The sequence below is a fragment of the Arachis ipaensis genome, chromosome B7, assembly GCF_059453495.1.
Source record: "Arachis ipaensis isolate K30076 ecotype BB chromosome B7, ASM5945349v1, whole genome shotgun sequence".
In the NCBI taxonomy this organism is placed as follows: domain Eukaryota; kingdom Viridiplantae; phylum Streptophyta; class Magnoliopsida; order Fabales; family Fabaceae; genus Arachis; species Arachis ipaensis.
The window spans coordinates 5,893,193-6,179,366 of NC_142442.1; the positions used below are offsets into that span (position 1 = coordinate 5,893,193).

Below are 286,174 nucleotides of genomic sequence, written 5' to 3' on the forward strand. Positions count from 1 at the left end.
GGATAGCTGCTGCTTCTTCTTTCCTTCCTCCTTCTTCTTCCATTTTTCCTTCACAAGAGTAGAAGCATTATTTTTCTCTTATTTTATTTTTATATTTTATAATTTTTTTATTATGGATAATTTAATCTAAAATTTTAATATTTAAGTAAAAAAGACGATTTTAAAACTTAGTTTTAAACATTAAAGATGATTTTGTATGCAAAAAAAATTAAAAACAAAAAAAAATTTCGACTTATAGACCAAAATCATCTTTAACCATATATTTATTTATTCTATTACATTATTAAACTTGATTTTAATATATTAAACTGTTATAAGAGTTATTTTATTATCATAATATAAATATTTTGTCGACACTATCAGAATTTTGTAGATTTGTCACTTATTTTTGTCCAATTTTTCCCCTAAAATTGTATAACATATTTTTTAGTTTTTTTTTTCCTATATATAATCACACACAATTATAAATGAGGAAGCAAGAGTTTGATTTGTAGCGTAAGATACTAATAAGACAGTGAAGGGCGTGAGGTTGGTTGTTTTTGAATCTCCATGGAAGAGAAAGCAGCAAGAACAATTGAAGGTCAACCCATAAGATGTAAAGGTTTGTGTGACAGCCATGAACAATTGAAGATGCAAGTTATTTTCTTTTTTTCCATTTTTTAAGGTTGCTATGTTTCATGTGTTTGAAACTTTGAATAGCGGCGGTTGGAAGAGAACCAGGGGAGCCATTGATCATTGAAGAGATTATTGTGGCGCCTCCAATGGCTCGTGAAGCAAGGATTAAAGTTATATGCTCTTCTCTTTGTTACAGCGATGTCACTTTTTGGAAGATCAAGGTTCATTGCAATCACTTTTTCTATTTACTTTTTAATTTAATTTCTCTCAATTATTTAGATTTTGAGTCTTTCATTTCATCCTTTGATGAAGGACCCCCCTGCAATTTGGCCAAGAATTTTCGGTCATGAGGCAATTGGGTGAGTTTCTGAAATCTCCTTATAGATTATTCATTCAAAATTAATTAATTAATTTTAATATACGAAAATGGGATTGCTATACTATACTATTTGTATGGTCATGTTCCATTCCATTTCATTAGTGGTTTGTGCTTTAATTTATGTACACTGAAAATTTGTAGTGGTCCTTTCATAAAAAGTTTCAACTTGTTTGTACAGTTGACTTTTTGTTTTTGTTTTGATTGATTCTGAATTTTGGGTTTTAACTCATTTTTCTTGTGAGATTTGCTAAATTGTTATGGAAAGCCATCTTCATATTGTTCTAATCTAATGGTAAGAAATAAGAGATTGAGCGTTAAAATTTAAAGTGGAAAATCACATATAGTTATTTTCGTATGAAGTTAATAGTTGAAAATTGTTAAATTATTTGATATGTTTGACTCTAAAATAGATACTCACGTACAGTTGTCTTTATATGAAGTTAATAATTAAAAACCGTTAGATTTTAATTTAGTTAAATATGTTAAATTATCTAACAAATTTTTAACTATATAAATTTCTACTTTGACTAAATTATTATCTAATAATTTTTAATTATCAATTTTAAGTGAAGATAATCACGAGTATTCACTAAAATTCAATGGTGATAAAGTAAGTGCGGAAAATATAAAAAAATTTAACTTCTAATAATTTTTTTTATTATTATTATACAGGATTGTGGAGAGTGTAGGAGAGGATGTGACTGAAGTTACAAAAGGAGACATGGTTGTTCCAATTTTCTTGCCAGATTGTGGAGAGTGTGTGGATTGCAAATCAGAAAAGAGCAACCTGTGTTCAAAATTCCCATTCAAAGTATCTCCATGGATGCCAAGATATGATAGTAGCAGATTCACTGATCTCAATGGACACATCATACACCATTTCCTTTTTGTTTCAAGTTTTACTGAGTACACTGTTGTTGACATTGCCAATCTAACCAAGATTCATCCACTTGTTCCTCCAAACAAAGCATGCCTCCTCAGTTGCGGCGTATCGACCGGTAACTAAAGAGAAAGATAAAGTAACCTTTTAGAATTCGAAAGCCATAAATTTATTCTTTAATCTTTATCAAATTATGTCCGTCCTAACAAAAAAAAGGAATAAAGTATATTTTTTGTTTTTAAAATTTGACAAAAATTTTTAAAATATTTTTAAGTTTTATTTTATTTTAATTTTATTCCAAAAGTTTTCTATTTGAATCAAATATATCCTGACGGGCTAATTTTTTTAAAATTTTAGGACCAATTTAACAACAATTTCTTAAAAATAATCTTTAATACAAGCAAATCAAACATAATTTTTATGCATTTTTGTTGGATTGGTTTTAAATTTTTTGAAAATTTAGCTCTCCATGGTATATTTCGTGCAAATCGAAAACTTTTAAGATAAAATTGAAACAAAATAAAATTTAAGGGTATTTTAAAATTTTTTATTAAATTTCAAAGACAAAAGATACACTTTACAAAATAAAATAAAAAAAATCTGTCGTACTTAAAACTATTTTGTACGAAAAAGACTAGTCTATTTCTCTTTTCGTTTCAAATGGTGAAAGATGATTTTGTACTATGTTATTTTAGTCAGTGACAAAATTAAAGCTTTGTTCCATCAAATATGCAACATTCATAATAAATTCATCTAATTCAATATTTTTGTTATTAAAATTTTTAATTTTAGGGGTAGGAGCTGCTTGGAAAGCAGCAAAAGTGGAACCAGGATCAAGTGTAGCTATTTTTGGACTAGGAAGCATTGGATTAGCGGTATGGTTTCTTAGATAATTAAACATATCTTTGTGTTATTATTATTATTATTATTATTATTATTATTATTATTATTATTATATATTGTATAGTTCTGTATCCACTAAAAATTGTTTTTGTTTTGGAAAAAACAAGGTTGCTGAAGGAGCTAGACTTTGTGGAGCAACTAAGATTATAGGTGTAGATGTCAACCCAGATAAGTTTGAAATTGGTAATGTAACTAACTATCTTCTCTTTCTATAACATCATCATCAAGTGTTTTAATTTGTCAAATAATATTAATGTTTTAAGAGATTAATTGGTTTCATGTGTTTAATTAATTTGTTTTTTTCAGGAAAAAAGTTTGGAGTCACTGACTTTATTCAAGCTGGAGGAGACAAATCTGTGAGCCAGGTCTTGCCATAATATTTGACTTTCTTTGGGATTTAAAAAAAAATGAATATAAAAAAAAATTAATTATTAGACCACAGTTAAATAAATCCACTAAAGAACTAACAAAAAATAATCAATAATTAATTATTATTTTTTTAAATTTCCTTGTACCTTCACTAGCCACCTACCCCAGTTTTCGCCAACTTTAAATCTTAAACCCTAATAATATTTTTTATTATATTATTATTATAGGAACATTTTTGAATAAGAGTTAATGTGGTTATGGAACAGGTTATTATAGAGATGACTAGTGGAGGTGCAGACTATTGCTTTGAATGTGTTGGAAGGGCATCATTGGTCCATGAAGCATATGCTTCTTGTAGAAAGGTATCTAATATTTATATTCTAATCTATGTCTCTCTCAAAATGTGATTAATTTATTAGTTTTTTAAGTATATTTGTTTTAAACCAAATTGAAATTCCATATTATTACTAGCAAATGTTCAAGATATAACTATTTCAAAAATTAATTTTTATATAATTTTTTAGTTGGTGTAATTCGCCAAAATGAGTGACGAGATGATATACAAAAATATAGACCGATTTAAAAAATCAGAAAATAGTCACGTGTCACGTAAAAAAAATGTATTTTGCTTTTCGCAATATATATATATATATATATAAATTATTTGTTACAGCCTGCAAAAAACTTAAACTCATATTCCTAAAAATTAACTTGTATGGCCAATCTTAAGAAAATTCACATTTTTTGAAAACTATATACAAATTTTTTAATTATAACCATTTATGTAATTTTTTTTAACAATTTAAGTTTTTGAGAAACGTAATTTTAAAATATAACATTACTATTAGAGCTTCTATGATAAAAAAATAAAATAAAAAAAATAAAAAAAAATAAAAACCGAAAATTCTTGAGAGAAGTGGTTAAAAGAAATTGAATTTGATGTTTAGTTTTGATTTTAGGGTTGGGGGAAAACAGTTGTTTTAGGAGTGGACAAGCCAGGATCTTGTTTGACGCTTAACTCTACTGAAGTCCTTTGTGATGGGAAGAGTCTCATAGGAGCCTTGTTTGGGGGACTCAAACCCAAGTCTCATGTCCCTATTCTCCTTAAGCGCTACATGGACAAGGTACGTTATTATTTGCTTCCTTTTTAATATTTAAGTCATATGACACTTGGTGCCTTGTATTTTAAGACACATGATACTAATTTTGAATTTTTTATTTTTAATATTGGAGTGGTAGCAGTATTTTTTTAAAATGTGGATTGTTGGGGTGTTATACTCAAATGTGGAATCGTTTAATTAGAGAAGCAGAAATCGGACCGTCCGATTTATTAGGGGTATAGAAATCGGACCGTCCGATTTCTAGAGGTACACAAATCGGACCGTCCGATTTGTAGAGGTACAAAAATCGAACCGTCCGATTTGTGGTTAAAAAATTAAAAAATTTGAGGTACAGAAATCGGACCCTCCGATTTGTGTACTTTCCACAGTTTTAAAAAATACCAAAAATTACAATGTTAAGATATATCACTACTTCTACTTCCATAATAAAAAAAATAGGGCCTTTCTCATATAAATGCCGGAAATAGTGGTAACAATTACTTATTGGTTTAATTATCATGATAGACTTTATAATTTTAAAAAATTTATAATTAAATTCTTACAAAACTTTAATTAGATCATTTTTAACTGTGTTTTGCTAAAAACAAACACAAAATATTATTTAAATATTGTTTTTAGTTTTAAGGTAAAATGAATTGTGAAATATTATAAAAGTCAATAACTAGAATTATTGTAATTTTTTATGGAAAAAAATGAAGTTAATTTTGATGCACTCACAGTGTAACGTGTACTCAATTACATAATACCACATAAGTAAAAATAACTATCTTTCACAATCATTTAAAAGAACGGATGTGATTACACGATAGTATAAAATGATAGTACATCAAAATTAAACTAAAAAAAATACTATTACAAATATAATTAAAATCTTTATCTAATATGTATGCTTGATATCAACTTTAAATGGTAAAACTGAATTATAAATTCAATAAAATTATATGAATTTACAGAACAGTTAAACTTTATTTATATGTTATAAGAAGTGATAATAAAACATAAATTTTGTAATGTGTTGTACTATTTTCAGGAACTGAATTTGGATGAGTTTATAACACATGAAGTGGACTTTAAGGACATCAATAAAGCATTCGATTTGCTGCTTAAAGGGGAGTGTCTCCGATGTGTGATTTGGATGGATAAATAATTACTTCATTCTTTTATGCACTTATTAGCTTTCTTGCTTTCATTTTCTGTTGATAGGGAAAAAATACATATCCAACTTTGTAACTTGTTCAATAATAAAATAACCCATGCATTGATAAAGTGATTCTTAAACCAAGTTTATTTCCCATCTTTTTAAGGCCCGTAAGTTTAGGAATCAAATTGAATATTCTCTCGTAAAATATCTGTATATGATAATATCAGATATGACGTATCAACCAAATGAAATCAAACCACTTATAAAAAGACATATATCAAAAATAAAACAGTTTCGTATATAACACAAAAACAAAAACACCGTCCTAACCATCCACAAACAAGGCAAAAATTCAATAATTTTTACGGCATTCTCGTTAAAAAAGTCAAATTTTCGTTATTATTATCTAAAAGGTAAAGACTCCAGAAAATTAACACCTAAAAAGTCTCTTACCAATAGCCAAAGTTAAGCTGCTTCTCATTCGTGTAATGTACCATATCATCCAAAACTTCATTCTCTAACGTTACTTTATATTAAAAAGATTTTCTAATTACTAAATCTACATCCCTCTCTTCTTTATGGATTTAGATTCTTCTTGTCACATTAATAATCTTTTTGCTAGATGCATATTTTTTTATATGCTATCATTGCCTAACAAAATTAGGTAAAACTCAAAAGCTTAGGACTATAAGTAACTAACACAGAATTGAAGAGACTCATTGGATCACCATGGAACACAAAATAACAAGAACAAGTGAGGCTCAACCCATAAGATTTAAAGGTGTGTGTTCCATAATTCCATGATAATGGAAGTTCCAATTTGAAGTTGATAGGTTAGTTTTAGTGTTTTAATTTTGATTGGAAGCTATGTAATAATGCATGTAGCTGCGGTTAGTCAAAAACAAGGTGAGCCATTGAGCATTGAAGATATCATTGTGGCACCACCAATGGCTCATTGGCTTGTGAAGCAAGGGTTAGAGTTATATGCACCACTCTTTGTCAGGTTGATCTCACATTCTCACTTTTTTGGAAGATTAAGATTATTGCTTACAAATTACCATCATTTTCTTCTTTCATTTCAAATTAATGATCTCATTATCAATGTGTATTCATGTTTTTAAACAATGTCCTCTTGTGTGTTTTGAACAAGGTTCTGAGAACTGAATCGGTCATCAAATTGCTCTAACTACTAGTTTACTAGTTCATTGGTTCAACTGTGATTCAACCAGAATAACTGTTTTATAATAAAATAATAAATAAAATATAAATAAACACACTAAAACATCAATATAGTCATTATAAACTTTAAAATATCATCCAAATTAAAAGTACTACATTAACCACAATGTTATCATGTTATCCAAATACAAACTCAAAAGGCAAATAAGAAAAGAAACAACCAAATATGAAATGCCAATATCAAAGTTTGTCATCAATCATCAAAATCCGCAAAAAGAACATCAATCCAATAATCTCAAGGACAACAATAATTGAAGAACAATAATAGAACAATAATTAACAACAGAACAACATGATAACAGAATCAAAGAAAATCACTGTAAAAACAAAAAAAAAATTAATGACAATAGAAGAATAATAGCATAACAGAATCAAGAACATCATCAACAATTCTAAACCACAGTAATGACAACAATAATTGAAGAAGAAAAATCACATAACAATCCTAAACCAATTAAAACAATTACAGTAAAAAATACCTTCTAGAGCACAGAGGTTAGGGACACGACGGAAGGCTGGATGCGACAGAATTGGAGAAGAGGTGGTCTGGACCGCTGTGGAACTGCAGCCGAGGAGGATGGAGCGCAGTGAAAATAGAGCAAAAGAGGGTGGAGGGCAGCGGATGCGAGACGAGTTGCAATGGGGACAACAACTTCGAGCAGTGGCGGAGACGAGCGTAGTGGAGATGGCTGCTTCGAGCAGCTGTGACGGCCGTAGTGACACCACGGTGGCTGGACGAAGCAAATGATGGGATTTTTCTTTTGCCGAGGGAAGGAGGAGCTCGAGAGGAAGTTGATGCTACTACTGAGTGCTGAGCTCAGAGTAAACAAATTAGGGCTACCCTTTTTATATATATTAATAAATGAAACAGCATCATTTCTCCTCAAATTTGAAAACCGGCCGAGTTCAGGTTCTGGTCCGATTTGACCGCACAGTTCTCGGCTGGTCCAACAGTCAAAAGGCAATTTTTAACCAGGCAATTATGCTTATAAGCTGAACCACTATCCTTGTCGATTTTCGGTTCGACTAGTCCGACCGACCGATTCAAACCGGTTTTCAGAACCTTGGTTAAAAGACAACACAAATCAAGTGCAATATAATCCGTGTTAAATTATTTTGCAACGGAAGTGTCACAGCAAGATCTCAAATCATGATTACCTTGACAGAGGGATCGTGGGATACATGTGAGAAAAACCCCTTAAGACACAAATAAACAGGTAAAAGAAAGAAATTAAGACAGCAAAAACTATGTACGTTGGGAAATTGATCACCGAAAGGCATAGCGCTATAAACAGCCAGAAAGGCACAGTTCTAATCATTACTATCCAATGCAATGACCATAGTTATAAATGTTTCCTCACTTGGTTTCTCTAAAGAACAACGTACGTGTTCTAGTCTGAATCGGATGACAGTTGGGGAGGACACAATGTTGCAACCATTTTAGACAACATTTCTTCCATTTCTTCCAAATCTTCCCTTCCAAAGCCCCAACCCCGAAGTAATTGTGCCCCAGCTGCTCCCCGATCAATTCCGAATCGGTGAAGGTTTTGCAATCTACTCTCAACAAATGGTAGGATAGCATTGCTGGAGCGTAATCTGGCAGCCATTGGAATGGAATAGACGTCCAGGGATCCTTTTGATGAAGAATTAGTTATCGGACCGCCCATCAACTCACCATGCTGGCCAACTTGGTTTCCAAATATCGATGGAAAAGACAATGGAATGGGAAGCGGACAAAGAGCAACAGATAAATGGTAGAACATTGGATTTGTTTCGGCACATTGAAAAGCAGCATCAACTGCATCCTTTACTTGGGAAACCGAAGCACGATGGCTACCTATTGAACCAAAGTGGTGAAGCATTTCAGGCAAAAATAAACCGCATAGGGAACACAACTTGGGGAGAAGCAACAGAAGAGAAAAATAAATAATGAAATAGGAAGCCAACATCACAATCATGTTCACAATAAGTCTTTCTCATTGATGAAGTTGAGCTGAGATGCAGAGAATATACTGAAAACGAACTATGCTTACTTCATCCAATTTAAGTCGGACAATATTGTTTTGAAAGACACAGACAGGAGGGGAAAAAAGAACAGAACAGAGAGGAAGAAAGGTGAGAGAATGAAGAGGAGGAAGAGAAGTAACCTTTAGAAACAATACCTGATGCATAAGCTCCATGGACTGTCAAGCATTCAACTCCCTGCATGTCTTCAACATCCTCTGCTATTTGAGGGGTCAATGGATGCAAATTTTCTAATAAAGATTGTTCGCTCTGTCCCCCTGAATTACAAGAATAAGACCAATGAAATAAAGTTCTATCAAGATTGAATAAAAATTACTTCACATCACATGTACCAAATAAAGCAGGCGCTGGTATGGCAACATCTAGAATTGACACCATATTCTGCCTCCCTTGTCCTGATAACATTTGTATGACTCCATGAAGATCAACAGCCCCAGAGACAGAAGATGCAGGTGTAGTAGGGCCAATTGGGTCCATTCTAAAAGGAAGACTAATGGAGTGTAGTGCAGCAGCATAAACTGCACTTGAGTGGTAATGTTTCTCATCTTCAATGTGGAGGAATTTGGAAACTTTACCTGCGAAATTATATGGAAAAAAAAAAAAAAAAAAAAAAAAACTCGATCCTGAATAAGATTTTGAAAAAAGGTTCAGAAGAAGTGAATAATGGTATTGGCCGTGTTTCTGCAAGCCAATATCGACACTATCGGTGAGGCAAATTGTATAAACATTAAAACAGCTTATATAAAATTCAGGGCTGTGGAGACAGCTAACCAGTTAAATCAGTAAACTATCAGAATGTTAAACATCAGGCCTTTCTGCCAATTACCAAAAAAGCATGTTGACTAGTGAGTTGTCGAACGTGATAAATTCATTAAAGAGAATATTACCTTTACTCAAGGAGGGCATACCAAGAGGGACAATAAGTTTAGAGTAGGATGAGAGTCTTGAAAATGATACAGCATCGTGAAGATCCTCCAAGACTGTACGCTTCTTGCTCTGAAGACTTGTGCATGCACGATGGCCTTGGACAGCATACAGCAAAACAGGAGTATTTGTATATTCATCTACAATATTCTCTAGAAACTCTTCGGCCACAGCAGAGAATCCTCCAGAGTCGTCAACTACAAATTGAAAGCCCTGCCAACATTTTAAACTTGTTTAAGACAAATCAAACTAAAATGATTGTTCTCCCAGAACCTAAAAGAGGAAGATTATGGTTAGTCAAAATTCAAAACACTATGCTTTGAGTCATCATACCAATAATAACCATTGATTGAAAAATCCGAAACCAAAATTTACAGAGAAACACGAAAAATGGGATAACCAAAAACCATTGCACTAATATTTTCTATATAGCCATTACTACTTTTGGTAACAATTTATTTTCAAGTTCCTACAATATTGGGTAGAAGAATAAGCCTTGAAATTAGTAGCTTTGATCCTTAAATATAATCTTTTCCTAAATACAAGCCATAATAGGCAGTGGGTCCATATATATGGAAAGGAAATTAAAAAAAATGAAAAGTAAATTGAATTGTAACGTAGTAGATACCAAAAGATATTGCTTCACTAAAAAGATTAAAGATATAAGAGAAATATCTCCTAAAACCAACAACTACAAGACACAAAAGAAGTGATAGTATACCTGTATATGATCACACTCTTCAACAAAAAATCGTAGCCTGTCACTAATTTCTTCCCCTTGCAAATCCCAAGAAAAGGAATCCTTTCCAATTCCGTAATTGTTGAAGTTCTCAGCATCCATCCAAACCCCATTTAGTTCATAGAGACTCTGGGGATGATAATGTACTTTTGAGTAGTCCGTCCAAAACTGTACACCATTTTCTAGACTTTCAACTATATCCTTATCCTGATACTCACTTTGAGAACCATTGCTTGAACCACTAGTGTCATTAGTCACAATCAAATTTTCCTCTTCCTCATACAGTCTTTGTAGGAACAAATTTTTCTTATGAGGTTCACAGGCCTGGGTGGAAATCTTACCTGTCCTGCACATTGGTCTATGGACACTCAGCGCATAAACAAAATTTAAACTAAAGATTTATGATAAATATAACTGATGAAGTACGTTTCATGTCCAATAGAACAAGCAAGCAGTAAGTGAATAGAGCACCAAAAGGCTCCAGCTAGATATTTGTAGAAAATTGCCATTTTTTATTTTTATTCAACCTTATAAAATTTGAGTTTTCTCAAACAGGCATAGACTGAAAGGTCTCACCAAGTAACAACATCTGATGGAAAGGAGGTAACCTCCTTATATAATGTACCATGTGAGCTCAAAGATCCAAGTGAACCTGAAAAAGTTAACACAAAGTGTAAAAATATATGAAGTGGGAAATGGGGAGACAACGATGTTTCATTTTTGAACCAGGAAGAACAATAAAAGCATAAAGAATTAATATTATGCTAAAATATTTTTCACCAATAGATATCATCATGACAACATCAAGTACCTCTCATGTTTATTGAAAGTAGGCGAGGAGTGTATGTAAGAATGCCCTGCAGATATTGAAGTAGCACGGTGTGAGTATGAGTTGAAACTCGAATGACTTTAATCCACATATTCATATCATCCCATTGCCATTTTCCTTTCCCACAGCTAAAATATGCCAACTAGACACTAATCTATTAGTTAATCATAACCCAGATGAATTAACTAATACTTATTTGTATTCGTGTCATGAGAATAGGTACATGTAGTGAGGCAAATAGATAGCAGCAGACCAATTGGATGACTGCAAATACAAGATGTTAAGATCTCATTAAATCATCTACCAACATAGTTTTTAACATACAAAATTTTCTTAAAAGAAGGCTACAATGCTAGTTCAATCTCAAGAAATTGCACCTGTTGCGTTACACCAGTACGATAAAGCACATCCATGTTAAGATCATGATTCTTGAAGAATGAATCAGCATTAGGGTCTCCAGCCAGCCCAAGAAGCTCATCCTTACAATTGAACACAAATATGCATGATTAGACAATTAAACCTCAATATAAATTCTTTCCAAGATAACCAGAAAAACAGAAACCCCAACTGTGAGAAAATGAAAGGTTTAGAACAGTTAGTTGCTAGCAAAATATTTGAGGCAAACAGCTCTAACAGGAAAATGAAAGGCATCTTTTTTTTTTTTTTTTTCTGTGATGGTGGTATTTTGGTGTTTTTTTGTTGGTGGTGGGGGGTTTAAATGCTCTCTGAAAACTTTAGACATGCAATGATCTCCATAAAAGTAAGGAAAATGTTGTATTGCTCACAACAAGAAAAAGTAGTAATAACAACTCCATTGACTACACACTGAAAAGGAAAACTGTGATCACATAATGTACTCAAACGAAGTATTTTACTAACTACATGTTGAACCGAAGCTTCTGAATAATCGTTATAGCAGGAAGATTCTCACTTAACAAAATTTCACTCTTTTCAATAACAGCAATAAATGCAGAAACACTCGCTTAACTAGAAAAAAGCATTAAAAATCATAAATCAGCATTAAAGTATATTAAATAGAAAATGATATTAGCATAGGGAATGGGCCAAGTAGGATGTGAAACCTGAAAGTTCCAAAAGTGAGAGCCAACGTAATTGGCAAAATCGCCGACTTGGATAGTTACAAGTTCTTTCATCTTTACTTCCTACTGCAGCTGCAGCCAATTATGCGACGGCAGTGGTGGAGGACGGTGCGGCAGTGAAGCACGACGGAGAGGCGAGGAAGGTAAGAGATGGTAGGGGTGGGGATGTGAGACCAAGGTTGTCCTTTTACTTCTTTTTCTTTTTGGTCGGGACTCTTTTTTTTTGTTGAGTGAGAGAAACCATCTATTAAGAATGGGCTAAGCTTAAAAACCACAAGTTGGGCCAACCGACTCAATTAGTTTCTAGCCTAATATTCTTGTTCTCAACAGAAATTAGAGAAGCACTAGTATCCTATCCTATGTTAATATCTTAACATCCGGTTATTTGGCCCCGCATTTGAGATGCGTGTCAATTATCCTTATTCCTATGCCTTTGTTTGCTTTCCTGTAGCTGAACAGGTCTCATTTGCATGTGCTTTGAAATGTTCTGACAGCTGGAAGTTCCAAAGTCTTACCACCATCTGATCAGATATGAAAATTTCAAAAGTTAATTAAGTACCTGTTAGTTAATTCAAAGGAAATAAATGTAAAATCAATGCATCAAACAACTATGTTGAAAATCCCTTACGCTACATATGCATTATTGCTGTAAATTTTATCTATAAAAAGCAAGGTTCTGAGAACCGGACCGGTCATCGAACCGCTCTAGTCATTGGTTCACTGATCCAACCGGTCTAACAGTGGTTCAACCAGAAAAATGATTTCAGAATAAAATAATAAATAAATTATAAATAAACATCTTAGAATATAGAAGCAGCTTGTCAGTGACTATTGAAAGAAATGCCAATTCAAATAGTACAAATTGTGAAGATATCAGATAATTCCATGATATATTGAAAGAAAGCCAATAAACAACACTATAACCACTGTTCCAACCTGAGAGAATACAAAGCTAAATTAAAACAGTAAATACAGAAAGTAACATTTCAAAGAGAGATAACAAGTATATCAATACTCAATACTCTTTTATTATCCTATTCCGCAACATATGCAAGCTATAATGTACAAATACTTCGTTTCTACTCAAATATCTGTACCATAGGCGTATTTGCATCATATACTATTAAATTAAACTTCCTAATTGTGACTATAGTTTTGATAAAATGGCCGTATTTACAGATTCCTATTTGTGCAAAACGGAAGGCAAGACTAGCTAGCTTTAATTCTCTTACAAGAAACTAGCATAACTTGGAAAACAACAATGATAAAGCCATGAAGAGATTCTATTAGTTCCTACTAAACAAAACAATTAGATCAAAACTAAGGGTGAATTTTCAGTATTAAGAAATCAACTGTGTCTCTTGAATCTCCAATTCAATTACGCCAGTAATCCAAAGAGTTGACTTATTATACAATGAACAAGTGCAGAAATAGAAGGAAAGATGAAGAGGCACCAGAGGGCAGAAAAAGAGTTAGTTTTCTTGTTCCTGCAAGTGTGGGCACGCGCTGACGCTGTGGAAATCCTTTTGCTGGTTCAGATTGCCATTTTCCTTCTCAGTTCTGATAAAGAACATTGACAACTGAGAAAGATGATCAACCAGAGCCACAAAACACACAACAGCACACCAGAATCCAGAACCCACAGCAGCAGCAGCACAGCCAGAAAATTAATAGCAGCACAAAATTAATACTACCAACAACATTCAGCAACAAACAGCTTTGATTTGATTTCCATTTTTAGCATTCAGCAACAAACATTACAAAACAGCAACAAGTAATCCCTAATCACTAAACCTGAGATTAATAAAGCTAAACAAAAATTTCAATAATGATTTGATTTCTATTTTTAGCAGCAGAAAATTTCAACAAAAATTTCAGGAATTAAAAAAAGAGCAGCAGCACAAAATCAATTATTTGATTTTCCAGTAATCCATTCACTATTTCACATTCAAAAGTAAGCAAACAGAGCACAAAAGGAAGAGAAGAACCGAAGAAGTGAAAGCAGTGCCACTAACCTTCGACGGAGACACGGACGGCGACCGGCGAGACGACGGGAAGCGGCGACACGGCGGCGAGCTGCTCCAACCTCGAACAGAGAAGCCAGGGAGGACGGGGACAGGGGGAAGGAGGACGCCGAGCTACAAGAGAGGACGCGGAGGCGCCGACAGCACGGACGGCGGCGGCAGAACCGTTGCAGGGAGAACCTAGGGTTTTGGTTGCGTGATTTTGAACTTTGCTTCAGAGTTGAGAGGGATAGTGATGGGAGGGAGGGGGGGTTGGGGGAAGGAGGGTGAGTGAGTGAGGGCTGAACGTTGGGTTTTTTTTTAAAACGGCACCGTTTATCAAGAATAGGCCGGTTACCAGTCCAGTCCAACCGGTCGATTCCCAGACGATTCAACAGTTTTCGAATGAACGGTCATTAGTAACAGACCGGACCGTTTTCATTATTGGTTTTTGGTTGGATCGATTCAACAAGTCGGTTCGAATATTCAGTTATAAATATTTTCAATTTACAAAAAAATATTCAATTAATTCTAATATTGTTTATACTATGAAGGACTTAAAAAAAATATATAAAAATCTAATTAAAAATTTGGTCAAATTATAAAGGCCAACAAAATTATTAAATCTTATTTAAAAGGCAAAGGCTTTAGAAAAATCGACACCAAAAAAAGTTTATTATCAAACGCCAAAATTAAGCTGCTTCTTCTCATTTCAATAATGTACTGTATCGTCCAAAACTTCATTCTCTAACATTACTTTATATTAAAAAGATTTTCTAATTCCTAAATCTGCATCGCTCTCTTCTTTATGTATTAAGATTCTTCTTGTCACATTAATAATGTTTTTGCTAGATGCATATTTTTTTTATGGTATGATTGCCTAACAAAATTGAAGTTAAAACTTCAAAGCTTAGGCTCCATTCCCAAATAATATGGACCACACACATTATTGTAACGTAACATTATCATTTGACACATATTTACTCTAAGACTTATTATAAGCTCAGCAACCGACACCCTTTGTACATAACTAAGACACAGAATTGAAGAGACTCAGTTATTGGATCACCATGGAAAACAAAGTAGCAAGAACAAGTGAAGCTCAACCCATAAGATGTAAAGGTGTGTGTTCCATAATTCCATGAAAAATGGAAGTTCCAATTTGAAGTTGATATGTTAGTTTTAATTGGAAGCTATGTGATAATGTATGTAGCTGCGGTTAGTCGCAAACAAGGTGAGGCATTGAGCATTGAAGAGATCATTGTGGCACCACCAATGGCTTGTGAAGCAAGGATTAAAGTTATATGCACCACTCTTTGTCACGTTGATCTCACTTTTTGGAACACTAAGGTTATTGCTTACAAATTACCATCATTTTCTTCTTTCATTTCAAATTAATGATTTCATTATCAATGTGTATTCATGTTTTTAAACATGTCTTTTTGTGTGTTTTGAAGGACCCTGCTTCAATTTGGCCAAGAATTCTGGGTCATGAGGCAATTGGGTAAGAGAATTTGCGAAATATGGTCGGTTTCTTTTATTTATTTATTTTCTGTTTTTTGTTTTTATTTAAAGATTTTTTTGGTAAAATTCTATTTTCTATTCTTATTTCCTGCTTGTATTTTTTTATAATTTTAAAATAAAAATATTAAAAATAAAAATAAAAACACAAATAAAATAGATATATTCTCTGTTTTTCTTTTATGAATTTAATTTGATTTAATTTATTATCATTAAAAAATGAATTTCACTATTGACTCTCTATATATATATATATATTATTAAACAGTTTTATACATATATCTAATTATGTAATGTTATATTAGTAAAAATAACTACATGTAATTAATTTGAGTTGGTCGAATGGTTAGCTCACTCGTCCGCTAGTGTCGGAGGTTTGAATCCTGCTAGCTACATGCAGCAACTCATTGGCCAGCGACTTGATGAATTAGTCCTTGACGTGTTGTATTGAGTTGAGGATACTGTAGACAACAAAAAAATAACCACATTTTACGTTGAAAAAAAAATATAATTGGACGACTATTTAAAATATTTTACGCTGTCAATACACTAAAATTAAATTCATACTATTTGTGTTTCTTTATGTAATGCAGGGTTGTGGAAAGCATAGGAGAGAATGTAACTGAAGTTGCAAAAGGAGATGTAGTTATGACAATATTCTTGCCAGATTGTGGAGAGTGTGTGGATTGCAAATCAGAAAAGAGCAACCTGTGTTCAAAATTCCCATTCAAAGTATCTCCATGGATGCCAAGATATGATAGTAGCAGATTCACTGATCTCAATGGAGACATCATACACCATTTCCTTTTTGTTTCAAGTTTTAGTGAATACACTGTCGTTGACATTGCCAATCTAACCAAGATTCATCCCCTTGTTCCTCCAAACAAGGCATGCCTCCTTAGTTGTGGTATCTCGGCCGGTAATTTTTCTATCGCGAAGCATAAAAACATTATTAGAGTTTGTTTTGTTTGATTCAGGTATTTTCGCAGACGAGTTTGATATGTTAAATTTATCAACCATATTATGTATACACAAAAAATAAGATACTCTATAAGATTAGTATAATATGGTCATGAATAAATACAAGATTACTCTTAGTATCTTATTCATAAGTCAACAATATTCATCAAATTCAATATGTTGATTAAATTTCTATCTTTAGGGCTAGGTGCTGCTTGGAGATTAGCAAATGTAGAGCCAGGTTCAACTGTTGCTATTTTTGGGTTGGGAAGCATTGGATTAGCAGTATGAATTTTTAATATAATATAAATTTCAATCTGTATGATTTCTATGTTTTGTGAGGGTTTTTATATACAACATGATCATTGAAATTGGTTGGTTTTGAAAGGTTGCTGAAGGAGCTAGATTTTGTGGAGCAACTAGAATTATTGGTGTGGATGTTAAGCCAGAAAAATTTGAAATTGGTAATTTCACTTTCTGTTTAATAACATAACATAGACTCATCAAATTCTAGGTATGCTGCTTCTTTATGTTACTTACCATTATGATGCTTACATTATGAAATTGTTGTTCATATACACACAGCAAAAAAGTTTGGAGTTACTGATTTTGTTAATGCTGGAGAATGTGGAGACAAATCTCTAAGCCAGGTACTCTATAAAGCTCCAATGATGTTTGTTTTAACTTAAAGGACATAAGAATGAGATTGATTATAGTTATTACTGTGTGGTTTTGGAGCAGATAATTATAGATATGACTGGTGGTGGAGCAGATTACTGCTTTGAATGTGTTGGTTTAACATCATCAGTTCATGAAGCATATGCTTCTTGTAGAAAGGTCTCTCTCTCTCTCTCTCTCTCTCTAACCATAGTTGATGAAATCATTAGTTGTTTTCTGGATTCAGGGTTGGGGAAAAACAATTGTTTTAGGAGTGGACAAGCCAGAATCCAAGTTGAGTCTTAACACTAGAGAGATCCTCTTCAATGGGAAGAGCCTAATTGGATGCTTATTTGGAGGACTCAAACCCAAATCTCATGTCCCTGTTCTCCTTAAACGTTACATGGACAAGGTACTTTAACATTATGCAAATTCTATGGTAATTGTTTAGAGTTTAGACCTCTTTTTGTTCCTCTATTACTGATGGCAAAATTATTGACAGGAACTAAAGTTGGATGAATTTGTCACTCATGAGTTGAAATTCAAAGACATCAACAAAGCTTTTGATTTACTGATGAAAGGAGAGTGTCTGAGATGTGTAGTTTGGATGGACAAATGACTTCATTCTTTTGTATGTATTTTTAATGGTGTGAGATAACCTTGCCAAATTTTAATAAAAGTGCTAGTGTTCTAGACTTTCTCGTAAAATTATGTTATGTCATACTATTTCTTTTCAACATATAATAATTCCCAAAAATCAAGAAGATAGATAAAACACTAACAAAGATTCATGAAACAAAACCAAAGTTGTTACAACATGGTTATCATCATCTAAAGTATCAAACCTTCCATTTTTCTCCCTAAAATGTTACACTTCACCAAACTCCCAATAGTGTTCATAACCATCTTAGCATCATCCAAAACTCTCCCTTTAGCTAACTTCTTATACAAGTAACTCTCAAAAGTCATTCTTTGAACATACTCATCCCCACAAAGCTCCACCAATGCCTCCTTAGCAGCGTTACTACCGTAGAAAACCCTCTGCAACAGATCCAAAAACCGGAACATACTAGTATATTCCCCATCCCAAATTTTCAGATACTCCCTTCTTAGATCATGTTCGTCAATCATTTTAAGACCCCCCTCTGATGCCTTAACCACGGCGTTTCCGCAAACTCGGCCCGATTTCGCGGCGAAGTATATTCCTTCGCCGGAGCACTTAGTGACGTAGCCTGCTGCGTCACCAACGAGTGCCACGCGTCCTTTGACTCTCACGGGACGCGGGTGCTCTGGAATAGGGTGGGCCTCTACCTTGATCAATTTTCCACCGTTGATCTTGTCACGGACTCTATCCCTGATCCCTCTCTGGAGCAACTTAATATCCTGCTTCGAGCGCACAGTACCGGTGCCCACTGCCACGTGGTCACATTTGGGAAACACCCAACCGTAGAAATCGGGAGATACGTCGTTGCCTACGTACATCTCGGCGAGATTTTCATAATGCGCCATTTTCTCGTCCGGTAATCTGATTCTCTCCTGGAACGCGATTGCGCAGGTGTAGTCGCCGGCGCCGATTGATTTTGCGACGCGGCTGTTTGCTCCGTCCGCGCCGATCACGACGTCGACGGCAAGGCTCCGCCGGTAGGTGTTTTGTACGGTGTAGTGTATAGTGTAGGGAGCGGTCGGCGACGGAGGTAGGTCGACAGCCGTGACGAGGGCGGAGATGACGGTGGCACCGGCGGATGCGGCGCGTGAACGGAGGAAAGAGTCGAGGACCTCGCGGCGGAGCATGGCGATGAACTCGTTGGATTTTAGAGTTTTGCCGAAATCGACGGCGATGTTGGAAGGAGAGAAGATGCGCATGCGTGTGACGTGGCGGTCGACCAGGTGGAGAGGGATGGAGAACTCGTCGAGCATGCAGAGAGGGATTGCGCCGCCGCAGGGTTTGGCCGCGGACGGCGGGTTGCGCTCGAAGAGAAATGTCTCAACGCCTCCAGCTGCCAGGGCCTCCGCGGCGGAGGATCCGGCTGGGCCGCCACCGATCACCGCCGCGCGGAGCTTCCTGCCGGCGATGGACGGGTGAGTAGATTTGGAGGCTATGATGGTGAGTTTGTTAACATGCAATTTGGATTTTGAGCTTTTGGTTTTTGTGTTCAGTGAAAATGGTGAAAAAGTTAGAATTTTTGCCGCCATTGATGAAGATGGAGAATGAGAATTGGGGTTTTGGGGTTTTTGTTGAAAAAATGCAAGTATTTAGGGTTTATTTTGTTATAAATCTGAGCTCTAGATCTTGAAACTAGATGAGAAAGTTAGTAAGCAACATAAAAATATTCATCTTTTTTGAACTTCCATGTGCTAGCATGACTTAAATGTTGACAAGGACAAATGGTGTCAGAATCAGAACTATGCATGACTTGAATTTATTACATAGGATAAAGACAAATGATGTCAGAATCAAATACCCACTTTAGTAAATCATAATTATATTTATAAGATCACATTAACAACCTGTTCTTTATGGTGTATTAAATACTAAAAGCAAATGGAGTAAGCTAGACTTTAAGAACTTGTGTTTTGTAACATCTTCAAAGCTAACATATAGGGTAAAAAGATATGATCAATCAAGAAAAATGGTGGTGGTTGTTTCTTCTACACTTTGATGTTGAACAATTCACGGATGGTGATAGGATGGCAAAGATTTGAGATTAGTGAGCCAGACCACGCTGCATCAGCTAGGATTGAGTTTACTGCTTGTGTAGGGTTCAATAGATCCCACCATAGGTGTTTTGAAGGTTCATTGCATGCTATGTCCATGGACATGCATCCTATCATTGCACCATTCAAGCCTAGTCCACAACATGCAGTCTTTGTGTCTACAAAACCTGTACATTCACAAACCTAATCATGTTCACTTTCATGTTTCACAATTTAAAAAGGTGTTGGCTATTCATTTTGGATATTATCTCCAGACCGAGTTATGTTAAATATTTTTTTCGGTCTATGATAATTTTTTTAAAAGAAAATATCATATCATAATTTAAAAATCTTTGATTAATTTCTAACCATTTAAATAATTAGTTTAAGTAGTTCTTGAAAAATCAATGCTTATAAGAGCCGCTTAGACCAATTACTTGAATGATTAGAAACTGGTTAAGGATTCGAATTGTGAATGGCACTATATCATTCGAGTCAATGATAAGGGACCGAAAAAGACACTTATTCTTCTTATTATTATTAGATGAGATGCCATTCCCAATTGGAGTAGCACACACCAAATGGTGGTGTACACATGAATCGATTCAATATACAATACAACGTGAAATGCCTATAAATATTTTTTAAAAAACCTTATTGTATGCTCCTTGAGTATTTAAATAGATTGTACTTCATTCATTCGTAGAACATATAAGTATTTCTTAATAAATATTTGTATGTACTATACAAAATACAAATGTATAAAACACAATTCAAAGTATCTATAATTTTGGTCAATTTTTTTTTGTTAATAATAATCATGAAGTTTAAGAAGGGAGAAATTAACATACCAAAAAGCCAAGGTTGGTTGATAATCTCCATCATTCCATGGTATACATCACAGAACACCACATGAATTTCAGGGAGTTCAGTGTTAAGCTTGGCCATATGTTCCTCTAGCAAGTTATTGTATTCCATGATCAAATCATTCACTTGCTCCTCACAACCACTTCCATTGTAATCTGACGTGCGATTCATCTCCCACGCTACGCGTGGAGTGCACCCCAAAGGAAGGATTCCGAAGCATATGATCTTCCTTGCATTTGCATCATAGAGGTACCTCACTGCATTTGTCATTTGATCCACAAGAATGGTGGCAAAAGTGTGGTTGGACATTTGGTTGGTAGAGTTCTGAAGGAAGAGATCAATGTAATCGTCTTTGCCGAATGAGAGAGCAAAGATGGAGGATCTTGTGAATTGGAGAGCAATGTCCGTGGCCAGATGCAGCTGCAACAGCTGCATGGTCTCGGAAACTTGCCGGAGTTGTTGGTTGAGTGATTGGTGGCTTTGGCTTCCCTGGTTCATGATTGTTGCTTGTGTTGATCCAAAGTTGAGACCCCCAAAGATCTCCTCTACAGATCCATTTTGACCATAGAATGGTCTCATTGATTTCAGTCCAATCTTTTCAGCTACAACAACAATTTCAGTTCAACAATCCTAATGTATTTGAGAGCAAGCACAGAAAGATAAGAGTAAAGAGAAAAGAGATCATACCAAGAAGTTGAGGAAGAAGTGTGGAATCAGAGCCATTACATGGATACAAAGAGAAATGACCATGAAGGAGAGGGTAGAAGAGAGTGTTGTCTCCACAATCAACTGAGGAATCACCTAACACATAAAATGCATATGAATGTGAACCAATTCTACCACCATCAATGTTAGTGGTAGTGACTACCTCTTTGTTTTGACAATAAACTAAGCTTAACATGCTCATTAGCATAACAACAACTTGAACATCAAACCCTCTTATTTTCATGTTGCTCTGCATAGCCTTGGCTATAAAAACTGATTTTGCTGCTAAATCATTCCAATAAGTGTAGCTATTTTAATGGTTTCTCTTCAATAGTTTTCCCATTTGGTTGTAGATGAACTTAAAACAGGACAAAGTGTGTATTTCTGTTTTTCAGTTTACATTTGAGAAGACAAGGGAAAGGTCATGTGCTTAGCATTTCTCAACAACCTCATTGTCAGCAAAATTTATGATTTCATTCATTTGTTTTTCTTATCTAAGAAATAAAAAAGTAAATAAATTGTAAAAACAAGAGGAGGAAATTAGAATGGCCAATTTCTGGCAACAAGCTTATCCATCTAAGTTCTAAGATTAAGACATGGATATATATGTCTGGCCAGACTAACGAACTTTGATAGTACATGAAGTTTGGAATGAAAGAAAATATGAATTAACTTAAAGGTGGGTGTGTGTTGAATCACTTGTATTAACTAGAGATTGATGCTTAATTGTTAAATTGTGTTGTATTTGTATATGATTTCGATTATAATTATAGTATTAAATTTTACTTTGCTCGAAGATTCCTACCCCTTTCATGAAATTTCCGTGAGTTGGGTCAAGTTAATCAAAGTTTCGGGTAATACAGCGCATGTTCATAGTTAATTGATAATTTTTCTTTTAATCAATCAATCATTGAGAATTAATGTTTAACTAAGTGACATTTTCACCTACTGTCTTAATAAGTCATGGTCCTGTGACTCCTGTCACCCAAATCCCTAGTAATGGGAATAAAGTTTCCACTGAATTTCACATCAAAATTCAGTAGGCAATGGACATAAACAACACTTTACTTTCTAAACCTGGAGTCTTCTTTGATCCAATTACTAAAAATATGCCTGATTAAATCATGCTAATATAAGAGAGAAACTAAATCCAAATACCGTATACATCAATTATGTAAGAGCAGAAATAGACAATTGTGCATCGAAGCACACAACAGGGACCATAACTATGCCTTCACCTTTCCACTTAACCCACGTTTGTTGGGCCAGATACAATTCACTGAACTCTTCTTGGCCGCCGCAACTGAACATTGATCACTACGGCCACCTTTGCTGCTGCTCAGCTCCGTTTGGAGCTTACGCCGCCTCATCCGGTGCTCTAACCGCATTCCTCTAAGTGCCCGGGCTCTACGCTCAATTTCTAAAGCATGAGAGAAATCCCAGATCCTGACAACACCCTCTTCCCCACCACAGACAATCCGATCAGCTCCTATATCTACAGCAAAAAGATTGCTCTTAAATCCATGCAACATCCTCTGTGGGGGCTCTATTGCACCACCATCGAAATACTTCACCTTTGAACTCCTCTTCCTCAGAGCATGCCTGCTAGTCCTCAGCAGCTTTCGCACATCAATTAGAGCAAGCTTGCCATCACTTGATGCTGACACAAGCCATGGAAACTCAAAGGCAAGTGAATACACAGGACCTGTGTGAGGAATCCAAGCAGCAACTTGCCAAGCTTTGGCCTCACAGCCGTCGTCTATGATCTCATACATGTGTATTGAACCATCTTCACCTCCAGTGAAAAGGAAATCCCCTGTATGGCTTCTTGCCAAAGCATAAGTGTTGCCAACATGAGCACTGAAAATGATAGTCAACAAACTCCCACTATTGGTATCCCAAATGTACACATCTGAACCTGATATGCTGGCAACTGTAGTATCATGAGGGACAAGTCCGTAAACCCAATCGCTGTGCCTTAGCACCTCAATGCACTTCATTGAATGACGGTCCCACACTCGAACAGTCGTGTCCCACGAACCACTGTAAATCCTTGTTAAATCTAAAGCAAGTGATGTCACTGGACCCTCATGTCCCCAAAGTCTAACCTCAGTATTCTGGTCCTGAGACCCTCTAAGGTCAAACAGATGGGGTAGTCCTTCCACAGCCCTCCAACAATGAATAAATCCATCAGTACCACCAGCAACCAGCAGTCTTCTATCTGCTGCAACAGCACGAATGGTGCAGCCAAGGGGCCGTGACGATGCGATTGATAACCCGTCCTCCATGTCCCACATCCTCACAACAGAGTCATACCCAGAGGTAAATATAAGCTTTGCAGAGGCCAACAGGAAAACGGTCCGAACTGCTTCAGTATGGCCATACAATACATCCATAGTGTAACGTCCCATGAAAGTCTTACTCCTAAACTCCCTCTCCACAAATAGCTCCTTCCATGACTTCTCATCAGCAACATCTAATTCCAGGGCCACAGGAACTGCTGGAAGTTCCCACCTTTCAGCATAGAACTCCTTCCAAGCATGGTGCTCGGACGCAAGCCTATGGAGAATCGTGGAGACGCACGAAACAATGCCAAGGTCTTTGGGGTCAAGGCAATTCAGAATCTCGGAAATTATCGCCGGAGGAAGGTCGGTGATGGACCGACGGCAATCATAAACCACTTCAGCAGTCAATGATGATTGATTCAAACCACTGCCAGAGGCTTTGATTCCTTTCTTGGAATTAAACTTTGATGCTCCCTTCAAACTGTCACCCTTCCTATACTCACCCTTTGTACTCGGAACAATATCAGAGATTGAAATTCCTTCACTATTTGGTTTGTGACTAACTAGAGTTGGTTCAACTATGCCTATGCCTGGATTTGCTACAAAATCTACCAATTTTTCAGAAACCTCAGTAGTACTCCTTGGGCACCTAAATGCCATAAAAGAATGGGATGCTATACTCCAAAACAATAGGGTTGAAAATTCAAACCCTCCAGTAGCACACAAATTCTAACAAATTATCCAAATACCTAAGCCAACAAAATTCGAATTTGGGGGAAAAAAAGAAGCTGAAACCCTAATTGAAGCTTCCTACGAATAAGATAACCAAGGTAGGGCCAAAAATCAGCTTAGAAATAATCGGTAGCCAAATAAAACGATAGAGAAATCCTCAATTTTCTGCAAAAGAATAAAAAATATATATTAAAAAACGAAATTAAGAAAAATTCAAGGATGACGAGCTAACAGAAAATAGAAAAAGAACCCCACACACACAAAAAACAAATGCAAAATGGGGAAATTGAACAAAAGATATTCCGATTGAGAATGGAAAGAAGAATTACCTTGAGCGGAAGAAAGAAAAGCGTGGAAGCGGAGAAGAAGCAGAGAGAAAAAGGTGAAGGTGTGAATTGAATGAAGCTAAGAGGCGTTATGTGGTTAGGGTTACAAGTTAGAACTATGAAGTAATCAGATCCCCAAATTTCACCCTCAGTGTTCGGTGGTCACCGTGAACTTTGAAGAGAACACTAATCAATCCGCGAATTCACGCTTCTATCCTTCTGGTTTTCATAATTAATTATTTTACTACAAATGCCCTAAATAATTAAATTATTAATGAAAATACTTTTTAAATTTATTAACAATACAAATATTTTAAACTCTTCAAATCAAATATCTAACTATAAAATATACCTTCTTCGAAGAATTTAATTATTGGATTTTGACGATATTTTTTGTAAGTTTGACGATTTTTTTGTTTTTCTAATCAAATTTTTTTTGTCACTAAAAAGAATCTGATTAAAAAAACAAAAACTTTTATCGCTAAAATTTAATAATTTTATATTAAACAATATTTTTTATTTTTTTATTAATGATTAAGAATAATTTAAAAAATATATATATAATATTTGTTAAATACAAAAATTATTTATTAGTTATAAAAATATTTTAAAATTAGTTTTATTACTTTTTAAATATTTTAATAATATTTTATGTATTTTAAAATATTTTAATAGTATTTTGTGGTTAAATAATTTGACGAGTATTTTTTCAATAATTAATTGAAGGATAATTTTTGTGGTCTATTCATTATTTTTTTAGCAATACTACAAATAGTAGGGAATAAGTTTTCCTACAATTGTAACGATATATTTATAGGTCATAAAGAAATTAGATAAAAAAATCAGAAAAATAAATTATGTCAAGTATTATAATTTTCTAAATACCTATAAGTAGACACACAAAAAATACTATAAATCTAAGATTTCAGTTTTTCAATCATTTATTTGATTTTTTTCAGTATTTTATAACTTATAAATTTATCATAAATTCTTTCGAAAAAATTTTTAAATTTTGGATAAAATGCATATTTAAACCAAAATTACACAATTCACCCAAAATGAAAAACGTTACCTGAATCTCCCAACCGGACGTTTTTATGTAAATCGAATGAGACCCATTCGAATTATGCAATCCAACACTAATTCGAATCAAGGCAATTCGAATTACTAAAGAAAATACAAATCGAATCTGACCAATTTGATTTATACATGGACGAAATCTTGTATTAAATCGAATCACATTGATTCGAATTATGCATGCACGTGAACATCCCACTAATTCGAATGACACCAGTTCGAATTACAAGCAGTTTTGTGCACATGGTAATTCAAAACAAGCTGTTTCGATTTGCCTATAGTAACTAATTTCGACGTGGGTTGATTCGAATTATCACCAAGAAGTAGCCTAAGGTAATTTGAATTGGACTCATTCGAATTACCAATGTCTACCCTATAAATATAGTTCGAGTTGAGCTCATTCGAACTACAATTTCAAATCTCTGCCCCACCAAATTTCAGAAAAAAACCCTATCCTAAAACTCCAAGAAAGTGTTCAACATTTGGATATTCCACTGATGGGGAATAACCCAGACCGACTTTATCGTTTGGATGGAGTCGCTCATATAGCTAGTGTCATCAATGAAAAGGTTAGTGCGCACATTTTTTTCTAAAATAGGATTTCATGTGTTACTTTTTTTTTTTGTTTCTTATAACGCTAATCATTATTTAGAATTGTTAAGTTAGATAGAGTTGCTGTATTGGTGATTTGTTAGTTTTAGAGGTTCGACGGAGCAAGTTTTAATTTGGATAGTGATTACAAATAAGTAAAAGAGTATGAGTAGTAAAGATAATGGGGGGTGCAACTTATTTAGAGTCAGATTTTTTTTTGTTAACATTAAACTCAGTCGTTAAAGTCAATTTTTTGTTAATGTTATACTATTTTTTATTAGACCCCGTTTGATGCATATATGATGTATTTGAACGCGTAACATTATTTGGTTGCGTACAAGTTGTATTCTTTGGATATATGTATTAGTTAATAATGTTGTATAAATATGTTCCGAGATCAGACACAATTTGATACATTCTTTATGCAACCCCACCGATGTAACATGAGCATGCGACGACAGTAGGGTATGCGCTTGGACGAGAGGATCGTTCCGTACTTGCAGATGGCCGGTTTATACCATCTTGTGAGGCTGAACGAGCTTGGTTTAGGTTGGATGAGCCGCTAGTTAGTGCATTCGTGGAGCGATGGCGTCCGAAAACGTACACGTTTCATATGCTGTTCGGGGAGTGCGCAATTACACTACAAGACGTGGCGTACCAGTTACGGCTACCGATCGATGGACCACTGACAGATTTTGAGACATACATCGAGGGTGGTTGTCCAGCTCGGGCGTGGTTTAAGGAGTTGCTGGGTGTATTGCCTCCTGCGAACTGCATATACAAGTTCGCAGTGAAATGCAGTTGGTTCCAGTAGACATTCAGAGAGTTTACTGATGGTGCCGATGAGGCCACTGTTAGGAGGTATGCCCGGGCCTATAGCATGATTATGTTGGGGACTCAGCTATTTGGCGACAAGTCCAGTACTCGCATTTACATTAGGTGGCTGCCATACGTAGCCAGGCTTGAGGACATGGGTGGGTACAATTGGGGATCAGTTGCTCTCTCATGGTTATACTGGTGCATGTGCCGCGTGGGGAACAGGCACGTTGTGAAGTTAGCCGGACCATTATAGCTGCTTCAATCATGGATCTTCTAGCAATTCCTTGAATTAGACCCGCTAGACATGATACGTTCGGCTGGCCTTTGGCCTCGAGGTACTATTCTATTCAAATGCTTTATTTGTCACAATTATTTGTTGTTAGCTTCATTTAGTGATAACTTGGGTTTGGGTTGCAGATGGTCAGGTCACAACCCTACAGCGAGCGAGAAGGGACCTCGAGTTGCGAGTTGGAGGCTCATAATAGATCTCTTACAGGCTGGAAATGTGAATATTTCAATCACTCTATATAGTTAAAATCTCTCTTGAATTGGCAACACTATATATTTAATGATGACATGTCATAACTATTTCTATTCACATTTCATTTGGATGTCGTATAACTCTCATGATGTAGTTCAGGTGGTGCATCTGGAGATATTGGAGCCTCATCATACGGCGTTCTGGAGGTCCGTGACAGCGTTGATATATTTTGCAGTCATAGAGTGGCACCAGATAGATCGGGTACTACCGCAGTTTGGTGGAGTACAACCTTGACCCCGAGCCATCTTGATGTCGAAGGATGACAGAGGTGGTGATCGATGGTTCTCACACAGCTTGCAGTTTTGGCACCTCCACTGAGACAACCCGCCAAGTCTGTCGCATGAGTTTCTGGATTGGTGGAGCCAGCATGGCAGGAGATTCCTATCACCTAACACCTAAGCTCTTCCTCGGTAACCCCAGGGCCATTCCTATTATGGTCGAGGTGACTCAGCGAGGTCCATGTCAAGTTCCTGACAAGGATCGGGTAGATAATGTTCCAAATAGGCGTCGAGTTGAGCAAAGAGCTCGTGTTGAGACACGTAGGAGCCAGCGTGAGTGGCGGTGGCTCGAGCATGCGATGGCGGAAGGTGAGGGCAAGGGTAGAGGTGATGGACGAGGTAGGGGTCGTGCTGGACAGACTGGGAGGGATGGTCGTCGAGTTAGAGCTGGAGATAAGGGAGAAGTGGACATGATGATGATGACAGTCTTTACAAGGATGGTGATGGTAGGGATCATGATGGGGCTGATGGTGGACATGATGGCGGGCATCATGGAGGAGGTGACGGTGAGATGGGGAGTGGACTTGGAAGAGGTGCGCATGGTGGCGGTGGTAGAGGATCCCATGGTGGATACTCGTATGGTTCTAGTGTGGGTGATGATTTGGAGGAGGGCGGCGGGGGAGATGGCGGAGGGCCATTCGGTGATTACTTTGTCGGTGTCCCCAGTGATGACCAGGCTATACATGAGAGCCATACATGGGTTAGTCTAGGTCAGCTTCTATCAGACCTGCTGACCAGTGAGGGTCTTGATGCAGACTTTGGAGGATCACACTTCCCCATCCGATACATGCTGAAAATCGAGCTAAGGCGATACACCTGATGCACATAGGGCTACCAAGTCAGACGTGAATATGCACAACAAGCTAAGGCATGACAGAATGGATAATAAAGTGCCTGAAAATATCCGCAATCACATGTCTGATCCCTAAGTGACACTCTGTAACTACCAAGTGAGAACGACTAAGTAGGCGTGGTCTCAGCGACAGCGAACTTAGAATTATCCCTATCGTACAAAGTCACTATGAAACATCGTGACTTCTTCAGATTAGCCTCTATAGACTTCATCAGATGCCGACTAAACTGTTGTCCGGTTCCCAACTGGGCCTCTGCCTCTCTCCCCTTGCGAACAAATAGCTAGGATAACCTCCCGTACATGGATTTCACCAATGAACAAACTGGAAGGTTCCTCACTCCCTTCAATGTCAAATTCACACACTCGAAGATATTTGTCGTCAGATGTCCGAATCTCCTACCCTTATCCCGATGTTGAGTTCACATCGAATACTCAATCCTGTTAGCCTAGTCATACATGGCAGGGTTTTCAGTTCGTAGGATATCAAACCAGTAATCAAATTCAACCTCAGTCTTGACATATGCCGCGTTCACCAGAAGCCTGCGTGCATCCTTGCCCTTAAAAGTCAGGGCAAAATTTGCGGCCACATGTTGAATACAGAATGCACGCTATACAGCAGGTGGTAGCCAACCTCCGTCGGGAGCCTCAAGTGCTGCCTTGATACCGTTGTGCCGATCTAATATCACTAGAATACCCGATTGCGGAGTCACGTGCTGGCGAAGGTGGGATAGAAAAAACCGACCATGACTTAGCATTCTCACCCTCCACAAGTGCGAATGCAACCGGCAGAATGTTGGAGTTCCCGTCCTGGGCAATTGCAACAAGCAATGTACCACCATATTTGCTGTACAGGTGGGTCCCGTCAATACTGACTAACGGCTTGTAATGTCGGAAGGCCTCAATACACGGTGAGAATGTCCAAAAAATTCGGTGAAAATAGGCCTGCTCCTGGTCCACTTGCCCACCCACTCGCACAAGACTCGTCCTCAACACTGCAACACTACCAGACATCGTCATTTGTACACCTAGGACCCATCGCGGTAACTCATTATATGAATCATTCCAATCTCCGTAAATATGTGCCACGACCTTCTACTTAGCCAACCAAACTCTCCTGTAAGTCGGTCTAGAACCGAAATGTGCCTCTGTCACGTTCAGCAGTACCTTGATACACACAGCTGCATCAGCTCTAATCACTGGCAGTATGAATGCTGAGATCACATGATAATCAACACTCCTGTGATCACTCGATATCGACATGGCAAGACAAGTATGAGGTCTATTGTACTGTTTTACCTCCCAAATACCTCTACGCTGGCGGAGACTGATCTGAATCAACCATGTGCACCGTTGCCAAATTTCTTACACTTCCCAAAGTACTTGCGATAATCGGACTCTACTACTTTGTTCTGAACCCCGCGTCGGATGCTATAGGTCTTCACGCTTAACACGACCTCCTATTTATTCTGAAACTAGTGACCAACCTAAAACTCCGCTAGACTTTTGGTACTCTGTGTATCTCTTGCACCAAATCCAATAAGTTTGCTAGGAACCCCCTGCTATCTCATGGCATCCCAATCCAAAGTTGAAAAGTGCGGGGGTACTGTTGGGTCCCTGAGCTAGGCTTCGTCAGCCCCAGCAGGATTACTCGCTACTATATCATCACCGATATCATTGGCAATTATGTTCGGATCCACATCATCATCGTCATCATCATCTCGCAGTAAATCGTCTATACCATCCAGTGTGCCACCGTGTAATAAAACCGATGCCGCATCAGTAATACCAACTCCTCTATCGCCACTATGGTGTAGATCAGCTGCGAAGGACGGGGAGGCAATCACAGGCACGGATGACGAGGCACCAACAGGCCTCGAACTAGAACAGACTGGCATTGCTAGAGCTGGGGGATTCTGGTTTGAACCTCGTGAGCTGGAGACCACATCGACAAGCTTGGCCAACAGCTCAGGGGTCCTGACCTAAAAAAATTGTCGACGACAATGGAACAGAACCTCCAAATCCTTATCATTGCATATGACAAACGAATCGTATTTTACATCATCTCGCAAAACTGAAATCAGAATTCGATAGAATAGCTTCTCAACTCGTTTCACGCCTTGCAACCCCAGTTTTTGGATTATAGAATTTAGGAACTCAGCAAAGCTCGTTGTAGGTTTCAGAAAAATACTGAGAGGATCCTTATCAGTAAACTTAATTTCAGAGCGTGTTTTTTTCTTAATCGACCCTCTATAGTACACCAACACTATAAAACTATCCTCACTAGCCATTATCTTTCACTCTAATGGCAATAATTTCACATTCACATCATGTTTATATATGTTGGTGTCACAGTAAATCGAATTTACCTTCTTTGATTTATATGTTCATGGTAATTCGAATCAGTAAAGTTCGAATTATATAAGGAAATTATGAGGTGTTATTCGAATTGGTGTCATTCGAATTAGTGAGGTGTTCACATGCATGCATAATTCGAATCAATGTTATTCGATTTAATAGGGGTGTTCATGGATTGGATCCGATCCGTATATCCGTGGTGTTTATCCGAATCTGATCCGAAAATTGCAGATATGGATCCGATCCGCACACTAATAGGATTGGATTACGAATTTTATGTAGATATCCGCATATCCAATCTGCATATCCACAAAAAAAGGAAATAAATAAGTAAATATTCTTTATATATTTTATTTCAACTAATAATTATCATATATGTTGTATTATTTTAATTTATTATTTAAGAAAAGTATGTTTAATATTATTTTAGTAGTAAACATATTTAAAACAATAGAAAAAATGAATTTTATTGATATTTTTTAATAAAAAAAAGATTTTAAAAAGAGTTTTGTATTTTGCGGATATATCCGATATCCGATCCGATTCACAAATGTGCGAATCAGATCGAATCGGATCCAAGTTTAAAAACTGCGAATTTTGGATCAAATCCGATCCGATGATTTTAGTACGGTTCTGATCGAAATTTTGGTCATATCCGATCTGATATGCGGTCACCCCTACGATTTAATACAAGATTTCGTCCATGTATATATCGAATTGGTCAGATTCGATTTGCATTTTCTCTGTAATCCGAATTGCCCTGATTCAAGTTAGTGTTGGATTATATAATTCGAATGGATCTCATTCGATTTACATAACTGTGCCTTTAAACCATAAATTAAAAATATTATAAAAAATCTTTTATAAAAGTTGTTGCAAAATAAATATTTTTAAAATGTGTCCTTAAAACACAAATTAACTAAATTATTTCTCAATTTAATGTGTTTGATTCATTCAATTGTATTAATTATAACTAATCAATTATGTAATTTTATTTAATTAGGATAAATATCTTATCATTTAATATTTTATTTGATTCATTAAATTACATTAATCATAACTTCAAATATTTAATTTAATTAGAGTAAATATCAAATTATTTTAAATTCAATTCGATTCATTAAACCAAATGAATTATAACTAATTTATTATTTAATATGATCGATATAAATATTAAATTATTTAATAAATAATATATAAAGCAATGAAATAAATGAACTCAATTAATTTAAATTATTGTCTTATTATTTTATATATCCCTTTTCTCCTTCTCTATTTTGTACTTCACGTAAAATATTTGTAATTTTTTATTTTTGTTTTTTTATCTTAATTTTGCTAATATTTTTCTATGATTTTGTTTTATATTAATTTTTTTATTTATTTTGATTAATAATTCTTAAGGGTATTATTATTTTATTTAAAGATAATTTAAATTTTTTGTAATATTTTTATAAAAGTTGATTAATAGGTTCTTTTTTAAAATATTTTTCTGAAATTTTTTTAATAAGATCATATTTTAATTTTTCTATTTCATCTTTTGTATTAATTAATTATATTAATCTTCTATTGCAATACATTTTTTATCTACTCCACACATTATCTTTTCTATCTTCTTTTACTTTTTTTAATTGCTCTTTTTACTTTATTTTTAATTGTTTATTTTACTTTTACTTCTCATATATAGATTTATTATAATTCATCACATGTTCTTTTTGAATTTAAGTGATTTTTTAGGTTATATTTTACCATTGATGCTTTTATTTTGTTTAGTGTATTTTTTTAGTCTGTATTTAATATAATAATCTGTAAATATCTATTCTATTATGTAAAAATTAAATTTCTGCACTTAATGATAAAACTGTCGTAACATGTTTCTGATGGTGTTTTTCAATTTATTTCTTTTAACTCATTAAATTTATTTTATTATAATAAATTAACTATATCAACTAATTGATTTGGTTTTTTAAATATCATACAATTTATTATAATTTCTATCAATCAATTAATTGTAATTAAAATTGAATGATTATTTTGTTATGAAATTATTATTTCCTAATCTATTTATGGGCAATATATATATTAATTATAATCGTAAATTAAGCTATTTTATATTAAATGACTTATATAATGGCCATCTCATTTATTATCATAAATGCTGAACTAAATAAGTCATTATTACTTTTGATTTAGAATTAAATGAGAATAAAACCAGAGATACTATTTTATTTGGTCGTTCGGGTTTAATGGGTGTGACACTCAAATATAAATAGTGACTTCCGAATTTTGGTCTCCAACACATCAAAGCCATATCCGTAACTCTTTTTCCATAAAAGGAATTTCGATTCAACTCTATCAAGGATACAGAAGGTTTTCAAAGAACAAATGAATGATCTGAATTTGCACGAATTCTAAATGTTCGAACTTACGACGTTGTTTCAGTTCGTTGTCATTACGAGAATGACTCTAATCTATACGTGTCTAAGGATTAGAATAGATTAAATATTATTTAAGTAATTTATTTCTAATATTGGTATTTGATTAAATTAGTTTTAGAGAAATTTAAATTGTTGACTCAATTTATATATTACGATTATTCTTTTTGAATATATTGTTTTTTATATTTTTAATATAAAATTTCTTTTTTTTATGATTTTTAAGTTTATTTTCTTTCTCATTTTATATTTCAGATTAGTAATATAATTATTAAAAAATGTATTTAAAAAAATATTAAAATATCACTATTAAAAAAAAAAGAAAGTTACGTGAAAAAAAGGAAAACGAAAAATTAAAACATCACTATTAGAAAAAAATTGTTAATATGCGTACGAATGGAGTCGGAATTGAGGAATATATATAGGTATAAAAAATAATCATATATATAAAACAAAATAATTATAACAAAAAAATAATTAATATATGTGATTTAGATGTTTTTAATAACCGGTAACATAGAATTTAATAAAATATAATTCACATATTTTTTTATTTATGTATATGTATATAATTATTTATGTATATGTATATATATTAAGAAAAACTACCGTAATATATATATATATATATATATATATATATATATATATATATATATATATATATTTAACAAAATTAATATATAAGGTTATGGAAAGTTCTATCCAAATTTGACAAGAACAAGACGACTTACATAAAAATGATTCTCATGAATAGTAAGATAAGTTTATTATTTTCTATGATTCTTTCAAGTGATATTAGGTCCATTTTATAAATATTTTTTGTTCATATATTTTAATATTTTTAATAACCGGTAACATAGAGTTTAATAAAATATAATTCATATATTATATATATATATATATATATATATATATATATATATAGAATTATTTATGTATATGTATATATATTAAGAAAAATTACCGTAATATATATATATATATATATATATATATAAAGTTACGGAAAGTCTCATCCAAATTTGATAAGAACAAGACGACTTATATAGAAATGGTTCTCATGATGATAAGGTAAGTTGATTATTTTTCATTATTCTTTCAAGTGATGCTAGGTCTAATTTATAAATATTTTTTGTTCATATTTTAAGTTTATTTGATAAGTAAACCCTTGCAAGCAACATAGACAGTGCGATTTTATAGATTTATAAGTGCTAATAGCCTTTATATTTAATTTGTTTTATAGTTTGATAATAACTAATATATTTATTGGTGGATTTAACTATTACTATATTATTTATGATCACATTCAGTATATATGTCTGATTTATAGAAAAAAGTAGATTATTAAAACCGATTAATAACTATTTTAGAGTTAATTTAATTAACACTAAATAAAAAAAATAATACATAACATATTACTTTTTTATTAATCAAATTATTATAATTTAAATTAATTTTTAAAAAATAATTTAAAATTATAATTTCAATCTTATCACGTACATGGCACGGGTAATTATACTTGTTTTTTAATAAAAATAAATTTTTAAAAATAGTTTTGTATTTTGCGAAATGCGGATATATCCGATATCTGATCCGATCCACAAATGTGCGGATCAGATCGAATCGGATTCAAGTTTAAAAAACTGCGAATATTGAATCAAGTCCCATTCGATGATTTTAGTACGGTTCTGATAGAAATTTAGGCCATATCCGATCTGATTTGATATGCGGTCACCCTTACGATTTAATACAAGATTTCATCCATGTATAAATCGAATTGGTCAAATTCAATTTGCATTTTCTCTATAATTCAAATTGCCTTGATTTAAATTAGTGTTGGGTTGTATAATTCGAATAGACCTCATTCGATTTATATAAAAATGTCCAATTAAAAGATTCATGTAACATTTTTCATTTTAGGTGAATAGTATAATTTTAGTTTCATCTTAATTTAAATATACATTTTACCCTAAAATTTATCTGAAAAACGTGAATAAGGCGTTGATATGAAACGTGCATGCACAGCAGCATCTTTTTTAATTTTGAAACATTTCCCAACCGTCCCTTTATCATTTTGCTAACTCTCATTCGATCTCTCATCGATTGAAAATGACATTATAGTTTTTAACTATTAATTCTATCAGATATTTTGTCCTTTCTATTAATGTCTTTATTTAAAACTTACATAATTTACTCACATATAACATTAATTCGACACGCGTCAAAGAATTATTAAAAGAGACAAAATACCACTATTTTCGTCACTATCATCGCCAATATCCACCATCATTTTCTATAAGATTTTTATATTAGGAAAAATATAGATAAATAATAAAAATATTAAACAATATAAATAATAGACATATCAAATATTCATTTTATTAGGTGTACAGATGATTATTTTAATATTAAGATTTAATTGGATAATTTAGAGATATAGTGTATTTTTATTTGATTGATAGTTGTTTATGTTGTTTAAAAAAGTCATTGATTACCTAGCATAACTCTTTATATTAATAGTCAATTAAAATTTCTAACTATGTATTGAGATGTTATTTAACGTGGCACGTTAACAAATTTTGACACCATATTAACAAAGAAAGTAACTAAAAACCTAACATGATTAGTTTAAAATTTTTAAAAGATGAATTTAATTAAAAAAATATTTTGAAAACTAATTTAAAAAACGAATTATTTTTTAGGGACTAATTTGACTATTTATTTAAAAAATATTACTAAAATTAAAAAATATTTTTTATTAAATATTGTTAAAAAATATTACTAAAATATAAAAAATTATGCGGGCAAATCACATTATTAAACCAAAGTGGAAGAGAAATTACGTGATTCAACAAGCAAAAAACGTAATATGGATCAACCAGAAGCATGTTTCTATGTAATTTGAATCAAAGTTAATTCGAATTAGGAAATCAAGAGTAATTCGAATTATGCATGCATTAAGTCATAGGTAGTTCGAATCAGTAGTTTGAATTACGCATAAAGGTTGACTTAGGGGAGTTCGAATCACACTGATTCGAATTATGAGGGAAGCAATTCAAAGTGTAGTTCGAATATGACTCCTTCGAATTATCAAGACACCCACGTGAATTTCATGACATAAATATATTCCATGTAATTATTTTAATACACAACAATTATATCTATATGGAGCCATTGCTAAATCGAATTCAATTAGTTCGATAATATGAGTCTATAAAAAAATTACATTTTACAAAGTTTAAAAATTTTTATTACGTGATAAGTTAGTAAAAAAGTACATTACAAATTTTTATAGTACTAATCGTAACCATGTTTAATTTAAAAATTGTTATTAATATATCACATAATAAAAATTTTTAAGCTTTATAAAATGCAACTTTTTTATAGACTCATATTATCGAACTAATTGAATTCGATCTAGCATTGGCTCCATATAGATATAATTGTTGTGTATTAAAATAATTGCATGGATTATATTTATGTCATCGAATTCACGTAGATAGATTGATAATTTGAAGGAGTCAGATTCGAACTATACTTTAAATTGCTTCCCTCATAATTCGAATGGATCAAACTACATATGACTTAATGCATGCATAATTCGAATGGATCAAATTCGAATTACACTTCCCTGTTAATTCAAATTGATGTAATTTGAATTACTCTTGGTTTCCTAATTCGAATTACATAGAAACATGCTTATGGTTAATTCACGTTACATCTTTTGCTTTGATTAAATAACGTAATTTCTCCTCCACTCTAGTTTAATAGTGTGATTTGCCCAAATTATGCTTTTAATTATTATTATAATATAATCATACTAAAATTTACTCACGTATAGTTTATTTTAAAATAATCACTATAATTACTGTATCATAATCATAGTAGAATCTAGTTACCTATAATTATTTTGAAATTAATAGGAGAATTTCATCTAGTTAATTAGAGTTGCACAAAACATGATCACATGGTATTGTTATCATCATAATCTACAAGAACAGTTATAAGAATAAGATCCTATTTTTTCTCCCTCAATTACGCCTCTCTCTCTTTCTCTCTCAAACAAATTTTCTGCCATTTCATTCTCTTCTGTCCCCTCTCACACGTCACAACTAAAACAATTACAACAAAAACATGACGTCGTCTTCGTCCTCTTCGTCGTCCTCCTCCTCCTCGGAAGAAGAGGAAACCTCCCCCACCACCGCACCCGCCACCGCCCCCACCACCGCACCAGCCAACACCGCTGCCACCAACCCCGCCCACCAAGACAAGATCAAATCCGCAATGCAATCCCTCTCTTCAATCCTCTCATCCCCGCTCTCCTCACACGATCCCTCCGCCCTCTACCCTCCCATCTCCGCCCTCCTCCGCCGCCCAAACTCAGGCATCGGCGACAACAACCTCTGCCGCTGGCTATACGACACCTTCCAATCCTCCGTCCCCGACCTCCAACTCCTCGTCCTCCGCTTCCTCCCTCTCATCACCGGTCTCTACCTCTCTCGAATCCATAACCGAAAGCCTCAAGCCGGTTTTGAAGCCGTTCTGTTAGCATTCTACGCGCATGAAACAACCTCACGCGCCGGACAGCCCGTAACCGCCACGCTCCCTGATCTCTCCCACCCTAGCCTCTACCACGAGTCAAAAACTCCATCGCCTTCGAAAAACTCCGCCACGGATCTCAACATCGCCGTTGTTTCCCCAACGCTCGAGCCTCACGGAACCGTTAGGTCAACGAGAAGAGCAAGAATCGTCGGCGTAGCGTTAGAACTCTTCTACAGCAAGATATCTTCAATGCCGACAGAGTCGAAGGTGGATTTCTGCGAGTTTTGTAAGATTTGGGCGGGACAAGACGGTAGCATGTATAAACATTTCGAGGAAGAAAGAATAACAGAAATCAAAATCGACGTGAAAAAGAAAGAGAAAGAGAAAGAGAAAGAGAAAGAGAAAGAGAAAGGTAAGGGTAAAGGTAAAGGTGGTGGAAAGGCGGTGGAGGAGGCGGCGGCGGAAGGGAGGATACCGATGCCGTGGGAGCTGATGCAGCCTGTGGTGAGGATTCTGGCGCATTGTTTGATGGGACCGGGGAGTAATAAAAATGAGGCGGTGTTTGCGGCGGCGAATGAGGCTTGCCGGTGCTTGTTTGCACGGTCCATGCATGATGTGAACCCCATGGCTATATTGGCCATGAGGAGCTTGTTGAGGCTTTCTAAGACTCTTGATGATGACTTTGATCCAACTGAGTTACCTGTAACTGATATTATTACCCTTTAGATTGTTTTTTTTATATGAATTTTTAAGATATTATTTTTGGCTTAGCAAGATCTTCTAATCAAATTTGTTTTATCTATTTTTTTTTGAAGCAGGAAAAGATTAAATAGTTTCATGTGAAAAATTAAACAGTACAATTTATTGGTCTGAATAACTTGCACTTGAGATCAATGAACACACAAAATTTTGTTTGTACTACCTTGACGTGCGTTGTACATTGGGTTCAAGGATAGATGATAGATGCTTAATTGTAATGCTGAAAACTAAAATAATACGTAAATGATAAACAGTAGTAAAAATTATTATACGTGAGAGAACTCAAAAAAGACGAATTGGTGGACTGGAGACAACAAAACTTGAAAAATATTGTACACAAAGTTATCAATAGAGTTATGTTGTTTATGCTGTTGGAATGTTAGAGTTCAACACACATGTAGGGAAGGACTGATTGGCTAAGGAGAGTTTCAAAGTTAATTCTTGATTCCATTTGTTGATAATCCTCCCAGTGATTACAGAAGGGAGTTATTATCCCTTTAATTTCTAAAAAAAATCACTCACAATTATTTTAATATAAATTAATAGTTTAAAATTATTAGATATTTTGTTATAAGTATTATTTATTTATTTTTATTTTATAATTTAATTTTTTCCGTTCAATAAAAAAATTTGTGTTCAACACTTTATTTTTTTATTTTTTTAAGGTTTGAGATTAACAAATTTTATTATTGTGGCAATATATATTTGATTTAATCATACATAGTAGCAGCTCGTTGTGTGTATCGTGGGTTTTCTATATTTTGAAGTTTAATTATTATGCATTTATTTATAATTTATAATTTATAATTAAAACTAAAACTATGCCGTATAAAAAATGTTTACTTGCATCAAAATTGTAATCTCAAACGAGGAAAGGTGAAAATTTGAGTGATCTTATTTAAAAATAAATAATTAAGAAATACTTTTACTTTTCTATCATATTCCCAGTGTAGTGGTGCACTATGGTCTATGGCGAGCCCACAGTCATGCGCCGTGCACGTGAGATGATCCCGCGCACTACAAACAGAAACACAGAAAATTAAATCAACTTTCGACTTTGATAACAGCGAACCGAGTTCCTTCTCAACAAACACTAGCCGTACGATGCAAATCCAACGGTTGACAAGGCGCGTGTGTACTTATGTCATATGCAACCGAAACCCACGCGACATCCACTCTCTCACTCTTCTTTCTCTCTCTCACATACCGTCTTCCTTCTCTCTCCCTACTCTGAAATCGCCCGGAGCTTCAGAAAACCCTAACACGGTTCTTTTGTCCCCTCAATCTCGTTGTTGACGCGAGTTGAGGTTCTTCAACGCCGAAATTTGAAGGTTTTTTTTTTCGAATTAATTTATCATAGCTATACTTAGCCTTTTGTTACTGTAAGTTAGGGTTCCTAATTTTCCGTAATGATTTCTGCAACAGCTACTGTCTATAGATGATTTTTCTTTCCTTCCGTTCCTTATGTGAATTTCACTATAAATTTTGCACTTTTGCAGTTTTGACCTGGAATCAGAATTTTTTGTTATTTTTTAAAATTGAGGATTGAAATTGTGTCATGTACCTATGATGTCACCCTACTTAAATGAACTTTTTGTTTTGTTAGTATGTTTTGATATATGAGATTTCTGGTGAATTTTGTCAGTTTTGAATTGATAACGTACACTTTAAACAAGACTTTGTCTTTATCATAAATAGTTTGTTTGTCACAAATTGTTAGCTTCATTTGGTATGTTTAGTAACATCTATCATGTTTCCTTAATTTTCAAAAGAAAATTCCAAAAAGCTCGCTTGTGTTATTCTTTACTTTTGTTAAGCTTCATTTCATTATTGAGAACATTGGAGGTGGAATTAATTTAACAGGTGTGAAGAGGACATGATAGCGGCATTTTGTTTAAAGAAGTCCAGGGTGGTGGTTGAAGAAGATCAATTTCCAAAACTTCAGGAGCTGCATTGTGTAGTTTTGCATTTACTTGTAACCTTGGCAACTTAGATGGTCTTTCTGTTTGATATGATTGAAGGCATTGGTTCTTGATGCATGGTGTTACCCACGAAATAGTTGCTGAGTAATTTTGCAGCATAAATTGTTGAAGGTGGATGTCCAAGTGGTACTTAAACATGGGGGAAAGAAGTGGCCATCTATCTGCTACAGATGATGGAGCTGCTGAACCTAGTGATGGGGAAGTTAACAATGCTGAAAACTCTGGTTCTCATGTTGAGGATGGGGCTTCCGAGCCACATCTTGGTATGGGGTTTGAATCTGAAGATGCTGCAAAGAATTTCTATAACGAGTATGCCCGACGTTTGGGTTTCACTCCCAAAGCTAGCCCGCAGAGTCGTTCAAAACCTGATGGGGCAAATGCGTATCGGGAATTTGTTTGTGGTGGCGATGGTTTAAAAAGAAAGCCTAATGAAACTTGTAATGCAATGATTAGGATAGAGCGAAAGGGTCAACATAAGTGGTTTGTTACAAAATTTGTGAAGGAGCATAGTCATTCCACGTCAAGTTCCGGTGAAGTGCACAGTCTTCAGCCACGAAGGCACTTTTCTAGTGTTGGAAGAACAATGCCTGAAACTTACCAAGGAGTGGGGCTTGTTCCCAGTGGTGTCATGTATATATCTATGGATAGGGCTCCTGGGAATCGCAATTCCACTGAGAACATTCATGGTAGTAGGAATTTTCCTGCAGTTGGTGCTAAGACTAATCACCAAGTTTCTGCAGTTGCTACCAAGACTAATCACCAAGTTCCTGCAGTTGCTGCTAAGACTAATCACCAAGTTCCTGCAGTTGTTGCGAAGACTAATCACCAAATAAAAAATTCTACATCAATTAATTATACTGTTAAACAGCCTGTTCAGAAGAAGACACTTGGGAGGGATTGTCAGAACCTGCTGGAGTATTTTAAGAGAATGCAGGCGGAAAACCCTGGTTTCTTCTATGCTATACAACTTGATGAAGATAACCATATGTCTAATGTGTTTTGGGCAGATGCAAGATCAAGGAGTGCTTACAATCATTTCGGTGATGCAATTAGTCTGGACACAACATTCAAAGTGTATCAATACAAAGTGCCATTTGTACCATTCACTGGGGTAAACCATCATGGCCAGACAATTTTATTTGGTTCTGCACTCCTTTTGGATGATTCTGAAGATTCTTTTGTGTGGCTTCTCAAGACATTTCTGACAGCAATGAATGACCGCCACCCCATTTCTATCACTACTGGTCAAGATAGAGCCATTCAGAGTGCAGTTTCACAAGTTTTCCCCCATGCACGGCACTGTCTAAACAAGTGGGATGTCTTGAGAGAAGGTCAGGAAAGGTTGGCTCATGTATGTCACATGCATCCAAATTTTCAGGGTGAACTTTATAATTGTATTAACCTGACCGAAACGATTGAAGAGTTTGATTCATCTTGGAATTCTATTATGGAAAAGTATGAACTTGGAAGAAATGAATGGCTGCAGTCATTGTACAATGCTCGTGCTCAGTGGGTCCCAGCATATTTCCGTGATTCATTTTTTGCTGCAATATCTCCTAATCATGGATTTGATAGCTCTTTTTTCGATGGTTTTGTTAACCCGCAAACAACATTACCAATTTTCTTTAGGCAGTATGAACAAGCTATGGAGATGTGGTTTGAAAGGGAAATAGAATTAGATTCTGAGACAATTTGCAGCCAACCTGTTTTGAAGACACCTTCACCAATGGAGAAACAGACTGCTAATCTTTATACACGAAAAGTATTTTCAAAGTTTCAAGAGGAACTAGTTGAAACTTTTGTTTATACTGCAAACAGAATTGAAGAAGAAGGGGCAAATAGCATATTCAGGGTTGCTAAATTTGAGGATGACCAAAAGGCATATATTGTCACATTAAACCATTCCGAGTTGAAGGCTGACTGTAGTTGTCAAATGTTTGAGTATTCAGGCATTCTGTGTAGGCATGTCCTTACTGTTTTCACTGTTACTAATGTACTTACTTTACCATCCCATTACATCTTGAAACGGTGGACAAGGAATGCAAAAAGTTATGTTGGATTGGATGAACATGCCAGTGAATCACATGGACTGGATTCTATGACATCTCGGTATGGCACTCTGTGTCGAGAAGCCATAAAATATGCGGAGGATGGGGCAATATCTGTGGAAACTTATAGTGCTGCAATGGGTGCTCTTAGAGATGTAGGAAAGAAAGTTGCTGTCGCAAAGCGAAATTTTGCAAAAGTTGCACCGGCTAGTAGTAGGAGTATCAGCAATGCTCATGATGACAAGAAAAACCAGACTTCAAGATCAGATACACCCCCTCTTTTGTGGCCACGGCATGATGAAACAACAAGGAGGTTTAATCTTAATGATGCTGGTGCACCTGTTCAACAGTCATTTGGCGATCTAAACTTCCCTAGAATGGCTCCAGTATCTGTCCAGCGAGATGATGGTCAAGATGAAAACATGGTAAATGAATGAGAACTTTTTTGGTTTTGTTTAGTTTGTTTATTTACTGTGTTTCTGCTATTGGAATAGGACTGGATGGTGTTGAACTGGTCTTTGGGTTCATTCATGTAGGTAGTTCTTCCCTGTATGAAATCAATGACATGGGTAATGGAAAATAGAAGCTCAACTCCGGGGAATAAAGTAGCTGTTATCAATCTGAAGGTATGGTCATAGTAATCTAAAATAGTGAGAAAGAGGCAGTAGAATTCTTCATTTAGTCAAAGTTGGTTGAGATACCTATCCTTGCCTGAGAAGTTTATGGAACAGAATTAACTTAAGCCCTTTTTGGGTATAAATGCCTTCTTTATTTTGTAGGAGACTTATTTGTGGCATAATTCTTTGCTTTTAACTTGCACATTTTAACAAATAACAACTGGTTAGGAGCTCAAGTTCCTTGCATATTTCAATTGCAGTTACAAGATTATACCAAGGTTCCATCAGCAGAAACGGAGGTTAAGTTTCAGCTCTCTAGAGTTTCTTTGGAACCAATGTTGAAGTCTATGGCCGGCATCAGTGAACAACTTTCTACACCAGCTAATAAGGTTGCTGTAATAAATCTGAAGGTGTGTTGATTAATGATCACTGCTGTTTTGTTTTTCCATAAGAATATTTTTGAAACGCATCACTTTGTTGTACCATGCTATGTTTTCTTTTATTCCTTCTTTTGTAGGGGGGAATCGGGACTTAGGATATCTAAATGTTGTTGTTGATTTGAATTCACGAGAAATACTTGTTATTGATAGGCTTGTGAAGGACGATACTTGTAATTAGTCTTTCACTCTTTCTGGATATAAAAAGGGAATGGAACTAATAAACTCTTCATGACAGGCCTAGTATCTCAAAACTAACTGTAATTGGCAAAATTGAAGCCATATTTTGATACAACCAGCTTCTATGTGGTGCAATAATTTCATTCATGAAATTTTTGTAGAAATCATTTGAGACCTGTTTATTTTTGGCACTACGCAGAAGAGTGTGCCTTTATTTGTCCTCTTGATGACCTATATCTTCACTCTCGCACAATATCACATTTCTTCTTCATTTTTGGGCAATACTTGATGTTTCTTTTTATTTTAGTTTTAATTGTATGGACAGTCTGGTTTCTAATAATTTTTTTTCTTTGATTTGATTCTCCGTCTCTATACCTTTGATCAATGTTTGGATTGTTAAAATTCTTTAAATTGTTTCAGCTTCAAGACTCCGACACAATTTCTGGCGAGTCTGAAGTCAAGTTTCAGGTTTCCAGGGACACATTGGGTGCTATGCAACGATCAATGTCCTATATCCGTGAGCAACTTTCTTCTGATGTAAGTTATCTTCTGTTATCATCGTGCAAATTTCAAGAGAGCTAATTACTAAAGGCTTAAGAATCCTGTTAAAATCTGTTGATTCAGGTGTCCCTTGTTTTATGCCACCATTGAGTGTGTTCTCTAGGGGGATATTAATGCATTTATGTGGTGAAATTTGGCAGGGCTATGTGCAGTCAGATCCTATCTCTGTAACGAAAAGGCAGAAGAAGTGAAGCATAGATTTTTATTTTTGTGCCCAGGTGGGGTGTGTTAATCATATTTCTGGCAGATTGGTGACAATGGCAATGGATACCCCGATGGCTTAGAAAATCTAGTGTTTCTTTTGTTTTGGTTAGTCTCTTTTTCTATGTAAGTTTGTTTGTCTAACATATTTGTATATGTATCATATCGTAGGCAGCACGTTGTTTATATAGGAAGCCTTTTGTCATGTCATTCTGCATAAGTAATGTTTTAGTGTCATTTTAGGAACTATATCCCAGGCTGGTCACAAAATCACCTTGAGTCATCAATATTCACAAAGTAATATAATGACTAGGAGTTATTCTTAGATTATTTCGTGGTGGTTATCTTTTATGGAAATTTTAGAAAAGAAGCGACATCGAACTCCAATGGCAAATCAACAATGTTTGTTTGTAAATATTTCAGTGATAATATTCACACTCAAATACCATAATCATAATGTTACTGCCCCAAAAAGAATATAGCAATGCAAAACTAGAAATGTTCCATGTAAATAACCTGTTCAAATTCAAATTTCACAGAGACTTGGATGACAAAATAGTAGTTATAAAATCATCCAATGATCTCAGTGAAGAACCTTTCACTTCTCCATTCTCTGTTGTTGCTTCTCTCATAAGCACTGCAATCTCTTTCGCTTTCGCTTTCATCTCTTTTCCCTTCCCTCCTTGATCCATAACTGTTTCAATCACATTCTTCACTTCCTCCCCTGAAATAACACTTTCAACTGTTGCTGTGAGTATAACACCCACACCCAATTCTTCCTCTAACATCTTAGCATTGTAAGCTTGTTCTGCTGCCAATGGCCACCCAATTATTGGAACCCCATAACTTAGGCTCTCCAACATTGAATTCTGCCCACAATGGCTTAAAAAGGCTCCTGTTGAACTATGTGATAGAATCTCCAATTGGGGTCCCCATTTATGCACCAACAAGCCTCTCTTGCTCTCCTTCATCCTCTCTTCGAACCCTTCCGGCAACCATTGAGTGCCGAACTCTCCATTCATGTCATAACCGAAAGGTGGCCGGATAACCCAAATAAACGGCTTCCCACTCTTTTCCAACCCCTCGGCTAATGCCATCATCTGGGAAGCACTGATTGTGTTCTGTGATCCAAAAGATATGTAAAGAACAGAACTTTGATCCTTGGAATTCAGCCACTCAATGCATTCTTCAAGAGCTATGCCAGAAACTTTCCCTGCTCGTTGTTTTGAATTTGAATCCTTTATCTGAAGAGGACAAACACTCCAAACAGGAAGGTTAAGATACTTCCTCAGAAGATCCAAGGCAAAAGGCTCAAGCTCCTCAATTGTGTAGCAAATCCACCCATCAGATTTCATAGAAAGTGCAATCTGTGGAGGGAAGAATTTGGACCAATCATCATTCCCATCAGCTAGCCTTAACATCCTATGCAAGTGAGAGCGCTTGAACCTGCAGCAGCAGCGACGGATCCAGAAAATTTTAGTATCGAACAAAATACAATATAATATACTAAAAACCAAATATGTAAAAATTCATATTCCAAAATCTGAACCTATAATTTTCAGGGAACCCAGGTATCCAAAACTCTTCAGAATCTGTTTTCCTGTGAGGAAAATGTGTCCAGATAGAGATGTAAGCCAAAGTTCCATAAGCACCACAAGTTGAGAAGGAAATGTTCTTGGTGCCACAACTTTTTGCAACATTGGTGACCCAACCAAGAAACACATCAGAGATTACACAAAGTGGAGGGTGACCCTCTTCTACAGTGATCTTCAATATCAAAGAACGAAGAGGGTCATCAAGGCTTGTAGAAGCATTGAAGAGCTTGATCATGGAAGTTAAGGGAAGCTTCTCTGTGTTCTCTATGTTTGGTGGTAGACCATGTTGGATTCCATTGAAGGGTAGCTCAGAAAGTTGAAGATGATCATGAATTGTTGTGGAAGAAGAGGAGGAGGAAAGTGCTGATCTGAGGTATTGAATGTTAAGGGGAGTAGTGGCTATGGTGATTGTGAAGTTATTGTTAGTTCTTTGTAGAATAAGTTTTGCTAGTGCTAGGAATGGAATTAGATGGCCATGTGCCATGAAAGGTATCATTACTATGTGGCCATGTTTGTTGTTCTTTGAAGGATCTTGTGCCATTGGAGAAGGAGGAGAATGATTAGAGAACTTCAATCTCTTTCTTTCATTCATTCATTCTTCCTTTTGAGTCTTTCTTATAAGAAAAAAGTGTACAGAAGAAAAAGAAACATGTGAATTAGATTAGTCCACGTATATTTTTGTATTTTTTGGTATGAATGAAAGCAAACAAGTTATATTCATAATTTCATACTTCACTTTACCAAAATTTTGGTGGAATGTAGTATCACTTTCACTATCATGGGACACCTGATTTGGAAATAAGAATGATTCTTCCTAGATAACTCAAGACAATTAGAGTTAAAGATATAAACTTAACTTGGTATCTATTAATAATTGAATTTATATGACAATTTTTTATAGTTGTAAATGATAATTTACTACCATAAGCAACTATGTAGACAACTGAAAAAAGGAAGGAAATATGTAGGTGCAAATATATGCAAAGATATCTCTCTTTTTTGGTAGGTATCTTTTTTGTAGTTGTTGATGTAATGTATTTTGAATTAGAAATAATACAAGAGAGAAGTAGATGTTAAGAAATTATTTTTTATTTATTTATTTTTAAATTAGACATTATAGGAACACACTTTCTTTATATTCTGTGTCATGTTTTAACTATTAAATTTAAGAAAGAATCATATAGATGACCTATTCGAATTAAAAAATTAATAAAATTGACAATAAGAAAGTTTGATAAAAACATTTTCATATAATAATACTTTTATTGCAATCTTCTAAACTTAAAAATGGGAATATCAAAATCCAATATGGAGAAAAAAAATGTAGATTTATTATGAATGGATTCTTTCTAAATATAATAATACTTCTTCCTTTTTAAATTAACTAGCATATGTATCCACATATTGTATGGGAAAATAGGCAAAAATATATAAAGTAATTTTTTTAATTTTTAAATGAGAACATACATAATTTTATAATAAAAATTACTAACATGCATAGTAATTTTTAGTCCTCTCTTTTGAATTCTAACAGCAGTAATCAAAGGCAAGTGGATCCAAGGAGAGAAGTTAATGCATTATTAGAAAATGATTAAGACTTCTCTTCTAATTAAAATAAGCAACATTAATGGAAACAAAAAAAAAAAAAAAAAAACTTAACATTTGATATCACATCTTCACAAAGTTTTAGTTTTGTAAGATGACTTTCACAAAATCATCTATTGCTCTGATTGAAGAGCCTTTAACTTCACCATTTTGTGTAGTTGCTTCTCTCATAAGAACTTCAATCTCTTTAGCCTTCACCTTCATCTCTTTTCCCTTCCCACTTTGTTGATCCATAACCATGTCAATCACATTCTTCACTTCCTCCCCTGAAATCACACTTTCAACTGTTGCTGTGAGCATAACACTAACACCCAATTCTTCCTCCAACATCTTAGCATTGTAAACTTGTTCTGCTGCCAATGGCCACCCAATGATTGGAACACCATAACTTAGACTCTCCAACACTGAATTCCACCCACAATGACTAAGAAATGCTGCTATTGACTTATGTGAAAGAATCTCCATTTGGGGTCCCCATTGATGCACCAACAAACCCTTTTGAGTGTTCTTCATTCTCTCTTCAAACCCTTTTGGTAACCATTCATCACCATTGAACTCTCCATTGATGTCAAAACCAAATGGTGGCCTTATAACCCAAATAAAACTTCTCCCACTTTGTTCCAACCCTTCTGCCAATGCCATCATTTGGAAAGCACTGATTGTGTTCTGTGATCCAAAACATATGTAAAGAACAGATCTTTCATCCTTCAAATCTAACCACTCAATGCAGGGTTCAAGACCCTTGCCACGCTCTTTACCTGTACATACAAATACGAATATTGGATTCGATAAATAACAAGAACCCTAAACAACAAACTGATTGTTTCTCCCCATTTCTCATCTGCTTGTTCATGCAACTTTTAACTTTTAAGAATGCCTTTAAAAGCACTTAAAAGTGAAAATTTTAAAGTTAGTTTGTGTTTATTAAAACTAAAAAGCTTAATATAATCTCATACATTAATTAATATTTAAATTTAATTTTTATTTATTATAATATTTTTAAATATTAAAAATTATTTTACCAAATACATTTGTTGCTTGTACTTATTACAAGCTATTTTTAATTTAATTTATTAAATATAGACGTTACAACTTTTAAAAACTAATTTTTATAAGTTACTTTTAAAAAATAAAAATTTTATCTAACCAAGTCTAAGTGTTAGTTTGAATTGATTTTTTTTAGTTAAAAAATATTTTTATTCAATTTTAAACATATTTAGATATATTTTTTAAAAAAATACTTAGATTAAAAAAAAATAAAAGACATTTTTAATATTTAAAATTTAAAAAAAAAATTATTGAAATGTGAAATAGCTTTTATTTATTAAAAAAAATAATAGATATTTTTTTTCAAAAACCAATCTAAACTCACCCAAAACCAATGACATAGCAATTTAGATGCAAAAAGTTATAATTATTTGGACATTTTGGTGGACTGCAATATAATGTGCCTCATTGAACTTACATCTTCATGTGAAGACATCTCTAATCATCTTCACATCAGTTTCTTTTTTTTTAATTATATTTTACACTCCCTGTATATATAAGGTGCAAATTGTTTTGAACTATACCTTGAAGTGCAAGTGGTTGAAGAAGTGGACCAAAACTCCATACAGGAAGATTAATGAAAAACTTTCTGAGAAGTTCCAAACCCAAATTCTCAATCTCCTCAGCAGTGTTACAAATCCACCCATCAGATTTCATGGACAGTTGAATCTGGGAAAGGATGAATCTTGACCAATCACAACTTCCATCAGTTTCTCTCAAGGTGCTATGCATGTGAGAGCGGTGAAACTTGTAATTCTGAGGGAACCCCGGAATCCAAAACTCGTCGGAATCAGAGTTTTTATGGGGAAGATTGGACCAGATAGATATATAAGCCAGAGTTCCATAAGCACCACAAGTTGTGAATGTTATGTTCTTGATTCCAAAACTCTTTGCAACATTGTTAGCCCAACCAACAAACACATCAGAGATTATGCAGAGTAGAGAGTGGCCCTCTTCTTCTTTGATTTTCAAAATCAAAGAGCGAAAGGGGTCCTCAAGGCTCAAAGATGCCATGGTTAGTTTGAGCATTGCATCTAAAGAAGAGAGATTCTTAGTGTTGTCTGAATTTGGTGGTAGACCATGTTGTGTAGGATCAAAAGGTAGCTCAGCAAGGTGGACATGGTTATGATCATAATAATAATGTTTGATGTGTTGAATGTTTGAGGGAGTGGTGGCAATGGTGATTTTGAAAGAAGTTGTTTGTTGGATTTGTTTTGCTAATGCTAGGAATGGGATGAGATGACCTTGTGCTAAGAAAGGTAGCATTACAATGTGAACATTTTCATTGCCATCTTTCTTTGAATACTCTGCCATTGGAGTTTCAAGGGTGTGATAGCTTGGTTGCTCTTATTGCTCTCTAAGTTAGGAATAAATAGGCATCAGTCATTCTATCTAACCAACAAATATTACTATTCTAGATTAGCATTTTACTAGCAATATTTACACTAACATTTACAAGAAATTTGTACACAACAACAAATATTAGAGCAACTGTGTTACATGTTAAAAAAATAATTTTTTGAGTAGACAGGTACTTAACAGAAATAATAAGATGAATGCATGTGATATAAGCTACCAAAATTTACGTGGAGATTTATACAACTGACAAAAATTGCAGGTAGAATCTGGGCGATGATATTTGCGTGGAGATTTATACAACTGACAAAAATTGCAGGTAGAATCTGGGCGATGATACTTATGAATTTGTTCGTAACTGCAAAAAATAATTGCAAACTACGCTAAAATCAAAACCCAATCACTAATCAATAAGAATGCTCATCTAAAAAATACGCACTTTACTGGATATCATTAACCGAACAAATTGATAACTTTGTAAAATTTCTCTTAGAAATAAAAATTATAAAACTTAGTTATTTGATTACATTAAAAACTTTCAAAAAATGCATTATTATTAAATCTTTAGAAATATAATCGATATTCCATCTTATAATATGCATGCTTGTGCCTTGGAAATAACTCTCTCCATTGATGAGTTGAATGTTTAAGGGAGTGGTGGCAATGGTAATTTTGAAAGTTGTTTGTTGGATTTGTTTTGCTGATGCTAGGAATGGGATGAGATGACCTTGTACTAACTACTAAGAAAGGTAGCATTACAATGTGGACATTTTCATTGCCATCTTTCTTTGAATACTCTGCCATTGGAGTTTTAAGGGTGTGATAGCTTGGTTGCCCTTATCGCTCTCTAAGTTAGGGAATAAATAGGCATCAGAAATTTTACCTAAGCAACAATATTATTATTTTATATTAATATTTTACTAATAATAATTTATATTAATATTTATAAAAAATTTGTACACAAAATTTATAATTTATACTCATATTCTTTAAAATTTATATATATAAATCAATATAATTTATATTTATATTTATTAGAATTTATACACATAAATTAATAAATTTATTTGATGAATATAATTTGATATTTATGCTATTTAAATACTTACCAAAATTACTAAAAATTACTGATCTAAAATTTTTTAAATAGACAATATACTTTGCATGACAAGTACTCCTACTATCATGATGGTACGTTACTTAGACATATTCGATATTTTATTTAAATAAATTAATGAATTAAATATTAAACTCACTGTGTTACATGTTAAAAAAATATTTTTGAGTAGAAAGTTACTTAACAGAAATAATAAGATAAATGCATGTGATATAAGCTACCAAAATTTACTTAGAGATTTATACAACTGACAAAAATTGTATGTAGAATCTGGGTGATAGTATTTATGAATTTGTCGTAGTTGCAAAAATAATTGTAATTTGTAAATTACGCTAGAATTAAAAACCCAATCACTCATTAGTAAAAATGCTCATTTCAAAAATACGCATTTTATGTGAATATCATTATAATTATTGAATAAATTTATAATTTTGTAAAATTTCTCTTAGAAAAAAAAAATTATAAAGTTTAATTATTTGATTACATTAAAAACTTCCAGACAATGCCTTATTATTAAGTCTTTGAAAATATAATCTGTATTCCATCTTGTATTCCATCTTCTAATATAAATGTTTGTGCATTGAAAATAACAATTCGTAGTTACATATCTTAGACAATAATACTCTGTTGAGTACAAGTTACATGACAAATATGAATGCATGTAATGCACATATAAATATTAACTAGCTAGCATGGCCAAAAAAATAATTGTTTATCTTTTTTTCTAACCCTCTTCTTTTTTTTTTTTACTATAAAAGATAAAAAAATTAATTTTAATTCACACACAATTATAATTATATTTATTATTTTGAATGACTATTTAATGAGCTAAATATTAGACCAATTATGTTACATAATAAAAAAATTCTGAATAAAAAGTTACTAACAGAAACAGATGAATGCATGTGATATAAGCTACCAAAATTTGCTTGCAGATTTATAAAACTGACAAAAATTGCATGTAGATTTTGGGTGATGGTACTCATAAATTTGTTCGTAGCTGCAAAAATAATTATAAAATATGCTAAAATTAAAAATTCAATCACTAATCAATAAGAATGCTCATTTAAAAAATACCCATTTTATGTGGATATTATTACAATTGCTAAATAAATTTATAACTTTGTAAAATTTCTCTTAGAAAGATAAAAATTACAAAACTTAGTTATTTGATTACATTAAAAAATTCAGATAATACATTATTATTAAATCTTTAAAAATATAATCTGTATTCCATCTTGTAATATGCAGGGACGGATTCAAAAATTTTACTACAGAGGGGCCAAATTTTAGATAATTTTTTTCATTCCATAAAAAATAATTAACATGTAGTTATTAGAGTTAGTTTTTTAAAAGATTCATCAAAATATATATAATTATAATTTTTTCACAATTTTATTATTAATATGATAATTACATAAAAGAAATAAAACAATATCAATAGTATATTATAAAATTATAAAATGCTAATAATTTATAATGTGTTTAGTTAAAAATTATCACATATCTTATTAATTAAAATTAATTCTTTCAAAAATTTTAAAAAATTTGAAAATAAATTATAAATTATTAATTATTTGAAAGACACAGTACCCTTGTAGAATACAAGATATTTTTTTTTTTACCAAAGATAGGAGACTCGAACCCGCAACCTCTTAATTGAGTATGGGGAGACTATGCCATTTGAGTTATAATAAGTATTTTTTACAAAAAAAAAAAATAATATGTAAAGTACATAATGTGATTACTAAAATATAGCTACGTAAGTCATTATTAATATAATAATATAAATATTAAATATATTAATATAAAAAAATAAATAATTTTTTAAAAATAAATATAGAGAATATTATATAAAAAATAATTTAAAAGGTACAAAGATTTGAGGGTATGATATTAAATTAGTTAAGTAAAAAATATTAGTAAATTAAACAATTAAGACATAAATCTATTACATAGTAAAAATAATACATATAAAATTATTAAATTACATCATATTTTTTAAACAGATATCTCATATATAAATATAATTTCTTAAAATTTTGGGAGGGAACGTCGCGCCCCCTCTAAGTGTGTGTTTGGATTACAGTTTACAAATAAGAGTTTGAATAAAATTGATTTTGCAAACTTGATTTTGATGAAAAGTAAATTTGTATTAAAGTGATTTATGTTTGGCAATCTTTGCATCAAAATGAATTATAGTAAAATAAATGTTGTTTGGATTATACTACTCAAAATCACTTTTAGATAAAAAATTACTAAAATAGACACTAACTTAAATAATTTTTGTATATTATCTTATCATTTTAATTTAGATAATTGAATAAATCTTATTAATTAATTCTATAATAAAATTAATATTTATACACTAAAATAAAAATAATATATAAAAATTGGCAAAATATATTTTTAATTAAAACTAACAAAATATAAATTTTAGAGAGTACTAAGAATAATAAAAAAATTAAATATTTATCTTGGTAGTAACTGAAATAAATCAAAAAAAATTTATGATATTTTTTATATAGTATATTTTTAGTACTCTTAGTACTCTTTTTTAGTATGCTATAATTTATTATTATTATTTATAATTAATTTTTTATTTAATTTACTTTACCTAATAGAATCAATAAATCATATTATAAAAAGATAATAAAAATAATACAAAAAATTATAATTATAAAAATGTATAATATCAAATAAATAATTAATAAAAAATAATAATAATAAATAATTAAAAAAAGAGTTCATGTAACCAAAAATAATAATAAGAATTCTATAATAATATAATAACATGCATAAAGGATAAAATTGCTAAAAGGTAAATAAAGATGGAGTATTGATGGCTAAAAGCTCGTTTGTGAAACGCAGAAGCTCAAAATTGTAGCTTCTTGTAAACGTGGTTTTAAAAACAAAATCACTTCTGCGTTCATAAATCAAAAATTTCCAAACAAGTTGACGAGGGTATTTGGGATGGTGTGGCTGTTTCTAGAGGAGGACCTAGAGTTTCTCACTTGATGTTTGCAGATGACCTCCTCCTTTTTTGTAAAGCAAAGAAAAATCAAGTTCGGAATGTTGTGCACACCTTGGAGTTGTTCTGCAAAGCTTCAGGTATGAAGGTTAACATTGAAAAATCTAAAGCTATTTGTTCTAGAAATATCTCTAATAGAAGGAAGGAAATGTTGTCTGGTGTTTCTCATATTCCTTTTACTAGTGACCTAGGCAAATACTTGGGGGTGAACCTTAATCATCCTCGAGCTGCTAGGTCTATTTTTGCGGACTCTTTAGAAAAGATCAAGAATAGGCTGGCTAGTTGGAAAGGTCGGCTCCTTAACAGAGCAGGCAGGCTTTGCTTAATTAAATCTGTTGCTTCTTCTCTTCCTATTTATCAGATGCAAGTGACTCTTTTTCCTACTTCAATTTGTCAAAAGATTGATTCTGTGCTTAGACAATTCTTGTGGAAGGGAAAGGTGGGGGAGCGATGCTTAAATTATGTCAAGTGGAGCAAAGTTGTCACTCCAAGAAAATATGGAGGCTTGGGAATTAGAGATACCCAGTGTGTAAATTTTGCTTTATTAGGAAAGCTTGTTTGGCAATTACTGCATAATAATGATAAGCTTTGGGTAAGAATTATGTTGGCAAAATATTTATCTGGGAGGTCTTGCTTTTCATCCAGTTTTTCTAATAATGTTTCAAGCACTTGGCGAGCGATTTATAAGACAATAGAAAAGCTTCGTGATGGTTTTGATTGGTGTACAGGCAGGATGTCTCAATCCTTTTGGTATCATGCTTGGCGACCATGTGGAACGCTAGCTCATTTGGTTCCTTTTGTGCACATCTCTGATTCTCACTTGAAGCTAGAAGATGTCTGGTACCATGGACATTGGCGGTGGGATATTCTTTGCACAATGATTCCGGAAGAAGTTAAACTTGATTTGATGCTCTTTGATCCTATCAAGCAGGCAGGAGATAAAACAGGTTGGTTTTGGACAAACTCAAATACTCTCACCTACTCGACTAAAAGCGGGTATGAATGGCTATTGAAGAAGAAATTTGGCTGGAACAATAATGAAAATTGGCTTTGGCTTTGGCGCTTGAGAATACCGGAGAAGATAAAGTGTCTGCTCTGGCTTTGTCTCAACAACGGAGTTCCCACAGCTAGTTACCGGTTTCAAAGAGGTCTTGCTACTTCTGATTTTTGTCAGCGATGTTATCTTGCTCTAGAGGATATTAACCACTGCTTTAGGACTTGCCAAAAAGCTCGTCAGATTTGGATTAGCTTAAATTTGGAAATGACCGCTGAGGACTCTAGTTTGGATTTTGTGTCTTGGATTCGTTCTAACCTCAACAAAAATGAGTTTCTCTTTGCAGCGGCCTTTTGGTGGATTTGGAGGGATAGGAACAATGACATCTTCCATCAAGATGATCCATGGAGTAAGGAGAAAATTGTTCACTTAGTTCAACATGCTGCTCGCGATTTCTCTAAGGTTGTTACTAACCAAAAACATATTATTCCTTCCTCTTTGCAATATAACTGGGAACCACCTCCAATGAATGTCTATAAAGTGAACTGCGATGCAAGCGTTTTTAAAAATGGGCAATTAGCGGGCTTTGGATGTATTATTAGAGACAGCATGGGAATTTGGATGAAAGGTTGTTCTGCCAGTATACCTCTTTCTAGTGTTCTCTCTTGTGAGCTTCATGCTATTTGGAGAGGGCTTGTTATGGCTTGGGATTGCGAGTATAAAGAGGTCATATGTGAAACTGATAATCTTGATGCATTTCTTCTTGTTTCGCGAGGCACAACCAGCATGATTACGAATGACTCTGATCTGCTTGGCAAAATCAAAGAGATGCTTCAGCGCAATTGGACAGCTACTTTAGTGCTCATCCAGCGTACAGCAAACAGAGCGGCTGATTTAATGGCTAAGACTGCTGCTTTAAACAAGCAGGTGTACCTAGAGTGGTTACAACCCCCTAATAATTTAGACATTATTATTAGAGAGGAGTACTACTCTTTATCTTAGGTGTTTTTTCTTTGTGTTATGTTCAGTCACCAAAAAAAAAAAATCAAAAATTTGCCAAACCAAAAATTGAAGCTTTCAAAAAGACTAAACGTGCTTCTTCTCTTGTAATGCGTTTGCCAAACACACCCTAAGGGTAACATATATACTTGTGCATTGGAAATAACAATTCCTAGTACAAGTTACCTAACAAACATGAATGCATGTAATGCACATATAAACATCAACTATCATGGTCAAAAAAATAATTGTTTGTCTTTTTTTTAAACCTCTTTTACATTTTTTTTACTATAAAAGATAAAAAAATTAATTTTAATTCACACACAATTATAATTATATTTGTCATTTTAAAAGACTATTTATTGGTCTAAATATTAGACCAATTATATTTCATATTAAAAAAAAATTCTGAAAAATTACTTTAAGTCACAGAAACAATAAGATGAATGCATGTGATATAAGTTACCAAAATTTGTTTGGAGATTCATACAACTGACAAAAATTGCATATAGACTCTGGTCGATGGTACTCATAAATTTCTCGTAGATGCAAAAATAATTATAAACTATGCTAGAATTAAAAATCCAATAACTAATCAGTAAAAATGCTCATTTTAAAAATACGTATTTTATGTGGATATCATTACAATTGCTGAATAAATTTATAACTTTGTAAAATTTCTCTTAGAAAGATAAAAATTACAAAGCTAGTTATTTGATTACATTAAAAAACTTTTAGAGAATGCATTATTATTAAGTCTTTGGAAATATAATATGTATTCCATCTTGTAATATGCAGGGACGGATCCAGAAATTTTACTATGGAGGGGCCAAATTTTAGATAATTTTTCATTCCATCAAAATAATTAACACATAGTTATTAGAGTTAGTTTTTTAAAACATTCATAATATATATATATATATATATATATATATATATATATATATATAATTTTTTCACAATTTTATTTTTAATATGATAATTACATAAAAGAAATATAATAATATCAATAGTATATTATAAAATTATAAAATACTAATAATTTATAATGTGTTTAGTTAAAAATTATCACATATCTTATTAATTAAAATTATTTTTTTTTTAATTTTAAAATTTTAAAAATAAATTATAAATTATTAATTATTTGAAAGATGTAAAATGATACCAAGCTTAATTCAAGTGAATTACAAAAATAATTATAAGAAAATAAGAAGGTTGGTGATGTACTCTCAGATCATTGAAATTTAAAGTAATGGAAGAAGAATTAGAAAGAAGTAAAAAGAGAGAATAATTGATTAAAAGAACCACCACAGAGCATAGTTGTCAGAACCGAACCGGTGATCGAACCGGTCAGATTACTGGGTCACTGGTTCAACCGTTGGGTCACTGGTTGAACCGATAGAACCGGTCGTACATAAATAAAAAATATAAAATAGTAAAAAATTGAATAAATTGACAATTAGATCTTTAAAATTTTTGACTTCAGATTAATTAGCTATTGAAAAAAAAATAAAGTACCAATTTAGCCATTCAAGATAGTAAACGATGAACACATTATGTCCCTCCATTAATTTATCATGTGAAATTTAATGGTAATATTTATATGTCCTTACTAATTAGTCCTAAGTCGAAATCTTCGAAAACCTACTAATTCAATACTCTAAAAAAATTAAAATAAATATCTTTACTAATATTTTAATATGTAAATATAAATATTAAAATATTTGATACTTATTTTAATAATTTTATAAATTCTAAAGAATTAAAAAAATTGAATATAAAACTAAATATGAAATAATCCAGTTGTGTTTGTATATAATATATAAATTAATTAGCATATGAAATTACAAGTGAATACCTTAGCATATGATACCAAGCTTAATTCAAGTGAATTACAAAAATAATTATAAGAAAATAAGAAGGTTGGTGATGTACTCTCAGGTCATTGAAATTTAAAGTAATGGAAGAAGAATTAGAAAGAAGTGAAAAGAGAGAATAATTGATTAAAAGAACCAGCACAGAGTACTGAGTACCAATTACAATATATATAGCAAAAGGGAAAATAAATTACTAACTAATAGTACTATAATTATGTCTAACAAACTAACCAACTTGACAGCTATACAAAAAACAAACTCTATTATGTTACAAAAGACACGGTACCTTTGTAGAATACAAGATATAAGATATCTTTATAAATTTTTTTTAGGGCAAAAAACCATATTGAGCCAGAGCAAGAAACTTGTAACCAAAATGCGCCAAATCCAATTTCGTTTCAGCAATGAGCCAAAGTGTATTTTAATACAATTCGAACCAAGCTGGTTCGAATTGCACTCCTTCATAATTCAAACCAAGATGGTTCGATTTAGTGTTCCACGTTTTTGAATAATTCGAACCAAGATGGTTCGAACTTCTCCAACACATAATTCGAACCAATAAGGTTCGAACTTCTCTCATGCATAATTCGAACCAGGGTGGTTCGAATTATGCTTTGTATTCGAGTCCATGTAATTCGAACCAGGTTGGTTCGAATTACTCCTAATGCACTCCTTCATAATTCGAACCAGGCTGGTTCGAATTATGTGTGATTCGACTATATAAGGAGTTCGAATCACCCTCATTCGAACCATTATCCCTCCCCCCTACCCCACAAAATCTCAGAGAAAACGACCCAGATTCTCTCCGAGAAAGACCTGAACGGACTACTCTGCTGATGGGGGACGATCCGGCACGGTTATATCGGTTGGACGGAGTCGCTCATATAGCCGGGGTCATCAACGACGAGGTTAGTACGGAAATTTTTTTTGATTCAAGCGTTAGTTGTGCCTTAGTGGTTTTGTATCTTGGTTAGACGGTAATTTATGTTAGTGGTTTATGTAGGTGGTTTAGGTGAGGGGATTATGTAGGTGGTTTATGATAGTGGTTTAAGCTAGCGGTATAAGTTAGTGGTTTATGTAAGTGGTTTAGGGTGGTGGTTTAGGGTAGTGGTTTTTGTTAGTGGTTTAAGTCAGTGGTTTTTGGTAGTGGTTTATGTTGGTGGTTTATGTTAGCGGTTTTTGTTAGCGGTTTTCGCAAGCGGTTTTTTTATGTGGTTTATGGTAGTTGTTTAATGGTAGGTGGTTTAAGTAAGCCGGTTTATTGAATTTGTTTCTTGTTAATGGGTCTCGTTAATTGTGGTATATGCTAGCGGTTTAGTTGTGTGGTTTAGGGTTTGTTTTCCAGTTAGTTATCTTTCATGTAATGTTATGCTGTTTAATTTAGAAAAATGGTTAATGTAAACCTGTTTATGGAAACCGTTTTATGTAAACCCGTTTACGTAGACCGGTTTACTGTGAACCGGTATATGTGAACCGGTTTACTGTAAAACCTGTGTAGTTATATATCTCAGTATGGGGTTCTTTTCATGCGCAGCCCGAGCGATGCATTAGGAGCATGAGGCGGCAGCAGGGCATGCGTCTTGATGACAGATACGTTCCATACTTGCAGATGGCAGGGCTATACCATCTTGCACGGCTGAACGACCGGTGGTTCCGGCTAGACGAGGCGCTCGTCAGTGCATTCGTTGAGAGATGGCGTCCCGAGACGCACACTTTTCATATGCCGTTCGGAGAGTGCACGATCACACTCCAGGACGTGGCATACCAGCTGGGTTTGCCAGTCGATGGCCGTTACGTGAGCGGGTGCCTGTCAGAGTTCCATATATACATCGATGGAGGCCGTCCACCCTGGGTCTGGTTCCAGGAGTTGCTAGGAGTTATACCTCCTCCCAGTCAGGTTCAGAAGTACGCAGTGAACTGCAGCTGGTTTCAGGAGACCTTTGGTGAGTGCCCTGAGGATGCAGATGATGACACTGTTCGCCGATATGTCCGTGCGTACATCATGATGTTGCTAGGCACGCAGTTGTTTGCGGACAAGTCTGGCAACCGGATTCACATTAGATGGCTTCCATATGTAGCGAGGCTGGAGGAGCTGGGTACGTACAGCTGGGGTTCGGCAGCACTGGCCTGGTTGTACCGGTGCATGTGCAGAGTGGCAAACAGACATGTTGTGAAGTTAGCGGGCCCGCTCCAGCTACTGCAGTCTTGGATCTTTTGGCGGTTTCCTCAGTTTAGGCCTGCAGGACATGAGACGTTTAGCTGGCCGTTGGCGTCGAGGTACTATACTGGGCCTATTCTTTTTCAATATGACTTAGAGAATTGCGTGTATGTTAATACTCTATTGCATAATGTAAACACAGATATTAGTATATGTAACTCATGTGTATGTTGCAGATGGGCAGGTTACAACCCTTCCGGTAGCGAGAAGGGTCCGAGAGTGCGGTCGTGGAGGCTTAGGATAGACCGGTTACAGTCCAGGGAGGTTAGTCTGCTAATTAATAACTGATGCATTTTAGTTAAATATTTTATACTTGGGTCGTACAGTTGCCCTGATAAGGGTCGGTTTGTTCTGCAGTTTATATGGATGCCGTACAGTAGCCCCGACGTACTTCAGGTGTTGCACCCGGCGGTTTTGGAGCCTCGGCACATGGCGGTGTGGCGCAGTGTGACCGCGCTGATCTACTTTGCTGTCATAGAGTGGCATCAGATAGATCGTGTTCTTCCTCAGTTTGGAGGGGTACAGGCCCCTCCGCGGCCCGCCTTGAACATCGACTTTCTGATGTCCAAGGACGGGAGAGGCGGCGATCGATGGTTCCCCTCTTCCATGCCGAAGTGGCATGCATACTGGGACGCTCGTCATGACAGTGTATTGAGGTTCGACGTTGTTGCCGACCCTGGACCGTCTCATCAGTTCCTTCAGTGGTGGAGTCAGTATGGGAAGAGGTTCTTGGCCCCGGACATTGACCTGGGGGATCCGAGATCAGTTCCTATCCCAGTTGAGGCCTCACAGCGGGGTCTGGGGCGAGTGCCTGACATGGATGCTCCGGATGACGTGCCTGACAGGCGCAGGGTTGAGAGGAGGATGGGTGTAGGGACACGGAGGAGCCAGCGTCAGTTCAGGTGGCCGGATCATACGGCGAGGAGTGGTACTGACCTTGCGGACGACCGGAAACTGCCTCCGACAAAGAAACATGACTTGGAGGTCCTCATCACTACCAATCGTCAGACAATCATACTTCACCGTATCGTGCAGGATCGTGACTGGAATGCGATAGAAAAACTTCTTAATCCGCTTTGCACCTTCCAGGCCAAGTTTCATCAGCACAGCTCTAACCAGGTCATCATAGCTTGTCGTTCGATTCACCACAATATAGAGAGGATTCTTATCTGTGAACTTCACTCCGGACCGAGTTTTCCTCTTGATGGATCCTTTGTGGTGTACCAAAACAGCAAAACTCTCCTCCTCACTAGCCATGTTACGTCCTCTAATGAGAGCAATTCACGTTTACAGCGTTTATATAGAGCTCTGATTCCTACTAATTCGAACTAACCTGGTTCGAACCATCATACATGTAATTCGAACCAAGCCGGTTCGAATTACTACAACCAACCTCTCTTTGGTTCGAACCAGGTTGGTTCGAACCAAGAAAGCATGTAATTCGAACCAGCCTGGTTCGAATTACTACAACCACGCTCTCTCCCCATAATTCGAACCAACCAGGTTCGAATTACATGCTTTCTTGGTTCGAACCAATCTGGTTCGAATTATTCAAACTTTTCCAGTAGTAGTTCGAACCATGTTGGTTCGAATTACTAGTTAATACAGTTCGAACCATGCTGGTTCGATTTATATAAAAATGCCTCTTGGCTTATTGCTGAAACAAATTTCTGTTTGGCGTATTTTGGTTAAACTTTTCTGCATGTGGCTTAATATGGTTTTTTGCCCTTTTTTTTAATAACATAAATTTAGAAAAGAAAAATGAATATTTTTTACAAGAAAATAATATCTAAAGTACATAATGATAATGTGATTACCAAAATATAACTACGTAAGTCATTATTAATATAATAATATAAATGTTAAATATATTAATATAAAAAAATAAATAATTTTTTAAAAATAAATATAGAGAATATTAAATAAAAACAAATTTGAAAGATACAAAGATTTGAGGATATGATATTAAATTAGTTAAGTAAAAAATATTAGTAAATTAAACAACTAAGACATAAATCTATCACATAATCAAAAATAATACCTATAAAATTATTAAATTACATAATATTTTTTAAACATATATCTCATATATAAATATAATTTTTTCAAATTTTGGGGAGTGACGTGCCTCCTTCTAGGTGCGTCCCTAGTAACATGCATGCTTGTGCATTGGAAATAATAATTCCTAATTGCATATTTTAAACTATAGTACTCTCTTGAGTACAAATTACCTAACAAATATTAATGCATATAATGCACATATAAACATTAACTACCATGGTCAAAAAAATAATTGTTTGTCTTTTTTTTTAACCTCTTTTACACTTTTTTTTTTACTATAAAAGATAAAAAAATTAATTTTAATTCACACACAATTATAATTATATTTGTCATTTTGGATAACTATTTAGTAGTCTAAATATTAGACCAATTATGTTTCATATTAAAAAAAATATTCTAAAAAGCTACTTTAACAGAAACAATAAGATGAATGCATGTGATATAAACTACCAAAATTTACTTGAAAATTTATACAACTGACAAAAATTGCATGTAGATTCTAGGCGATGGTACTCATGAATTTGTCGTAACTGCAAAAATAATTGTAAACTACGCTATAATTAAAAGTTCAATCACTAATCAGTAAAAATACTCATTTAAAAAATATGCACTTTATGTGGATATTATTATAATTACTAAATAAATTTATAACTTTGTAAACTTTCTCTTATTATTATAATTACTAAATAAATTTATAACTTTGTAAACTTTCTCTTAGAAAAGTAAAAATTATAAAGCTTAGTTATTATTTTTTTTACCGCAACCTCTTAATTGAGTATGGAAAGACTATGCCATTTGAGCTATTACTCATTGGCATAAAACTTAGTTATTTGATTACATTAAAAACCTTCACACACACTGCATTATTAAGTCTTTAGAAATATAATCTGTATTTTATCTTATAATATGCATGCTTATGCATTGGAAATAACGATTCGTAGTTGCATAGGTTAGATTATAGTATTTTATTGGGTACAAATTACATAACAAATACAAATGCATGTAATGCACATATAAACATCAACTATCATGTCCCAAAAAAATAATTATTTGTCTTCTCTTCTAAATTCCTTTTACACTTTTATTTTTACTATAAAAGATAAACAAATAATTTTAATTCACACATAATTATAATTATATTTGTCATTTTGAATAATTATTTATTGAGCTAAATATTAGACTAATTATGTTACATATAAAAAAATTAAATAGAAAATTACTTAACAAAAACAATAAGATGAATGCATGTGATATAAACTACCAAAATTTGTTTGGAGATTTATATAATTGATAAAAATTGCATGTAAATTATGGACGATGATACTCATGAATTTGTAAAAATAATTATAAACTATGTTATAATTAAAAATCTAATCACTAATCAGTCAAAATGCTCATTTAAAAAATATGCACTTTATGTGCATATTATTATAATTACTAAATAAATTTATAATTTTATAAATTTTTTCTTAGAAAAGTAAAAATTATAAAGCTTAGTTATTTGATTGCATTAAAAACCTTCACACATTACATTATTATTAAGTCTTTAGAAATATAATTTGTATTTCATCTTATAATATGCATGCTTCTGCATTGAAAATAACGATTCGTAGTTGCATATCTCAGACTATAGTATTCATTGGGTACAAATTACATAAGAAATATGAATACATGTAATGCACATATGAACATAAACTACCATGGCCAAAAAAAATAATTGTTTGTCTTCTTTTCTAAACCTCTTTTACACTTTTATTTTTACTATAAAAAATAACAAAAATAATTTTAATTCACACAAAATTATAATTATATTTATCATTTTGAATGATGATTTATTGCGCTAAATATTAGACCAATTATATTACGTATTAAAAAAAATTTCGAATATAAAATTACTTAACAGAACTCTGATACCATGTCATGATACCACTCTGATACCATGTCATGATACCACTCATCTCAAAAGTTTCAGCTGATGGAAAAAAGGTAACACTAATGATTATATCTCTAATACTAAATCGGACATCCCTAAACCTCTATTATACATATTGTACAAATATTCCATTGACTCCCTATACTTCCTCTAAATTTATAACGTTGTAACATTTCTCTTGGAAAAATAAAAATTACAAAGTTTAGTTATTTTATTACATTAAAAACTTTCACACAATGAATTATTATTAAGTCTTTGAAAATATCATCTGTATTTCATCTTATAATATGCATGCTTGTGCATTGGAAATAACGATGTAGTTACATATCTTAGACTATAGTACTCTTTTGGATATAAGTTACATATAACAAATATGAATGCATGTAATGCAAATATAAACACATCAACTACCATGACAAAAAAAATAATTGTTTGTCTTTTTTTTTTCTAAATCTCTTTTACACTTCTCTTTTTATTATCAAAAATAAAAAAATTTAATTTTAATTCACACACAATTATAATTATATTTGTCATTTTAAATGATCATTTAGTGAGTTAAATATTAGACAAATTATGTTACATATTTAAAAAAAATTCTGAATAAAAAATTACTTAACAGAAACAATAAGATGAATGCATATGATGTAAACTACCAAAATTTGCTTGGATATACAACTGACAAAAATTGCCTGTAGAATATGGGCAATGGTACTCATCATGAATTTGTCGTAGCTGCAGAAATAATTGCAAACTATGCTAAAATTAAAAATCTAATCACTAATTAACAAAAATGCTCATTTAAAAAATACGCACTTTATATAAATATCATTATAATTACGGAATAAATTTATAACTTTGTAAAATTTTCGTTAGAAAAATGAAAATTACAAAGTTTAGTTATTTAATTACATTAAAAACTTTCAGATAATGCATTATTATTAAGTCTTTGAAAATATAATCGGTATTCCATCTTGTAATATGCATGCTTGTGCATTAAAAATAATAATTAGTAATTGTATATTCTAGACTATAGTACTTTGTTGGGTTCAAGTTACATAATAAGTTTTTTTTTATTTAATGTTAAACTAATATATATGATATAAAAAAATTAACAATAAAATATAAAAATAATTAAAAAATATATATTAATCTAAACATCAAAGTCTACAAATAAAAACTAATTAAAAAAATGAGAATACCACAAAAATAGAATTGTTGTTGTGTGGCCTATGATTCCAACCACAAACTTTTCATTTAGAAAATTTAAAAGAAAAGTATATGGAATCAAAAGGTTACCAGCCAACAACTAAACAAAATCATATTAATTTATATTAATAATTAATTAATTTTAAATTTTTTAAATTTTTTAAATTCAAAATTTAAAAAATTTAAAAGATTAAGTAAACCCAATTAAAACCTATAAAAACGTTCTTCGTCTCTCTCACATTAACCTACCCACCTCCAACAATCACACACGCATACCTCTCTCTCTCACCGTCAGGCCCTCTTCGCCTCCCCACCGCGACCCACTCCTCTTCTATCAGCGAGTCGCCGAAACCAACTCGGTTCCCGCTAGCCTCAGCACTCCCCATCACCGCCGCCACAACCTGCTTGTAACCGAAGAAGGATCTCTTCATCCCCGCCGCCTCTATCCCCTGCATCGCTTGCAACACCTCCACCACACTCTTCTTTTCCGCATAAACCCTCATCGCGGCCTCCACTATCTCCGTCCCTCCCTTCGGATCAACCTCCACCTCCAATATCTCCGGAACCATACTCTTCATCTCCCTACATATCTTCGTCACCTCCACTAGCTCCTTCGACCGGAAGCAATTACAGAGACTGTATATGGCTTCACCTGTTCAAGGCCAAGGTACCCTTTCTATCCAAAAGCAACCAGTTCAACAAAGTTTGGCTCAGCAACCTTTCGCACACATGCCCATGTCTTCTATCACCGACATCTACGTTTTGGGATATTAGATGCCGTTTTGATGATTAAAGAGACTGCAAACTATACACTTGATCTTAGTCAAAAGGAGTCCTTGAACATTTACAAAAATATAAAAAAATTCATTTAATATGAAAAAAATTCTAATACTTAACAAAAGAAATATCCAGTTATATTTTAGTAAAAATAATTAAATATCCATAAAATTTAAAAAAATTATGAAATTCTTAAAGAAATAGAGACATTCACATTTATAATACAAAAAAATTCGAAAAATATATAAAAGAACATCCATTTATATGAAAAAGAAACATTCTGATACTTAGCAGAAGAAACATCCATGTATATTAACTCGTAGAGATTTTGGATTCACCCAGAGATATTTGGCTGATTTTATGCTAATACCTTTTTGGTTCTGGCTAATACCTTTTTGGTTCCCTAGCATTGCTCAAATTTAAATGGTATAAGTAAAAAGTCATATGTACAGAATATACTGTCTAAATTTGAATTGATGAATGCTCCTATAAAGATGTGTAAAACGTCTTTTTGTAAAGACGTTTATGTGTTATATTATTATTGGACGTATTAATAAATTGGTTATTTTTAAATTTTTTTAATAAATTAGAATAAAATTGATCTTTTTATAACAATAACAATAAATATAATTGTTATCAGACCGATCAAACCGATCAACTTACATAATCCATTGGATTATAGTTTTTTTTTTCACTTCCTGTTCCATAAACGATGTCGTTTGGCATCCCTAAACTCTCACACTCCTCTCTCAACACTAGACTGAACTTGGAGCTCTTTTAAGTTAGGGATATATTTGTCTTTTTATCAAAATATTTAAATATGATTCGGTTCAGATTGTGTAAATCAATCGGATCAAATCGGGTCTAATAATTATTGTTAGAAACAAGAGACTAAATTAGAGAAAGGATTTGTGTATTATTGAGTGTATTCAAATTGTCTCTAATGATACAATGTAGAAGGATATTTATAGGTGTTAAGAAAATCGAAATAATAAAGACGTAATATCCTATAATAAATATTCAGATATGCTAAATAATACTAATTGATCTAATTGATCCTAATTATATTCTAACATCCTCCCTCAAACTCAAGTGACAACTTGAGTTTGAAACTTATTTAAAACAAAGAAATAAAGATAAAAAAATGCATAAATTGATAGAACGGGTGCAGACGGAACTATCGGAAGGAAGCGCAGATGGAACTGCCGCTTGTCTGAAGGAAGCGCAGATGGAACTGCCACTGTCTAAAGAAAGTGCATATGGAACTGCCACTGTCTGAAGGAAGCGCAAATGGAACTGCCGCGGTCTGAAGAAAGTGTAGATGGAACTGCCGGTCGCTGTCTGAAGGAAGCGCACATGAAACTACCGAAAGGAAGTGCAGATGGAACTGTCGCTGTTTGAAAGAAGCGCAGACGGAACTGCCGAAAGAAAGCAAACGAAACTGCCACAAGAAAATACAGATGGAACTGCAACAAGGAAACCCAGACAGAACTACCACAAGAGAACGCAGATGGAACTGCCACGAGGAAAGCAAACGGAACTGCCGAAAGATAGTAAAAACTATATGATTTCTTCATGAGAATAGGAAAACAGTGGATGACATTGGTGTTTGATCATTCAATTTGGAAATACACAAAACGGAGAGAATAGGCTAGTCGGTGAGGTGAAAAAACATCAAAGAAGTGACAAAAATGAAGAGGAAAAATGACATGGAAGAAAAGTAAGAAAAATACGGCAATTTCAACCGGAGAAAAAAACCTATTCTCCTCAAGAAGGATATCATGGCTTTGATACCTTGTTAGAAACAAGAGACTAAATTGGAGAAAGAATTTGTGTATTATTGAGTGTATTCAAGTTGTTTGTAATGATATAATATAGAAGGGTATTTATAGGTGTTAAGAGAATCGAAATAATAAAGACGTAATATCCTATAATAAATATTCAGATATACTAAATAATACTAATTGATCTAATTGATCCTAATTATATTCTAACAATTATAATACAGACAATTAGATTTATGATTGTTGTTATAATAAATCAATTTTGTTCTTATTTATTAAAAACAAATTATTAATCGGTTTAATAAAAATGTCCAATAATAATATAACACATATAAACGTCTTTAAAAAAATACATTTTTAACCTCTTTAAAAAAATATATTTTTAATGTTTTTATGAAAGTGATTTCCATTGAATTTGATCCCAACCGTTAATAAATTTGTAACGATCAATTTTTTTTGTGTATTTGTAAAAATAGTTTTCTCTGTTCTCTTGTATCAAGTAATTGCTTGTTTTTACTTATAAGACACGTCACAATCAACTCTAATTCAACGTCATCGCCTATTTTACTTTACTAAGAGTGATCATAGACTTGGATATTAATATTTAAGTCTTTTTTCATATAGGACGAAAATTAAAAGCGAACAATTAATATATATATATATATATATATATATATATATATATAATTTATTGATTAATTTTTTTATATTTATAAATTAAAAAAAAATGTTGCAATTCAACCTTACCATGCGTGGAACTTAGTTAGGTCTATTAGCTTAGGAAAACACTACAAGTTTATCAATTTGATCTTATATATTAATTATGATGTACAAATACGGGATTCAATACGAGAAATAGGAACACCATATATATTTGGGAGAAGTTTTATTTGGGTTTTAAGGCCACCATTTGGTTTTGACATCAATGGAGAGTTCAATGCAGATGAATGGTTACCAAAAGAGTTTGAAGAGATAATGAGAAATATACGTCGTCATTATTATTATTATTTTTAAAACAATTTATTAAGAAGTTTTTTCATTTATGATGTATTAGCTTTCCTCTTTCTATTTACTTGTCTTTGATTAGTTTGTAATGAGATGGCTACTTATACAAAGGTCTCTCGTGTAAAGTTATTTATATGTGAAGATGATAATTAATATATATTATATTAAATAATTTAATTAAATATATTAAATTATCTAATAATTTTTATTATCATTTTTACTTAAATATATTTTCATATGAATAGTAATCAGTTTGCAATCATGTATATATTTCCCTCCATTTTTTGGGTCAGAAGAATGTTATATACACTGCTTTTATGTATGCTTTTTACTTTTGGTATAAAAAATAAGAGTTTAATTTTGATATATTAATAGTATAAAATGTTTTATACAGTTATATAATTATATTTATTTTTTTGGATTATTATTTTACCGTGAATGTGAAATATAATTATTTTTGCTAATATAACGTTACGTAATTGAATGTACGTGTATCAAAATTAAATTCTAAAAAGTAATTGATAAGAAATGAGAAGAGATAAAATAATTTATTTTTAAATTTAATTTTGATATATAAAGTAACGAGAAATGCTAAAGACCAGCAGATTTTGTGATTTGTAACAATCAATTAGTCATTATTAATATTTTTAATGGTGTGAGATTACTCATTTTTCTTTTATTGGTTAAGTGTCGGCCAAATTTTAATAAAAATACTGGCCCTAGACTTTCTCTAAAGTAATTTTTATATTTCACGTTGAAAAAATGTTTTAAGTTAAAAATTTTGATGTGTGCTTATTTTTATTTTATAATTTTTTGTACAATTTTTTAACTGTACTAGTGTATGTTAGCTGCTACCATTATTTTAGTAAAGAAAGTGTTGTTCTTATTATTCTTATAAATAAAAAAATATTTATATATTAATTCATATAATTTTGAATAAAATAATCATTATTAAAATAACTAATATATTATAATAAAATATTTTAATGGTATAATTAAATATTTTCATAAATATTAAAAATATAAAAAAAAAAAAAAACATTTTCGAACACAATTTACTCGGATTCATATATAGTTCCACACACAATTTTCAAAGACAATTAATTATCTATCCTTGGCTGGGGACCTTCTCATTGACCCTAGTCACCCAACTAGGGTCAAATTTGGCATGGCCCCACACAAAAAGTTGACACATTTATCATTCTCTTATAAAGAAAATACATATATAGAGTTACACCATTTAAACTTTCAATTGAAAAAGCCAATTAGACATTTGAGATTAGTCAATTATTAAAGGAAGAGTTTCAAGGGTACTAAAAATATTGGTGTTCTAATTATTTTAACTGTTAATTTGAATTATAAAAAATATATATAATATATATTAATTAAAATCGACGGTTAAAACAATTAGAACATTAATATTTTCAATACATTTGAAATTTTTCTATTATTAAATGCTATGTCAAAATCTAAACAAGTACTTGACATATACCCAACTTCCATAATCAAGTAGTCGAAATTCTGAAACAGAACACAGCTAAGTAGAAAGTAGGTAGTAGTTACAAGTTAGTTTGTAATAAATGCATTATATTCTATTATAAAAAAGTTTTATCAATAAAAATTGATTTTTTAAATTAAATTTATTTTAATTTTTTTAATAGTAGTGTTCACTACACGCATGTCAAATTGCCATGTAATAAGATTTCATTTATTTTATGTCTATGAGACTACATTCGATTTTTTTTTTATTTTTTTGTACACGACTACATTTGATTTTAATGGTAAGTGATATATATAGAGGTATGGACACAAAAATTAATATATTTACATCCTGTTTATTGTTTAACAATAAACTGAACACAAATAAATTATAAAAAAATATTGTTATCTTTATTTTCTTTCTCACACCATTTTCACCTTCACCATCTACCACAATTATTTTATTCCTACCACCGTTTCTTCAAAAAATATCAACCAAAATATGCGACGACTAAAATTGGTAATATAAAATATTCTTAAGGATAATTACGAAAAAAATTTAATTTATGTCTTTTTCTTTATATCTTTTTCTTTGTGTGTCCTCCTCTCAATTTAGAGAGAATGTAAAAGACACTTATTCGTTCCAGACATAATTTTGTATTTTCGTGTGGATTTTTTTAGTGTCTTATGCTAAAACACAAATGCAATCCAAAAGACAATAAACATAATAGCATATGTTTACCAATTACCATTTATTTGCTAAGATAGATTTTTAAAACACTATCACACATATACATATAAAAATACTTGCATTTAAATACAAATATTTATTACAGTTTTATCCTTATAAAATTTTTAAAATTCCATTACGATACATTGTAATTCACGTACACCCAAGACAAGAACTCTAAAGGAATCATAGATACGGATTTTTTTTAGAAATAAAATAAAATAAAAATCATATTTCCCCAAACATCATTTTTAAATTTTAATTCTCTAAATACAATTTTTTTGTTTAGAGCAAGTTCGTCGCACCCTAACGAACTCTATAAAAATTATAGAATTCACATTACTTCCGGTGAACTTTCTTTAATTTTTTTGAACCCCGCATTTTTAATTCATTTTAATCCATTATCATCATCTTCAAATAGTATATAGATCTACAAACAGTATATAGGAGTACACAGAAATACACAAACAACAAGCATGACTTCTTCAAGAATTTTTTTAATTATAAATAAAAAAAAAGTCATATTTAACAATGACAACTATTATCATCATCTCCAGTAAGTTATATTTAACAAGAATTTTTTAAATTATAAGTCGTATTTTATTTTGAAAAAATTTATTTATATTTTTTAACAAAATTTTTAAAATAAAATACGACTTATAATTAAAAAAATTCTTGTTAAATATGGCTTATTCCGGTGTACCTGTGTATTTCTGGAGACGATGATAATGGTTGCTGTTCATACGCTGACCCAAAGTTAAGGCCAAGATCCAAATGAGAAGCCCAATCTAAAGGATTGACCCTCTCTCTACACCGACCTTCCCTCAAGAAGTCGGTTCTTACCACGACTTGCTCCAAAGAAATCGGGGACGAAGATTAGCTGGCAGATAACACTCATTTAAATGTGTAACTGCTCCTAAAATCTCTCAATCCACTTCTAGGAGCCATATCCCAACTTTTCTAAGATAAAGGGACGGTTATTCCTCCTTAAAAGGTGGAACTACTCAACTACTCCAACGGTGGTTATTGGTTCACCACTATAAATACACTGACACCCCTCAGGTATCACTAAGTTCCAATATTCTCTAAACTTGCTTAGACCCCTGCTGACTTAGGCATCGGAGTGTCTTTGCAGGTTTCACCCCCCATTGTCTCACACGAACAAGTCGGACGGAGGCCCAAAGACATAAATTCGCTCGGAGGCTTCCTTCCTCAGACGAGTGGGCCAACCTAACGAGTCCAACCTATTAATCTCCAGTTACCCATCGTAACATTGGCGCCGTTGTCGGGGACCCGAGAGATCAACCAGTAATGGCGGACAATTCACTAGAAGATAGTCATACGGCGTCCGATTCTGAGCAAGAGAATATCGACGCTGGAAACCATGATGCGAATATGGCCACCCACCAGGGAGGCGCTGATCAGAATAGAGAGGGTACTTCAGGATTGAAGGATTTGAAAGCAAACTCTTTTGACGGGCGCGAGTCCGGAAAGGACAGGCCACCCCCATGCGGCCGACCTTATGGGGCTATTCCACGGCCACCAAGGGCGCTTGGAGCAGCTGGAACAGGAATTGGAACGACAGCGGGAGGCGGAGAGAAACTTAAGGAGCGAGATAGCGCGACGAAAAGAGTTAGAAGAAAAGCTTTTAAGGCTGGAATCCACTCTAAAAAGTCGGAACTCCCACCACGATCGGGAAGATTCCTCCCTAGGAGGAGAAGATCCGTTCAGTGAGGACATAATGAGGGCGAAGGTTCCAAGAAATTTCAAAAGCCTTGATATGAACCTCTATGATGGAACCACTGATCCGAAGTATCATTTAAGTAACTTCAAAAGTCAGATGTATCTGGCTGATGCATCTGATGCTACTCGTTGTAAAGCTTTTCCGACTACCTTGTCGAAAGCAGCAATGAAGTGGTTCGACAACCTCCCTTCAAGGTCGGTCACTAGTTTCGAAAACCTCTTGCAAAAGTTCTTAATGCGGTTCTCCATCCAAAAAGATAAAGTAAAGCACGCACCTAGCCTCCTGGGGGTAAAACAGGAGGTCGGGGAGTCTTTACGGGACTACATGGAAAGATTCAACAAGATATGCCTGGAAATTCAAGACCTGTCCACAGAAGCAGTTATCATGGGGCTCGTAAATGGACTTCAAGAAGGCCCCTTTTCCCAGTCCATATCTAAAAGGCACCCCGCCTCCTTGAGCGATGTACAAGAAAGAACCGAAAAGTACATCAACATGGAGGAAAATGCCCGATTACGAGAACCGAGTTGGCGACCTGGGCATTCTAATTCATCAAAAGAGAAAGAAAGCGAGCCCAAGAAAAAAGAGGAAGTCGGCTCTGAGAGGCCTCGGAGATATCACTCTTATACTCCTCTGAGAGTTTCCCTAGTTGACGTTTACAGGAAAATCTGCCATATTGAAATACTATCTCCCCTTAGACCCATCAAAAACAAAAAGGGAGGAAGTCGTGGGGACTACTGTGAGTACCATAAGCTATATGGTCACTCAACGAATGATTGTTACGACCTTAAAAATGTGATAGAAAAGTTGGCCAGAGAAGGTCGGCTCGATAAATATCTCATGGAGAGATCGGACTATCAGGGAAAAGTAAGCGAGACGACGAGGACCGGAGAGATCCACCTCCACAAACCCCAAAAAGGCACATACATATGATCTCGGGGGGGTTCGGAGGAGGCGGCCTCAAAAAGTCGGCTCGCAAAAGACATTTGAAGGAAGTCTACCAGGTCGAGGGCCAGGTTCCCGACCTTCCCACTATCTCATTTACCAAAGAAGATGGACAAGGAGTCATACCTGGACATGACAATCCGGTAGTAATAACCATGATCCTTGCCAATGCCCATCTTCACAGAACTCTGGTGGATCAGGGAAGCTCCGTCGACATCCTTTTCAAACCAGCATTTGATAAGTTGGGATTGGACGAGAAGGAGTTAAGAGCCTACCCTGACACCCTGTATGGACTGGGGGACGCGCCAATAAAACCACTAGGATACATTCCCCTTCACACCACTTTTGGAAAAGGGGAAAAATCCAAAACTCTGAGCATCGACTTCATAGTCATCGACATAGGGTCAGCCTATAATGCCTTAATAGGCAGAGAACTACCCTAAACCGGCTCGGAGCGGTGGTATCCATCCCTCACCTTTGCACAAAATTCCCAACACCAGAGGGAATAGCGACCATCAGGGGAGACCAGAAGTTAGCAAGAAAATGCTACAATGAAAGCCTAAACCTAAGAGAAAAAGGAAAAGAAGTGCACACCATTGAGCTCGGAGGAGTCAGAGCTAGGGAAGAACTACGACCGCAACCAGGGGGAAAAACTGAGGAGGTACAGGTCGGAAAAGAGGAAGGAAAAAACACCAACATAGGAGCCGACTTGACAAAAGAATTGAAAGAGAAGCTCATAAAGCTCCTACGAGAAAATTCCGACCTCTTTGCCTGAAAAGCTTCAGACATGCCCGGGATAGATCCCGAACTCATGTCACACAAACTGTCAGTTTACCCCGGATCGTGACCTGTTCAACGAAGGAGGCGGAAGCTCGGACCCGAAAGGGCTCAAGTGGTGAAAGAACAAGTACAAGTGCTCTTAGAAGCCGAATTCATCAAAGAGGTCAAATATCCGGCCTGGCTAGCAAATGTGGTGCTGGTCGAAAAACAAAACGTCAAATGGAGGATGTGCGTCGATTACACCGACCTAAACAAGGCGTGTCCAAAAGACCCTATCCACTTCCAAGCATTGATACTCTAGTAGACTCCAGCTCAGGGTATCGATACTTGTCGTTTATGGATGCATACTCGGGATACAATCAGATCCCGATGTATAAGTTGGATCAAGAAAAAACATCATTCATCACACCCAGAGTAAACTATTGCTATGTGGTCATGTCGTTCGGCTTAAAAAATGCGGGCGTCACATACCAAAGGTTGATGAATAAGGTGTTTACATCTCACCTCGGAGGGCTGATGGAAGTCTATGTAGATGACATGCTAGTAAAAACCAAGAATGAGACCGAACTCTTGGAAGACCTCATACAAGTATTCAACACCATAAGGTTGCATGGGATGAGGTTGAATCCCGCGAAATGCACCTTCGCAATAGAGGCTGGAAAATTTCTAGGGTTTATGCTTACACAAAGGGGAATTGAAGCCAATCCCGACAAATGTAAAGCAGTCCTAAAAATGAAAAAGCCCGACTTGCTTAAAAGAGGTCCAACAGCTAAATGGCCGACTTGCCGCTCTCTCCAGGTTTTTAGTAGGTTCAGCGTTAAGATCCCTACCACTTTTCTCCTTACTAAGAAAAGGATGCAAATTTGAATGGACTCTTGAATGCGAAGAAGCATTTCAGGAATTCAAAAGATTTCTGAGTCAACCTCCCATTCTGACCCGACCTAAAATCGGGAAAGAACTCGTACTTTATTTGTCCGTAGCAGACAAAGCTGTAGCGTCATCTCTGATACGGGAAGACAAGGTCGGGCAGCATCCTGTATACTTCACCAGCAAAGTTCTACAGGGCCCTGAGTTAAGGTATCAAAAACTCGAAAAGTTCGCGTACGCCTTAATAGTAGCCTGTCGAAGGTTACGGCCCTACTTTCAGGCTCACACAATAAGAGTCAGAACGAACCAAGCCATAAAGCAAATCCTTCAAAAGACAGATATTGCGGGTAGAATGGTTCAATGGGCAATAGAGTTATCCGAGTTTGACTTAAAATATGAAACTCAGACAGCAATAAAAGCCCAGTGCCTCACCGACTTCATGGCCGAATATGCAGGAGACCAAGAGGAAGAATCCACCACGTGGGAGTTGTACGTGGACGGATCTTCTAACAAAACAGGAAGTGGAGCAGGCATAATACTGGTGAACGAAGGGGGAACCCAAATAGAAGTCTCCCTCAAGTTTGAATTCCCAGCTTCTAACAACCAGGCAGAACATGAAGCCTTGATCGCAGGACTAAAACTGGCAGAAGAAGTCGGTGCAACAAAAATAGCGATATACAGTGACTCTCAGGTAGTGACCTCTCAGATAAATGGAGAGTACCAGGCTAAAGACCCCAACATGAAGAGGTACTTGGACAAAACCTTGGAACACCTTAGGCGCTTTGCAGAAATCGAAGTTAAGCATATAACTCGGGATCTCAACACCAGAGCAGACGCCCTCTCCAAGCTAGCAGGTACCAAACTAGGGGGAAATAATAGAAGTCTAATCCAAGAAATTCTCCAAGAACCCTCTGTCGCAAAAACAGAGGTCAAACAAGACGTCCTTGAAGTTTCCGGGTTGAACCTCAGGTGGATGAACCCCTTGATCGAATATCTAAAATTCGACATCCTACCCAAAGAGGAAAAAGAAGCCAAGAAAATCTGGAAGGAAGCACAAAACTACACTCTGGTAAGAAATATCCTTTACAAAAGAGGAATATCAACACCATTGTTGAAGTGCGTTCCGACCTCAAGGACGACAGAAGTGTTGGAAGAGGTCCACAGTGGCATCTGCGAAAATCATCTCGGAGCAAGGTCCCTGGCTAAGAAGGTCATCCGAGCCGGATTCTACTGGCCGACCTTGCAGAAAAATGCCACCAAATATGTGAAAAAGTGTCAACCATGCCAAATGCATGCGAACTTCCATGTCGCTCTTCCCGAGGAGCTCATAAGTATAACTTCCCCATGGCCTTTTGCTAAATGGGGATTGGATCTATTAGGACCCTTTCCCCAAGCGATGGGACAAGTAAAATACTTAATTGTGGGAGTGGACTACTTCACAAAGTGGATAGAAGCAGAACCATTAGCCACCATTACCGCTCAGAGAAGTCGAAAATTCCTATACAAAAACATTATCACGAGGTATGGGGTACCACACTCTATTACCACGGATAATGGCACCAAATTCACCGACTCAACCTTCAGAAACCTGGTAGCCAGCATGAAGATCAAACACCAATTCACCTCTGTAGAACATCCACAAGCAAATGGACAAGTCGAGGTAGCTAACAAAGTCATACTGGTAGGGTTAAAGAAAAGGCTGCAAGATGCAAATGGAGCTTAGGCTGAAGAACTCCCCCAAGTATTATGGGCTTATCGGACGACACCTCAGTCTGCCACAGGGAAAACACCTTTCCGACTTGCTTATGGCGTAGAAGCCATGATACCAATTGAAATCAGTGAGCAAAGTTCAAGGGTGAGCCTCTACGATGAGGTGGGAAATATACAGGGGCACAAAGAAGAGCTTGAGCTACTCTCTGAAGTCCGAGAGCAAGCCCAGATAAGAGAAGCAGCATTGAAACAAAGAATGACGATCAGATACAATAAAAAAGTCATTCGACGAAGTTTTACCCCAGACGACCTGGTTTTAATCAAAAACGACATTGGAGTCAACAAATCTGGGGAGGAAAAGCTCGCTGCTAATTGGAAAGGACCATACAAAATTAGTGAAGTCTTAGAAAAAAGCTATTATAAAGTTACCAACTTAAACGGCACCAAGCTACCGAGGTCGTTGCATGCTTGTAATATGAAAAGGTACTATAGTTAAAAATGAACTCCACTCCCTGGTGTACTCTTTTCCTAACTTCATGGTTTTTCTCCCAAAAAAAAAAGATTTTTCCTGAAGGGAGTTTTTAACGAGGCATCAAAGTGGAGGCTAAGGGACTACAAATTTTTAAAAGCCCTTAGTAGCAAGAAAGTACCTTCACAAACAAATAAAGATCTTTTTTTACAATATCTCTTATAAATTCCTTTTTCGCTTTTTACTATTTCTACGAAACGCGCCGACTTAAGCTCGATAAAACGTGAAAATCTCATGAACCGACCTAGATGGTTGTCAGGATAAAACGACAATGTTTAAGTCGGCGTAAAGAGGTTATGAAAGTAGAGCATAAAAACTCGGAAAACGGTCGGCTTACAAGTCGGAAAGCCGAGGAGAAATGAAATACATCACAAAAATAACCTAAGTTACAGGAACCCAATAAATCAAAAATTGAGTATAAGGAATATGAAAAGAGAAGAAGAAAATCAATCGAAGGCATAGGCTGTCCCTGATTTCCACAAACTCAAAATTACTTAGAACGAGAGACAGCCAAGCTAAAAGATTTTCAAGAAAAATATTTTTGAAAGAGTTTTACTCGCAAAAATAAAAGAAAAACATGCGCGTAAAGGTGCCCTAAACCCTTATCCAAAAAAGGGTATTTTTAAATATTTTGTTTATGACCTTAAAAGGCCAAAAAATGTCAAGTAATTACTACTAAAAAAAACAAAATATAAATAGTGTTTAAAAAATAGGGGGGCCCACAGGCCGGACCCCTTATAGCCACAGTCATTTAGGGAAGAGGAAGATCACCACCACCAGTAGAAGGGCCGTCACCACCAGGACCCGGGAGAGAAGTCGGAGCAGCATCAGAAGAAGTCGGAGCATGCTGGTCGGGGACGTCAGAAGGAACCTTCGAAGAACTCGGAATGTCTCCTTGAGGAGGAGACTCTATTATCCTTTGACCTCGGGTCTTCAACTCGGAGTCCATCTCAGGTTGGGGAGGGGAGACGATCGCACCATTTATCACGATCTTGTCAGGATCTAATGGAGAAAGGTCAAAGTCGGGAGCAATAACCCCGACTTGCTCCTTAAAGATCCCCCACGCTTCCTCTGCCCCCTCAGAAATGGAATCCTCCAAGTCCTGATAAGCGTCCCGACACCTAGAGAGATCCTTTTTCAAGTCCAAGTTCTCCGTAAAAAGCCTGATATAATTCTGCTTCGCCTTCTCCTTAAGGCCCTCCGCCATGGCATACTGGCCCATCAGCTTCTTCTCCCTCTCCCGAATCTTATCCTTCTCCTCCTTTAATTTGGTAACCTCCTCCTTCAACTTCTTTTCCTCTTCCTGATATAAAGAAATCCTCCCCTCGAGTTCCTCAACTCTTAGGGTGGAACCCAAGGAACTAAGGGGAGTATGTTCAAAAATATCCAAGAGCTTAGTACAAACCCCAGCCGCCCGAACGCTTCCCTGAACTATAAGATTTAGATGGTTCCGAATCATAGCATCATCCATACTAATAGTTGAATGAGGAAAAAGATGGGTTCGGACAAACTGAAGACCATCAAATGCAACCCCGGAAGAAGAACCAAAAGTCTTCCGTTTCTTCTTCTCGGGTTCAGGGGAAGGTCGGGGCGGAGGGGGAGGAGAAGGAAGAGAGGAAGTAGAGGAAGAGGATACCATAATGGGACGGGAGGAAGTCCCTAAATTATGAGGAGGAGGAGGAGGGGGAAGGTCGCCAGTGGCCCTTGCAGCATCCACCCGCGCCCGAGACCTTTTCTTGGCATCTTGGACTTTTTGGTAGGAGGAGGCAGAAGCTTTCTTCACCATTTCTGAAAATAAAGAAGACAAAAAAAATTAAGAAGTCGAAAGAAGTTACAACAAGTCAGAATAATCAGAAAACAATCATATCCACCTATTTGGGCCCGAACAAAACTCGGAGACCCTTGAAGAAATCTCTTTGTATCCAAATAAGGGGCCCTCTCCTAAACTTCTCGGAGGAACCCCACGACAGCTTCTTCGACTTCATCCAGATCATCTAGACCATACTTCTCTATAGGAGAAGCCTCCAGCCAGTATAAAGGAAAGCGGAAAATAGAATTTTCATCCAAGAAAAAAGGGGTGGTGACTCTCTACAGCTTGAACTTTAAAAAAGAAATTTTTGAAATCATGGAAAGATTCGTCAAAAAGGTTGAACTCTCCGACCTTGAATAGCTCGAAAAGACACCCACTGTTGTTTATTGTTTTGCCCACTAAAGGGCTTGGTCATGTGGAAAAGATAAAAGAAAATCCTCAAAGAGGTCGAAAAATCCAAAGCCTGGCTAATAAGTTGGTAAACCTTCAGGAAACCCCAAGAGTTAGGATGAAGTTGAGTAGGAGCGACACGACAATGGTGCAGAACAGAAATCTCAAAAGAGGAAAAAGGCAGAAAAACTCCCAGACGAATAAAGAGACTCTCATACATAAAAAAGAAATGATGGTCTTCATCAGAAGCCCTTCCAAAACAAACCCGGTCTTCCGGACCCGGGGCAACCAGTTCGTATTTTGGCTCATCCTCATCAGAAGCACAAATTCTATGATGCGTGCGAAGGTCAGCGATGTAGTCAGTATCTACAAAAGGTTCTTCCCCTAGAACCGTGACATCCACCCACTGAGCAAGGGACTCTACAGAAAATATCTTTCCCTAAATAAAAAGGATAGTGAAACCTACAAAGAAAAAAGAAAAAAGGATAAAAAACATGGTGTCTAAAGGGGCCTGGGTCAGATCCTCAGACAAAGCCGCTAAGCCTACGGTCAACACTTCTCTCAAAGTAAAAACATGCAGATAAAAAGCATTTGTAAATAAGAGAGAAGATAGAAGGACTAACCTTTGTTTAAGAGAAGGAAGAGGCAATAGTGGCTCAGAGAGAGGAGGAGTCCCTTCGAACAGAAGTTTCTTTCGAGTAGAGAAGGCAAATGCGAAGGTTTTCAGAAACGAAACAAAGAAAGAGAGGGAAAGTATTTATAAATACGTTAGGGGAATAATGGTAAAAAAGGAGGCCGTCATTAAAGAGGTGCACCGTTACCAATGTAACTGATCCTCGCGTGTGAATACGTAAATTCCTAACAGACGCGACGTTTGATTGGACGCGACTATTGAGAAATTTTAAAACACGTCGATTCTGAAAAATCACATCGGTTCCTCATCAGGTCGGCGACGAACCCGAGTTAAAATACTCGACCCCAACTCCTAAAGGAGATTTGGGCTCGAGTAGGGGCACTGTTCATACCCTGACCCAAAGTTATGACCCAGGTCCAAATGAGAAGCCCAATCTAAATGATTGACCCTCTCTCTACACCGACCTTCCCTCAAGAAGTCGGTTCTTACCACGACTTGCTCCAAAGAAGTCGGAGACGAAGATTAGCTGGCAGATAACACTCATTTAAATGGGTAACTGCCCCTAAAATCTCTCAACCCACTTCCAGGAGTCATATCCTAACTTCCCTAAGATAAAGGGACGGTTATTCCTCCTTAAAAGGTGGAACTATTCCACTACTCCAACGGTGGTTATTGGTTCACCACTATAAATACACTGACAACCCTCAGGTATCACTAAGTTCCAATATTCTCTAAACTTGCTTAGACCCCTGCTGACTTAGGCATCGGAGTGTCTTTACAGGTTCCACCCCCCATTGTCTCACACGAACAAGTCGAACGGAGGCCCAAAGACGTAAATCCGCTCAGAGGCTTCCTTCCTCAGACGAGTGGGCCAACCTAACGAGTCCAGCCCATTAATCTCCGGTTATCTATCGTAACAGTTGCCATTGTTAAATATGGCTTATTTTTTTAATTTATAATTAAAAAAATTCTTGAAGAAACCCTACTTGTTGTTTGTATAGTTTTGTGTACTCCTATATACTATTTGTAGATCTATATACTATTTGGAGAGGATGATAATGAATTAAAATGGATTTAAAATGCGGGATCCAAAAAAAATTAAAGGGAGTTCGCAGGAGTAAGGCGAACTCTATAATTTTTATAGAGTTCGCCAGAGGTACGGCGAACTTGCTCTAAAAAAATTGTATTTGGAGAATTAAAGTTCAAGAACAGTGTTTGAAAAAATATGAATTTTTTTTATTTTATTTCTGAAAAAAATCCTCATAGATACTCCTATAAAATATCACTCCATAAATATTAAATAATTCGCACTCCAGTTTTAAGTTTTATTGGTCAAGGTAATTTGCATTTGTTTAATATTTTGTTCACTCAAAAAATGATAACAATGTAATATAAACATAGACACAAGTCGTTTATGTATTCTATTTTTGTATTAAAAAAAATCATTAAGCACAATATCAAAAACTTGTTAAATATCTCTTATTGTTAAATTTAAATTTGAAATTCTAAATAATATTAAAAAGGTAATTTATTTTATAATAAAAAATAATTAATATTAGCTAATTAAAAATTAATCTGTTAATTATTATATTTTTAAATGTTCAGATATTATATTTCTAACTAAATTGGTAACATCTACCAAAAAAAACACATAAATAAATAAAAAAAATTTAAATTGGCAAGGGTAGGGTAAGGTATGGTATGGTATAATGTAGTTGATCAACTGAAAGAGGTAGTTCTCCTACCCCAACTGTACCCAATTAATATATAACATGCATTCAACCGCAATTTCTAACATCTCCATTCCATCACCACACCAATTAACAACTTTCATTTATTCTTCTTCCTTACACCTTAAAATTACTTGTTATTATTATCATTATAAAAATTCCAAATTTTCAAACCCCATTTTCCTCACTCTTTTTTTGTGTGTGTAACTAGCTAACAAACAAAACACACACACACTCTCTCTCTCTCTTCCCAAATCCAGGTAATACTCTCTTCTCGCCATTGATTTTGCATGCCTCTCTTCTTCGTCAATTTTCACTGAGGAAACTCTTCTTATGTATCTTAAATTTATTTCCTTTTTTTATTTTTTGGGCACTAACTCTGCTAAACTGTGCCGTCTCTGTTTGTGCGTTCTTTGGAATCATCGAATTCTTTCTTCGTTGAAGTTCGAATCTTTTTGCTAGTTCCTGCAACCCCATTTTACTTTTTCTCAAAAAAAGTTGCGAATTTTTTCCATTTCCTGCTTCAAAATTGTATGATTTTGAAATTCGGAACTTTCGTGTGATATCGGGTTTTTGGATCTTAAATATAATCCTTCGATTTTGTTGCTGACAGTGTTTATTGAAGTCGGTTTGTCTCAGTTTCAAGGATGAAGGTCACTTTGGTTTCTCGGAGCGGAAGAGAGATTGTGAAAGGTGGCATTGAGCTCAATGATTCTGTATGTCTCTATTCTCTTCTTCTTCATATTGTTTTTTTTTATTATTATTATTTTTAGTTCACTGGTAGTTTTAATTTATGATTTTGATATCCCTAATTTTTCACAAACCAAACTTCCGAATTTTGTGCATCTTTGTTAATTGAGAGCTTTGTCTTAGACAGTTATAATTTATGGTTTATTCCATTGTTTCTTTGACACAGGCTACTGTAGCAGATCTTCAACGTGAAATTCACAAACGAAGTGAGTGAGTTTGTGCGTTTCTGCACTATTTTTTGTGTATAATTTTCATTTTAGAGATAATATAATATCACAGTTATTTATCTGGGCTAGATTAATGAAAATGTCTGATAGATATTACTAGATATATTGTAAGCTTCTCCATTATGGCCTTATTGGTTTATGCAAAATTTCTGTGCTTACTATTTAGTGTTTAATAAGGTATTCATTTGTTGAAATTCCTTTGATCTTTTAATTTGTAAATAAAGCATGAATTAATCTTTTTTCACACTGTAAAATGAACTTGAAGTTTTAGTACCACCTGTTAGATTCACAAGTCTTTCTTCAGTAGTTTCTTACATGAATCTAGTCTTTTGCTATATTGTTGAACTTGAAACTTTTGGAAACTTTCGACTAATGAAATTCAACCTAAATCTTGTTAGGTAGGTGAACTAGAAGAATTGTTTTTCATAATTTAATTCACTACACTTGAAATGATAAAAATGCTTATATAGCCAGCATTGAGTTTTATAGATCATTAACATGATTGTAAATTTCACTTTAACAGCTAAGAAGTATCCTGAAAGGCAGCGCTTGACACTTCCGGTCTCAGCAGGATCAAGGGAAAGGCCCGTTGTCCTTAATTCCAAGAAGAGTCTAAAAGAATATACAGATGGAAATTCAGGAGCCTTAACTGTAGTATTCAAGGACTTAGGCCCTCAAGTTTCTTACCGCACACTCTTTTTCTTTGAGTACCTGGGACCTTTGCTTCTCTATCCAGTCTTCTATTATTTCCCTGTCTACCAATTTTTCGGGTACAAAGGTGAACGTGTCATCCACCCTGTGCAGACATATGCCTTGTACTATTGGTGTTTCCACTATGCCAAACGTATTTTCGAGACATTTTTCATCCATCGCTTCAGCCATGCTACTTCTCCTCTTTCCAATGTGTTCCGCAACTGCGCATATTACTGGACCTTTGGGTCTTACATTGCTTACTATGTGAACCATCCAAATTATACCCCAGTAAGCGACCTCCAAATGAAGATTGGGTTTGGGTTTGGCATAGTGATGCAAATTTCAAATTTCTATTGCCACATTATACTTAGGAGTCTTCGCAAACCTGAGGGGGACGGTGGATACCAAATCCCTCGCGGATTTCTCTTCAATATTGTTACCTGTGCAAATTATACCACAGAAATCTATCAGTGGTTGGGTTTCAACATTGCAACACAAACTGTTGCAGGTTATATTTTTCTTCTTGTTGCTACTTTGATCATGTCCAACTGGGCTTTTGCAAAGCACAGGCGTTTGAGGAAGGTATGTTTCGTTTCCCTCTCTAGTTTGCAGTTATTTAACTATATTTAAGTAAATAAAAAACAATTATAAGTTTGCTAAACTGTCAGATTTTAGAGTTTTGAAAGATTTGATTCCAATAAGATGTTAAACATGTTGATTGAAATCTGCTACTTATAAGAGTCTTATCTGTTCTTGGCTATCTGAATTTAGTTCTTTTATGGCTATTGTTTGTGGTGGATCAAATGTGATATAAACGATTAGCTTATGATACCCTTTTAGAAATTTTTAATTGATGAATGTTTCATTGTTGGTGTTTGCAGTTATTCGATGGAAAGGAAGGCCGACCCAAGTATCCTCGTCGATGGATAATATTGCCGCCATTCCTGTAGACAAGTTACCACTTGCTGGTAGGATTCAGAGACTTAGATTGTAGTATGATGAAGTTTTTAGTGAATCCTTGAGAAATTGTCTTTCAATTCTTAGAATGTTTTAGACTATAAATTTTATTCCCAAAAAACGTTGATGTTAGTATGTTGCAGAAAAATCTGCAATATCATTTTAAGATTATACTACTGGGAATAACCGTTCCTTTAGAATATGCATCTTGTGTTGATCAATTTGATGTTTGTGTTTTGTTTTGGGGTTGGTTTGTTACTTTTAATCTTTACTTGGTCCAATGTTATTATGTTGGAAACTTGCAGTCGTCTTTACGTGAAGTTGTTAGTTGAGAACTATTAGATGATTTGACATGTTTGACTAAATTGTTATTTAACAATTTTCAACTAGCAACTTCATATAAAAACAATTGCATGGAAATTTTTTCCTATTATTATTCATCAGTTTGGAAAATGATCGTTTAATATTCCACTGTCTTACACCCCCACAATACCGAGGCTTAAAATCTACCACACCATGTAATGTTACTTATTTTTGTGCTTTTTATTTGTTGCTTGAAAAAGTTCTCCAGCTATTCATTAAAGGCATTTTATTAAGGAGTGTCATACTTTTTAAGGTAATTTGCTAATTAAGTTAATTTTTTTAGTAAAATTATATAAAACATACGTTTAAAATTTATTCATTTATTTGTTACTTCTAATCACAGATCATTTTCTAAGATGCGTTACATTTTTTTTATTTTCTGAAGTGCATTAACATTTGTTCCAATTCTCCTTATTTTATACTATAATTCATCAAAATATTGAGTTTTTACTTGTTATTGCTCTTGTCCGAACCTTGGACCAGGTTTATGTGCAATTAGAGTTTTAAACATATTGCTGGTTAACTAGGATAATATAAAGCCACTAACCTTTACATAAATTCCATTAACCTTTTGAAAGTGCAGATACGGATACACAGTGCTACTTGGATTGTTGTATCTACACTAGTTATGTTGTAAGGGTTTCTCAAAATCATATTTAACAGAATCCAAAAGTCCAAGTATAATGCCTTAATCTTATAGGATGTGGCAGACATTTTATCATATGTTAGTAACCTTTAGCCATGGATTTTATGCGACTAATAGCTTGTTCTCCAGTCATTATCGAGGATTAAAAACATTTTGTTTCTCATATATAGATGGAAATGATCCAATACACATGAAATTCGTTCTTGTTTATGTTCGCGAAAATATTTCTCACATGTCTTCAACTTTTCTTCTAACTAAAGCTTTGATAAGGAACAATAAACTTCCAATACCTATTCTTACTAATTTGTGGCTGCCACAAGCCTACAACCCAGTTTTAAACATTATAAAAAAATTATAAAATAAAATAAACAAAAACTGTAAAAAATAAGATGCAAAATTAACTACCATCCCAGTCGTCCAGCGTATAAAATGAGTAAATGTCGTAACGACAAAATTCTTGAAAATTGTTACCATCAAATCCCACTCTGATGATGATCCCATATACCGCATTACAATTTTATATCATCATTTGTAGATCCAAAAATAAGGCATGCTTCTAGCAGTATCAACTAGCAGATATAAATATGCACTGGCCTTCCATGTATTAGACAAACATACAAATGAACTAAGATAAAAGCCAACCCATTATGCCACATTTCTCATCATCTTCGCATTCCTCGTCCACGGCCACGGCCGCGGAAGGCACCTCCACGACCTCTACCACCCATAGCACTTGCGGCAGCATCTCCTTGTGCACTCTCAGACTACACATGTTGAGCAGACGAGACATTCAAAACCAAACACAAATTTCTCCTACTGATATACCGTGAAATTATAAATATATTCACTATACTATTTTTTACATGGCTCAAATCATGAACATGAAACGGACTATGAAGTGATTTTAATTGCAAACAACAAAACTAGTGATGAATTGATAATAGCTATCAAAGGAATTGGCTGGCAGTGACACTATAAATTATTATATGGGAAGTTAGGTATATCAAAAATCCAAGTCCAAGGCAGTATGCAATTACTAGCTGCTTAAAGAGCATGTGTTTCGAGCTTTTTGAAACTAATGGTGGAGACGAAATAAGTCGATAGGAGAATAGTGTCATCAATGGTTCTAGCGAAATATAATACATGAAACAAAAATTAAAAGATGGAGAAATATAATTGTAGAACTAGTCAGAAATTCACCTTGGGGTTTTTAACTGTTTCATCCACACTTAGTATTAAGCATGCGGCTTCTGTAGCAGCATTTATAGCATTAATCTGCAAAATTGTTGATTAGATTAAACACCACTGACATCAACATTAAAATAAGAGTATAAAGTCAGGCAGATACCTTGACAATTGCAGGCTCCCAGACAAAGTTAGTAAATGAGTTAGCAATTCCACCAGTGCTTATATCCACTCCATATGGTGCTCCCTCACCTGTAACAATCAGGAAATGATAACATTAGCCATTAACGTAGCCAAGAATGTTTATTATGCAAATGATCTTAATTATCCATGAGTATCAAACAAGCAAAATTTTAGTACAACACAAGCATCATGCATAAAAGAAATTGTGTGTTTAAGACATTGCAGAAAAGCATGCATATTGGAGGAATTGCAACCAACCAGATGGAAGTGCATGTTTCTGTCTTAGTTTGTTCAGCACATCAGTCGCATCAAACCCAGCATTGTCACATAATTGTCTGGGTATAACCTGAAAATTACACCATAACTCTAAGCATCAAAATTAAAAAAAATATAACATAAAATAAGAAGGGAAAACCAGAAGAGGGGGGGAGGAAAAACAAAAGCCTTCATGTCTCACTTCTTACACTACATAATCTAGCATGCCTATTACAATATGTATTTATTGACGCAATTTCAAGATAAGGTCATTCTAACGTGAATTCAACTACCAGACTACTTGAATTGATAATGCTTTCTTCCCAGCTTCCAACATTTAGAACAGAAATTAAAGTCTCAGATGCAACGAGTACTTCTAAAAGACTCGGAAAAAAGAATAATACTAAGAAAAAGTTAGGATAGTCACAACATTTAAAAAAATGCAAAAGAGGAGCCTTTTGTTCACACCCCAAATATAATAGCAAGGCATAATCTTCAGTGAAAATACTAATTCATTTTGAACATGACAATGCTGGAACTTATAAATTATTACATACAACATTTTGTATCACTGAAGTTTGACTAAAGAAATATATACATAATAAAGAAAAGTAGTACTCATTGCTTTGCATCATTTTACAACTTAAGACATTAAACAAAGAAGCTTTTGACGGAAAGTTATCAAAGCACCCATTACTCAGCGTTGAATGACTTACAACAGAATAATAGCATAACACATAATACACCACAACCATAGCCATCATACTCAAATTCCAGAGACACTTACCTCTAGAGCTTTTGCATATGAGTTAATGAAAAGCTGAGACTTTCCTGCTATTGTCCGTGCATGTTGCCTAAGGTATCGACTTATCTCCATCTGTCAACATGAACCACATATTAACATCCACATCAATCAATTAATAATTCATCAAGATATCAAACTTATAAATTTTGGACACGTACATCTATAGCACCTCCGCCAGCAACTACAGTTGAGTTTTTCAAAGCCCTCCGAACAATCATGATTGCATCATGCAAACTTCGCTCTGCTTCCTCTATGAACTGTAAGAGAATCAATTATAAATCCAAGAAATGATAGATCTATATAGAAAGACATATAGACAGGCAGTGCACAACCACTAACCCACCTGATCAGCTCCTCCACGAAGAACTATGGTTGCTGTTTGTCCAGATGGACATCCACTGAATATGTTGAACCTTTCATTTCCAACCTGCTTCTCCTCAAAAACGTCACAAGTTCCAAGTACCTTCATGCAAACAAATCACAAGAATTTTAGCAAATAATATACTACAAAACACAAAGATCAATCCCAAAAAATAATGCACAACCTCATCAATGATGTTATTGACAGATGTTTGTACAGTTCCACCAGTTGCAGCAGCGACCCTTTTTAAATCTTCTTCTGCTACACGACCAGCACAGAAAATGTCTCGATCTGCGAAATACTGTTAAAATAGGACAAATAATAAATGTTTCTGGAAGTTGTTAAGAAAGCAAGTAAAAAAGAAGCATGCAACATAAGTCGCAATTTGGAAAGGTTTAATGATTTCTGTGTGCCTGAAAGGACAAAGAATATGGAATAAAGTAAGATAAGACTTGACCAAAATTGGAGAATTAAAAACCTGTGTAGCAAGATCACCAATTGCCAATCGTGAAAGAACTACTTTTGCACCACTGTTGACACATTTATCCAATTTGTCATAAATAATATTCCATTCGGCGTCAACAATTGATTGATATTGTGATGGATCAGATAATCTGTAAAGAAAACGAGAAATAGAGGGGAATCCATTTAAGCAGTTAATCTTTCAATAGAATCTCAGTAGTATCAATAAATAAAAAACCAGATAAAATTTCAAATATAGCCACCTGATTTCAGCATTTTCTTTCTCTGATTTTAGCTCCAATTCAACGTTTAGCAGTAGTATCTTTGGATTGAGAAACTTCTTTGGCTGTTGCTCAAACCCGGCATATGAAAATGTCTTTTTGAAGGCAACACCATTTACTAGAAATGAGTCCCGCATGTTACCACCGGGAACCTGTAAATTAAACACCAAATTGATTTACAAAGCACAACCCTAGAACAACACCATATCTGCAACACAATGGTGCAAAAACAATCAATGCACATACCTTCTTGATACCAATCATGTTCAATCTGTCATCATTTCCAATTGCAATAACAGCATCCACAACCATCGATGCAAAGAATTCTTTCTCTCCACCAATAAGTTTTGAAGAGAGCGTGGTAGAAGCACACTTTGCAAGCAAGCTTTTCTTCTCTTCCAAACTTTTACCCTCTATGCTAACCGCCAGCTCTTTAATCTTCTCAATCGCCTAAACCAACAATCAATCACAAATGAGAATCTCACACAAGGCCACAAATCAAGGCACAATCTCAACTACAGAAGAACCAAATTTCAATACCAATGTGCATGCAGTCCTATAGCTCCTAATCAAATTCTGAGAGTGAACACCGTCTTCGATGAAGGGCTTGGCCTCCTTCAAAAACTCAGCAGCAAGCAAAACCACAGTGGTGGTTCCATCACCAACCTGCAAATTAACAACAATGGTGGCCATTCAGTTATAACTGTTACCAATTGACTAGCAAGTTAGTTAGTTTCCTCCTTCCATCATCATTTCTAAATTAGTTAGTTTACTAATATTCTAGCATTTCTAAACCCGAAATGGAAAGAACCAATTCAATCATTCTCCATTCTCCAATTACATTAACAATGACACACATCAGAAGCAAAAACAATTAAAAAAATGCAGGTCCAGAAGATGGATCTGAGCTGAGGTGAGCGAGTGAGTGAGTTGAGAATGATGTACCTCGGAGTCCTGTGACTTGGCGATATCGACGAGGATCTTGGCGGCAGGGTGGACGATGTCAAGAAGCTTCATGATGGTGGCGCCGTCGTTGGAGATGGTGACGGATCCCTTGTCGTCGTGAATGAGCTTGTCCATGCCGCGTGGGCCGAGGGTGGACCTGACGACGTCGGCGACGGCGGTGCAGGCGTTGATGTTGCTGACTAGCTGAGCCTTCCCCTGAGACGTGTCCGTACCTTCCTTCAGCAGTATGATCTGCGGTTGCTGCAAACACAGAGAGAGAGAACACACCACACATTTCTTCAATCTAACTGCACTTACACAGAGAAACATAAACAGAGAGAGAGAGAAAACGTACCAGCATAGCTGCCATGGTTGCGAGAGAGAGAGAGAGAACTAGGGTTTAAGTTGGAAGTTAAACGAGAGTAGGAGGGTGAAGTTTCTGGTTGGTTCGTTCTGTTGCACAGGGAAAGTGAGAGTGAGTAAGTCACTAATGACGCTGAGTCCGATTCACAGTCACCTTTTGGGCCTTTCACCCTCACGGCCTGTTTATATTTTTTTCCCACCCCAAAAGGATTAATATTCACCTTGCTTTCAGAACCAAAAAAAAATATTCACCTTGTTTTGTTAATCACCAGTCTAAATAAACATGCAGCATAGAGCATAGACTACTCTAAAAAAAAAAAAAAAAATAGAGCATAGACTACAGAGTCCCAAAAAGAAGAAAGATATAGTATACCAGAATATAAAGGAAACAAATTTTAAAAATAAGACATGCTCCGTCACAATGTATTATATTATGTAAAAATTTTCAATCAATTCAATAGATGCAAAGTTAACATTCACGGTAAAAGCTCAAAATAAAGCCAAACTCTCTTCCATAGGTAATAACTAATTTCTTATGGGTTAAACCAACCACTTTTCCTTTTCCATGTGAGAGAGAGAGAGGAGTGTATCTCACAATGATGTGAGAAGAGATGAGTTTTACGCTGGTATGGTTTAAACAATTCGGACCCTTCGATTTGTTTTATTTTTTAAACCAACAATCAGAAATTGGATGGTTCGATTTGTGATTTTGAAAATAAAAAAAATTTTAATGTTAAAATCGAACCGTCCGATTTTTATTTTAAAAAATAAAAAAATACAAAATACAAAACGAACCTTCCGGTTTGTAGTTTATTTTTTTCTTCAAACAAATCGGACCGTCCGATTTGAATAAAACACCATATAAAAAAAAAAACACCAAATCTTCCAATAACAATGTATTACACATATATTTAAACAATATAAAAAAAAATTAGCCTAAACCAACCCTATAAGCTCTTGGGGTGTATATTTGGTTAGAAGATAAAAAGAAAAGCAAATTTTACTTAAATAAATTTCACGAAAATTATATGAATCTATAATACTTGAGAGGAATAGCAACAACCATTACTTGAATCCATATCTATAATACTTGAGAGGAATAGCAACAACCATTACTTGAATCCATATCTGTCCACTATATGCTCATAATAAAAAAGATAACAAATGGTGCAAAACAATATATAGGATCAGCCTAGTTCAACACTATTGACAAGCTAATTGGCCTAAGTTTTCCGCAATTCAGTGTTCCACTGTTGTGAATCAGTTCTAATTATAAAGATAAGGGTGCTCGGTATGATTAAGTGATAATTCTTATGCTTGAAAACAGCAGCAGCAATGTGCCTATGAACTAGTTCAACAAAACAAATAAATGAGAATATCTCTGTAATATCCAGTGTGGCTAAAAACTGAAAGACATAGGAAAGGAGTTGTTCAATTCAATGAATAAAAGATACTTCGGAAGGCAATGCAACAAGACAAACCCCTATCCATTCTGGTCCCCCAACTAAATAGAAATTAATGTATCAATGGACGTTGGTACATACACTAATCATATTATATCATAAAAAAGAATTATAATACAACACATCAAATGTCTCGGTTAAAGAAAATATCAACACCCATCCAATGATTCTGCAGGGTTAGGTTGTCAAAGCTTGTATTGTGAACAGAGGATGATCCAAAAGGAGCCCCAAAACAGGTGGTGAAGGATCGACAGAAACCAATCTAAAGCCAAAAGTTGATGCCAGCAATCTTACTCATGTTTTCAATTTTCCTCTGCAATTCAGAAAATTTCCCCCCAACTCAGAAAGACCCTTTTTTGTGCTTTTTTTTTTTTAATTCCAAAACTTCACAACAAACAGTGACCTCAACCACGTCATCTGGTCTTCAAGAGGTGCAATTAGATACATCTCTGCTTGATCTGTTGTATTTCATATGGCTCCTGACTAGTTGTCCAGCCGCAATAGCAGACATCAGAGACAGCTCTCCTGCTAGAACAGCGCCAGCAACAATTTTGGCCAAGAGTCTTGAGTTAGATCCCGGTGATTCCTTGCTCGCCCCCTTTACACCGAGCAAGTTCAAGCATGCAGACTGAGATGCAAGTTGAGTCCCACCCCCAACTGTTCCCACCTGAGAAGACAAGTAGTCACACAAAGATTTAGCTATTAAAATCGAAGGGAATAACAATAATGAAGCTATTGGATTGAGATGCAAAATTTTAAATCACCTCAATGGAAGGCATAGTCACTGAGATGTGAAGGTCCCTCCCTTCGTTGACGGCTTCCATCATGGTGATGCAATGGGAACTCTCAACATTCTGAGCTGGATCTTGACCAGTGGCTAGGAAAATGGCAGAGACAATGTTACTAGCATGGGCATTATATCCTCCAAGAGCTCCGGCAACAGCAGAACCAGCAAGGTTTTTCAGCATGTTGAGCTCAACCAAGGCTGCAACATTGGTCTTCAGTACCTTTGTCACCACTTCTTCTTTGATAATTGCTTCACAAACAATTGATTTGCCACGACCCTCAATCCAATTTACAGCAGCGGGTTTCTTGTCCGAACAGTAATTTCCTGAAGACCAAGTCAGCAGTTATTTAACCATCACATCGTAGATCTAGTATTCCCGTTAAAATAATTTCAGCATACCGTGATTATAGACATCAAAATCAAATACCGGACAGAGAGATTAATAGAGTCTGACAGAAAAGATACCACCAATTAAACTGGAAAACTAATAAAATGTGTGGATTAACATGGTAAAAGAAATAATCAGATAAAATACTAGATCATAAGGAATCCAAGCAAATGAAACATAACTGTTGATGATAATTCTGATTGTGATGTCATGATTCCTTTTTTCTATTTTTAAGTTTTTAAATTAAAAATTTGTTTCAGTGTTCATAGTTTTAAGAATGTATGGATACACAAATTAAATATGAACATTCTAACAAATAAGATTAAATTGAATGCATACTATTTTCACACACAGAAATTATGTGCTTGACATTTCTTTTTATCAAAAACCAATTAATAATAAAGGTTTAGGAATATTGGTCTGATTTTAACAAGCAAATGGAACAAACAAATCAAACTCAAATAACTAACCAACTTGACAATGTCCACACAATAACCTCTACAATCACACCATTGCAAGGCACAATTCTCCAATTCAAAACAGATAAATGATAACAACATAATATAATATATATTTAAAAAGCAAAAATTTCACAGATGATATAATGAAATTGGACCACTTCCATAATTGAATATGGACGAAAAACCAAACAATGCGATCGCATATTAAAAAATATATATATATATGTCAATTGAATGCTATCCATCACATCAGGCATACCAAATAACATCACAATCAATTTAAGTTGTGAAGAGGAATGTAAAATTACCAGAGATGCCAATGACATCCATGTCAGGGAAATCGTTTTGAAGAAAATCAAGAACGTTCTGCACTCCTTTGGAAACCATGTTCATCCCCATGGCATCACCAGTGCTGCAAGTGAATCTCAAATAAACGTTCTTCCCTGCCATAGCACACTGAACACCCTGAAGCCTTGCAAATCTACTGGACCTGAAACCACGCATAAAAACATTATCAGATCCAAATTTCAACACAAAAAGAAATATCCTAGAAACGAGTCCACAATCTAGCCCTCCGTCTCTTCACTTTAAATAAGGGATCAACATCAAACTCGGAACACCAAAAATACAAATAAAAACAAGAGAAAAAAGGAGGGGGGTATTTATAACAATAATCTCTCCACCAACAAAGTCTTTCACGGAAGAGGGAACAAAGGGGGCGCAAAATCAAAGGCCAAAGGCCAAGGCATTAAATTGAGAGGAACCTCTAAGAAGAAACAAAAACCAATAGACTAGCGTCTAAAACTAAAAGTGCTCTAGACCTTAACACCCTCAAATTTCCTCTTTTACCATTTTCGGAAACAAATCATGCAACTTTCAAGTGAAGGATATAACTACAGCTATAATTCTCACCTAACAAACACTACCCAACCCCAAAAAGAAAAGACACACACTTGTCTTATAAGACTCTAATCCATGCAAGAACAATCCATCACCATCAAAACAACAAGATTTTCCCACACACAGAAGTACAGAACCATCAACCACCACCATTACAAAAAGAATTTCACACATCCACATAACGCCCATCTGATACAACTTCTGACCCACTTTTAACAAGAGTCAAACAAAAATAATACAACTTAATTATTATGGCATAAATAAACAAGTTTAATCCTAGTGTACCAAACTTAAATCCTTCAAACAAATATTTTACTTTAAAAAAAAAAAAAAAAGCACCAATTTATATGCATGCACAGACATTCATTCAATCATATACTGCCAAAGTCATTCAAATGAATCCACAAAGGATTAGATGACATTTGCCGGCAAAGCAATTAAAATATAAAGGATAAATTAAAATAAAATAAACAAGAACACCAACCTGTTGAAAACAACGGAAAGTGTATCAAAATTGAGTGGGTCCTCCAAGAAGAACTTCAATTCCGCCGCCCTCTTCGCAGTGCCGAACCTCACCACCGGAGCCCTCGACATCCCATCCCTCAACACAACACTGCTGGCCCCACCGCAGGCGCTGATTGCCTTGCATCCCCGATTTGTGCTCGCAACGAGGCACCCCTCCGTCGTCGCCATCGGCACAACATACTGCACACCGTCCAGAAGCAACGGCCCCGCCACACCTACCGGAATCTGAACGTACCCCACCGGCATCTCACAACACTGCCCCAAAATCGAATCGTAATCGAACCCTTCCAATGGCAGACCCTTCAAGGATCTCCCGGTAACGCGTTGCAGCGCGTCGCGGCGAATCGCTGCGGCGCGAAAACAGTCACCGATACGCGACTCAAGCGAGTACGACGGTGTCCTGCCGTCGACGACCGAGCAGACAATCTCCTCATCGTCGGCGGAGGAAATCGACGGAATTAGGGTTTCAGGCTGCTGCGGCTGCGGCTGCGGCGGAGGAGTAGGGAGGATCTGAGTGGTGCGGCGGTGTTGCTCAAGTTTTTGTTGTTCGTTTTCTTCTTCTTCTTCTTCCCATGCGTCGTTGGAGTTGCGGGCGATGAAGGATTGGACGAAATCGATGCCGAAGAAGCCGAGGAGGTAGATGAAGGAGGCGATGAGGGAGACGATGGCGGAGATCTCGGAGAAGGTAAGGAGGTGGAGAGGGGTGGAGGTGCGGATCTTGTCGCGCCAACGGTGGAGGAGGTAGTAAGCGACGGAGAAGAAGAGGGTGAAGAAGATGGCGTTGGTGAGGTAGAGAGGGAGGGGGAGGGCGTCGGAGGCCTTGGGAGGTGTAGTGGTGGTGGTGGTGGTTGTTGGTCTCTTGGCCGCTGCGGTGGCGTTGGGGGGAGGGCGGCGGCGGAGGTCCATTGTGAAGGGAGGGGGGGTGGGAATGAGAAATGAGGAATGGGAAGAATAAAAAAGGGAATGCGAAGAGAGAGAAAGAGAGAGAAGCGTGGATGCCAGCGAAGGTGGTGAATGGGGAATGCTGAGCTGCCACCGGGGACCCTTCAGCTGCCTTGCTGTTTCATTTGCTCTTTCTTCTCTTCCCCACTACATGCATACCTTCTTCAATTTTCAAACCTTTCTTTGAAAATCAAAATATTCATTTACAATGTCCTCAATATTTAAAAGCATATAATCATTCAATATTTTTTTTATAATTTTACTTAAATAATTTAAAGTGAAAGATTACATTTTATTAAATAATAAAAAAATTTAAAATGATTCATTTTTTAAAAAAAATTAAATTAATAATTAAGTAATGACTAAAAATAATAAATTCTGATAACTTTTAATATATTTTTTTTACATATTTTATTAAACAAATAATATAAAAATGGGTAAATCACTTAATTAAGCTAAGGGGAGCAAAAAATTACACAATTCAATCAAACTAGAAACTGGTTCACGAATCAACCAATGCACATTTATATATAGTTCGAATTAGCATGTTTCGAACTTGATTTACATGTAATTCGAATCACATTTATTCGAACTACACACACCCACTAATTCGAATCAATCTGATTCGAATTACACATAGAGTAGGGTGATTCGAACTACACCCAAGCACGAAACGCCAAGTAATTCGAAACTGGCTGATTCGAATTACACAAAGTTTAATTCGAATTACACTTATTCGAATTATACAAGACCAAACGTGTATAAATATGGTGTGAACGTTGAGTTGATCTCATTAGAGTGTAAAAATGGCTAGTGAGGAAAGTTTTGTTGTGTTGGTTCATCACAGAGGGTCGATTAAGAGGAAAACACGATCTAGTGTGAAGTTCACCGATAAGGATCCTCTCAGCATTTTTATGAGGCCTACGACGAGTTATGATGACCTTGTTAATTCTGTACTACAGAAACTTGGTCTGCAAGGCGTGAAACGGGTTAAGAATTTTTTCTATCGCATTTCAATCTCAATGCTGCAAGAAATCGTTAAGTATGATTGTTTCACGATCGGGAGTAATGAGGACTTGTAGGTCATGTTTCATTGTCGTCGGCAGTTTTCCGAAGTTAGGACACCTAAACTGTTGGCGAAGTTGGTTGATGTGGTTTCTAGCCCGGGGGGTTCGAACCGGAATACCCACACTGTAGGCACGGTAGCCGGTTCTAACTCCAGACCTGTTGGTGCATCTTCGTCCGTCCCTGTGAATGAACCTCCGGTCGAGCCTGTCGCCTCCCCTTCATTTGCTGTTTATCTCAACTGTAGTGGAGGCGGTGAGGTTGGAATAGGGGAGACTGTGCCGAACTCTTTACAGTGTGCTGCACCGGCTGGTCTAGGCGATGCATTGCTGGATGATGCAAACGATGATGATGTGGAGCCGGATATCATTGCTGATGACAGTGGCGATGATATTCGAGGGAGTGAGCCAGCTGGGGCAGGAGGTGGTTCTAGTTTTGGCACACAGCAATACCCTCCGCACTTCTCATCTTTGGACCTGGATGCCATGAGACAGGAGGGGGCTCTTGGGGAGCCTGCTGGATTTGGTGCTAGAGATGCCGAGGGGTCTGCAGGTCTGACAGAGTTTCAGGTTGGTCAGCGGTTTCAAGATAAAGATGAGGCTGTGTTAAGTGTGAAGACGTATAGCATCCGACGTGGGGTACAATACAAGGTGGTGGAGTCTAACTATCGCCGGTATGTTGGGAAGTATTCTAAGTTTAGGAATGGGTGCACATGGTTGATTAGGCTAAGTCTCCGGTAGCGCAAGGGTATTTGGGTGGTAAAAAGGTACAACGGACCACATACGTGTCTCGCGACGTCCATCTCTAGTGACCACAGGAGTCTGGACTATCATGTGATATCGGCATTCATCATGCCAATGGTTAGAGCCGATGCATCCGTCAGCATCAAGGCTCTCCTGAATGCAACGGCGGCACACTTTGGATCCAGGCCAACCTATAGGAGGGTTTGGTTGGCAAAACAGAAGGTCGTTGCCCACATCTATGGTGATTGGGATGAGTCGTACAATGAGCTACCGCGGTGGGTGTTAGGAGTTCAGTTAACGATGCCTGGTACTGCTGCAGTTCTTAGGACGAGTCCAGTTGCAGTTCTTGCAACACTGAGATTGGAATGCGATATAAAAACTTATTAACCCGTTTCACGCCTTGCAGACCAAGTTTCTGTAGTACAGAATTAACAAGGTCATCATAGCTCGTCGTAGGCCTCATAAAAATGCTGAGAGGATCCTTATCGGTGAACTTCACACCAGATCGTGTTTTTCTCTTAATCGACCCTCTGTGATGAACCAACACAACAAAACTCTTCTTACTAACCATTTTTACACTCTAATGAGATCAACTCACGTTCACACCATATTTATACACGTTTGGTCCTGTATAATTCGAATCAATGTAATTCGAATTAAACTTTGTGTAATTCGAATCAGCCAGTTTCGAATTACTTGGCGTTTCGTGCTTGGGTGTAGTTCGAATCACCCTGATTCAAATTACTCTATGTGTAATTCGAATCAGGCTAATTCGAATTAGTGGGTGTGTGCGTGTGTGTAGTTCGAATCAATGTGACATGTAAATCAAGTTCGAAACATGCTAATTCGAACTATATATAAATGTGCATTAGTTGATTCGTGAACCAGTTTTTGATTTGGCTGAATTGTGTAATTTTTTGCTCCCCTTGACTTAATTAAGTAATTTACCTTATAAAAATATATAAAGTAATCAATTATTTTTATAATTATTTTGTATTTAAGTTAATAGTCAATACTAAGTCATTTCTATTTTTTTTTTCTAGATCATTGACCTTCTAGTATTATTTATAAAAAAAATTCACAAATGTAAATAACTATTTTTTTCATTATGTTTACTTTATATTTGAGATAATGTTAGTCTTTTTTTTTTTTGGATAAAAATGGTTGTCTATTGACATTTTTGTATGCATGATGGACAATTTCGCAATTTAAAAAAAAATTGATTAGTCACCTAATATTTCTATATTTGTCTCATTAAAAGTAAAAAAAAAAAATTTTTTTAGTAAAATTTGTTTTTTTTTTCTTAGAAACTAATTATTTATTGTAGAAAAGGGTCAAAGGAATGGGAAACTATTGGTTATATACTTATATATTAGTTAAAAAATTGTAAATAATTTTTTTTCTTCGAAAAAATTTTGTTCTTTTATTTTATCTATTTATTTGTGTTATAGATGAAATGTTGAGGGCCATTGGACATGTGACATGTCTATTCCCTTCTTTCCTTTGAGTATATTTTCTGCTTATAAGTCATAAGAAGAAAAAAGTATCAACCCTTAATTTATTTAAATCCAGAGATCATTATAGTGTTTACTGTTTAGAGATCAATTTTTTAAAAAATAATAATATAATTAAAAATTTGTAAATTAAATCAATGTATAATGTGAATTTCGAAGACTATTTTAGAATTTTAGTCTGTAAATTATTTATTTATATCAATTGCAAATTAAGAATTGTTTAATATAAGTAAAATCTTTTTCCTTTTTGACAACAGAATATAGGTAAAAGTTAATAGTTGTATGAATATCATTCCTGTAATTTTTTAAAAATCTTATTGAAAAAAAGCATTTTAGAAAATAGTGAGAGTAGTTTTAAAGAGACTTCTACTATGTTTAAAATGTCCTTATGAGTTTGCTTTGTTATTCTTCCAAGTTCCAATACGATTTTGATTTTGCTTAATCAATAAAAAAAGTCATCGTCACAAAAAAGTGAAAAACATACCCAACAAGGCATGTGCCAGAAGTTTCCAATTTCGAACTTACTTTGCATTTTAATTATACCTTTCCAAATGGGAGTCAAATAATATTTGGTGTTTTTACAATTATTGAAAAGGTATAGAATAGATAAAGGGATCGCTTTAATATTATTTTAGTATAAGCATTAGTTATCTTTTAAGGGTTCTTTTTTTCCCCTTTAGGCTTAGTGTTAATTATTGAGGTTTATAATGACCAAAAGAAAAATTAGGAATATTTACCATGATCTAAAGCAATTAAACAAAGTTCTATATTAAAACCATAATATTTGAATATTTATAAGAACCTAAAAATATAACATTGAGACTTAAACATTAGCACTCGTTGAAAAAACTTAACACATAAGCAAACTAATATCAGTTGATTAATGATGAAGAATTAAAATTTTGAAGTTTCAAAAAATTTAAAATGAAACACATTACATTTAGATACAGAAAATCATTTGATGTGTTTTACACTTAATAGAAAAAATAGTATGCCAACAATAATATGACCAATTATTATATGTTATTCATTTTTTTTTTCATTAAAATAATAGATTTGATCCTTAAAATAGTTTGGCCAATTCATATGCAATTTAAGAATTCAGTTTCATTGGTACAACATTTTGTATGGTTCTTCTTTATTAAAAGAGTAAATGGCTTTCCACATAGAAACAAAATAGAATAACTTTAAATTCATTAACACGTTCTCATAATTCCATCAATTACTACAAATGACAACTATGCAAGTTCAATCAATCTAAATGGGATCTCTCCATATATGCATTCATGTCTTTTTGCATTTGCATTGTACCTTTCCACCATAATAAAACCCTAAAACCAATTGCTTTTTTTTTTTCTTTATTATCCTAACACAAAACTTTAAGGAATGATCCAAAAAATACAACAAAACATAGGGCACTGACAGCATGACTTGCCAGGGAATAAGCCAAATTGTTGGGCCTCTCTGAATTCATGAAAAGCTAGTTATCAATTGCACACAACTTTGAAATCCCCGCAATTGGAAAAAAATCATGGTTTATGTGAATTAATTCCTAGTGATTATCTCTAATTTATTGTTTTTAGTTAGTGTGAATGTGTGATGAGATTAGAGGAAATTAGGGAAAGAATTGATTAAGTTAGAGAGAAATAAAAGAGAGATCATTCCTGAATTCTAAAGATAAAAAGATATCGATTACTTTTTTTTTTCTTTTAATTACATTCTTACTATCTCTATTTATAATAAATTAATAATTTACACGGACTAATAAAACTATCCTAATTGGGTCTTGAGTTTATTACTCTTTTTTTACTCATTACATTTAGCTAGGGAATTATATCATTATTTCCACATAAATGTTTCATAAACAATTGAGCCAAATAAATATTCCAACTTATAACAACTATTTAAGTTTAAACTGTTAACTATGAAATAAATTTTCAATGATAGCACACAAAAAATAACAAGAAACCTTGGTATAAATAATGTAATTACAAATTATTCAAATGCCCTCTATCTCAGGATACCCCTTGCGAACCATAATGGGTTTGAATTTCATTGTTTGCCTGTATCTATTCCTAATACATTCTTTTATTTTCTTATGAACTTCATCCTCTAACAAGCTACTTTCACCTGCTTTGCAAACTGCATCACAAACCAATGCATATGTATACTCTCTAGGTATTAACCCTCCATCAACCATCTCAGTAAGAAGATTCCAAGCATCAAGAACCTTGCCAACTTCACAAAGGGCATGAATGATAGGTGTGTATGAACTCGAACCGGGTACTCCATGATTCGACCTCTGCATATCCCTTAACATCTCAATAGCTCTATCAATCTCATTCACTGCACTGAAGTATCTTATTAAAGAATTATAAGTAACTCTATTAGGGACACATCCTTTCTTCTTCATGTCCTCAAACAACTCCAATGCTCTCGCAATGCGATAGGTCTTGCAGCAACCATCTATTAAGGCATTGTAAGTCACAACATCAGGAACAAATCCCTTGAAGAGCATGAGCCGGAAAAGGTGATTCGCTTCCCACAACCTCCTCCTTGTGGCCTTCTTGCACCCGGTTTGTATAGCGTGCCTACAATAAGAGCTTATCAAAATGGTATAAGTAAATGTATCCGGTGGGCACCGGAACCCCGGCAACTCCATCTGCTCAAGAAAGAACCTAGCCTTCCTGAAATTCCCAACCCTACAAAGCGCATTAATTAATGTATTGTAAGCATAAATGTCCGGTCTGCAGTCAAGCTGCCTCATCCTATAAAATGCAAACAATGCTTCATTAGCCAGCCCTACTTCTCCTAGGACTTTTATCAAACACGTAACGGTCTCGGTGGTCACAAGCTTGGAACTCTCTTTTCCAGACATCTCTTTCAAAAAATCCCAAAGAGCAGTGAATCTATCTGCTCTGGCCAACACAATTGCCATCTCGCGACACGTGACCTCAGTGTGGTGGAACCCAAAGCGAGCCTCGACCCATCGGAAGAACTGGAGGGCTTTGTGAAGACCAAGGTTCACCCTGCCGGGGTCCCTGTGTGCAGCAGGGCCAAGCACAAGGAGGTTGTGGTGGAACTTTCGTTGTTCTTCATTGAGGTTGCGCTGTCGGAGAGGAGTGCGGTGTCGGAAACTGGTTTGGCAGCCAATCGAGCGAGGGGACCTAAAGAAGCATGAGGGGATGAACCGAATCACTTGTGAAACAGCATCTTCTGTCCATGAGGGAGAGGGGGAAGGAGGTCGATGAGCATGTAAGGGAAGGTCTTTGATTATAGCGGCGAGTGTTTGCTTAACGAGGTGTATGTGAGAATGCCACAGAGGCTTTGCTACCATCATCCAAGAACTCTAGTCTTCAATAAGAGACATGCAGAAGAATACACAATGCATCTTAAATCCAAGAAAAATACTACCTAAACAAGGTTAACTATTCAAATCAGAAATTCAAACTATGGACGATAAGAGCAGAGATTTTATTACAACTGACTTCAAGTCTTAGGGACTTGATTCTTGAAATAGGTGGAAGCAGTTAGTAAGCCAACAAAGCATATTAAAAGCCACATAGAACAGAACTATATTTTAGGAGTATGTAAGCTATCAATTTATATACCAAAGGTTTTATTTATACTCAATCCAACAAAGAAATATTAAAATAACAAGCTTGCAAATATATAGTGCTGTGTAAATGGAAATTCTTCTGGAAAATCAGTAACAAAATAATAAAAAAACTACATTGAAAAAAAAACCTGGTGGGTTAGGGAGAAGATGCAGACGAGCTGCGGAGAAGACGGCGAGGAGGGACAGAGCGAGCTAGGGGTGTTATCAATTCGGTTTTGGACCGAAAACCAACCGAACTGACCAATTCGGTTGCTACAAGATATCAACCAATCGGTTGTGTTGTTTCCACCAAAGCGAACCAAAAGCGATTTGGTTCGGTCGATTTTATCGGTTTTTAAATCTTAATTGAAAGGAAATCATATACATTCTCAAATCCAAATGTTCGATAAACAAAATTAATGAGTACATCACATCCAAATTCAAGATACAAATGTCTTATAAACCAACATCTATACACTAAAAAATTTAAGTAACTAAATAAAATCCTGTCACAAAAATGAACACCAAGAAATTCTGCATATTAGTAGCAGAATAGCTAGTTTTGCTTAATTAGACACATTCAACTATCGAGCTTCAAGATTTTTCATCAAGCTATTGAAACATATAAGCTTCAAGAATCATAAAATTGAAACAAGAAGTCAACAACTAAGATAAAAAATCAAAGCAACAACATCCACCTCGATTCACTTCGACAACAATATCAAGCTAAGAAAGCGTTCTTTCACATCATTCATTTGTAGCAGCAATAACAATAAGAATTATATTTATAGCACCAATAATAACTACACTTTTAAGTATAATAAAACTTACATGGTTAATACAAATTGACTACCTAACTGAAGATAAAATTATAGAGCCAATTAGCCAAATACACAATTAACTTTCATACACCAATACGCTAACAGACTTTGAATATTTAAAAAACAGCAAAGTTCATATCGACTAAATCGAAGAGACTGAAAGAGAGAAGAAATCATTACATTAAATTGAAGAAATCTTCCCAATCGCTCCGACAAAAGAGACCTTCTTATCAGTGTAGAACTATATTCATACATAACTATATTCAGGGCTTAATTCAGAGAAAAAAGAATCAGAGAAAAATAAGAGAGCAACAGAGATTCAGAGGTGGTTATTTTCAAAATAGAAAAAGCAAATAAATAAAATACTAATCTCCGAGGAAGACAGTAGCAGGAGAGGAAGCTCCGTCGTGGACTGCCCGGGGACGGAGTGAGGAGTGAGGAGAGTGAGAGCCGCCGGTAAGAATGGAGAGGGAGTGAGACGGTGGGAGTGAATCAGATTCAATGGGAGAAGAGAGTGAGAGGACAGGGGGAGGGTGGGATGGGATGGGAGATTGGGAGCTCTGATTCAGAGGGTTTTTTTTCGCATATTTCTTGTCAAGAATTAGTCCGTGGCAAATCTAAAACTTACTGTTTGATACTGGGCAATAAATTACTGTATAAACCAAGGTTCCGAGAACCGGACCGGTCATCAAACCGCTCTGATCACTGGTTTACTGGTTTACTGATCTAACCGGTCCAACCATGGTTTAACCGAAAAAACCGTTTTAGAATAAAATAATAAATAAATTACAAATAAACATCCTAAAATATAGAAGAAGCTTGAGTGACTATCGTTGGAAGTTTAGAACTAGGAGGATTGGGATTAACAACATCATTCGACACAGGAGGTAGACAAATTGTTATCCATATATGTATTATTATCAAGAATTGCTCCATGATTAATATTATCATCCATAATTGAAATCAATAAATCAGCAAAACAATCACAATCTAATCTAACTATAAATCTAATCTATCTATCTGAGCATAATTAAGTCACAAAATTGCACAACACAACAACAGCATATTAGTATTACTCTCCCAGCAGCTAAAAGCCTAAAAGTAAATAGAAGTCATTCCTCTGCTCATCAAACACACACTACAAAGCTAACCTCACCTATTACCATCTACTTCTCATTCCTTTGATTCCTTCCCTTAGCTTCTTAATTCACAATCATGGCCGTCTTCACATTCGAGGATGAAATCACCTCCCCCGTGCCCCACTGCCAAACTTTACAATGCTATGAAGGATGCGGATTCTATCACCCCTAAGATTATTGATGACATCAAGAGTGTTGAAATCGTTGAGGGAAACGGTGGTCCTGGAACCATCAAGAAACTCACCATTGTCGAGGGTCAGTAACTATTCAATTCAGTAAACATACTATATATGAGATAATCATAGTTGTGAATTGTGATAATAATGATATATATGCAGATGGAGAAAGCAAGTTTATATTGCACAAAGTGGAGGCAATAGATGAGGCTAACTATGCATACAACTACAGCGTTGTTGGTAGAAGGACCCAACGGAGAATCCATTGGGAAGCTGAGTGTGAAGTTCCACTCCAAAGGAGATTCGAAGCCTGACGAGGAAGACATGAAGAAGGGTAAGGCCAAGGGTGAAGCTCTCTTCAAGGCTATTGAGGGTTACGACTCGGCCAATCCTGCTCAATATTAGAACACTTTGTTCAATGTTGCAGTTGTTTTTTCTGGGCATGTTTGTGTGCAAGTGTTTCAAGTAATTGGTTTTTTTCTATGTAATCTAAAACACAAAAGACACAACCCTGAGCTAAATAATTAAACAATCATCTACAAATTTTACAAAAACACAAAGCAGCAGCAGCAGCACAGCAGAGCCAGAACCCAAAAATCAAATAATCATTCACGATTTCAACAAAAACACAAAGCAACAGCACAGCAGAGCCACAAAACACACAACACACCAGAACCCAGAACCCACAGTAGCACACCAAAGTCAGAGCAAATCAATGATTTCAACAAAGCACAAAACCCTATAATCATTCAATGATTTGTTGATTTCAGAACAGAGATTCAAAGAATAAAACGAAAATCGAAAAACAAGTGCACACCAAAGCCACTGACCTTCGAGACAATGGCGACGAGACGATGGCGACAGGACGACAAATGGAGGATGGGCGCCGAGCGAGGAAGAAGACATCGAACAGGGGATTTGACTTGGATAACGCCGACAGTACAAAGAGAGACTCCTCGGACAGCCACGGAGGGTGGCAATGGGTCACTCCGTTCGGCCGCGATGGAGGCTAGCTAGGGTTTTCCCTTTGTGTTTTCTTTGACTGAAGGAATGAATGAAAGTAACAAAAGAGAGGACAGAGACCAGCAAGCAGCAACGCGTTATTCTTTTCCCCCCCTCGAAACGACGTCACATTAGACAAACCGGCCGGTTATCGGGCGGTTCGGCGGTTTTTCTCCGGTTCTATATGAACGGTTTAGTGATGAACCAAACCGTTTACAGCGTCGGATTTCGGTCGAACCGGTTCAACCAGTCAGTCCAATCTAATTTTTAAAACCATAATATAAACAAATAAAATTCGAATTTCAATATTTATTTAAATAGACTCAGATTTAATTTGAGTAAATAATTTAATTATTTTTTTTTAAAAATAGCTTAAACAATAAATAATTATATTAAAAATAGTTTATAAATAAATTATTTTATATTTAAATTTTTAATTCTAAAAGTATTTATTTTAAAAAAATATGATAAAAAATTTGTTATTATAAAAAAATTATTACTTAAATAATTTTTTAAAAAGCTATATTTTAATTTTAAAAATTATACTAGACATTAATACTATACTTTTTCATAAGTTAAAAGTAAAAAAAAAATTACTTATAAACTTATTCAAACAAATTTTAATTGGGTGTCATTATTTTGATAAAAAAATATCTTTTTCAATAAAAAATATTTTTTTTTATTTTTTAACGTGTTTAACAAATTTTTAGTTGTAAAAGTAAAAACACTAGAAAAATTTTAAAAAAAATATCTTTTTTGAGAAGATATAATTTATATCTTTTTTTAAAAGATCTTTTTTCCTTAAAAAAAGATGTTTTTCGTGTAATAAATAAACAAAAAAATACTTTTATATCCTTATACCCAAACATAATTGATAAATAAAAAGATATTTTTACATGAGATATCCAAACATAAAATTTTAACTTTTCCATATAATCTTTTAAAAAAAATAACTTGAAAAAAGATTTTTTACCTAACTTGATTGCTCTGTTTGAGTGCTAATGAAGACAGAAGAGACAAGTCAAAGCTGGAATATGTGTTATTTCTGTTCGATTTGGTTCAATTTTTTACGAATCCATCATAAATCGAACCGAACCAATTGATTTAGTTAAAAAAAATCTAAAAAAATATAATTTTTTCAGTTTTAAAGTAGGTTGTTGCAAAATTCGATTTGATTTTACAATAAACCCTATACATGAATTAGGAATTAGAATTTAGAATTTAAAATAAAAAATAAATAAGAATTATAATTTATTTAATAATTAAATTCGTACTATTTTATTTTATTGATATCTTTCACTTTACATAATTTATTCTACTGACCAAATAAATAATATAGTATAATTGAACAAAATGAATAAATAAAAGACCTTGCAGTTTACATTAAAACACCGCAATATTAGTCGCACTTAATTAATATAAACTTGTTAAAAATTGGCAATAACAAAGTAATGAGTACAGAAAGAAAAAAAAAAAAAAAAGGAGAAAAATATAATATAAGTCAATTTAAATTAATCTCTTTTTATTTTTAATTTTAACATTTTAAACATTAAGATAGTGGGAAGTTCCTATAAAATAACTAACCTATTTTTCAACTGGTTCCACTTGACTATACTCCTAGTTGGTTAAACTGGAAAAAATTATGAACGAGTTACAGAACTTGCACAATCTGTTCCTGTATCATCAATTCCATCATCATCTTTATCATCATTGGATTTTGATTTTAATCCTTGTGTTTTCTCCACTTGTTCCATATCATCATGATTATGCTTATCCACTGCCTTCTTTATTCTTCTTCCGGAACCACTTTTGTGTTTCCTCTTCATACTCACTCGAAAGGATATTGGGAGTGGGAAGCCCCTTAATGATGAATCTGAGAGAATCCTTCCACATGTATTACAAGAACTATAACACACACAACATTGGAAAACATAGTGAAATCATAAGTATAATAAAATTTTTCTGAATCATAATTAATTTAAAACTGTTGATGAATGAATTAGGAATATATATATATATGTACATACTATACTTACTTGGACCAAAAACCACTAGAGTAGGTTTCGCGTTTGACTTGGGAAAACTTCACACAATGGTCGCACCACTCTTTGTCCTTCTGTATCTCCTCCGTCTTTGTCATTGTCACTTGTCAAGTTGAAGAAAGGATTGAGAATTGGCTATAAATATAGCTTTCTGTTGAGTACTTGGGAACCAAGGAATGAGACTTTGATTAGGTTATGTGTGATATGTTCAACAGTTTCACACTATATATAACAATAACAAAGATTCTGTTTGATTCTAAAATAACGCATTCCACCTTTTTAGGATTGATTTTTATTTATGACTTTATGTTGCTTTGTTTAAATAAATAATAAATAATTGGTACTAAGTTACTAACAATATGGGAAAAATAAATAAATAAATAAATAAATAAAAAGATTCTTTCATAAATAATTGTAATTTGAATGAGATTATTTAGATTTGATTTTTAAATTAAAAAAAAAAAAACTCTAAGATTAGAATTAGATGAATTATGTAATTTTAACCGGATTTTTTATTTTAATAAATAAATTAAATATAATAATTATCGAAATAAATAATTTAAAAAATATTTACCAAAATAAATATTTTTTTTTCAATTTTCGTATATCTCGTTTACTGTATAAACTAGATAGATGTTATCTTGTTTATATTGTAAACGAGATATATGCATTAATAAATAATTAAATATAATTTTTAAAAATAATAAAAAATATTAATGCTTTTAATTTGATCAAACTCTTACAAATGGAATGTTTCAAATACTAGAAAATATAAACCGTCCATTTTAAATAATAGAAAAATAGACTGTCTATTTATCATGTTAACACGTTTACTTTGAAAGTCACATAAGTATACCGTTAAATTGCCCACTATTAAAACGGTTATCTTGACTCTTAGAATCATCCAATCAATCAATCGCTTGTTACATAAAAATTTCGTTTGTTGCATGGGAGTTGATAAAAATTTGAAATATAAGTTAGATAGAACTCAATGGAGATGGATTAATTGGTTTGATGATTCCATTAAGAGTCAATCCAAGATAACCGTGTTAATAGTGGGCAATTTAACGGTGCACTCATGAACGTGTTAACGTGCTTATTTTAAATGGACCGTCTATGTTTATTTTAAATGGACCGTCTATCTTCCCTCTTATTTAAAATGGAAGGTTTATCTTCTCTATTATTTGAAACATTCCATCTTTAAGAGTTTGGTCAAATTAAAAATATTAATATTTTTTATTATTTTCAAAAATTATATTTAATTATTTATTAATGCATATATCTCGTTTATACAAACTACATATATCTCATTTACACTTTAAACGAGATACATGCAAAATTATCTTGTTTATAGTGTAAACGAGATAAAAGAAGGATATTTATTTCGGTAAATATTTTTTAAATTATTTATTTTGGTAATTATTATATTTAATTTATTTATTAAAATAAAAAATCCAATTTTAACCATCCATTTTCATTCATGTAATTTTTTAAATAAAAATTAATCTAATTCAAATTTTTAAAACTTTAATTGATTTATAATTTTGATTAGATAAACAATTTTGACAACTATAAAGATAAATATCTAAAAATCTCAATACTAATTTTATTTTTTACTCCAAAGAACTATGCTCAAAAGTGTATTTGCATCAAATAACATAAACTAATTGTACAAGCTATAAATTCGCAACTTTGCCTACGCTGAAGGTAAATTAAGTACTGCTAACTTTGTAGAAGAAAATTAAACTAATCTTTTGAAATCTTTTTTTTCTTTTTTTGCTTGCTTTGTTTCAAATAACCTTGTTGAGATGTGGCTGGTGATAAAAATACTAAAACAGAAAAGAATAGATTGTCAATTGATATTGTCAAATATAATATTATCACACTATATATTTTAAAAAAATATTATTTGCACACCAAATTCAGCAATTAAAATCAATCACCTTTATATAATTTAACTTATTTTTAATGTGTTTTATACTCCAATGTATCCTCTACATTGATAACTGATTTTTGTAGCTAATTTTAGTGTATATTTTTAAGGAAACTAAATTTGAGAGATATTATATGTTAAAAAATCACGCTTAATAACACCAATTAAAAGGAAAAATTGAAGATCCATTTTGGCCAATACATTTAGAAAAGGGACCATTGTGGTACATGTTACAATCTAATTAGGCAAGAACGAGTGAGACACAATGCAACCCACTCATACTTTCTCGACAAATTGCAGCAGCAATGTCCATAGACTTACACACTAGTGTCAAAACTTTTCTAAAAGACGAATTTTTGGGATCGATTTCAATCCACAAGCCCATCTTCCATCTCCAAAGGATCGATGTTAACTAAGATTTTTGCTTCTTTGATTTCTTTCCTGATGGTTGTTCTGATGATCCTATGATGTATGTCTCAGCATTTATGTTTTCTTCGGATTTGCGCTTCCCTAGCTTCTTTGCTTTTTGCTGTTGATAAACCAAATTTGGATTCAAGTTAGATGATAACACAATCAAGAGACACTCCGAGTTCGACATTCATTTTGGCAAAATGGAAATTCTGCTGAAGTTACCTTTAAGGACTTTGCCATGTCAGCTACATTATTATTATTAGCATCTTCAGATTTATCCACCAGCTTTGCAGGTTCCTGAAGAGTGCAAATAAAATTTTTACAATGCAATAAAGAACATTAAAAACAATACGCTTAGCAAAAATTGTATCAAAAAGTAGAGGATATTGCAAAAGAAATATGAGGAAAACCTTGGGTGGAATGAAGGCCTCTTCTCTTTTCCTCTTGTTTTCAGCAGTTTTTTCCGCTTGCTTCTCCTGCTTCTCTTGCCATTTCTTTGCTGATTTCTTCTTAGCACTTAAGAAGTATTCTCCAGTTTCTAATTCAATATCAACCTGAAACACCATCAATTCATAAATTAACAACAAACCACAGGATGTCAAGACAAGAACAGAACAAACACAATTTAAAACTCTTATGAACATAACTCCTGAGAAAAGGGGAACAAAGGGAGGAGGTTGGAAGTGATGCTAGAAGCGGTCAACAGGTCAGAAGAGATTATACTAAGCAATGATAGAATGAAATCCAACATGACAGGAGATGGTAGTCATTGTCTCACCTTACTGGGCTGTTGAGGAGGCGGGAAAGGAGTATATGGCTTCTTTTCTTTAGATTTAACCTTCTTTTGCTGAACATTTTTCCTAAAAAAGGTGTGGTGTCATAAAGCTGCAGCAGTGTGTGGGTACTATGAATGTTAATACAAAATATCAAATGAATGCAGGCATACTTCTTGAACTTTGGAAGAAACCTATCCCAGTTTTCTTGTGCAAGGGCCGGATCCTTTTCAAGTTCTTTCTTCAGCATAAGAACCTGACAATGTGAAAAAGTGGGGAAATTTGAGAAATTTTTGACACCTGAAGTTTCATACAATAAAATTAGTCTACAGAAAATACAAGTACACTAACCTTAATGTTGTATACAGGATGCATTTTATTCAGCATGCATTCTTCAACAATCCTCCTTACTTGCTTCAAGCCTTTAAATGAACCCATTGCAGCAACTGTATTTCCCTGTGGAATTGTGAACATAAAGTCAAAAGAAGTCAGTTCATTCTGTACTCCACCCAAATCTTGGATCAAGTTGAAGTCCATCTTAACAATCTAGAGCAACAATTAAAACTTACCTGGACAAGAATGTAGCAACCAGTGAGTATTTCAAGTGCCTACACAATAATATAGTGGGAGAAAAGTGAGTTACAAAGGCGAAATCAACAACCAGCAGTATGAATATGAAGACCTTGGGAGAGCTAACAAAGAATTCATCCCAGAGTCGAGAAAAATCAAAATCCTTAAAAAAACAACATACCTTCAATGTGGAAGAATTGGGACCCACAAGATGTTGTCTTCTTTTTACAAAACGCTCCTGCAAAAGTCAATTGAAAGGCATCAGCTTGACTAGACAATATATATACCACCTGAACAAGCAGAAATAATATCTAGCAAACCCTCTTAAAATCTAGGGTAAAATTGAGAGAATCTGCAAAGGAGACTAGAAATTCAGGCAATGCAACGTAGAAATTACCTTATTGCGAACCAAGCCACTAATTTTAATGATGTCACATTGCACTTCATCGTCAAGTATTTTGATTGCCTGAAATCAACCGAGCCCAACATAAGAACCAAATTGCAGCACCAGGTACAAATATATGAAATAAAAAATATCACACAGAACACAGAATTTATGGGTTTGTTTAGGCGCAACGGCAACAATGCTAATATGCTATGTCATAGGTTTTATCAGAGTTTATCAATTTTCAAAAGAAGCCACTCCTTTTAGGTCTATAGACTCAACCTTATGAGAACAGCCTTAACACTAGACCTTCGGGGGTCATATTTTTCACTTCAAAAAACCTTTTTCAATAGTCTGAAACTTTTTATCCTAGTAAAATAAATACTTGTTTTCCTATATCATATTTGGATTCCATCAGAAAGCATTACATTAAAAATTGTTTGAACCTAAAATAAACTAATTCAATCACACACTTATTGCACATACTTGAGTACTTGACAATACAAGCTAGGCTTAAATTCACTCTCAGAAACAGAAAACACCAAAGCTGAAGCACAACAAACAAAGCACATACAAAAAACATAACAATAAGAAAACCGCTACAATTATAAACTATTCATAGCTTTAAGATAAACACAATATCGAATACCTGAGGAGCAGGAACACTTCGTGAAAGAAGCTTAATAAGATCCCTAGCTTTGACAATAATGTAAGGATCCCTCGTCTTCCTGGTCGTGGAAACTGTCATTGAACCCTCAACCTATAAAAATTCCAAATTGCAAACAAAAATTTAACACCATAATTAAGCACATGAATACTTAAACCCTAGCGGAAAGACTTAAGAGAATTAATTACGGTTTTACCAAGTTGAGCTCGCAAGAGATGCCGAATTCCTTGAGCGCGGACTTCACCAAAGGCCAAGCTTCCTGAAGGTACTTCTCGCGGTACTGAGGGAAAAGAGTGGAGAACGAGCTAACCTCAAGCATGCCGCCTTCGTTCCAAGAAGGATCGAACTTCTCGACCTTCCAATGATCGATGTTAGGGTCCTCGTCCCATGGCTTTGGCTTGTCGTGCTTCCCCTTCCGCTTCTCGTTGGTTGGAAGTGGTGGTGCCAAAGCGTCATTGTTTTGGTCCATCGCGTCACCGTCGCGTACCATGGTGGGTGTTAGGGGTTTGCGGTGGAGCGGCGGTGGGAGGTTTTGAGGGTTTTGGAGGGTTCAGAGGCTGCTGGAATGAGCGGGGAGGAGTACTATTTGATGGTTATTCTGTTTTTTTTTTTTTATCTCAAACTTTTTTTAAGGGGAAAAAATGACAAAGTATAGTTATTAGAACCAAACCGATAATCGATCCAATCATGCAACTGAGTCACCGGGTCACTGGTTCAACCGGTGGATTACCGGTTGAACTAGTTAATCCGGTCACAATTAAATATAAATATAAAATTACAAAAAATAAGCTTAAAATTATGAAATCAAAAGCGTGTATTCACAAACACATTAATAACAAACAAGTATCAATTCTTAAACATAACTAATGATGCAAAAGTAGAAAATAAACTGGTCACCAGTACAAAATACTTTTTCAATTTAAATAAAGAGAGCAAAACATGACACAATAAGTAAATTAAAAACTAATTAAGAGCTAAATTCAACAAATTATACCAAATCAATACTGCTTATGCAAGAATCAAATCAATCAATACTAAGAACCAAATCTATTCTTACAGCAACAAATTCAGCTCATTGCTATTCAACAATAAATTCAACTATGATGATTAACAGCAACAAAAAATTTAGCTAAGTAATTATTTCAGCAAGGCAGCAACAAATTCAACTCAGTGATGATTTTCATCAATCGAAAAATTAGCTCAGTGATATTTTCAACAACAAATTTAACTTACAACAACAAATTCAACTTACAAAAACAAATTCAACAAATCCTAGTTCAGTCATGATTTAAAGCAACATTTAGATCAGCTACAAGGCATATTAATTGATTAGCAATTCAGCAACATCTCAAAATACAGGGAAAAGGGAAATCTGGAAAAGAGAGAACAGGGGAAGCAATGATGCAGGGACTCACCAACTATCCACGGCCCACGGCGACGGAGAGAACCCGAAACCAGAAGACGACGAGGGACTACGACTCCACGAAGGCGACGAAGCAAGCGACGACCCCACGAGTTGCTTCCTTCTCCAGCGACGAGGAGCCCAGGGACGAGACTCGAGTGAGACGACGAGGAAGGCCGCGAGATGGACGACGAGACTCCGGCGAGTGAGACTGAGAGAGACTCCAGTGGGCTAGGCAGTGAGTAAGAAGAGAGAGTTTAGAAAGTCTGAGAATTGAGGGAGAAAGACGTTCTTTGAGATGAGCGACAAGAGTTAGGGTTTTGGTTTGAAGTTGGCGTACGACGCCGTTTCATTTAAAAATTAAAAAAGTAAAAAATAACCGGGTCTGGGTTGTATCACGTGGTTATGTAATTAATGAAACCAATGATAGTGAGTTAAATATGATTTCTATTACTCAAGAAAAAAAAATTGAATTAGTAAAATTTTTAAAATAATAAAATAAAAAATATTCCTCCCATTTTTTTCAAAACAGAAAAATAATAGTTACGATTTTTTAAAGAAATATGTGACAAAAAAAATATATAAAATACAATCGTTTTATTTTTTTTTTAGCCATCAATAAAAAAGTGAAAGGTAGAAAAAACAAGTTCTGAGAACCGAACCGTTTTAGTTACTGGTTTATTAATTTATTAGTCTAATCGATCCAAATAGTGGTTCAACCAAAAAAATCGTTTTGAAATAAAATAATAAATAAATTATGAATAAACATCTTAGAATATCATTACAGTCTAATATAAATCTTAAAATATCTTCAAAATTTAAAATACTACATAAAATATCATCAACCTCATCTATATGATCTTATCAAAATACAAACTCAAAAATTAAATAGTAAAAAAACATATCTAAATATTAAATCCCAACATCATGATTTATCAATTATCAAAATCCGCAAGAACTTGTTGCAAATTTGCTTCGGTGGATTAGGATTAGGATTAGCAGCTTCATTCGAAATTAATAAAAGTTTTATTAATCTCTATTTGATTAATACTATTATCCATAACTAAAATTAATAAAAGTTTTATTAATTAAAACAAAATTAAAGACCAGCCACAGCACAATGAAAAATAAAAAAAATTATCAACATGACCATATCTAAATTCTGCCACCAACATTCAACAACAAACAAAGCCAGCAAAACCAGCAATAATTAGGAGCCAGCAACTACAAATCAAAGCAAAATCAGCAACTACAAAACAAAGAAGTATCCATAACCAGATACGAAATTAAAGACTAGCCACAGCACATTGAAAAATCAAAAAATGATCAAACATGACCATATCTAAATTCTGTCACCAACATTCAGCAACAAACAAAGAAATAAAAACAGCAGGACATTCAGCAGCAAAAACACCATTACCAACAGCATTCAGCATTCAGCAACAAAAATTATCATTCAGCAACAAACAGGGCATTCAACAACAAAAATTAGCATTCAACAACAAAGTGTCATCAATCAAATCCATATGATCTTTATCAAAATACAATCTCAAAAGTTAAATAGTAAAAAGAAATATCTAAACATTAAAAACCAACATGAAGATTTATCAATCATCAAAATCCATAAATTAGAAGAACCTTGTGACTGACTATTATTCGAACTAGGTGGATTAGGATTAGCAGAATCATTTGAACTAGGAGGATTGGCAGACGAATTATTACTCAAACAGACATTATCAGCAACTGCTTCTTGATTAATACTTTCATCCATAACTAAAATCAATAAATCATAATCCAAATTAAAAACAGCAACAGAACGGCTAGAAATCCAATAATCATCCATAAGACCATAGAACAGAATCAGTAACAAATCCATTACTCAATTTCAGAATCCGTAACAAATCAGTAACAAAAACACATATTAGAACAGAATCAGTAACATATCAGAAATCAATCACTAACTTCAGAGTTCAGACCACAAACCTTGACTGAGAGAAATTATAAAAGCTAGAAATTATAAAACCAATCAGAAATATGGTTAAAGCATTTCATCAAACATGTTGAGTGCGGCAAAATTAAAACGAAATAAGAGAATCCAAAGCTTAATTTCAATGTGATAGAGAAGAGAACAAAACTATTGTAACTTTAATTTAGTCTATGGAAAAATCCAAACCACTACCAAATCAAATAATTACTTATTGTAGTAGAAATCAGAAGTTGCAGAGTTTGAAGAAGAGTATTGGTGTTGTCTGTTGTGTGAGTGTATTGTCTAGTGGCGGGTTTAGGGAACTCACGGCGGTAACAACAGAGAGCAGTTCGACGGCTGAGTGGAACACGCGGGTTGGTCGCAGAGTTTGAAGCAGAGCAACGTGGCTTCCAGACGAACGCGAACTCGAACGGTGAACAACGAGTGAACGCCGAGCGAACGCGAACGAAGACGCGAACGTGAACGGCAAACAAACGGCGACGGAAGCGCGGCTGAGCAGACAAAGACGACGGACGCCGAGCTCGAGGAAGCAACCGCGATCGGTGACAGCGAACAGGGGTTGAAGAATTGGAGCACGAGGGAAGCTAGATGACGAATGGCGAACTTTGAGTGCGACGAACTGCGGCAGTATGCACCTCCTTGTGGCGGTGGTGTAGGCTTACAGTGCTAGGGTTTTGTGGTTGGGTTTGTGTGATTTCTCTGACTGAAAGAAAGAAAGGGAGAACGGGAGAAAGAAACGAAGGAAGCTTCCCTTTTTTGTGTAAACCGGCCGGTTCCGGTTCGGTCTGACCGGCCAGTTCTCGTTCGGTTCAACGATTTTCCGGTTTTTTATTGTCGGTTTTATATGTCTGACCGAATTTTTAATATTGTCGATTCGCGGTTAAACCGATCCGACCGGCCGGTTTTCAGAACATTGAAAAAAAGAGAGAGGAAAAAAACCGGGAACAAGAACTTATTGGGAATTTGTAGAATAGCTTAATTGAATAGAACATTGTCTTTTATTTTGATAAAAAAATATTATTTTCAATGAAATTTTTTTTAGCGTGTTTGACAAATTTTTTGTAGTAAAAATAAAAACACTAGAAAAATAAAAAAAAATTTTTTGAGAAGCTGTAATTTATATCTTTTTTTAAAGATTTTTTTCTTAAAAAAAAGATATTTTTCATGTAATAAATAAACAAAAAAGTACTTTTATATTTTTTTTTGTGACTAAAAAAGTACTTTTATATTGTTATACCTAAACATAATTGATAGATAAAAAATCTTTTTAGATTAGATACCCAAACATAAAATTACTTCTACTTTTTCATAAGATCTTTTAAAAAAATAACTAAAAAAAGATTTTTTTTTGAGAAGTTCACCCAAACTCAACTATCTATAACACAAAGATTACTAGAAAAAGTAAAAGCGTGGTGCGTCCATAAATTATAAATTTCTAAATTAGAATTAGATTCTGACATCAAAGAATAATTATAACTCAAAAACAATTTAATATAGATTTAGATATATTTTGAATTATACTCTTATAATATAATAATCATATATTTCAAGATTTTTTATTATAATTTTTGAATTGATTATAAAAACTAAAACTAACAGGCCAACAAGCTAATCTTTTTACAATGTCAGATTTTCTATACATAAATTCAGTATATTTATACTTTTTTTTTTTACGGACAGTATATTTATACTTATATAGTTATATTACACACAACTTTTCACACAATTCAGAGAAACAAAAAAAATATTATAACTATAATTTTAGCTACATAAATTATTATATTCTATTTTTTATTTGGTGAACTAAACGGGACATAGGCCCAAAGAAAAAAAAAACCAATAAAAATCTGACTGGGGAATAACTACCCCTTTCCATCATCATGTAATGACTCCTTCAAGTACTGTGGCACAGTATCTAGAAAGATGAAGTCGAGGGAGGGTGAACTTAAGGCCTTAAACTCCTTCTACATAGTTGGCCAGAAAATTGTCCACCTTCTAGCGGGCTCATTATACATTTGTATCTATAGCATTAGGCCTATAAAATGTTGGATAATTCGATAAATATGCTCGTTGTAACAGCAAGATGGAGATATCTTTGATGGTGGGACCAAAAAAAAAAACTTTGATGGTGGGAATAATTTATTGAGTATAATTTATGGCGAAAACTCAAATGCACCTAAAAATTAATAACCGAAAGCCGTTAGACACATGGCTTTTTCACTATGATTTATAGTAACTTGTTTCTTTGAATTAGACACATGGTTTTTTCCATTTTTTTCCCTCTTCAATTAGGGGAAATAACTTATCAAACTTCAAAATGCATTAAAAAAACCACCACCGAGATTATCCATTGCCTATTGAAGAATTCAGATGAAAATAAAATGAGTAATTACAAAGAATTCCCGGGTTCACGTACAATTCGATCGTGCACATACCCAAACACTAGTTGCACATAAATGTCTGCTAAAATTGAGCAGACCCGTAAGTGTAAGAAAATGGCTACTCAAGTTTAAAATTCATAAATTTCCAATAGCCTGAAACCAGAATACTTAGAACTGGCATTTCCATATAAGGCCCTAGTCATCTATTGCTTATATCAGAGAAATATATTATTGTACAAATAAAATGTTGTGAGCTAGTCACTAACAATTGTGATAATGTTATCATGAAGAAAATGATTGCTACAAAATGAATATTTTTTGTACATGGTACACAACAACACCACCCAACTAGAAGGGAGAGAAACGAATGACTTGATTGAATCAGAGTCGGTTCTCAAGCCCTTCCCTTCACTCTTTTCCCCTTCAAGACCCAAACTCACAAACACATGCTAAGAGGGTTAAAATATAGCACAATTAACTAGAACGAAGACAGGAGCAATAGTCCAGCAACCCAATTATCCACTTCTAAAAGTATATTCAGTGTCAAAAGTCTACTACTCCAGAGGTAGCTCATTTTTAGTGACTTCTCTGCACTAGCAACATACACATCACTTGTGACATTGACAACAAAAACCTGCATACGCATACCACTAGTAGTGGTCTACCTCTTTTTCCTAAACTACTACCCATTGAAACATTGGGAAGTTGGACAGAAAAGGGTTTTCCCTCTCCTTTGCCTTTATCATTTTTATCAGCATGATCACCTGCATTTACAAAAGATTCAGAGAGATACCAGTGTGTGACAACAGATATCAGATTCTTTGCCTGACCCTCCTACCATTTGTGTCACCACCTTCTGATAGCTGCGCCCACACGCTCTGAGATTTTTCCCCTCCGCTGCAATTGTCACTCTCACAGCCCGCAATTGTCTTCAAGATCTCTGACTGTAGCCATGGGCATTTTTCTTTCATATGCTCAAATCCATCTGACCTCATAACAGCTAAAAGTCCATACAAAAAAGGAACCATCATATGAAGTATGTAAAAAATTAAGGTAAAGGAAATAACAAGGTCAATGTTTTTAATTAACTCTTTACGCGATTCTCTGCAAGTGTATATGTATGTGTGTGTGTTTGTGCGTGTGTGTGTGTGTGTGTGTGTGTAGCCTGACATGTTTGAAAAATGAATCAAGGAAGTCCAATACTGATAACTAATTATGACACTAATGAAAATCTAATGATTGTGGTGTCCAGTGTGTTCATCTAAGCCAAGGAAACTGCTCCTCATGCCCCAGAATCAGAGCATGGAACAAAAGTCATCCCAGCAATTCATGATCCATAATTTTCTAAAATCTCAAGAACAAACAAAACGAAATGCAAAACACAAACCCCTCACCAGATGCTGTGTTTTATATTGGAATATGCAAGCACAGAAAATTAAAAATAACTAAGAAGGGAAAAGGAAGGAGTGAAAAAAGAAAGTAGTGGAAGAAAACTAACAAAAAGAAAGGGGGGAATTCTAAATTTGAAACTGTATCTGCATTCTAACCATGTTTCATTTCAGGTCTAATTTTAAGTTAGCCGTCACTAACAAAAACTTGCAAGGAAATCATCCCTATTAACGTGTGTATGATTGCAAGTTGAGAAAGAGGTAAAGTGATGACAATAAAGCATACCTGCTAGATTTTGAGCAGCAAATTTTAGGCAAACAGATTTTAACTCTGTAGCATGGCAATTGTCAGCCAAAGTCAAAATATTGGCCACGGAACTCACACAAATGTCCTTGCAAAGACAAGATTCACACATCAGTTTAAGCCTCTCCAAGCCATACTTGTCTGCTGCAGCTAACAACTTCCCTTTCAATGTATCCGAAGCTGGAAAATCACTATATGTGGTAGATGGAACCATGTCCACCTCTTCTGTAAGGGTATCCCTATAGACAAAGTGCAGCATGGCCTGCAAAAGTAAAAGGAAAATTAGGATACCTAGGTAGGGTGCATAATGTTTGTACCTATTTTGCAAGAAAAATACTTTCAAAAATATTTTTTCTGAGTTTATGGAGAGTTGCAGACTGCTTTTATAAGCGCTTCTTTTACAGAGAAAAATCATGATTAGAAAATAATTTAATGTTCTGCTTTCTTTTCTGAGATGCATGTGAGAAGAAAATTCTGGTTTTAAGAGATGCAGAAGAAGGGAGATTTATTAAAAGTATAACCAAAATTTTAATAATTATATCCAAATGCAAAAGAGATTTTTCTTATGATTAAATCAGTTCTGAATAGTATCTTAAACATATATTTTTAAATGTGGTACTAAAAGATTTTGACAAATGATGTACAAAAGCACAATCGAAACAACTCTGACAGGGGGCATGTGGCAATTATTAATTCTTATATAAGTTTTTTACTGTGAAGGGTGCGTAGATGTGTTCTGTTGCGGGTTCTAAATTATGTGCTGAAAAAACTCTCTCCTTTGGAAAGGACATGTACTTGGTAGGTTTTTTTCGCCTTGGGCAGACTATTTCTTTCTTCTCTAGCGAAAAAATGAACAGCAAAATCATTTAACAAGTTCATTTTCAAAGCCATGTGCTGTGTCTATATATTGGCTTACCTTATATTTTTAATGTTTTTTATGCAAACAGAAATGGTAACCTTCAATTTTCAATGGATCAGTTAATCAGCCCGAGCGTCGCACGGGCGTATACTAGTGACGTGTACAGAATCACATGGCATCCGCAAAATCAGTAAAGGCGGGAAAATAAAATAGAATGGCTGTTTCTTTCTACATTTGACAACAATCGTGACTAGATATGGAAAGACTAATGTGCCACATCATTCATTTGTATATCCTCATTTCATTTCATACTAAACAGCTATTTATTTTTTAAAAAGGCTTATCTTTTTGCAATTTGAAAACTTTATCTGTATTTTCTCCCTTAATTCCTGCAATATCATTTTTCTATATAGAAAATCATAAAGTCTAGCAAAAGAACTCAGACGAAAACACAATAACTGAAAGTAAATCCTAGCCAAACTCAATGCCATGAATGAAAGAAAATCAGGAAGGGGACCAAAATAATACGTTTTTACCTTAAAAACCTTAGGTTCTAAATCTGATATTGTGATCTCTCGCTTTTCTGCATCTAAGCCTTCGAAAAACTTCGATCGAAATTGAGGGGATCTAGCAGCCAACACTAACTTATGAGCAGGAAACTTCTCCCCAGCTACATCAAAAGTAACATCTGAGCCTTCCATATTTTCCAATAGCATACCAAAATGAGATCCGATGTCTGACTCTGGTACACTGATAGAGTGAAGTTGCGGACAATCTGTAGCTGAAACCACAACTCCAACTGTACAGTTGATTTTCAAGCAATCGTTCTTAAGAAAATCAGAGGTTTCAAGCACAGACCGTCTGAAAAACCGCTTGTACCCCCTGCAAGAATAGATAAACTTTATCATCACTTCACAACCATCAAAATAGCACAGTACTTTTTTTCGCATTAACCCAGCATCCATTTCAGCGTCTAATTGGCATAAAGGGGAAGACAAAAGGAATATGATGATGTATCGAAGACACTAAAAAGGACAGAATTAATGGAACGCGCGCTTTTTTTTCCGTTAAGCATTCGATTTGTGCATCACAAGACCCATGGCAAAAATAACAATTATCCATATAAATTACAATAAATACTATTCTGACCAGTATAATGTTTTCAATTGAGTTAATTATGAGCAAGAACGACCCAATCAAGAACAATAATGAACTGTTCCTCTAAGTCTAAGGAAGAACAATAATGAACTCACTTTGAGATGACAATGTTACATTCCAACTCCACTTCTATCATATAAAAAATTATTCTCTCCTCACACCATCATTTTGTATCCACAAACATTGAATTATGAGCGTATCAAATATACAAAGTTAAGAATATTGCAGAATGGAGTAAATAATCATGAACCTGAGGCCAGATAATCCCTAATTTCTCCTCACATATGCAACATAAGCTTCATTACACATACAAACACCATGAAAAATCAAAATCGAACTAAATATCACCGCAAACCAAAAGAAAGGAAAAGCAAAATCAAACTCGGAACACAATAGAATTGTCATAGGATTCATATATAAACTAGGAAAAAGAAAAATCGAGAATCCGTAAAACCCTACCACATGCTTCCCTTGTACTTGAGGGTGTAAGGTCCACTCTCGAGCGACCGATCGAAGTGGCTATGGACCTTATGCTTTCCCTGTCCACTCTGATCAACAAGCGTGAGCTCGAAAAGCGCCCTCACATCGGTTCCTTCGCTAGCGAGAGCGATGAACGCCGAAACGTAAGCTGAGTTATCCTCCGGATTCTTCCCGTCGGGGTAGAAGTAGATCGCCCACTGGTAACCTCCGACACAGAAAACGTCGCTCGCGATGTGTTTTCCGATTCCCATACCCTTCGCCAAAGAGTAACCCTGGATCACAAACTTATGTGAGCCGTTCACCGTCTGCGTCACCGACCGCGAGGTCGTCGGAGACATCAGCGCCATCGCCGTCGCCGACTTCTCTGGCGTCGTCGAGGTTCCGGCCATGGCGGTTGGTTGTTAGCTCTCTGCTATCAGAATCGCAGATTCATGCGATTTCGGTGCGAAACGAAACGACGACGGAGAACGAATTCAGCTCAATCTGAACGGGAAATGAAATTAAATTGAAGCTGAAATGGAAATAAAAACGAAAGTGAACTGGATTTGGGGAATCTGAGGAATTTGGAATCTAAATTCCAATTTTGCTTTTATTTAATTTAACTCTCTTTTTTTTTTCTAATTTTGTTTTTCTTTTTTTGCTGGGAAGGAAGAAGAAAAGAGTAAGAGTTTTGGGTTTGAGATTGGTATTGAATTGGGTGCGTCAGTCGTCACGGTCTGGAGACTTCTGAGGTAACGGTGGTTGACGTCATTGGGGGAAAATTTTTGAAATGAAAAAATTGATAGTAATAAAATTTCGAACTAATCAAATTGCGTTAAAATGAGGCAATTTTCTTAAATAAATAAAATAGAGATCAATTTTATTTGATTATACATTTTTTAAAACGAAAACATAAATATATTTTTTTATGAATTTATAGAAATCTCTATTGACAATAGCGGTTTATGTGTATTGAATGTTGAACGTAAATTATTGGAGGTATTAATGATTTAGATTGAGTGTGTTACTAATATCCAAGTGTCTAACTTCAAAAGTGTCTAGTATATCAAGAGTTTTCAATTTGAAATGGATGCTTCATTCGGGAAAATGCTCAATTTTTTTTCATGAATCAAATATTCACGCTTCTATTTGGAATAACACCCTTTATTTTGAGTGTTAACAACGTCTATTTTGAGAAAAAAGTAGGTTCGCAGGTATTACTCTTAGATGATGCCCTTTGAGTTAGGCGTTATCAGCGCCGAACTTTCTTTGAATTAATGATTAAAGTATGCATGCATGTGCTATTAATTAATAATGAAATGCAAAAAGCATGCATGCACTAATGTTAATTCATGAAGCTTATATGCATGTTAATAGCCTGAATCAAACAATGAAACATGCATGTTGAAGGCGTTGTTGACGCCACTTAATGAAGCATGCAAGCAATCTATATTATTCAAGAAACAAGCAAAGCATGCAAAGATAGTTTGACGTTGTTGGTAATACCCAACTCAAAGGGCGCCATTCAAAAATAATGCCTACGAGTATACTTTATTTCTAAAAGGACGTTGTTAACGTCTAAAATGAGATGAGGGGCGTTATTCCAACTAGAAGTGTGAATATTTAATTTATGAGAGAAACTTGAGCGTTACCACAATAAAGCACCAATTTCAAATTGGAAGCTCCTGACATACTATACACTCTTAGAGTTGGACACTTAGGCATTAGTAACACGTTCAACATAAACCGTTCTTGTCTTCATCTTTACGTTCAACATCCAACACACATAAATTGCTATTGTTTGTAGTGATTTATGTCTAAATAACGTTCTACAAAAATCACTGCTGTTTATAACAGTTTACGTTATCTCCTAATCCGTCTTAATTCACTATTGTCAGTAATAATTTTCATAGATTCATAAAAAAATGTATTTATTTAAAAAATGTGTAATTAAGTAAAATTAATATCCATTTATTTATTTAAAAAAATTACCCTTAAAATTAATTATATGTATGGGTGTAGAAATTTTAAGAATAAGATTTTCTAGAGCAAAGAAGTAAGAGTTTAAGACAGCGTTGAGGTCGAATGTAGACCTTCTAGTGTTTTAAAAGAAATTTGAGATTAGTTCAAAGGGATCTTGGTGTGTCTTTTTATTTTTTAGGACTTTGTTTTTTTTATTTAATTATTTTAAATTTTCATTCACCAAAAAAAGAAATAAGAAGTTAATAAAGCCATAAAGTTAATTAATTTTAGGATTAATTTGAAAAGTTTTAAGAATTATTTTTTTGGCTTTTAATTTTTGAAAAATCATATTAACGATGATGACACAATTTTTTACATACGTTTTTAATTTTTTTAAAAATTATTTAAAAACTTTTAAAATTTTTTCAAAAATTATTTTATCACTTATATTTATTACATAATTTTAAAATAAATATTTCTATAATAATTTTTTTAAACACAAAATTAACTTATTTATAAATTATTTTTAATATAAATTCTTATATTTTAAAGTTTTTTTCAGAAACATTTAATTAAATTATTTATCTAAATTAGTCCTTAGATTAAGATAATAAAATACATAGTTTATAAAAATTATAAAATTAATATTAATTAATTTTTTATTTTATCACCTTAACAACGTCTTTACTTTAAAATATCTACATTTAAAATTTTATTAGCTTAATTCATAATTTTAATAGGTTAAAATAAATGAATCTTCCAATTTAATCTACTTTAACAATTCTTTTATATAGTTTTTAAATAATCTTTATATAATAAGTATGGTTTTAACTATTTTAGTTATATATTAAAAATTAATTATTTATATAAAATATATATTAAATTATAAAATAATATATTTATTTATATGTAAATATATAATAGTTATTTTTTAGTACACATATTATATAGTTTGTTATGATTTTAGTGTAATCTTCCAAAACAAATGCAACAAAATTAGTAAAGTTTTAAATTTGTTATTAAAAATAATTAAATTCTTTTAATAAAAGGTACTGATACGATTTATTATATATATTTTATATAAATAATAAATTGAATGAAGCTAATTCAATTTAGAGTAAAGTATATTTTTTGTTTCTAAAGTTTGGTAAAAGTTTTAAAAATATCTCTAAATTTTATTTTGTTTCAATTTTGTCCTAAAAGTTTTTTATTTGCATGAAATACATTCTCGACGGCTAAATTTTCAAAAAATTTAAGACCAATCTAATAATAATACATGAAAATTATGCTTGATTTGATTGGGTTGAAGATTGTTCTTATAAAATCGTCGTTAAATTGGTCTTAAATTTTATGAAAAATTAACCATCAAAAATATATTTGATGTAAATCGAAAATTATTGGGACAGTTAAAACAAAATGAAATTTAGGAGTATTTTTAAAATTTTTGCTAAATTTTAAAGATAAAAAATATACTTTATCTTTTAATTTATATATAAATGTTTAAATTGGATCTGTTTGATTCAATTTGTATAAATATATTTAAAACAGACGTATAATTAATTTTTATTCAAAATATTTACGTAAAATTATTTTTTCATTAATTTATTGATATCAATTATTTAATTTTTTTATTTTAAAATAGTATGATCCCTATAAATTTGTGAAGTATTAAAATGTCAAATGTGCCCTTGATTTTGTGCAAAGTCTGGTGACGTGGTGGGGTATTATTGGAAGAGGGGGAGCCTAATCAGCCTATGAAAGCTTAATTTGAATCCAGTTAAGCAGTTTTACTCAATAAAGTGTTCAAAAATCAAAAAGCAAAGAAAGAGAAGGTAGGTAAGGTTAATAAACGTTTGTAGAATTTAGACTTTTGTGGATAAAAAAAGGTAGGAGCATGTCTGATGTGATGTGATGTGAGTAGGGAGTGGAGTGACTTGTTAACTCTAACGGCTGGGCTTTGGGCTTCGAAACTTTTATTAATAACATTGGGTTTGGGTTAGAAAGAATGATTCTTTGTTTGGATGCCAATGATGATCATCGATCTATTTCTTTATGGTACACAAAAACATAACGCTAAATTGCAAAGTGTTTTTTTTTTTTGAATGTACACATGTATATATTCAGTTAGAATAGATATTATTGGTCTAATAGTAGAGATAGACTAAGATTGATAGAAACCAAGTATAAGATAGTTTGGTAACTGAGACTAGGACATTGAAATTATTGTATTTGACTATCAAAGGTTAGAATTAAAATTTTAATTTTTTCAGTATTTTTAGAAAATAGAAATATAAAGAACTGAAATTTTAAAAAACGAAAATTGAAATTTTAATAACATTTTATTCTTAAAATATTCTCGTTTAAAATTTTATATTTTTAAATCTATTCTTTACTTCCAATGCAATCCCACTTTACTTCTTACGGGGCGGATTTTTGCTATATCCGACTCCGCCTCATCCTACAATAATTCGCATAAAATCCGTCCCGCTTTTATTCGCAGTAGTAAAAGGTTGAACCCTAACCCGCCTCTGCAGGTATCCGCCCCGCCTTTATAATTATTAAAATCTAATAAATAAAATTAAATTTCAAAATTTATATAACCATCATCACATACATAATATAAATTAAAGTAAAATTTTAAATATAATACAATATTATTAATCATTTTACTAATTATTTTACATATATTACACACACACACACATATATATCGGGGCGAGTAGTACCTAAATCCGGTCCCACCCCACCCCGCTAAAACCCACTCTGAGCAGGTAGGGGTGGGTGGATACCCGCGAGTTCGAGTGGTGTTGCCATCCCTACAATCTCATCTCATCACCACACCTCTGCCACCAACAACAATAATAATACTGTCACATAAATGATAAATCAGATTCCACAACAACAACAACAAACTCATAACACCATATCAAATTCCACCACTAACAACAATAGTAATACTAAAAATAACAACAATCTCATAACATATGTCAAAATCAAATTCAAAAGAGGAATTCAAAATCAGAATAGAAAAGAGAAAAATAGTGGAACACAGAAGCGATACGACGACGTAAAACTGGAACAGAGACGGCGTGGCGAGCACAGGAAACGGAGGCAGCACGACGAATCATCAGTGAGTACAGGGGACAGAAGCGCAATAACCACAACCTTAGTAGAGTGACGTTTTGGGATGTTGCCGTGTTGTACAACCGCAGAGCAAGCTACTGCCAAGAGAGAGTCAAACTTCGATAGAGGCAGAGCTTCGAAGAGGAGCAGAGCAAAATCTGCAGAGGAGCCAACACAATGGCGATAGAAGAAGCAGAGCCAGACGAGGCATGAGGTGCGACACGAGAGAGAGAGAGAGAGAGAGAGAGAGAGAGAGAGAGAGAGAGAGAGAGAGAGAGAGAGAGAGAGAGATGAATTGCATTTTAAGGGGCTAGGGTTTTTTTAAGTGAGATATAAATAGGGATATTTTAGTAAATCAAATAGAATATTGAGATATAACTCAATTTTGTATACTCTATACAAAACATAATAATTAAACTTACAATTATGCTACGTTACCAACATTCTTTCTGCCAAGATCTGCCAACATTAGTTGGGCTGGATACCAAGCCCATTCACTTACAAAAGCCACATCCAAGTTAACCTGGATTAAACCTAATTTACCCCATTAAACCTAATTTACTATAGACCCACATTGACTTACCGTGGATGATCTCTCCCAACCTCCCCTATCCGCATCCAGTGCTGCATAGCCTCCATTGTTGCTATCTCCGCCGTCAAGAGAAATCAACGCCGCCGGACCACCTGACCACGACGTCAAGAGTACGGTCCCATAGTTGCCGTGAAGCCGCCAGGTCTGGTGCATGTTATCGTCGGAGGTGCCTCGAAAACGCATCTGGTTGTCCGACCTTCAACAACACGCAGCAACCCAGCGCCGCCTCACCACACGCCGCGGCTGAATTCATCGGGTCGTGTGGGTTCGCTAGAAACCCCATGGCTTTCTGGATTCGCCCCTCCCACCGAGTGCCACTCCTTCACTCGCGGACGAGCCCGAATAGAAGGGTGTCTTCCCTTCGGCACCATCGCGACACTACGAGGTTAGTGGGTCTTTGAGATTTAAATTAGGTGCTTGTATAGATTTTTAATTCTGAGCATTATATTTGGATTGAGAATGATTAAACATGGGTCTGTGTCTGTTGGCTGTGAAAGAACTTGGAAATTGGTGAATGAAGTGGTTTTTTTGTTGAACTTGTTCCCTGTACCAAGGTGGTTTCGCATGCTGTTTTCTATCAGTTATGTGACAAAAATGGTGTTATCAGTTATTGAATAGTTTTTGTCGTTGGGACGGTTTTCGGTTTATCCCTTGTGGTTGTGTTGTGTTATTTGGAGACTGAAGAACATTGTTTGGTGTAGTGCCTCTGTGATCACCCTTCCTGACAAAGTTGTTGTCGTTGTCATACTTTTTAGTACCTTTTTCCCATCTTTGGAATTTAATATTGTTTCAGATACTTTAGTAATATAATTTATTTATGATAGATGCATGTGATAATATAATTTATTAAATCTAACATAATTTAGTAATATAATTTATTCAGATGTGTCTTAATCATTTTAGAAATTCGGTGAGCGATAGTGTTCCAGTGCTAAATTACTGTTTGTATTGTTGTTGTTCAATATGGGTCTATGTTGAATTAGAAAACACAGAAGTTGAAACGTGGTCTTAATCTAATGCTTTAATGTTTTTTTTTTTTAATTTGCATAGCTTATTGTGTCTTGTGCTGAACTTTCTTATGACATATAAAACAGGAAATTCAGTTACAAATTGGTGTCTCTTTTGGGGCATATTTGGCCTTTTTGAAGTGTGCGTAAAAGTATTTTTCCGTACTCAGGTTGGACATGTTATTATACAAATAGGCTAAATAATTGTTGTTCTCATTTTTTGTTCTAAAAAATGCATTGAGATCTATGTGTTTTTTATTAAATAGTTGGTTGCTTCTTGATTCACCGAGCGACAATTGCAGCTGTGCAAATTGATTATATAATTGGTGTGGCCTGTGTTAACATTTAGCTTTTATGGAAATATTTATATGAGCTTTTTATTAGCAAATTGAATTTGTATTTTGTGTGTCTATTAATTTACTGTTGAGAGTACACCAACTTAACATCAGATATGGCTTGTTCATTTTAGCAATATTTCCTAATATTTTTTTTCGGTTTAATTTGCTTTATGTGTCTTGTTCATAGTATCTTAATATGTCTTGTGGTGCATTTTCTTGTGATACACAGAACAACAAATTCAGTTGAGAATGAGTATATATTTTGAGCATATTTAGTCTTTTTGTAATATGCAAAAAAGTATTTTTTCGTACTCAAATTGGACATGTGAATGATGTGATTATACAAATAGATTAAATAATTGCTGTAATCTTTTTTTATTTAAAAAATTCGTTGAGATCAACATGTGTTTTTGTACACATTCGGTTGCTTCATGATTCACTGAGCGACAAGAGCAATAGTGCAAAATAATTTTACAATTGGTGTGGCTTCTGTTAATATTTAGCTGATTTTTTGAAATATTTCTAAGAGCATTTTATTAGCAAATTGAAAATATAATTGGTGTGTCTAATAATTTGTCTTTGCGAATGCTCCTTCTTTACATCAGATGTGTCTTGTTCATTATTTTAGTGTACGATGGTTATAAATAGGTTAATAAATGCTTTCCTCATTTTTAATTTTTAAAAATACATTGAGATCTATATGTGGTTCTTTAAATATTTGGTTGCCTCATGATTCACCGAGTGGCAAGAGCAACGACATAATTGATTTTATAATTGGGGTGTCCTTTGATCACATTTAGCTTTTATGGGATGTTTCTTGGTGCTTTTGATTAGAAAATTTAATTTCTAATTGGTGTGTCTAAATTTGATGGTCAGATAAGCAATTCTCTGAGTGATAGCATACTTTGGTTAAACTTTTAGTTTGTATTATTATTTTTAGTCATTTATCTGTGTTGAATTAGAAAACACAGAAGATGAAATATTGTGCTGTTAATGTCTTATATTTTTTTTTTGTTTTAAATTTGCATAGCTTATTCTGTCTTGAGGTGAATTTTCTTATGACACACACAACAGAAAATTCATTTTAAAATTGGTGTATATCTTGATCATATATAGCCTTTATGAAATGTCCATAGAAGTATTTTTTCGTACACACGTTGGAAACGTTATTATACAAATAGGTTAAATAATTGTTGTCCTCATTTTTTGTTCTAAAAATGCATTGAGATATATATGAATTTTTTTAAAATAGTTGGTTGCTTCATGGTTCATCGAGCCACAAGTTTAATGGTGCATATTAATTTTTTAATTGGTGAGTACTGTGATCACATTTAGCTTTTATGAAGTGTTTCTAGGGGCTTTTTTTGTTATCCGTTCCACTATAATAGATTCTTATATGTTGACTGTATTTTCCCCAATATTTTGTACTTCTAGCTTAGTTGACTTTGGGCAACACAAGGGAAGTTTCTACTTGGAATCAATTTATGCTCTTTACGCAGAAACTACCTTATATACATGGGAAAGCCGGTAAAACCTCATCCACAATTTTGTACTCTTATAATAGTTCTTATTCAGTTGTTTGTTTCTGACAGTCCCCTAGTATGTTTTACAGAAATTACTAGAGACAAGATGCTCACCATTTTACATCGCAGAGTTGTTCAAGGAACTGAAAACCAATTAGGATCAAGCAAAGCTTGATGAGATAGAAGAAATTGGTTTTGGTTTCCTGAAGCTTGTCCCAAAATGGCAAGTGAGGCAAGGCATAATGGTGATGTTGGCCAAAGCCTATAACACTGAAACGAGCACCCTCAAGTTAGAAAATGGGAACATCCGCATTGTGCCGGGGCTTTTTCAGCGTCTTTTTGGTATCCCACCTGGGGTGAGTATACCTTTACCTATTACACACCGCTAAATTGGTTATATTTGTTTCGGTCTCCATGGTCATTGCTATGTTCTACCTATGGCACTGCTCGTTTTGCCCTATTTTATACATATCCATGTTGCAGTTGACGACTTTCCACTATTCGACGGTAGGAATGCTGCTCATGTGTCAATTAAAAAAAGATATCACCGATTGAAAACTGTACAGCTGAGGCATTTTTTCAAGCATTGTGCAATGGATACTGAAGATGACAGGATGGAGTTCAGGAGATACTACATCCTACTGGTGCTGAAGATGTTTTTGTGCCCGACTGTGTAACATGTAATCTCGCCATGGCACATCAACACAGTACTTGATATATCTGATTCGGTGAGATATCATTGGCCATTGCATATTTTTAATTCTCTAGAACAGGCAACTAGGAAGTACCAATATAAAAAGAACAAATCCTGTGAGGGCTGCATGTTTGGGTTGCTTGTAATGTTGTTAAGTTAAAATGCAATCTAATGTGACTAAAATGTGCATCTCTAAAACTAAATTGTTTATACAATATCTCCAGGTGTTGTACTTCCAGAAGCTAAAGCACGGTGAACTCGAGGGTTGTCAAGAACCTAAGTCGTGGCTTTCTGCATGGACTGCCAAGGAGCTTAGCGCTATGGCAGAAACTATTCAACCGGAGGAATTCATTGACGCAGTGCTATCGGTGTCCTATGTCCCGCACAAGTTGTTTAATTTTTCAAGTTATTAGTTATGTGTTAAAATCATCAATTTTTAATTCGAAGCTCATTTTCTGATGTAATTGACTACAAATGGAATTTTTGAATTCATAAAAATCATGGTTTTGCATTTTATTATTAAGCACTGGAAGACGTCGCTAACAGGTGTGTCGTTTATTATGTCTATATTTTCATGTTATCGAACATGATGTTGCTTTAGCTGTATGTGTCTTCTGACCAGTTAATGGCCAACAACAGGATTGCAGCGAACCTGGCCGGAATGAAGATGGGAGTAAGGAGGGTGCCACACTAGAGGACACAAGTGACCCAAGCCCTGAACGAGAAGACGTGGACCACAGAAAAGTGAGTTAAGATTAACATTTACTAAGTATTTCTTTTTCATGTTTAAACGTAGATCAAGTAAACTGTTCAGTTTATGTTTTACTTTTCATTTACGTTGAATTTGTGTTGTTGATGTGATTTCAGGAATCTACTTGCAGGGAGGGAGTTAGAGAGGTTTTGATGCACCCGAATACACATGCAGTTGCATCGGACGGTGATGACGATGACGACGAGCCAATTGCAAAGAGATTGCGTCGAAGATCTGATTCAAGGAGGACACGTCAACCACGTATGAGGGATGGGGAGGCAGGCATGACTAATAGGACAAACGAAAAAGAGAACCCGAAGGTGAGCAAGATGTTCCTTCTTAGAGTTTGTTAGTTGCATCTATGTAGTTTGGAACATGAGCATGGGTTTATGTTATGGTTAAACAAGTTACTGGTTGTGCCATTATTTAATAAACCTAACTGATATGCTCTATCAGTTAGTCTTGAGTTCTTTATGTACTATGAAAGCACTTTAAGGTATTTGTGAACCACTTTTTTGATATTGTGGTTTCAGGGATCCACCATGGGGGAGGGGGAGTTAGTAGTGCATAACCCGTCATTCAGTATCATCGGAAGCAGATCATGACGATGACCAGCCCATTGGCATCAGATTCTGCAGCAAAACTCTTCAAAGGAAAACACCTCAGCGTCACAGGGTAGAAGGAAAAATCATCACAACCATCCAGTCGGAATCAACTAATTAACCAACTGAGAAAGTTGCTCCTGAACCAAAAACATCGTCAAGAGCATTAGTTGAGTATGTAGGGGTTAAGGAATATTCTACTGAATTTTTTGACAGGCAAGTGATTACTACATAACTTTGTTTCCGGTAGTAGTATACAAGGTTTTTTTTTATAGCCTCCTAAACAATTCCTAAAGGTTGACCATCGCAGTTTTTTTTAATTCCAAACAAGCATCCTGACATCTTATCTTAGCGGGATCCAGAGTGCGAGTTTACGCCTCGAGATCTGTTAGCATAGATCCGATCCAAGCAATCTTTCCAAGAGGTTCTTCCTACTACACACCGAGTCCACAACACCCCTCTTTCTCTCTTGGGATGACGCAGCTCTTTAAATCACCCTTACATTCTCCTCCCCGACCTATTCATCCATTACTTCGGGGATGGAAAATCACCGAGCGGGAAGAACAACAAATCAGAGGATGGGTTGTGGACACTTCTCTTGATAGCCACCAAACTTTGGCGTCATATGAGAGTAGACCACACCTAGTGTTATCAAGGGAGGACTTGTGCATATTGAGACCACGTACGTGGCTCAATAACAGTGTATGTAACGGAAAATCATGTTTCTCCAATTTGTTTGTTGCTTATGCGCTGTCGACATTGATGATTTTACAAGTTGGTTATGTAGGTTGTACGCTGGATGTGTTGCACATTCAATGACTCAGGTCTAAAAAGATTCACGAGTGACTTTTATTGCATGTGTCCGGGGATTTTGGTAAGGAAACGTCCATATTAATCATTTATTTATAGTACAGTTTATGAACTTTTGATAATTTGTAATTGTACAGGAAATGGTATTGGTCCCAAAGAATCTGCTAAACTTTCAAGATGGACCGAATCCAGCGTATGTCGGATTGGGTCAACACTTTGGTGCCGATACTAGATATTTTGACAAGAAAACAACTTCAAATAGAAAATGAGTACGTATGTTTGCAATATAATAAGTTACTATAATCATAGCACCATCACAATAGATATGTGTTTTTTTTTGTAATGCAAGTAATATACCTAGTTACAATTGTTAGTTGTGCAGTGATTTTTTCCTGTATGTATCACCCGTCACTAGTGGGTGTATGCATTCGATGTCTCCGGAAAAAGGCTGTTCGTACTGGATAACATATACAGTAAACCACCTGATACAGCACGGAGCAGGCTAGATTCATATGCAGTACCACAAAAGTTCATCACTCTTAAGCTCTATTTAACCGTTCTTGTTGTATTCTGTATAAGTTTAGTTGTTTGTGTCTTAGGCGAGGCTCATTGAAGAATTGCACAGGTGGCTATCCCGACTTATAAGTTCACTAAAAAAGGGCTGCCTTGCACATATGCCTCTGTTTCAATACAACCAAATGGGTGAGTCTTCCCTCCAAAATATCGCAATGTATTAATTGTTTAGTTACATTGAGATGTTTCACTAATAGAATTGCATTTTTCCATTCACTTGGATTTGACTGTGGTGTGTATACAATAAAATTCATGGAGTACCAGAACGAAGGCGGGAAACTAGATGACTGGCATTATGTGATCTTCCAAACCTATATACCTTATTTATATATTTTTTATACACAGGTCAATATCTGTACCTACAAGCAGTTCTTTAACATTGATTTTTATATGCAGGACATCATCAAGTTATACAGATTGAAAATAATGTTGGACATCATCCTATCTCACAAGAATATAGCCATTGGAGCTACCTTGAATGCCCTTGAGAGTCGTGCTCAACCTCCTGTGCGTCGCAATCAACCAAGAAACAAACGTATGGAGGTTAGGACTCCATTCACAGCAGCTGATACAAAGAGCATACTTCGGTGAGTTGGAGGAAAGCAGAAGAAAAAATCCACCAGAAAGAGCTAAACATGGGAAGAAGTAGGCTCCATATTGCGTCCTTGTTTACATCGGGAGGAAAAATCCTCACACCCTATGCTATATTTTGTTGGGATTAGACAAATTACTTGTCTTACATAATGTGACTATTTCTTTTGGATTCTTAGGTTGTTTATGGGTAGTTGCACTTTAGACCTTGACGAACTTTGCTGGTTAATTCAACGATAATGCATGTACTGTTGATATGAATTTTGTCTTTTGCACCTTGGTTTGAGATAATTTTGTGCATAGGCTCAACAACTTATGCGTTTAGAAGTATATTTATTGCTCAACAACTTAGGCCGAAATGAGTTTAACAACGACAAGAACCCGCCATGTTCTTGTGATTCATTCGCTCTCCCAGCATAACCCCCCCCACTATATCTGGATTCATTGCTTGATTAACTTCCTAAAAAGAACAAACATGCATAAACATAAAGTGAATAACAGTTACAACTTTATCCATCTGGTCATGTTAACAAGTGGTTTGAAACTAACGAAATGCTAAACTGGATTCTTCTTCTTTCTTCGCATAGATTTCGTGATTGAGGTGTCGAGTTCAAATCCAAGCCTCTTCAATCTCGGCCGACCCTTCGTTGAAACCTTTGAAGGACCTTGAATGTCAGATTCACCAAGAGCGGGGTCGCGCTGTGTGACCGTGCTATTTTGTGTAGTTGAAACACGCCTGGACCCCAAGTTCACACGATAATCAAGCAACTTTGACCTTAAGTGATCAAGACCCGAATGTAACATGGCCACTTCTTCTTCGCATGTCACGAAATCTTGGGCAAGATTATAGAAGTGTGAACACAGTCGTCTAAATAAGTTGTGGCTTTCATTTGATCGCTTCTCGTCATGGCTGCTCTTGATGAAAGTGTGTTTTCGCTGTACATTCTTGCTCCATCGAGGGATAACATAGCAAGATGGTACTATGTCTACTCCATAATAAAAGAACACAACAAGACAGTGGCAACAAAGAATACCTCTTGATCCAAACATGTTGCATTCGCACCGAACATTGTGTGTCTCTGGGTCAAACTCGACACTATACGTCCAGGACTTAGGCTCCTCATATAGTAGGTATTGCTCGTTTACGGTCACCCGAAATGAAATACCCTCTTAAGTGACACCACGGACTAAACAATCTCCTCTTTTCCTGAATTCATGTTGAACTTCCCTAAACTTAGAGGTTGTGTACTCATGATGAAATTGTCTTTCAATTGTAGAGCTCAATGAACATGGGACAACTCCTTTAGAGTCTGCAGCATCATCTTCCAGTTCCTTTTGCTCTTTGTTCCCAAGCATATTGTCATACTCATGCACGAACTAAACCAGTCCACTTTTGCAATGCAGGTAACCATCGAAAAAGGCATGCATACTCTCACTCCGTTAGGTACTTCACATACCAGCTCAAAATTCACCTTGAAAATATATTGGAACCCACATTTGACGATCGTCATAAAGGTCTACAAAACCAAAACATATCAAAGCAAGAATCATCATCATGAATAAGTAGCTACATCACAGCACACAACTAAAGACTTAGTGAACCAACTATACATCGACGTTTCAATAAGAGATATTCCATAAAAGTATCCAAATAGGTTACCAATCATCCGATGACAACGGAAACTGAAATCGAGTAAAGTAAAAACAGAACCTGCACAACAAACCTACCATCCAAAAAGAACATAAGAGCACAATAAAGCACAAACCTGATAGCCATTTATTTTTCTCTAGGTTAAACTCAATAATGAATGCACACCAATCCTTCTCGAAAGATTCTTCAGAACAGGCATTCCAAACAGTGCCATGCATTTTAGCATCTTTCTCTGTACCGAGCATATCCTCCGAGCTTTTGTGGTATCTTCTTCATTATGTGTCATATGCACCATCAGTGTCTAGTATTTGGGAAGACATTCCTAATAGTGCCAAACGTGGATTTGCACTGGTCCGTGATGATGGCCTGTGGGGGAGTTCCTATGCACTTCAACCAGTGTTTAAAGACCCACTCAAAGCTATGAATTTTCTGATTTCCCAACAAAGCACATCCGAGTATAGTGGACTTGCCGTGATAGTTGATACCAACGAAAGATGCAAACGGAAGTCAATGCCTGCAATAAACACAGCCAAAAACTACTAAATCACAATAGTGTGCAAAAAATGTAAACCCTTACAATGGAGGCAGAGACACATACTTGTTTCTACTGTACGTTGTATCAAACGATACCACATCTCCAAAATATTCATAGGACGCCCTGCATCTTGCATCTACCCATAGCGCACTCTTAAACTTGTTAGTTTCGTCCACATCAACTGCATAAAAGAAATTCGGGTTTATATATCTCATTCGCATGAAATAGCTAATCATTTCCTTCACATCTGCGTTTACGTCAGCACAGCACAGATTCCTCGTTATGTAGTTTCTCACATCCTTTTCTGAGTAACCCAACTTTGATGACCCACCAACCTCGTTCGTCAGTGTAAGTCTTGTTAGGCCGTATGCCAGCCTTATCGTTGTTCTGAATCACACACTTGGTATGCATGGTCAGTTCCCTGTACTCACTGTAATGCACAGCTTGCTTGGCAGAACACGTGTGGGTGTGCTTCAATTCTAATTTGGACACCATCCAATTATCTTTCTGCCTATCAAGCATCACGTACATCCTCGCTTTGCATCCGGCTGTTGTTATTCTCTTTACCCGCGTTGCTGCCTTCACTTGAGACTCCCGATAACCTTCACGACTGAAGTGTATCGATTGGTTAATAGGTACCTTTAATTCCTTCCTGGTCTTGTCAAAGTTGGTATTCCTAATCCTAGTCACAAACCCAACTTTCTTTGCATAATTAGAATAGAACTCTTGTGCCCACTGCAACAAATTAAATCTCAATCCTACGTACGAGATTTCCTCTATTGAAATTCCATTGTGATCCAAGAACTGCAACTCCATTCAGAAAAGGTATCATTCAACACAAAACACGGTAAACTAATCAATTTCCAATATCTCACTAATTTTGTGACAAGAATAAAATATGTTTCACACCTCATTATTACTTACCGTAGCATCATCCTTTCTCTGAATAACGTCTTCAGATTCTTTCTCCTAGAATCGATAAACGAGAACATATCACCAAACAAGATAAACATCGACCATTCGACACTCATAAAAACTCTTCCAACAACCAGGTAACTTTTGATAATACCTACTAATAAACAACCCAAACTAAACTGATAGAAAACATTACTATCCATGATCATAACCATAAAAAAAGAAAAAAAAATTAATCAAAGTTGCAAACATCATCTCCATATGGTGAACTAAAAAATAATGAAACACAATCTTTGCAACAAAGTGTATCCCTGTTAATAATTCAAAATTTAAAACCTTAAATACAAGTTGCTGGTAGGCATAACTAAATATGCTACTAAAACACAAATTACCTGTTCTACAAGTGGTGTGTCATCTTCACTCAAAGACAAAACATTAACGTCGGTGGAATTATAATGCTCACTCACGTTATATGCAATATCGTACGATGCTTCTTCAAAAATTGATGTATCCATAGACGTAATGTGATACACTTGCCTTCAACACAGACACATACACCGAAAATCGGTTCTCGAGGAAGGGTCTGTGTTACAAATGGAACGGTTATTGCAGATTCTTATTGACGTCAATAAAATCAGGACGAAGAGATTACCGGGTATAGTTGACAAGACGACGGTTGCGCGACACCTCCATGCACTCACGTCGCATCTATCTTCCACGGGGCTGTTAGTGCAACCAATTGGGATCCGAAGGAAGAGGTGATCACCGCGGACTGATCACGGCGGCGTCCCGGTGACTGGAAATGTTCCACGATGGAAGGAGACACGGTCGACGATGAGAACTAGGAATAGGGTTGCGTGATCGGGTTGGTGTCACGGGCTTCTCTATCAAGGTTCTACTCACCTCATGCACGGTTACAGATTTCGCACTCTTTCTCAATGTTATTCATGGACCGGGATAAGTATTATTTGGTCCCTAACGTTGAGGGTCAGAATCGAAACCATCCCTGATGTAATTTTTGATTTAAAATCATCCTTAATGTTACATTTTATTTTAAAATCGTTATTTTTAATAATTTTTTTCTAAATGACAAAAATACCTTTTTTTTTCACCATTTCATTCTTCTTGTTCTTCTTCTTCTTCTGGTTCTTCTTCCAGAAGAATAAATTCTTCTTCTATTGACAAATTAAAAATACAGATTCAATAAAAAAAGAACACACAACTCAAAATTAGAAATTCAAGAAATCCAAAAAAAATTCTTCTTCTTCCAGAAGAACAAATTTTTCTTCCATTAACAAATTAAAAATACAGATTCAACAAAAAAAAAGAACACACAACTCAAAATCAGAAATTCAACAAAACCAAAAAAAAAATTCTTCTTCTTTCAGAAGAACAAATTCTTCTTCCATTAACAAATTAAAAATACAGATTCAACAAAAAAAAACACACAACTCAAAATCAGAAATTCAAGAAATCCAAAAACAAATCAACAATGAATCCAAAAACAAAAAAAAAAGTAAAAGCAATTCAGAAATTAAAACAAGAACAAAACCAACAATAAAAATTAGGGATTATGATGAACAAATCCATTATTCCAATCTAGATTCAACAAATCAACATACAACAATGATAAAATCAGTAAATAACAAATTAAAATTAAATTAGAAGTAGAAGCAGAATCACTCAAGCAGAAGCAGAAGCAGAAAATAGAAGACAAAGCAAAAGATGCAGAAGCAGACGATGCAGAAGCAGAAGCACTCAAGCAAAAGCAGAAAGTAGAATATGAAGCAGAAGATGCAGAAGATGCAGAAGTAGAAGAAGCAGAAATAGAGATCGAAGCAAGAAGCAGAAGCGGCGAGGAGCAGCGGCGAGGCGGCAAGGAGCAACGGCTGGGTAGATCGGCGGTGGCAGGAGCATGCATGAACGGTGACGACTCACTCCACGGCTGGGTAGATCGGCAGCTCGAGCTCCCCTTCTCGGCGACGCACTCCACGGTGGCGGCAGATGCAGAGACCGAAGTAGGACCACCGGTGGGCTGGTTAGATCGGCAATGGCCTCCTCCCCTCCATCCTTCCCGTTTCCTCCCCCCCCACCCCACCCCACCCCCAACAAACAAAAACGCGTTTCCTCTCCCCCTCCCCCAAATTGCGTTCTTTTTTTTATTTTATATTTTTTATTAAAAGAAGGGTAGTTTAGTAATAAAATAAATAATTTTATTAAAAATGATGATTTTAATACGAAAAAAACGTTAAGAATGATTTTAAATCCAAAATTACGATAGGACGGTTTCGATTCTGACCCTTAACGTTAGGGACCAAAACAATACTTATCCCTTCATAGACCCCAAATTAAACCTAATTAAGCCATATAAAATTATTTTAAATTCTTTTTAATTTGTGTTGATAATAGTTAGCAGACTCTCCTCTTAGTCACGTATATTTTTTCTTAAACTTATCTCCGTCTTTATTTTTCAGTCTTTATCTTCTAATTTTTATCTCTCAATTTAAATGCAGCCTAATAGAATGTGGTTCAAGGATTGAGTTATTTACAATTTACTCTATTTTTTTTTTTTGTATAATAACAATATGATTTCAACCCAAAACTCTCCTTTTGAGAGGAAGCGAACTTAAAGGATTTGATAGATAATTGAATCTATTCTGCTTATTACGTTACAATTTTATCAATTCAAACAATAGAAGCCTATTAATTTTTTTTGGGATTCATTCAACTTCACTTTATACCACTTATCTAAATAAGTAAATATAGCATAAAGTTCTTGGGAACACCCAAATTTATTTTAAGAGAGAACAATTAAAATTTGAAAAACAAGTTTGCTTCCCTCGAAGGAAATTTGTATCATTTTCTAATAATAAAAAGTTCAAATTATCCTTAATTAGAATGCCAAAAAAAAAAAATAGTAATTTTTGTACAAATAATATATAACCGAACATTCATACATATTGTTACATAAAATAAAAAAGTAAAGAAAGTAGAAAGTATATATGGTAACCATCAAGTGCAACATAAAATTAAACATTAAAACATGACTTTCATTGTCATTTTTCACGACAATATATATAATAATCTTATTAAATAATTGATGCTTCAATGAATTTAACTACTCACATCTATATCAGTCTTTCCATTTTAGTTGTTTTGGTCGAACATCTATATCAATCTTATCCTATATATGAAACGTTTGAGAAGTTTGTTGTTTGGACATTGTTGATAAAGACTACTCGAACCCGAGCAATTTACCTAATATTAAAAAAAAAAATAGAAAAAGAAAAAGACTTCACTCCCCATCATATCATCAATAGAGCATTAGAGCTATGTTATTTGTGTGAATATAATAAATCAACTATGTTAATGTGTTAAGTGAAAAAAAATTAATCACTAATTAATTACTTGTCACCAATCTACTGATTACTATATAAAAACAAGTTTAGAATAATAACTGATTTTGCGGCGGATCTAATTTGTTATATGTTTGGTGACTCTCCTCCTTCAAAATTAGTTACTAAAATTGGTTGTCAATTATAATTTAGCAACTAACTAAATCAATTGCTAAGGTTTATCAATTATAATTTGTTATATTTGTCTACAGACATACGACATTAGGACACAATTGTATTTTAGTAAATGAGACATGCACAAAACTATCGTATCTAAAAATACTAAATTAGTATATCTCATGTTTATCTCAACAAAAAAATATAAAAATATTAATAAGAGAATATCAAAATTTTATAATTATAATTATTATTATTATATTTTTTTTTGAATTTTTTAAATAAAAAATAATAGTAAATTAAATTTTTATAATTTATTTTAATTTATTATTAAATAAAATATAAAAATATTAAATTTTGTGATTCTATTAGCTGCATTGTTCTTATAACCAAAGGCAGCCAAAGCGGAGGATAAACATTATGTAGGAGAAGAGACTGTCCACAAAATATTGCATCAAATAATTATCACATAACAATCTTTTTCTATATTGCATGCAAAATTATAGGAATTAGGAGCCATAGATGTACATTGATCATGAAGATTTTTGAAGCCGATCCCAAAGCTTAGATAATATATGTGTCCCTTTGCAGCGTCAAGAGACAATGGTCATATATATATACACACACAAGCAAATGCATGCCTCAATCTCAATGACCCAAAACCAATATGAAAGAACCAATGAAATTTGACTCTTTATCGTTATTCGGAATGATCATGCATGTATGCTATCTGAATTCATTTGACAACTGTACATATATTAACTACATAACAATACGACAAATATATATATTTGGTGTTTTCATAGTGATCTTTTTAGATTTGTTTAATTTATAATCATTGTTTAGATTATCACATATATAATAAATATATTGGTTAAGATGCCACTTTTATGGGAAGATGACAATGAACTTAAAAAACTTTAGCTTATTTTTAATTTGCAAGTGATTGACATTTGGCAACTAGCTTTTTTATTTTTAATTTGTGATAAACATGGATTAGTTATATGATTCAATTTTAAAATAACTTCTCAAAATTCAGGATTTTATATGGGACATTTTTCTTTTGGGGGCATATTTTCAATGTATTGGGTCTTTTAAAAGACAATATATATATATATATATATATATATATATATATATATATATATATATATATATATATATATATATATAAAATGGTGGCTATTTCAATAAAAATTTTATAATTGTTATTATGTAAAAATATTTTATTTTGATCTTTGAATGATAAAATATAAAATTTGATTTTTATATGTTGTAAAAATATTATTTTTATTTAAAATATAATCAAATAAATAAATTACACTTTTTAAATAAAAAAGATCATAAAAAGTATTTTTGATATTTTTATCGGAGTAATTATCTATATATATATTTGGTGTTGCTTGAGATAAGAGTATTTTATGTTTTTTATATTTTATAAAAAAAATTCACATATGTATGCCACTTTTTTATATTCTTATTTTAAAAACAGAATTCAAACACATTCTATATATGTCTATTTATTTATTTCAGATTAAAAGTAAAATTAATATACTTGTTTCAATACAAAATAGAATAATTAAACTACTAAAATTATATTCGAAAAATTTATATGCCAAAATAAATAATTTTAAAAGATGAAAACATAAAAATAACTCTCCTAATATTTAAACATTTGGCACAAATAATAGTCATTTTTTTGTCGGTAAAAAATGACAAACAAATAATTTATGCAACAATCTCTCACAACATTACATAATTTTTATCAATAAAATAACAAAAATATTACATAGAAGACTAATTTAATAACAATTTTTTTTATAGATACATAATATGATTGAGAAAATAAACTATTTAAGTATCGTTATTTTTAATAATATTTAATTTTTAAAATACTTTACAAAAAATATTAGAAAATTATCTTAATTTATTGTTTGTCATCATCACTTAACTATTAATTCAATCTTTTAGTATAATTCTTTTAGTTTAGTAATTGAACAATACATTTTATTTTATATTTTTAAATATTAATAATTAACTAATATCTAAAAATAATAAATTTTGATAATTTTTTAATATTTTTTATATTTTAAATAATATTTTGGAGACTTTATTTTTTAAAAATTGAGTCTCCAAAATAAAATTAAACTGGAAATAATTTTTTTTCAATTTTTATAATAATTAAAAAAATAAAGTGTAATTTTTTATTATTAATTTTATAAATATAACAAAAAAAAATACGAAAAAACATTGAAGAGTTAAATTTATAGTAGAAATTCAGGTGCAATCAATTTTACGAAAAATTGATATCCGAGAGACGTTACATGATTTGACTGATTTGATTAAACTTCGACTATTAAATATCAACTTTAGTGTAAAGTCGACTTCACCTTAGTTTTCACCAAAATTTATACTTTTATTTCCTTATTCCCATTCAGAGGATCCATTCCCAATTGAACCTAGCCACAATACATGTTTGAATCCAAAGGAAAATTGAACACGTTTCAACATTCAAAATACATGAAGGAATAATAAAACAGTGTTTCTTGAGCTGGCTGCTGCCCACACCATCAAAGTGTTGTTAGTTGTTACTGACTCCAACAATGATATCCATTTCCGATGCTTTCAAAGCCGTCTTAACCGCCGCTAACCGCCTTCCACCGGTCACGCTTCCTCTCCACGACGCACTCGGCAAGGTCCTCGCACAGGACGTTCTTGCCCCTGACCCTCTCCCTCCTTACCCTGCTTCTGTCAAGGTCACACTTTCCATCTCTTCATTCTATTCCACTTTCTTGTTTCTAGTTCCTTTTTCTTCTTTTGCTCAATTTTGTTGAATGAACGAAATTATGTGCAGGATGGTTATGCAGTGGTTGCTGATGATGGACCAGGGGAGTATCCTGTTATTGCTGAATCTAGAGCTGGGAATGATGCTCTTCATGTTACTCTCACCCCTGGAACTGTAGCATATGTTACTACTGGAGGTTCTAGTTTCCTTCATTTTACTGTATTTGTCCTCAATTTTGTTTCGTTATTGTTTGATTAAGTAAATGACAGTAATAGAAATTGGCACATTGCTTGATGTTTGATGAGTGGTGTCTTACTAGAGTAGATACGATTAGGAATGAATAATGATTGCATCAGAAAGGGAATTAGGGTAGATAATCAATCATCTTAGGTGGTATGGAAATGTTCGGAGGAGGCCTGTTGAGGTTCCATTTTTCAATTAAAGAAGTGGATGAGATGGAGGTGTTGTCCTATAGTTAGAGTAGAGGAGGGTGACCTAAGAAAACTTTGATGAAATTATTAAAAGAAATTTAAATATAAATGGTTTAAATATAGGATACTGTTGTGTCGTTTGGTCTTTGTAGTCGATCTCATCTAGTGGGGCAAGGCTTAGTTGTTGTTGTATTACTTGAAGTTCTCACTTGGTGTGGTGAATTTAAGCGTGTAGATGCATTTTGTATATGCAGCCTTACCCTTGCAAGCATGTAAGCTGTTTTTTGGATGTGAACTGTCACATTCAAGAATCCGCGTAATGAAGCAGCAACTAATTGTTGCATAATTATATATAGTAGTCGATGTAAATTGTAAGCATACACAAAGAATTGGAGTAGCTTTGAAGTGATTTTTCAGTCTGATCAATTGGTATAATTGACAATTTTATATGTAAAGCTTCATATCCTATACCTATTTTTCTTTTTTATTTTTTTTTAAAATAATGTTCATATCTTGTTTTAGGGTTTGTGTTGCTGGATTACTGTTAATAGTTTGAGGTTTCCTTTTCTAGGGCCCATACCTGAGGGTGCTGATGCAGTTGTTCAGGTTGAGGATACTGAAAAGGTTGAAAATGCTTCAGGGGAGCAGAAGCGGGTGAAAATATTGGTAAAAACCACCAAAGGCAATGATATACGACGAGTGGTATGTTCTTCTCCTTAATGTGGAGTTAGTTCTTGTGATAATGGTAGCAAATATACAATATTTGGTAAGTGTTGCAATTTTGTGTTGGCCCCCTTGATGATAATGTGTCAGAAGGGGAGGGAAGCAGGATTTTGAAATTTTAAGTTCTATTTATGTTTATGACAGTAATGAAATTTTTTGTTGCTTTTGTTGCTAGTTGTATAAAATGATCTTTGATTTTATATTTTTTTAAAATAATTTTTATAATTTTCATTTCATCTAAAAGTATTCATTGACAGGGACTTGATATTGAGAAAGATGCAATTGTATTAACCTCTGGAGAAAGATTAGGTGCTTCAGAGATCGGCTTGCTTGCTACTGTTGGTGTAACCATGGTGAAGGTATTCTTTAAGAGTTTCTCAAATGTGTAGCCAACAAGCTTCTTTCCATATATATATAGCTGGGCAGATTGATATGTCCTGTCATATTTACTGTTTCACTATGATAAATGCTTTAATGCAGGTATACCCTACTCCAACAATTGCTGTACTTTCCACTGGAGATGAGCTTGTAGAGCCAACTACCAGGCATCTTAATTGTGGTCAGGTATTGTTTCATAGAGGACTAGGCACTTGGTTCGCCACATTAATCGGCCACAAGTTTTGGCCAGTACATTGTTTTAAATATGTAATCTAAGCTGATGTAGTCCAATGCAGATTAGGGACTGTAATCGTGCCATGCTGCTTGCAGCAGCATCGCAACATCAATGCAAAATTGTGGACCTTGGTATTGCGAAGGATGATGAAGAAGTTCAAGGAAGGATCTTAGATAATGCTTTTGCTTCTGGTATTAATATTCTGCTAACTTCAGGAGGTGTTTCTATGGGAGACAAAGATTTTATCAAGCCTTTGCTTGAAAAGCGTGGAAAAGTGCATTTTGATAAGGCAATTGTCATGCTTTGTTCAGTTTTTCTAGTTAAAAGGATTCTGAAATTGTGTACTTTGGGACATGGTTGCAATGTTTCTATTTTGTAGAAATAATAAAATGTACCAATTTGTCTGTCTAATGCTTTGATGAGTGTGATTTTATAAATCTCATCATCTTAATATACGATTTATCTATCTTCCAGGTGTTTCTTAAACCAGGCAAGCCATTGACATTTGCAGAGGTTGACTATCAAGCAAAAGAAAGGAAAATTTTAGCTTTTGGGTTGCCTGGAAATCCCGTCAGCTCTCTAGTTTGCTTCAATCTCTTTGTGGTCCCTGCAATACGTAAACTTGCAGGATGGACAAATCCTCATCATCTGAGGTTTCAGAAACTTCTCAAGTACTAATGTTTTCAAGGTGGCCAGTTTGCTTTGACTTTTATTCATTTAATCTCTTTTCTGTTCAGGGTACAAGCTCGGCTTCATCAGCCCATAAAGACTGATCCATTTAGACCGGAATATCATCGTGCCATTGTTACATGGACTGACAATGATGGAACAGGCAGTCCTGGGTAAGTTACTTGTTATTCTTTTTAATTTTAGTGTCATTATTATTATTTTGGGATCTTGAAAGTGAACATCTATTGTTTCCCATGAATTTTCCAGTTTTATTGCTGAGAGCACTGGCCATCAGATGAGTAGTCGGCTACTTAGCATGAAGTCAGCTAATGCCTTTCTGGAGTTACCGCCAACAGGCAGTGTACTTTCTGCAGGGTCCGTAGTGTCAGCTATTATAATTTCGGACCTTGGACCTGGGGCTTTCAGCGAGAATTGTATACCATCAGATCCAGTTGTTGCATCTGGAACTAAAACACGTCGAATAACTGCAGATTCTTCACCCGATTCTGAAGTCAGAGTGGCTATTCTTACAGTGAGCGATACAGTTGCAACAGGGGCGGGTCCAGATCGGAGGTATTAGTCTATATTTTATATGATGTATGCAAACAAAGTGACATAACCACTGGAAAATGGAAAGCATTTTTATACCTTATCTGGAGTTGATTTTAGAATAAGCAGACTGCTACAATAGATATTGTTTGCTGTGCTCTTTCTAGATAGAGCTGCTTTTAGATGGTTCTGATGGAAATTTTGCACACACTGAAATCAAAATTCATATTTTTTTTACTTATTATTATTATTATTATTATTATTTTTTTTTTTTTTTTGAAACTGCTGCATTAAAAGATCATTAGAATGGTTAAAGTGCCCATATCCCACTTTTTCTGGAACTACAAGGTTAAATAGGGATTTCATGTCTTATCAGTGTATATACCCTTTTTCCAATCTCAAGAAAAGGTTTCAGCACAATGGTGCTATGTAGGAAAATTTTGTGTGTTGTTTTTGTTCTTTGTTTTTTCTCCCTTAATGGAAGCATCAAAATTTGCTAACTCCTTTACTTTTAAACAGTGGTCCCAGGGCTGTTTCTGTTGTTAATTCTTCCTCGGAAAGACTAGGAGGAGCAAAAGTTGTAGCTACTGCTGTGGCTCCAGATGATGTGGCAAAAATTCAGGAGTTTCTAAAAAGATGGAGTGATGTTGAACATGTGGATCTTATACTTACCCTTGGTACATTTCTACACACATCAGTTTCGCTATTGAAGTCCAACAATTCTAGTTTTGTTGAATTGATTTCCCATTTTATTTTCCTTTCCAATCAAGGTGGGACCGGCTTTACCTCACGAGATGTAACACCAGAAGCTACAAAACAGTTGATTGAGAAAGAAACACCTGGTCTTCTGTATGTAATGACGCAAGAAAGTTTAAAGGTATGAAACTCTTGCATTTTCTGGTTTTTCAGTTCGATTAAATGATTAAATTTTATGCATGCTTAAATATGTAGCATCATGTGCATTCTTGGTCTACTTCACTGGTGGGTTGAAGCCAACATTTGTCAATTTCTTTTTTGATAATGCACAATTGATTTGACAATTGAGCTGTTTCCAGTTAAGCAAGATTCTCAACTGTCTTTTTTATGGTTTATCTGCATAAATAGGTGACGCCATCTGCAATGCTTTCGCGCGCTGCTGCTGGAATCAGAGGATCCACCTTGGTAAGGCAATAGTGGCGAATTATTGTCATCTGCTTTAAATATTAATGTGTTGAGAGATAATTGCCCATGTTTGTGCCTATTTCTCCACTATTTCGTATCCCTTCATTTGAATTGTATAGTTTGTATTGCCTTGGGACTGTGGCTTTCTAATCGTTAGACAATTATGGTTGTATCATACTTAGTTTAGGGAAGTTTCATATTAATTGATTGCTTCGAATGGTTCTCCAGGGATTCATTGTATTGTTTTATAGATTTGATTGATTTGTTAAAGTCATGGTCTTTGATTTGTTGATATTCAGATCATTAACATGCCCGGAAACCCAAACGCTGCTGCTGAGTGTATGGAGGCCTTATTGCCTTCACTTAAGCATGGTCTAAAGCAGCTTAAGGGAGAAAAGAGAGAAAAACATCCTCGTCATGTACCTCATGCCGAAGCAGTCCCTGTAGATGTGTGGGAACAGAGCCGGAAGTTAGCCATTGGTGCCGGCACCGATGTCTCTTGTTCCTGCTGCAGGTAAAGTTATTTACATTTTTTTTGTTTTGCTTCCCTTTTCTTCCTGTGCCCCCTTTGTCCCTTTATATAGAGATAAATTCTGAGAAGCAAAAGACACCAGAAGGCGAAAACCTATATGGTGATGCGGCAGAACATTTGAGTGTCCTATTGAAATGGACATGACATGTTTGTAACTTTGTATATCAAACAAATAATACAGTTACAGTGCGACTAGGCTGAAATATAGCAAAAGTCTTTCTTTCTAATAATTGCATTCTTTTATTGAGTTTACACATTTCTGTGAAATAAGTCATGAATATACTGTCAAGTCCACATGTTCTTGAACTTAAGGGAAGAAAATCACTTCTCTTGGAATTTTGATCCTCCACGAGATGATGAAAATGCAGTTTTAGCACAAAGCCCAATTCCCACTACCAATAAGGTCAGTAAACTGCAGTTCACCAATCTCTTCTGCTTGTTAATCCCCGTGTCTTTATCTTCTTTGTTGTAAACCCAGTTTGATGGTCCTAAACTCTGACTGAAATCCAAAACCTTTGTTTTGAATCTTGTTATAGGCTTGGCATTTTTGGTTTCAGTTATGCCATTATTAGCCTTGCCCTTCTCTTGAGCCACCTTTTTAAAGCTTGCTTCTGTTTTGTTCTTTACCTTCTCATCACTTGGCTCCTTCTCCTCCTTATGTGGTATCTTTTGATCAGAGGCTTCACTATCATTCCTTACTTGAGCCTTGTCTTCTTTTGCTTTTGGGGCAACTTCTTCTTGTGCAGCATTTTGCTGATGAACCTTTTCTGTTGCTTCTTCCTTAGGCCTTGAAGGAACTGCTTCTTCTGCTGGGTTTGTTGTTGTTTCCTTAGGTTTATTATCCAGTTTGGCAAACTTGACTTGTAACTTGCTACCTTCAAACTCAAACTTGGCACTCACTTTTTCTAAGTCATAGTCAGAAGGAATGCGAAATTCCAGGTCGAACCGGCGCCATCGGTTCGGGCTGATTTGTCGTTCGCCCTTCAGCTTTAGGGCTGGTTTTGATGTCACTTGAACCTTCAGATGGTCCCTTCTAAATCCTGCAGGTTGAAAACTAGATGATTTTCTTGTACACTTCGTTTCTTCCTTTACCAATATTGGTTATTTTCCAACATTCTTGATGAATAATGACATATTGATAATACACAAGTGTGAAACTCAGAACAAAAGTTTTGTTAACCATTTTCACAAACAACTCTTACATGGGTTCTTCTGTAAGATTGCCAAAAAAAAAAAAAACCTTATCTATGTAAACTACATATTATCATCAATTATATATTTTATCAAAAGTATTTAAGCAATTATCTGGAAGACCATGAAAGGATTAATTTTATCTTACAAGACACTGAAAATGATATTGATAAAGAATGTGTTTAAACTAGTGATTGATGATATGGCCTTGTGGATATTATCTACTTAATTCAGATTGATTTGCTACCACATTTTAAGAAATAAGTCAAATAACAAGAACTAATTTAAATTTATTTTGAATTCCTAATACCTTAGAAGCTACATTGAATATGACTACTCATTAATGTGGTATATTAATAAAAATATGATAACATAATAAAAATAATTAATAGTACTATGTGCATACTAAAAATTAGTTACAAATTTAGTCATTATATATTTATTTATAAATATATGTTATTTAACTTATTTTTAATATATATTTTATATTTTAATATGTATTTTATATGGGTAGTTGAATATCGGTATACAGTATATACATAACATAGTTGGAAAATAGAATAAGAATAGATGTGACTCCTATCTACAACTTTAGGGATTAAAATTAAAAAATTTAATTTCAAACTTTTAAGAATTAATGAGACTCATGTAAAATTTGAAAAGAGTTAAGTGAGTTGTACTTGTATTGTCGAAGCTAGAAATTAAAAAGAGGGAAGTTCTTTATCTAAAATAAAAAAGAAGTAAAAAAAATCCATCACAATTTTCCAATTGCAACTATTATATGAGAACTCTAACTACACCAATCATGTAAAAAATACCCATGCAATAAGATTACATTAAATTAAGCTATAAATTGGTATCAAAGGCAATAAAATGTCATCTCTATTTTGCATAATTATTATTATAAAAAAATATTATTCCAAGAGTTTGAGCATGCCCCTACCTGGTAGCATAAAAGTGAAACACCCTTCATCTTTATCCCATTCATAATATGGTTCAAAGTCTTCATAAATGCGATCAACTATTGGTTGTATTTTTGTGTACATTTTAATATATCCCTTTGTTTCTCTTTTGCTTTCGATTTTCTATGTATACAAAATAAAGGTTGTGTTTCTTTTATACTTATTGATTGATTGAATTGATGATTGATCATGGAAGATTATAGTATGCACGTGTTTTACATGCAAATAATATTCTTATTCTTGTATTTTGTTTTTGCTTTAATTATTACTTTCTTTTCTTGCAAACAGTGATAAGGACTTTAGCCTCTATAGGGTAAAGAAAAATATTATGCTTTATTTAATTAAAGAGATGACCTAATGTCCTAGAAATTCTAAAACCAGATTGCAAACAAAAATGGCTGAGTTTACATCTTTTGCCGACAATGTTTAGCTTGAAACAAAAAAGTTAATGTTGTCTTTTATTAAAAGAGCAAGATATTATTGTATATTCATCTTTTAAGACTTTCTAATATCTAATTAGAGAAATTTTTAGGATCAACAATTTTTAATAGATAAATTTTATTAATTTATTTGTATAAATTCTAAAAAAATATGAGTGTAAATCATAATAATTAATGTATATAAAATTTTAATAAATATAAATACAAATTATTATTGATCAAATATTGATAAAAAATAATAATATTTACGGACCATATAATATTACTCATCTAATTATGCTACATAGACATATTAAATGAGCCACTCGACTTATATCGGAAAATTAAACGGTTTAATATGAATAAACTATTATTTTTAATTATAAAATTTTAAAATATTAACAAATTTAATTATAAATGAATGAAATTAGTTTTACATTTATAAAAAGTTTTTATACAACAAAATAAAAGACCAAAATGTTAATTTTATTTATGTATAGATTTGTCAATATTTTAAACTTTTATTATAAATGATCATTTTTGTTTTTTCTTGAGTACAAAATTAATTTTATTTATGAATAAATTTGTTAATGTATTACATTTTCATAGATAAAAAAAATCAACGAGTAGCTTTACTCGAAAATAATTATTATTGCATTTCATATTAAATTATTAAAAGTATTTCATGAATACAAAAAAATATCTGTGAATCTATTATCAATACAAAAAATACGTATTATATTTATACATATACATACAATACGTACCTATATTAAGTATGACTCTATTATTTGATTATAAGTGTGGATTTGATTTAACTATATCTGGGCACGAGTTTCATTATAATTGCAAAGAGTATAATTATGGGTGAAAATTCAAGTGTAATTATTTTTACGTAAAATTAATAGTTAAAAATTATTAAATAATTTAATAAATTTAATTAAATTGTCATCTAACAATTTTTTATTATCACCTTCAATTTATATGAAGATAATTATATATGAGTTTTGAGCATAATTATGAACCTGGTTCGCATTTTTTGAGACACTATGAGGTCAATTTATATCTCTATACACGGTAATTAATATGTTAACTGAATTTGTGCCATTTCATATACAATTTTATTCAAAATTATTATCCATCCCCTATCACATATATGGATGGTATGTCCACTCGAAAATAATACCTTTGTGTCTTTGTTGAAGAAATTATTTTATTTTTGTGTCTTTGTTGAAGAAATTATTTTATTTTATTTTTCCTAATTAAACAGCTGATATTTCATTGTCCAAATAAATAATCATGGTATGTGTATGAGAAAAGAAAAACCAAAAAAAATTTCTTAATTAGATCTTGGACTAAGCTTTTAACATCACAAGACTCGGTCATCATAAATAATCCAAAAGTAATTTCATCAAACATGTAGTAGTCTAATATAAAAGTCAATCTTCTGAAATTTCACTACACCTTTGTATATATATATATATTCTTTTATTTAAAAGGTGGAATGAGTTAAGCATCCGATCCCTTTTAACTTCCGATAATGTTTTCTCTTTATTTGTTTATTTATTTGTCTTATTTAGTCATAAAACAATTGTATATGTTAAAAAGAAATATATATTAAAAAAAGTAGAAATAACTATACTACAAATAAAATCAAGAGCAATATCACAATGGATGTGAAATAAATAATTATTCATTAGCCCAAATACAGTGTTGTCTGCAATAATCTTAAATAAAAACTCTTCTTTTTTACTTCTTTATATTGAGATTATGCTTTCACAAATGCATGAACAAGCACATGCCATGATGCCAATTATTCTTTAAAATTGATCTTAATACACCCCTTTATAACTTATTATGCTTTTACTACAAAAGCATAATATGCATTTTACATGTGGATTAAAATTCCTGATGGAAATTAGCTTCTCCCTGAGATGATGATGATGATGATGACCTGAATGCGTTTTTGACATAAATTCCAACTACCATAACCAATAAAATGGCCACAATTATGTTCATCAATATCTTAGGCTTCTTAATTATTCCTTTGACCAAACATTGGTCAACATCTTTGTTTCTATCATCATCACTTGATGATCTCAAACTAAGGGTGAAATCTAACACCCTTGTTTTCAACCTTTGAACCATCTTAGCACCTTCTTTCTCATTTACTCTTGGTGCTAATAATGAACTTTCTTCTTTGTTTGACAAGCCTTTAAACTTCACTTTCTTGTCACCATCATCATCACCAACCACTTGGTTATTATTAGATGGTGTTGATTTTTTGCTCTTCTCTTTCTCTTCTTTAATAATTGACTCTTTTTCGCTTTTCGATAAATTTTGTTGATCTGCCTCTCGAGTTGATGCCCTAAGTTCAGGCTCGGACTTCTGAGACCTGAACTTAGGTTTAGTCTCAAACTCATTCTCATTCTTTGATAACTTTTGCTGATCATCTTCTTGTTTTGTTATCATAGGAGGCTCAAGTCGAGCCTCCTGAGTTGGCTGAGGCTGAGACTGAGACTGAGACGGCTCAAGCTTTGCCCTAGACTCTTCTGGAGCGCTTGTAATTGCGTTTGCTTGTTCTTGTGGCTTAGGAGGGGAACCTTGAATCTTGGGAAACTTGACATTGAGCATGCCACGCTCAAACTTGGCAGTGACCTCATTGGTGTCACAATATGAAGGGATGTTGAATTCTTTTGCAAAACGTCGCCATACATTCTGAGTGACTTCTCTTTCACCATTAATCCTTAGGACAGGCTTTGAAGTCACTTGAACTTTCAATTGCTCTCTTCTAAATCCTACACACATATATATTGAAAGTATAAATGAAAAAGCAGAAATGTAACATACATATGTATATAATAGAGAAAGATCTTAATTATATATATATATATCCCCAAATTAAAGAAATATATTTATATAACACTAAGTAGAAATATCTAGGATAACATATATTAAAATTAAATACAACAGAAAACCAATTAGCTAACATGTTTTACAGATAAGTAATGTTGGGGAATTAATTTTTTTTTATTAACATTAGTCAATTTTTTATAATAATTTTATTTATTTTAAATTTTAGATCTTAAATTATAAATTATTAACGCTAAATTTTAAATTATAAAACTAAACTTTAAAACTAATTAATATTAACTTGTTAAAAATTATTTTCTTATATTTTCTCTTTAAATATTTGAAGTTCAATGGACCCTTGCATGATATTAAATGGAGATGTTAAAGTTTATGGGTAGGTTGCATGCAAATATTGGGTAAAAAAAAAAATTGTAATTAAAAAATATAATAATACTGATAATGGATTGGGGACAAAATTAAAAGAAAAGTTATTAATTACCTGGCAGCATTACAGTGAGGGTAGCAATTGCTTGATCTTCATTCCATTCATAAAATGGTTCAAAATCTTGATAAACACGGTTAGGTGCTGCTGATGATTGTGCCATCTTTTATTTTTTTATAATAATTTTTGCTATTAGATTGTTATGTAATTGTGTTATTAATATCTCTTATGTTGGAGAATGAAATGAAAACTCTAAGAATTGTTGCTTATATACCCATGAATAAATGGATATAATGTAGATTCCTCTGATCCATTTTTTTTTCCAATTATTATTACTTTCTTTTCGTACAATCCTTGCGTGACTTTTTGTATTGGCGATGCTAAAACCTCTGAAATAAAATTGCTTAGCTTTGTTTTCTATTATTCCTCAATGCAAATCTTTTATGGGACAAAGATAAGGATTTTGGCTTTTTATAGTTTCTTTTCTCTTTTGGGCGGTGGAGATGAATTAATTAACAGTAACTCTAAGAATAAAACAAAATAAAAAGGAAAAGTATAGGGAGCCAGCAACTTTTTCAAATTCTGGCCAGCATGTAATCAATAAAGAAAAATGAGTCATTGGATAAAATCTCACACTAATCTCACACTATTGAAATCATCATTAATAACTATTTGATGACTATAAATACCAAAAGTTGCTGGTCCTCTAATACTCCTCATAATAAAAATATTAAATAACATGAATAATAAATATATTAGATATTTAATTTATTAGATGTGCAGATAATTATCTTAATATTAAGATTTAGATAGATAATTTAAGAATGTAATTTGTTTTTATTTTATTGAACTAATTTTAAAATTAATTATTCACAAAAATTATTATTTACCTAATAAAATCCTAAAATAAATTGCATTTCAGAAAGAAATAGTTAGAAGTTATAACTCATCATCTTGATTTTTAAATGGCTCTTCCATGATAGAGAACCCAACTTTCTTTACTTTGAATTTCATCGTATTATCTATGCACTAAAAATTAGTTACTATATTTATATAAAATATATATTAAAATATAAAATATATTAAAAATAAATTTAAAAAATATATATTTATATAAATATATAATAGTTAATTTGATAATTTATTTTTGCTATATATATAATATTTTTATTCCATATATATATAATTTAACTAGTTCTTCCAATGCAATGCTAATATAACAAGGGAAAAAAAAAACTATACAGGGGCCTCTTATTAACACAAATAACATCTTGAATGACATAAGCAAATGGTATCGAAAACAGAGCGATGATAGGGGAGAAAGTAGGTAAAATTTAGGATTAAGTATAATTTTATTCTTTATAATTTAGACTTAAAATTAAATTTGTTTTATCTTTAACTATTTTTTATATATAAAATTGTCTCTAAAATTTAATATAGTTTTAAAATCATCTTTTTAAATAGATTAATTTTTAAATAATAAAAATTTTTTTTTCTCTTTTTTTACTACCTGCACCACCTCTACCAACTATCACTCCATCACTATTTATACCAAAAAACAACCTTCAACAATAACATCAAATAAATCAAAATCAAAACAATAATTCATCACTAAAATTATCATCGCTAACAAGAAACAAGAAAATCATCATCATCGTCAAAACAAACATTAACAAAAAAGAGAGAGAAAAAAAAGAGAGGGAAAAGTCTAGGTGCGTAACGATAACAGATACAGCACTAGTGCTGGTGTTGGAGGCAGAAGAGCCTGTTACCAGTGTGATGATGATTTCGGTCATCTTGCTAGAGATTGCAGCTGTGCTGGCAATGGCGGTAGTGGCGGCAGCGGTACATGCTACAGTTGCGGCGGAAGAGGAGCAAACGGCTGGGGCTACTTTAAGTGCAGCGAGTTCGGCCACATGGTGAGGGATTGCAGTGGAGGCGGTGGCGGCGGTGGCAGTGAGTTTGGGCACATGGCTAGGGACTGCAGCGGAAGTGGCGGTAATAGCGGTGATTGCTATAGCTGTGGTGAGGTTGGTCACTTGGCCAGGGATTGTAATAGAAAAGGTGGTTCGGTGCTGGTGGAAACGGTGGAAAGAGCACGTGCTTCAATTGTGGGAAGTCTGGGCATTTTTTTACTTTGCAGAGGGTTTCGACGGTGAAGGAGAGGGAGGAGGGAGAGCCAGGTAGGAGGGAAAGGGCTGGGTGCTGTTTTTGCTTCTGATGAAGAAGAAAAAGAGATGATGCGATGAAGAAGAGAAGGGTATTTTGGTTCAAAAGACGATTTTAAAATTACGTTGAACTTTAGGAATGATTTTGTATGAAAAAAAAGGTTAAGGACGAAAAAAGTGTTCTGCCTATACTATAGAGATCAAAATCGTATTTAACCCTAACATCTATGTTTAACCTACGAGCTATATACAATAATGTTATTAGTTTAAGTTTGCTATTTTACATTTGAGTGATTATTCAAATTAGTTCTAAAAGATTTTAAAAGCAAATATTATAGTCTTTAAAATAAATTAATATATAAATCAATTTTTAACTTTTTTTTTTGCAGAGATAATAGTATTATGTATATTTTTTAGCATAACTCACTAACAAAAAATATTGAGTTAACAGATAAACTTACACATATAACACTTAAATATTCGTGTGTGAGAGAAATATAAAACAGTCCCTGGCATAACTTACTAGCCACTAGACTATCGCCACTATTTCTACATTCTTTCCTCCGTTTTCTATTCTTCCCTCTTTTTCTTCCTTTCCTCTCATTTTTCTTCCACAATTAGACCCGATCACCGCCATCGCCTCACTCCCCCTCACCATCCACCCTTTCTATTGTGAAATTTTATATCTGCCATCGTTATCATTGCAACTCTTTCATCGCACAAAAAAGAAACATCTCCTCTGTTGCCCTCCTCTGTCACTCAACAACAACTCATTTGCTATTTCATGTTCTGTCTTTTGTCGCCTCCGTCCCCAGTCGTGTCACTGCCACCCTTTTCTTTTCTCTCCTCCTTCCTCTCTCAATAATCTTTCCCTCTTCCTCCTTCACTCTTTCAATTCATTTTTCATCATTTTTTGATTGAATTAATAATGCCTGATCCAACCCGAAGTGAACATTGTCGTCGCGCGCTTGAGGAGAATCGTCACAGGCAAAATCATCACGTTAAAAGCAAAATCAACGTCGTCTTCGTCGCGAGAATCAAACAAAACGAATTAAAAATAAGAGAAAGAGGAAAACCTATTCCTGAAGGGTTTGGGCAAGGGTGAGGCCAGCATCGACCTAGCTGAGATTGGTGAAAGGGATTCTCGAAAGTTGCCGAGAAGCAGATCCAATTTATTTCCCTTCATTGTCTTTGCCATTGTCATCGTCTTCTTCTGCTTCTGCTTCTTCCTCCTATTCTTCATCCACTTGTTCCGCCGTGTGTTCGTCCACGCCGTTGTTGAAATTGGAGCAATCCTCCTCTTCGCTGTGACTGTTTGATTTTTCACTGACAATTGTGAGTTTGGCAGTGACGCTGCCGTTGATGTTGGTGGCGATATCCCATGGATTTTAACATAACCCTTAATGATGAAGAACAAGACCTTCAATATGAGAAGACACCATATGATGTCGTTTTGTGATTACAGGTCAGAGATTGTTTTTTCTTTTTCGCACACGTGAAAATACTTAATTGCCACATATGCGAGTTTACCTTTCAACACAGCATTTTTCGTTAACAAATCATGTAAAAAAATAGACGAAAAACTGTTATATTTGACGGAAAAAATATTAAAAATTAATCTGTATATTAATTTTTTTAGAAACTAAAATATACATTTTTTAAATATTTGGAGACTGATTTTTTATATTAGATAATTATTTTTTACATTTTATTGTGGTATCCTAAAAATATCCTCTAAAAAAAATAAAAAATGCAATATTTAAACTCAAAATAAATATGTCCATATATATATAATGGTTGAAAAGGATTACAAAAATATTTAACCTAGAGAGAGCACAGAAATTAAATAAAGAAATAAAAAAGACAAACATATAAATCAAACCATATATTGTATGTATGTACTAAAAAAGAAATGATAGAAATTTTCGCCCGAATCAATATTTAACAACTTATCTGATTTATTCCAACCCCTTTTACTCCTTTATATTACATAAGACATGCATCTAATTTACGTAGGCATACCTATTGACACAAATTTTGAGTTTAATTTTGATATACTAATTCTATAAAATATTTTATATAGTCGTATAATTACATTTATTTTTTTGAATGATTATTCACATAGTTAATATAAAAAATAGTTATTTTTATTAATATGACGTTACATAATTAAATACACATGTAAAACAATTTTATACTAATAATATATTAAAATTGAATTCAATATATAAATAAATAGTTAGTTGTATATATATAAATATATATTTGTGTGAAATATATAATAATTAAAATGTATAAATACCTATTATGTCAATTAGACACTTATGTAAACATTGATCACAGTGTCTAAACAAACAAGAAAATTAATAATTAATAATAGGTGAAAACTCAGGTGAAGTCGACTTCACATGAAGTTGATACCTGAGAGCCGTTAGATAAAAATTTAGTCAAATCAGTCAAATCATCTAACAGCTCTCAGTATCAACTTCATGTGAAGTCGACTGTACCTGAGTTTCCACCTTAATAATAACTAATAACTCTTGGTTTATTTATGGCCTTTCTCCACCAAAATATGAGTTGATAACATTGTTAACGTAGAGCACAAGTAACATCACTAGAAAGATTACACCCAAATTCGTCCTTGTCTTATGCTTCTTCAAATCTTCAACCGAACGATAAACACCATTTCCATGCTCCTGTGATTTCTCTGAAACCGTACTTAGCCTTTCACCAATAACTTCTCCAGTTACTCCCTTCATTTCCATAACCCTAGACGGCATTGTTGCTTCTTGCCTTCTCTCATTGTTGCCAACTTTTCTTGCATTATTATTATTATTAGTTTTTTCTTCTTCTTTTTGTCCCTTCTCCTTCTCCTTCTCCTTCTTCAATGATGGTAGAGGGGGCGCTTGTGCCTGTATTGGTGCCGATGCAGACGCAGGTGCAGGCGCCTCCTCATCCATTACTCTTTGTTTTTCTTGATCTTGATAAGGAGCAATTGGTGCCTCAGGCTTCGATTGTAACTGTGGTTGTGGTTGTTGCTGAGGCCCTGCTACTGCTGGAGGTGCAGGTGTAGGGTTTGGCGCAGTCGCCGGCGCCTCAGGCTTCGACTGTGGTTGTTGCTGAGGCCCTGTTTCTGTTGTAGGTGCAGGTTTTACACGCAAGATTATTGGCTTAATTTGTAGTGGTTCCTTGTCCATTACTCTTTCCTTCATCACATACTCATAATCAGGAACTTTATATTCAAAGTGTATTATTTGTTGCTGAGGGTTCGGTGTTGGCGGCGGTTGTTGTGATGGTTTGACGGAAGTAGTGATAACTCTGGGAAGCTTGACATAAAGGATGTCATTTAAAAACTTGGTGTTGATGGATTTAGTGTCAGTATCTGAAGGAATTGCAAGCTCTTTCTCAAACCTACGAATTTTAATGACTTCACCGATCTTTCTTTCACCACTCAATCTTAGCAGACCATTTGAGGTTATTTCCACCCTCGATTGCTCCTTTTTGAATCCTTCAATATCAACAATGCAAACCAATAAGTAAATAAAGACGGAAGCAGTTTTTTTTTTTTGGCAATATATATATGCAATCAACACTAGGGAACATTTAATTGGTTAAAAACATGAACAATCAACTGCATAATTGAGTATGGAAAAGTATATGGAACTAAGAGGTGGTCAGCCAAAAAGTAAATAACTTAACTAATTTATAATTATATTTAATTAATTTTATTTATTTTTAATTTATAATATTTGATATTAATTGCTTCTCACCCCAAATTAAAATTTTGAATAATACGTTGGAGAAATAGGAGCGAGGATCACGGAACTCTGCTTCCAATAACAATCCCGATTTTTAGTATATAAAAAATTTTGTAACATATATAAAAGAACATTCATTTAGTATGAAAAAGAAACATTCTAATATTTAATAGAAAAAATATTCTAATGCTTAGCATAAGCATCGTCCACATAAAAATTTTGAATTCAGCCAGAGGTATTTAGCTAATTTTTCACGGGTACCTTCTTGATCCCTAACATTATTGATTGAGTATTTAGTAACTGTCTTTGAAAGCAATGCCAAAGGTCTTTCAGATAATTTTTAGTAATTTTGGTCAAATATTTGATTAGCATAAATATCAAATTATTTTTAATAAATAAATTTTATTAATTTGGTCATGTAATATTATTAAAGGTCATATTCTCAGTGCCACATACATGTATGTCTGTTTAGATTAAATTATGTTATTTATAGTTACTAAATCAGTTATTTATATATAATAGTATAGAAATATAAATATATATTAAAAATAAATTAAATAATATATATTTATATACAAATATATAAATACTAATTTAATAACCAGTTTTTAATGTGTGTATATTATTTTTTGTATTTGATTTAATTAGTGTATGTTTAAGCCATTTTTCGTTTAAAAGAAATTGTCTTTTCGGCCTCAATGCATTTTTAATTATATTATCTAAAATTATCTCTTATTTTTCAATATTTTTACTTTGTATTTAAATTAATATCAGCCAACTCTATTTTTTCTATTAAATATGTTAATTCCCTAATATTCTCATTTTTTTTCCAAGTTTAAATTGTGAATCCAAAAGGCTAATAATAAATTAAATAAACATGGAGATTAAGTTAGGGTCCAACTACATGAGCGAATAAGCTCTTTCTCACACTTATCCAAAAAAAAAAATAATAATAATAATTCAAAAGATAAAAGATATTTTATATTTATAAAAAAAAAGTTTACGTATTATATCTCTTAGAGATGTGAAACTTATAATAATAAAAAATATAAATATTAACGTAAATAATTTAAAATATTTTATATAAGAGTTAGTGCTTAAGTATATTGAGAGGCTAATATTTTACAATGTTTTTTTTCCCATTGCAATCCAATCAAGGAAGAAATCTAAAACATTGTGTTGTATATAATATGAAATTAATAACAAGAAATTAAGGGCATATATATATAATAATATAAAACAAAAGAATTTGAACCTGGAAGAAAAACAGCAAGTGTGTCACTTATTCCTTTTTCATCATCCCAAATCCAATCAAAGGATGGTTCAAATTCTTGGTATTCTAGCCGTGCATTTCCTTGTTTCAAGTTTTTTCCATCCCAATTCCAATCAATTGATGAATTCATAGACATTTTCGCCCTTGATTTGGTTTCTCTCTTCTTTTTTATTATTTTTTCTTTCTGCTTTTGTTCTAAGATTAGGAATTTTAGTTTGAGAATGAAAATAAATATGTGGTTATGTCACTTTTGTAGACACCGGTGAAAATATGTTTTCTTCGAATTCAGTTCTTCTTTTTCTTGCAAGATTGTTTTAGTTTAAGGGGTTTTCTTCTGTGCAAGAGGAAAAAGAAAAGGTTCTAAAGTATACTTTAATATTAAGCTATATTTTATTCTTTTCTTTATGAACAATATGTTAGGAGCAATGCTATGATGTTAAGAGAAAAAAAAAAAAAAAACCCAAATATACTAATATAGTATATGTATTGACTAAAATTGTTGGTCAATATAAACAAAAATATCTACTCCCTAAACTTTTCTTCAATATTAATATGGGCTTAGCTTCCGAATGGATAAAGTATATTTTTTATTTTTAAAGTTTATTAAAAAATTTAAAAATATTTTTAAGTTTTTTTTTAATTTTATTTTAAATTTTTTAATTTATATTAAATATATTTTTAAAGGTTAATTTTTTAAAAAATTTAAAATTAATTTAACAATAATTAAAAAAAATTTTTAACATAAATAAATTTGATATAGTTATTATACATTATTATTATATTAGTCTTAAACTTTTTAAAAATTTAATTGTTAGAGTATATTTAATGTAAATAAAAAAATTTTAAAATAAAATAAAATTTAAGAATATTTTTAAAATTTTTTAACAAAATATATAGTTTTTATAATCATTCATTATTTGGGCAGTGATATATATTGATGATAGTGGTTATTTATTTGGTTTTGTACAGGATTTTTATTATATAGATGGTACAAATTTTTTAAAACTATTCTAAAGATCAGTGATAAGTGTCTTTTGAAATTTAATTTCTTATTTAATTAATAGATATAATAATGGGTCAATAATTATAAAAAAATGGTTTTACAAAAAGAAAAAAAAATATGAAAGTAAAGTACTCTGACACTCATCTCGAGTAGTGTTGCCTTTATTTAGTATTTGTACGTGTTATTTTTTTTTATTATTTTGTAATTGTTTTTAAACTTTTCATAATATTTTTTTTAATTAGTGAAGATGTGAGGCTCGTATCCTTATAAAACGTTTAATATGAACTCAAGTTCTCATTAACTAGAAAAAGTTAATTATTAATAAATTTAAAAATAATTAAAAATAAAACAAATAAAAGAATAATACTTACAAGTATATATTAAAGATACACATCCAAGGTAAGTGTTATAATACTGCATTTTCTTTCCTTTTTTTTATAGACCTATTTTTTATCACCACTATATCTTAAAAAAATTTCAAAACATTTTAAATAGAACTTAGATCACAACAGATTAATTTTCAATCTGGTGAATTTAGGAAGACTTTAGAAAAAAAAAAGATGTATAGGGCCTGGTTTGGTAAAATATTTTAGAATGGTGCTTGTAATTTTAAAAAATAAATTATTTTATTTTATATTTGATAAATAAAAAAATCGTGTATTTGTAGGTTTTATGAATTATAAATGTTTTTTAAAATACTTAATTAAAGAAGATGTGTTTTTTAAAAATAGTTTATATTTATCAAAATTAGAAATTATAATATAATTTCATTTATTAATAAATATTCAAATTTATTATTACATACATTTATGTCTGTTATGATTTTTTAAAATTTTAAAAATTATTTTACTAAATATAATTATTATTATTTGTATTTATTGAAAGCAATTTTTGATTTGATTTTATCATAGATGCTGCAATTTTTAATTTTTTTTAAAAGACAAATTTATTAAATTATTTTTAAAAAAAAAAGCTAAAATTTACCAAATTAAATCTAACTATAATTTAGTATCAACAACAATTATTAATTACTAACATAAATCCCTTTTATTCTCTTATACATATAAGCGGCATAATACATGCATTTGCACACACAAACATACAAATCTTAAGCCATATATAGAATATATATGAACACACTATAAACATATACAATGAAATAAAATAACTTATTATAACTCTTGGATTTTTGGTCCTGCTCCACCAAAAGATGACTTGATAGCATTGTTAACGTAGAGCACAAGCAACACCACCAAAAACATCACCACAACCAAATTTGCTATTTTCTTTTGCTTCTTCAATTCTTCAACCAATCCATAAACAGCATTCCTATACTCCTCTCCTTGCCTTGAAACCGTACTTAACCTTTTCTCTAACCCTAACCCTAATTTGCTTCTTTCGCCTTCATCTTCACTCTTTTCCATTCTTCCATGCATTTCCTTAACACTAGAACTTGTACCTTCATCAATAACACCTCTCTTGTCATCCTTACCACCTTTTCTTGCAATATTATCATCATTATTCTTATTCTCTTCCAATTGTGGTATTGGTGCCGGTGCTAGTGTTGGTGCTGGAACTGGTGCAGGTGCAGATGCTGATGCAGATGCAGATGCTTTGTCTACTACTCTCTGTTTTTGTTGATCTTCATAATGAGAAATTGGTGGCTCGGGTTTTGATTGTGGTTGTGGTTGTTGTTGAGGCCTCACTGCAGGAGGTGTCGTCGGTGCTAGTGCTGGTGCTGGTACTGGTGTTGGTGTTGGTGTTGGTGGTTCATCAATGGAAGTGATGCGTTTGGGAAGCTTAACATAAAGGATTCCATTTTCAAATTTGGCAGAGATGGAACTTGTGTCGGTATCTGAAGGAATTGGTATCTCTTTGTAAAACTTGCGGATTTTGTTGCTATCACCAATCCTTCTTTCACCACTCAACCTTATTAAACGAGTTGAGGTTACTTGCACCCTCAATTGCTCCCTCTTGAATCCTGTATATGTATAAAACCAAATTAGATTTCATAACATTTGTTTTTTATTTGATTAACTCGTAAACAATATTATATATAATCATGTTATGTATATATAAAAAATCAATCACCAAATCATTTGTATAAAATATATATTAAAATAAAAAATATATATTAAAAATAAGTTAAATATCATAAATATTTATACATAAAAATATAATATTTAATTTAATGATTAAATTTTAATATGTACATAATATTTTTTATTATATTATTGTTCGTGTTAAGAAATTCTTCACAGACATTCAATTTTGTATTATTATATTATCAATGTTTCTTTATCTAATTATCTATTAATTCAAAAGTGTTACCATAGCAAACAATTTTTTCACGATGATTTGATTACATATTTATATATAGCAGTTAAATACTAATATTTTTCTTTCAATATTTATTTATTTATTTATTAGATTTCCTCTACTACGGATGGTTCATTTTCCTAATTAATAGTAATGTTTAAATAATACTAAAATTTAATTTGCTCGTATCTAAATTTTTATTTTCATTTAAGAATATATAGCTGATGAGTCATGATGGATACACAAACGAAATTTTCATATAAAATTGCGGCCATTTTCATATGTGTGTGTTTTATAATAAATTTTTGAATTGTAATCCAATCACAACTGAAAAAAAAATATGGAATTATATATATATATATATATATATATATATATATATATATATATATAAATGAACTACTACTAGTTAGTATTACCACCAAAAAAAAAAAACTAATTAATACTATGAGTTTAATTTTGATATATATATTTACATTGTAAAATATTTTATACCAATTGTAACCATTTTTTTGGATGATTATTTACGTGTTCAATATAAGATGTAGTTATTTTTGTTAATATAGCATTTTTGTGATTGAATACACATATAAAACGATTTTACAGACAGTGTATCAAAATTAAAATTTTAATATTATTATGATAATAAGAATAATTAATGGCATAATTAATAATGTAAAAGAAATTAAAAGAAGTTGAACCTGGAAGAGAAACAATGAGCGTGTCACTTTCTTTTTTATGATCCCAATCATAGGGTGGTTCAATATCTTGGTATTCTAGCTGTGCATTTCCTTGATTCATAGCCATTATATTATTTTCGCCCTAATTAGTAATTTGGTTTCTTCTCTCTATTTATTCTTTATAGGACTAGGAACTTTAATTTGTGAATGAAATTATCTGTGGTTCTGTTACGTACTTTTATACACACTGGTGGCTTTGTTTTCTTCGGTTTCAGTTCTTCCTTTTCTTGCAAAGTTTGATTTAGTTCAAGTCTTCAGGAGGTTTTCTTCTATGCAAAACTAAGAAAAAAGATAATTAAATAACATTTTCTTAGCTTGTTCTAAATTATACTTTGCTTTTATTTATTTATTTATTTATTTTGGACTTGTTAAAAGTATACTTTACTTGAATGCTAGGGTAGGCAATATATATTTGGTTCGTTCTTTATGATGCACTTGCAGAAAACGTGTGTAATAGTATAAAGATTTATAATTATTTGGGCAAAGATATTGATGATAAAGGTTCTTTAATTTATTTGTGAAGGTTTTGTTGTTATTCTTCTCCAAACACTAAGATATTCTTTCATAATGTATGTGGGCATCATTTTTAGGTCTTATTATAACTCATGAATGTATGAGATGAGTTTTAAAGCAATATTCCACTACTTCATCAGGGTGTTGGAATATATTTTTTAATTAAAAAAATAATATTATGATGATGTATGAGAATTGAATTGAATTTCAATTATAGGAACTAAATTGAATTTAATTATGTTATCATCAGTTGAATTCTTAAGTTTGATATAAATTAGTAAGTTAAATTATATAATTAAAAATAATTCCATAATTAAAAATGTGTTTGGTAATACACCGGATAATTTTCTTTTGACTATTTTACATTTTATTAATAAAATATGAAGAAGGGAAAGATACATAAGATCCGATGATAAGGACACATTGCTTGAAAAATGACAGGGTAATAATAATAATGACTTATATATTTAAGAAATGAAAAATATAACGAGAATGTGTGATAATATTTGCATTAATTCATTAAAAATAGAAATTTATATACATGATAATTTAATTAAATTTATTAAATTATTTAATATTTTTAATTATTAATTTTATATAAAAATAATTACATATAAATTTTTATCTTAATTTAATGTGAATCTAAATCCGTACATTATTTCAATGTTTATAGTATTTATAGTATTTATATAAATATTATTAAAATTAAAGTTATATTTTTTTATTTTGATAACATTTGTTTAATAATATTTTTTAAAACATAATATTAAATAATAAAAAATATTATTTTAATTTTAATAATATTTTTAAAATACTACAATTATTATAATATAGAATATAGACATACTAAAATGACTTTATAAAATAATGTTGGATATGTAAAGGAAAAATACTAGTACTAGATTTTGCTTTTAATTCCAAATATTTTAGAGTCGCAATACTTGAGCATACATCAATAACTATTAGATTGATAAAATAAATAAATAAACTGATACAGCTAAAATATAAATATATTAATTTTTTTTTGGGCCAATTAACATTATATAGTTAGATAATAATTACACAGAAAAGATAATAAAATTAAAGGACATGATTATATTAGTCAACAATGGGAAGTATATATATCTATCATTAAACACTCTGATTAGTTTTTTTTTTTTTTTTTTTTTCAAGTTATTGAACTTTTATTAAAGAGAGCAGAGAAATTACAGCCCCAAAATAAAAGAATAACGGTCAGTATTCGGACATCAACAAAAGAAACAAAGGGAATACCTCTGATTAGTCTTTTGTTGGTTTATAAATATTTATATTAGAGTAACGTTATATGTCCAATTTTTTTTTATAAATTAAATTTAATCAAGTTACATAATAAGATTTGGATTAATAATATTAGTCATAATTAATTTTTATTATGTTATACTAATTTGATTGTTATGACTTAGTTAACAAAAAGATTTAAATATATAGTATTCTTTATATTAATAGTTACCCGCTTACATATACGTCATTAAAAAAAATGCAATCTTGTTAAACATTTAAGTTGACAACAAAATTTAATTAAGTTGGCCTAAATCCAATAAAAATCACTTTCATCTGTATATATACGCGCTTTACTAACACAAACATATCTTTTTTCATTTTCGCTTTCCTTCTTTTTTTTTTGCGTTCTTCCTTCTTCTTCTTCGCATTCCTCCTTTTTCATCGCCTTCCATCTTCTTTGCGTGTTTAATTTTTTTTAATTGTTGTTTTTTTATTGCTGCTGTTATTATTGCGTTTTTTTCCTTTTTTTTCTTAGTAATTTTGCAGCATTAATTTTATTTTATTTTATTTCTCTTAAGAGAGTGAAACAAAAAGAATTATGAAAAAAATAAAATAATAAAAAAGATGAAAAAGAAGCAGCAAAATATGAGGAGGAGGAAGAGGAAGAGTTTTAAATTATGCAAAATTTATCAGAATAAAAATACACCAAAATTTCTTAACAAATACACATCAATTTCTTAGTTTTTATACCGAAACTTTCCTATAAAAGTACAAAAATATCTTCTTTAATGCTGTATTTTTATTTTTTTTTCCTTTATTTCTTTTTTTTCTTTTAGTTGAATGAATGTAGGTTCATTCTCTTTCTAGTAATTTTGCAGTACTATGCTTTTTTTTTTGTTTGATTTTTTTATTTTTATTCTTGTTAAGAGAGTATAATAAAAAAAAATTTGAGAAGGAAAATAAAAAAGAAAAGAATAAGAAAAAAAAGAAGATGATGATGAAAAAAAAAAGAAGAAGTAGTAGAAGATGAGGAAGAGTTTTGAATTATGCAAAATTTATTAGAATAACAATACATCGAAATTTATTAACAAATACACATAAATTTCATAGTTTTTACGCCGAAACTTTGTTACAGAAGCACAAAAATATCTTTTTTAATACTGTATATTAGAGAAGAAGGTAAAAGAAGAAGAAGAAAAAGAGTTTTGAATTATGTAGAACTTATTTGAATAAAAATACACCGAAATTTCTTAACAAATACATATAAATTTCTTAGTATTTTATACTGAAATGTTGCTACAAAAGCACAAAAATGTCTTTTTTAATGTTTAATTTTTTTCTTTTTTTTTTTATTTCTTTCTTTTAGTTAAATGAATGTAGGTTCATTGTTTTTATTCTTGTAAAGAGAGAAACACAAGAAAAAAAACTTAAGAATGTAAAATAAAAAGGAAAAAATAAATAAGAAAAAAAAAGATAATGATGATAAAGAAGAAGAAGAAACAGTTGCAAGATTACATAAATGCATTTTCGAGATTAGGAATCAAAACCGGATTACAATTTTTCGAGATTACATACACAAATGCATTTTTTACATAACTATAGAAACTGCGACAGGGGTCCCACGGATTCTAAATGAACGTAAACCGCTACACCCCTCTAGCGGTTTACGTTGAGATTCGTATTGGTCAGAAATCACGACAGGAGTCTAGCAGTTTCTTCAATGCTGGGCAAATGTGCATAAACCGCGATAGAGGTGTAGCGGTTTATGCTTTAGTATAAATACGTTAGAGGGAGTCGCGGATTATTCACTTTGCACTATTTTAAAATTTTGAGAGAGAGAGAAAGTAACGTTTTAGAGAGAGGGAGAGAGAAAATTTTGGTGAGAAAGACAAAGTTCTTAAGGTTTAAAGGATTTGGGAATTTGGATTTAGTTGGGTGTGGACCATGGCGAACGAATACAGCCTTTACTGATTCAACGGCGTTGCACACGTTGCTGGCAGTATCAACGAAGAGGTAAATTTGTTTTTTTTTTAGTTATTGAATTTCATATAGCATAAAATGTAGTATTCGGGTGCAGTAGTTAGAAGTTAAGACATAAAATTTAAAGGTAGGATCAAATGTTTAAGTAGAATAGTTCCTCTTGTATTTGAGATATAAGGTTCAAATTGTAAGGTTTGTAGGGTTATTGTTTAAGTATCGTATTTGAAAACTAAGATTTAAAATTTTAGCTTTTAAATATTTAAATTTAAATTTTAATATTATAATTCTAATTGTTTAGTATTTAAAATTTAAAGATTAAATTTTTGAAATAGAACATAATAGTTGTATTTTATATTCTTAAATTTTAAAATTATAAGTTTTGTAGTTTAGTATTTAAAATTTAAAATTTAAATTTTAGAATTATAAGTTTAGAATTTGATTACTTTAAATTAAATATTTGAGTTTTAAATTTAAATTTTATTATTATTTAAATTTAAGATTTGAAAAATAATGGTAACTGAACTATATCTGAAATTTTAGTTAAGATCGGATAGATAGGACATTTGTAATATTTGTTTCTATTTATAATTTATGGTTTAAACTTGTTAGGGATGGAATTTTATTTGGTTTGGTTATTTTTCTCACATGTTACAGCCAAGTAGGTGTATTTATAGTGTCCGGAGACAACAGAACATGCCTTTGCATGACAGGATCATACTCTATTTGGAGAGGGTTGGTTTGTACCACCTGGCCAGGCTCAACACGAGGTGGTTCTGGTTGGATGAGCCCCTAGTCAGCGCATTCATTGAGAGGTGGCATCCTGAGACGCACACCTTTTATATGCCATTCGAGGAGTGCACTATTACGCTACACGATGTTGAATACCAGTTAGGGTTGCCTGTGGATGGTAAAGCTGTATCTGCTGGTGCCTTACAGATTTTGAGAAGCTGATGGATGATGGCAGATCCGCTTGGGAGTGGTTTTATGAATTATTTGGCGAGCTTCCGTCACCGAATAAGGTAAAGCAGTTTACAGTCTACTTCACTTGGTTCCATGAGAGATTTGGTGTGTTGCCGGCCGATGCGACTGAGGATACCGTACGCATATATGAACGTGCGTACATTATGATGCTGCTATTCACTCAATTATTTGATGACAAGAGTGAAAATGGGGTTCATATACGGTGGTTCCCCAGAAGGATTTTTCTCGTGTAATCCTTGACTTCCGAAGGTGGGATCTATGTCCGGTTGCTGGCCAACAGCTTCCAAGTTCAGCGTTGAGAAATGTAGAGGGTATTGTTGTGACCCAAAACTGGATGACCCCTGATGTGTTGGTGGGTTCATTGGAGTATCCTCGTCACTGTCTCCCAAGATGTGAGCTGGCTCATCATCCGAATCATCATCTCGCATTGCATTTTCAACCAGATTTGGTTCACCGTCACCTAAAAGACCGGGAATCAAACCGGATGACCTAGCTATCCTAGCTAGAACAGATGGAGATTTAGCTAACAGACAACCAGGTGCAACGACAGGCATCAAGGTAGAAGCAGCCCCCACCGTTGTCGACTGAGGATTCGGCGCTGATGCCCCGGAACTGTCGATACCATCTTCCAACTTAGCATACAACTCGTGTATTCTCACTTCCAGAAAACTGCGCCGACAATGAAACAAAACATGTATGTCTTCGTTCGACCCTATCATAAATATTTTATACTGCACACCAGTTGACACAACCGCAATCGGAATCTTGTAGAACACCTACTTCACCCACTTGGCCCCACACGACCCTGCCTTTCGTAATATACTCGTCTTTAACTTTGATAAATTATTTGTTGACCGGATAAAAATACTCACCGGTTTTTTATCAGTGAACTTAACACCGTACCTATTACTTTTTTTAATTTTTCCAGAACAATGTACTAGAACCATAAAACTCTCCTCACAATCCATTTGTGAATTTGTGAAAATGATCCTCTACCATCACACCACTTCCTCCTGGTTGATATTTATAGGCCTTTTTTGTGCATGCATAAACTGCTACACCCCTATCACGGTTTATACACATTTGCCCAGCATTGAAGAAATCGCTGGACTCCTGTCACAGTTTCTGGCCATAATAACGAATCTCAACGTAAACTGCTAGAGGGGTGTAACAGTTTACGTGCATTTGGAATCCGTGGGACCCCTGTCGCAATTTCTACAGTTATGTAAAAAATGCATTTGCGTATGCAATCTCGAAAAGTTGTAATCCGGTAAATTTGATTCCCAATTGATTTATTTTGGTCATTTGCCCGCAAATTAATGTACAAGAATAATCGGATACATTGTGTGCTTTTTAGTCGGGTTGAAGATAATATTCTCCTTCACCTTGAAGAAGAAAATGTTGGACTCCTCATTGTTGTGCTGAGTTTTGAATTATGCAAAACTTTATCATAATAAAAATGCATATAAATTTCTTAGTTTTTATACTGAAATTACTTAATGATTGCGACACGCAAACTTAGTTCGAAAACAAGCACACAAACAAGACTAAATCATCAACAAAAAACACAATCAAATTAATTTTAGATCAAATAACATCATTAATATTACAAAAATTCAAAGATAACGATAATAATAACGACGATAACGATAAAAAATATGACAATGACGATATAATGATAATAACGATGATGATGATGATAGCGAAGGAGGAGGAGAACAAAATGAAAAAAAGAAATCAAATAAAAAAGAGAAGAAAAGAGGAGGAGGAGAAGGTAGTGATCATAGTGGTGATGAGATAACTAAAAAAAAAGGAAAAAAAGAAGGAAAAAAATAACAACTAAAATATTAGTAAAAAGAAGAAAAGAAAGAATAAGTGGAGGAGAAGGAAACGAAGAAAGAAAAGACCCGTAATTTAAAAAGACAGTTATAACAACTTGGTTGAACTTAATTAAACATTTTATTTAGATGTAGAGTTTTATTAAAAAAAATATAATAAATATCCTTTCTAACTTCTATTCATAAAGTCAAGTGCTCATTATTATCGTCATTATTACTCGATACCAATATCAAATTAATTATGTTTAAAACTTAAAATATCATATATATGAACATGAAATTAACACTTGCGAAATGATAATTTCACTCTAATTTTTTTATAATATCATTATACATATGATTTTTTTGTATTGCATAAATTTATAAAAGAATTAATATTATCAAATTAAGAGTAAAAATATTCCCTTAACACTTATCTCAAAAGTAATATTTGAAGACTATGGCCATGTGTAAGTGATTGCAAAACCTTCCACCGCTATGCATTCATTCTGATCTTATTTTTCTTGGATTTTAAACTTGTGGGGTCTCTTAGTACAACACTACACTGCCACTTATTTTCTATCCTTGAATCAAAAGTTAGGTGAAGATATTGTTCTTTAAAGAATTGAGAGCAAGTAGGAGCAGAAGAACCTAACATATAAATAACACGTCACAAACAGTTGACAAAGTTATATATAATGTGGCGTGTGGAGATAACATGCACGTTTTCTTTTTATCTTGTTTGAACTTTTAAGAGTGGAGAAACAAAAAAACAAAAGAGTTGAGGAACTTTGGGAAATTATGGAAGTGAACTATGAGACTGAGATATCAACAAAAAGTTTGGTTTTTGCTGTTAATGGCGAGAGGTTTGAGCTCTCCAAAGTTGATCCATCTACCACTTTGCTGGAGTTCTTGCGTTCCCAGACAACCTTCAAGAGTGTCAAGCTCAGTTGTGGTGAAGGTGATGATCATTTTTTTGTGTTTGTAAAGTGATAAAAGCATTTCAGAATTTTCATAGCCTAGCTAGTAGCTGTTTGATAATCTGACTTTTGAAATGTTTAGTTCTCAGTGTTGCAACTTCAAAATTCTCTTCAGTTTAAGTTCATAGTTTGGATAATCTTCTTCCTCTACTTGGATTTTGACTTCTTTTTTGCGAGGTCTTAATGGGCTTGTTGTAGTTGGGATTTCTGAGTGTCTTGAATTTGGGATAAATCTGGAGTCTGTATGTACTGATTCCAGTTATTCCTCAATTGTATATTTGTGTAATTTTCTGGTTCATATGAAAAAGAAGGTAGTTTATATCTAGATGCAATATGTTACTGGAACGGGTATCCAGTACACTACATGTAAATTATTTTACGTAGAAAGTATATTTATGGCTTTTCATAAGCAGATAAATTATGAATTGGTACACGGTATATCACCTAGTCGTTGATTTCATGTAACTATGATTTAGATTTAAGAAAAAGAAAAATCTTATTTGCCTTTATATTTTTAACAAAGGGGAGCCTGGACCTGGAGCATTAGTCTCCGTGTGATGTTAGGGTGTGTGTGGTCAGAGGCGGATTTAGGCGCATGGCCATGCCCCTAAATTTTCAAAACTTAAAACTAAATTTTCAAAACTTAAAATATATTTAATATAATGTTTAAAAATTTTAATAATATACTTTCTAGTTGAATGATTAAAGGAAACATTTTGTGTTTTAAAGCATAGGTTCAAATCCTATATCATGCATTTTAAATTTATTTTCTTTTATTCTTTTATTTTTTTTCTTTATAATTCTTCTATCTATTATTATATAAAAACACTTTAGTTTTTATAATAATTTCTAATTGAATGTAATAAGAAAATATATACATAAAAATAAATTAAATTAAATTTTATTTTTTATAATATTAAAATCAAAATATATTAAGTGAATTATTTATTAATATGAATATATCTTATATATTATATTTATTAATTTATTTTAAATACACATATTAAAAGTATTAGAGAAACAAATTTATATTATATCTTTTATAATAAGAATAAAAATTAGAATTTTATAAAAAAAAAACTTTGATATAAATAATTTTTTTATTAAAATTTTTAGTTTTAATATGGCATTTTTAATTTTTCTTTTTATTTCGACCCCTCTTTATAAGATTTCTGGATCCGTCACTGTGTGTAGTTGGGAGAATTATAAATAATTCTTAAGAATTTTAAGATGAAAATATCATATTTCCATATTTGGTTCAAAGTTTGAAAAGGTATTCTCAAACAAGTTTGATTCCAAACCATCATTTCAATTCTCACCTTTTCTTTGAGTATATTTAATTCTCATGGAATGAAATATGAGTAACAAGTAATACTTGAATCACCCCCTTAAGGTCACTTATTCAACTCGTGGTAATGCAATTATTAGCTTAAACTGTCTATAGTAGGCCCTTTAAGTGCTATCCTTCCCTGATTCTGATCCTGCTTTAACGCAGAATATTTGTGCACCAGGCTTACCTTTTATTTCTAACATTTTCATTATTAGTAATCCACAAAAGGCTTCTTTTCAACTTGTTACTTACATACATGGATATGGTTGGTTTCCAGGTGGTTGTGGAGCTTGTGTGGTTCTAATATCCAAATATGATCCTGTTCTTGACAGAGTTGAGGATTTTACAGCAAGTTCATGTCTCACACTACTTTGCAGCATTCATGGATGTTCAATTACAACAAGTGAAGGCATTGGAAATAGCAAAAATGGATTCCACCCAATTCAGGAAAGAATTGCAGGATTTCATGCCACACAATGCGGCTTTTGTACTCCGGGAATGTGCGTTTCACTCTTTGGAACTCTTGTCAATGCTGAAAAGACCAATCGTCCGGATCCGCCTTCCGGATTCTCCAAACTGACAGCAGCAGAGGCAGAAGAGGCTATTGCAGGTAACCTCTGCCGCTGTACCGGTTACCGGCCAATTGCAGATGCCTGCAAAAGCTTTGCAGCCAATGTTGATATAGAAGATTTAGGCTTCAACTCTTTCTGGAGAAAAGGAGAGAACAAGGACTTAATGCTTAGTAGTTTACCTCAATATGGCAAGAACCATAACAATGTTAGATTTCCTCTGTTTTTGAAGGAAATCAAGAATGATGTGATCTTGTCTTCAGATGAAGGTAGCTGCTGGCACAGTCCTACTAGTCTGAAGGAGCTTCAGAGCTTGTTGAAATTAAACCGAGCCAACGGCACTCGGATCAAGCTTGTTGTTAGCAATACCGGTATGGGATACTACAAGGAAAGTGATGGCTATGACAAGTATATTGATCTAAGAGGCATCTCTGAGCTCTCAAAGATAGGAAAGGATCAAACTGGAATTGAAATTGGAGCAGCGGTGCCAATATCTAAAGCTATTGAAGTGCTAAAAGAAGAGAGCAGAAGCGATTTTCTTACAGAGGATTCTGCAATGATTCTTGGAAAGCTTGCTGACCATATGAGTAAAGTCGCCTCCAGATTTATTCGGAACACAGCCAGTGTAGGAGGCAATTTAGTGATGGCTCAAAAGAATAATTTTCCTTCAGACATAGCCACAATTCTTCTTGCTGTGGATTCAATGGTTCAAATAATGACTGGTGCAAAATTTGAGTGGCTTGCATTGGAGGAGTTTTTTGAAAGACCATCACTAAGTTTGGAGAGTGTACTTTTAAGCATCAAAATTCCAAGTTTTGAACTTACTAAAGTTAAATCTGATAATCAAGGAAGTAAATTCCTCTTTGAAACTTACCGAGCTTCGCCTCGACCCCTCGGAAATGCCCTTCCATACTTAAATGCTGCATTCCTGGCTAAGGTGTCCATGTCTAAAGACACTGGCAAAACAACAATTGATGCTTGCAGGCTATCTTTTGGTGCTTATGGGACTAAGCATGCAATCAGAGCAAAAAAAGTTGAGGACTTTTTAGTAGGAAAAGTGCTAAGTGTTCATATTCTACATGAAGCTGTCAACTTGCTGGCATCCATTATTGTACCTGAAGGTGGTACCTTAGATGCAGCTTATCGTTCAAGTTTGGCAGCTGGTTTTCTTTTAAAGTTCTTCAACTTCTTGATAGATGGTCCTTCCAAATTGATAAATGGCTGTACTAGTTTGCCTGTCAATGGATCAATCCAATTAAATGGGAATCAAAACCAGGCTCAATATGATAAAACTCCAATGTTACTTTCATCTGGAAAACAAGTAATTGAAGACAGCAATAAGTATCATCCAGTTGGAGAGCCGATCACGAAATCTGGAGCCGCAATACAAGCTTCAGGTTTGTTTGATGCCTATCAATAATGACTTTTCATATAATTTAATACATGCTTAGTAACAAGTGAACATTAACATATAAATCATACGTAGGTGAGGCTGTCTTTGTAGATGACATACCATCACCACCAAATTGCCTTCATGGAGCATATATCTATAGCACAAAGCCTTTAGCACGGATAACAAGTATAGAACTCAGACCTGAATTACAGAGACATAAGGAAGTGGTGGACATCATTTCAAGTAAAGACATCCCGGATGGTGGTCAAAACCTTGGAGCAAGATCCTTATTTTCTTCTGAACCTTTATTTGCAGAAGAGATAGCTAGATATATTGGCGATCGTCTTGCCTTTGTGGTGAGTTCATATACCCTTTATTGATGGTTTGTAAGTACTTGCCCTTTACTCACCAACTATAGCTTCCTTTTTAGGTTGCAGATACTCAGAAACTCGCTGATACGGCTGCAAACTCTGCTATTGTTGATTATGATGTTGATAATCTTGAGCCACCGATATTAACTGTGGAAGATGCTGTTAAAAGATCTAGCCTTCATGAAGTTCCTCCATTTCTCCGCCCAAAACATGTTGGAGACATATCAAAAGGAATGGCTGAAGCAGATCACAAGATTCTTTCTGCCAAGGTATATGTAACGTGTTTTAATCTTTACCTTTGTTATTTGGTTATCCACCTTGGTTTCTGAAGAGTGATGTTTAAGTTTTCTTTTGAAAAATTAATGTCAAAATACAGATGAATCTTCCATCTCAATACTATTTCTATATGGAGACACATACTGCACTTGCTATACCAGATGAAGACAACTGCATTGCAGTTTACAGTTCAATTCAGTGCCCTCAGTATGCACATGCTACCATAGCCGCATGCTTGGGTGTTCCTGAGAATAATGTTCGTGTTATTACTAGAAGGGTTGGGGGAGGTTTTGGTGGGAAGTCCATGAAATCCATTTGTGTAAGTATTTGTCTGTGCACTGTTCTTTTACACAATGCTTAATTGTTATAATTCTACATCATGTTTTAATATTATTATCTAATTTTCTGTGGTTTGAAGAGTTACTAATGCAACAACTACAAATTGAAGAAGTCACTGCTTTTGCTTTGATTCCAATATAAGTCATGTGTTTTCTGTGTTAAGTGTTTAAATATATTAAGATATGAATTGAATAATATAAAACGATATAAACATAGTTCAAATTGTTACATTCACATCTTGCAGGCTGCTACTTCATGTGCACTTGCAGCACACAAATTGCGTCGCCCCGTCAGGATCTATCTAAATCGTAAGACAGATATGATCATGGCAGGTGGCAGGCATCCCATGAAGATTACTTACAGTGTTGGGTTTAAGAATAATGGGAAGATTACAGCATTAGATATTGAGGTTTTGATGAACGCAGGGTTGTACTTGGATGTAAGTGCAATAATGCCGGCCAGACTCGTTTCTGGGCTTAAAAAGTATGATTGGGGTGCTCTATCTTTCGATATAAAGTTATGCAGAACAAATCATCCTAATAGATGTGCAATGAGAGCCCCTGGGGAGTTGCAGGGATCATTCATTGCAGAAGCTATATTAGAAAATGTTGCAGCTACACTTTCAATTGATGTAGATTCTGTGAGAAGCATAAATCTTCACACACACACGAGTCTCGAGTTATTCTATCTAGAGTCTTTCGGAGAACCTTACGAGTATACATTGCCTTCCTTATGGAACAAGTTATCTGTTTCTGTAAACTATGACCAGCGAGTCGAGATGGTAAAAGAGTTCAACAGAGTCAACACTTGGAAGAAGAGGGGAATATCTCGTCTACCGGTTGTGTTTGAAATGGGCCTAAGACCAACTCCTGGAAAAGTAAGTATTTTCTCGGATGGATCGGTTGTTGTTGAAGTAGGAGGAATTGAATTGGGTCAAGGTCTTTGGACAAAGGTGAAACAGATGGCTGCATTTGGACTTGGTGAGATTCAATGTGAAGGAACCGAAGGCCTATTGGACAAGATTCGAGTGGTACAATCAGATACTGTGAGCTTGATTCAAGGGGGGCTGACTGCTGGTAGCACTACATCGGAATCAAGCTGCGAAGCAGTTAGACTTAGCTGCAATATCTTGGTTGAGAGGTTAAAGCCTCTAAAGGAAAAGTTGCAGAAGGAAATGGGATCAATCAAGTGGGAGACACTTCTTCATCAAGCATACATTCAATCTGTGAACTTATCAGCATCTTCATTTTTTGTACCAACAACTTATTCCAAGAATTACCTAAATTATGGTGCTGCAGTGAGTGAGGTATGTGATTGTGTTTTCAATGATGCATGTCTCAAATAAAAATGGCGTTGTATCATGTTCATTAAGAGTCCACTTCCCTTGAAAGTTAAGCACCTATGTGATCCTGTCATAAAATCCATGTTACTGAACCAAGATATCTTATAATGATAGTAATGCTTCCCTAAATAATGGAAACTATTTCTCAGGTGGAAATAGATCTTCTGACTGGAGAAACTAGATTTTTGCAAACAGATATTATCTATGATTGTGGACAGAGTCTCAACCCTGCTGTGGATTTAGGACAGGTATGCTATTTAATTTGGAGATTTTGTCTTTTTACAAAAAGTTTCCACTTAGAAAAGAGTATAAAATGCTAGGACTCATTCTTAAATACTCCTTATTAAGTCAGAAGTAGTGCACTCTTTGTTAATTAAATAAATCTAATTTCTCTATTTAATATATTTTATATTTTTATATTTGTGATTCAGATTTAGGATTTAGGATTTAGTATTCAGTGTTTAGGGTGTTTTATATTTTGTTTCTCTTTCTTTCTTTTACTTTTATAACAATATAATTTTTAGGAGTGCTACACTCCTTACTTTCTCAGAATCACATTAGCATTCAACTTTCTCTATTCATACTCCATATTCTAAAGGTGAAACATTAGTATTTTCTTAATCATTTTGTTGATCCATGTTGTAGATTGAAGGAGCTTTTGTTCAAGGTTTAGGGTTCTTCATGCTTGAGGAATATGAAACAAATGTTGATGGTATGGTATTAGCAGATGGCACATGGAACTACAAAATCCCTACAATAGACACCATACCTAAACAATTCAATGTTCAAATCCTTAACACGGGCCACCACAAGCGACGCGTGCTCTCTTCAAAGGGTAATAAGATCAAAGATTCATCAATGCACATTAATTTATCCAAATAGATGATTATTCCTAAATTGATGAAGTAAAATTCAGCAATCAACAAAATTTTGAATAACAGAAATGGATAATAATTATACCAGACTGTTAATTAGATTGAGAAAGCTTCGAAATTTGTTGATGCAGCCTCTGGTGAGCCACCATTACTTCTAGCAGCTTCAGTTCACTGTGCCACAAGAGCAGCGGTTAAAGAAGCAAGGAAACAGGTTCTTTCATGGAGCAACAAAGATGGAACGGATTCAAGATTTGAATTGAAGGTTCCTGCAACCATGCCTGTGGTTAAAGAACTCATTGGACTTGACATTGTGGAAACATACTTGAAATGGAAAATGGAAAAGAATTCGAGGATCTCATATTAGAAATGTGTACACCAAAATGCAGCAATAAAAAATTTATTTATACATAAAAAATTAACTAATAAATTATTTATTATATATTAATTTTTTTATATTTTAATTTATATTTTATTATAACAACTAATTTCGTAACTAATTATTAGTGGACACGTAATATAATCAAACACTCAATAAGATTGTAATGCTTTTCGTACATCTCGATGCACCGGTTGAGCTTTACTATAATATATATTCAGTCATTCAGATGTACTGATTATTATGTTGTCAGATAAATAATATTTCAGGTGTAAACCAAATTTTTCAGATCGAACTTGAGTGAATAATAAATGCAAATTAATAAGACTTAATCCTATCAAAATAAAGATAGTTTAGTTTGAGATATCATGTGAAATTGAAAAAAAAGAAAAAAAGTTATCGTAGACCAATTGTTTATAAACCGTTAAACATTGATAACAATTTATTTGTCATACATGAATTTTAACTTTTTAACCATTTATATATATAAAAATAATTAAATAATTTAATATATTTATTTATCATGATGAATATCATTATTTTTTTATTAAAACAAAAATATTGACTACCAACTTTTTTTTATTAGTATTAATTGAGCAATCTAATTATATGCTCTTTCGTAGATGAGTTGAACGATGTCAAATCAATCTTAACTTTTATTTAATAAAAAAATACTAGTAATTACTTGAAGCTATGAAATTGTTCAGTGTGTTCTAAATTGAAGATTACCAAAGTAATACAAAAAAAACCCGAGAAAATAATAGTGAGATTAGTTGATGTAATAACATTTGCATGTTCCAAATCAGTTGAAACCATACAGAATTTATGGGAGTGTAGACAAAATAATAGTGTGAACTGTGAAGTGTGAACTATTCACTAATCTTCAGAAAACAATGGAAGTGAAGAACAACATCAACTCTGAGATACCAACACAAACAAGTTTGGTTTTTGCTGTTAATGGTGAGAGGTTTGAGCTCTTCAAAGTTGACCCATCAACCACTTTGCTTGAATTCTTGCGTTCCCAGACAACCTTCAAGAGTGTCAAGCTCGGTTGTGGTGAAGGTGATGATAACCCTCTTTTATTTATTTATTTATTGTTTTGAAGAATTTATTTACTTTTTTCAATTTTTCTTCTTAGAACAAAGGTCAACAGTGTTGATGTAACACTGTGGCATCATTTGATTCAACTAGTGTTATATTAAGTAATTCAATTGATTGTTGAGTTGGTTCTTCATTATTTTTTCCCCCTATAGTATTCACCTTGCTTTGAACTAATTTTTTTAGAAAGAATTAGTTTGATATTAAATATTGACTATTGGGTATGGACCATAGTATAGTATTATTGATTATGGTCCTTTTTGGAATAAACCTAAAACATTGATGATTGTTATATTGACCTTGCTTTGAACTAATTTATGCTTCATAGATTGAGGCATAAGGATAAAGGACCTTGTTCTGGTTCCAGTTATTCTTGAGCTTTGTGAGTAGTGTTATTTTTTCTGATGGGGTTTTCAATGTACTTGAAGGTGGATATGGTGTTTGCCACAACCTTTTTTTTTTTTTCCAACTTGGAACTTCATATTTTGAAATGGTTGTTTTTTACAGGTGGTTGTGGAGCTTGTGTGGTTTTGATCTCCAAGTATGATCCTATACTTGATAGAATTGAAGACTTTACGGCGAGTTCTTGCCTTACACTACTTTGCAGCATACATGGCTGTTCAATTACAACAAGTGAAGGCATTGGAAACAGTAAAGATGGACTCCACCCAATTCACAAAAGAGTTGCAGGGTTCCATGCTTCACAATGTGGCTTTTGCACTCCCGGAATGTGTGTTTCGCTCTTCGGTACTCTTGTCAATGCTGAAAAGACCAATCGCTTGGACACGCCTCCAGGGTTCTCAAAAGTGACTGTTACTGAGGCTGAAAAGGCTATTGCAGGTAACCTCTGTCGCTGTACCGGTTATCGGCCCATTGCCGATGCCTGCAAAAGCTTTGCAGGTGATGTTGATATGGAGGATTTAGGATTCAACAGTTTTTGGAGGAAGGGAGAGAACAAGGACTTAAAGCTTAGTAGGTTGCCTCAATATGAACAAAATCATAAAAATGTTATATTTCCAATGTTTTTGAAGGAAATCAAACCTGATGTGTTGTTCTTGGCTTCGGATAAGAGGAGTTGGCATAGTCCTAGTAGTATAATGGAGCTACAGCGCTTATTCGAATCGAACCAAGTCAATGGAAACCGGATAAAACTTATTGTTAGTAATACTGCTATGGGATATTACAAAGATAACTATGACTATGACAGGTATATTGATCTAAGGGGCATTCCGGAGCTCTCAAAGATCAGGAAAGACCAAACTGGAATTGAAATTGGAGCGGCAGTGACTATATCTAAAGCTATTGAAGTACTAAAGGAAGAAAGCAGTGGTGAGTTTCTCTCAGATTTTGTTATGATACTTGTAAAGATTGCAGACCATATGGAAAAAGTTGCCTCGAGTTTTATTCGGAACACAGCTAGCATAGGTGGCAATTTAGTGATAGCGCAAAAGAATAATTTCCCTTCGGACATTGCCACAATACTTCTTGCTGTAGATTCAATGGTTCAGATAATGAGTGGTACAAACCTCGAGTGGATTGCGCTGGAGGAATTTCTAGAAAGACAGCCACTGAGTTTGGAGAGTGTACTTTTGAGCATTAAAATTCCAAGTTTGGGACTTAATAAAAACAAATCTTTGGATCAGAAAAGTAAATTCCTGTTTGAAACCCATCGAGCTTCTCCTCGGCCACTCGGAAATGCCCTTCCCTATCTAAATGCAGCATTCCTAGTCAAGGTTTCACAATACAAAGATTCAGGGGGAACCATGATTGATTCTTGTAGGCTGTCTTTTGGTGCTTATGGAACTAAACATGCAATCAGAGCAAAAAATGTTGAGCAACTTTTAGAAGGAAAACTGTTAAGTTTTAGTATTCTGCATGATGCTGTCAACTTGCTTATAGCTACTATCGTACCCGAAAGTGGTACCACAAAAGCTGGCTACCGTTCAAGCTTGGCAGCCGGTTTTCTTTTTAAGTTCTTTAACCCCATGATTGACAGTCCTGCTAAAATAACCAATGGTCATTCAAATGGTTACACGAATCATAACCAGGTTCACCATGATGAAATTCCAACTTTACTGTCTTCTGGAAACCAATTTCTTGAAGCAGGAAATGAATATCACCCTGTTGGCGAGCCAATCATGAAATCTGGAGCTACACTGCAAGCTTCAGGTTTGTTTATTTCCAACTTGTTTTCTTAAAAAGATTATTGATAGCTTAATCTTTTATGCATTTCAATTTACATTTTCAATGCCTAAACTTCAATTTTTACATTGATATTGGTTTCTTACTAAATTACACTTGAATTCATGGTTGACCTCATTAAAATGGTAAGGCTTTCGCCTTGGGAGCCGGTGTTCAAATTGCTTTAGTTACAGAAGCAGCCTCACATTTATTCTAGCATAATTACAATTCCTTTTTCGCTTCACGGGTTGGTATCTAGCTGAATTTTAGATAACAGCAACCAAAGAATTGATGTATCCCTCGCTTGCATTAGACAAGTCTTTTTGTCTGTCAAGAAGTGTTATTTTATTCAATTTGTGGCTTGTATTATGCTTTTCAATTTTATTTTTTCTTTGTATTTTCTGTTCAGTAACAAGTACATTTTTATGAATTTATCATATGTAGGTGAAGCTGTGTTTACTGATGATATTCCATCACCAAACAATTGCTTATATGGAGCATATATTTATAGCGCAAAGCCTTTAGCAAGGGTAAGGAGTATAAAGCTGAGGCCGGATTTACTACTGGATGGAGTGAGGGGAGTAATTTCAAGTAAAGACATTCCCATTGGTGGAGAGAACATTGGATCAAAGACTATATTTGGCATTGAACCTTTGTTTGCTGAAGAGATTGCTAGATGTGTTGGAGAACGTCTCGCCTTTGTGGTGAGTTCTTCACTTTTTGATCCAACAATGTGTGAGATTCTCTTTTGTTTCTTTGGACATTGATACATGGAAATTCCATTTTAGTCACTGTACAGCTTCTGTAGATTGCAGATACTCAGAAACTTGCAGATGTGGCTGCAAACTCTGCAGTTGTTGATTATGATACTGAAGATCTTGATCAGCCTATTCTGTCAGTGGAAGATGCTGTCGAAAAATCTAGCTTTTTCGAAGTTCCTCCATTTCTCTATCCAAAACATGTTGGTGATTTATCAAAAGGAATGGCTGAAGCAGATCACAAGATTATTTCTAAGGAGGTACATGTTTATCCAAGTTTGCTTCTGAATTATGTATGTTGAAACGGTTAGATTGCTCAACCATATTCATTATCATCTCAATTTAAAATCAGATGAAGCTTGGATCTCAATATTATTTCTATATGGAGACACAAACTGCACTTGCTGTACCAGATGAAGATAATTGCATTATAATTTACTCTTCAAGCCAATGCCCTGAGTATTCACATGCAACTATAGCAAGATGCTTAGGTATTCCCGAAAATAATATTCGCATGATTACAAGAAGGGTTGGAGGAGGTTTTGGTGGCAAGGCCATAAAAAGCATACCTGTAAGTATTTAGTTATGCATTAATTTCTTAATTTTGAATTGCATACATTTCTATTAACTTGTTATTCAAGCAATCAGTTTTCCTGCAGCATGATTCTTATTTGGATGTAAATTATATGATGTTTGCAGGTTGCAGCATCATGTGCACTCGCTGCGCACAAATTACGCCGCCCTGTCAGAATGTATCTAAATCGAAAGGCGGATATGATAATTGCTGGGGGAAGGCATCCAATGAAGATAACTTACAGTGTTGGATTTAGGAATGATGGGAAAATTACTGCATTAGAACTTCAGATACTGGTCAATGCAGGGATATATGTGGATATAAGTGCAATAATGCCACATAACATAGTTGGTGCAATTAAAAAGTATGATTGGGGTGCTTTATCATTTGATATAAAGGTATGCAGAACAAATCATCCTAGTAGATCTGCAATGAGAGGCCCTGGGGAGGTGCAGGGATCTTATATCGCCGAAGCTATAATAGAAAATGTTGCAGCTATGCTTTCACTGGATGTAGATTCTGTCAGAAGTATTAATCTTCATACACATGAGAGTCTTAAGTTGTTCCATGAGTATTGTTTCGGCGAACCTCATGAGTATACCTTGCCTTCAATATGGAGCAAGATAGCTGCTTCGGCGAACTATGATCAAAGAACCAAAATGGTGAAAGAGTTCAACAAGATTAACACTTGGAGAAAAAGGGGAATTTCCCGGGTACCGGTTGTGTTTCAACTGAGTCTAAGGCCAACCCCTGGTAAAGTAAGCATTTTCTCGGACGGGTCTGTTGTAGCTGAAGTTGGAGGAATAGAAATAGGACAGGGTCTTTGGACAAAGGTGAAACAGATGACTGCATTTGCTCTCAGTGCAATCCAATGCGATGGAACGGAAGGCCTCGTTGACAAGGTCCGAGTTGTACAATCTGATACTGTGAGCATGGTTCAAGGGGGGTTCACTGCTGGCAGCACTACATCGGAGTCGAGTTGTGAGGCAGTTAGACTTTGTTGCAATATCTTGGTTGAGAGGCTAAAGCCTCTTAAGGAAAGGCTGCAAAAGGAAATGGGATCTATCAAGTGGGAGACACTTATTCTTCAGGTATTTGGATATAAACTATGAATAGATACATTAATTCTTTTGATATTGTTTGACAGCATTCTCTTAAATTAACATGTTGACAATTTATGAACCTACAGGCTTACATGCAACCTGTGAATTTATCTGCATCCACATTATATGTGCCTGGTATGGATTCCATGTTGTACCTTAATTATGGTGCTGCAGTAAGTGAGGTAAGTTTTCTTCATGTGCACATCTCAAATAAAATTTTGTATTTTCTTAAAGTTCACCTAAAGTTGCTTTTCTTGAATATATTGCTTATGTCCTGTTGTCACACAACATATTACTGAACCAAATCATCAGATAAAGCTATGATAAATTATGGAAGTTATTTCTCAGGTGGAGATAGATCTTCTGACCGGAGAAACCAGATTTCTGCGAACGGATATTATCTATGATTGCGGACAGAGTCTAAACCCTGCTGTTGATTTAGGACAGGTAAGCAGACCGTGTACATAAATAGACATTTGCTATGCAAGCCCAAGACTAATGTCAGTGCTAGAACTGGAGGCCTTAGAGTGGTTTTTATTTGTGAAATTACTCTGAAAATATCTCTAGTTTCATTCAATTTTCAGTTTGGTCCTTATGCTATAAAAAGTGTTCTAAGTGCTCCTTATAATTGCATGTTGCAGATTGAAGGAGCTTTTGTTCAAGGGTTGGGGTTCTTCATGCTTGAGGAATATGAAACAAATGCTGATGGTTTGATATTAGCAGATGGCACATGGAACTACAAAATCCCTACAATTGACACCATACCTAAACAATTCAATGTTCAGATCCTCAACAGTGGTCATCACCAGAAGAGGGTTCTCTCTTCAAAGGGTAACATTGAATTCTCATAAGTGCATATAACTTGTTATTGAAACTGGGATTTTTATACATTCTCTTTCATTGGTTCTTCATAAATGTATGAGTGGTTTGATTGAATGCATAGAAGTCAAATACAAACATACATCCAATCATCTGAAAATCCGGTAAAAGCAAAAAGGATGGATACTCAAATTAGTATAGGATGAATGAGAATTTGAGAATGATATCATGAATATACATACATAGATTTGATAATGATATCAGAAGTTAGATCCCCATAAGTGGATAAATTAACAAAAAATTTAGAAAATAGAATATTTTTTATGCAGCTTCCGGCGAGCCGCCTTTACTATTGGCAGCTTCAGTTCACTGTGCCACAAGAGCAGCTATTAAAGAAGCAAGGAAACAGGTTCTTTCATGGAGCAATTTTGTTGGACCAGATTCAACATTTGACTTGGAGGTCCCTGCAACCATGCCTGTGGTTAAGGAACATATTGGACTTGACATTGTACAAAGATACTTAAAATGGAAGGTGGGCAATAAGTAAATTCTACAACACTGAATTGGTTGGTTGAATAATAGAAGAGTGATATTTTGATTTACGAGACTATGTACGTGTACACCAAAATCAGTCACTAAATCCAGCCACCAGTATAAAATACATGTTAAAATATAAATACACATTGAAAATAAATTAAACTACATATGTATTTGTACGAATAACATTTTCATTTGACTTAATATATGTAAGTTTTGATGTATAAGTCAATGCAGATGAATAGTTTTGGCATCAAGAATGAGTCGACTAAACTCTAGAAACTTGGCTTTAGATTGGCATATGTTAGGCATAAAATGTTCTTAGTATAAGTTTTTTCCATCTGCAAAAATGGGGTCAAGTGTTAAATCCCTTAGTAATGAGTTGGTGAGACGAAAACATGAAATGTAGTTGGTAGGAAGTTATATTATTTATTAGTAACATTTATTTTAGTAGTTTTTGTTATTAAGCCAGTTATAAATATTCGATTTTATAAACTTTATGTTCTGAACGTCTAATTTCAATAGGGAAAAGAACTTGTTTTAACCCACACCTTGGCAACAAAATGTAACGAGGTTAAATTATTCAGATACTATCTATTTATTTTTATTATATAAAAGTTGATATTAAGTTCTATTATATTGTGTTTAAGTCATATTTATTCGTTATAACTCAAATGATATAATCTCTCTATACTCATTTAGAAGTTGCGAGTTTGAGTTTTACTCCTAACTTTGAAAAAAAAAAACCATATTTTTTCTTTTAACTATCCATGTCAACAATTTTACTTACTTAACAAGATTTAAACAAAATTTAAAAATCAACCAATCATCTTTTAGTAAAAAATTTTAAAAAAATTAAAATTTGTTATATATTATTATTCAATTAAAACATAAAATACTAATTAAATATAATAAATATACATTAAAAATGTCATAATAATTATAAAAATTTTTAGTTACAAATATTAACATTCTACAACTTAGACATGTTAATACTCTTATGACTGCATTATTTGATTTACTCATGCATGTTACATGAGACTATGCTACTATTTATTTCTTAATTTCTCATATCAATTAGCGAAAATTCCTTCAAATAAGTTTAAATTTGCCACATTTTTTTACTAAATACATTCAAATATATTATGATTATAAAATTAATTCATAATTTTATATCTACATTTTTTGTATTTTTCATTCTCATTCATTTTTCAAAATCCAAATAAGTTCAAATTTGGCACATCTCTTTATCAGGTATATTCAAATATATCATAATTATAAAACTAATTTATATTTTTGGTATTTCTCATTCTCATTCATTTTTTAAAATTTTTTTCCTTACTTATTTGCAATCTAAAGAATACCATATAAAAAGACAAACTATGACAACTAAAACAAATGTAAAAATAAAAGTAACAAATAAAAATATAATTTTATACAACTCATAATATAAAAACTCTATTCTTTTTTAAAAATAAATGAATTCAAATATTTAAAATAATAAACTATATCTTAATTTATATTATATTTTAGTTAAATAATTATATAAAATTTTATATAAATTATCAAATAAATATTCTGCTAAATATTTTTAGTATAAAATAATTTAAATTTAACATTAATTTATATATTATCTAATCAATTTTTAAATAATATAATATTTATTAAAATACATTATATGAAGAATTTTAAGTGTACCGAAAATACTGGTGTTCTAATTATTTTAATCATTGATCTGAATTATAAAAAATATATATAATATATATTAATTGAAATCAATGGTTAAAACAACTGGAACACCAGTATTTTTGATATACTTAAAATTTTTTTTATATTATATAATATAAGAAGAGTTTCAAGTGTATCAGAAACACCAGTATTCTAATTATTTTAACCGTTGATCTAAATTATAAAAAATATATATAATATATATTAATTGAAATCTAATAGTTAAAATAATTAGAATACTAATATTCTCAGTACACTTAAAAAATTTTTTTATAATATAATTAATTTATTTCTTCAGGTATTGTGCATGTTTCATTCTAGTTAAAATAATTAAAAAAAAATGATGAGTGTCAATCCCCGGCTGAGAAGAGATTGGTAGATTTTCTTCTTCATTAATATGACATAATACCTTTTTTTTTTGTGCATTGCATGTTCCAAAATGCATCAATGTTTGGGCCAGCCTTATCAATTAGCATCCCAAGAGAACTGAACTTGTCTTAGTGTCTTCATTGTCACGGTAAAGATAAAGACATTTTTTTAAGTTCTCACGGACAAAGTATTTTCTAATTTGACATATTAATTACTATAGATCTGAGTTTTATTTAAAATTTATTGTTGGAGAATAGATTTTTATATGAAAAAAAATAAGATTTAAAATTTTATTAATTACTTAAATAAATTAGTAAATTAATAATTAAATTATCTCAAATTGGTTAAAGATATAAATATTTATTTAGTTCGAAAAGAAAATCAAATCCATACTACACTCTACAGATTATGCATAGTGCTCATCTCAATTGACAAATGCATATATTATGCACATATATACACTACACATTTTTTATCCTTATTTTTAAAAATCCAAATTAATAAGTAAAGCCTTTTACTTTTGATGTATTAATAATCATTTGATCAATTTTTATAATTATTCAAAGAGTTTAATTTTAATAAATTAAAAATTTAAAATATTTTATATAATTATTAAATTAATTTTGTTCTTTTATATGATTATGAATGTATCTATTTCTTTAACCCAATACACATATAAAATATTTTTATATTAATTGCATATAAAAAATAGATATTTATCTAAATAATCAGTATTAAAAATAATTATTTTAACAAATATTTAAAGGTTTTGTGAACATCAAAATTACGTTTGTTTATAAGATTTAATAGGTAAGGTATAGACAGAAATATTATATCAAAAGATATTAAATTAATATATTTTATATCGTTTTTGACAGAAAATACAGAAACATAATTTATTTTTTATTTTTTGTATTATTCTTATTAATTTTTTATAATTATATTTTTTTAATATTATAATTTTTTCCCAAATTTTTTATATAAAAAAATAAATAAAATTTTTATAATTTGTTTTAATTTTTTATCAAATAAAATATAAAAATATTAATTTTTATATATCTGTTTTTTAGGATTTATTTTCAGTATATTATTTTATCTTGGTTGGCAAACACAGTCCAATAGACAACCCTAAACTGTTTAGATTATTGAATGAAAAGTAATTTTCCTTTTTATAATTTTGAAAGCCATTTTTTTCCTTTCCAGATCCATTGGCTCCACATACCCAAAATCTCGCCGACCTCTCAAATCGTCAGAAAAGATTTAAGACTTTACATACTAAATTACCGATGAGATATGTTCCCATACACGTGTGAATTATATACCATTTTTTTTTAAATTTAAAAGTGATTTATATTTAATTGCATTACTTTGTTTTAAAATATAATTTTAATTTAAAAAAAATAAGTAAATTAGTTATTAGATTATATATTTATTAATATATACGTTTTTTAATAAATTTAATTACTAAGATAATAGGTTCATCTAAAATATTCCTTTTGTAGTTGTTCTCTTATTTTTTGTAATGTATTAAATTTTTTATGGATATTTTGAATATAATATTACAGGTCTAAGACAAAGATATAGTGAAAAAAACTTTTTGTCGAAAAAAATTTTTATATTTAAAAGGTTTTTAGAATTATTTGGAGAAGAGAGAATAATTTTTTGTATTACAATATTTTTTATATAAAATTAAAAATAAAAAAGATTGTGATTTATCTTTATTTTTGTCTTATAATTTTTTTTATAATCAAACTCTGCTTTTTTTCAAATCATAATTCAACATAAGAATTATTTATTTTTTTAATTTTAGATCTAATCTATATTCTGTAATTTATAGGTATTGCTTGACTTTTTTTCTTAAATAAAAAAATTTCTTCCATAAGAAAAGAAAAAGAATTAAGTAAACGTATGACTTTTAGAATAATGATAATAAAGTATTAAAGTCTAATTTTCACGCTATAACAATTTAAATTCCTTTTCTATTGTAATTTATCAAGAGAAATATTAAAAGGTTATTATAATATATTTTATTATTATTATTTTTAATTATTAATTTAATTTTTTAGTCAAATAATTTAGCAATATATTTTAATTTATATTTTTAAATATCTAACCGCTAGTTAAAAATAATAAATCTAAGAGCCCTCTAGCATCCGTCATTTATCAAAGGCTTTGTGTATGATTTTTTTGAACCTGTGTAATTAAATTAAACACTTTTGTTCATTGACAAGGCAACAAAATATGAAAAATATTAAAAATTCTAACTCATTCTTTTGGAATTTTTATTTTTTGATATTTTTTTTAAAAATAAAATATATTTAAATATTAAAAAAATAAATTAAGACTTTTAATTATAATTCATAAAATATTATTAATTCTCTCTGTAAAAATATTGTATACTAACAAATATAAATCAATAATCAATAATAATTAATAACAATAGGTTGTATTCTAATGCAACAACCATAATGTTCGTTGAAATTCCAATTTTTTCAAAACAAACAAAAAAAACGTTAAAGCATGGAATTTTAAAAAAAAGAAAAGAAGAAAGAAAAAAGTGTTATAGCATGTGCATATATTTTTATCAATATCTATGCTTAGATTCAAAAAATGCTGCCGGAACCAGACATTGTTCACTGATAATTAAGAAAGTAGCTCCCACTCTTTCTCTCTCTATACAACACTCATTGCACGCTTCACACTCATAAATCTAGCTCATTATCTTCCTCTCTGGAATCCAATCAAGTTAAGTGTTTAAGCTAAGCTACTTCAAGTTCAAGTTCAAGTTCTGTATCTAATCTGAGTAACAGCATTCTTTAATGCCTACACTATGCTCCATTTCCTCCCCGAGTAACATGTTTTTTTTTTCCACCTTGCCTTTTCGTTTGTTTGGTTTGTTCTTGATATGTTCATTAAATGTGATTCACATGTTTCTTATTTTGCAAAAATTCATGTAACTGTGGCTTTTTTTTCAGACAGTAGACAGAATAGAATCCCTTTAGGCCATTCTACTGTCTAATCTAAGTGTTGAAAATGTTTTTCCTTTTTTCTTTTCTTTTATTTTTTTCCTTCTTCAATTTTTTTTTACTGTGTTTTGTGCTATGCAGAAATCATAAAAGGTTCAGGTGTTAAAATGGGAAGATCTTCAATACCCATTGTGGGTATTACTATTCTGCTACTGTGTTGCTGCTTGGTTTCATTTTCAGAAGCAGAATATTTGAAGTATAAGGATCCAAAACAGCCATTGAACGTTAGAATCAAAGACTTGCTCAAAAGAATGACATTAGAGGAGAAGATAGGCCAAATGGTACAGATTGAGAGAGCTGTTGCCACCTCAGATGTTATGAAGAACTACTTCATTGGTTAGCATCCAAATTTCTACTAAAAGATCAGTGCTTTTTTGTTTTAATGGCATACCCTTTTGGCTTTTTCAGCTATAGATCACTGGAAAACAAATAGTTGGCAACTATAGATTAAAAAGTTAATAACTTTTGAAAAAAAATTAAAGAGTGAGCTTGTTACATCCAAATAGCAAAGTTGATCTGATAATTGATTGATTTTGGCAGGGAGTGTATTGAGTGGAGGAGGGAGTGTTCCGGCACCAAAAGCATCTCCTGAGGCTTGGGTCCAATTGGTGAATCAGCTCCAAAGTGGATCTTTGTCGACACGCCTTGGGATTCCCATGATTTATGGCATAGATGCAGTTCATGGCCACAACAATGTCTACAAAGCAACAATCTTCCCACACAATGTTGGGCTTGGAGCTACCAGGCAAGTTCAGAATATCCTTAAATAGATTCTCATTCAAGCTGCCATAAATTAAACTGTACCAAGGAAACTGAAATTGTTATAACACATGAATTCAATAAGAATTCGTTGCATTAAGATTATTTCTTAGTGGTTATGGATTTTTTAGATGAGTTATTCTTTCTATTTTATGTGTTAGCACTATGTAGCTGCTAGACTGAATAAAAATAGCCATAATTATAATGAATTTATACTGTATGGTTTAGGGATCCTCTGCTGTTAAAGAAGATTGGAGATGCTACTGCTCTTGAAGTTAGAGCTACTGGAATTCAATATGTTTTCGCGCCATGTATTGCGGTAATTAATTAAGCAGCATTGTAATTCTATGTTTCCAATTACATAAAACATTTGATCAAGTATTTTGTCTACAGGTTTGCAGAGATCCGAGGTGGGGACGTTGCTATGAAAGCTACAGTGAGGATCCTCAGGTTGTTAGGACAATGACCGAAATTATTCCTGGTTTGCAAGGAGACATTGTTGGAAATAAATTAAAGGGTGTACCCTTTGTTGCTGGAAAGTAAGATCTTGATTCCTGGTTTAAAATTGTGCTTGAAAAATCAAAATAAACATCAGTATGAATCAGTGTATAATTTGATCTTCCTTGATGAATTGATATTGCAGGAACAAGGTTGCAGCTTGTGCCAAGCATTATGTTGGGGATGGAGGCACAAGCAAGGGAATCAATGAGAACAACACAGTGATAAGTTACAATGGATTGCTTAGCATTCATATGCCTGCATATCTCGACGCAATCGCCAAAGGTGTTTCGACAGTGATGGTTTCCTACTCTAGCTGGAATGGCAAGAAGATGCATGCTAACCATTTTCTAGTCACTGATTACCTCAAGAACAAATTGAAGTTCAAGGTAAATATAAAATTTTGTTCAATTAGTTCTCGAATAAAACAATTAAAATGTATGCTTAATGTCATGCACAATTTTGGTTTCTTTTTCAGGGTTTTGTCATATCAGATTGGATGGGAATTGATAGGATTACTTCTCCTCCTGGTGCTAACTATTCATACTCAGTTCAAGCTGGTGTTAGTGCTGGAATTGATATGGTAAATATATATGATGCTTTCTGAATATGAAATTTTAACATTATGGTTTTTATTCTTATTTAGCATATACATTATTATGTAGATTATGGTTCCCTACAACTTCACCATATTCATTGATGACCTGACCTATCAAGTGAAGAACAAAATCATTCCAATGAGTAGGATTGATGATGCTGTGAGCAGAATCCTAAGAGTAAAATTTGTTATGGGGCTATTTGAGAATCCACTAGCTGATCAAAGCCTGGTGAACCAACTTGGTAGTAAGGTACATTTTCTTCGAGTTAACTCACAAACTCGCACAAGTTTATTAGTTTAGTTTCCCGAATTGAGTTTACGGTTTTCCAAGTTGAGTTTTACAATTCAAGTTTGGCTAAGCTCTACTAGTTCAGGTGAACTCTGAGTTTGATTACCTTGCAGATCATTTAAGTGGGAAGAGGCCATTCATTGATCTAAGTATTGTGTCTTCAACAGGAACACAGAGAGTTAGCAAGGGAAGCTGTAAGGAAATCACTTGTGCTGCTAAAGAATGGTAAATCTGCTGAGACACCATTGCTTCCCCTTCCCAAGAAAACTGCAAAAATATTGGTGGCCGGAAGCCATGCTGACAACTTGGGCTATCAGTGTGGAGGATGGACAATAACATGGCAAGGTCTTGGTGGCAATGATCTCACAGTTGGTAAGTCCACTTTGTTTGTTAAATGTTAAGTTTGGTCTCTTGTTCTAGAATAACACCGGAAGCTTCCATTCTAAGTCGACTGCATGCGCAGGCGTATACTGTTACATTCAAGTCCTTGTAACTCTTAAGTCTTTACCAATTCAATATTTACATTAGTTATATTATTTGGATGTTGTAAAAATTGAACCATAGAAAACTTACATGGATCTACATGCAGATTGAATAATATCCATGCATATAGCTAGATATTTGTTCATGTTTTCCTTTTGGAAGATATCTACAAAATCTTTGATAAATTTTCCATTTTTCCCAACAGGTACAACAATCCTCAATGCTGTGAAACAAACAGTTGATCCTGCTACTGAAGTTGTCTTCAATGAAAACCCTGACTCAAACTTTGTCAAGTCCAACAAGTTCTCATACGCCATAGTGGTTGTAGGCGAACCCCCTTATGCAGAAACGTACGGCGACAGTTTGAACCTGACCATAGCCGAGCCAGGTCCAATCACAATAACCAATGTATGCAGTTACATCCGGTGTGTGGTGGTTCTCGTCACCGGCCGTCCAGTTGTGGTTCAGCCGTATCTGTCAAAGATAGATGCACTTGTGGCCGCTTGGCTTCCGGGAACTGAAGGCCAAGGTGTTGCTGACACTCTCTTTGGTGACTATGGATTCAGTGGCAAGCTTGCAAGAACATGGTTCAAGAGTGTTGACCAACTTCCTATGAATGTTGGTGATAAACATTATGATGCTTTATTTCCATTTGGTTTTGGTTTGACCACAAACTCCACTAAGTACTGAAATGAAATGATAGAGTCTTGTATGAGAAAATTTCTCTAGGAACACCGGGTTATCATTAACTTGGCATTTATCATTAATGATTGAATGTCTCAAACTTAATTTTATGATATTAATAATAGAAAAACTTTTGATTCCTTGACATTCTTCTTTTATTTTTCTTTTTTCTTCTTGGATAGAAGGTGCCTCATAGTATAGTAAGACATAGGAGTGGCAATAGATAGAATATGATAAAATTTGAATCCAACTCTAACTCTATCTGCGGATTGAGAATAACTTAACCCTAATCCTATCCGCGTTCAACCTGCAGGTATCCAACCATACTTGCAGATTTTCACAAATATGTAATATTATTATATAATCTAATAAGCTTGCAAATTAAAAATTCAATACAAGCAACATAATCATTTCACAAACAACACAATCGTCCCATAAACAACATAACCATCAAATGCTCAATTCTATATAAAAGTCTTTGCTTAAATTAATAATACAAATAGAAATAAAATATTGTGATACAATATTGTATTTATATATTACTAAAATATAATTAATTTTTAAATAAACAAAGGTGCTAAATAATCAATTGTTGATCTGAGCTTAATAGTAAAAACTTTTTGCATTAAATGAGAGACCCTTAGTTCAACACCTACCTATAACATATTTTCTTAACATATACATATATAGGGTGCGGGTTGATCAGGTAAAGTTGAAACCCAATCCGCACCCTACTCTGGTCTCTTTGGCTATTCCTGCATAAAGCGAAGTATCTCGTCGTAAGAATTGACTGTAGCCCTTTCTAAATCGTTGGTACTAAGTTACTAACTTTAACTTTTCTGGATGGCTTTCCGCTTTCGTAACTATGGATGAGCTTGTCATGCTACCATTGCATTCCCAAAAAAATGTGGAAGTCAAGTGAACAATTGAAATCACACTGTTAAAGTCTTTTGAAAGTAGTAAGAGATAAGTTGATATAACCTATCCGACCCACACTCAACCTTAGTCGCAACGGATTGGGTTGGCAACCCTACTCAACCGGGTTGGATAGGATTGGATACCCGAGGGTAGGGTGCATGTTACCACCCCTGGTAAGACGAGACATTTTGTTTTCCAAATTAAAAAACTAAACAAAAATAAAACTGTTCCTGATCTCAAGGAACAAACAAAACACCTCAACTATGAGAAACTTGGTTATTAAGGTTACATATTATTGACACTGAAACAAGCATGCGGGAGATGAATAAAGATATGAAGGTAAGAGTATATAGGAAAGTTCAAGAGCAAAAGGAATACAACTTTCACAGTAACTTGTAGCGTACTAAGCCCAAAATCCTCAAGATCCTATGATTCTCATAGATACTAGCTCTAACAGTTTGCTGAAATGCCAAATTCCTCTAGATAGCCACCTTTCTTGGAGGAATTACCACATTCTTGTTTCCTGGGAATGCATTTTTTGATATATCTACCAGTGCCTTGAAGCTGTATGGCTCATGCATGGACAATTCTGACAGAACCTTTCTGTTGAGTTGGATATTCTCCTTCATCAGACCATGCATGAAGTTTCCATAATTGACCTGGAAAATTAAAACAAGGGTTCGATAAAGGAAAGTATCGGAGATTAGACAGAGTTTACCTAATATTCAGAACATTAGGTGTTGGAAATTGACAACAGATAATATTTTTGTTCTTTTGGTTTGAGAATCTCCATACTGGCTGTGACACTAAACTCAGGGTATTCCCACACCAAATACTTTCGTGCAAACATGGATTAAACAAATATTTACAAAATGGTTCGCAATCATAACAATTCCATTACCAAGGGTTTGATTCAATGACTAAAGTTTAATGATAACATTAGCAGCCGCATACCATATTTCATTCTCAAGTATTGAAGTCCAAAAGATATAAAATCATCTGCATATTATTAAATATTAATTGTTAAGAGAATAAAATGAATAGTACACATACACCATGAAGGCGGGTTCCAGCATTAATCCTTTGTATCCAAAGGGATCTCATGTCACGCTTTTTGTTGCGGCGATCTCGATACGAATATTGCAAGGCCTTCTCCACCCTCTCCCTTGCTATCCTTATGCAGTTCTTGGCTCTCCCCCTGAAGCCCTTTGCAAGCTTGAATATCTTATCTTTATTCATTTTCTTCTCTCGTTCTCGTCACTCTACAAACACAATTTCATCATCCAAAAATAAATAAATAAAAAATCTCAATTTCCAAACTGAGGATGAAAATTGAAAACTTTATTGACATGTAGAATTCAATTTATAATATATGCATACATTGCACGTGTTAACACATACATCCAATCAAGTATTGCGACAATATCGTAATATTTTTACTCAACAACTCACTGTCTAAAAGATTTACAAATGAAAACATGTGGTAGGAGCCAATGCATCAAACTTAAGCTCCAACATTTATATGAAATGCCACCCAATTTTTTAAGGAATAATACAACTCATAATTAAGAACCCTGTGTTACTGATACAATGTGTTACTCTGGAGTGGCCAAGTACTGTTATACGAAAAATCCGAACTTTAACCAAATGCCTAGAACACAAAACTAGCTAACATACAAATAATTCCCACGAAAAAAGATGTCAGGCATTTTGTCAAACACATAAAAGGCACTCGCTCAGCTTACATAAACCACTAGTCACAGTCATGGGCCAATGCAAAGCTAGCTATATACACTTCATACCAAAAACGGATCCAGAAAATTTTGATAGTGGAGACAAAATATACATAATATGATAATAATTTTTACAATTGTACTATGTTATTGTACAATATCCTTCCTAATTCAATTATAAGTCAATACACACAAACATAAGTCATTCAAATTAATTTCCAGAAGCAACAAAAAACAATATCTTAATTCAATACACAAACAATTTAACAAACAGATCAGTGACACCAAATTAGCAATTATATCATGAGAACAATATCCTAATTCAATCAAAATTCACATTTCACAATTAACAAACCAACTATATCAAAATCAATCATGAGATAAAATTAGCAATTATAGGATAACATTAACAAACCAATCATGAGCCAACTATGTCGAAAATCACAATTCACAAAATCATTGTCAATATCAGATTCTTATTACTAAATAATATAAAATCAACTTTTACTAAACAAAATGTCAAATACAAGCAACGAAGCAAGTAGATCAGTGAATGTACCAAGACTCCAGGAGGCAGCAGCCAGCAGCGGTGTGGTGCCCAGCAGGCAGCAGGGACGAACAGACTCGAGAGGCTGAAGACTGAAGAGTTGCGGTGCCTGAAACGGCTTGAAACTGGAGAGGCGAGACTCGACAGACGATGACGGAGTGGCGTTGGCGAAGTGGAACGCAGAACAGACGCGGTGAATGGAGCAGCGATGGGGGAGAACGCAGCAGCGCCGCAGCGACGTCGGCGGCAGTGACGCCGGGGGCAGTGACTCTGGAGTTTGGAGCAGAGAGAGAAAATTGAAAAAGGGGAAAAAGGTTAGGGATTGGGGAAGTTGGGGAAATTAGAGTAAATAGATGGTGTAATTTATTTTGATTTCTCATTTTTTATATTTTTATTAATTTTTCAATTTAAAATTTACTATTAAAATAAGTTGATAAAATTATCATTTTTAATTTAAAATTAATTTAACGTAATAGTTTAATATATTATTAAAATTAAGGTTAATAAAATAATTTGGATAATAATTTATTAAAGTAAAGCCAAAATTAATATTATTATGAGAATAATTAACTATTATTGTTAAAAATTAGTCATGCTTCTGCTGGCCAATGAATAAATAAATTTATCCGTAATTCATACAAATGAGTATGAAAAATATAACCGGCTAAAAAGTTGGATTTTGGTGCGAGGGTAAAAATTTTTTTTGTAGGGAATTGAACCTAAAAATTCTCAACATTCAATTTGTCTAAGTATTACCATAAGTATTACCACGTATAATGGAATTATTGTATATTTATCTAGCAAATGTTATTTTTATTACCTTAAATTTTGGTTGATGTTTTGTTTGTGGACTTCTAATATTTGTTATGCCATGATATTTTTTTTTAATTTTAAAAGTGAATTTTTTTATTGAAGTAAAATATTTCTCTTCAGTTTTATGTTTATATTAAATGAAATGTAAAAATATATTAAATATCATTAGTGATAATAAACATTATTTGATAATAATTTTTTTGAGTAAGGTAAAAATTAATATTGTAATGGGAATAACTAACCATTATTGTTAACAATGAATAATTTTGTTAGTGCTTCATACAAATAAGTATGAAAAATATAACAGGCCAAGAAGTTAGCCGGAAGTTGAACCCAAAAATTCTGATCATTGAATTTGCCTAAACGCTACTGCGAATGGTGAAATTGTTGTTATTTATCTAACAAATGTAATTTTTATTATCTTAATTTTTGGTTGATGTTTTGATAGCCAAGTTCTAATATTTGTTATATCATGATATTTTTTTTCAATTTTAAAAGTGAGTTTTTTTTATAGAAGTAAAATATTTTTCTTCAGTTTTATGTTTATATCAAATTAAATATAAAAATATATTAAAGATTATTAGTGATAATAAACTTTATTTGATAATAATTTTTTAGAACAAAGTCAAAATTAATATGGTAATGGGGATAACTAACCATTATTATTAACAATGAATAAATTCGTCTGTGCTAAATATAACAGGCCAAAAAATTATATTTTGGCGTGAAACTAACAATTTTTTAACAATGAATAAATTTTGTCCGTGTACTTCGTACAAATGAGTATGAAAAATATAAACACAGTCAGGGAGTTGAACTCGAAAATTTTTAACATTGAACTTGCCAAAGTGCTACAACGATGGTGAAATTATTGTTTATTTATCAAACAAATATTTTTTTTATTATCTTAATTTTTCGTTGATGTTTTGATAGCCAAGTTCTAGTATTTGTTATATTATGATATTTTTTTCAGATCTAAAAGTGAATCTTTTGTTGAAGTAAAATATTTTTCTTTAGTTTTATGTTTATATCAAATTAAATATAAAAATATGTTAAACATTATTAGTGATAATAAACTTTATTTGATAGAAATTTATTAGAGTAAAGTCAAAATTAATATTGTAATGGGAATAACTAACCATTATTGTTAATAAGGAAAAAATTCGTCCATGTTTCATATATAACAGGCCAAGAAATTGCATTTTGGTGCGAAACAAAAAATTTTTTTGCAACCGAGACTTGAATCTAGAATTTCTCAACATTGAATTTGCCTGAGTACTATTGCAGATGGTGGAATTGTTGTGTATTGATCTAAAAAATATTATTTTTATTATCTTAATTTTTGGTTAATGTTTTGATTGCCAAATTTTAGTATTTATTATATCATCATGATATTTTTATTCAATTCTAAAAGTGAGTTTTTAATTAAAATAAAATATTTTTCTTCAGTTTTATGTTTATATCAAATTAAATGTAAAAATTTGTTAAAGATTATTAGTGATAATAAATTTTATTAGATAATAATTTTTTAGAGTAAGATCAAAATTAATATTATAATGAGAATAACTAACTATTATTGTTAACAATGAATAAATTCGTTCATATTTCATACAACTAAAAATTTTTCGAAGCTAGGAGTTGAACCCGAAAAATCTAATCATTGAATTTGTCTGAGTGCTACTGCAGATGGTGGAATTGATGTGTATTTATCAAACAATTATTATTTCTATTATCTTAATTTTTATTTGATGATTTGATAGACAAGTTCTAGTATTTGTTATATCATCATATTTTTCTTCAATTCTAAAAATGAGTATTTTATTGAAGTAAAATATTTTTTTCGGTATTATGTTTATATCAAATTAAATGTAAAAATATATTAAAGTTTATTAGTGATACAAAACTTTATTTGATAATAATTTATTAGAGTAAGGTCAAAATTAATATTATAATGAAAATAACTAACCATTATTATTAAAAATGAATAAATTTGTTCGTGTTTCATACAAATGACTACGAAAAATATAACAAGGGGAGTTGAACTCGAAAATTCTCAACATTGAATTTTTATTGATGTTTTGATAGCCAAGTTCTAGTATTTGTTATATCATAATATTTTCTTCAATTCTAAAAGTGAGTTTTTAATTGAAGTAAAATATTTTTCTTTAGTTTTATGTTTATATCAAATTAAATGTAAAAATATATTAAAAATTATTAGTGATAATAAACTTTATTTGATAATAATTTTTTAGAGAAAAGTCAAAATTAATAATATAATGAAAAAAACTAACCATTATTGTTAACAATAAATAAATTCGTGCCTGCTTCGTACAAATGAGTATGAAAAATATAACAGGCTAAGTAGTTGTACTTTGGCTCGAAACTAAAAAATTTTTCGCAGCCTGGAGTCCGGAAATTCTCAACATTGATTTTGCCTCAATTTTATATTTATATCAAATTAAATGCAAAAATATATTAAAGATTATTAGTGATACCAAACTTTATTTAATAATAATTTATTAAAGTAAGGTCAAAATTAATATTGTAATGGGAATAACTAACCACTATTGTTAACAATGAATAAATCCGTCCGTACTTCATACAAATGAGTACGAAAAATATAACACGTGAAGAAGTTGGATTTTGGTGCGAAACTAAAAAATTTTCTGCAGCCGGGAGTTAAACCCAGAAATTCTCATAATTGAATTTGCCTAAGTGCTATTGCGGATGTTGGAATTGTTGTGTATTTATCTAACAATTAGTATTTTTATTATCTTAATTTTTGGTTGATGTTTTGATAGACAAGTTATAGTATCTGTTATATCATGATATTTTTCGTCAATTCTAAAAGTGAGCTTTTTATTGAAATAAAATATTTTTCTTCAGTTTTATGTTTATATCTGTAACACCCTACTACACAGAATTTTACGCTTATGTCGTAGAACAGAGGTAGTGTAGTGTTACGGACCTCTAATCATAAAATATTTACTTATAGTAGTGGAAAAACATAATATACTAGGAGCCTTGAAAAACGGGTAAAACAAAATCACAAAATAAAAAGCGCAACACTCAGAGAGCGAAATTGCTTGCGTGCTAAGAAACCTAAATGTTAAAGGTATGAATAAGCGAAAGAGTGAAAAGAGAGCCAAGAATACAGCATAACTAGCTCCTGACTCAACCTGCGAAGCCAAGGTTGGCCGGAGAATATATATATATATATATATATATATACATATACAAGTGTCTCAAAAACCAAAGTACAGAAATAAAACCCTAACTCTCCTGTAACCTCTATGAGGAACAAAATAATCGAGTTTCTTGGAGAGAAAGCTAAGTAACTAAGTACATATATACATAAGCTGATAAACCAAAATATCCTAGGGACTACTCCGCTTCAGAAAAATCCAGACGCTTAGCGAGGAGTCTCTCGACCTACATCTGAAAATAACAACACAGTATGGGGTGAGAACCGGAGGTTCTCAGCATGGTAAAGGTGCCACGCATATAATAAATAAGGTCCTGGGAATGCCAGAGGCAATCCTAGAACTCCATCATACAATTATAAAACTTAATTTCTAAGCAGAAGCCATAAAAAGGGGTAGGTGATCTAAGTATCCTAAACTTACTCACTTTTAAACCTAACATAAACACCAAACCGTTCCACCCTTCCTCCGATCCTCCACCATCCATGAATCAACAGAGACAAACAAACAAATAGTTTCACGCACAGGTAGGAAACAGGTAGTGCAAATAGCAAATATAGCAGTTAGCAGGGTATATATTCAGTTAGGCAATCCCAAATAATGCATAGCAAACAAAACAAACAAATGCACATGATGCATGCATGTCCTATGCCTGTTGATATCAACTGTCGATTATGTAGTCATCCCAACATGTTCTCAAGCTCAAAAGTACACCATGGGGAGAATCCCCAAGCTGACATGGGGAAGAGAATGCCCTCAAGCTCAATAATATCCATGGGACGAATTCCAAGCTGACATGGGGAGAAGAGACAACACCCCAAGCTGACATGGGGAAAACAATACCCCAAGCTTAATAATAACCACGGAAAAAAATCCCGGCTGACATGGGGACTACGCCCTAACCTCAAGTTATTCAATCATTTCTTACAATTTATCATTTTCATTCTCAATACTAATTCATGTCTCATCTCATCATTCTCAATTTCACTTAACTCATTGAGCATACATTTTATTATCCTTGATTAATTAATATCATCAATTCTTAAATTCTTACATTACTCTCTTACTTGCCTCATATATTTTATAATACTTGTAGAAAATCACTCATTCAAGCATTAGCAGCAGAACTCGTTCATACACGCTCCTCCTTCTTATATAGTTCGTCGTTTTTAATCTTTACTTCATTCCCAAGTTATTTCTATTTCCTAGCTTCAACTAATTACTAAGCTTACTAATAAGATCCAGGGTTAACAGGGCAAAAATAGAGGTTTATAAGTCTAAAATATGGTTTAAAACACAAAATCCAATTTTGCAGGAAATAGGGGCCACGCATGCGCGTGGTAGTATAAAAAAGGTAGCACGCACGTACGTTCCCTTACCATGCGTACGCGTAGATAAGAACATCATGCCACGCGTACGCGTGGGTCATGCGTACGCGTGGTCATGCATGTTGGTTCATCACGCGCACGCATGGGCTACTGGCGCATGCGTAGTTCAAAATGCCACGTCACGCATACGCGTGGGCCGTGCGTTTTTCCAAAAAAAATAACAGATTGTCCAGAAAACTGCAAAACCAGAATATTGTTACCTGCATAACACATTCTTCACACCAAACTTCCGTCGTCTATAACTTTCTCTATAAAACTCCATTTTTCACAAAATTTATATCGTTCAAAAGCTTGTGAAACCAACTTTCATTTGAAACAAACCACATTTCCATCCAAAGTTTGAGGAGCAAGTTATGGACTACCAAAGTTTATCAAAACCCACTTTTTACCAAATTACACCAAATCTCATTTTTACTAAAACCACATTTTCCTTTCAAAGCTCATTTCCACTCAACTCAACATACCATAACCATCAATCTAACTAGCTTTTAACCATAGCACAACAATTCTTACAACTTAGCTCAATTATACCACATTTCACCCAACTTTACCAATTTTAGCCACAAACCAACATATTACTCTATATACATATACTATCATCATCATGAAATTCCTCCACCAACATTACAACATTATTCATTATGACAATACCAACAAATCCAAATAAACACCACTCAATCCCAACCACATCATTACATTGCCATAATCATAAATCCTTCATCCATCATCATTATACTAGCATATATATATATATATATATAAATACATTCAATCCCACATTATCAACTACTCAACACATACCTCAAAGACAGAACACTAAAAGTGCAGAAAAATAGAGAGAGCAAAAGACAATGACCAATGAGTGAAAAGAATGTTATATTCTTCTTGTATTACAAATGAGAATGGTAGCTATATATATACAATAGGGCTGAAACTACAGCTCATTATTGAATGGTGAAACTTGGGTAATTCTATGATTGGCAATAGCTTTTCTGTACTGCAAGGCAAAAAAAGATGTTTCTAGAATTATGGTGGTACAGTTTCTGATAAGGGTGGAATTGTGCTGCTGGGTTGTAGGTTGGTTTTGGGTGATTCTTTCTTTTTGTCTTGTACTAGCTTTGTGGTGTGGTTTGTTAGCCCCCCGCAAGCTGGAGATTGAAAGATGTCTTTCAATCCCAGCTTGGATATGTTGACAGTGAAAAGGCGGGGTGGCAGTGCTTTGGTGAAGACATCCGCAAGTTGGTTGGAGGAGGAAACTGGAAGGAGGTGCAAAAGTCCAGCTTGAACTTTTTTGCGAACTAAGTGGCAATCCACTTCGAGATGTTTAGTTCTCTCATGGAAGACAGAGTTGGCAGCGATGTGGAGGGAGCTTTGATTATCACAGTATAGCGCGGGTGGGCGGATGCAGTTGATGTTGAGAGCCTGAAACAAGTTGAGTAGCCATAGTAATTCTTTGGTAGTTGTAGAGAGAGCTCGATACTCCGCTTCGGCTGAGGAACAAGATACTGTGTCTTATTTCTTGGTTTTCCAGGATATGAGAGATTTTCTAAGGAAGAAGCAATATCCAGTGATAGATCGGCGAGTATCAGGGCAGCGTCCCCAATCGGCATCACTAAAACCAGAGATTTGGAGGGGGAGTCCCTTGGAAAAAAGATGTCTTTGCCTGGCAATCCTTTTAAGTATTTGAGAATGCGGAGGGCTGCATTAAAGTGAATTTTGCTTGGGTTATGAACAAATTGGCTCAATTGTTGAGTAGCAAAAGTAATGTCAGGCCTGGTTGTGGTGAGGTAAATGAGGCGGCCAATGAGCCGTCGGTAGGCAGTGATATCATCAAGGGATTCTCCGGTGTTTTGGCTGAGGCGAATGGAGTCATCCATTGGGGTAGACGAGGGTTTGGCAGCGGTAAGGCCAGCATCAATGATAATGTCTAAACAGTATTTTCGTTGGCAAAGGTAGAGGCCAGCAGCAGAATGCGCTACGTCAATGCCAAGAAAATATTTAAGTGTGCCAAGATCCTTAATTTTGAACTTAGAATCTAAGGCAGCCTTAATCGATTCAATCTCAGAAACAGAGCTACCAATGACAACTATATCATCGACATAGATAAGGAGGGCAGTAAATGCTTTACCAGATAATTTGAAGAACAGGCTATAATCCGTCAGGGTCTGCTGGTATCCACACGAGAGTAAAAAGGAGCTGAGCTTCTCATACCATTGTCTTCCTGATTGTCTAAGGCCATACAAAGACTTCCTTAAACGACAACACTGACCAGGCTTGGAAGGTGTCAAACCAGGTGGCAAGCTCATGTACACAGTTTCAAGGAGGTCACCATGGAGGTAGGCGTTGTGGACGTTTAACTGGTGCAGTGTCCAATTATTGATGGAGGCGAGAGCAAGGAGGACTCGAATGGTGGTGATCTTTACCACCGGAGAAAAGGTTTTGAGGTAATCCACCCCTTCAATCTGTGCATACCCTTTTGCCACCAGTCGCGCTTTGTGGCGTTCAATGCTGCCGTCAGGCTGGCATTTGATGCGATAGACCCATCGACAACCTATGAGCTTCACATCAGCAGGAGTGTCGACAATGTCCCAAGTCTGATTTTGTTATAGGGCCAAAATTTCAGCTCGCATGGCGTCATGCCAACATGGCTGAGTTTTGGCATTTGCGAATGTTCGTGGCTCGGGTTCTGTGGAGACGGAGAAGAGGAAGCGTCGGTGATGGGGTAAGACTCGTGTATACGAGAGTGAGTGTGAGATTGGATGCTGGCATCTTGAAGATGGTTGGTGTGGCGTTGTGAGAGAGAGAGATTGCAATAGTAGTCTGCCAAGTTGCGCGGCGGGGCATGGGTTCTATTGGAGCGGCGGGGTACAGCGGGAATGGATAGTATGGTTGGGGTTGTGGGAAGAGTGGATGAGGTGGTTTGGGCTGGGGAAGTGATTGAAGAAGGAATTGGACTTGTGTTTGTGTGGGGGAGGGGAGTTCCATCGTTGTTGGTTTGAGCCGTTGTGGGTGTTTGAATTGTGCTTGATGAAGGTTGGGATGTTGCTAAGTGTGGTGGTTGTGGATTGGGTTCTTCAAAGATGGTGGGTGATTGGGGAAGGATGTTGGGAGGGTTGGAGGGGTTTTGGTCAGGTTGAGTTTGTTTGTGAAAAGGGAGACATGACTCAATGAATTGGACATTTCTGGAGATGAAAATCTCACGGGTGTCTAAGTCTAGTATGATGAAGCCTTTTGTGCCGGTTTTGAAACCTAAGAAAACACCTCTTCTAGCACGAGGATCGAATTTTGAACGGTGGTTGGTGAGGGTGGAGGCATATCATAAGCATCCAAAAACTTTGAGTGAGTGAAAATCAGGTAGTTTGTGGAAGAGGAGTTGAAATGGAGTTTTATTTTGAATGATTGGTGAGGGAACTCTGTTTATTAAGAAGACAGCATGGTTTACAGCATAGGACCAAAAGGATGGGGGGAGATTTGATTGGAACATTAAAGCTCTAGCAACATTGAGTACGTGTTGGTGTTTGCGTTCTACCCTTCCGTTTTGTTGTGGTGTTTCGACACAAGACTTTTGGTGGTGAATGCCTTTTTTGGCATAAAAATCATTAAGAAGGAATTCAGAGCCATTGTCGGATCTAATGGTTTTGACATTGGTGTCAAATTGATTTTTTACTAAGGCGATGAAGTTCTAAATTTTTGTGCCAACTTCTCCTTTTGATTTTAGTAAGATTATCCAAGTAAATCTACTAAAATCATCAATAATAGTTAAAAAATATTTGTGCCCATGTATTTATATTTTGGAAAAATTCTCCCAAATGTCTAAATGTATTAATTCAAAAGGTTTGGATGCATTATTTGTACTCAAAGGAAAAGACAATCGCTTTTGTTTTGCCATATGACAGACATCACAAAATTCATTGACATGTGGATTAATAAAAGGAAATTGATGGTGGAGTTCTCTTAATCTTTGGTCCGAGAGGTGGCCTAGCCTACAATGCCATACATTGCTATCTATGATTGGGGTTGTGATGAAGTTGTTAACATTGGCCAAGTTGGTGGAATGTTGGTCCTAATGGGTTTTTGTGGTTGCAACTTGTCGGCTAGGTAGTCATCTTTAAGGACTTCGCATCCTATATTTGGCAGAAAAATTCAGAAAAGAGCAATTGACATGAGAGAGTTGTGATTAGTTTAGAGATAGATAAAATATTGAAGGTGAAACCAGGAATATATAAAATGTTGTGCAAAGTTAGGTGTGGTGAGAAATTTATTGACCCACAATAGTGTGCAGTGATAATGGAATTATTTGGAAGGTAAACATGTATCGGGTTGATCTTGTGGTGTATTTGAAAATATGATAATGAAGAACAGATGTGGTCAGTGGCTCCTGAATCTAGTATCCATTTGCCACTGTTGTGTGAGCTTATAGGTGTGTTAGGTGATAAATGGGATGAGAAATGAAAAGAACAATATGCAGTGTTTGTATGCATAACAGTGATACCAGACTTGGCCTCAGATGGCCCATGTTGACTTGGTGGTGTGGGTTTGTCTGCAAACTGCTGTCCATGAACATTGTGGAGAAGAGCTAAGAGAGATTGATATTGGGCTTGTGACAAACTAGGCCCAGAAGTTGGATAGGTCTCTTCTTTGCTTGATCTGGTTCTGCTGAGTTGTTGTTGATGTGAGCAATTAGGGTTGGCGGCAGCAGCATTAGTGTAGGAGGCGGTGGAGTTGCTGCGATCATTGAACCGAGGACGGCCGGGGTAGCGTGGGTGGCCAGGTGGATAGCCGTGCTTGTCGTAGCACTCGTCGACGGTGTGGCCGGTTCCCCCACAGTAGACGCATACTTTTTCAGCTCCACTGCATCCACCATTGGTGATGCGTCCGCGGCCGCGCCCGGGATTTAGGCGCCGTTGTGGTGTGATGACGGCGTTGGTGAGGGAGATGGGCTCGTCGAGAACACTACCGCCTCCTTGGAGTTGGCGTTCGTGTTGAATCACCATGTTGAAGACTTTGCTTTCCGGTGGAAGGGGGTCAATGAGCAAGATTTGGGATCGGACGACAGTGAAGCGGTTGTCTAGGCCTTTGAGGAACCGAATGATGAAGTTTTAGTCGTGGTAAGATCGTGCCGGGCATATGCAGGGTTTGACGGGGCGGTAAGTGTCGTGCTCTTCCCATAGTGCTCGGAGGGCGGTGTGGTATTGAGTGACGGAGAGAGATCCTTGCTTGAGGCCATAAATCTGTTCTTGTAGCTCAGCAACACGGAGCAAGTCTCCTTGTGAGAATCTGTTGCGGAGATCTTCCCAGATTGCTTCTGCATAGTCAAAATAAATGACGCTCTGAGCAACGGGCGCTGAGAGGGAATTGAAAATTCAGGAGGAGACTAATGTGTTGCATCTACGCCAGGAAGGGAAGAGCGGGTTATCGGTGGCTGGAGTTGGGATGGTTCCATCTAGGAAAACTATCTTGTTCTTTGAGATAAGTGCAATGGAGAAAGCACGAGACCATTGATGGTAGTTGTCGCCGGTGAGTGGCGGAGAGACGAGGACAGTAGATGGTGTTTCACTTGGGTGAATATAGTATGGACTGGATGGTGATTGGGTAACGTCAATTTTTTCTTGGTTATTTTGAGACATGGTGTGGATGTGCAGCAGGCCCCTATTGGAGCTCTAATACCATCAAAGACAAAACACTAAAAGTGCAGAAAAATAGAGAGAGCAAAAGACAATGACTAATGAGTGAAAAGAATGTTATATTCTTCTTGTATTACAAATGAGAATGGTAGCTATATATATACAATAGGGTTGAAACTACAGCTCATTATTGAATGGTGAAACTTGGGTAATTCTATGATTGGCAACATCTTTTCTATACAGCAAGGCAAAAAAGATGTTTCTAGAATTATGGTGGTACAGTTTCTAATAAGGGTGGAATTGTGCTGCTGAGTTGTATGTTGGTTTTGGGTGATTCTTTCTTTTTGTCTTGTACTGGCTTTGTGGTGTGGTTTGTTAATACCCACATCAACTTATCCATTCATATCATAAAAACTAATCATTTAACACATTTAATCACTTCAACTTACCCTATAGTTCCCTAGCCTAAGTTTTCACAAAACCTTATATATTAAACGCGCGAAACCTAAACCATACCTTGGCCGATCACCACGTTTAGTCCAAGGCAACCTCACAAGTTACACATACAGCCCCTCTAGCTTGGGAAATCCACCAAAATCTTAGCACCAATCTTCCACCAAGCCTCCAATGTTCACAATTCAATTCCAATGCATATATATCTACTTAATTCACACCTAATACACATGTACACTTCAATTTCAGATTTCACATAATAAATTCAAGATTTGACTAAGGTTTAGGTGATCCTTACCGCACTCACACTCACAGCAACTCAACCGGATAAGCTCCGCAAGCTAAATCGATCCTAGAACACCAAATTGAACAATTTTTAACATATTTGCTCATAGATTTTCAAAACTGAAACAGGGGAGATCGAGGAAGGAAATGTAGATTCCTTACCCTACAATGTACCGGGCTTTGTAAAGCTCGACGCCGCGGTCGCGTGGCTGCAAACGGATCGTCAATCGGAGCTCCGGATCAAAAGTTATTGAGAATTGAAATTTGAGTAGTGAGGGTTTTGGAAGCTTCAAACATTCTTCCTCCTCATGCTCTCCAGCGTTTGCATGCCAAAATGAAGGAGAAAATGAGCTTCAGCTCATTTAAGGGATTGGTTCGGTTGGGCCCACGGGCCCGGTTTGGACCCGGTTCAACCGGTTCGACCTATCCGGTCTAATTTTGGGCCAAATTTTTTGAAATTGGTATCAAAATTCTTGTTTTAAACAGCTCTATCCTATTTTGATATTAGTTTTGCATTTATAATTTTCATAGTTAAAATTTAATTTATTGACTAATCATTTATTAATTTTAACAGGGTTTACAGCCTGAGTACTACTGTAGATGGTGAAATTGCTGTCTATTTATCTAATAACTTTTATTTTTATTATTTGAATCTTTGGTTTATATTTTGATAGACAAGTTCTAGTATTTGTTATATCATGATCTTTTTCTTCAATTCTAAAAGTGAGTTTTTTATTGAAATAAAATATTTTTCTTCAGTTTTATGTTTATATAAAATTAAATGTAAAAATATATTAAAGATTATCAGCGATAATAAACTTTATTTGATAATAATTTATTAGAGTAAGGTCAAAATTAATTTGTATTGGGAATAACTAATCATTATTATTAACAATGAATAAATTCGTCCGTGCTTCATACAAAATCGGATTTTGCTGCAAAACTAAAAAATGTTCCATGTAACACCCTAAGTTTTATACTATCGTGGAGGTCTTTAAAATAAGGTGCCACACTTGATCAAGAAAAAGACTGACTTAATCGTTATGCAAGGAAGGAGTAAATGCGCGTGGAGCGGAAAATGAGTAGCACTAAAACGTTGGAATTTGAATAAAAGTGAAATAACATCTTAACCATGAGTACGTTTCAAAATGCTTATAGGAAACTAAAACAAGAAATGAAACTAATTACGTCCTAAACTAATCTCGTCGAAGAGGCTCCCATACTTGCATCCTATCCTATCCTTGATCAGGACTCTTCAGTTATTCACGAATCGAGGTACCAAGGGTCTCCTTCCAACACCTTTTCGCGCAGTGAAGACCCGGTTCCGTTGCGTGGGATGAACCAAAACTCGACCGGGTGCCGAAGTGGGGGAATAGGGCACGTATCCCACCTTTGGACTTCCGCAAGGGTTCAACTCCTCCTCTGGATCCTCCTCCATGGTGTCTTCCTTCTGGCCAGGGTTGTCGGATTCCTCTTCCTCGGTCTCGGAGTCGGACTCGAGGTGTACCACCTTAGGTGACCGCTTCCTAGATGTTGAAGCGTTCCTATCTAGGAAGGTTACAACGGGCAGCTGGGGTTCTTCTTCCACGAGTTCTCGACCTAAGTAGATAGTTTGGAGCACGGTAGTAGTGGTCGCAACTACCCACGCGTGCTTCGAGGGGTCATACTCAGAAGTTACCCTCGGGGGGCACTGCGTCATCTCTATCTGCTGTGCCATGTTCCTCTGGAGACAGTATGGGAAAAGAAAGGGAGTGAGAACCTAACGTCTCAGTAGGAGTGCTATGCAACACCTCCATATCCATCTCCAGCCCACGTGCGGGATTTAAAAAAAAGGAGCGTATAACATGGCATGTAATATGCATCTTTCTTGTAAAACATGTGTGCAAAAAAAGGAAAGCATATAGGAAAATAGGAGGATAACATCTTAAGTAACATCAACATAATCATAATTAAATCTAAAAGAAAAACATAGAAATCAAACTTTCATTCATGCCTTCTCCTTTCTTAATTTATAACTTTTATGGAGGGTATTGAGCTCAAACCGGTATAAGTGGGAGTCCCCTTCCCTTACCGAAGGTTCTTATCCCAAACGTTTTGGAGATCACCTTCCCTTACCAAAGGATCATCTCGATCGATCACCTTCCCTTACCGAAGGATCATATCGATATCTTGTCTTTGGGGGTCACCTTCCCTTACCGAAGGATCATTCCCTCAGTTTAATTTACAATCAAGGTTATTTAGACATACACAAGAAGGGAGTCATATAAAAAAGATATATTATTATATAAAATTGATGGGATAGTCCCCTTCCCTTACCGAAGGTTCTTATCCCAAATGTTTTTCGATCACCTTCCCTTACCGAAGGATCATATCGATATCTTGTCTTTGGGGTCACCTTCCCTTACCGAAGGATCATTCCCTCAGTTCAATTTACAATTAGGTTGTTTAAACATACATGAGAGAAAAATCATATAAGAAGAGATCATGCAAGAAAAGGGACAATTGTGATGATAAAGGGATATATGAAAATCATGAGACTCTAGCATGTGTATGGATTTTCTAATTAAAAGATCTTGGTAATATAATAGCATGGATTGAAAGAGGTCCTATCAAGGTGCAAAAAATATGGCATTTTAAATAATTGCACAAAATATTAAAGAAATTATGTATTCTCGATCCTAAAGGAATAATATAATGGTGCAAACGATCATACAGGTGTACATAATAAGAATAGAGTATACTAAATATTTGAATAAAATATTTAAGAAAGCATGTACTCTTGACTTTAAAGGAGTAATATAATGATATGCACATAATAGAATAGGGTATATTAAATATTTGAATAAAATATTTAAGAAAGCATGTACTCTTGACTTTAAAGGAGTAATAATGACATAATGATATAACAGGTCACATAGATGCACATAATAGAATAGGGTATATTAAATACGGAAAAGCTCTGCATACAAGCCATTAGGGCTTGTATGCTTTACAAGTTCATTAAGCAATAAAACAAAAAAACGCGCTGCTACACATACGTTGTATACACGCGCTATATAAGATCCCGCGTATATCTAACTACCAAATTTAAAAGATTTGTTTCCTTCTTCGTTTTCGTTATTTGGAGATTTGCTTGTTCTTCTTCTCGCGCGTCTTCCCTCCTTCTTCTCCATTGTTCCTTTCCTCTCATTTTCTCACTGGTATGTTCTTCGTTTACGTTACTTTCCTCTCTCTGTGCAACTCGAACTTCGTTTTCTATTTTGATTTGTTGTTTTCTGAAATCAAAGTTTGAACTCGTTTTGAAGATAATGGATCATTCAACCTCAAATTGTCAGCTGAATCCAGGCGAAGTGGATTATGAATTTGAATCTAATGAAGTTCCTAAGGTTTGATTTACATAGGATTAGTATGAATTTTCTTGCAGTAATTTGTATAGCATTGTGTAGTTGAAAAATTGTTGAACATCGACTGTGAAACTAACACGTTAACATGAATCTGTTGATTCAATGTATTAGTTTTGATTAATTATCTGGAATTTATAGCAAACGCTCGGGTGTAGATCAGGTCTTTTTTGGGTGTATTTTTGCTAGAAGTGTGGGTGTATTTACACTTTACTGGTTTTTTGTTATTTTAATTGAGTTGTTGTTGTTCAGGTGTATTATATCAGACATGATTGGGTGTGTTTTTAGTTTTTGACATGGTGTATTCTGCAACATGTGTATTTACAGTTTATGGCTTTATTGTCATTTTAGTTGAGATGTTGCGGTTCGGGTATATCATATTAGACATGATTGGGTGTATTTGAATCATATCTATGGGTGTATTTGAATCATATCTATGGGTGTATTTACAGTTTTTGACATGGTGTAATGTGCAGCCTCTCTTGGTTGTTGATGACGAGCTTGTTCCAAAGGTTGGAATGACCTTTACCACCCTTGAAGATGCTGGAAAATTTTACAGGAACTACACCAAGGCTGCAGGTTTCTCTACAAGAGTTCGGTGCACAAATAAGAAGGGAAACGAGATTAAGAATCAACTGATTACATGTAGCAGAGAGGGAAAATGGAAATCTAAAATATCTCTGACCGAGAAGACCAATCCAACAGCCGGTCTAAACTATCCTACAAGAATTTATATACACACATTGAAGGATGTCGGTGCTTGGATCATTTCAAAGGTTGTGCTGGATCATTCACACCCCTGCTGTCCAAGTAAAGCAGAGATGCTCAAACAGCACAGGGAACTAAGCATGTCCATTCGTCGTACAATAGAGAATAATGAGGAGGCTGGTATCAGACCAAGCAAAACCTACCAATCATTTGTTGCGGCTGTCGGGGGTCACCGTGAGTTAAATTTTATCGAAAAGGACGTGAGGAATTACATTACCAGGGAAGTGCGGAATGTTTCCGAACAAGAAGATGCAAAGGAATTCGGGAAATATTTGTTAAGAATGAAAGAGAAGAATCAGAATTTCTTTTTTGAGCTCGAACTCGAGGAGGATCAATCTATTAAGCTGGCTTTTTGGGCCGATGCAAGAAGCAGAGCTGCCTTTGAGTATTTCGGAGACGTCATTTCATTCGACACCACCTATAATACAAACAGGTAACAAACTGCCCCTATTTATGATGCTAAATTAATGTATTTTTACGAATTCGCAGCAGAGGTGTATATTGCCTGTTTCTTTGGGTGTATACAAAGAATCTGTTAGGGTGTATTTAATGATTTTGCATTCTGCACTATGGTAATTTGTTTCAGGTATAATTTGGTCTGTGGTTCTTTTGTCGGGGTGAATCACCACGGTCAGTCAACACTTCTCGGATGCTCTTTGATGAAGAACGAAGAAATTGAATCATTCAAATGGTTATTTCAATGCTGGCTTCGTTGCATGGGAGGAAACGCTTCGAAAGGGTTTCTCACCGATCAGTGCGCATCAATGAAAAGGGCTTTAGAGGCCTGTATGCCAACAACAATTCACCATTGGTGTATTTGGCACATCATGAAGAAGATTCCAAGCAAATTAAACGGGTACAAGGGACATGCCGATATTGAACAAGAAATGAGCCAAGTTGTTTGGAACTCTTATAGCAAAGACTCATTCGATAGGAATTGGAATGATTTTCTGCTGAATTTTGGTCTTGCGGACAACAAGTGGCTTTCAGGTAATGTCTTTTTAAAATCTGCATCAGAGGTGTAAATTGCATGTTCTCTCGGGTGTATTTATAGTCTGTGTTTGGGTGTATTCTGCAGATCTGTACGAAGACCGTCACATATGGGTTCCTATCTATCTGGATCACCACTTCTGGGCAGGGATGAGAAGCACACAAAGGAGCGAGAGCATGCATTCATTTTTTAACAAGTATATCACCCGGAACAGCTCGCTTATTCAGTTCGTCAAACAATACGATAATTGCCTCGGAAGCAGGGAGCAAGCAGAGAGAGAATCAGATGCTGCAGATTTTCATACGGTCATACCGTGTGCAACCAAATCCTCCATTGAAGCTCAGTTTCAAGATGCGTACACTCATCAAAAGTTTAGGAAAGTCCAAGCGCAATTCAGAGGAAAGGCGAATTGCATCACCAGATTAACAAATTCCGCTCTAGGCTATTCAGTATATGAAGTCGGAGAACAAGTTTCCAGCTCAATATTCAACAAGTTTGTGGTTACTTACGACTCAGTTGCAGCCGAGGTAAAATGCCAATGCTTATTATTCGAGTCGAGAGGGATACTGTGTCGTCACGCACCAAGCGTGTTAAGCTTCGAACAAGTAAGCCAAGTGTCACCTAGATATATACTAGAACGATGGAGCAAGAAGGTAAAGAGGCGACACACACACATTAAGAGCAGCCACGACGAGCCACTGATGGAGCTAAGAAGCAAGAGGTTCGACCAATTGGTTTTTCGTTCGCAAAATATTTGCGAATTTGCATCCGAATCGGAGGAGTTGACTGCAATTCTGCACCGTGCGTACGATAACGTCATGGCTGAGATGGAATCTTTAAAAGTCAAAAGGAAGGGGACATCTTCTTTATCCCACGAAGACGCCAACTTGGAATCCGTTAACGAGCTTCAAAGCCCGCCAAGGATTCGAACAAGAGGACGTCCAAAAAATAGGCTAGGTTCAAAGTTGGACAAACAAATCGCAAATGCCACAAAGAAGAAGAAGACGAAAGTTTTAAGCGAGGTAAAAGTAATGTTCTTTAAATTTGTGGCGATTGAGTTTATTTTTCTTGTTAATAGTTTAGCTAATATGTGAGTGTTATATTCAGATAAACCTGTTTGATGGTGCATCAGCGGTGCATTCAAATTCCAGCCAATATCAAGGACATGTTATGAATTATCAGTTCAGGGTACCAGCAGCAGGGGATAACTCTTTGGGTGTATAGTTTTTTAGAATATGGGTGTAGAAGCACTGTGCTTTTGGGTGTATTTTTGTTAATTCACAATTTACATATAGATACATATATATAATATTTGTGTTTTAGGGTTTACAGGTTAGGTGTAAGGGTTTAGGTTTTAAGTGTTTAGGGTTCAGGGTTTTAGTCTCAAAGCATCAGTGGGGGGGATAGATTTCAGGGTGTATGTTCAACTTTATTTGGGTGTAAAATTTCGCAGCTTATGGGTGTATATTTGATTTGATGTTTTTCTTCATATTTTAGTACCCGTAATTCATACATTTTGAATACAGCACAGACAGTTTAACAGCACAGACAGTTTGGGTGTATATTTTATGCAATCTTGGGTGTATTATTACACTTGCGTTGGGTGTAAAAGTTTATAATTTGCGTTTATATATGCCTTGATTTTTTCCTTCATATTTTACCACCTGTAATACAGCTTTTGAATACAGCACAGACAGTTTAACAGCACAGATAGTTTAAATATGAAAAAAAATATACATGGAATAGAAGTTGTTGATAAATGGCAAATATTTACAGCATTTGTTCAATTTACAAACTACCCAGCAGTTGGATTATGCAGTTTCTATATCAGCAGAATTTATCTGACAAAACAGACTCAATAATACAGAGGATGGCTTCGACAGCCTTATAGCATTACTCTCTCTAATTGCCTGATCTCTCTCTTTATTCATCTCACTTAATAGTATCTGCGAAGCATACTCCACTCTATAGTGGTCCACCTCCTCCTACAATTAAAAAGTATATTCTGTTTAAACAGCAATATTAATTCAGTAAAGTAATACAGAGTTATATAGTTCTAAAGACAGTTACCTGTTTCCAATTATCCCATTCATACTTCCCCTTTTTAATGTTTTTCGGCTCAATTAACTCAAGCCACTTCATAACGTAGATACCGCAGTCATAGCTGAAAACGAAGAAAATAAATTACAAATATCATTTAGGAGGAAAGTTTAATGTTCAGAGTCACAAATTTATACCTTGATTTTTGGCCTGATATTTTAACATATGATGCTTTAATTTCCTTCTCCTTCTCGTCTTTCTGCAGAGGTTTCCCGCCAGCATATGCTCTCAATCTTGAAAATACATATGCCTTAAATACCAAAACAAATCAGTAATACACTCGAATGAATGCACAAGATACAACCAACTGAATGGACAATATACACCCAACACAACTAACGAAACACACCCAACTTGATAAACAACATACACCCAAATGAATGCACAAGATACAAAGGCAAATGGTTCCACAAAATACACCCAACCCGATGAAGAAATTACACCCAAAAGAGAACATAATTACACCCAAAGCAGAACATACATACACCTTATATTGAACTGAAATAGACCTATCTATTAAAGTAAAGAACACAGAGACAACTTACAGTGAATTTATTAAGCTGCTTTCTCTCATCGCTTGGAGCTTTTTTGTGTAGCGGGTCAAGTATACGACATCTCCGCTTTGTTGTACCAATCACCCATAACCACCAATGGCCCGAGTAGCAAACAGGTGCAAAAATCTGAAGGATTGCCACATTTCAACAGTGTGTTATTTTATTTAGCATATAAGTAAAGAACGGTACTAACAAATTTAGCAAATGAAAACTTACATATGGATGAGAAGTTATTTTTTTGCATCTATGAAGGGAATAAAACTCGGGTAGTCTTCCACCCTAAATTCTTTATTGGTTTTCGGTGATATGAATTCCCCCTTTGGGTGCTTCGAAAGGGCCATGCTCTACAACAATTGCGAAATAAAAAATGAAATACTGAAAATACACCCAAGTAAATACCTTAAATACACCCAAATGACTACACAACTTACCACAATATCGGGGGGCAGACAGTATACTTGTTCTTGAAACCTTTTATCATTTTTTCGGTTGAGGATGTGGCACATGGCAGATACAATCTAGAAATATATGCCAAAAACAATTTATGTTAATAAACATTGCAGTAAACTTTGGTGTAAAACATTAATGTTATTCTAATATTACCTCAGATTCTATATAACTTTCTGCCTGGAGGGATGCAAGGTGCATTCTAAATAAAATGTAATTATCTTGCGCCATCAGAGTGCAGATGTGGTCATACTCGTCAGTACTGCCATCTGCGTAAGTCTTCAGTCGTGTCCCCCAGATGTAGCACTTTTCTTTCATATCATCCGTAATCTGATTTATTCCCTCAGGAGTTTCAAACTTCTCAGAACTTTCTCCCCCAGTCTCCCTTTGAATTTGTGGACTTTTACTTTTTTCTTTCGCCGCACTGCTTGCTATTTTTTGTACCAAATCGTCTAACTGTTCTATCAAATTTACAGCTTCTGGAGATTTTGCCCTTTCTGTCTCCTGCGTTGACGCTCCCTCCTGGATTGAATCAGTCAAGCCAAGGCTGAATGATGGCACTGGATCTGTTTTAAGAACATAGGATGCTGTCCGTGCCATCATCATCAGGGCAGCAACGTCTTCTGCGTCTGGATGACTGCGTCATCATGTATAACGTATTATAAGAGTAAGAATATACGGATCATAAGCAAAGATTGATTTTAGTTTGATGAACTTACATTTTAGATGGAGCTGGGGGAAGCGTAGGTGTGGTTTCTTGAAGTTGTTGGGGGGGGGGGGTTCAGGAGTGTTGCACAGTTACACAAAATTAATAATGGCGTAAAAAAAACTAATCAGAAACAATATACACCCAAACTGTTAGCAAATATACACCCAAACTCTAAACAAATATACACCCAATACTATTTCTTACATTTCTGTAGTTCCTTCAATCTGTAGCGGAGGGGTTGGTTCAAAATCTGTCTCAGGTGTTTCTTGAAGTTCCGGCACAGTGGTTGTTTGGGACGCCGGCACAAAAACTTGAATTGGGACTCTAAACAAGAAGAAAAATGAAAGGTTAACAACGCCTTTGAAAATAATAAGGTTATAAGGTTGAAATATTCTTGGAAAACTCACATTGCAAGCGCATCCGACGGTGTCTGTTCCCTCACAACCATCATATTCGAATCAGCCGGACTCAACCTAAAATACACCCAAAGAAATTCAAAATATACACCCGAACAATTCAAAAAGAAGACAGGCTTTGTTTTTTGAGAACTTACATACTTGCAGTTTTTACTTTTTTTTCCTGCCTTTTTTTTCTTGAATAAAATAATAAAGGGCTTTTTTTCTAAAAAATATATATAGAATTAGAAGTAGAAGGAAATAGAAGAACAAAAGTAACGGTTATCTGAAAAAGAAATTACATGCTCTCTGACGGCTGGTTTACACTACTCTGTTCTGTGCGTCCTTGAGAGGAAGGATCATCACTTCCCAAGTTCACAGCCGGTATTCTAAACAGATTTCATGTTATTCAGAAAAAATAAGATACAGGTATAAAATACACCCAAATGAATGCACAAGATACAACCAATCGAATGGACTATATACACCCAACACAACAAACGAAATATCCCAACTTAATAAACAACATACACCCATCTTGATCAACAAAATACACCCAAATGGTTCCACAAAATACACCCAAATCATGATAACAAGACTTTATTAAATAAATCTTCTTACATTTCAGAGGAGACATAGCGACCTTCTGTCGATCGCAGGTCAGCTTGGTTCTCCCTGCGAAACAAGAAACAATTATTAGCAAAGAAAATACACCAAAATCTGAAATAGACACCCCAACAAGACATACCCCTCTGTAGCAGATTTTTCAACGTTTCCCCTTAGTAATTCATCTAGTTCTTCACTTGATATTTCATATGTCTCACTACATTTATAAAAGAAGATGTTAACAAAAATAATTACGATGATATACGGTAATATAGCTAACGAGGTACTGTACCCATCAAAGTATTGATGTTCTTCAGGAGATGAATCCTCCACAACAACTTTTTTCTTTTTTGGTTGTGTTCTGGGTGGAAAAAAAAGTATGAATCAGAAATAAAAAAGTAATTTTATCACAGAATATTTATCCAAAGAAGTGCTTACTTTTTTGGTGTTGTTTTTGTCTTTTTCTTTTTCTTTTCCTTCTCCGCCGGTGATGATTTTTCGCTTCTATAAGTTAATAAGAGACACTTCAGTTAATACATGAAATCTTTATAATGAAGCCAAAAGAAAGGAGTAATAATTTCAGAATATTACTCATCACTTGATTCAGATTTAGATTCTAAATCAGAATCTGACTCCTCTTGACTCTTCTTTCTTTTTCTGGTGTCCATTCTGTAAAGCAAACAATCATTATTTAGAATATACTAAAGATATAAAATACACCCAAATGAATGCACAAGACACACCCAAATGAATGGACAATATACAACCAACGCAGCAAACGAAATAAACCCAACATAATAAACTACATACACCCAACTTGATCAACAAAATACACCCAAATGTTTTCAAAAAATACACCCAACTCGAAAAAGAAATTACACACAAGTATGGTACTTACTTTTTCCCCTTTTTGCTGGGGTGTTTTCTTGCTGAATCCTCTGAGTCTTCTTGAGTCTTAGACTCAGAGGTAGAACTGTCACTGTTAGTAGTTGTTTCTTTCTCCGAAGAGGATGTTGAACTTGCCTTTCTTTTTTTTGTTTTTTTGATTTCTTGTTTTTTTTCCTTTTTCTCTTTTTTTTTTCTCTATTTTTTTTATTTGCGCCATGTTTACAATCCCCTGAAACATCAGATAATTTATTTAGCAGCATTCAGATAAATAAATATACACCCAACATATTATGTTCAACTTACCAAAATTTCCTCTGTTTCTGCATTCATTCTTTCGACCAACTGCTCCTTACTCCAGTTGGCAATCCATGGTTTTGGTGGTCTTTCAGCCCTCTTCTTGCCTTTGTTTTCTGAAAGATGAAAGTATATTATCATCAGGGCAAAGAGGCAGCCATCAATTGCCTTCTTCTTTTTCTCCTTGTAGTCTGTGATGCCCTTGACGATGAAGGTCAAAACATGCCCCCCCAGTTTCGCTCCGAGATGCCGTCCATCTCAAAAATTGGGGCCAGGTGCACAGGCGAGATTTTGTTTATTGTCGTTGGCAAAAGGAACGCCATCTGTATATAGAGGATGAAAATCCTCTTGAACATTAGGCGTTCCTCTTCGTTACCAACGCCGATATCCATCATCTCATCGGTAAGACTTTTGAGGGTCTTACCCTGGAATCTTCTAAAAATTATTTTGTCATCCTCAGAAAGTTTCTTATACTCGACTTTCTGAGGAAACGGTTTTCCTACAAAAAGGAAAACAAAGTATCAAAGTCGGTTCAAATACACCCAAGCATCAACCTTAAATACACCCAAGCATCAACTTAATATACACCTATAATTTTGAGCTAGTTACCTGTTGCATTGATGCCAAGTGCATGACCTATGTTTCTTGGGGTTATTTTGAAAGAACCATATCCTGTTTCCAGTCTGTTCTCCCCAAGTTTGAAGTTGTTTGCCAGCTCCCTTAACAGTTGGTGATGCACCCTTAGTGGTGGGATGTGCATCAACCCACCGAATCCTAGATCCCTCACAATCGCCTTCTTCTCCTCAGTCATGTTTCTGAATTTATCACTTAGGAGATGTGTGGCACACTTAAGGTCTTTTGTTTGGTTTCTTGCTGCATTTTCTCTGAAATGAAAAATACATCCAAAGACATCAGTAAGATACACCCATATATATGAGTCAGATACACCCATTGATAACAGTAAGATACACCCATAGATATGATTCAGATACACCCATTGATAACAGTGAGATACACCCATAGATATGATTCAGATACATCCATTGATAATAGTGAGATACACCCATAGATATGATTCAGATACATCCATATATATCAGTCAGGTATCACTCAAACATGCTTCAATATCAAGCAACATTACAAGGTCAAGCAATATACACCCCCCCAATTTACGGAATATACCCCCAAAAATCAGTTACCAGAAGATCTAGAACAACAAGAATAACAGGAGAACCTAGAACAACAACGTAGAAGAACAGTGTAACAAAGAAGGAAGAATAACAGTAAACCCTAGAACAACAACGTAGAAGAAAAGTAAAACCTAGTTCGTAATGTAACGCACCTTAAGTATTCTTGCTTTGTTTTCGCTGGAGATTCTTGATGGAGATTTTGATGGTGTGTTGATGGAGGTTTCGAAGGTTAGCGACGAGTTCTATATTTTGATTTTCGATTTTCGCTCGAAAATGGAAGGGTTGCTTTGTCTTCGAATTTCTTTGAGAAGTTTTAGAAGTGGAAGAGTCTGCCATTACTCGTAGCGTACGTAACCGTTTGAGTGGCGAGCGCGTGAATGTTACGCTCCATTCAATCTCTCTTCATGCGCGAGTTGTATTTGGGTTGGGCCAACTTGTAAACTTGTAAGCTTGTATGTGTAGCAGGCCCGTATTAAATATTTGAATAAAATATTTAAGAAAGCATGTACTCCTGACTTTAAAGGAGTAATAATAACATAATGATATGCACATAATAGAATAGGGTATATTAAATATTTGAATAAAATATTATAAATAATAATATAATAATGTAAGAGATCACACATATGCATATAATAGAATATGGTATGTTGAACAAGACAGTATAAGAAGGCACGTACTCTCGGCTCTAAGGGAATATTAATATAATAATATAGGAGATTGAATAAGCATTATAAGAAGGCATGTACTCTCGACCTAAGAGAATATTAACAATATAATCATATGAAAGAGCACAAAATGAGTATAGTGAATAATTGAATGAACATCACAAGGAGACATATACTAATGATTCAAGAAGACATGAATGACATGGTGGACAGACATGATCAACATGAATAAAGGATGAGTGAAAGATAATTAATGCCATGATAACATTCGTGAATGGAAGAAAATAAAAATGGAACATAACACATGCCAAGCATTTTAAAAACATAATTCCCTACTCTTTTTCCTAACGCTTCTTTGAGCTTGCCTCTTGTGTTTGCCCGCAGAATATTATTTCTTTGTAGAGAGAGAAGGGGGAGGATTAGTGTTTGAGAGGAGTGATTTTTCTACCTATGGGTGCTCCCCTATTTATATACATTTGGGGATAGGGTGGTTGGGATATTTTAAATTTCAAACGGAGGGTGGTTACTAGGTTCATATCCAAAATTTCAAAATTCTAAGCTTATCTCCTAACTGATTTTCAAATTTCGAATTTAAATTTTGGTTTCTAGAAGGGGTGGTTCTTACATTCCACAACCTGGAATAGTTGAATCCGAAAATTCTCATCATTGAATTTGCCTGAGTGCTACTGCGAATGATGGAATTGTTGTCCATTTATCTAACAATTTTTATTTTTATTATCTTAATTTTTGGTTGATATTTTAATCGACAAGTTCTAGTATTTATTATATTATGATATTTTTCTTCAATTCTAAAAGTGAGTTTTTTATTGAAGTAAAATACTTTTCTTCAGTTTTATGTTTATATAAAATTAAATGTAAAAATATATTAAAGATCATCAGTGATAATAAACTTTATTTGATAATAATTTATTAGAGTAAGGGCAAAATTAATATTGTAATGGGAATAACTAACCATTATTATTAACAATGAATAAATTCGTCCATGCTACATACAAAGTCAGATTTTACTGCAAAACTAAAAAATGTTCCATAGCCGGAAGTTGAACCCGGAAATTCTCATAATTGAATTTGCCTAAGTGCTACTACAGATAATGGAATTGCTGTCAATTTATCTAACAATTTTTTTTTATTATCTTAGTTTTTGGTTGATATTTTGATAAACAAGTTCTCGTATTTGTTATATTATGATATTTTCTTCAATTCTAAAAGTGAGTTTTTTATTGAAGTAAAATATATTTCTTCAGTTTTATGTTTATATAAAATTAAATGTAAAAATATATTAAAGATTATCAGTGATAATTAACTTTATTTGATAATAATTTATTAGAGTAAGGTCAAAATTAATATTGTAATTGGAATAACTAATCATTATTATCAACAATGAATAAATTCGTCCGTGCTTCATACAAAGTCGAATTTTGCTGTAAAACTAAAAATTGTTCCGCAGCCGGGAGTTGATCCCAAAAATTCTCATCATTAAATTTGCCTGAGTGCTACTCCGGATGATGAAAATGTTGTCCATTTATCTAACAATTTTTATTTTTATTATCTTAATTTTTAGTTGATATTTTGATAGACAAGTTCTAGTATTTGTTATATTATGATATTTTTCTTCAATTCTAAAAGTGAGTTTTTTATTGAAGTATAATATTTTTCTTCAGTTTTATGTTTATATAAAATTAAATGTAAAAATATATTAAAGATTATCAGTGATAATAATCTTTATTTGATAATAATTTATTAAAATAAGGCCAAAATTAATATTGTAATTGGAATAACTAAGCATTATTATTAACAATGAAGAAATTCGTCCGTGCTTCATACAAAGTCGGATTTTGCTACAAAACTAAAAATTGTTCCGCAGCTGGGAGTTGAACCCGAAAATTCTAATCATTGAATTTGCCTGAGTGCTACTGCAGATGATGGAATTGTTGCCCATTTATCTAACAATTTTTACTTTCATTATCTTAATTTTTGGTTGATATTTTGATAGACATGTTCTCGTATTTGTTATATTATGATATTTTTCTTCAATTCTAAAAGTGAATTTTTTATTGAAGTAAAATATTTTTTTTCAGTTTTATGTTTATATAAAATTAAATGTAAAAATATATTAAAAATTATCACTGATAATAAACTTTGTTTGATAATAATTTATTATAGTAAGGTCAAAGTTAATATTGTAATTGAAATAACTAATCATTATTATTTACAACGAATAAATTCGTCCGTGCTTCATACAAAGTCGGATTTTGCCGCAAAACTAAAAATTATTCCGCAGCCAGGAGTTGAATCCAGAAATTCTAATCATTGAATTTTCCTGAGTGCTACTGCGGATGATAGAATTGTTGTACATTTATCTAACAATTTTTATTCTTATTATCTTAATTTTTGGTTGATATTTTGATAGACAAGTTCTAGTATTCGTTATATTATGATATTTTTCTTCAATTCTAAAAGTGAGTTTTTTATTGAGGTAAAATATTTTTCTTCAATTTTATGTTTATATAAACTTAAATGTAAAAATATATTAAAGATTATCAGTGATAATAAACTTTAACTAATCATTATTTTTAACAATGAATAAATTCGTACGTGCTTCATAGAAAGTCGGATTTTCCTACAAAATTAAAAATTGTTCCGCAGCCGGGAGTTGAACCCAAAAAATTCTCATCATTGAATTTTCCTAAGTGCTACTGCTGATAATGGAAGTGTTGTCCATTTATCTAACAATTTTTATTTTTATTATCTTAATTTTTGGTTGATATTTTGATAGACATGTTCTCGTATTTGTTATATTATGATATTTTTCTTCAATTCTAAAAGTAAGTTTTTTCTTGAAGTAAAATATTTTTCTTCAGTTTTATGTTATATAAAATTAAATGAAAAAATATATTAAAGATTATCAGTGATAATAAACTTTATTTGATAATAATTTATTAGAGTAAGGTCAAAATTAATATTGTAATTGGAATAACAAATCATTATTATTAACAATGAATAAATTCGTTCGTACTTCATACAAAGTCAGATTTTGCTGCAAAACTAAAAATTATTCCGCAACCGGGAGTTAAACCCAGAAGTTCTAATCATTGAATTTTCCTGAGTGCTACTGCGGATGATAGAATTGTTGTACATTTATCTAAAAATTTTTATTTTTATTATCTTAATTTTTGGTTGATATTTTGATAGACAAATTCTAGTATTCGTTATATTATGATATTTTTCTTCAATTCTAAAAGTGAGTTTTTTATTGAAGTAAAATATTTTTCTTCAGTTCTATGTTTATATAAAATTAAATGTAAAAATATATTTAAGATTATCAGTGATATTAAACTTTAACTAATCATTATTATTAACAATGAATAAATTCGTACGTGCTTCATAGAAAGTCGAATTTTCCTACAAAATTAAAAATTGTTCCGCAGCCGGGAGTTGAACCCGAAAAATTCTCATCATGGAATTTTTCTAAGTGCTACTGCTGATAATGGAAGTGTTGTCCATTTATCTAACAATTTTTATTTTTATTATCTTAATTTTTGGTTGATATTTTGATAGACATGTTCTCGTATTTGTTATATTATGATATTTTTCTTCAATTCTAAAAGTGAATTTTTTCTTAAAGTAAAATATTTTTCTTCAGTTTTATGTTTATACAAAATTAAATGTCAAAATATTTTAAAGATTATCAGTGATAATAAACTTTAACTAATCATTATTATTAATAATGAATAAATTCGTCCGTGCTTCATACAAAGTCGGATTTTGCTGCAAAACTAAAAATTATTCCGCAGCCGGGAGTTGAACCCAGAAATTCTAATCATTAAATTTTCCTAAGTGCTACTGCGGATGATAGAATTGTTATACATTTATCTAACAATTTTTTTTATTATCTTAATTTTTGGTTGATATTTTGATAGACAAGTTCTAGTATTTGTTATATTATGATATTTCTCTTCAATTCTAAAAGTGAATTTTTTATTGAAGTAAAATATTTTTCTTCAGTTTTATGTTTATATAAAATTAAATGTAAAAATATATTAAAGATTATCAGTGATAATAAACTTTAACTAATCATTATTTTTAACAATGAATAAATTCGTACGTGCTTCATAGGAAGTCGGATTTTCCTACAAAATTAAAAATTGTTCCGCAGCCGGGAGTTGAACCCGAAAAATTCTCATCATTGAATTTTCCTAAGTGCTACTGCTGATAATGGAAGTGTTGTCCATTTATCTAACAATTTTTATTTTTATTATCTTAATTTTTGGTTGATATTTTGATAGACATGTTCTCGTATTTGTTATATTATGATATTTTTCTTCAATTCTAAAAGTAAGTTTTTTCTTGAAGTAAAATATTTTTCTTCAGTTTTATGTTTATATAAAATTAAATGAAAAAATATATTAAAGATTATCAGTGATAATAAACTTTATTTGATAATAATTTATTAGAGTAAGGTCAAAATTAATATTGTAATTGGAATAACTAATCATTATTATTAACAATGAATAAATTCGTCCGTGCTTCATACAAAGTCAGATTTTGCTGCAAAACTAAAAATTATTCCGCAACCGGGAGTTAAACCCAGAAATTCTAATCATTGAATTTTTCTGAGTGCTACTGCGGATGATAGAATTGTTGTACATTTATCTAAAAATTTTTATTTTTATTATCTTAATTTTTGGTTGATATTTTGATAGACAAATTCTAGTATTCGTTATATTATGATATTTTTCTTCAATTCTAAAAGTGAGTTTTTTATTGAAGTAAAATATTTTTCTTCAGTTTTATGTTTATATAAAATTAAATGTAAAAATATATTTAAGATTATCAGTGATATTAAACTTTAACTAATCATTATTATTAACAATGAATAAATTCGTATGTGCTTCATAGAAAGTCGGATTTTCCTACAAAATTAAAAATTGTTCCGCAGCCGGGAGTTGAACCCGAAAAATTCTCATCATTGAATTTTCCTAAGTGCTACTGCTGATAATGGAAGTGTTGTCTATTTATCTAACAATTTTTATTTCTATTATCTTAATTTTTGGTTGATATTTTGATAGACATGTTCTCGTATTTGTTATATTATGATATTTTTCTTCAATTCTAAAAGTGAGTTTTTTCTTGAAGTAAAATATTTTTCTTCAGTTTTATGTTTATATAAAATTAAATGTAAAAATATATTAAAGATTATCAGTGATAATAAACTTTATTTGAGAATAATTTATTAGAGTAAGGTCAAAATTAATACTGTAATTGGAATAACTAATCATTATTATTAACAATGAATAAATTCGTCCGTGCTTCATACAAAGTTGGATTTTGCTACAAAACTAAAAATTATTTGGAGTTGAACCCGGAAATTCTCATCATTGAATTTGCCTGAGTGCTACTGCGGATGATGGAATTGTTGTCCATATATTTAACAATTTTTAATTTTATTATCTTAATTTTTGGTTGATATTTTGATAGACATGTTTTCGTATTTTAATGTAAAAATATATTAAAGATTATCAGTGATAATAAACTTTATTTGATAATAATTTATTAGAGTAAGATAAAAATTAATATTGTAATTGGAATAACTAATCATTATTATTAACAATGAATAAATTCGTCCATGCTTCATACAAAGTCGGATTTTGCTGCAAAACTATAAATTATTCCACAACCGGGAGTTGAACCCGGAAATTCTAATCATTGAATTTTCCTGAGTGCTACTACGGATGATAGAATTGTTATACATTTATCTAACAATTTTTATTTTTATTATCTTAATTTTTGGTTGATATTTTTATAGACAAGTTCTAGTATTCGTTATATTATGATATTTTTCTTCAATTCTAAAAGTGAGTTTTTTATTGAAGTAAAATATTTTTCTTCAGTTTTATGTGTAACACTCTACCATATAGAGTCTTATGCTTAAGTCATAATCCAGAGATGGAAAGGTATTACGACCTCTAAAACAAAAATCTAGTACGTATTGTAGTGTGAATAAGGATTATAACTAGGAGCCTTTGTAGAAAAAGGGGTAAACAAAATTCGCAACTCGAAAGCGCAACACTCTGATCGATAACGCAACGAGTAAAGGATAAGCTAACGCGAGATCATATATATACAAAGAGTGTCAAAAACGGGAATATCAAAACTCAAATCCGGATGCGAAGATAACCGGTCTGAGCATAGCAATATATATACATGTAATAAAATAAGAAAAACCCCAAAGGAAACCCAAAGGGACACAAATACAGAACCCTATTCTCCAAAAATCTCCTATAAGAGGAGTCATCACAGTTTGTATTATTTAGTGGAGATAAAAGTATCTAAACAAGATATATAAACCAAGACGGAGTCCCGAGAACAAAGGATCTTCGCTAATCCAGAAGTCTCCAGCATGCCTTAGCGAGAAACCTCACGTCCTGCATCTGAAAACCACAAAATCCTCATGGGTGAGAACCAGAGGTCCCCAGCATGGTAACAGCTTCCACATATATAATACATAATAATAGAGGAAAGCCGAAGGCAATCCTAGAACTTCCTCTAGATAATATCAAAACTTATAGACAAACTAAACCGTAAGTGGCAACTGACTAAAGATCCTTCAGTCTAACTAATACTTCCCTTTCCAATTCCTTCAGACCTCCCAACCACCAGCAGGAGTATAATATAGCAAACACAATTATATCAGACAAGAGATTTACAAATAGGAACAGATAAGACATTTAGACAATTAGCAAGTAATATACAGTCAAACAGGCAATCTCAAACAATTCATATAGTATGCATATGATGAATGCCTGTCCCTAGTGGCTGATGATATCATCTGTCGGTTATAGAGCCAACCCGACAAGTCCTGGTAGCTAACCATTGGACTGTCCCTCTGTCGCGCATCCCCAACTCGAGTTATACTCATCATAAACTTGATCATAATCATGATCCATATCCATCACCCTCACTGGTGAATATTTACGGGGGCGAGCTCATCCGGGCCTTTCACAGTGCCCGGCCACACTTACGACATAGGGTCAAAAGAGTTTCGAGTCTCAACCTGGAGCATGTGGTAGCTAGCCACTGCTTCCTCCCAGGGAAACCCTCATCTCCGATGGTGGAAGTGCAAACATTCACAATTCATTCAACAGCATATATGCATTTATACTTAGCCATAATCATGGCTCCGCCGTAACACGGCAATAATCTAGCCATCCGGCTCACGGTTAAATCCATAACCAGCCAATTCATTAACAATTACGGCCCTTCGGCCCATGGCACAACAAGCACTTCCACCGCCATCCTCCGCATCTCACATAATCATCTTTGATCCTCATTGATCATCCATTTTCCCTTGCTTCACTCGCAAGTTACCACATTCACTAGCCCCTTCTCTCATTGCTAGGCATATCATAATGATTTAAGACATAAGTGGTGAGATCGGAGGCTTAGAAGTATGAAATTTGGCTTTTAAAACTCAAAAATAAACTTTGGGATGAAAACAGGGCCACGCGTACGCGCACTCCACGCGCACACGTGGATGGCCACAATATCTTATCGACGCGCAAGTGTCATACGCGCGGATGCGCAGGTTGAAAAATAGTCAAACGACGCGCGAGCGTCAACCACGCGTACGCGTGGGTGCTCTTGCGCCCCAAGCACAAAACTGGCAAAACTCTGGCACAACTCTCGGGAAAATAGCTGGGCATTTGGTGCAGCGCATCGACGAGCCCGTGCACACCACGCACACGTGTGGATGGTGTTTTCTTGAAGAACGGCGCGTACGCGCCAAGTGCGCCTACGCGCGGAGGGTCATTCTGCTAAAAAAATTTTCTAAGTTAAAAGCTGCAGAATTTACAGATTCAACCCCCAATCTTCCGACGGTCATAACTTTCTCATTTTAAAATCATTTTTCACCCGTTCTTTGAATGGCATGGACATCCCGGATCCAATTTCATTTCTAAATAGATTTGGTACAAATCAGAGATCCGTAGTCCATGTTATGTCCCGTCAAAGTATGCCCAAAAACCATGTTTTCATACAAAACCATAAAGTGCCATTTTCAAAACAAGCCACTTTCAACTCTTTTCAAAATCAATCAAAACATGCCAATTTCATCCCTTTTCTTTGAAATCAATCAAAATATACCAAAATCAACATCAATCCATCCTCAACTCACACATTGACGTTTTACCAAATTTCCCAAAATCACCATCCAACCCTTTTAACACTTCTCAATCAAATGGCTAAAGGACAAACACAATATCATGTCATACATCCTCCCTCATTCCAATTTCCAATAATACCTTTTCCAATCAACCATTATTATACATAATCAACATCATACTCATCATTAACATGGTACCACCCACCAATTCAACCTTAATCATTCATCAAGCATATATCACAACATGCATTTTCTCATATATCACACTATCAAGGCATCAATATTCATAATCACATATATGATCACATCATATATCTCAACCATTTAACAACATCAACCATTCAATGACTATCTTAGGGCCTTTAGCCTAAGTATTTCCTATCACATTACATATTAGATACGGGAAACCGAGACCATACCTTAGCTGCTTTCCCAAGCTCAACCGGAGCACTCCCAAACCACTTGTCCACAAGTTCTCAAGGTCTCAACACCTCCAAGAACAGATTTTATCACACAAAACTCTCTCCCAAACTTTCCAAAATCACCAATCAAGCTCCAATATTCACATACACATAACCTAAGCCACAATCATCATACCCATACACAACATCTCAATACCCAAACATCATAGAACAACAATTTACACTAGGGTTGAGAATCTTACCACACCCAAGGTCTAAAGAGACAATATTAACCTTCTCCTTCAAGAGAGTTGGGTCCTATAACATCAAAGAGCCCAAAATCTCAATATTTCATCCATGAAACTCGAAAACAAGGGTTGGAATTTCGAAGAGCAAAACGTAACTTACCTCAAAATTAATTGTATGGGTTTTGTAGAGCTCTCCGTGATGAACGCGTGGCCGCAAACGGTGCGGCGATCGGAGCTCTAGATCAAAAGTTATGGTGGTTTGAAGATCAACCAAGGGAGAGAACTTGAGAGAGTGTTCTTCCCTTCCTCTTCACCATTTCAGCGTGTGTTTGTGTGTTGTGAGGAGAGAGAGTGCTGAAAACTAGGGTTTTGGTTTAGTTTAGTTGGGCCAAGGGCCCACTTTGGGTCCGGTTGGCCCGGTTTGGTCTGTTCGGTCCAATCTTGGTCCGATTTCTATAAAATTGGTACCGAAATTCTCGTCTCACTCTCCTCTATCACATTTAGCCATAAAAATAACATTTTTTTGGTTTTCTAGAATAAATTCTCATTTATGGGTTAATTAGCCGTTAATTAACCGGGTCTTACATTATGTTTATATAAAATTAAATGTAAAAATATATTAAAGATTATCAGTGATAATAAACTTTAACTAATCATTATTATTAACAATGAATAAATTCGTACGTGCTTCATAGAAGGTCGGATTTTCCTACAAAATTAAAAATTGTTCCGCAGCCGGGAGTTGAACCCGGAAATTCTCATCATTGAATTTGCTTGAGTGCTACTGCGGATGATGGAATTATTGTCCATTAATCTAACAATTATAATTTATATTATTTTAATTTTTGGTTGATATTTTGATAGACATGTTCTCGTATTTGTTATATTATGATATTTTTCTTCAATTGTAAAAGTGAGTTTTTTCTTGAAGTAAAATATTTTTCTTCAGTTTTATGTTTATATAAAATTAAATATAAAAATATATTAAAGATTATCAGTGATAATAAACTTTATTTGATAATAATTTATTAGAGTAAGGTCAAAATTAAGATTTTAATTGGAATAACTAATCATTATTATTAACATTGAATAAATTCGTCCGTGCTTCATACAAAGTCGGATTTTGCTGCAAAACTAAAAATTATTCCGCAGTCGGGAGTTGAACCCGGAAATTCTAATCATTGAATTTTCCTGAGTGCTACTGCGGATGATAGAATTGTTGTAGATTTATCTAACAATTTTTATTTTTATTATCTTAATTTTTGGTTGATATTTTGATAGACAAGTTCTAGTATTCTTTTTCTTCAATTCTAAAAGTGAGTTTTTTATTGAGGTAAAATATTTTTCTTCAGTTTTATGTTTAATGTAAAAATATATTAAAGATTATCAGTAATAATAAACTTTAACTAATCATTATTATTAACAATGAATAAATTCGTACGTGCTTCATAGAAAGTTAGATTTTTCTACAAAATTAAAAATGGTTCTGCAGCCGAGAGTTGAACCCGGAAATTTTAATCATTGAATTTTTCTGAGTGCTACTGCGGATGATAGAATTATTGTAGATTTATCTAACAATTTTTATTTTTATTACCTTAATTTTTGGTTGATATTTTGATAGACAAGTTCTAGTATTCGTTATATTATGATATTTTTCTTCAATTCTAAAAGTGAATTTTTTATTGAAGTAAAATATTTTTCTTCAGTTTTATGTTTGTATAAAATTAAATGTAAAAATATATTAAAGATTATCAATGATAATAAACTTTAACTAATCATTATTATTAACAATGAATAAATTCGTACGTGCTTCATAGAAAGTCGGATTTTCCTACAAAATTAAAAATTTTTCCATAGCCAGAAGTTGAACCTGGAAATTCTCATCATTGAATTTTCCTGAGTACTACTGCGAACGATGGAATTGTTGTCCTTTTATCTAACAATTTTTATTTTTATTATCTTAATTTTTTGTTGATATTTTGATAGACATGTTCTCGTATTTGTTATATTATGATATTTTTCTTTAAAGTGAGTTTTTTCTTGAAATAAATATTTTCCTTCAGTTTTATGTTAATATAAAATTAAATATAAAAATATATTAAAGATTATCAGTGATAATAAACTTTATTTGATAATAATTTATTAGAGTATGGTCAAAATTAAGATTGTAATTGAAATAACTAATCATTATTATTAACAATGAATAAATTTGTCCGTGCTTCATACAAAGTCGGATTTTGCTGCAAAACTAAAAATTATTCCGAAGCCGGGAGTTGAACACGAAAATTCTAATTTATTTGCGGATTTTCCTACAAAATTAAAAATGGTTCCGCATCCGAGAGTTGAACCCGGAAATTCTCATTGTTAAATTTGCCTGAGTGCTACTACGGATGATGGAATTGTTGTACATTTATCTAACAATTTTTATTTTTTATTATTTTAATTTTTGGTTGATATTTTGATAGACATGTTCTCGTATTTGTTATATTATGATATTTTTCTTCAAGTTCTAAAAGTGAGTTTTTTCTTGAAGTAAAATATTTTTCTTCAGTTTTATGTTTATATAAAATTAAATGTAATAATATATTAATGTTTATCACTGATAATAAACTTTATTTGATAATAATTTATTAGAGTAAGGTCAAAATTAATATTGTAATTGGAATAACTAATCATTATTATTAACAATGAATAAATTCGTCCGTGCTTCATACAAAGTCGGATTTTGCTGCAAAACTAAAAATTATTCTGCAGCCGGGAGTTGAACCCAGAAATTTTAATCATTGAATTTTTCTGAGTGCTACTGCGGATAATGGAATTGTTGTCCAAATATCTAACAATTTTTATTTTTATTATCTTAATTTTTGGTTGATATTTTGATAGACATGTTCTCGTATTTGTTATATTATGATATTTTTCTTCAAGTTCTAAAAGTGAGTTTTTTCTTGAAGTAAAATTTTTTCTTCAGTTTTATGTTTATATAAAATTAAATATAAAAATATATTAAAGATTATCGGTGGTAATAAACTTTATTTGATAATAATTTATTAGAGTAAGGTCAAAATTAAGATTTTAATTGGAATAACTAATCATTATTATTAACAATGAATAAATTCGTCCGTGCTTCATACAAAGTCGGATTTTGCTGCAAAACTAAAAATTATTCCGTAGCCGGGAGTTGAACCCGAAAATTCTAATCATTGAATTTTCCTGAGTGCTACTGCGGATGATAGAATTGTTGTAGATTTATCTAACAATTTTTATTTTTATTATCTTAATTTTTGGTTGATATTTTGATAGACAAGTTCTAGTATTCGTTATATTATGATATTTTTCTTCAATTCTAAAAGTGAGTTTTTTATTGAGGTAAAATATTTTTCTTCAGTTTTATGTTTAATGTAAAAATATATTATAGATTATCAGTGATAATAAACTTTAACTAATCACCGGGAGTTGAACTCGGAAATTCTCATTGTTGAATTTGCCTGAGTGCTACTGCAGATGATGGAATTGTTGTACATTTATCTAACAATTTTTTTTTATTATCTTAATTTTTGGTTGATATTTTGATAGACATGTTCTCGTATTTGTTATATTATGATATTTTTCTCAAGTTCTAAAAGTGAAGCACAACACTATACCTTGGTGAAAAATGTTCTCTATAGAAGGGGGATATCAGCACCATTGCTAAAGTGTGTGCCGACCTCAAAAACCACCGAGGTGTTGGAGGAGGTACACAGTGGAATCTGCGGGAATCATCTCGGAGCCAGGTCATTGGCCAGGAAAGTGATCCGAGCAGGATTCTACTGGTCAACTTTGCAGAAAGATGCCACAGAATTTGTGAAAAAGTGCCAGCCATGTCAAATGCATGCAAATTTCCACGTGGCTCCCCCAGAAGAGCTCATTAGTATCACTTCTCCATGGCCCTTTGCAAAATGGGGAATGGATCTGTTAGGTCCTTTTCCCCAGGCGCCAGGACAAGTTAAATACCTAATAGTGGGAATAGATTACTTCACAAAGTGGATAGAAGCAGAACCACTGGCCACCATCACTGCACAAAGAAGTCGAAGGTTCCTCTACAAAAACATCATCACAAGGTATGGGATACCTTACTCCATCACTACAGATAATGGGACCCAGTTCACTGACTCCACCTTTAGAAGCCTGGTAGCCAGTATGAAAATAAAACACCAGTTCACCTCGGTGGAACACCCACAAGCCAACGGGCAAGCCGAAGCGGCCAACAAAGTCATACTGGCAGGACTGAAGAAAAGATTACAAGATGCAAAAGGAGCTTGGGCTGAAGAGCTCCAACAAGTACTATGGGCTTACAGAACAACACCCCAATCCGCCACTGGAGAAACGCCCTTCCGACTAGTCTATGGCGTAGAAGCAATGATCCCAATAGAGATCAATGAGCGAAGCCCAAGAGTGATTTTCCACGACGAGATCAGGAATATACAGGGGCACAAAGAAGAGCTCGACCTGCTCCCTGAAGTCCGAGAAGAAGCTCAAATAAGAGAAGCAGCGCTAAAACAAAGGATGACTACAAGATACAACAAAAAAGTCATTCGAAGGAATTTCACCCCTGACGACTTAGTCTTAATCAGAAACGACATTGGAGTCAACAAATCTGGGGAGGGAAAGCTCGCTGCTAATTGGAAAGGACCATACAAGATCGAGGAGGTCTTAGGAAAGGGCTATTATAAGGTGACCGACTTAGGCGGCACCGAGTTACCAAGGTCATGGCATGCTTGTAATATGAAAAGGTACTACAGCTAAGAAGCGAACTCTACTCCCTGATGTACTCTTTTCCCAGCTTCATGATTTTTTCCCAGAATCAAAGGGTTTTTTCTGGAGAAGGGTTTTTAACGAGGCATCATAGTAGGGGCTAAGGGAAATAAATTATCAAAAGCCCTTAGTAGCAATAAGGTACCTCCTCAATTAATAAAGATCTTTTTCATTTTAAATATCTCTTTTAAATTCCCTTTTTATTTTTCCTTCTACGAAACGCGCCGATTTAAGCTCGACAAAACGTGAAAATCCCATGAACCGACCTAGATGGTCGTCAGGATAAAACGACGAGGTACAAGTCGGCGTAAAGAGGCTATAGAAGTCGATCATGATAAACTCGGAAGCAATCCGACTCATAGGTCGGAAAACGAAGCCGAGTAAAGCTAAAATGAATCGCAAAAGTAGCCTAAGTCACGAAAAACTCAATAAAACAAAATTGAGTACTAGGAATAACAAAAAGAGATAAGGAAAAACTATGAAAGAATAGCAAGGCTGCCTTAAGAAAATTCAGAAAAGCAGGCAAGCCCCAAAGAAAAGGTTTTTTTCCCTAGAAAAGATCAAGGAGTCAAAAGAACCACGAACAGAAAAAGCATGCGCACATAAGGTAACTCAAAACCTTTATCCAAAAAAAAAAGGGTACTTATTTTTTAACTTACAATAACCCTTATAAAAAGGGGTATCATAAAGTGTTTTGTTTACGGCCCTAAAAGGCCAAAAAGTTGTTCAAACGCTACCAAAATAAATAAAGAGTTTAAAAAAGAGGGGCCCACAGGCCGGGCCCCAATAGCCAAAATCACTTCTCAAGAGGATCACCACCAGCAGAGTCAGGGGGAACACCAGAAGCAGGAGTCGAAGAAGAAGTCGGAGGAGCGGTAGAGGAACTCGGAGCATCCTTGGAACGAGGAGGGGACTCTATGATCCTCTGACCCCGAGTCTTTAAATCAGACTCAGACTCCACCACGGGGACAGGAGGATCCACGATGGCACCATCAACTACAATCTTATCAGGGTCCAAAGGAGAAAGGTCCAAGTCAGGAGCAATAACTCCGACCTGTTCCTTGAAAATCCTCCAAGCCTCGTCAGCACCATCCGCAATAGAGTCCTCCAACTCGGTATAGGCCTTCCGAGCGTTCAGCAAGTCATTCTTTACAGACACAAGATCAGCAAACAAACTGTTGTAGCTGGCTTGCGCTGCTTTCCTCAAATCCATCTCCATGTTGCACTGGGCTTGCAACTTCTTCCCCTTCTCTCTGAGGCTGTCCCTCTCCTCCGTCAGTTTGGCGACTTTCCCCTCCAACTCCTTCTCATGCTCCTGATATATACGAAGCCTACCCTCCAGCTCCTCGACCCTCGAGGTCGTCCCTAAAGAGCTGATGGGAGTCTTCTCAAATATATCCAAGAGTTTGCCACAAACCCCCGCCGTCTTGAGACTCTCCTCAACCACAGTAGTGAGGTAGTGCCGAACAGAGACATCATCCATACTCATACGAGCATGAGGATAGATGTTCTTTCGGACGAACGCAAGAGCGTCCGCCTCACCAGTAGCGCCAGACTCTAAGGTCTTGCGCTTCTTTGGCTCTGGTTCAGGAGTAGGTCGGACGGGAGGGGGCGGCAGAGAAGAAGCAGAGGAAGAAATTACAATAGGTTGAGAGGAAGTCCCGACGTTCCGAGGAGGAGGAGGGGGAGAGACAACCATTCTAACACCTCCAGACCTGGCTCGAGACTTTGCCTTGGCTTCCTGAACCCTCTGGTAAGACTCTTGAGCATTTTTCTTTGCCATCTCTGCAAAAACAAAATGATAGCTAAAATCAGATAAAGTCGGAAAAAGAAATCGCAAGTCGGAAATAAGCAAGAAGTGCAAAAAGCTACCTAATTGTGGCTGGACAAAGGCCGGCGACCCCTGGAGAAATTTTTTAGTATCCAAGTATGGGGCCCTCCCCCACACTTCTCGGAGGAACCCCACAATGGCTACCTCGACCTCATTTAGGTCATCTAGACCATATTTCTCGCAGGGGGAGGCCTCCAGCCAATATAAAGGAAATCGGGGAGAGGAATGCTCATCCAGGAAAAAGGGGTGGTGACCCTCTACAGCTTGCACTTTGAAAAAATAGTTCTTGAAGTCGTGAAAGGACTCGTCAAAAAGGGTAAAAAGCCTCCGACCTTGAATGGCTCGAAAGGACACCCACTGTTGCTTATTATTTAGCCCACTGAAGGGTTTGGTCATATGGAAAAGGTAAAAGAAAATCCTTAGAGAAGTCGGAAACTCTAGAGCCTGGCTGATAAATTGATAAATTTTTAGAAAACCCCAAGAGTTGGGGTGAAGCTGGGTGGGAGCCACTCGGCAATGACGCAATACAGACATTTCAAACTCTGAAAAAGGGAGGAAAACGCCCAAACGAGTGACCATACTCTCATACATAAAAAAGAAATGAGGGGCCGTCTCGTCAGCCCTCCCGAAACAAACCCGGTCTTCTGGACCCGGGACTACCAACTCGTACTTGGGCTCATCTTCTTCAGAAGTACAAATTCTATAGTGAGTACGAAGGTGGGTGATAAATTCAGTGTCAACGGAGGGCTCCTCCCCTAGAACCGTAACGTCTACCCACTGGGAGAGAGCATCTACGGAAGCCATTTTCTTTTCTTAAAAAAGGGGGTGACAAGAAACCTACAAAAGAAAAGAAAAATCAACACACGGTCTCTAAGGGAAGGGGCACGGAACTAAAGCCTACAAACCAAATCTACCTACAAGATAAAGGCACGCAAATAGAAAACATGTCACAGAAGGGAAAAAACTAACCTTTGAGTCTGAAATCAAGACAGGAGGAAGTAAGAACCTTCGAAACGCAACAATACAGCACGAACAAATGCAAGGGAAATTTGAAAGATTGCAGAAACGAAATAACGAAAGAGAGGGAAAGTATTTATAAAAACGTTAGGGGCATAATGGTAAAATGGGGGCAGTCATTAATGAAGATGCACCGTTACCAAGGCCATTAAATCTCTACACACACCCCTAACGGACACGACGCTCGATTAGACGTAACTGTCAGAACCGAAAGGTCAAGAAAGATCACGTCGGTTCCTAAACCATCACGTCGGTCCTCCTGCAAATCGGCCAAAACCCCGAGTTGAATACTCGAACCCAACTCTTAAAAAGAAATTGGGCTCGAGTAGGGGCACTGTTCATACCCTGGCCCAATAAATAGGGCCGAAGATCTAAGCAAAGAAGCCCAACCCAAAGGGTTGGCCCTCCTCCAGTACCAGCCTTCGTCCCAGAAGTCGGTACTAAACACGACCTGCTCCAAAGAAGTCGGATACGAGGGTTAGCTGGCAGATAACACTCATTCGAATGAGTAACTGCCCCTAGAAACTCTCTAACCACTTCATAGAGCCATATCTTAACCTCCCTAAGATATGGGAACGGTTATCCGCCTAAAAAGGTGGCACTACTTCAGCGGTGGTTATTGGTTCACCACTATAAATACCCTGACTTCCCTCAGGTATCACTAAGTCCAATACATTCTAAACTTGCTTACACCCTTGCTAACTTAGGCATCGGAGTGTCTTTGCAGGTATCACCCCCCATCCTTTCGCACGTGCAAGTCGGACGGAGGAACACCGAGTTTCGGGCAAACGCGATAGTCTCCTCCCTCACACGTTTGGGCCTACCAACGTCATCCGGCCCACCAATCTCTGGTTACCCACCGTAACAAAAATATATTAAAGATTATCAGTGATAATAAACTTTATTTGATAATAATTTATTAGAGTAAGGTCAAAATTAAGATTTTAATTGGAATAACTAATCATTATTATTAACATTGAATAAATTCGTCCGTGCTTCATACAAAGTCAGATTTTGCTGCAAAACTAAAAATTATTCCGCAGTCGAGAGTTGAACCCGGAAATTCTAATCATTGAATTTTCCTGAGTGCTACTGCGGATGATAGAATTGTTGTAGATTTATCTAACAATTTTTATTTTTATTATTTTAATTTTTTGTTGATATTTTGATAGACAAGTTCTAGTATTCGTTATATTATGATATTTTTCTTCAATTCTAAAAGTGAGTTTTTTATTGAAGTAAAATATTTTTCTTCAGTTTTATGTTTGAATAACATTAAATGTAAAAATATATTAAAGATTATCAATGATAATAAACTTTATTTGATAATAATTTATTAGAGTAAGGTCAAAATTAAGATTTTAATTGGAATAACTAATCATTATTATTAACATTGAATAAATTCGTCCGTGCTTCATACAAAGTCAGATTTTGCTGCAAAACTAAAAATTATTCCGCAGTCGGGAGTTGAACCCGGAAATTCTAATCATTGAATTTTCCTGAGTGCTACTGCGGATGATAGAATTGTTGTAGATTTATCTAACAATTTTTATTTTTATTATCTTAATTTTTTGTTGATATTTTGATAGACAAGTTCTAGTATTCGTTATATTATGATATTTTTCTTCAATTCTAAAAGTGAGTTTTTTATTGAAGTAAAATATTTTTCTTCAGTTTTATGTTTGTATAACATTAAATGTAAAAATATATTAAAGATTATCAATGATAATAAACTTTAAATAATCATTATTATTAACAATGAATAAATTCGTACGTGCTTCATAGAAAGTCGGATTTTCCTACAAAATTAAAAATGGTTCCGCAGCCGGGAGTTGAATCCGGAAATTCTAATTGTTGAATTTGCCTGAGTGCTACTGTAGATGATGGAATTGTTGTCCTTTTATCCAACAATTTTTATTTATATTATTTTAATTTTTGGCTGATATTTTGATAGACATATTCTCGTATTTGTTATATTATGATATTTTTCTTCAATTCTAAAAGTGAGTTTTTTCTTGAAGTAAAATATTTTTCTTCAGTTTTATGTTTATATAAAATTAAATATAAAAATATATTAAAGATTATCAGTGATAATAAACTTTATTTGATAATAATTTATTAGATTAAGGTCAAAATTAAGATTGTAATTGGAATAACTAATCATTATTATTAACAATGAATAAATTCGTCCGTGCTTCATACAAAGTCGGATTTTGCTGCAAAATTAAAAATTATTCCGCAGCCGGGAGTTGAACCCGGAAATTCTAATCATTGAATTTTCCTGAGTGCTACTGCGGATGATAGAATTGTTGTAGATTTATCTAACAATTTTTATTTTTATTATCTTAATTTTTTGTTGATATTTTGATAGACAAGTTCTAGTATTCGTTATATTATGATATTTTTCTTCAATTCTAAAAGTGAGTTTTTTATTGAAGTAAAATATTTTTCTTCAGTTTTATGTTTGTATAAAATTAAATGTAAAAATATATTAAAGATTATCAACGATAATAAACTTTAACTAATCATTATTATTAACAATGAAAAAATTCGTACGTGCTTCATAGAAAGTCTCTCATCATTGAATTTTCCTGAGTGCTACTGGAGATGATGGAATTGTTGTCCTTTTATCCAACAATTTTTATTTATATTATTTTAATTTTTGGTTGATATTTTGATAGACATATTCTCGTATTTGTTATATTATGATATTTTTCTTCAATTCTAAAAGTGAGTTTTTTCTTGAAGTAAAATATTTTTCTTCAGTTTTATGTTTATATAAAATTAAATATAAAAATATATTAAAGTCAGTGATAATAAACTTTATTTGATAATAATTTATTAGATTAAGGTCAAAATTAAGATTGTAATTGGAATAACTAATCATTATTATTAACAATGAATAAATTCGTCCGTGCTTCATACAAAGTCGGATTTTGCTGCAAAATTAAAAATTATTCCGCAGCCGGGAGTTGAACCCGGAAATTCTAATCATTGAATTTTCCTGAGTGCTACTGCGGATGATAGAATTGTTGTAGACTTATCTAACAATTTTTAATTTTATTATCTTAATTTTTGGATGATATTTTGATAGACAAGTTCTAGTATTCGTTATATTATGATATTTTTCTTCAATTCTAAAAGTGAGTTTTTTATTGAGGTAAAATATTTTTCTTCAGTTTTATGTTTATACAAAATTAAATGTCAAAATATTTTAAAGATTATCAGTCATAATAAACTTTAACTAATCATTATTATTAACAATGAATAAAAATTCGTACGTGCTTCATAGAAGGTCGGATTTACCGGGAGTTGAACCCGGAAATTCTCATCATTGAATTTGCCTGAGTGCTACTGCGGATGATGGAATTATTGTCCATTAATCTAACAATTATAATTTATATTATTTTAATTTTTGGTTGATATTTTGATAGACATGTTCTCGTATTTGTTATATTATGATATTTTTCTTCAATTGTAAAAGTGAGTTTTTTCTTGAAGTAAAATATTTTTCTTCAGTTTTATGTTTATATAAAATTAAATATAAAAATATATTAAAGATTATCAGTGATAATAAACTTTATTTGATAATAATTTATTAGAGTAAGGTCAAAATTAAGATTTTAATTGGAATAACTAATCATTATTATTAACATTGAATAAATTCGTCCGTGCTTCATACAAAGTCAGATTTTGCTGCAAAACTAAAAATTATTCCGCAGTCGGGAGTTGAACCCGGAAATTCTAATCATTGAATTTTCCTGAGTGCTACTGCGGATGATAGAATTGTTGTAGATTTATCTAACAATTTTTATTTTTATTATCTTATTTTTTGTTGATATTTTGATAGACAAGTTCTAGTATTCGTTATATTATGATATTTTTCTTCAATTCTAAAAGTGAGTTTTTTATTGAAGTAAAATATTTTTCTTCAGTTTTATGTTTGTATAACATTAAATGTAAAAATATATTAAAGATTATCAATGATAATAAACTTTAACAATGAATAAATTCGTACGTGCTTCATAGAAAGTCGGATTTTCCTACAAAATTAAAAATGGTTCCGAAGCCGGGAGTTGAATCCGGAAATTCTAATTGTTGAATTTGCCTGAGTGCTACTGTAGATGATGGAATTGTTGTCCTTTTATCCAACAATTTTTATTTATATTATTTTAATTTTTGGCTGATATTTTGATAGACATATTCTCGTATTTGTTATATTATGATATTTTTCTTCAATTCTAAAAGTGAGTTTTTTCTTGAAGTAAAATATTTTTCTTCAGTTTTATGTTTATATAAAATTAAATATAAAAATATATTAAAGATTATCAGTGATAATAAACTTTATTTGATAATAATTTATTAGATTAAGGTCAAAATTAAGATTGTAATTGGAATAACTAATCATTATTATTAACAATGAATAAATTCGTCCGTGCTTCATACAAAGTCGGATTTTGCTGCAAAATTAAAAATTATTCCGCAGCCGGGAGTTGAACCCGGAAATTCTAATTATTGAATTTTCCTGAGTGCTACTGCGGATGATAGAATTGTTGTAGATTTATCTAACAATTTTTATTTTTATTATCTTAATTTTTTGTTGATATTTTGATAGACAAGTTCTAGTATTCGTTATATTATGATATTTTTCTTCAATTCTAAAAGTGAGTTTTTTATTGAAGTAAAATATTTTTCTTCAGTTTTATGTTTGTATAAAATTAAATGTAAAAATATATTAAAGATTATCAACGATAATAAACTTTAACTAATCATTATTATTAACAATGTATAAATTCGTACGTGCTTCATAGAAAGTCGAATTTTCCTACAAAATTAAAAATTTTTCCGCAGCCAAGAGTTGAACATAGAAATTCTCATCATTGAATTTTCCTGAGTGCTACTGGAGATGATGGAATTGTTGTCCTTTTATCCAACAATTTTTATTTATATTATTTTAATTTTTGGTTGATATTTTGATAGGCATATTCTCGTATTGGTTATATTATGATATTTTTCTTCAATTCTAAAAGTGAGTTTTTTCTTGAAGTAAAATATTTTTCTTCAGTTTTATGTTTATATAAAATTAAATATAAAAATATATTAAAGTCAGTGATAATAAACTTTATTTGATAATAATTTATTAGATTAAGGTCAAAATTAAGATTGTAATTGGAATAACTAATCATTATTATTAACAATGAATAAATTCGTCCGTGCTTCATACAAAGTCGGATTTTGCTGCAAAATTAAAAATTATTCCGCAGCCGGGAGTTGAACCCTGAAATTCTAATCATTGAATTTTCCTGAGTGCTACTGCGGATGATAGAATTGTTGTAGATTTATCTAACAATTTTTAATTTTATTATCTTAATTTTTGGTTGATATTTTGATAGACAAGTTCTAGTATTCGTTATATTATGATATTTTTCTTCAATTCTAAAAGTGAGTTTTTTATTGAGGTAAAATATTTTTCTTCAGTTTTATGTTTATACAAAATTAAATGTCAAAATATTTTAAAGATTATCAGTGATAATAAACTTTAACTAATCATTATTATTAACAATGAATAAATTCGTACGTGCTTCATAGAAGGTCGGATTTTCCTACAAAATTAAAAATTGTTCCGCAGCCGAGAGTTGAACCCGGAAATTCTCATCATTGAATTTGCCTGAGTGCTACTGCGGATGATGGAATTATTGTCCATTAATCTAACAATTTTAATTTATATTATTTTAATTTTTGGTTGATATTTTGATAGACATGTTCTCGTATTTGTTATATTATGATATTTTTCTTCAATTGTAAAAGTGAGTTTTTTCTTGAAGTAAAATATTTTTCTTCAGTTTTATGTTCATATAAAATTAAATATAAAAATATATTAAAGATTATCAGTGATAATAAACTTTATTTGATAATAATTTATTAGAGTAAGGTCAAAATTAAGATTTTAATTGGAATAACTAATCATTATTATTAACATTGAATAAATTCGTCCGTGCTTCATACAAAGTCAGATTTTGCTGCAAAACTAAAAATTATTCCGCAGTCGGGAGTTGAACCCGGAAATTCTAATCATTGAATTTTCCTGAGTGCTACTGCGGATGATAGAATTGTTGTAGATTTATCTAACAATTTTTATTTTTATTATCTTAATTTTTTGTTGATATTTTGATAGACAAGTTCTAGTATTCGTTATATTATGATATTTTTCTTCAATTCTAAAAGTGAGTTTTTTATTGAAGTAAAATATTTTTCTTCAGTTTTATGTTTGTATAACATTAAATGTAAAAATATATTAAAGATTATCAATGATAATAAACTTTAAATAATCATTATTATTAATAATGAATAAATTCGTACGTGCTTCATAGAAAGTCGGAATTTCCTACAAAATTAAAAATGGTTCCGCAGCCGGGAGTTGAATCCGGAAATTCTAATTGTTGAATTTGCCTGAGTGCTACTGTAGATGATGGAATTGTTGTCCTTTTATCCAACAATTTTTATTTATATTATTTTAATTTTTGGCTGATATTTTGATAGATATATTCTCGTATTTGTTATATTATGATATTTTTCTTCAATTCTAAAAGTGAGTTTTTTCTTGAAGTAAAATATTTTTCTTCAGTTTTATGTTTATATAAAATTAAATATAAAAATATATTAAAGATTATCAGTGATAATAAACTTTATTTGATAATAATTTATTAGATTAAGGTCAAAATTAAGATTGTAATTGGAATAACTAATCATTATTATTAACAATGAATAAATTCGTCCGTGCTTCATACAAAGTCGGATTTTGCTGCAAAATTAAAAATTATTCCGCAGCCGGGAGTTGAACCCGGAAATTCTAATCATTGAATTTTCCTAAGTGCTACTGCAGATGATAGAATTGTTGTAGATTTATCTAACAATTTTTATTTTTATTATCTTAATTTTTTGTTGATATTTTGATAGACAAGTTCTAGTATTCGTTATATTATGATATTTTTCTTCAATTCTAAAAGTGAGTTTTTTATTGAAGTAAAATATTTTTCTTCAGTTTTATGTTTGTATAAAATTAAATGTAAAAATATATTAAAGATTATCAACGATAATAAACTTTAACTAATCATTATTATTAACAATGAATAAATTCGTACGTGCTTCATAAAAAGTCGAATTTTCCTACAAAATTAAAATTTTTCCGCAGCCAAGAGTTGAACCTAGAAATTCTCATCATTGAATTTTCCTGAGTGCTACTGGAGATGATGGAATTGTTGTCCTTTTATCCAACAATTTTTATTTATATTATTTTAATTTTTGGTTGATATTTTGATAGACATATTCTCGTATTTGTTATATTATGATATTTTTCTTCAATTCTAAAAGTGAGTTTTTTCTTGAAGTAAAATATTTTTTTTCTGTTTTATGTTTATATAAAATTAAATATAAAAATATATTAAAGTCAGTGATAATAAACTTTATTTGATAATAATTTATTAGATTAAGGTCAAAATTAAGATTGTAATTGGAATAACTAATCATTATTATTAACAATGAATAAATTCGTCCGTGCTTCATACAAAGTCGGATTTTGCTGCAAAATTAAAAATTATTCCGCAGCCGGGAGTTGAACCCGGAAATTCTAATCATTGAATTTTCCTGAGTGCTACTGCGGATGATAGAATTGTTGTAGATTTATCTAACAATTTTTAATTTTATTATCTTAATTTTTGGTTGATATTTTGATAGACAAGTTCTAGTATTCGTTATATTATGATATTTTTCTTCAATTCTAAAAGTGAGTTTTTTATTGAGGTAAAATATTTTTCTTCAGTTTTATGTTTATACAAAATTAAATGTCAAAATATTTTAAAGATTATCAGTGATAATAAACTTTAACTAATCATTATTATTAACAATGAATAAATTCGTACGTGCTTCATAGAAGGTCGGATTTTCCTACAAAATTAAAAATTGTTCCGCAGCCGGGAGTTGAACCCGGAAATTCTCATCATTGAATTTGCCTGAGTGCTACTGCGGATGATGGAATTATTGTCCATTAATCTAACAATTTTAATTTATATTATTTTAATTTTTGGTTGATATTTTGATAGACATGTTCTCGTATTTGTTATATTATGATATTTTTCTTCAATTGTAAAAGTGAGTTTTTTCTTGAAGTAAAATATTTTTCTTCAGTTTTATGTTTATATAAAATTAAATATAAAAATATATTAAAGATTATCAGTGATAATAAACTTTATTTGATAATAATTTATTAGAGTAAGGTCAAAATTAAGATTTTAATTGGAATAACTAATCATTATTATTAGCATTGAATAAATTCGTCTGTGCTTCATACAAAGTCAGATTTTGCTGCAAAACTAAAAATTATTCTGCAGTCGGGAGTTGAACCCGGAAATTCTAATCATTGAATTTTCCTGAGTGCTACTGCGGATAGTTGAATCCGGAAATTCTAATTGTTGAATTTGCCTGAGTGCTACTGTAGATGATGGAATTGTTGTCCTTTTATCCAACAATTTTTATTTATATTATTTTAATTTTTGGCTGATATTTTGATAGACATATTCTCGTATTTGTTATATTATGATATTTTTCTTCAATTCTAAAAGTGAGTTTTTTCTTGAAGTAAAATATTTTTCTTCAGTTTTATGTTTATATAAAATTAAAAATAAAAATATATTAAAGATTATCAGTGATAATAAACTTTATTTGATAATAATTTATTAGATTAAGGTCAAAATTAAGATTGTAATTGGAATAACTAATCATTATTATTAACAATGAATAAATTCGTCCGTGCTTCATACAAAGTCGGATTTTGCTGCAAAATTAAAACTTATTCCGCAACCGGGAGTTGAACCCGGAAATTCTAATCATTGAATTTTCCTGAGTGCTACTGCGGATGATAGAATTGTTGTAGATTTATCTAACAATTTTTAATTTTATTATCTTAATTTTTGGTTGATATTTTGATAGACAAGTTCTAGTATTCGTTATATTATGATATTTTTCTTCAATTCTAAAAGTGAGTTTTTTATTGAGGTAAAATATTTTTCTTCAGTTTTATGTTTGTATAACATTAAATGTAAAAATATATTAAAGATTATCAATGATAATAAACTTTAACTAATCATTATTATTAACAATGAATAAATTCGTACGTGCTTCATAGAAGGTTGGATTTTCCTACAAAATTAAAAATTGTTCCGCAGCCGGGAGTTGAACCCGGAAATTCTCATCATTGAATTTGCCTGAGTGCTACTGCGGATGATGGAATTATTGTCCATTAATCTAACAATTTTAATTTATATTATTTTAATTTTTGGTTGATATTTTGATAGACATGTTCTCGTATTTGTTATATTATGATATTTTTCTTCAATTGTAAAAGTGAGTTTTTTCTTGAAGTAAAATATTTTTCTTCAGTTTTATGTTTATATAAAATTAAATATAAAAATATATTAAAGATTATCAGTGATAATAAACTTTATTTGATAATAATTTATTAGAGTAAGGTCAAAATTAAGATTTTAATTGGAATAACTAATCATTATTATTAACATTGAATAAATTCGTCCGTGCTTCATACAAAGTCAGATTTTGCTGCAAAACTAAAAATTATTCCGCAGTCGGGAGTTGAACCCGGAAATTCTAATCATTGAATTTTCCTGAGTGCTACTGCGGATCATAGAATTGTTGTAGGCTTATCTAACAATTTTTATTTTTATTATCTTAATTTTTTGTTGATATTTTGATAGACAAGTTCTAGTATTCGTTATATTATGATATTTTTCTTCAATTCTAAAAGTGAGTTTTTTATTGAAGTAAAATATTTTTCTTCAGTTTTATGTTTGTATAACATTAAATGTAAAAATATATTAAAGATTATCAATGATAATAAACTTTAAATAATCATTATTATTAACAATGAATAAATTCGTACGTGCTTCATAGAAAGTCGGATTTTCCTACAAAATTAAAAATGGTTCCGCAGCCGGGAGTTGAATCCAGAAATTCTAATTGTTGAATTTGCCTGAGTGCTACTGTAGATGATGGAATTGTTGTCCTTTTATCCAACAATTTTTATTTATATTATTTTAATTTTTGGCTGATATTTTGATAGACATATTCTCGTATTTGTTATATTATGATATTTTTCTTCAATTCTAAAAGTGAGTTTTTTCTTGAAGTAAAATATTTTTCTTCAGTTTTATGTTTATATAAAATTAAATATAAAAATATATTAAAGATTATCAGTGATAATAAACTTTATTTGATAATAATTTATTAGATTAAGGTCAAAATTAAGATTGTAATTGGAATAACTAATCATTATTATTAACAATGAATAAATTCGTCCGTGCTTCATACAAAGTCGGATTTTGCTGCAAAATTAAAAATTATTCCGCAGCCGGGAGTTGAACCCGGAAATTCTAATCATTGAATTTTCCTGAGTGCTACTGCGGATGATAGAATTGTTGTAGATTTATCTAATAATTTTTATTTTTATTATCTTAATTTTTTGTTGATATTTTGATAGACAAGTTCTAGTATTCGTTATATTATGATATTTTTCTTCAATTCTAAAAGTGAGTTTTTTATTGAAGTAAAATATTTTTCTTCAGTTTTATGTTTGTATAAAATTAAATGTAAAAATATATTAAAGATTAGCAATGATAATAAACTTTAACTAATCATTATTATTAACAATGAATAAATTCGTACGTGCTTCATAGAAAGTCGAATTTTCCTACAAAATTAAAAATTTTTCCGCAGCCAAGAGTTGAACCTAGAAATTCTCATCATTGAATTTTCCTGAGTGCTACTGGAGATGATGGAATTGTTGTCCTTTTATCCAACAATTTTTATTTATATTATTTTAATTTTTGGTTGATATTTTGATAGACATATTCTCGTATTTGTTATATTATGATATTTTTCTTCAATTCTAAAAGTGAGTTTTTTCTTGAAGTAAAATATTTTTCTTCAGTTTTATGTTTATATAAAATTAAATATAAAAATATATTAAAGTCAGTGATAATAAACTTTATTTGATAATAATTTATTAGATTAAGGTCAAAATTAAGATTGTAATTGGAATAACTACTCATTATTATTAACAATGAATAAATTCGTCCGTGCTTCATACAAAGTCGGATTTTGCTGCAAAATTAAAAATTATTCCGCAGCCGGGAGTTGAACCCGGAAATTCTAATCATTGAATTTTCCTGAGTGCTACTGCGGATGATAGAATTGTTGTAGATTTATCTAACAATTTTTAATTTTATTATCTTAATTTTTGGTTGATATTTTGATAGACAAGTTCTAGTATTCGTTATATTATGATATTTTTCTTCAATTCTAAAAGTGAGTTTTTTATTGAGGTAAAATATTTTTCTTCAGTTTTATGTTTATACAAAATTAAATGTCAAAATATTTTAAAGATTATCAGTGATAATAAACTTTAACTAATCATTATTATTAACAATGAATAAATTCGTACGTGCTTCATAGAAGGTCGGATTTTCCTACAAAATTAAAAATTGTTCCGCAGCCGGGAGTTGAACCCGGAAATTCTCATCATTGAATTTGCCTGAGTGCTACTGCGGATGATGGAATTATTGTCCATTAATCTAACAATTTTAATTTATATTATTTTAATTTTTGGTTGATATTTTGATAGACATGTTCTCGTATTTGTTATATTATGATATTTTTCTTCAATTGTAAAAGTGAGTTTTTTCTTGAAGTAAAATATTTTTCTTCAGTTTTATGTTTATATAAAATTAAATATAAAAATATATTAAAGATTATCAGTGATAATAAACTTTATTTGATAATAATTTATTAGAGTAAGGTCAAAATTAAGATTTTAATTGGAATAACTAATCATTATTATTAACATTGAATAAATTCGTCCGTGCTTCATACAAAGTCAGATTTTGCTGCAAAACTAAAAATTATTCCGCAGTCGGGAGTTGAACCCGGAAATTCTAATCATTGAATTTTTCTGAGTGCTACTGCGGATGATAGAATTGTTGTAGATTTATCTAACAATTTTTATTTTTATTATCTTAATTTTTTGTTGATATTTTGATAGACAAGTTCTAGTATTCGTTATATTATGATATTTTTCTTCAATTCTAAAAGTGAGTTTTTTATTGAAGTAAAATATTTTTCTTCAGTTTTATGTTTGTATAACATTAAATGTAAAAATATATTAAAGATTATCAATGATAATAAACTTTAAATAATCATTATTATTAACAATGAATAAATTCGTACGTGCTTCATAGAAAGTCGGATTTTCCTACAAAATTAAAAATGGTTCCGCAGCCGGGAGTTGAATCCGGAAATTCTAATTGTTGAATTTGCCTGAGTGCTACTGTAGATGATGAAATTGTTGTCCTTTTATCCAACAATTTTTATTTATATTATTTTAATTTTTGGCTGATATTTTGATAGACATATTCTCGTATTTGTTATATTATGATATTTTTCTTCAATTCTAAAAGTGAGTTTTTTCTTGAAGTAAAATATTTTTCTTCAGTTTTATGTTTATATAAAATTAAATATAAAAATATATTAAAGATTATCAGTGATAATAAACTTTATTTGATAATAATTTATTAGATTAAGGTCAAAATTAAGATTGTAATTGGAATAACTAATCATTATTATTAACAATGAATAAATTCGTCCGTGCTTCATACAAAGTCGGATTTTGCTGCAAAATTAAAAATTATTCCGCAGCCGGGAGTTGAACCCGGAAATTCTAATCATTGAATTTTCCTGAGTGCTACTGCGGATGATAGAATTGTTGTAGATTTATCTAACAATTTTTATTTTTATTATCTTAATTTTTTGTTGATATTTTGATAGACAATTTCTAGTATTCGTTATATTATGATATTTTTCTTCAATTCTAAAAGTGAGTTTTTTATTGAGGTAAAATATTTTTCTTCAGTTTTATGTTTGTATAAAATTAAATGTAAAAATATATTAAAGATTATCAATGATAATAAACTTTAACTGATCATTATTATTAACAATGAATAAATTCGTACGTGCTTCATAGAAAGTCGGAATTTTCTACAAAATTAAAAATGGTTCCGCAGCCGGGAGTTGAATCCGGAAATTCTAATTGTTGAATTTGCCTGAGTGCTACTGTAGATGATGAAATTGTTGTCCTTTTATCCAACAATTTTTATTTATATTATTTTAATTTTTGGCTGATATTTTGATAGACATATTCTCGTATTTGTTATATTATGATATTTTTCTTCAATTCTAAAAGTGAGTTTTTTCTTGAAGTAAAATATTTTTCTTCAGTTTTATGTTTATATAAAATTAAATATAAAAATATATTAAAGATTATCAGTGATAATAAACTTTATTTGATAATAATTTATTAGATTAAGGTCAAAATTAAGATTGTAATTGGAATAACTAATCATTATTATTAACAATGAATAAATTCGTCCGTGCTTCATACAAAGTCGGATTTTGCTGCAAAATTAAAAATTATTCCACAGCCGGGAGTTGAACCCGGAAATTCTAATCATTGAATTTTCCTGAGTGCTACTGCGGATGATAGAATTGTTGTAGATTTATCTAACAATTTTTATTTTTATTATCTTAATTTTTTGTTGATATTTTGATAGACAAGTTCTAGTATTCGTTATATTATGATATTTTTCTTCAATTATAAAAGTAAGTTTTTTATTGAAGTAAAATATTTTTCTTCAGTTTTATGTTTGTATAAAATTAAATGTAAAAATATATTAAAGATTATCAATGATAATAAACTTTAACTAATCATTATTATTAACAATGAATAAATTCATACGTGCTTCATAGAAAGTCGAATTTTCCTACAAAATTAAAAATTTTTCCGAGTTGAACCTGGAAATTCTCATCATTGAATTTTCCTGAGTGCTACTGGGGATGATGGAATTGTTGTCCTTTTATCCAACAATTTTTATTTATATTATCTTAATTTTTGGTTGATATTTTGATAGACATATTCTCGTATTTGTTATATTATGATATTTTTCTTCAATTCTAAAAGTGAGTTTTTTCTTGAAGAAAAATATTTTTCTTCAGTTTTATGTTTATATAAAATTAAATATAAAAATATATTAAATATTATCAGTGATAATAAACTTTATTTGATAATAATTTATTAGATTAAGGTCAAAATTAAGATTGTAATTAGAATAACTAATCATTATTATTAACAATGAATAAATTCGTCCGTGCTTCATACAAAGTCGGATTTTGCTGCAAAATTAAAATTATTCCGCAGCCGGGAGTTGAACCCGGAAATTCCAATCATTGAATTTTCCTGAGTGCTACTCGGAAATTCGTTATATTATGATATTTTTCTTCAATTCTAAAAGTGAGTTTTTTATTGAGGTAAAATATTTTTCTTCAGTTTTATGTTTTTACAAAATTAAATGTCAAAATATTTTAAAGATTATCAGTGATAATAAACTTTAACTAATCATTATTATTAACAATGAATAAATTCGTACGTGCTTCATAGAAGGTCGGATTTTCCTACAAAATTAAAAATTGTTCTGCAGCCGGGAGTTGAACTCGAAAATTCTCATCATTGAATTTGCCTGAGTGCTACTGCAGATGATGGAATTGTTGTCCATTAATCTAACAATTTTAATTTATGTTATTTTAATTTTTGGTTGATATTTTGATAGACATGTTCTCGTATTTGTTATATTATGATATTTTTCTTCAATTCTAAAAGTGAGTTTTTTCTTGAAGTAAAATATTTTTCTTCAGTTTTATGTTTATATAAAATTAAATATAAAAATATATTAAAGATTATCGGTGATAATAAACTTTATTTGATAATAATTTATTAGAGTAAGGTCAAAATTAAGATTTTTATTGGAATAACTAATCATTATTATTAACAATGAATAAATTCGTTCGTGCTTCATACAAAGTCGGATGTTGCTGCAAAATTAAAAATTATTCCGCAGCCGGGAGTTGAACCCGAAAATTCTAATCATTGAATTTTCCTGAGTGCTACTGCGGATGATAGAATTGTTGTAGATTTATCTAACAATTTTTAATTTTATTATCTTAATTTTTGATTGATATTTTGATAGACAAGTTCTAGTATTCGTTATATTATGATATTTTTCTTCAATTCTAAAAGTGAGTTTTTTATTGAGGTAAAATATTTTTCTTCAGATTTATGTTTATACAAAATTAAATGTCAAAATATTTTATATCAGTGATAATAAAATTTAACTAATCATTATTATTAACAATGAATAAATTCGTACGTGCTTCATAGAAGGTCGGATTTTCCTACAAAATTAAAAATTGTTCCGCAGCCAGGAGTTGAACCCAGAAATTCTCATCATTGAATTTGCCTGAGTGCTACTGCGGATGATGGAATTGTTGTCCATTAATCTAACAATTTTAATTTATATTATTTTTATTTTTGGTTGATATTTTGATAGACATGTTCTCGTATTTGTTATATTATGATATTTTTCTTCAATTGTAAAAGTGAGTTTTTTCTTGAAGTAAAATATTTTTCTTCAGTTTTATGTTTATATAAAATTAAATATAAAAATATATTAAAGATTATCAGTGATAATAAACTTTATTTGATAATAATTTATTAGAGTAAGGTCAAAATTAAGATTTTAATTGGAATAACTAATCATTATTATTAACATTGAATAAATTCGTCCGTGCTTCATACAAAGTCAGATTTTGCAGCTAAACTGTAAGACCCGGTTAATTAATGGCTAATTAACCCATAAATGAGAATTTATTCTAGAAAGCCAAAAATGTTATTTTTATGGCTAAATGTGATAGAGGAAATTGAGACGAAAATTTCGGTACCAATTTTATAGAAATCGGACCAAGATTGGACCGAACGGGCCAAACCGGACCCAAAGTGGGCCCTTGGCCCAACATAACTAAACCAAAACCCTAGTTTTCAGCACTCTCTCTCCTCACAACACACCAAAACACGCTGAAAATTGAGATGGAAGGGGGAAGAACACTCTCTCAACTTCCTTCTCTCACTTGATCTTCAAACCACCATAACTTTTGATCTAGAGCTCCGATTGCCGCTCCGTTTGCGGCCACGCGTTCACCGCGGAGAGCTCTACAAAACCCATACAATCAATCTTGAGGTAAGCCACGTTTTACTGTTCGAAATTCCAGCCCTTGATTTCGAGTTTCATGAGCAAAAATGTTGAGATTTTGGGTTCTTTGATGTTATAGGACCCAACTCTCTTGAAGGAGAAGGTTAATCTTGTCTCCTTGGACCTTGGGTGTGGTAAGATTCTCAACCCTAGTATAATTTGTTGTTCTATGATGTTTGGGTATTGAGATGTTGTGTATGGGTATGATGATTGTGGCTTAGGTTGTGTATATGTGAATATTGGAGCTTGATTGGTGATTTTGGAAAGCTTGGAAGAGGGTTTTGTGTGATAAAATCTGTTCTTGGAGGTGTTGATACCTTGAGAGCTTGTGGACAAGTGGTTTGGAAGTGCTCCGGTTGAGCTTGGGGAATCGGCTAAGGTATGGTTTTAGTTTCCCGTATCTAATATGTAATGTGGTAGGAAATACTTAGGCTAGAGGCCCTAAGATAGGCATTGAATTGTTGGTGTTGTTGAATGGTTGAAATATATGATGTGTTCATATATGTGATTATGAATATTGATGCCTTGATTGTGTGAAATATGAGAAATGCATGTTGTGATATATGCTTGATGGATGATTGAGGTTAAATTGATGGGTGGTACCATGTTGATGGTGAGTATGATGTTGATTATGTATAATGATGGTTAATTGGAAATGGTATTATTGGAAATTGGGATGCGGAAGGATGTATGACATGATATTGTGTTTGTCCTTTAGCCATTTGATTGAGAAGTGTTAAAATGGTTGGATGTGGTTTTGGAAACCTTGGTAAAGTGTCAATGTGTGAGTTGAGGATGGCTTGTTGTTGATTTTGGTACATTTTGAATGATTTCAAAGAGAAGGATTGAAATTGGCATGTTTGATTGATTTTGAAAAGAGTTGAAAGTGGCTTGTTTTGAAAATGGCACCTTGTGGTTTTGTATGAAAACATGGTTTTTGGGCATACTTTGACGGGACATAACTTGGACTACGGATCTCTGATTTGTGCCAAATCTGTTTAGAAATGAAATTGGATCCGGGATGTCCATGCCGTTCGAAGAACGAGTGAAAAACGATTTAAAATGAGGAAGTTATGTCCGTCAGAAGATTGGGGTTTGAATCTGTAAATTCTGCAGCTTTTAACTTAGAAAATTTTTAGCAGAATGACCCCTCGCGCATAGGCGCACTTGGTGCGTACGCGCCGTTCTTCGAGAAAGCGCCATCCACGCGTGCGCGTGGAGTGCGTGTACGCGTGGACCTGTTTTCATCCCAAAGTTGATTTTTGAGTTTTAAAAGCCAAATTTCATACTTCTAAGCCTCCGATCTCACCACTTATGTCTTTAATCATTATGATATGCCTAGCATGAGAAAAAGGGCTAGTGAATGTGGTAACTTGCGAGTGAAGCAAGGGAAAAATGAATGATCATTGAGGATCAAAGATGATTATGTGAGATGCGGAGAATGGCGGTGGAAGTGCTTGTTGTGCCATGGGCCGAAGGGCCGTAATTGTTAATGAATTGGCTGGTTATGGATTTAACCGTGAGCCGGATGGCTAGATTATTGCCGTGTTACGGCAGAGCCATGTTTATGGCCAAGTATAAATGCATATATGATGTTGATTGAATTGTGAAGGTTTGCACTTCCACCATTGGAGATGAGGGTTTCCCTGGGTAGTAGCAATGGCTAGCCACCATGTGCTCCAGGTTGAGACTCGAAGCTCTTTTGACCCTATGTCGTAAGTGTGGCCGGGCACTGTGAAAGGCCCGGATGAGCTCGCCCCCATAAATATTCACCAGTGATGGTGATGGATAAATATTCACCAGTGAGGGTGATGGATATGGATCATGATTATGATCAAGTTTATGATGAGTATAACTCGAGTTGGGGATGCACGACAGAGGGACAGTCCAATGGCTAGCTACCAGGACTTGTCAGGTTGGCTCTATAACCGACAGATGATATCATCAGCCACTAGGGACAGGCATGCATCATAAGCATACTACATGAATTGTTTGAGATTGCCTATTTGACTGCATATTACTTGCTAATTGCCTAAATGCCTTATTTGTTCCTATTTGTAAATCTCTTGTCTGATATAACTGTGTTTGCTATATTATACTCCTGCTGGTTGTTGGGAGGTCTGAAGGAAGTAGAAAGGGAAGTATTAGTTAGACTGAAGGATCTTTAGTTAGTTGCCACTTACGGTTTAGCTTGTTTATAAGCTTTGATATTTTCTGGAGGAAGTTCTAGGATTGCCTTCGGCTTTCCTCTATTATTATGTATTATATATGTGGAAGCTGTTACCGTACTGGGGACCTCTGGTTCTCACCCATGCGGATTTTGTGGTTTTCAGATGCAGGACGCGAGGCTTCTCGTTGAGGCATGCTGGGGACTTCTGGATTAGCGAAGATTCTTGTTCTCGGGACTCTATCTTGATTTATATATCTTGTTTAGATACTTTTATCTCCATTAAATAATACAAACTGTGATGACTCCTTCTAGAGGGGATTTTGGAGATTAGGTTTTCGGTATTTATGTCCCTTTGGGTTTTCCTTGGGGTTTTCCTTATTTTATTATATGGATATATTATTATGCTCGGACCGGTTACCTTCGCAGCCGAATTTTGAGTCTTGATATTCCTGTTTTTGATACTCTTTATATATATGATCTTGCGTTAGCTTATCCTTTGCTCGTTGTGTTAGTGATCGGAGTGTTGCGCTTTCGAGTTGCGGTTTTTGTTTATCCTTTTTTTCTACAAGGCTCCTAGTTATAATCAATCATTCATACTACTATACGTACTAAATTTTTGTTTTAGAGGTCGTAATACCTTGCCATCTCTGAATTATGACTTAAGCATAAGTCTCTGTATGGTAGGGTTTACATTATGGTATCAGAGCAGTTCGTTCCTGTAGAGCCTGAGGAATGGACTGACTATGCTTCTGTGCATTCTCTGTATGTGTGTTATGTGCTGTTAGTATATCTACTTGATATAGTTGGCATAAACGTTCATGAGCATGCATTTGGGACTTTAAAGTACTAAACTTCCGATATTGAGACTGATCAACTTAATATCGATTGTTTGGTGCGTATAGGAACCAGATGGCGCCTCGTGGACGCGGTAGAGGCCGTGGGAGAGGTCGTACTAATGCTCGTGCGCCGGAGACTAACCCTAATGACCCGTTGAACTTTATGACTGCGTTGGAGAATATGGCTGCTGCTATGCAAGCCACTGCTGAGGCTCTTGGTCAACAGATGAACAACCATGGTAATGACGGAGGTGGAGTTCAGGGCCCGATGACACTGGCGAACTTTTTGAAGGTTAATCCACCTAAGTTCAAGGGAACTACTAGCCCGACTGAGGCCGATACATGGTTTCAGGCTATAGAGCGAGCACTGCAAGCACAAGTGGTACCTGAAGGACAGCGTGTCGAGTTCGCTACCTATATGCTCACAGGTGAAGCGTCGCATTGGTGGCAAGGTATCCGTCGTCTTCTGCAGCAGGGTGATGATTATATCACCTGGGATGTCTTCCAAGAGGAGTTCTATAAGAAGTACTTTCCGACTTCTGCTAGGACGGCCAAGGAGCTTGAATTGTTGCAGCTGAAGCAGGGTACTATGTCCGTATCTGAGTATACTGACAAGTTTGAGGAGCTGTTCAGATTCTCTCGTATGTGTCAAAGGACTCTGGAGTGATATTTTCGGTTCAGTGGGGCCAATGGAGATTAGGACTTTCTCCGAATTGGTGAACAAGTGTAGGGTTGCTGAAGAGTGTGTGAAGAGGACAGCCGCTGAGAAAGGAAGTCACAAAGGATCATTTCCACAGAACCGAGGGAAGAGCTTTGCACCTAGAGGTCTGTCTTTCAAGAGGGGAGGTTCTTTTAGGAGGCCCAACAACAACTACTCCCAAGGGAAAAGGTTTGGGAAGCAGCCTCAGAATGATCAAGCTTGTACTAGGTGTGGGAGTCACCATCCGGGAGTACCATGCAAGGCCGGATGGGGTTTGTGCTACAATTGTGGAAAGGCGGGGCATAAAGCCGCAAGTTGTCCAGAGAAGCAAAAGCAAGGTGCTGGGAAAGCACAACAGACTGGTCGGGTGTTCACCACCTCAGCTGTGGGTGCAGAAGGATCTGAGACACTCATTCGAGGTAACTGTGAAATGGCTGGTCAAACTTTAAATGCTTTATTTGATTCGGGAGCATCACATTCATTTATTGCATTTGAGAAAGCCCATGAGTTAGGATTGAAGATCGTAACCTTAGGTTATGACCTAAAGGTACATAATGCTACCCATGAAGCCATGGTAACTAGGCTAGGATGCCCGAAAGTTTCGTTCAGGTTCAAGCAGCGTGATTTTGTCCATAATTTAATCTGCTTACCGATGATCGGTCTTGATCTTATCTTGGGATTGGACTGGTTATCTGAGAACCATGTCCTGCTTGATTGTTCTACAAAGTCGGTGTACTTTATGCCGGAAGATACAGAAGGGCCGGTCGTGGTGAATAATTATTACTTGAATTCGATGATGGTGAACTGTTCTGGAATCGAATGTCAGGGTATCCTGTTGTTAACCGCTGGTGTTTCGGGTGATGATCAAAAGTTGGATCAGATTCTGGTAGTGTGTGAGTTTCCGGAAGTGTTTCCCGATGATATTGAGGAATTTCCACTTAACCGAGAGGTCGAGTTTGCTATTGAATTGGTGCCTGGGGCGGGACCAATCTCAAGTGCTCCTTATAGGATGTCACCGTTAGAGATGGCCGAGCTAAAGTCTCAGTTAGAGGAATTGTTGGGTAAGAACTTTATCCGACCAAGTGTTTCCCCGTGGGGAGCTCCAGTGTTACTGGTAAAGAAGAAAGATGGAAGTATGCGACTCTGTGTGGATTACAGGCAGCTGAACAAGGTCACCATAAAGAATAAGTACCCATTGCCGAGGATTGATGATCTCATGGATCAGTTACAAGGAGCTGGGGTTTTCTCTAAGATTGATTTGCGATCCGGTTATCACCAGATAAGGGTGAGGGGTGAGGATATCCCTAAGACCGCTTTCAGGACTCGTTATGGTCATTACGAGTACACTGTAATGTCCTTTGGGTTGACGAACGCTCCTGCAGTATTCATGGATTACATGAATAGAGTATTCCGTCCGTTTTTGGATAAATTCGTTGTTGTCTTCATTGACGACATACTGATTTACTCCAAGACTGAAGAAGAGCATGCGGAACACCTGAGGACCGTGTTGCAGATTCTAAAGGAGAAGAAACTCTATGCGAAACTGTCTAAGTGTGAGTTTTGGAAGGATAAGGTGAAGTTTTTGGGTCACGTGGTGAGTAAGAAGGGAATAGTTGTAGATCCAACCAAGGTAGAAGCTGTGATGGATTGGAAGCAACCAACCACAGTAACTGAGATAAGGAGTTTTCTGGGTTTAGCTGGCTATTACCGAAGGTTCATCAAAGGCTTTTCGCAATTAGCTTTGCCGTTGACAAAGTTAACTCGCAAAGACACTCCGTTTGTTTGGACTCCTGAGTGCGAGGAGAGCTTTCAGACATTGAAGAAAAAGTTGACCACTGCACCTGTGTTAGTGTTACCTGAGCCGAACGAGCCTTTTGAGGTGTACTGTGATGCATCGTTAAAGGGCCTAGGGTGCGTGCTGATGCAGCACCATAATGTGGTGGCGTATGCCTCACGACAGTTGAGACCTCATGAAGTTAGTTACCCTACGCACGATTTGGAACTCGCTGCGGTTGTGTTTGCCTTGAAGGTGTGGAGGCATTATCTCTATGGGGTTAAATTCCAAGTTTTCTCTGATCATAAGAGCTTGAAGTATCTCTTTGATCAGAAAGAGCTTAATATGAGGCAGAGAAGGTGGATGGAATTGTTGAAGGACTACGACTTTGAGTTAAATTACCATCCTGGAAAGGCGAATATAGTGGCGGATGCGTTAAGTCGAAAGTCGTTATATGCGTCTTAGATGATGCTTCAAGAGGAGAAGTTGCTCAAGGGATTCGAGAGTCTAAAAATTGGTGCTCGAGAAGTATCTGGAACATTGTGTTTGAGCCGATTAGAAATCTCGAGTGACTTTAAGTCCGAACTCCTAAAGGCTCATGAAAATGATGAAGCGTTATGGAAGGTGTTACCGGCTATCGAGCAAGGAAAACAGTGGAGAGTGTCGGAAGAGAAAGATGGGTTATGGAGATTCAAGGGTAGGATCATGGTGCCGGATGTTGGCACTTTGAGGCAAGATATCTTAAAGGAGGCACATAAAAGCGGATTCTCCATTCACCCGGGAAGTACTAAGATGTACCATGATTTAAAGGCGATGTTTTGGTGGCCGGGTATGAAGAATGATGTGGCGGAATATGTTTCAAAGTGCTTAACTTGTCAAAAGGTAAAGATTGAACATCAAAGACCTTCCGGGATGTTGCAACCCTTAGAGGTTCCGCAATGGAAGTGGGAAAGTATTGCAATGGACTTTGTGTCGGGATTGCCAAGGACTAGGACTGGTTTTGATGCTATCTGGGTGATCGTGGACCGACTGACGAAGTCAGCTCACTTTTTACCCGTTCGGATGACTTACACCCTTGAGGAGCTAGCTCGGTTATACATAAAGGAGATTGTGAGACTCCATGGTGTACCTGCTACTATAATCTCTGATAGAGATCCTCGTTTCACTTCGAGGTTCTGGGGTGCATTTCAAAAAGCTTTTGGAACTCGATTAAGCTTGAGTACAGCGTACCATCCTCAAATAGATGGTCAATCTGAGAGGACGATCCAAACACTAGAGGATATGTTGAGAGCTTGTGTTTTGGACCAACCGGCGAGTTGGGATCGGTATATGCCGTTAGTAGAGTTTGCATACAATAATAGTTACCATGCGAGCATCGGAATGGCTCCGTATGAGGCTTTGTATGGGAGAAAATGTCAATCTCCACTATGTTGGTATGAAGCTGGAGAGAAAGGCTTGTTGGGGCCGGAAATGATAGCTGAGACCACTGAACAAGTCAAGAAGATCCGAGATAGGATGCTTACGGCACAGAGTCGTCAAAAGAGTTACGCCGATCAAAGGCGGAAGCCCTTAGAATTTGAGGCAGGAGATCATGTTTTCCTGAAAGTTACTCCGACCACAGGAGTAGGTAGAGCGATTAAAGCAAAGAAGTTGAATCCTCGATACATTGGTCCATTTCAGATCCTGGAGAGGATTGGGCCGGTGGCGTATCGGGTGGCTCTACCACCTCATCTTTCGAACCTGCACGATGTGTTTCACGTGTCACAGCTTCGGAAGTACACTCCTGATGCTAGCCATGTGTTAGAAACTGAATCAGTTCAGTTAAGAGAAGATTTGACGCTTCCAGTGGCTCCAGTTAGAATTGACGATACTAGTATCAAACGATTGCGTGGAAAAGAGGTTTCATTAGTCAAAGTGGCTTGGAGTCGAGGCGGTGTTGAAGAACACACTTGGGAACTTGAGTCGGAGATACGAACGGATTATTCGCACTTATTCTTAGGTAATTGAATTTGAATTTTGTGGGCAAAATTCCCAATTAGGTGGGTAGAATGTAAGACCCGGTTAATTAATGGCTAATTAACCCATAAATGAGAATTTATTCTAGAAAGCCAAAAATGTTATTTTTATGGCTAAATGTGATAGAGGAAATTGAGACGAGAATTTCGGTACCAATTTTATAGAAATCGGACCAAGATTGGACCGAACGGGCCAAACCGGACCAACCGGACCCAAAGTGGGCCCTTGGCCCAACATAACTAAACCAAAACCCTAGTTTTCAGCACTCTCTCTCCTCACAACACACCAAAACACGCTGAAAATTGAGATGGAAGGGGGAAGAACACTCTCTCAACTTCCTTCTCTCACTTGATCTTCAAACCACCATAACTTTTGATCTAGAGCTCCGATTGCCGCTCCGTTTGCGGCCACGCGTTCACCGCGGAGAGCTCTACAAAACCCATACAATCAATCTTGAGGTAAGCCACGTTTTACTGTTCGAAATTCCAGCCCTTGATTTCGAGTTTCATGAGCAAAAATGTTGAGATTTTGGGTTCTTTGATGTTATAGGACCCAACTCTCTTGAAGGAGAAGGTTAATCTTGTCTCCTTGGACCTTGGGTGTGGTAAGATTCTCAACCCTAGTATAATTTGTTGTTCTATGATGTTTGGGTATTGAGATGTTGTGTATGGGTATGATGATTGTGGCTTAGGTTGTGTATATGTGAATATTGGAGCTTGATTGGTGATTTTGGAAAGCTTGGAAGAGGGTTTTGTGTGATAAAATCTGTTCTTGGAGGTGTTGATACCTTGAGAGCTTGTGGACAAGTGGTTTGGAAGTGCTCCGGTTGAGCTTGGGGAATCGGCTAAGGTATGGTTTTAGTTTCCCGTATCTAATATGTAATGTGGTAGGAAATACTTAGGCTAGAGGCCCTAAGATAGGCATTGAATTGTTGGTGTTGTTGAATGGTTGAAATATATGATGTGTTCATATATGTGATTATGAATATTGATGCCTTGATTGTGTGAAATATGAGAAATGCATGTTGTGATATATGCTTGATGGATGATTGAGGTTAAATTGATGGGTGGTACCATGTTGATGGTGAGTATGATGTTGATTATGTATAATGATGGTTAATTGGAAATGGTATTATTGGAAATTGGGATGCGGAAGGATGTATGACATGATATTGTGTTTGTCCTTTAGCCATTTGATTGAGAAGTGTTAAAATGGTTGGATGTGGTTTTGGAAACCTTGGTAAAGTGTCAATGTGTGAGTTGAGGATGGCTTGTTGTTGATTTTGGTACATTTTGAATGATTTCAAAGAGAAGGATTGAAATTGGCATGTTTGATTGATTTTGAAAAGAGTTGAAAGTGGCTTGTTTTGAAAATGGCACCTTGTGGTTTTGTATGAAAACATGGTTTTTGGGCATACTTTGACGGGACATAACTTGGACTATGGATCTCTGATTTGTGCCAAATCTGTTTAGAAATGAAATTGGATCCGGGATGTCCATGCCGTTCGAAGAACGAGTGAAAAACGATTTAAAATGAGGAAGTTATGTCCGTCAGAAGATTGGGGTTTGAATCTGTAAATTCTGCAGCTTTTAACTTAGAAAATTTTTAGCAGAATGACCCCTCGCGCATAGGCGCACTTGGTGCGTACGCGCCGTTCTTCGAGAAAGCGCCATCCACGCTTGCGCGTGGAGTGCGTGTACGCGTGGACCTGTTTTCATCCCAAAGTTGATTTTTGAGTTTTAAAAGCCAAATTTCATACTTCTAAGCCTCCGATCTCACCACTTATGTCTTTAATCATTATGATATGCCTAGCATGAGAAAAAGGGCTAGTGAATGTGGTAACTTGCGAGTGAAGCAAGGGAAAAATGAATGATCATTGAGGATCAAAGATGATTATGTGAGATGCGGAGAATGGCGGTGGAAGTGCTTGTTGTGCCATGGGTCGAAGGGCCGTAATTGTTAATGAATTGGCTGGTTATGGATTTAACCGTGAGCCGGATGGCTAGATTATTGCCGTGTTACGGCAGAGCCATGTTTATGGCCAAGTATAAATGCATATATGATGTTGATTGAATTGTGAAGGTTTGCACTTCCACCATTGGAGATGAGGGTTTCCCTGGGTAGTAGCAATGGCTAGCCACCATGTGCTCCAGGTTGAGACTCGAAGCTCTTTTGACCCTATGTCGTAAGTGTGGCCGGGCACTGTGAAAGGCCCGGATGAGCTCGCCCCCATAAATATTCACCAGTGATGGTGATGGATAAATATTCACCAGTGAGGGTGATGGATATGGATCATGATTATGATCAAGTTTATGATGAGTATAACTCGAGTTGGGGATGCACGACAGAGGGACAGTCCAATGGCTAGCTACCAGGACTTGTCGGGTTGGCTCTATAACCGACAGATGATATCATCAGCCACTAGGGACAGGCATGCATCATAAGCATACTACATGAATTGTTTGAGATTGCCTATTTGACTGCATATTACTTGCTAATTGCCTAAATGCCTTATTTGTTCCTATTTGTAAATCTCTTGTCTGATATAACTGTGTTTGCTATATTATACTCCTGCTGGTTGTTGGGAGGTCTGAAGGAAGTAGAAAGGGAAGTATTAGTTAGACTGAAGGATCTTTAGTTAGTTGCCACTTACGGTTTAGCTTGTTTATAAGCTTTGATATTTTCTGGAGGAAGTTCTAGGATTGCCTTCGGCTTTCCTCTATTATTATGTATTATATATGTGGAAGCTGTTACCGTACTGGGGACCTCTGGTTCTCACCCATGCGGATTTTGTGGTTTTCAGATGCAGGACACGAGGCTTCTCGTTGAGGCATGCTGGGGACTTCTGGATTAGCGAAGATTCTTGTTCTCGGGACTCTATCTTGATTTATATATCTTGTTTAGATACTTTTATCTCCATTAAATAATACAAACTGTGATGACTCCTTCTAGAGGGGATTTTGGAGATTAGGTTTTCGGTATTTATGTCCCTTTGGGTTTTCCTTGGGGTTTTCCTTATTTTATTATATGGATATATTATTATGCTCGGACCGGTTACCTTCGCAGCCGAATTTTGAGTCTTGATATTCCTGTTTTTGATACTCTTTATATATATGATCTTGCGTTAGCTTATCCTTTGCTCGTTGTGTTAGTGATCGGAGTGTTGCGCTTTCGAGTTGCGGTTTTTGTTTATCCTTTTTTTCTACAAGGCTCCTAGTTATAATCAATCATTCATACTACTATACGTACTAAATTTTTGTTTTAGAGGTCGTAATACCTTGCCATCTCTGAATTATGACTTAAGCATAAGTCTCTGTATGGTAGGGTGTTACATAAACTAAAAATTATTCCGCAGCCGGGAGTTGAACCCGGAAATTCTAATCATTGAATTTTCCTAAGTGCTGCCCGGAAATTCGTTATATTAGGATCTTTTTCTTCAATTCTAAAAGTGAGTTTTTTATTGAAGTAAAATATTTTTCTTCAGTTTTATGTTTGTATAAAATTAAATGTAAAAATATATTAAAGATTATCAATGATAATAAACTTTAACTAATCATTATTATTAACAATGAATAAATTCGTACGTGCTTCGTAGAAGGTCGGATTTTCCTACAAAATTAAAAATTGTTCCGCAGCCGGGAGTTGAACCCGAAAATTCTCATCATTGAATTTGCCTGAGTGCTACTGCGGATGATGGAATTGTTGTCCATTAATCTAACAATTTTAATTTATATTATTTTAATTTTTGGTTGATATTTTGATAGACATGTTCTCGTATTTGTTATATTATCATATTTTTCTTCAATTGTAAAAGTGAGTTTTTTCTTGAAGTAAAATATTTTTCTTCAGTTTTATGTTTATATAAAATTAAATATAAAAATATATTAAAGATTATCAGTGATAATAAACTTTATTTGATAATAATTTTTTAGAGTAAGGTCAAAATTAAGATTTTAATTGGAATAACTAATCATTATTATTAACATTGAATAAATTCGTCCGTGCTTCATACAAAGTCAGATTTTGCAGCAAAACTAAAAATTATTCCGCAGCCGAGAATTGAACACGGAAATTCTAATCATTGAATTTTCCTGAGTGCTACTGCGGATGATAGAATTGTTGTAGATTTATCTAACAATTTTTATTTTTATTATCTTAATTTTTTGTTGATATTTTGATATACAAGTTCTAGTATTCGTTATATTATGATATTTTTCTTCAATTCTAAAAGTGAGTTTTTTAATGAAGTAAAATATTTTTCTTCAGTTTTATGTTTGTATAAAATTAAATGTAAAAATATATTAATGATTATCAATGATAATAAACTTTAACTAATCATTATTATTAACAATGAATAAATTCGTACGTGCTTCATAGAAAGTCGAATTTTCCTACAAAATTAAAAATTTTTCCGAGTTGAACTTGGAAATTCTCATCATTGAATTTTTCTGAGTGCTACTGGGGATGATGGAATTGTTGTCCTTTTATCCAACAATTTTTATTTATATTATCTTAATTTTTGGTTGATATTTTGATAGACATATTCTCGTATTTGTTATATTATGATATTTTTCTTCAATTCTAAAAGTGAGTTTTTTCTTGAAGTAAAATATTTTTCTTCAGTTTTATGTTTATATAAAATTAAATATAAAAATATATTAAAGATTATCAGTGATAATAAACTTTATTTGATAATAATTTATTAGATTAAGGTCAAAATTAAGATTGTAATTGGAATAACTAATCATTATTATTAACATTGAATAAATTTGTCCGTGCTTCATACAAAGTCAGATTTTGCAGCAAAACTAAAAATTATTCCGCAACTGGGAGTTGAATCCGGAAATTCTAATCATTGAATTTTTCTGAGTGTTACTGCGGATGGTAGAATTGTTGTAGATTTATCTAACAATTTTTATTTTTATTATCTTAATTTTTTATTGATATTTTGATAGACAAGTTCTAGTATTCGTTATATTAGGATATTTTTCTTCAATTCTAAAAGTGAGTTTTTTATTGAAGTAAAATATTTTTCTTCAGTTTTATGTTTGTATAAAATTAAATGTAAAAATATATTAAAGATTATCAATGATAATAATAAATTCGTACGTGCTTCATAGAAGGTCGGATTTTCCTACAAAATTAAAAATTGTTACACAGCCGGGAGTCGAACCCGGAAATTCTCATCATTGAATTTGCCTGAGTGCTACTACAGATGATGGAATTGTTGTCCATTAATCTAACAATTTCAATTTTTATTATTTTAATTTTTGGTTGATATTTTGATAGACATGTTCTCGTATTTGTTATATTATGATATTTTTCTTCAATTGTAAAAGTGAGTTTTTTCTTGATGTAAAATATTTTTCTTCAGTTTTATGTTTATATAAAATTAAATATAAAAATATATTAAAGATTATCAGTGATAATAAACTTTATTTGATAATAATTTATTAGAGTTAGGTCAAAATTAAGATTTTAATTGGAATAACTAATCATTATTATTAACATCGAATAAATTCGTCCGTGCTTCATACAAAGTCAGATTTTGCTGCAAAACTAAAAATTATTCCGCAGCTAGGAGTTGAACCCGGAAATTCTAATCATTGAATTTGCCTGAGTGCTACTGCGGATGATAGAATTGTTGTAGATTTATCTAACAATTTTTATTTTTATTATCTTAATTTTTTGTTGATATTTTGATAGACAAGTTCTAGTATTCGTTATATTATGATATTTTTCTTCAATTCTAAAAGTGAGTTTTTTATTGAAGTAAAATATTTTTCTTCAGTTTTATATTTGTATAAAATTAAATATAAAAATATATTAAAGATTATCAATGATAATAAACTTTAACTAATCATTATTATTAACAATGAATAAATTCGTACGTGCTTCATAGAAAGTCGAATTTTCCTACAAAATTAAAAATTTTTCCGAGTTGAACCTGGAAATTTTCATCATTGAATTTTCCTGAGTGCTACTGGGGATGATGGAATTGTTGTCCTTTTATCCAACAATTTTTATTTATATTATCTTAATTTTTGGATGATATTTTGATAGACATATTCTCGTATTTGTTATATTATGATATTTTTCTTCAATTCTAAAAGTGAGTTTTTTCTTGAAGTAAAATATTTTTCTTCAGTTTTATGTTTATATAAAATTAAATATAAAAATATATTAAAGGTTATCAGTGATAATAAACTTTATTTGATAATAATTTATTAGATTAAGGTCAAAATTAAGATTGTAATTGGAATAACTAATCATTATTATTAACAATGAATAAATTCGTCCGTGCTTCATACAAAGTCGGATTTTTCTGCAAAATTAAAAATTGCGGGGAGTTGAACCCGGAAATTCTAATCATTGAATTTTTGAGTGCTACTGCGGATGATAGAATTGTTGTAGATTTATCTAACAATTTTTTATTTTATTATCTTAATTTTTGGTTGATATTTTGATAGACAAGTTCTAGTATTCGTTATATTATGATATTTTTCTTCAATTCTAAAAGTGAGTTTTTTATTGAGGTAAAATATTTTTCTTCAGTTTTATGTTTATACAAAATTTAATGTCAAAATATTTTAAAGATTATTAGTGATAATAAAATTTAACTAATCGTTATTATTAACAATGAATAAATTCGTGCTTCATAGAAGGTCGGATTTTCCTACAAAATTAAAAATTATTCCGCAGCGGGGAGTTGAACCCGGAAATTCTCATCATTGAATTTGCCTAAGTGCTACTGCAGATGATGGAATTGTTGTCCATTAATCTAACAATTTTTAATTTTATTATCTTAATTTTTGGTTGATATTTTGATAGACATGTTCTCGTATTTGTTATATTATGATATTTTTCTTCAATTGTAAAAGTGAGTTTAAAATTAAATATAAAAATATATTAAAGATTATCAGTGATAATAAACTTTATTTGATAATAATTTATTAGAGTAAGGTCAAAATTAAGATTTTAATTGGAATAACTAATCATTATTATTAACATTGAATAAATTCGTCCGTGCTTCGTACAAAGTCTGATTTTGCAGCAAAACTAAAAATTATTCTGCAGCCGGGAGTTCAACCCGGAAATTCTAATCATTGAATTTTTTTGAGTGCTACTGCGGATGATAGAATTGTTGTAGATTTATCTAACAATTTTTATTTTTATTATCTTAATTTTTTGTTGATATTTTGATAGACAAGTTCTAGTATTCGTTATATTATGATATTTTTCTTCAATTCTAAAAGTGAGTTTTTTATTGAGGTAAAATATTTTTCTTCAGTTTTATGTTTGTATAAAATTAAATGTAAAAATATATTAAAGATTATCAATGATAATAACTAATCCTTATTATTAACAATGAATAAATTCGTACGTGCTTCTAATCATAAACTAAAAATTATTCCGCAGCCGGGAGTTGAACCCGGAAATTCTAATCATTGAATTTGCCTGAATGCTACTGCGGATGATAGAATTGTTGTAGATTTATCTAACAATTTTTATTTTTATTATCTTAATTTTTTGTTGATATTTTGATAGACAAGTTCTAGTATTCGTTATATTATGATATTTTTCTTCAATTCTAAAAGTGAGTTTTTTATTGAAGTAAAATATTTTTCTTCAGTTTTATATTTGTATAAAATTAAATGTAAAAATATATTAAAGATTATCAATGATAATAAACTTTAACTAATCATTATTATTAACAATGAATAAATTCGTACGTGCTTCATAGAAAGTCGAATTTTCCTACAAAATTAAAAATTTTTCCGAGTTGAACCTGAAAATTATCATCATTGAATTTTCCTGAGTGCTACTGGGGATGATGGAATTGTTGTCCTTTTATCCAACAATTTTTATTTATAATATCTTAATTTTTGGTTGATATTTTGATAGACATATTCTCGTATTTGTTATATTATGATATTTTTCTTCAATTCTAAAAGTGAGTTTTTTCTTGAAGTAAAATATTTTTCTTCAGTTTTATGTTTATATAAAATTAAATATAAAAATATTTTAAAGATTATCAGTGATAATAAACTTTATTTGATAATAATTTATTAGATTAAGGTCAAAATTAAGATTGTAATTGGAATAACTAATCATTATTATTAACAATGAATAAATTCGTCCGTGCTTCATACAAAGTCGAATTTTGCTGCAAAATTAAAAATTATTCCGCAGCCGAGAGTTGAACCCGGAAATTCTAATCATTGAATTTTCCTAAGTGCTACTGCGGATGATAGAATTGTTGTACATTTATCTAACAATTTTTTATTATTATCTTAATTTTTGGTTGATATTTTGATAGACAAGTTCTAGTATTCGTTATATTATGATATTAACAATGAATAAATTCGTACGTGCTTTATAGAAAGTCGGATTTTCCTACAAAATTAAAAAATTTTTCGCAGCCGGGAGTTGAACCTGGAAATTCTCATCATTGAATTTTCCTGCGGATGATGGAATTGTTGTCCTTTTATCGAACAATTTTAATTTATATTATCTTAATTTTTTGTTGATATTTTGATAGACATATTATCGTATTTGTTATATTATGATATTTTTCTTCAATTCTAAAAGTGAGTTTTTTCTTGAAGTAAAATATTTTCCTTCAATTTTATGTTTATATAAAACTAAATATAAAAATATGTTAAAGATTATCAGTGATAATAAACTTTATTTGATAATAATTTTTTAGAGTAAGGTCGAAATTAAGATTGTAGTTGGAATAACTAATCATTATTATTAACAATGAATAAATTCGTCCGTGCTTCATGCAAAGTCGGATTTTGCTGCAAAACAAAAAATTATTTCGAAGCCGGGAGTTGAACCCGAAAATTCTAATCATTAAATTTTCCTGAGTGCTACTGCGGATGATAGAATAGTTGTAGATTAATCTAAAAATTTTTATTTTTATTATCTTAATTTTTGGTTGATATTTTGATAGACAAGTTCTAGTATTCGTTATATTATGATATTTTTTTTCAATTCTAAAAGTGAGTTTTTTATTGAGGTAAAATATTTTTCTTCAGTTATATGTTTATACACACGTAAATGTAAAAATATATTAACGATTATCAGTGATAATAAACTTTAACTAATCATTATTATTAACAATGAATAAATTCGTACGTGCTTCATAGAAAGTCGGAATTCGTACGTGCTTCATAGAAAGTCGGATTTTCCTACAAAATTAAAAATGTTCCGCAGACGAGAGTTGAACACGGAAATTGTCATTGTTGAATTTGCCTGAGTGCTACTGCGGATGACGGAATTGTTGTCCATTTATCTAACAATTTTTTTTTATTATCGTAATTTTTGGTTGATATTTTAATAGACATGTTCTCGTATTTGTTATATTATGATATTTTTCTTCAAGTTCTAAAAGTGAGTTTTTTTTTAAGTAAAATATTTTTCTTCAGTTTTATGTTAATATAAAATTAAATGTAAAAATATATTAAAGATTATCAGTGATAATAAACTTTATTTGATAATAATTTATTAGAGTAAGGTTAAAATTAATATTGTAATTGGAATAACTAATCATTATTATTAACAATGAATATTCCGCAGCCGGGAGTTGAACCCAGAAATTCTTATCATTGAATTTTCCTGAGTGCTACTGCGGATGATAGAATTGTTGTACATTTATCTAACAATTTTTTTTATTATCTTAATTTTGGTTGATATTTTGATAGACAAGTTCTAGTATTCGTTATATTATGATATTTTTCTTCAATTCTAAAAGTGAGTTTTTTATTGGGATAAAATATTTTTCTTCAGTTTTATGTTTATACAAAATTAAATGTCAAAATATTTTAAAGATTATCAGTGATAATAAAATTTAACTAATCATTATTATTAACAATAAATAAATTCGTACGTACTTGATAGAAGGTCGGATTTTCCTACAAAATTAAAAATTGTTCCGCAGCCGGGAGTTGAACCCAGAAATTCTCATCATTGAATTTGCCTGAGTGCTACTGCGGATGATGGAATTATTGTCCATTAATCTAGTAATTTTAATTTATATTATTTTAATTTTTGGTTGATATTTTGATAGACATGTTCTCATATTTGTTATATTATGATATTTTTCTTCAATTGTAAAAGTGAGTTTTTTCTTGAAGTAAAATATTTTTCTTCAGTTTTATGTTTATATAAAATTAAATATAAAAATATATTAAAGATTATCAGTGATAATAAACCTTATTTGATAATAATTTATTAGAGTAAGGTCAAAATTAAGATTTTAATTGGAATAACTAATCATTATTATTAACATTGAATAAATTCGTCCGTGCTTCATACAAAGTCTGATTTTGCTGCAAAACTAAAAATTATTCTGCAGTCGGGAGTTGAACCCAGAAATTCTAATCATTGAATTTTCCTGAGTGCTACTGCGGATGAGAGAATTGTTGTAGATTTATCTTACAATTTTTATTTTTATTATCTTAATTTTTTGTTGATATTTTGATAGACAAGTTCTAGTATTCGTTATATTATGATATTTTTTTTCAATTCTAAAAGTGAGTTTTTTATTGAAGTAAAATATTTTTCTTCAGTTTTATGTTTGTATAAAATTAAATGTAAAAATATATTAAAGATTATTAATGATAATAAACTTTAACTAATCATTATTATTAAAAATGAATAAAAATGTTTCCGAGTTGAACCTGGAAATTCTCATCATTGAATTTTCCTGAGTGCTACTGCGGATGATGGAATTGTTGTCCTTTTATCGAACAATTTTACTTTATATTATCTTAATTTTTGGTTGATATTTTGATAGACATGTTCTCGTATTTGTTATATTATGATATTTTTCTTCAAGTTCTAAAAGTGAGTTTTTTCTTGAAGTAAAATATTTTTCTTCAGTTTTATGTTTATAGAAAATTAAATGTAAAAATATATTAAAGATAATCAGTGATAATAAACTTTATTTGATAATAATTTATTAGCGTAAGGTCAAAATTAATATTGTAATTGGAATAACTAATCATTATTATTAACAATGAATAAATTCGTCCGTGCTTCATACAAAGTCGGATTTTGCTGCAAAACTAAAAATTATTCCGCAGCCGGGAGTTGAACCCAGAAATTCTAATCATTGAATTTTTCTGAGTGCTACTGCGGATGATAGAATTGTTGTAGATTTATCTAACAATTTTTATTTTTATTATCATAATTTTTGGTTGATATTTTGATAGACAAGTTCTAGTATTGGTTATATTATGATATTTTTCTCCAATTCTAAAAGTGAGTTTTTTATTGAAGTAAAATATTTTTCTTCAGTTTTATGTTTGTATATTAAATGTAAAAATATATTAAAGATTATCAATGATAATAAATTTTAACTAATCATTATTATTAACAATGAATAAATTCGTATGTGCTTCATAGAAAGTCGGATTTTCCTACAAAATTAAAAATTTTTCCGCAGCCGGGTGTTGAACCCGAAAATTCTCATCATTGAATTTGCCTGAGTGCTACTGCGGATGATGGAATTGTTGTCCATTTATCTAACAATTTTAATTTCTATTATCTTAATTTTTGGTTGATATTTTGATAGAGATGTTCTCGTATTTGTTATATTATGATATTATTATTCAATTCTAAAAGTGAGTTTTTTCTTGAAGTAAAATATTTTTCTTCAGTTTTATGTTTATATAAAATTAAATATAAAAATATATTAAAGATTATCAGTGATAATAAACTTTATTTGATAATAATTTATTAGAGTAAGGTCAAAATTAAGATTTTAATTCAACTAATCATTATTATTAACATTGAATAAATTCGTCTGTGCTTCATACAAAGTCGGATTTTGCTGCAAAACTAAAAATTATTCCGCAGCCGGGAGTTGAACCCGAAAATTCTAATCATTGAATTTTCCTGAGTGCTACTGCGGATGATAGAATTGTAGTAGATTTATCTAACAATTTTTATTTTTATTATCTTAATTTTTTATTGATATTTTGATAGACAAGTTCTAGTATTCGTTATATTATGATATTTTTCTTCAATTCTAAAAGTGTGTTTTTTATTGAAGTAAAATATTTTTCTTCAGTTTTATGTTTGTATAAAATTAAATGTAAAAATATATTAAAGATTATCAGTGGTAATAAACTTTAACTATTCATTATTATTAACAATGAATAAATTCGTACGTGCTTCATAGAAAGTCGAATTTTCCTACAAAATAAAAAATTTTTCCGCAGCAAGGAGTTGAACTTGGAAATTCTCATCATTGAATTTTCCTAAATGCTACTGTGGATAATGGAATTGTTGTCCTTTATCTAACAATTTTTCTTTTTATTATCTTAATTTTTGGTTGATATTTTGATAGACATGTTCTCGTATTTGTTATATTAGGATATTTTTCTTCAATTCTAAAAGTGAGTTTTTTCTTGAAGTAAAATATTTTCCTTCAGTTTTATGTTTATATAAAATTAAATATAAAAATATATTAAATATTATCAGTGATAATAAACTTTATTTGATAATAATTTATTAGATTAAGGTCAAAATTAAGATTGTAATTGGAATAACTAATCATTATTATTAACAATGAATAAATTCGTCCGTGCTTCATACAAAGTCGGATTTTGCTGCAAAATTAAAAATTATTCCGCAGCCGGGAGTTGAACCCGGAAATTCTAATCATTGAATTTTCCTGAGTGCTACTGCGGATGATAGAATTGTTGTAGATTTATCTAACAATTTTTATTTTTATTATCTTAATTTTTTGTTGATATTTTGATAGACAATTTCTAGTATTCGTTATATTATGATATTTTTCTTCAATTCTAAAAGTGAGTTTTTTATTGAGGTAAAATATTTTTCTTCAGTTTTATGTTTGTATAAAATTAAATGTAAAAATATATTAAAGATTATCAATGATAATAAACTTTAACTAATCATTATTATTAACAATGAATAAATTCGTACGTGCTTCATAGAAAGTCGGAATTTCCTACAAAATTAAAAATGGTTCCGCAGCCGGGAGTTGAATCCGGAAATTCTAATTGTTGAATTTGCCTGAGTGCTACTGTAGATGATGAAATTGTTGTCCTTTTATCCAACAATTTTTATTTATATTATTTTAATTTTTGGCTGATATTTTGATAGACATATTCTCGTATTTGTTATATTATGATATTTTTCTTCAATTCTAAAAGTGAGTTTTTTCTTGAAGTAAAATATTTTTCTTCAGTTTTATGTTTATATAAAATTAAATATAAAAATATATTAAAGATTATCAGTGATAATAAACTTTATTTGATAATAATTTATTAGATTAAGGTCAAAATTAAGATTGTAATTGGAATAACTAATCATTATTATTAACAATGAATAAATTCGTCCGTGCTTCATACAAAGTCGGATTTTGCTGCAAAATTAAAAATTATTCCACAGCCGGGAGTTGAACCCGGAAATTCTAATCATTGAATTTTCCTGAGTGCTACTGCGGATGATAGAATTATTGTAGATTTATCTAACAATTTTTATTTTTATTATCTTAATTTTTTGTTGATATTTTGATAGACAAGTTCTAGTATTCGTTATATTATGATATTTTTCTTCAATTATAAAAGTAAGTTTTTTATTGAAGTAAAATATTTTTCTTCAGTTTTATGTTTGTATAAAATTAAATGTAAAAATATATTAAAGATTATCAATGATAATAAACTTTAACTAATCATTATTATTAACAATGAATAAATTCATACGTGCTTCATAGAAAGTCGAATTTTCCTACAAAATTAAAAATTTTTCCGAGTTGAACCTGGAAATTCTCATCATTGAATTTTCCTGAGTGCTACTGGGGATGATGGAATTGTTGTCCTTTTATCCAACAATTTTTATTTATATTATCTTAATTTTTGGTTGATATTTTGATAGACATATTCTCGTATTTGTTATATTATGATATTTTTCTTCAATTCTAAAAGTGAGTTTTTTCTTGAAGAAAAATATTTTTCTTCAGTTTTATGTTTATATAAAATTAAATATAAAAATATATTAAATATTATCAGTGATAATAAACTTTATTTGATAATAATTTATTAGATTAAGGTCAAAATTAAGATTGTAATTAGAATAACTAATCATTATTATTAACAATGAATAAATTCGTCCGTGCTTCATACAAAGTCGGATTTTGCTGCAAAATTAAAATTATTCCGCAGCCGGGAGTTGAACCCGGAAATTCCAATCATTGAATTTTCCTGAGTGCTACTCGGAAATTCGTTATATTATGATATTTTTCTTCAATTCTAAAAGTGAGTTTTTTATTGAGGTAAAATATTTTTCTTCAGTTTTATGTTTTTACAAAATTAAATGTCAAAATATTTTAAAGATTATCAGTGATAATAAACTTTAACTAATCATTATTATTAACAATGAATAAATTCGTACGTGCTTCATAGAAGGTCGGATTTTCCTACAAAATTAAAAATTGTTCTGCAGCCGGGAGTTGAACTCGAAAATTCTCATCATTGAATTTGCCTGAGTGCTACTGCAGATGATGGAATTGTTGTCCATTAATCTAACAATTTTAATTTATGTTATTTTAATTTTTGGTTGATATTTTGATAGACATGTTCTCGTATTTGTTATATTATGATATTTTTCTTCAATTCTAAAAGTGAGTTTTTTCTTGAAGTAAAATATTTTTCTTCAGTTTTATGTTTATATAAAATTAAATATAAAAATATATTAAAGATTATCGGTGATAATAAACTTTATTTGATAATAATTTATTAGAGTAAGGTCAAAATTAAGATTTTAATTGGAATAACTAATCATTATTATTAACAATGAATAAATTCGTTCGTGCTTCATACAAAGTCGGATTTTGCTGCAAAATTAAAAATTATTCCGCAGCCGGGAGTTGAACCCGAAAATTCTAATCATTGAATTTTCCTGAGTGCTACTGCGGATGATAGAATTGTTGTAGATTTATCTAACAATTTTTAATTTTATTATCTTAATTTTTGATTGATATTTTGATAGACAAGTTCTAGTATTCGTTATATTATGATATTTTTCTTCAATTCTAAAAGTGAGTTTTTTATTGAGGTAAAATATTTTTCTTCAGATTTATGTTTATACAAAATTAAATGTCAAAATATTTTATATCAGTGATAATAAAATTTAACTAATCATTATTATTAACAATGAATAAATTCGTACGTGCTTCATAGAAGGTCGGATTTTCCTACAAAATTAAAAATTGTTCCGCAGCCAGGAGTTGAACCCAGAAATTCTCATCATTGAATTTGCCTGAGTGCTACTGCGGATGATGGAATTGTTGTCCATTAATCTAACAATTTTAATTTATATTATTTTTATTTTTGGTTGATATTTTGATAGACATGTTCTCGTATTTGTTATATTATGATATTTTTCTTCAATTGTTAAAGTGAGTTTTTTCTTGAAGTAAAATATTTTTCTTCAGTTTTATGTTTATATAAAATTAAATATAAAAATATATTAAAGATTATCAGTGATAATAAACTTTATTTGATAATAATTTATTAGAGTAAGGTCAAAATTAAGATTTTAATTGGAATAACTAATCATTATTATTAACATTGAATAAATTCGTCCGTGCTTCATACAAAGTCAGATTTTGCAGCTAAACTAAAAATTATTCCGCAGCCGGGAGTTGAACCCGGAAATTCTAATCATTGAATTTTCCTAAGTGCTGCCCGGAAATTCGTTATATTAGGATCTTTTTCTTCAATTCTAAAAGTGAGTTTTTTATTGAAGTAAAATATTTTTCTTCAGTTTTATGTTTGTATAAAATTAAATGTAAAAATATATTAAAGATTATCAATGATAATAAACTTTAACTAATCATTATTATTAACAATGAATAAATTCGTACGTGCTTCGTAGAAGGTCGGATTTTCCTACAAAATTAAAAATTGTTCCGCAGCCGGGAGTTGAACCCGAAAATTCTCATCATTGAATTTGCCTGAGTGCTACTGCGGATGATGGAATTGTTGTCCATTAATCTAACAATTTTAATTTATATTATTTTAATTTTTGGTTGATATTTTGATAGACATGTTCTCGTATTTGTTATATTATGATATTTTTCTTCAATTGTAAAAGTGAGTTTTTTCTTGAAGTAAAATATTTTTCTTCAGTTTTATGTTTATATAAAATTAAATATAAAAATATATTAAAGATTATCAGTGATAATAAACTTTATTTGATAATAATTTTTTAGAGTAAGGTCAAAATTAAGATTTTAATTGGAATAACTAATCATTATTATTAACATTGAATAAATTCGTCCGTGCTTCATACAAAGTCAGATTTTGCAGCAAAACTAAAAATTATTCCGCAGCCGAGAATTGAACACGGAAATTCTAATCATTGAATTTTCCTGAGTGCTACTGCGGATGATAGAATTGTTGTAGATTTATCTAACAATTTTTATTTTTATTATCTTAATTTTTTGTTGATATTTTGATATACAAGTTCTAGTATTCGTTATATTATGATATTTTTCTTCAATTCTAAAAGTGAGTTTTTTATTGAAGTAAAATATTTTTCTTCAGTTTTATGTTTGTATAAAATTAAATGTAAAAATATATTAATGATTATCAATGATAATAAACTTTAACTAATCATTATTATTAACAATGAATAAATAAGTCGAATTTTCCTACAAAATTAAAAATTTTTCCGAGTTGAACTTGGAAATTCTCATCATTGAATTTTTCTGAGTGCTACTGGGGATGATGGAATTGTTGTCCTTTTATCCAACAATTTTTATTTATATTATCTTAATTTTTGGTTGATATTTTGATAGACATATTCTCGTATTTGTTATATTATGATATTTTTCTTCAATTCTAAAAGTGAGTTTTTTCTTGAAGTAAAATATTTTTCTTCAGTTTTATGTTTATATAAAATTAAATATAAAAATATATTAAAGATTATCAGTGATAATAAACTTTATTTGATAATAATTTATTAGATTAAGGTCAAAATTAAGATTGTAATTGGAATAACTAATCATTATTATTAACATTGAATAAATTTGTCCGTGCTTCATACAAAGTCAGATTTTGCAGCAAAACTAAAAATTATTCCGCAACTGGGAGTTGAATCCGGAAATTCTAATCATTGAATTTTTCTGAGTGTTACTGCGGATGGTAGAATTGTTGTAGATTTATCTAACAATTTTTATTTTTATTATCTTAATTTTTTATTGATATTTTGATAGACAAGTTCTAGTATTCGTTATATTAGGATATTTTTCTTCAATTCTAAAAGTGAGTTTTTTATTGAAGTAAAATATTTTTCTTCAGTTTTATGTTTGTATAAAATTAAATGTAAAAATATATTAAAGATTATCAATGATAATAATAAATTCGTACGTGCTTCATAGAAGGTCGGATTTTCCTACAAAATTAAAAATTGTTACACAGCCGGGAGTCGAACCCGGAAATTCTCATCATTGAATTTGCCTGAGTGCTACTACAGATGATGGAATTGTTGTCCATTAATCTAACAATTTTAATTTTTATTATTTTAATTTTTGGTTGATATTTTGATAGACATGTTCTCGTATTTGTTATATTATGATATTTTTCTTCAATTGTAAAAGTGAGTTTTTTCTTGATGTAAAATATTTTTCTTCAGTTTTATGTTTATATAAAATTAAATATAAAAATATATTAAAGATTATCAGTGATAATAAACTTTATTTGATAATAATTTATTAGAGTTTGGTCAAAATTAAGATTTTAATTGGAATAACTAATCATTATTATTAACATCGAATAAATTCGTCCGTGCTTCATACAAAGTTAGATTTTGCTGCAAAACTAAAAATTATTCCGCAGCTAGGAGTTGAACCCGGAAATTCTAATCATTGAATTTGCCTGAGTGCTACTGCGGATGATAGAATTGTTGTAGATTTATCTAACAATTTTTATTTTTATTATCTTAATTTTTTGTTGATATTTTGATAGACAAGTTCTAGTATTCGTTATATTACGATATTTTTCTTCAATTCTAAAAGTGAGTTTTTTATTGAAGTAAAATATTTTTCTTCAGTTTTATATTTGTATAAAATTAAATAAAAAAATATATTAAAGATTATCAATGATAATAAACTTTAACTAATCATTATTATTAACAATGAATAAATTCGTACGTGCTTCATAGAAAGTCGAATTTTCCTACAAAATTAAAAATTTTTCCGAGTTGAACCTGGAAATTTTCATCATTGAATTTTCCTGAGTGCTACTGGGGATGATGGAATTGTTGTCCTTTTATCCAACAATTTTTATTTATATTATCTTAATTTTTGGATGATATTTTGATAGACATATTCTCGTATTTGTTATATTATGATATTTTTCTTCAATTCTAAAAGTGAGTTTTTCTTGAAGTAAAATATTTTTCTTCAGTTTTATGTTTATATAAAATTAAATATAAAAATATATTAAAGGTTATCAGTGATAATAAACTTTATTTGATAATAATTTATTAGATTAAGGTCAAAATTAAGATTGTAATTGGAATAACTAATCATTATTATTAACAATGAATAAATTCGTCCGTGCTTCATACAAAGTCGGATTTTTCTGCAAAATTAAAAATTATTCCACAGCGGGGAGTTGAACCCGAAAATTCTAATCATTGAATTTTTCTGAGTGCTACTGCGGATGATAGAATTGTTGTAGATTTATCTAACAATTTTTTATTTTATTATCTTAATTTTTGGTTGATATTTTGATAGACAAGTTCTAGTATTCGTTATATTATGATATTTTTCTTCAATTCTAAAAGTGAGTTTTTTATTGAGGTAAAATATTTTTCTTCAGTTTTATGTTTATACAAAATTTAATGTCAAAATATTTTAAAGATTATTAGTGATAATAAAATTTAACTAATCGTTATTATTAACAATGAATAAATTCGTGCTTCATAGAAGGTCGGATTTTCCTACAAAATTAAAAATTATTCCGAGCGGGGAGTTGATCCCGGAAATTCTCATCATTGAATTTGCCTAAGTGCTACTGCAGATGATGGAATTGTTGTCCATTAATCTAACAATTTTTAATTTTATTATCTTAATTTTTGGTTGATATTTTGATAGACATGTTCTCGTATTTGTTATATTATGATATTTTTCTTCAATTGTAAAAGTGAGTTTAAAATTAAATATAAAAATATATTAAAGATTATCAGTGATAATAAACTTTATTTGATAATAATTTATTAGAGTAAGGTCAAAATTAAGATTTTAATTGGAATAACTAATCATTATTATTAACATTGAATAAATTCGTCCGTGCTTCGTACAAAGTCTGATTTTGCAGCAAAACTAAAAATTATTCTGCAGCCGGGAGTTCAACCCGGAAATTCTAATCATTGAATTTTTTTGAGTGCTACTGCGGATGATAGAATTGTTGTAGATTTATCTAACAATTTTTATTTTTATTATCTTAATTTTTTGTTGATATTTTGATAGACAAGTTCTAGTATTCGTTATATTATGATATTTTTCTTCAATTCTAAAAGTGAGTTTTTTATTGAGGTAAAATATTTTTCTTCAGTTTTATGTTTGTATAAAATTAAATGTAAAAATATATTAAAGATTATCAATGATAATAAACTTTAACTAATCATTATTATTAACAATGAATAAATTCGTACGTGCTTCTAATCATAAACTAAAAATTATTCCGCAGCCGGGAGTTGAACCCGGAAATTCTAATCATTGAATTTGCCTGAATGCTACTGCGGATGATAGAATTGTTGTAGATTTATCTAACAATTTTTATTTTTATTATCTTAATTTTTTGTTGATATTTTGATAGACAAGTTCTAGTATTCGTTATATTATGATATTTTTCTTCAATTCTAAAAGTGAGTTTTTTATTGAAGTAAAATATTTTTCTTCAGTTTTATGTTTGTATAAAATTAAATGTAAAAATATATTAATGATTATCAATGATAATAAACTTTAACTAATCATTATTATTAACAATGAATAAATTCGTACGTGCTTCATAGAAAGTCGAATTTTCCTACAAAATTAAAAATTTTTCCGAGTTGAACTTGGAAATTCTCATCATTGAATTTTTCTGAGTGCTACTGGGGATGATGGAATTGTTGTCCTTTTATCCAACAATTTTTATTTATATTATCTTAATTTTTGGTTGATATTTTGATAGACATATTCTCGTATTTGTTATATTATGATATTTTTCTTCAATTCTAAAAGTGAGTTTTTTCTTGAAGTAAAATATTTTTCTTCAGTTTTATGTTTATATAAAATTAAATATAAAAATATATTAAAGATTATCAGTGATAATAAACTTTATTTGATAATAATTTATTAGATT

The 286,174-nt window shown here is 33.1% G+C and overlaps 31 protein-coding genes and 1 pseudogene across 51 annotated transcripts; 13 read left to right on the top strand and 19 right to left on the bottom strand.

Moving 5' to 3' along the window:
- Positions 1 to 326: 326 nt before the first annotated feature.
- Positions 327 to 5,533, top strand: LOC107608566 (alcohol dehydrogenase-like 7). The gene is made up of 10 exons (XM_088494059.1): positions 327 to 601; positions 700 to 836; positions 928 to 974; positions 1,667 to 1,992; positions 2,667 to 2,749; positions 2,885 to 2,960; positions 3,084 to 3,142; positions 3,413 to 3,508; positions 4,106 to 4,270; positions 5,298 to 5,533. The coding sequence occupies exons 1-10, from the start codon at positions 550 to 552 to the stop codon at positions 5,412 to 5,414; spliced, it is 1,158 nt and encodes a 385-aa protein (XP_088350185.1). The 5' UTR covers positions 327 to 549; the 3' UTR covers positions 5,415 to 5,533.
- A 2,202-nt stretch (positions 5,534 to 7,735) lies between these two features.
- LOC107608564 (plasma membrane, autoregulation-binding site, misato segment II, myosin-like, tubulin/FtsZ protein) lies at positions 7,736 to 14,564 on the bottom strand. Of its 8 annotated transcripts, none has more exons than XM_088492831.1 (12): positions 14,280 to 14,564; positions 13,719 to 13,824; positions 12,247 to 12,785; positions 11,542 to 11,643; positions 11,388 to 11,428; positions 11,147 to 11,192; positions 10,912 to 10,987; positions 10,318 to 10,681; positions 9,560 to 9,809; positions 9,005 to 9,247; positions 8,810 to 8,929; positions 7,736 to 8,484 (listed from the first exon to the last, which is right to left on the bottom strand). In XM_088492831.1, exons 6-12 carry the CDS (start codon positions 11,151 to 11,153, stop codon positions 8,039 to 8,041), a joined length of 1,506 nt encoding a protein of 501 aa, XP_088348957.1. In that variant the 5' UTR covers positions 11,154 to 11,192; positions 11,388 to 11,428; positions 11,542 to 11,643; positions 12,247 to 12,785; positions 13,719 to 13,824; positions 14,280 to 14,564; the 3' UTR covers positions 7,736 to 8,038. The 8 variants fall into 8 exon arrangements, with proteins under 8 accessions (XP_088348957.1, XP_088348958.1, XP_088348956.1 ...); XM_088492832.1 differs by having other exon boundaries at positions 11,357 to 11,428; XM_088492830.1 differs by lacking the exon at positions 13,719 to 13,824.
- Positions 14,565 to 15,108: 544 nt separating this feature from the next.
- On the top strand, positions 15,109 to 18,113 carry LOC107606581 (alcohol dehydrogenase-like 7). The gene is made up of 10 exons (XM_088492835.1): positions 15,109 to 15,389; positions 15,481 to 15,617; positions 15,725 to 15,771; positions 16,382 to 16,707; positions 16,951 to 17,033; positions 17,137 to 17,212; positions 17,334 to 17,398; positions 17,490 to 17,585; positions 17,653 to 17,817; positions 17,908 to 18,113. Exons 1-10 carry the CDS (start codon positions 15,338 to 15,340, stop codon positions 18,022 to 18,024), a joined length of 1,164 nt encoding a protein of 387 aa, XP_088348961.1. The 5' UTR covers positions 15,109 to 15,337; the 3' UTR covers positions 18,025 to 18,113.
- On the bottom strand, positions 18,094 to 19,750 carry LOC107608565 (geranylgeranyl diphosphate reductase, chloroplastic-like). Its single transcript, XM_016310326.3, has one exon. It carries the CDS (start codon positions 19,596 to 19,598, stop codon positions 18,237 to 18,239), a length of 1,362 nt encoding a protein of 453 aa, XP_016165812.1. The 5' UTR covers positions 19,599 to 19,750; the 3' UTR covers positions 18,094 to 18,236.
- A 121-nt stretch (positions 19,751 to 19,871) lies between these two features.
- On the bottom strand, positions 19,872 to 22,113 carry LOC107606580 (GDSL esterase/lipase At1g71250). Its single transcript, XM_021107123.2, has 3 exons — positions 21,654 to 22,113; positions 20,951 to 21,568; positions 19,872 to 20,287 (listed from the first exon to the last, which is right to left on the bottom strand). The coding sequence occupies exons 1-3, from the start codon at positions 21,925 to 21,927 to the stop codon at positions 20,055 to 20,057; spliced, it is 1,125 nt and encodes a 374-aa protein (XP_020962782.1). The 5' UTR covers positions 21,928 to 22,113; the 3' UTR covers positions 19,872 to 20,054.
- A 481-nt stretch (positions 22,114 to 22,594) lies between these two features.
- FBX2 (F-box protein 2) lies at positions 22,595 to 25,244 on the bottom strand. Its single transcript, XM_021107122.2, has 2 exons — positions 25,018 to 25,244; positions 22,595 to 24,853 (listed from the first exon to the last, which is right to left on the bottom strand). The coding sequence occupies exon 2, from the start codon at positions 24,614 to 24,616 to the stop codon at positions 22,898 to 22,900; it is 1,719 nt and encodes a 572-aa protein (XP_020962781.1). The 5' UTR covers positions 24,617 to 24,853; positions 25,018 to 25,244; the 3' UTR covers positions 22,595 to 22,897.
- Positions 25,245 to 38,097: 12,853 nt separating this feature from the next.
- Positions 38,098 to 39,275, top strand: LOC107606578 (hyccin). The gene has a single exon (XM_016308625.3). It carries the CDS (start codon positions 38,098 to 38,100, stop codon positions 39,229 to 39,231), a length of 1,134 nt encoding a protein of 377 aa, XP_016164111.2. The 3' UTR covers positions 39,232 to 39,275.
- Positions 39,276 to 40,317: 1,042 nt separating this feature from the next.
- On the top strand, positions 40,318 to 45,620 carry FRS3 (FAR1-related sequence 3). Its single transcript, XM_016310616.3, has 6 exons — positions 40,318 to 40,595; positions 41,128 to 43,719; positions 43,831 to 43,920; positions 44,172 to 44,321; positions 44,949 to 45,065; positions 45,230 to 45,620. Exons 2-6 carry the CDS (start codon positions 41,362 to 41,364, stop codon positions 45,278 to 45,280), a joined length of 2,766 nt encoding a protein of 921 aa, XP_016166102.1. The 5' UTR covers positions 40,318 to 40,595; positions 41,128 to 41,361; the 3' UTR covers positions 45,281 to 45,620.
- Positions 45,621 to 45,677: 57 nt separating this feature from the next.
- Positions 45,678 to 47,492, bottom strand: LOC107608866 (UDP-glycosyltransferase 92A1). The gene is made up of 2 exons (XM_016310617.3): positions 46,840 to 47,492; positions 45,678 to 46,736 (listed from the first exon to the last, which is right to left on the bottom strand). The coding sequence occupies exons 1-2, from the start codon at positions 47,475 to 47,477 to the stop codon at positions 45,824 to 45,826; spliced, it is 1,551 nt and encodes a 516-aa protein (XP_016166103.2). The 5' UTR covers positions 47,478 to 47,492; the 3' UTR covers positions 45,678 to 45,823.
- Positions 47,493 to 48,446: 954 nt separating this feature from the next.
- LOC107610161 (UDP-glycosyltransferase 92A1-like) lies at positions 48,447 to 51,077 on the bottom strand. The gene is made up of 2 exons (XM_021107126.2): positions 50,062 to 51,077; positions 48,447 to 49,248 (listed from the first exon to the last, which is right to left on the bottom strand). Exons 1-2 carry the CDS (start codon positions 50,849 to 50,851, stop codon positions 48,572 to 48,574), a joined length of 1,467 nt encoding a protein of 488 aa, XP_020962785.1. The 5' UTR covers positions 50,852 to 51,077; the 3' UTR covers positions 48,447 to 48,571.
- Positions 51,078 to 76,876: 25,799 nt separating this feature from the next.
- On the top strand, positions 76,877 to 78,160 carry LOC148550233 (uncharacterized). Its single transcript, XM_088494381.1, has one exon. It carries the CDS (start codon positions 76,877 to 76,879, stop codon positions 78,158 to 78,160), a length of 1,284 nt encoding a protein of 427 aa, XP_088350507.1.
- Positions 78,161 to 83,191: 5,031 nt separating this feature from the next.
- On the top strand, positions 83,192 to 86,109 carry CER10 (3-oxo-5-alpha-steroid 4-dehydrogenase family protein). Of its 3 annotated transcripts, none has more exons than XM_016311231.3 (5): positions 83,192 to 83,500; positions 83,880 to 83,956; positions 84,157 to 84,196; positions 84,741 to 85,492; positions 85,792 to 86,109. In XM_016311231.3, the coding sequence occupies exons 2-5, from the start codon at positions 83,888 to 83,890 to the stop codon at positions 85,858 to 85,860; spliced, it is 930 nt and encodes a 309-aa protein (XP_016166717.1). In that variant the 5' UTR covers positions 83,192 to 83,500; positions 83,880 to 83,887; the 3' UTR covers positions 85,861 to 86,109. The 3 variants fall into 3 exon arrangements, with proteins under 3 accessions (XP_016166717.1, XP_016166716.1, XP_016166715.1); XM_016311230.3 differs by having other exon boundaries at positions 83,212 to 83,500; positions 83,866 to 83,956; XM_016311229.3 differs by having other exon boundaries at positions 83,313 to 83,500; positions 83,854 to 83,956.
- A 1,152-nt stretch (positions 86,110 to 87,261) lies between these two features.
- Positions 87,262 to 91,933, bottom strand: LOC107609058 (TCP-1/cpn60 chaperonin family protein). Its single transcript, XM_016310889.3, has 14 exons — positions 91,709 to 91,933; positions 91,354 to 91,614; positions 90,949 to 91,074; positions 90,655 to 90,858; positions 90,391 to 90,560; positions 90,144 to 90,279; positions 89,850 to 89,966; positions 89,648 to 89,767; positions 89,463 to 89,561; positions 89,287 to 89,376; positions 88,503 to 88,590; positions 88,225 to 88,313; positions 88,077 to 88,151; positions 87,262 to 87,640 (listed from the first exon to the last, which is right to left on the bottom strand). Exons 1-14 carry the CDS (start codon positions 91,721 to 91,723, stop codon positions 87,539 to 87,541), a joined length of 1,692 nt encoding a protein of 563 aa, XP_016166375.1. The 5' UTR covers positions 91,724 to 91,933; the 3' UTR covers positions 87,262 to 87,538.
- A 1,149-nt stretch (positions 91,934 to 93,082) lies between these two features.
- LOC107609115 (3-hydroxy-3-methylglutaryl coenzyme A reductase 1) lies at positions 93,083 to 97,418 on the bottom strand. The gene is made up of 4 exons (XM_016310952.3): positions 96,200 to 97,418; positions 95,124 to 95,305; positions 93,944 to 94,290; positions 93,083 to 93,846 (listed from the first exon to the last, which is right to left on the bottom strand). The coding sequence occupies exons 1-4, from the start codon at positions 97,144 to 97,146 to the stop codon at positions 93,604 to 93,606; spliced, it is 1,719 nt and encodes a 572-aa protein (XP_016166438.1). The 5' UTR covers positions 97,147 to 97,418; the 3' UTR covers positions 93,083 to 93,603.
- An 849-nt stretch (positions 97,419 to 98,267) lies between these two features.
- On the top strand, positions 98,268 to 99,377 carry LOC107606577 (uncharacterized). The gene is made up of 2 exons (XM_016308623.1): positions 98,268 to 98,920; positions 99,014 to 99,377. The coding sequence occupies exons 1-2, from the start codon at positions 98,268 to 98,270 to the stop codon at positions 99,375 to 99,377; spliced, it is 1,017 nt and encodes a 338-aa protein (XP_016164109.1).
- A 3,043-nt stretch (positions 99,378 to 102,420) lies between these two features.
- Positions 102,421 to 107,315, bottom strand: LOC107608789 (Pentatricopeptide repeat (PPR) superfamily protein). Of its 8 annotated transcripts, none has more exons than XM_088493646.1 (4): positions 107,069 to 107,306; positions 106,463 to 106,629; positions 106,080 to 106,284; positions 102,421 to 103,858 (listed from the first exon to the last, which is right to left on the bottom strand). In XM_088493646.1, exon 4 carries the CDS (start codon positions 103,842 to 103,844, stop codon positions 102,504 to 102,506), a length of 1,341 nt encoding a protein of 446 aa, XP_088349772.1. In that variant the 5' UTR covers positions 103,845 to 103,858; positions 106,080 to 106,284; positions 106,463 to 106,629; positions 107,069 to 107,306; the 3' UTR covers positions 102,421 to 102,503. The 8 variants fall into 8 exon arrangements, 7 of the variants coding, with proteins under 7 accessions (XP_088349772.1, XP_088349771.1, XP_088349773.1 ...); XM_088493645.1 differs by having other exon boundaries at positions 106,080 to 106,325; XM_088493647.1 differs by lacking the exon at positions 106,463 to 106,629.
- LOC107606576 (pathogenesis-related protein 2-like) lies at positions 106,139 to 106,643 on the top strand (annotated as a pseudogene).
- Positions 107,316 to 111,317: 4,002 nt separating the features above from the next.
- LOC107608790 (RNA-binding KH domain-containing protein) lies at positions 111,318 to 118,115 on the bottom strand. Of its 3 annotated transcripts, XM_088493264.1 has the most exons (13): positions 117,718 to 118,115; positions 115,437 to 115,654; positions 114,218 to 114,643; positions 114,004 to 114,114; positions 113,367 to 113,435; positions 113,151 to 113,207; positions 112,969 to 113,007; positions 112,751 to 112,855; positions 112,573 to 112,655; positions 112,405 to 112,486; positions 112,037 to 112,180; positions 111,849 to 111,923; positions 111,318 to 111,744 (listed from the first exon to the last, which is right to left on the bottom strand). In XM_088493264.1, the coding sequence occupies exons 3-13, from the start codon at positions 114,509 to 114,511 to the stop codon at positions 111,628 to 111,630; spliced, it is 1,176 nt and encodes a 391-aa protein (XP_088349390.1). In that variant the 5' UTR covers positions 114,512 to 114,643; positions 115,437 to 115,654; positions 117,718 to 118,115; the 3' UTR covers positions 111,318 to 111,627. The 3 variants fall into 3 exon arrangements, with proteins under 3 accessions (XP_088349390.1, XP_088349392.1, XP_088349391.1); XM_088493266.1 differs by lacking the exon at positions 115,437 to 115,654; XM_088493265.1 differs by lacking the exon at positions 117,718 to 118,115 and having other exon boundaries at positions 115,437 to 115,800.
- A 1,856-nt stretch (positions 118,116 to 119,971) lies between these two features.
- On the bottom strand, positions 119,972 to 124,698 carry BPM5 (BTB-POZ and MATH domain 5). The gene is made up of 5 exons (XM_016311188.3): positions 123,960 to 124,698; positions 122,879 to 123,224; positions 121,466 to 121,745; positions 120,630 to 120,791; positions 119,972 to 120,555 (listed from the first exon to the last, which is right to left on the bottom strand). The coding sequence occupies exons 1-5, from the start codon at positions 124,367 to 124,369 to the stop codon at positions 120,368 to 120,370; spliced, it is 1,386 nt and encodes a 461-aa protein (XP_016166674.1). The 5' UTR covers positions 124,370 to 124,698; the 3' UTR covers positions 119,972 to 120,367.
- Positions 124,699 to 138,749: 14,051 nt separating this feature from the next.
- On the bottom strand, positions 138,750 to 140,141 carry LOC110264964 (protein FAR-RED ELONGATED HYPOCOTYL 3-like). The gene is made up of 4 exons (XM_021107654.1): positions 140,019 to 140,141; positions 139,636 to 139,680; positions 139,047 to 139,515; positions 138,750 to 138,958 (listed from the first exon to the last, which is right to left on the bottom strand). The coding sequence occupies exons 1-4, from the start codon at positions 140,139 to 140,141 to the stop codon at positions 138,750 to 138,752; spliced, it is 846 nt and encodes a 281-aa protein (XP_020963313.1).
- A 5,450-nt stretch (positions 140,142 to 145,591) lies between these two features.
- Positions 145,592 to 150,825, top strand: B73 (molybdopterin biosynthesis CNX1 protein / molybdenum cofactor biosynthesis enzyme CNX1 (CNX1)). The gene is made up of 13 exons (XM_088493151.1): positions 145,592 to 145,894; positions 145,993 to 146,119; positions 146,926 to 147,056; positions 147,335 to 147,436; positions 147,558 to 147,641; positions 147,752 to 147,979; positions 148,165 to 148,343; positions 148,428 to 148,532; positions 148,627 to 148,932; positions 149,428 to 149,585; positions 149,679 to 149,785; positions 150,013 to 150,069; positions 150,369 to 150,825. Exons 1-13 carry the CDS (start codon positions 145,742 to 145,744, stop codon positions 150,585 to 150,587), a joined length of 1,956 nt encoding a protein of 651 aa, XP_088349277.1. The 5' UTR covers positions 145,592 to 145,741; the 3' UTR covers positions 150,588 to 150,825.
- Positions 150,729 to 152,875, bottom strand: LOC107609180 (uncharacterized). Its single transcript, XM_016311035.3, has 2 exons — positions 152,736 to 152,875; positions 150,729 to 151,641 (listed from the first exon to the last, which is right to left on the bottom strand). Exons 1-2 carry the CDS (start codon positions 152,836 to 152,838, stop codon positions 150,923 to 150,925), a joined length of 822 nt encoding a protein of 273 aa, XP_016166521.1. The 5' UTR covers positions 152,839 to 152,875; the 3' UTR covers positions 150,729 to 150,922.
- A 2,029-nt stretch (positions 152,876 to 154,904) lies between these two features.
- Positions 154,905 to 156,708, bottom strand: LOC107608168 (uncharacterized). The gene is made up of 2 exons (XM_016310045.3): positions 156,526 to 156,708; positions 154,905 to 155,971 (listed from the first exon to the last, which is right to left on the bottom strand). Exons 1-2 carry the CDS (start codon positions 156,629 to 156,631, stop codon positions 155,073 to 155,075), a joined length of 1,005 nt encoding a protein of 334 aa, XP_016165531.1. The 5' UTR covers positions 156,632 to 156,708; the 3' UTR covers positions 154,905 to 155,072.
- A 4,380-nt stretch (positions 156,709 to 161,088) lies between these two features.
- On the bottom strand, positions 161,089 to 163,884 carry LOC110264820 (uncharacterized). Its single transcript, XM_021107135.2, has 2 exons — positions 163,650 to 163,884; positions 161,089 to 162,144 (listed from the first exon to the last, which is right to left on the bottom strand). The coding sequence occupies exons 1-2, from the start codon at positions 163,801 to 163,803 to the stop codon at positions 161,186 to 161,188; spliced, it is 1,113 nt and encodes a 370-aa protein (XP_020962794.1). The 5' UTR covers positions 163,804 to 163,884; the 3' UTR covers positions 161,089 to 161,185.
- A 1,790-nt stretch (positions 163,885 to 165,674) lies between these two features.
- Positions 165,675 to 167,877, bottom strand: LOC107608024 (uncharacterized). Its single transcript, XM_016309915.3, has 2 exons — positions 167,691 to 167,877; positions 165,675 to 166,651 (listed from the first exon to the last, which is right to left on the bottom strand). The coding sequence occupies exons 1-2, from the start codon at positions 167,794 to 167,796 to the stop codon at positions 165,843 to 165,845; spliced, it is 915 nt and encodes a 304-aa protein (XP_016165401.1). The 5' UTR covers positions 167,797 to 167,877; the 3' UTR covers positions 165,675 to 165,842.
- Positions 167,878 to 174,907: 7,030 nt separating this feature from the next.
- LOC107608731 (indole-3-acetaldehyde oxidase) lies at positions 174,908 to 182,194 on the top strand. The gene is made up of 9 exons (XM_016310444.3): positions 174,908 to 175,241; positions 176,868 to 178,556; positions 178,646 to 178,908; positions 178,983 to 179,192; positions 179,300 to 179,518; positions 179,783 to 180,844; positions 181,030 to 181,128; positions 181,526 to 181,715; positions 181,887 to 182,194. The coding sequence occupies exons 1-9, from the start codon at positions 175,082 to 175,084 to the stop codon at positions 182,117 to 182,119; spliced, it is 4,125 nt and encodes a 1,374-aa protein (XP_016165930.1). The 5' UTR covers positions 174,908 to 175,081; the 3' UTR covers positions 182,120 to 182,194.
- A 624-nt stretch (positions 182,195 to 182,818) lies between these two features.
- On the top strand, positions 182,819 to 189,458 carry LOC107608732 (indole-3-acetaldehyde oxidase). The gene is made up of 10 exons (XM_016310445.3): positions 182,819 to 183,193; positions 183,737 to 185,398; positions 185,855 to 186,114; positions 186,219 to 186,428; positions 186,521 to 186,739; positions 186,868 to 187,833; positions 187,932 to 188,027; positions 188,194 to 188,292; positions 188,487 to 188,676; positions 188,994 to 189,458. Exons 1-10 carry the CDS (start codon positions 183,025 to 183,027, stop codon positions 189,209 to 189,211), a joined length of 4,089 nt encoding a protein of 1,362 aa, XP_016165931.1. The 5' UTR covers positions 182,819 to 183,024; the 3' UTR covers positions 189,212 to 189,458.
- Positions 189,459 to 193,904: 4,446 nt separating this feature from the next.
- Positions 193,905 to 197,775, top strand: LOC107609338 (uncharacterized). Of its 3 annotated transcripts, none has more exons than XM_088493886.1 (10): positions 193,905 to 194,043; positions 194,406 to 194,660; positions 194,865 to 195,069; positions 195,312 to 195,402; positions 195,477 to 195,622; positions 195,727 to 195,970; positions 196,060 to 196,164; positions 196,247 to 196,429; positions 196,636 to 196,840; positions 197,157 to 197,775. In XM_088493886.1, the coding sequence occupies exons 2-10, from the start codon at positions 194,432 to 194,434 to the stop codon at positions 197,639 to 197,641; spliced, it is 1,893 nt and encodes a 630-aa protein (XP_088350012.1). In that variant the 5' UTR covers positions 193,905 to 194,043; positions 194,406 to 194,431; the 3' UTR covers positions 197,642 to 197,775. The 3 variants fall into 3 exon arrangements, with proteins under 3 accessions (XP_088350012.1, XP_016166749.1, XP_016166746.1); XM_016311263.3 differs by having other exon boundaries at positions 193,914 to 194,083; XM_016311260.3 differs by having other exon boundaries at positions 194,010 to 194,148.
- Positions 197,776 to 198,772: 997 nt separating this feature from the next.
- On the bottom strand, positions 198,773 to 201,156 carry LOC107609685 (Ribosomal protein L20). The gene is made up of 3 exons (XM_016311703.3): positions 200,846 to 201,156; positions 199,607 to 199,815; positions 198,773 to 199,212 (listed from the first exon to the last, which is right to left on the bottom strand). Exons 2-3 carry the CDS (start codon positions 199,790 to 199,792, stop codon positions 199,033 to 199,035), a joined length of 366 nt encoding a protein of 121 aa, XP_016167189.1. The 5' UTR covers positions 199,793 to 199,815; positions 200,846 to 201,156; the 3' UTR covers positions 198,773 to 199,032.
- A 10,180-nt stretch (positions 201,157 to 211,336) lies between these two features.
- On the bottom strand, positions 211,337 to 211,864 carry LOC107606575 (uncharacterized). Its single transcript, XM_088494382.1, has 2 exons — positions 211,630 to 211,864; positions 211,337 to 211,581 (listed from the first exon to the last, which is right to left on the bottom strand). Exons 1-2 carry the CDS (start codon positions 211,862 to 211,864, stop codon positions 211,337 to 211,339), a joined length of 480 nt encoding a protein of 159 aa, XP_088350508.1.
- A 4,043-nt stretch (positions 211,865 to 215,907) lies between these two features.
- LOC148550234 (protein FAR1-RELATED SEQUENCE 5-like) lies at positions 215,908 to 217,205 on the top strand. Its single transcript, XM_088493127.1, has 2 exons — positions 215,908 to 215,985; positions 216,501 to 217,205. The coding sequence occupies exons 1-2, from the start codon at positions 215,908 to 215,910 to the stop codon at positions 217,203 to 217,205; spliced, it is 783 nt and encodes a 260-aa protein (XP_088349253.1).
- Positions 217,206 to 240,028: 22,823 nt separating this feature from the next.
- On the bottom strand, positions 240,029 to 241,015 carry LOC148550235 (uncharacterized). The gene has a single exon (XM_088492839.1). The coding sequence runs from the start codon at positions 241,013 to 241,015 to the stop codon at positions 240,029 to 240,031; it is 987 nt and encodes a 328-aa protein (XP_088348965.1).
- Positions 241,016 to 286,174: the final 45,159 nt, after the last annotated feature.

Bases quoted from the DNA above. Each gene is read 5' to 3' on its own strand.
- LOC107608566 (XM_088494059.1), top strand. From the start codon at position 550: ATGGAAGAGAAAGCAGCAAGAACAATTGAAGGTCAACCCATAAGATGT. The intron at 602-699 runs GTTTGTGTGACA...AACTTTGAATAG, and splicing joins TCAACCCATAAGATGTAAAG to CGGCGGTTGGAAGAGAACCA. The intron at 1,993-2,666 runs GTAACTAAAGAG...TTTTAATTTTAG, and splicing joins CAGTTGCGGCGTATCGACCG to GGGTAGGAGCTGCTTGGAAA.
- LOC107608564 (XM_016310323.3), bottom strand. From the start codon at position 12,318: ATGAAAGAACTTGTAACTATCCAAGTCGGCGATTTTGCCAATTACGTT. The intron at 10,988-11,146 runs GTACTTGATGTT...TAACTTTTTCAG, and splicing joins ACTTTCAATAAACATGAGAG to GTTCACTTGGATCTTTGAGC. The intron at 10,682-10,911 runs GTGAGACCTTTC...ACCAATGTGCAG, and splicing joins CCATCAGATGTTGTTACTTG to GACAGGTAAGATTTCCACCC.
- LOC107606581 (XM_088492835.1), top strand. From the start codon at position 15,338: ATGGAAAACAAAGTAGCAAGAACAAGTGAAGCTCAACCCATAAGATGT. The intron at 15,390-15,480 runs GTGTGTGTTCCA...TAATGTATGTAG, and splicing joins TCAACCCATAAGATGTAAAG to CTGCGGTTAGTCGCAAACAA. The intron at 17,586-17,652 runs GTCTCTCTCTCT...TTCTGGATTCAG, and splicing joins CATATGCTTCTTGTAGAAAG to GGTTGGGGAAAAACAATTGT.
- LOC107608565 (XM_016310326.3), bottom strand. From the start codon at position 19,598: ATGGCGGCAAAAATTCTAACTTTTTCACCATTTTCACTGAACACAAAA.
- LOC107606580 (XM_021107123.2), bottom strand. From the start codon at position 21,927: ATGCAGAGCAACATGAAAATAAGAGGGTTTGATGTTCAAGTTGTTGTT. The intron at 21,569-21,653 runs GTATGATCTCTT...TTGTTGTTGTAG, and splicing joins ACTTCTTCCTCAACTTCTTG to CTGAAAAGATTGGACTGAAA. The intron at 20,288-20,950 runs GTATGTTAATTT...GTGAATGTACAG, and splicing joins CAACCAACCTTGGCTTTTTG to GTTTTGTAGACACAAAGACT.
- FBX2 (XM_021107122.2), bottom strand. From the start codon at position 24,616: ATGGCATTTAGGTGCCCAAGGAGTACTACTGAGGTTTCTGAAAAATTG.
- LOC107606578 (XM_016308625.3), top strand. From the start codon at position 38,098: ATGACGTCGTCTTCGTCCTCTTCGTCGTCCTCCTCCTCCTCGGAAGAA.
- FRS3 (XM_016310616.3), top strand. From the start codon at position 41,362: ATGTCCAAGTGGTACTTAAACATGGGGGAAAGAAGTGGCCATCTATCT. The intron at 43,921-44,171 runs GTATGGTCATAG...TTTCAATTGCAG, and splicing joins TAGCTGTTATCAATCTGAAG to TTACAAGATTATACCAAGGT. The intron at 44,322-44,948 runs GTGTGTTGATTA...AAATTGTTTCAG, and splicing joins TTGCTGTAATAAATCTGAAG to CTTCAAGACTCCGACACAAT.
- LOC107608866 (XM_016310617.3), bottom strand. From the start codon at position 47,477: ATGAATGAAAGAAAGAGATTGAAGTTCTCTAATCATTCTCCTCCTTCT. The intron at 46,737-46,839 runs GTTCAGATTTTG...CTGCTGCTGCAG, and splicing joins GGGTTCCCTGAAAATTATAG to GTTCAAGCGCTCTCACTTGC.
- LOC107610161 (XM_021107126.2), bottom strand. From the start codon at position 50,851: ATGGCAGAGTATTCAAAGAAAGATGGCAATGAAAATGTTCACATTGTA. The intron at 49,249-50,061 runs GTATAGTTCAAA...TTGTATGTACAG, and splicing joins TCAACCACTTGCACTTCAAG to GTAAAGAGCGTGGCAAGGGT.
- LOC148550233 (XM_088494381.1), top strand. From the start codon at position 76,877: ATGGCCGAATATGCAGGAGACCAAGAGGAAGAATCCACCACGTGGGAG.
- CER10 (XM_016311231.3), top strand. From the start codon at position 83,888: ATGAAGGTCACTTTGGTTTCTCGGAGCGGAAGAGAGATTGTGAAAGGT. The intron at 83,957-84,156 runs GTATGTCTCTAT...TCTTTGACACAG, and splicing joins GCATTGAGCTCAATGATTCT to GCTACTGTAGCAGATCTTCA. The intron at 85,493-85,791 runs GTATGTTTCGTT...TGGTGTTTGCAG, and splicing joins AGCACAGGCGTTTGAGGAAG to TTATTCGATGGAAAGGAAGG.
- LOC107609058 (XM_016310889.3), bottom strand. The intron at 89,768-89,849 runs GTTGTGCATTAT...GTTTGCATGAAG, and splicing joins TCAATAACATCATTGATGAG to GTACTTGGAACTTGTGACGT. The intron at 88,314-88,502 runs GTTGGTTGCAAT...TGATTGTTACAG, and splicing joins GAAACATGCACTTCCATCTG to GTGAGGGAGCACCATATGGA.
- LOC107609115 (XM_016310952.3), bottom strand. From the start codon at position 97,146: ATGGACCTCCGCCGCCGCCCTCCCCCCAACGCCACCGCAGCGGCCAAG. The intron at 95,306-96,199 runs GTTGGTGTTCTT...GCGTGGTTTCAG, and splicing joins CTTTCCGTTGTTTTCAACAG to GTCCAGTAGATTTGCAAGGC. The intron at 94,291-95,123 runs GTAATTTTACAT...CTTGGTCTTCAG, and splicing joins GGATGTCATTGGCATCTCTG to GAAATTACTGTTCGGACAAG.
- LOC107606577 (XM_016308623.1), top strand. From the start codon at position 98,268: ATGTTTCATTGTCGTCGGCAGTTTTCCGAAGTTAGGACACCTAAACTG. The intron at 98,921-99,013 runs GTATGTTGGGAA...GGTGGTAAAAAG, and splicing joins GTGGAGTCTAACTATCGCCG to GTACAACGGACCACATACGT.
- LOC107608789 (XM_016310522.3), bottom strand. From the start codon at position 103,844: ATGATGGTAGCAAAGCCTCTGTGGCATTCTCACATACACCTCGTTAAG.
- LOC107608790 (XM_088493266.1), bottom strand. From the start codon at position 114,511: ATGGTACGCGACGGTGACGCGATGGACCAAAACAATGACGCTTTGGCA. The intron at 114,115-114,217 runs GTAAAACCGTAA...GAATTTTTATAG, and splicing joins TCTCTTGCGAGCTCAACTTG to GTTGAGGGTTCAATGACAGT. The intron at 113,208-113,366 runs GTAATTTCTACG...TGACTTTTGCAG, and splicing joins GTGGCTTGGTTCGCAATAAG to GAGCGTTTTGTAAAAAGAAG.
- BPM5 (XM_016311188.3), bottom strand. From the start codon at position 124,369: ATGGCCGGAACCTCGACGACGCCAGAGAAGTCGGCGACGGCGATGGCG. The intron at 123,225-123,959 runs GTAGGGTTTTAC...CTATTCTTGCAG, and splicing joins AAGTACAAGGGAAGCATGTG to GGGGTACAAGCGGTTTTTCA. The intron at 121,746-122,878 runs GTAAAAACGTAT...TTACTTTTGCAG, and splicing joins TAGAACCTAAGGTTTTTAAG to GCCATGCTGCACTTTGTCTA.
- LOC110264964 (XM_021107654.1), bottom strand. From the start codon at position 140,141: ATGGATACATCAATTTTTGAAGAAGCATCGTACGATATTGCATATAAC. The intron at 139,681-140,018 runs GTAATTTGTGTT...TATCGATTCTAG, and splicing joins ACACACCACTTGTAGAACAG to GAGAAAGAATCTGAAGACGT. The intron at 138,959-139,046 runs GTTGGTGGGTCA...ACGTAAACGCAG, and splicing joins GACTTACACTGACGAACGAG to ATGTGAAGGAAATGATTAGC.
- B73 (XM_088493151.1), top strand. From the start codon at position 145,742: ATGATATCCATTTCCGATGCTTTCAAAGCCGTCTTAACCGCCGCTAAC. The intron at 147,642-147,751 runs GTATTGTTTCAT...AGTCCAATGCAG, and splicing joins GGCATCTTAATTGTGGTCAG to ATTAGGGACTGTAATCGTGC. The intron at 149,586-149,678 runs GTACATTTCTAC...TTTCCAATCAAG, and splicing joins GGATCTTATACTTACCCTTG to GTGGGACCGGCTTTACCTCA.
- LOC107609180 (XM_016311035.3), bottom strand. From the start codon at position 152,838: ATGTACACAAAAATACAACCAATAGTTGATCGCATTTATGAAGACTTT. The intron at 151,642-152,735 runs GTAGGGGCATGC...TTCAACCTGCAG, and splicing joins TTTCACTTTTATGCTACCAG to GATTTAGAAGGGACCATCTG.
- LOC107608168 (XM_016310045.3), bottom strand. From the start codon at position 156,631: ATGGCACAATCATCAGCAGCACCTAACCGTGTTTATCAAGATTTTGAA. The intron at 155,972-156,525 runs GTAATTAATAAC...ATATGTGTGTAG, and splicing joins CCTCACTGTAATGCTGCCAG to GATTTAGAAGAGAGCAATTG.
- LOC110264820 (XM_021107135.2), bottom strand. From the start codon at position 163,803: ATGTCTATGAATTCATCAATTGATTGGAATTGGGATGGAAAAAACTTG. The intron at 162,145-163,649 runs GTTCAAATTCTT...TTGATATTGAAG, and splicing joins ACTTGCTGTTTTTCTTCCAG to GATTCAAAAAGGAGCAATCG.
- LOC107608024 (XM_016309915.3), bottom strand. From the start codon at position 167,796: ATGGCTATGAATCAAGGAAATGCACAGCTAGAATACCAAGATATTGAA. The intron at 166,652-167,690 runs GTTCAACTTCTT...ATACATATACAG, and splicing joins GCTCATTGTTTCTCTTCCAG to GATTCAAGAGGGAGCAATTG.
- LOC107608731 (XM_016310444.3), top strand. From the start codon at position 175,082: ATGGAAGTGAACTATGAGACTGAGATATCAACAAAAAGTTTGGTTTTT. The intron at 178,557-178,645 runs GTTTGTTTGATG...AATCATACGTAG, and splicing joins AGCCGCAATACAAGCTTCAG to GTGAGGCTGTCTTTGTAGAT. The intron at 178,909-178,982 runs GTGAGTTCATAT...CTTCCTTTTTAG, and splicing joins GCGATCGTCTTGCCTTTGTG to GTTGCAGATACTCAGAAACT.
- LOC107608732 (XM_016310445.3), top strand. From the start codon at position 183,025: ATGGAAGTGAAGAACAACATCAACTCTGAGATACCAACACAAACAAGT. The intron at 186,115-186,218 runs GTGAGTTCTTCA...CAGCTTCTGTAG, and splicing joins GAGAACGTCTCGCCTTTGTG to ATTGCAGATACTCAGAAACT. The intron at 186,429-186,520 runs GTACATGTTTAT...ATTTAAAATCAG, and splicing joins ACAAGATTATTTCTAAGGAG to ATGAAGCTTGGATCTCAATA.
- LOC107609338 (XM_016311260.3), top strand. From the start codon at position 194,118: ATGCCTACACTATGCTCCATTTCCTCCCCGA. The intron at 194,149-194,405 runs GTAACATGTTTT...TGTGCTATGCAG, and splicing joins ATGCTCCATTTCCTCCCCGA to AAATCATAAAAGGTTCAGGT. The intron at 194,661-194,864 runs GTTAGCATCCAA...TGATTTTGGCAG, and splicing joins TATGAAGAACTACTTCATTG to GGAGTGTATTGAGTGGAGGA.
- LOC107609685 (XM_016311703.3), bottom strand. From the start codon at position 199,792: ATGAATAAAGATAAGATATTCAAGCTTGCAAAGGGCTTCAGGGGGAGA. The intron at 199,213-199,606 runs GTATGTGTACTA...TTAATTTTCCAG, and splicing joins CTGGAACCCGCCTTCATGGT to GTCAATTATGGAAACTTCAT.
- LOC107606575 (XM_088494382.1), bottom strand. From the start codon at position 211,864: ATGTCTCAAAATAACCAAGAAAAAATTGACGTTACCCAATCACCATCC. The intron at 211,582-211,629 runs GTAGATGCAACA...ATTCCCTCTCAG, and splicing joins CCCGCTCTTCCCTTCCTGGC to CGCCCGTTGCTCAGAGCGTC.
- LOC148550234 (XM_088493127.1), top strand. From the start codon at position 215,908: ATGGATCATTCAACCTCAAATTGTCAGCTGAATCCAGGCGAAGTGGAT. The intron at 215,986-216,500 runs GTTTGATTTACA...GTTGATGACGAG, and splicing joins AATCTAATGAAGTTCCTAAG to CTTGTTCCAAAGGTTGGAAT.
- LOC148550235 (XM_088492839.1), bottom strand. From the start codon at position 241,015: ATGGCAAAGAAAAATGCTCAAGAGTCTTACCAGAGGGTTCAGGAAGCC.